Source organism: Cryptomeria japonica, chromosome 1 (assembly GCF_030272615.1).
Source record: "Cryptomeria japonica chromosome 1, Sugi_1.0, whole genome shotgun sequence".
Lineage (NCBI taxonomy): Eukaryota > Viridiplantae > Streptophyta > Pinopsida > Cupressales > Cupressaceae > Cryptomeria > Cryptomeria japonica.
The window spans coordinates 2,142,355-2,422,500 of record NC_081405.1 but is presented as its reverse complement, the minus strand read 5'-3'; the positions used below and the strand labels follow the sequence as shown (position 1 = coordinate 2,422,500).

Here is a 280,146-nt window from a genome sequence, read left to right as displayed (position 1 = left end):
AAACTTCTGGTGCAACAGTGGGCGATGCTGCAGCATCTACAATTGGTGTGGAAGTACGTCAGACTACTGTGCATCCGGTAACTGCCTTGCTCAGTGCTGGCCTAACGCGGTTGCACTTAATCAGTCTAGTTTAAATCTGTCACAACAAAATCTCACTTCAGCCCTCCATAGCAACCCATAACGGTTATCTGGCTGGTTTGAAGGCCGCATTCAACTGTTTTAGAAATTAGATATCTAATTAGAATTAGCTAACAGTTTATTAGATGGGTAGAGTTCTCTTAATGGTTTGTCTTCAGAGCAGAGCCTCCTGCCTTGTAAGCACACAAGTGTAGTCAAATTTGTGAGTGTTGAATGGTTCTTCTCTTGGGTAGCTTAGCTTCTGCCTAGTAGCTCCTATGCTCACTAATTTGACTTATGCCTCTGATCGTACTTGTTTCTTGCTTTTGTTTTTATAGGATTGTGTACTAAAATTTATTACAATTCTTCTGCAACTAGTTCCATTACCAATTATAATTCGTATTTCTAATTTTCTATCCAAATTAACATATCAAGAACTTTAATCATTATGCAGTCACTGCTGTATGGGATGATTTGTTTGCAAAATAATGATTACAAGATTGAATTGGGATGTGGGTTCTTTTGCGTAGACATTATATGACATTTTTCAACAATCAATTTATGTGGGATTTCATCTTTATGAATAAATATTGTTCAGAAGCACATATTTATATTTAAGGTATCTATATGTGTCTATTCTATTTTTTTAAAGTTTTTAACTTATAGATTGCAGATAATTGAATCTCAATTTGAACCTATAAAACAAGTGCCAGATAGTGGCTAGTGGCTAGTACTTGCCTTAAATGATCTGGGTAAAGTCAAGCTTCCATAAAATGCAGAAGTCGCGTGAAATTTGCGTTTCATTTAGCAACAAACAACCTTTGCCCATTTCACATATCGGAAAAAAAATTAATAGTATTGTTCCCTGTAAAAACATTAAAAAGTTCCGTGAATCTTCTTCATTTTCGTTTTATTGATAGGATAGTTGGGAATTTTTTTTTAAATGTGGAAGTGGGTGAAATGTTTGTAAGTTTATTTTTTTATTTTTTTATAGTTCTTAGGGTTCTAGGTTTTAAACATCTCAAGTAAATAGTGTTAGAGTAGATGATTTTTAATATTTTTAAGTAATTAATTTATTTGTAAGTAAATAATATTTAATAATAAAAAATATTATTCAATTTATTTTATAAAATGATATAAATATTTTTTCAATTGAGATCTTATCAATATATGATAAATATTTTATATATAAATTTATATTTATTACTAAATATTAATATTATTTGTTTAATTTATTATTAAATTCATTAATTCAATATTATTGTTTAAATGATTCTAAAAATTAAATTCTCCACTCTATTTATTTTATTTTAAAAACAATTATCTACTTAAAGAAATCAATTATTTTCTTGAAAATATTTATTAATATTCTAAAAACTAAAATGTAAATCCTATTCATTTTATTTTAAAAAATTACATAAGAGGTTTTAATTTTCATTATATCATTTAATAATAAATACAATATAATGAAAAAAAAATTAAACTATAAACTTGTGTCACCATTGATATATAATATACTATAATTTTTATATATTCAAATGTACTAATAATTAAAAAGGCATTATTTGTTAGTTGTTTACTTGTTTCACATCTTTGTTGATGTAATTCTATGTCAAATGGTTGTGTACTTTAATTTGATTTTATCATATGATCTCTTCATTAAAAAGAGATTATTTGTAATTACTTAATTTAGAAATATAATATGTAAATTGCATGAAGTAGAAGTATATTTTGTTATCAAGTAAATTTTCAATATGAATTTTTATATAATACCAAACTATTGATATGCTTGGGTATTGAGCTACCAGAAAAAATGAATGATTAATTTGGTTGCCCTCATCGTGATATGTTTTAATTGACAAATTTTTATATTATAAATTTTTGTTTTATTGGGAATCCTTTGGAAGCAGCTTCAAAAATTAATCGGTACCTAGATTCCCGCCTAAATGGTTGTCACGAACATTATTTGTTTAAGAACATTATTTGTTTTAGATTTCCGAAAAATCTACTTATAACAACAAAAGTTGTATTGGCCAATCAGGATATAAAAAAATAATTTTTATAATGTGTAAACTTAAAATTGCACAAGTAACTTTAGAAAATAAAAATATATTTAAAAACAAAAATAAAACCTTGTTTGTAATTGGTTCAAATTAAATTTTTTAATAACTAGTTAATTGTAAAAAAGAAAAACTCATTACAATAGTATTTGCCTACGACAAGTACTAATAAGAAGATTGCTATTAATTCTTTATTCTTAAAGTATGAATTTAAAAAACAAATTAAATATTCTTTGAAGTGAATGTTTGATTTTCAGATGATATTTGTATGCCAAAGATTAAAAGACTGTTTCAATACAGAATGTATTTTCATTACTCCTCTAATCATACTAGTTTAAATGGAATTATAAGAGCACTTTCTTGAAGTTAATTCAGTGAAGAATGTATTTTCATTATTCTAAATATATTAGTTTAAGAGGAATTATAGAACACTTTCTTGAAGTTAATTCATTTCATGATTTTTTTATGAGTAGATTTGTGATTAAAGTATATTTAAATTAGGCAGTATATTTGTGGGAATAGAGTTTTTAGTTTTCTTTATATGAATGATAAAGTTTTGAGTAGACATTGATTTTAACACATTAGATCAATAGATAACTGAATTATGTTGGATTGGATCAAATTATGTCTCAATTTTGTTTTCTAGTATTATTTTATAAATCATTTATAACTAGCATACCTATATTTCATAAAATATATGTAAAAGACATTGAGAGATATCTATTGTTGACAAAAAAGTAACAAGAATTTTATGATAGTATTTTAGTAAAATGGCATTTGAACTTTGACCATAGAATGACAAGTCTACTGTCGAAACTATCATAACAACATTCCCTTCATAATTTCAAATGTTGCAATGAAACCTTAATATAATATTGTCTAACTCATTCATCATTGTCCTAAAGGTTCTAGTAATGAGAGTATATGTAGTTCTCAACACCTCCATATCAATTATACTATTATGGTTAAATATTTGAGGAGAATGTAATTTAGGTGACATGATAGTTTTCAAGGGAGGAATATTGATGATAGTCTTAAAGAGAGTCCAATATTGACGATAGAGTGAGTAGGGAAATAGGTAGTCTCACAAAGGCTTGATTGCCCTCTACACCTTAGATAACCTCCTATCACTCTTGACATGATGATCTTAATGCCCCATGAACTTCATATCAATCTTCTTCAATAACAATCTTAAAAAATAAAAGAAAGCAACATGCATATGAATTGTGGAGTCTTCCAAAATCTTTACAAGTGTTAGCAAGTAATTTGAAGTAGACGAATCGGAGTTTTGTTCCCAAAGGATTTTTGCTAGTTGCAGTCCACAATTCTAAAATCGATCCTATTGAGACCTAATGATCAAATATATTATGGATCTACTCTAAGCACATAATAAAAAAGAAAACACCATACACATAATAGGGATAGTAAAACAAATCTCTTTATATTAATATCTTAACATATAATGTACATTCCTTATACCTCGAGTTTATGTTCTATCTCTATTTCTCTATTCTATTCCTCTTTTTGGTTCTTTGGTCACTTAGTTATTAGATATCCTATCTATACTTGTATATCCTATTAGGGACGAAACCCTTACATGATCTCTTTAAAACCAATCTATCTCCTAAACTAGCTAGTCCAAAACTCTATTACCGAATTACATCCTTATTTCTTTGGGCCAGTGTTTGTAGCATGTTTTTTGGTCAACATTATCCACTTGACAAAACCTTGACTTGTCCTCAAGTCAACTAGTCTTCTTTTGTGGTAGGATGTCTTGGTAAATAACCTATAGACTTTGAAACTAGTCATCCCATTGCTTCTTCACCATTTGTAATTGATTAATGTGAATGTGTAAGTTTAGAAGTTATCTCTTTGCCTCTATCAGGATGTTAGGATCTGTATGTTATCCAAGAAAGTATGTGCTTCATTTATCAACTTGATAATGTGAGCTAATCTCAGGCTGACGAAGTCCCAAAGTTGTTGGAATATCTTCCTTTCCTTTTCTATCTAGTCCTATTGTTGTCGATGTTGATCATGTAGGGTCTCTATGTTTACCCATGTTGTCCCATCCAAATCTTGCATAGCATCATATTGTTAGTAGTTTTGTGGTATTTGTCCCTCCATTTGTTCCATCTTATCTTGGATTGGTTTCAACATAGTGGGCCACTGCAAGCAATATAGATAGAGCTCATTGACCTCTATTGTAGTCAATTTTGTAATGACTAGTTGTGTTTCCAAAGTTGTTTGTGTGGCAACACATTGTTTCTTGGATTCATCTTCCTTGTTCTTTTCAAACTCATTTTGGACTTCTTTCTTGAGTCTATCCTTCTAAACTTTGAGGTTTTGTATTTAATCTCATCAATCATCAACCATAGATGCTCTACAGTGGGTTGAGAGTAGTCCTCTTTTATCAGTGGGAACCAGATCTATATATCTTTGATCATCTCCTCCACTTTGCTTGTTATGTTGACATGCTCCTTGAGGACCTATTCTCAGGTTGGCCACTACAACATATCACCCAATTGAAACTTTTGCAATGGTGTGATATCTACTTTGTCACCAACCAAAGAAATCTTGAAGAGCTAACTTGAAGTATTTGGTCCCTTTTGTGTATGGGTTAGGATTTTTTATATGCATGTCATTATAAAGGTGTCTCTGGATGACGTCGTGGTTGTTCCATAAAGAGACAATGGAGGAGGAGGGTCTATGAGAGGCTCCTTCAACTTTTGTGTTTTCTCCTCCTCACAATATGCCTTGTAGGTCTAAGTTATGGCTTTTGCGATCTCCATTTGTTCTTTTTGTGTCTCCTTTGGTTTATCTAACATCAACTTGTCTAATCTCTGCTTGTTCCAGAGTTTAGTTTGTAACTTCTGTCAATCCAAAACAATTGATGTACAACTTGAAAGGGGTCGGCACAATATATGCACTAAGAGTTCATAGGAGACAATTCTATTCTAGACTTAAACATATGAGACGTTGAATAGTTCTTCAATAAGAAATAACTTCTTTTTATGTTCTAATCAAAAGAAATGCTATTAATCTTCACTGGAAAAATGTAAACTGCTAACTAACAGAAATATCTACCATGTTTTGTCATGGCTACAGGAATAGTCATAGAATTATAATTCAGTGGTTGTAGGAATAGACAGTGGATAGTTTACTGAGACAAAATTAAAATAACTTTGCAGAAGAAAAATGCATAAAGAAAATACATAGAGTACTCACCAAGTGGGCCCCCTTGAGTGAGTATCCTGAAATAGAAACTACAAAAACTAGTATCAAACTCCCATAAAAACAACAATATCATTGCTGCCCAAAAATGAAGATTTTCTTTATTATCATAATTTTTCTTAACAATACAATAATCTTACTATCACAAAGAACTAACTTTATTCAAAAATCAGAGGAGGATTATATAACAACTATCCTCTAACAATCTACCAAAATAGCGACTCCACTCCTAACATGTAGGAGGAGGCTTTTATTTAAAACATAAAGTCTAAGAAGCTGAAAAGAATAGGACTTTGTTCCGATTTTGAACACCTTACATCTTTCCCTAGATTTACTCTAACATCGAACATGATCATTAATAGAAGACAACAATATTTCATGACTGGTCTTGAAGGTTCTTTAAGTAGCTCGAATAGTTGGTACCCAAGTTGTAACAGTTTTGACCTTCTCCTGCCTTGTTATCCAATCTTCTTTAGAATGTTGCCACGCCATTGTTTTATGAAATTTGAGTCCTAATTCGATATAGGATTCCTTAAATGCGAATGCATCACCATAGTTAGCACATAGACATCTAACACATTCATGATCATTCAATGCAACACATTTATCATCAATCAAAGGAAAAGTTATATCTATATTGCATTCATAAAACTACTATATCATCATAGCAAAGGTCTCGGGATAAGGATAATGTATTCAACAAAATGGACATTAAAACATGGCATATGACCCCAAGAACAAGTATATGGAAGTCTTAAACACCATAAAATGTTTGCAATAATAAATAAAAGCTAGGACTCATCAACTTGAATCTACACTCTAATACCATGTTGAATTTTGCAACACAAGCACTTACAAGACCAAACAACAAATGAAGAACACCTTTTACAAACAATAGCAACAAGAAAGATATGTTATATTCCTTAAAAGAAAAAAGATATAGAATGGATAATATAATGTTTAGTAACTTGCTTTATAGAAAGAAAGAGGAGCCCTAATCTAATATTGGGAAAAATAAAAAAGCATAAAGAAGTTAAATAAAGCTCAAATAAGTGAACTTAAGCTAAAAAGTGTGTCTCTAAATGTAGAATTCTCTAACATACATAACAACATATGCCCACACTATTAAATATTCTAGTTGCACTAATCGTTTAATAAAAAACAAATAAAGTGACACTTTTATAGTGATTTAACCAACTTCCCCAAGATATCTTGCTATATAAAGGCACAAGTTCAAGTTAATGACAAATTTATGGATTCTAGTAGGGCTTGATATGGGTGTCTTGGACTTGGAGAGGTTGTAGATGTTGTGCACATAATTGGTTGTAGGCCTTTTGATTACCTTGATACATAGTGGTACAAATTGATAACTACTACAAGTCACAATGGAACCAAAATGACCCAAAAATTATACCTATAATACCTATATCACTTGATAATTGTAGGCAAATGTCACTATCCATGGCATTGGTAATTACTATACATAACTTCCAAGGATTAACACTCAACAAAGAAATAATAGATATTGGTAAAATAGAAAGACAAGGCTTAAATTTTATAGCTATATCATTACCAATATTATATTTTCTTTGATTAACATACATTAAATTTCAACTGTGTACAATACATACCTTTAATATAAGACCAAACACAACTTTATGATATAAGTCCAATAACTTTTTGTTTCAATGTGTAGGAACCAAAAAAATAAACAAGTAAAAAACTCATTCTAGGTTCATTTAATAGAAGCAAAGTAAATTGTGGATTTCATTACAAACAAAATTGAAGTTGTTATAAATCATTTTTTTATTTAATATAAAAAAAATATGTAATACAATCATATTTTAAATATCATGGACAATATTTCAAAATATATACATAAAAAATAATATTCTAAGAAAAAAATGATAAATAAATCTATTGTATCTTCTATGCACATATCAAATTATAATCTCTTCCATATTTTTTTATTTTTTTTGCTTGGTAATAGGCACTTTTTAAGGTGTTGGACACTATTGTTTAAATCTGCGAGCCCACTAGCCCAACGAAAGCACAAAGCCTACGAGCATAGTAGCCCAACAGGGATTTGAACCTTGGTGGCGATTTCACCAAGTGTTTTACCTGCTATATTACATGGGTCAACTCCAGTCTCTACCCTATTAGCTTATATACATTTTTTTATGAAATAATTATTACGCATCCCTCCAATAGTTATGATACCTATATTAATATTATTACACCTTTATCATATCAACAAAACCATTATATGTAATGTAATCATCAACAAAAAGCATATAGAGGGCAAAATATCCGTTGGAGGGAAAAGATTTTGATTAGTCAAATAATAACTAACTCACACCAACTCTAGTGTTAAATTGGAAAGTGGAAAAGGCTAAAAGAGGCATGAGACGAGAAAGTATGTGACTTTTGTATAATTGGGTAGTGAAATCAGAAAAACACACTTTATTTTTTAGTGTGATGCCTATAAGGGCATTAGGGCCAAATATACTAGTAGATTGATAGCTACTACATCACCCACTTTATTTGTTGAGGGGATAGCTAATAAAGTTGGACAACTCTTTATCACTCTACATAAAATAAATAAAAGATAAAAGAAAGAATGACAAGGTTGACAAGGTTGATTGTCTCTTAAACTATTTTTAACTTTAAATTTTATTCTATTATACCCTATTCTTCATGGCACTGCGAGTTTATAATTCAATACCTCATTTGATTTTAATTTTGCAGTCTCATCTGACACATTTGGTGAGTTGTATGTTTAGAACTTAAAATTATTGAATTTTAATGGGCTTGACAACAAATTGTAAGTGAGCTCAGTAAGTAGTGGGTCCATGTCTCAGGAGCACCTTATGTAGTGTTTGGGTAGGTTGAGGTGAGTTTTTGTCAAATATGATAAATTAATCTTTGATTAGGTTTTTTATGCATGATCAGTTATTACTGCAACCTTTTAATGGGCTTCTATTTATGTCTCATTTGGAAAAACTCGTTAAAATTTTTAATTATAAAACTGGACCTAGGTTTCTATTTAATTTGCAAAAAAATGAACTCAACAATTTGTTTTTTATAAAATTATGCTCAAAGATTATGATAGATAAATTTGCATTGCAAGAAGTGGACCAAACAACAAATCATTCAAAATACATAAATAATATTTCATTGGAGGAATTTGGAGGGAAAGGAGTAGGGAACATGAAGGAATATGGAAAGGTACCCTATGTAAAAAAATTAGTACCATATATTCCACTTTATCCTACAAGGAATCAGAATCATCATGCTTTCATAACAATGGAGTTTTAGTGGCATTCTTACATTGTCAAAAAACATTGATGCATGAAATTCAAAGAATCATGAATAGGAGAAAGACTAACATTGTAAATTTGAAGCAATACGGGAGGATTTTTCAATGAAGGAAGACCAAAATAACAAGAAAGATTTGTTAGACACTGATAAGTTTGTCATAATCTTGCCAAAGCTAATGATATTTAGTTATAGCAACTATCCCTAAGAAAACACAAGGGTAAATAAAAACACTTGTAGAAGGATAAGAAAACCTTGAAATCCATAAAAACTGATATGAAAGGAAGTACTTAGGGAATTACCATCTCTAGTGCAATGAGGGGGTGAAGTAGTGAGAAGTTAAGGTAAAGTTAGAGTGTAAGGATGAACATGAACATGACCAATATAGTTCTAGTTCAACTCTGCTATTTTGGACCTTAGAATTTTTAGTAAGTTAACAAGTCTAAAGAGGAGTCTTCAAGGCTTAGAGATATTAGAATAGATGAAGGATAACAAATGGCAAGAAATAATGACTACTAATAAAAAACTTATTTAGGAAAACAAGCTACTTAAAGATGAAATAGCTAAAGTTCAAGCTAATATGAAAATAATTTTGTTAAACACACCCCATGACTGAGAGAAGGGGGGTGAACAAATCTTGAACACATACTTAAATTTTATTTACTATCATCTTAGTCTCAATATTATCAACAACAATAAAAGATAAAATAATAAATCACCATGCACAAGAGAACTCCAAATTTACGTGGAAACCCGGACTAGGAAAAACCATAGTGAGAGTCAACTCACAATATATGAATAAGATTACAATATTATTTTTAGGCTCATTACCAAGGAAGCACACTTATCCCAGAAGGACTTGTAGGTTGAGATGCACTATCCCAGGACAAGATACAAGGGACTTGCAGGCTGAGACACACTACCTCAGAGCAAGATACAAAACTTGCAAAGAAGACTCATTGTCTCCAAGCAAGGTACATGAACATATGAATCAAAATTAAGAGGCCTTCAACAACATTGCCTCTAGCGATCTCCAAGCATGAAGTTGTCCTTGAATCTCTGTCTCAAGCAACCAACTTCACAATATTCACCACTCACTTATTTTGTTTTAACAATGCATCACTGACTTTGCAAATGATATGATCAAGGAGGCACAAAATTCACATTTATTCACACACTCATCCAGACTATCAACGTCAATTTGATCTTATATATATACCATCTTATTTATTGAAAACATTAACTAGGTTGATCATAGTAGAAGACAAACATAGGTCCTCTCAAGTTGGACATAGAATAAATGTGGTGAAAGTGGTCCAATCCAAAAGATAGAGAGGACCTAAAGGCATCATATCGCTTCTTTCTAAGCTATCTTAAAACGATTCACAAACTATCACACATCCTCCAAGCTCGGCAATAAGGTAACATGTAGATAAACCAAGCAACAAAACACTAGTCAACCCAAAACATATCTTCCAGATGAACCTTCCTAGTGGGGATCTTCACACACAAAGGTAGGACTCAAAATCAATGCAACACAATATTCAAAGAAAGTGGCGATGCCCAAGAATAAACGACAAGCAAAAAAATTAATTTTGTTGGTCGGACCATAGTAGTTACCATGAAACACACACAATATACCATTAAACGGATCTTCCATCATCATGTAGAGTATACAGGGATGTTCCTTGAACATCTAACAACATTCTCAAATCCTTCTTTCTTCTTTCCACATCAAAATCATATTGGCACAACACAATTGATACAAATCACTTCATATCAGAGAGCCAAGGAAACCAGTCATGTACAAAACACCATTATCACCTCTTGTAGACATCAAAAGCATCAATAAATTGAACTAAGACACATCACAAACATTATAAATATGTCCTTCAAGTTGCAACACCTGAAACATTAATGTGGAGAAATGCAGAGCATTTTTTCAAACACTTCTGATAGACAACCAAATTGTCAACGAATTGCAATCACCAACCACATTAGTCACAACATAAGGGACTTGAAAAGATAGGAATGGAATGTTCATAAAGCACAAACATTAAGCTCAATTCGATAAGACTTTTCATCTAATGTATAGGAATGCAAAGCATTCCTCTAGATAGTCATTAATATATATTTCTACACCAACTTATTTCATCAAACTTCTAAGGACCAAAATGTCTCAGAAACATCATCTTCTCACTTAGAATTATATTCATAAATCAATATCTCCATGCATCTGATCCTCATCTTAATTTCTCAAACCATCAATAGCATCATCCATATTAGATCATCATACATAGTGTAGACATCACACACGAAGAAGGTGGACATCTAGAGAACATTTGCAACCAATATTCATTTGTTCCATGTCTCAATGACAACAATTGACAATCAACTATCAACAATATCACTACTTCAACAATTTCCATAATTATCTATCCAACCAATCTCCATATCATCAATGACAAGACAACATATACAACATGTTTTGTTAGACATTAGGTTGACATCAATGACAACACATACTGCCAACAAATTTCACAAGAAATTTTATCCATAAAGTAGTAACTAAAGCATATCAACAATGGAAATATTCCTAAGGCAATGGAGGAGAGAGAAAATTCATATTTACAAGAATTTTAATCAGTAATAGCAATCATGGAGATTAAAGAAGCTAAACTAAATGAACAAATGGAAGAGGCAAAATTGTGGGTACAAGTGTCAAAAGGGCTAATAGAGAGCCAAATAGAACTCATAGAGAAACACATTAAACTGAACATGTGAGAGGAAAAAAATCAGCATGATAGGGTAAAAAAATATAATAATAAAGGCTTGAAAGACAATGGGGAAGGTGAGTACATTGACAAGTTAATAAAAGACTTTGTAGAAAACAAGCTAGAGTGGATCAAACATATCTATCAAACAAGAAGAATTGGTAGACTAAGGAAAGATGGCGAAAATAAGAATATAAGAGTAACATTGAACAGTATGTGACATGAATAATCAACAAAAAAATTCTTATAGGTACACATTTCTACATAGATAAAGATTTAACCCATCATAATTAGAAAAGAGAAGAAATGGGAGAAAGTTGTGGTGGCAAGAAATGCAAGTAATGAAGCATGGTTGTATAAAGTGAAAGCACATAGAAACAATAAAATAATACATGGTAGATAGGAAGGTGATGTGAAGGTGAGCCCCCCTAGGTGCCCTTTTCAATGGTAAGATGGAACTATAGAGGTTACTGATGGGTTGGGGTTTGGGATAAACTAGCCTAGTCTATGCTCTTGGATCCTTCCCTTGGATCACCTGGTGTTCTCTTCACACCCTAGGGTCTCTAGGACTTCCCTTTCTTGATGAATCCCATGACCTTGCCCAATCCACCCACCAATGAGTTGTAATGCTGCTCCTAAGGTCTCACCTACTCATGAGGCTCAAAACCCCTTACTATGGCTAATAAGGGCTTGGCTTGTCTTACTACTTCCTAAGTCTTAGAAAGGTTAGGTCAGGTCTATTTCATGGTTTTTCCACCCATTCATGTGCCCCCAAGAGGTTTCAAGATTCCAACCCCTTACCGATTTCACTATTTTGTGTTTTTGCCTACAAAATAGGGCTACAAGGATTTTGACCAATTAGGCCTCCTACCCAGTCCTTTAGGGCTCCCTCTCACAAATGATGCACAAACTACCCAAACTCCCAAAATGGACTACCATTCATTTGGCAAGGGCTCAAGGATTTCTCTAGTTTTGGGCCTCCAAGTGGCCGTATAGTGCCTTGGGCAAATTTTGGGGTTTTTAAGGGTTTTGTGAGGGTTTTATGGTCTGCCTAGGTCACAGTGTTTGTTTTGTGTTTTAGCCACCTTGTCTAGATTGGTGGCGGCTCCTCCTTCACACCAGTGGTGCTTCACACACTCCTCTACACCTCCTCCCAATGGTGCATTCTCCTCTGACCAACCTTGCTCTCCAAGACCTCTGCAACTTAACCCTTCCTAGTCGGGCACTGTTCAGTCTCGCCTAGGATTGGGTCTTTTGATGGCCTCCCTGCATTTTCAAGGACCCTGATTGCTTTGTAGTATAGTACAAGGTCTGCACTCTCATTCCCCATGGTTTCATGGTGGTTCCACAATGGGGAATGGAGTCATGATTCCATTTGCACAAACCAGTCCAAAATTGGACAGTGAGAAGACAACTTACAAAATATTTACAAGCACACCACACTTACAAACAAAAACCTAATCTAATTTCTCAAAATGAAATTATTTACACCATAGAAGACACTCCACATATTTTTTCATGCAAATCAATCCATTAACAATCTTCCTTTACTCCATTTGTGTCGACTGGCAACAAAATTGCAGTCTCAGTCCGGTCACTTTGCTTGGGCCATACAATGTCTGACATCCAACCCATTAACTTAGGGTTTGGAAATACTTATACTACCCTCTCCTTGGTCTATGTGCCCATATTATGGTTGTCTACGCTACATTAAGGATTTTGACCTCATGGTGGAAAAGTTGCTTGACAACTTTTAAAAGTTGTCATGCAACTTTTGCAACTTTCCCAATGTTTCTTTTCTTGGCTCATAGACCCACATTGGGCCAACCTAAGGACACCACCATGCTATGAGGGACCCCTAAACACCTTGAATGCACACATACCCCTTATTTCCAAGAAATCCTCAATTTTGACTCATGACCCTAAGACCTCAACTAGGACCCTAACTAGGACCAATGAGCACATGGCTCTTTATTTTATATACAATGGCTTCAAAAGAAGCATAACACCAAATAAAAAAAGGAGGAAGAGCTTGAAAGGGTGCTCCTCCACCATACTCCCCCTCTGCACACAACTAAGAAATAGAAGAAGAGATGAGAGTCGGGTCTATGCCAAGTGTCTTGAACCTGCTCTCTTCAACCCAGGTAGCTTCAGACTCAAGCTGATCTGCCCACTTCACCAAGTGTTCCATGTAGACGTGGTGTCTGGTGGACTTCTTTACTCTGGACTCCAAGATCTCCTCTGCTATAGGCTTCTTCACCTATGGTAAGACATTAACATCTAGGTCATGCAACACCTTGGCTTGGTTCTCCTTTTGCCCTGTTATTTCACCCTTGTACATGATCAAGTCAGCTACATTAAAGACTGGTGATATAGCCAAATTTGAAGGAAGTTCAACCTTATAGGTGTTCTCACCATATCTTGCCAGAATTCTAAGAGGTCCTACCCTCTTCATTTGTAATTTGGTAGGCCTACCACTTTGCATCCTAGCTTTGCTCAAATGGACCATCACAAAGTCACCCACCTTGAACTGAACCTCTCTCCTTTTCTCATCCATTTTGGCCTTTAGTTTTTGAGTGGATTCAAGGATGGCTTTCTTGACTTTCTCTTGGACTTCCTTGATGGTTTGAGTGAAGTCCTCTGCTTGCCCACTCTTCATTTCCAAGGTACCAAGGTCTCTCAACTCACATACTCCCCTTGGATGTCTACCATAGACAACCTTAAAAGGACTTCTACCAGTGGTCCTATTCACACTGTCATTATATGCATACTCTGCTTGAGGAATGACTAGGTCCCATGTCTGCCCATACTCCTTAGTTAAACACCTCAACAAGTTGCCTAACACCCTATTAATGACTTCAGTTTGACCATCTGTTTGTGGATGGTAAGCTGAGCTAAATGAGAGATTAGTTCCAAGTCTCCTCCATAATGTTTGCCAAAAATGACCCATGAACTTGTTGTCGCTATCTAAAACAATGCTTAAAGGGAGTCCATGAATCCTAACAATCTCCTTAAAGAAGAGAAGTGCAACATAGCTAGCATCATGTGTAGTTTTGCATTGAATGAAATGGCTCATCTTAGAAAATCTATCTACTACCACATAGATGTTGTCCATACCTATCTTTGTCTTGGGAAGTCCTACTGCAAAGTCCATGCTTATACATTCCCAAGGCCTATTTGGGACCGGCAATGGTTGATAGAGACCAACATTGCTTGATCCTCCTTTTGCTCTTTGACACACACCACATTGCTCCACATACCTCTTTACATCTCTTGACAACTTGGGCCAATGGTAGTACCTCTATACTAAGTCCAAGGTTTTGTTGACTCCAAAGTGTCCACTTAAACTGCCATTGTGTTTCTCTTGGATGAGGTTTTCCCTCATGGATCCTCTTGGCACACACAACTAATTACCCTTGAACAAGAGACCATTTTGGAGAGTGTAATCTGCATACTCACCATGGAAATGGTTCTCAAACTCCTTGCAAACCTTGTAAGCTGATGAGAAGTCTTCATCTCCTTCATATAGGTCCTTGAAACCTTCTATTCCTATACTCTGCAACTGTAGTTCTTGAACTGTCAACAACTTCCTGCTTAATGCATCTGCCACCTTGTTGAGTTGCCCCTTCTTATGCTTGATGGTGAAGGTGAAGGATTGGAGGTATTCCATCCATTTCAAATGCCTAGTGTTAATGTAACTCAATGCCTGGTTGTCTGTGAACACCACAAATTCCTTTGGAAGTAGGTAATGCCTCCATTTCTTTAGAGACTGCACTAATGCATACAACTCTAGGTCATAGGCTAAGTACTTCTTCTTTGCTTCATTAAGCTTCTCACTGAAAAATGCCACAGGTCTTCCCTCTTGACTCAAAACACCCCCTACTGCAATTCCACTTGCATCACACTCCAATGTGAATAGCTTGTCAAAAGTAGGTAGGAGAAGGATAGGTTTTGTGGCCACTTCTTGCTTCAATAATTGAAATGCTTTGTCAACCTGCTCAGACCATTTAAACTTAGTTTTAAGGCCTCCCTTAATGGTGTCAAGGATTGGTGCACATATGCCACTGAAGTTCCTCACAAACTTCCTATAGAATTGAGCTAAACCATGGAAACTCCTAACTTCAGTCCCTGTTCTAGGTGCAGGCCAATTCAAGATTGCCGCCACTTTGCTTGGATCCATCTTCAAGGTTCCTTTAGACACCACAAATCCTAAGTAGACCAGCTCTTGCTTCAAGAAGTCACACTTCTCTAGGTTGATGGATAACTTCTCCTCATGCAACCTCTCTGAGACTAACCTCAAATGCTCAAGGTGCTCCTCTTTGGTTCTGCTATAGATGAGGATGTCATCTAAATACACCACCACAAACCTGCCTGTGAAATCCTTTAACACCTCATTCATCAACCTCATGAAGGTTCTTGGGGCATTGGTAAGTCCAAATGGCATCACAAGCCATTCATACAATCCTTCTATGATCTTGAAAGTAGTCTTCCACTCATCTCCCTCCTTGATTCTAATCTGGTGATAACCACTTTTAAGGTCCAACTTGGTGAAATACATAGCACCTCCTAAACAGTCCATCAAATCCTCTATTCTAGGAATAGGAAACCTATACCTTATGGTGATCCTATTGATTGCCCTTGAGTCAGTGCAAAGTCTCCACTTGCCTTCCTTCTTTGATGCTAGCACTATCGGGACTGCACATGGGCTGATGCTCTTCTTAATCAGTCCTTGTTCCAATAACTCCTGTACTTGCCTTGCTACCTCCTTGTTTTGGTTAGGTGTGAGTTTATATGCAACTTTGTTAGGTAGGGATGCTCTGGGAATAAAGTCTATTTGATGGCTTATAGACCTTCTTGGTGGGAGTGTTGCAGGTGCTCCATCACTCACTATGTCCTTATACTCTTGCAACATTTGCTTCACCTCCTTGGGTACTTCTGCCTGCAACTTATCTTCTTCCTCCTTTGGCTTCACAAAGATGGCACACTTCACTATCTCCTCCTCATGTAGCAGGTTTAAGAACTCTTTACCAGTAGCCAATAAGACACTAGGTGTTCTTGAAGTTCCCTCTTCATTCTCTGTCAAGGATTGAATCTTGAAGGTCTTGCTATCCTTCTTGAATGATATGGATTTCTCCTCTCCATCATAGATCACCTTCCTATCAAATTGCCAGGGTCTTCCTAGCAGCAAATGACAAGCATCCATAGGCAACACATCACAATGGATATTATCCTTATATCCTCCAATAGAAAACTCTACCCAAGTCTATTCATTGACTAGCACACTCTATCCTTTGTTCAACCAAGTCACCTTGTAAGGGCTAGTGTGGGGTATTCTTATGAGTTTCAACTTCCTAACTGCCTCTTCTAATATGATGTTGTCAGTTGAGCCTAAATCAACTATCACCTTGCACACTTTACCAAGAACTTCGCATCTCACCCTAAACAATGCTCTCCTATGTTTAGCTTCCCCCTTAACTGGCTGTCTGATCAAAATCCTATTGAACATCATATTCTCACCAACTTCTGATTCAATCTAGTCCACATCCGGTGTCTTGCTGCTTGAAGAGTCTTCATGAGCATAAGCAACCCTCTTTCCACTGTTTGATGATGTAGGCTTGTCAGGGCATCTATATGTCGGGTGTCCCAATTGTCCACAGTTGTAACACTTCATAGTTGCAAAGTAGGAGTTACCTCTGCCAGTACCTCTACCCCTACTTGGACCACCTTGTGCACCTCTTCCTCTAGAATGGCCCCCTCTAAGATTGGCTTCACTGCCATGTTCAGTCAACTTGGCTTCTCCTTGGTTCCTCTGCTCATTTGACTTGCTTTGGTAACCACCTTGGTGGTTCATTTGGTCTCTACCTCTGCCTCTACCCCTGTTATTAGAGTCTCCTTTCCTTTTGGTCCTCTCTTCCACCTTGACAGCAAGCTGATGACATTTTTGAATAGTAGTAGGAGTCCATAGGCTTATCTCCTCTTGTATGTTCCACTTTAGGCTGCTTAGATACCTAGCCACCTTAATAGATTCATCTTCTTAGACTTTGGATCTAAGACAAAGTTTTTGAAATTCTTCGGTCTAGGAGGTCACATCAAGGTCTTCTTCAAACCCTGTCTCTTCTTATGAAGTTGGACTTCATAATCCTCTGGTAAGTAGTTCTCCTTGATCTTACTCACCATGGCCTTCCAATTGGCAATAGGTAGCTTCCCCATGCTAACTCTCTCTTCTTGCAAGTACTTCCACCATGTCAAAGTTTCTCCCCTTAATATTGATTTGGAAACCTTAACCTTTTGAGCCTCTGTCACTCCCTTACACTCAAAATGGTTTTCCATGCCCTCAATCCATTCCATGATAGTGTCAATGTCCATCCTTCCATTGAAATGTGGCAATCCTTCAAAAGTGTTGGTGTTCAAAGCCTTAATAGCCTTCACAAAAGGTTCTTCATTAAACAAGGGATCTAGTTCAGGTATAATGTCATCTATGTCAATGGTTTTCTTGCCTTTACCTTTGGTGTCTTCACCCCAAAGTCCTTGTGTCCTCTGATCCACCACTTCTTGCAACTTATCCCTTATCTCGCTCATGGCTTCTTCAAGGAGTCTATTCTTCTCCCTTCATAGCCAGCTCTGCATTAGTGACCATTTTTCTCTCCCCTACTGATTCACCAGTATATAGAGACATACACAGTCCAACAAATCTTTAACTTGCTCTGATACCAATCTGATGGGTTGGGGTTTGGGATAGACTAGCCTAGTCTATGCTCTTGGATCCTTCCCTTGGATCACCTGGTGTTCTCTTCACACCCTAGGGTCTCTAGGACTTCCCTTGCTTGAGGAATCCCCTGACCTTGCCCAATCCACCCACCAATGAGTTGCAATGCTGCTCCTAAGGTCTCACCTACTCATGACGCTCAAAACCCCTTACTATGGCTAATAAGGGCTTGGCTTGTCCTACTGCTTCCTAAGTCTTAGAAAGGTTAGGTCAGGTCTATTTCATGGTTTTTCCACCCATTCATGTGCCCCCAAGAGGTTTCAAGATTCCAACCCCTTACCGATTTCACTATTTTGTGTTTTTGCCTACAAAATAGGGCTACAAGGGTTTTGACCAATTAGGCCTCCTACCCAGTCCTTTAGGGCTCCCTCTCACAAATGATGCACAAACTAACCAAAATACTAAAATGGACTACCATTCATTTGGCAAGGGCTCAAGGATTTCTCTGGTTTTGGGCCTCCAAGTGGTCGTACAGTGCCTTGGGCGAATTTTGGGGTTTTTAAGGGTTTTGTGAGGGTTTTATGGTTTGCCTGAGTCACAGTGTTTGTTTTGTGTTTTAGCCACCTTGTCTGGATTGGTGGTGGCTCCTCCTTCACACTAGTGGTGCTTCACACACTCCTCTACACCTCCTCCCAAGGGTGCACTCTCCTCTGACCAACCTTGCTCTCCAAGACCTCTGCAACTTAACCCTTCCTAGTCGGGCACTGTTCAGTCTCGCCTAGGATTGGGTCTTTTGATGGCCTCCCTGCATTTTCAAGGGCCTTGCTTGCTTTGCAGTATAGTACAAGTTCTGCACTCTCATTCCCCATGGTTTCATGGTGGTTCCACAATGGGGAATGGAGTCATGATTCCATTTGCACAAACCAGTCCAAAACTGGATAGTGAGAAGACAACTTACAAAATATTTACAAGCACACCACACTTACAAACCAAAACCTAATCTAATTGCTCAAAATGAAAGTATTTATACCATAGAAGACACTCTACATAGTTTTGCATGCAAATCAATCCATTAACAATCTTCCTTTACTCCATTTGTGTCGACTCGCAACAAAATTGCAGTCTCAGTCAGGTCACTTTGCTTGGGTTGTACAATGTCTGACATCCAACCCATTAACTTAGGGTTTGGAAATACTTATACTACCCTCTCCTTGGTCTATGTGCCCATATTAGGGTTGTTCACGCTACATTAAGGATTTTGACCTCGTGGTGGAAAAGTTGCTTGACAACTTTTAAAAGTTGTCATGCAACTTTTGCAACTTTTGAGCAACTTTCCCAATGTTGCTTTTCTTGGCTCCTAGACCCACATTGGGCCAACCTAAGGACACCACCATGCTATGAGGGACCCCTAAACACCTCGAATGCACACATACCCCCTATTTCCAAGAAATCCTCAATTTTGACTCATGACCCTAAGACCTCAACTAGGACCCTAACTAGGACCAATGAGCACATGGCTCTTTATTTTATATACAATGGCTTCAAAAGAAGCATAACACCAACAAATAAAGAAGGAGGAAGAGCTTGAAATGGTGCTCTTGCACCAATTACCCTTAGAGAAGATGTCTTGGGCTGATAATAGAGGGCAAGTACTTAATTGTCCTCATTGAAATGTATGAGCATAGGGGTTGTAAGGTTTTGAGTTTTGAGGGTTACACAAACATATTGGTTTGGAATGAGTTAACCAAAAGTGATAAGGGTCATGGAAGTGTGACAATTCTAGTAAGAGCATCTTGGGAATGAATTATACAAGTAGAAAAGGAAGATCCTAACAACTAGTACAACAAATAACCAATCTCTATAGCTTAGAAATGAAGAGGGAATAAGAGAAAAATCTATATGGTTAGAAGTGGAATGGAATCGAAAGTGGGAAGGAGATTCTCAAGAGAAAAAAGGATACATCATGCAATAAGAGGAAAAATTTGTTAGAGATGTGTAACTTGTATAGTTTGATTATATGCACAATAGGATACAAGATTGATCAAGCTCGGGGAACATTACATGTCACAACTAAAATGAGAAAAGTGTGGTGGATTATGTTATATTTTCAAAGAATCTTACAATAAAGTTAATAGGAATAGTGGTGAGGGACCACCCTATAGAAATAAAATTAGAACGCAATTTAATATATGTAAAGATCAACATGTAGTATGTAGAAAGGAAATCAACACCAAAATAGGTTGCACCAAAATCAAAAGAAAGAGGCTACTCAAAGCACAATCCTCTTAACACAAGAAATTTGAGAATTTTTTAAATGAAGCTTGAAACAGTTGTAAAAAATAGAAGATATGTAAAGGCCAATATAATAAATAAAATAATAGGCATTGACAAGTTGACTTCGATACTCTATTTGTGCAAAAGGTCTAGGCCTAAGAGAGGCAACAAAAATATATTTTCAGTGAAAATGTGGTATGGTGAAGACTGTAAGGTAGAAAGAGAATGTTCAAAATGCAAGGAAATAAAAATGAATATGAAAAGCTAGTGAGACTGAAAAAGGAGGATTACATGCAAATAATATAGAAAATGTTGATTTTAATTAGAAGACACAACCTAAGAGGCTTCTAGAAATAATTGCAACACAAAAACAACTAAAGAGAACAATATCAAAAATTTGTAGTGGATGGAATATGAAAAAATGTTGTATGAGGGAGTTCATTATAAAGATCCATCCATTAATCAATTTGATGGCTAAAATCTTCTCCATGAAAGACATCAAAGAATGAATTAAAAATATTGCAATGGGTAAAGTGCGGGACATAGATGGCTTACAAGCATAATACATAAAATGGGGTGTGGAAGCCCTCACACTACACATGAAAATAATATTTAATGCTCAATCATTCAAAATGGTTTTCCAACAAATTGGACAACTAGTGTTTTCATCCCCTTGCTCAAAAGTAGCATCTTAACAACTCTTCAAACTACCACGCTATAACGATCAATCTTCTCTTTGAAAAATTATTTAGGATCACAATCTAGTGTTAAATTAGTATTTGGCTAGAAAGGGAGGGAAAATGGTGAAAGGGATAGTGAGAATTAGGATAAAACAACCCACTATTGATCATTGCATTACCCTCAAACACTTTGAGAAGGTCTAGGATAAATAAGAAAGATGTGACTTTTGTTTCTTTTTTAATTCCAAGAAAGTATTTGAAATTGCCCCTAGAAACAAATTATGGAGTAGAATGGAAGAGGAGAATTTTGGAAGAGTATCAAGCCATTGTTCATAGGTTGTATTATCAAGTTTGGGTCAAAATTAAAACCAAGCAAGAATTAACATAATATTATAGGAGTGACACTGGGGTCGAATATGGCTACCCATTATCTCTTACCCTATTTGGACTATAATTTGATAAATTAGAGGAGTTGATAGACAAGTTTGGTGGTGGTGGTGGTGGTGTTCACTCAACTAGATATGCAATATAATTGCTTCAATATATAAATGATCTTATTTTAATAGCGAAAATAGTGCACAATTTAAGGGAGCACTTGAAAGATCTAGAATTATTTTTCCAAGAGGTAGGGATGTAGGTGACTCTAGGAAAACAAAGTTCATTATGTTTACCTTGAAGAGAAAGAAGGTTCATATAGAATTTATCTTGAAACGCAACCTCTTGCAAATGGTTAATGATCATAAATATCTTAGCCTTGATTTCCGCAATAAGCTTAACTAAGAGATACATATAGAATAAAAAGGTATAGGGGGGATGGAAAGCCTTATACTCATTGCAATAAAAGATGTAGAGGGTTTGAATTATGGGATTGAAAATCTAAGAAAACTCTTTTTGGGTTGTTAGTAGTGCCAATGATGTTATACATATGTGAAGTTTGGGGTGATATCTAGTCACAAATGGCCTCAAAATAAAATCACCAGGTCCTATAAGATTGCCTTAGTTGAAGTTGATGCCTGTCTTGTGGAGAGATTGACTACGATCAAGATGCTAAGTTATTTAAAGATGCGAGAGAACACAGAGTTGCCTTGTTGGCCCAAAATGATGACAAGAGAGAAATTAGATAGAAAGAAGAGCGCACATATGAAACAATGAGTAGATGAATAAGTGGGGTATTAGCATAAAAGAGTGCCCAAATAACAATGGGGCAATCAAAAATTATGTGCAAGAAAAAGTAAAAGAAAATTTGTCGACAAGGCAACTTGGGAGGAAAGGAGAATACTATATCAAGCATTTCAAATCTTCACATGACCATGCAAAAAAGAACTATATAGGAGTGAAAATAAAATGAAAAGTAAAAATGTTAATGCTTAGCTAAGAACTAGTTTGCACTGACTTAGGTGTGAAAATGAAAGGTGGACAGTACCTAAAGAAAAATGGACAAAAATAATATGTCATTTTTGAAATTTTAGTTGGTGAAGATGAAATGACACTGCTTCATGGAGTGCCCAAATAACATGAATATGTGTGCCAATTAAATTAAGGTTTTAAATGTGAGCTTCTTGAGTAACTTGTTCGAAAAATAAAAGATAAAAAATATTGTAGATTACTCGATCAAGACACATAGTAGAAAATCTAGGATCCAAAAGGAAAGGGAGATCAAAGAAATATAATGTTGATGGTTTGTTTGTTTTGAAATTTTGTATTTATCCATATTATTAATTACTCAAATATCTCTTAAATATATTGACCTTTATGACGGAATTAAAAACCTTCATCCAGTCATTCTCACAACTTCAATCTAAATTCAAATTCGGAAAACCCCTCTCTCTATATATTAAAGGTTCAAGGCAGTCAAGGGCTTTCTCAGTGGTACATTTGAGGGCTTTCTCTTGTTCATGTATGCTTTGACAATGGTGGGAAACATTAATGAGCTCTACTCTATTCATGGTTGTGTGATCTTGTTTAGGGTTGAAGGCTCTGAGTGATACGTGATTGCATGGGGTTGAGAAGGAAGGGGGTCCCATGATTTCAAATAAACTGGTGGGCCTTGGGCTGCAAACCGATAGGTTAGCTTGTATTGTCTTTATTTTTTAGATCTATCTCCTTTTGTTGATTTATTCTATCTCTTCTTCAAGTAATGGAAAAACAATCAACATCACTCAGAAAATGGACTTGATATCCCTAAGCACATTGAAACAAACCATTTGGGACAAGTAAAAATTGCATCATCAATCAAAAAGGGAAATTGGATCCAGATTAATGCCAAGAAATTTAGGGGTATCTTAAAACTTAGACTTGCCCATTAAAAGTGTGCACCTGAAAGAAAAAAAACACTATTAGAGGGAAAATAATCAAAGCCTCAGTCACAAGAGTAACTTTAAGAAGTCCCCTTGGCATGTGGGAGGGAAAAAAACATCCAAAGGTAGTAGAAACTTAGAATATTTTTCTAGTTATAGTCCTAATTCCACACCTCTCACTTGGTCCTTTGACTTATATGTGCAAGAATTGATGAATGCTAAAAGGAGGTTGGAGGTTTTGGAGGTTAAAGGGCAAGAAATAAAGCTTAAAATGTATGTTTTGGCAACAACAAATAAATCCCTAGTAGACAATAATAAAATCTTCAAAGAAGAGTATCATTGTTGCAAGAAGCAATTACAATTGGGAAGTTTGAGTGACAAAGTATGAAGGAGGAATGAATTTTTTTGAAAGATTTAGTAGAAACAAATAATGATGCATTAAATTTTAAAGCAGCTCATGTTGAGGAGAAATCATTGCATCCAGCAACCTTGCTCGAAGAGACAAAAAATGAAGAAGATAAAAGAAGCTTCTCAAAGTTACCAAGACTTGGGCCAACATTAGCAAGACGTCTATGAGCATGGAGGTGGAAGTAAATACTCGAGTTGATAAAATGTAAGGTAGAGAGCTTAAGGAAAGGCTAGATAGAGCAATAAAATTAATTACCAAAGGAGTGAGAGATTATGGTAAAAACAAACATACTCTTGATATTGCAAGAGACTTTTAAAGGGACATGTTGCTTTGGTAAGGTCAAATCTGCCAAGTACGAAGGGTTGGGAAGTTATGTGATGAGAAAAATAGGCCCATAAAAGTTATTATGTCAAGTGTTTGTGACAAGAAAAATTTATTAAGAAAGAAGCAACTCTTGAGGGGTTCTCATTTTTTCTTAGATGAAGATTTAACTATTAGGCAACAAGAGGAGAGAAGGGTTGAAGTGGCAAAGGTTAGAGCAACTAGAGATGGGGGTAAAAGAGCATGGATGTTCAAGGGAAAAATTTTTATTGCTTATTTTGGTCCCCATTCTAAGATACAACAATAAGTGAGCAGCAAAGAAGTGGCAACAAATTCTTTAGTTGGAAACAATGCAACAAGATCCATACAATCACATAGGGATCAAGACTCAACTTTGAGTCTTGCATGTCGAGACAAATAGGAATCAAGTTCTACCCAAGCTTCCTTAAGATTAGTTTGATGGAATTGCAGAGGTTATCCTTGGAGACGTGGGTCTGGGTTAGGGCCTATTGTAAAAGGCAAGAGACATTATTTGTCTCATAGAGACACATGAACACAAAGAATGTAAAACTCCCATGTTTGAAGGGTATTTGAAGATGGTAGTGTGGAACAAGGCAACGAGAAATGGAAAATGTCATGGGGTATAATCATGTTAGTGAAAGAAAAAGAAGGTTGTTTCATTCAGCTTAAAAAATAAGACTTTAATAAGCAGTTTCTATGGTTGAAAATCTTAGAAGATAGTAGTCTTATTAGGATTGCAACATGTTATTTTCCTCCACAAATCTCCAAAATTAATAAAAAGTGTGGATTCGACCACAAAGACCCCTTTACAACAATAAAAAGGGATAGTGATGTGTTTTCTCAATATGATGATGTCCTCTTGTGGGGGATTTCAATGCTAGAACCGCAAGTAAACAAGTTAGCATACTCTGTTGCAAAGAAATTTGTAAACCTATTTGGCTCATAGAAGAGAGAAAGCATAAGTAGTAAAGAGTCTTAGAAGACACCAAAGACTGCAACCAATTTGGGGAGGAATTCCTTACTCTATGTGGCATTTTTTATCTAATCATTTGTAATGGTTTGATAAGATAGGCAAAGTCAGGTAGTTTCACTTGCAACACTTACAATGGGATAAATGTGGTTGATTATGCAATTTTCTCATATAACTTACTGTAGACACCTAAAATTGTCATGTCTAATTAAATAAATATCTTTATTTATTTAATTATTTTAGCCTAATTCTTCTATTAATTGAATAAATCTTTATTTATTTAATTAATTCATTTATCCTCTTCTAGCCTTATTTCTCATTTAAATAAATACATTTATCTATTTGAATTATCCTTTTCCTAAATTAAATAAATATCTTATTTATTTAATTGATACCACTTCCTCTATTAATTAAATAAATCTTTATTTATTTAATTAATTCATTAACCTTTTCTACCCATGACACATGTCATTCATCTCTTAATTCATACACTACCTACCCTCTCATTATTTTCTTATTTTCTCTACCTACCCTCTAATCATAGCCATCCTCTTTTACACCTCTCAATCTTATCCCTCCATTTCTTATAGTGTCTTCTATATAAGGAGATGCTTCCTTCATTATCAAACCCTCACTCACTATGCATTCAACCTCGATGATTACTCGACTACACTACACTTTTGAACTTTCATATGCGATCCTACTTGCAACCACATTTCCGTTCTTTGTTGAGCTCTTGTGCACATAAAATCTGAGAGCAAATATATCAAGCAAGATCAATGGAGATAGGAAGAATGGAGATCCAACCCCTATTGGAATCTTTGTGATTTCATTTGATTTGCATTGTCTTAGATAATCTTCATATGTTATGGTCGATCTTTGTTGTTGTTAGGCTAGGGTTTTGTGGTTGAATTCATTTAGTCTTTCAACATTGTTGTTTCCATTTTCACCATAAACATTTTGGCACGCCCGGTGGGACAACACAATAGAACAAACTCATGACATTCCTATAGAGTATGGTATACATGGACAAAGCAAATATTCCACTCCTCATCATGAATCTATACCAAGTGGTCCATATATGCAGCATTATTATAGACCTCCTCCATATGAACATGTGTATGATCAATACCATCCATATATGCAACATGCTCCTCCTCCACACATTGGTTCAGGCATGGGGTATGGTCCAAGAAGTCTGTCTCCATCCAAGAACAATTTGGAACAACAAATCAAGGATTTACAAAAGAAAATGGAGGACATAAATACACCGAAGCCAACTTACACAATGAGAGACATATGTCCCTATCCATTTGACAAAATCATTCCAATGCCTCCATTTCCTACACACTTTGTGATGCCTAAGTTTGATAAGTATAGAGGAAAAGGGGATCCTAAGGCACATATAAGACAATTTTTCACAACTTGCATTCAAGTAGCAGGAGAAGAGACGTATTTGATGAGATTATTCCCATAGAGCTTAGGTGATCAAGCTATGGAATGGTTCTCCCAACTCCTACTTAGAATTAAGTCATGGGTTGATCTAGCAGAGGCATTTATCGAACATTTCTCATACAAAATAGAGACATACATATCAGTCACTACCTTGTGCAACACCAAGCAAATGGATGGAGAATCTTTTTCATCATTTTTACAAAGATGGATAAATCTAGCTAGCAGATGCTCTTGTGAAATTCCACAAAAACAAATGGTAGAGATGTTCACCCAAAATGTTAACAAAGACATTGGCTATGATCTAGGGAAAGCTTGTTTGTCCACCTTCAAGGACGTCATTGAAAAAGGCTTAGCAACAAAGAAGGTCCTAATTGAACAAGGAGTCATCAAGATATTCAAGGAAAACAAAGATGACTTTAAAGGAAAAGATAAGCCAAGATTTTGGAACAAAAACAAGAACACAGTCAATGATGATGGTGTTGATGCCAATACAATACGACCAAAAATCATTTTTTCTAGATCAAGCTCTACAAACAATCAAGTGAATACTCAAACAACTTCCAAATCACAAAGGAATTACACCCCATTGGGAGAACCACTTGAGTCAATTTTCAAGAAGCTAGTGGCAAACAAGATAATCACAATTCCAGATTTTCCTCCATATGAACCAAAGGTTAAACCAAATTGGTGGAATGATGATGGATATTGTGAATTTCATAAGAGCAAGGGTCATAAGATAGGAAATTGTCATCGGTTGAAGAACATCATACAAGATCTCATTGATAGAGGTGACATTGAAATTGAAGGACACTCATCCCACCAAGAACATGAAATGTTTAAGGAACCATTCCCAAAGCATGACAAGGGAAAGTCTAAAGCCACAGATGACCAAACCAACTACACTAGAGCATCTTATAACTATGGTTCCACTATCAATCACATTTTGATGGACAATTATGTCTCTACCATTATCATCAAGGACAAAACACCTGAGAATTCTACCCAAAGACCCAAGATTGTCCTAAAAGGCATTGGATCTTCTTCCGAACCTACCTCTGAATGTAATGCTACAACTCATCAAGGTAAATTCACCTTGCAAGGTGCCCCAACTAAAAACACCACTTCCTCATCAACCAAGCATGAGTATGACCTTGTAGAACAGTTGGGGAAGACACCCGCACTTATTTCCATCCTTGAGCTTTTACGCATATCCCCCGCACATAAAGCTATTCTTGACAAAATCTTGAGAGACACTTTTGTCCCTACTGATCTAAATGTGGACCAGTTTCAAGCCATGGTGGGATACCTTTTCGTTCCACACTCCCTTGCATTCACAGAAGCCGATGACACCTCCGTAAGTCAGCCACATAATGCACCTTTACACATTGAAGCCTTCCTACACAAACATAGAATAAAACGAGTCCTGATAGATGGAGGAGCAGGTCTAAACATTTGTACTTTGAGAACTATTAAACAATTGGGATATTCAGATAAAGCTATGAATTCTACAAACAAAATTACCATCAAAGCATATGATGATGAAGAACGTTCCTCCAAAGGTACAGTCACCTTACCTCTCAGAGTTGGGCCAGTTACAAAGGATGTGGTTTGTCAAGTCCTTGATTTAGATCTCACATACAACATACTTTTGGGATGTCCATGGATTCATGAGATGATCGCAGTACCATCAACATATCATCGATGCATCAAGTTTCCACACAATGGAGTTGAAGTGACTGTCAAAGTTGACCCAAATCCATTCATATATTGCAACAATCTGCGACCTAGATTAGAAATAACAATACCAGTCAATCGAGAGGCTATTCCATCTTCAACATATGTGGATCCAGAATCCTTGAAAGCTTCTACATCCAAACAAACAGAGATCAAAGAAAAGTTCAAGGTTAAAGACCTGGGATGGGGTGAGTATATTTTTCATGTTGATCAACTCCCACTATCTCCTAAGGTATTCAGTCAATAGGAACAACCTACAAACAATTTGCAATATCAAGGAATTGGGTGTGAACCACCTAGTCTTGTGGCTACTAAGTCTGAATGCAAATCTCCTCTAGTAGTGCAAGCAACTCTTGATATCAATAGTCTTAAGAGTGGTTTCAGTGAAGAATATATTGAGCGTATCGCCAACCTTCTTGAGAACTCACATAGCCTTACCATATCATCGACTCCTTCCATTTCCACTCCACTTCCAGACTTGGATCAACAAGAATCACAAAAGCCCTTACTAAGTCGGGATCAAAAATCAAGATTTGAAAAGAAAAATCCAAAAGTAAAAACTAAAGAAAAGTCCTTTAGTCCAAATCAAAATCAAAAGCTATTGGACTCTGAGGTCAAGGATAAAAATCCTATGAAAGAAAAAGAACAAGAATTGATCTCCCCTAATATCAAAATAACTGGGGGCAAAAGTTCCACAATTTCAAGCCAAAAAAAATACTTGTTGATCCTAAGTCTCCATCATGTCATGATACTTTCACTTCTTTTCGCAATCATAAGCCTTCATCACTCATCCACTTGTTCCACACATCCTTTCCATTCCGGCGATACATCATGGACCTTTAATGGAGCTTCCTCGAAGGACTTTGTTGTCAGGGATGCCCAAACTTCTTTAGGTGACACACATATGGGCCTATGCAGTCCACACACTAGTAATTCTATCTCAGTTCCTTTATCAAGGAAGATAGTCACTCGAGATACACATCATTCAGTCAAGGAATGTTGTAGCTACAATCATAAGGTAAAGCCTCACACATTTGAGGTAGGTGACTTGGTTCTCAAGGAAAATCCTAAAAATCAGCAAGATAGAGAGAAGAAGGGCAAGTTCGAACCAAACTGGCTTGGTCCTTACATCATTACAGCAGCATATGGATCTGGTGCATATCAGTTATCAACCATAGAGGGCAAACCTTTGGAGGATCCTATCAACAACATGCACCTTCGCAGGTTTTACACATAGCTCTTCAGAGTATCCTAATTCAAAAATACAAAAAAAACAAAAATCAAATATATCAAAAATACAAAAAAAATCATAAAACATAAAAAATCGCTACTTGGTGAAAACCTGGCAAACAGGCGCCTTGTGACATTAAAAAATAAATTAAAAAAAGTAAAGAAAAACATTTTCATCCAATAGTGAAAACCACTTCGGTGGCGCCCTGGGCAAGTACCATGGTGAAAATCGGGTCACCGGCGCCATGCGTAGAGACATTGCTCCTCCCTCCTTCAGGATTCCATTTCATCCCTTCACTTTGCACACACTCACAGCCTATATATCCATAATAAACTTTATACATTCTCATCATGGCTTGTTATTGATCTACCTAAGATTGGTTAGCCACTCATAATAAACCCTCCTTTTCACCCTTTCCATCCATAATAAATCAGATCCTATCTGTGGCTAAGACAAATCCTACGTTTAGTGATGGGTGTGGAACTAAGAACATCACATGTTTTGAGGAGTACATTTTCTTCCAGTTTTCTTCAGTCTATTCATGCACAATCCGCAATAAAGCAACATTTGCATCTCAAATCTACAATAAAGTTTCGTCTTCTCTACAATAAAGTATCAATTTCATGGATTCAGTCAGTTTCAGATGAGACACAGCAACAACAATGGGCTTCCACAAAATCAAATCTTTCAACAGACTCATACAACATATGGTTCAGTGCTATCTATCCTTTTGTGAAAGTAAACATTGTGACCACAATCAAATAGGACTTATACAAGTGACAAGAGACACTAAACTTGAGGACTACAGTGGATGTTGGTGTCGAGTCTTGGTTTTCTTTTGATTTTTATCTTTTTTGGTGACATGTCTTTTAGCTTTTCCAGGATGTCTCTGACTAGAGATTCTATCTCCAGGATGTCTTTGACTAGAAAGGTGAGGATGGGGTATCGTCATCTATTTTATTTTGCTGTATGTGGATTGTCTTTTAATAATGCTATGACTTGTCCAAGGATTTGAGGACACTGAGAATCTAGTATGAAATGGGGCATTCCTTGTTTGTGACTGTCTTATCTCCATGCAAATAGGTAAAATGACTTTCTGGGTCGAACATATGCCTCGATTGTCATAACCTATTTTGCCATAATAAAGCTCAATGATGATAAGGCACAAGAAGCTCTTTCACTTCTATATCTTCTGTCTTTCATCCCCCTTTCTTGATTGACTTCCATCATCCTTCTTGAGTTTGTGTAGCCTGCTATCACACGACTGAGTATAATGACACGCCAAAAACATTTGCATTTCATGTAGTTGCACCTGCATTATCACATGTTAGCATTTCATACATACATATATATATATATATCACAATTGCACCACATCCCGCACACAACTCATGTTAGCACATTTTACATTTTCATCATGTAAATAGTTATTTGCATTGTCATATCCATCTGCATTTCTTACATTCACATTTGCATTTGCATAACATATAAAAACATAAAAAATCAAAAATATTGCATTTCATCATGTACATATTTGCATCCATATCATAAGCATCACATAGAAACATACATCATGAAACATCTCATCACATAGGTACACATGCATATAGTTGCCGCAAAGATGAATCATCTCATATATATAATCATAAGTGTCATGATACAATGATGTCAAAATACATATGGCTACAAAATCACTCGAAGGTGTCTACATCATCATACAAAATGGTACAAAACTGATACATAAGAACCCACTAATCACTCCTGTCAGTACTGCTAGTAGTGCTAATCCTGTCCATGTCATGGTATCCGACGCCACATGTCCCACCCTCATCTCTAGTCCCGGATCCTAGAACACTCATCTCAGTGCATCCCTATCTTTGTCTCGATCGTAGGGTACTAACTCCCCATCGATCGGTATCCTCAGTATCCTATACACATCCTCTAAGGTGATTGTCATCTCACCCATCGACAAATGGAAACTACAAGTCTCTGAGTGCCATCTCTCAGCTAGTGTAGTCAGCAATCCCATGTTCGCCCGAAACTCAGGCACATACAAAATATATCATAGGCCCATCGCCTAAACCGCTGCTCTCTCCTCAACTGTCAGCTTTGCTCGCAAACTTTGAGTCGATGGGAATCTCTCTCATGACTCCAGCATAGGTAGGTACTCCTGCAGTCAAACAAATCAATCATGTCAGTCAACGTGACACTCACTGTTCATCACAAAGTGTTGCTATCTATCCTAGTGGTACTCCCTGTTCATCACAAAGTACTACGAGTTTTGCACTCCCTGTTCATCACAAAGTGCTGCTCATATTTGCACTCCCTGTTCATCACAAAGTGCTACTCCTATTGGTACTCCCTGTTCATCACAAAGTACTATTTCTTGGTACTCCCTGTTCATCACAAAGTGCCTCGATCTATCCTATCCTAGGGCCTCTGCTTGAGTGTATCCTCTTGAATAGTTTCCTAATTGGCAACGTATGTTCTATCACAGAATTGTCAATCCTAGCCCTATCTGCTATTCTAGTCTTCCCTAGAGGACCTGCTTGAGTGTCTCCTCTCAACAGCTTATCTAATCGACAACATATGTTCATCACAGAACTGCTAATTTGACCTAGAAGACATAAACGCACTTACATATTGCATAGACGCGCCTGGCACAAACGCAGACACGCCTACACATTTTTGACATTTTTTGACATTATCCTAAAGCGCATTTATTGCACTACCTAGCATGCATTTATGACAACATTTATTGCGACAAAGTACAAGGAGGTTTTGTGGTACTTATCGACTCTCCTGCATTTGCTGGCCTCTAAAATCGGCGAATGCGATCGAATCTATGCACCAATGCCATCGTTGCTGACTGCTGCTGCTCAATTCTGTTTGCACTTTGATCTCTTGGATGTGTGGATGACAATGAGGATGTGTTCCCTTGTGGTCTATCTTATAGACTACCCTAGCCCTAGCCCTAGCCCGAGTCAGTCTTCTTTATCCTGTGACTCTGTCACTCTATCCTATTTGGTCAGTCATTTCTAGCCTTTCTTTCATATCGAGAGATTGTCTGCGATCTTTTTAGACATTTTCATCCAATCTCTCGAGGGGGCATATCATTCCCATCCTGGGGCAACTTTGTATCAGTTCATCTTATCTTCTTTGAAACAACGCGACAAGCTGCATTGTCTCAAAGAGGGGAAAAATGTAGACACCTAAAATTGTCATGTCTAATAAAATAAATGTTGGTGTAAATAATTATTCATCATGGATATTATTACACTTACTTAAGTTTACTTAGGATAATGCATTTCATAGTAGTTTGGATATGAGACACTTGGGTGTTTGTGCCACATTGGGATAGTGTGTGTAGGAGAAATTCCACCTCTTATGGTGTTGATCTTGTTATTACACTATCATATCCACTTATTGTGGAGTGATAATTCCACCTTCGGTGGGTGATCCACCTCATGTGGAATATTATATTATTTCTCCTACCTACCCACACCTATTTCCTACCTAACCTTGTTTCTCATTGAGCCACATGTCATATTTGTGTGCTCATACATCCATATGGCCTTGCCTATATAAGCAAGCCTCTATTCATTGTATTGGTGATAATCCAGTTGATTGTTGATCATTTTCTATTGATGAGAATACAGTTTATTCTTGTCCTATATTGTGTCTCTATCTTGTACATTTCATTGACCTCTTGATCTTGGCAAAATCCAACAATAAATATCTTTATTTATTTAATTATTTTAGCCTAATTCTTCTATTAATTGAATAAATCTTTATTTATTTAATTAATTCATTTATCCTCTTCTAGCCTTATTTCTCATTTAAATAAATACATTTATCTATTTAAATTATCCTTTTCCTAAATTAAATAAATATCTTATTTATTTAATTGATACCACTTCCTCTATTAATTAAATAAATCTTTATTTATTTAATTAATTCATTAACCTTTTCTACCCATGACACATGTAATTCATCTCTTAATTCATACACTACCTACCCTCTCATTATTTTCTTATTTTCTCTACCTACCCTCTAATCATAGCCGACCTCTTTTACACCTATCAATCTTATCCCTCCATTTCTTATAGTGTCTTCTATATAAGGAGATGTTTCCTTCATTATCAAACCCTCACTCACTATGCATTCAGCCCCGATGATTACTCGACTACACTACGCTTTTGAACTTTCATATGCGATCCTACTTGCAACCACATTTCCGTTCTTTGTTGAGCTCTTGTGCACATAAAATCTAAGAGCAAATATATCAAGCAACAGTAATGGAGATAGGAAGAATGGAGATCCAAACCCTATTGGACATGTGATGGTATAATCTTTGTGATTTCATTTGATTTGCATTGTCTTAAGTAATCTTCATATGTTATGTTGGATCTTTGTTGTTGTTAGGTTAGGGTTTTGTGGTTGAATTCATTTAGTCTTTCAACATTGTTATTTCCATTTTCACCATAAACGCTTACGAGAAAATTTGAGGAAGTTATGATTGGTGAGCATCTTTGGGATCTAAAATCAGATCACAAACCAATTTATTTAAGTTTTTTGTGAACAGAAAAGAAGCAACATGGGGTAAAAACTCTATGCTCTCAACAACCACAGTCAAAGAGCAGAATTCTTTTGACTCAAAAAAAATGTTAGTACCTTCAAGGTAACACTTGAGATAGTTTTTAAGAGGAGAAAATTCCATTACATAATCTCAATTGTCATGAGTTAGCAAATCTGATCCATGAGGCTCTTACAAAATGCAAAAGAACAAAAATAAAAAAACTAAGGCAAATTGCTTTCCAATTAATGCATGGTTCAATGAGGAATGCAAAATGGCTAGGAGAATTTTAAGAAAGTCAAATAAAGAAGAGATAAACAACAAAACTTACGAAGGAAGAAAAAAAATAAATTTATGATCACAAGGCGAGACGACCTAATTTCTCTTAGCAAAAATAACCCCAAGTTATTTTGGGAAGAACATCAACCAATAAAGAAACAAATCGAAAATAATACCATGTCTACTCAATGGTTTGATTATGCATGGCAACTTTATGAGCAATATTTTGAGGTGGACCCCCCACCCTTGGTCAACATTACTACAAATATTTTCACCGTGCAAAAGATCGAGATGGGTATTAAGAAGTTGGGTGTTGGCAAAGTAAAAGACTTGGTTGAGATTAAAGCAGAGTATCTCAAGTGGGGCATGAAACCTCTTGCACCACACATTACGAAAATTTTCAACATCATCATTTAATAAGAGGTCCTTAATGATCTGACAACTAGTTTATCTATACCTCTTTTCAAGAGAGTTGATGTCAATAACCCATCCAATTATAGGATGATAATGATTAATCCTTTGTTTGCAAAATTATTTGACAACATGCTAGAAAATAGAATTAGCAAACTAGCAGAAGAAAATCATAAATGTGAAAAAGGACAAGTTGGTTTCAGACCTAAGCATTCCACAGTTGATCATGGTATTACTTTGAGAGACATCATTGAAAAAGTTTGGGAGGAAAAAGGAAGAAGTCTTTTGTTGCTTTGTTGATTTTAAAAAGGCTTTTGACACAGTTCCTATGGATATACTTTGTCACATAATGGAAGAACTTGGGATTCCTATGCATCTTAGAGCTACTATCCATGGGCTTTATGAAGAGGTTAGAGTTAAAATCTTAACTTCAATTGACATTTCAAAGAGTTTTAGGAGTGATATTGGGGTCAAACCACCCTTTATCTTCCACCTTGTTTAGCTTATATATTGACAACTTGAAGAGTGGTTAAACATTCAAACTGGCAAGGGTATTCAACTGGGTGAGTTTGTGATAAGGTTGCTTCTAAATGTGGATGATCTCATTTTGATTGCTAAATCCAGCTTTGGTTTGCAAGATCATTTATTTTCCCTTGAGCATTTTTGCAGCATGGTGGGAATGCAAGTTAATATTAGCAAGACAAAAGTCATGGTTTCCTCTAATAGAAGAAAACAAAATTAGCATAAGTTTTACTTTGAAGGTAGCATTCTTGAATAAGTTGCAAATTATAAATATCTTGGAATTGGCTTCAACAAAAATCTCTATTGGGAAGGCTATAGGAAGAAAAGAACCTTAGAAGGTTGGGAAACATTTTATGCTCTTCAAAATAGATGTAGAGAGGTAGAGCTATGGGATTGGAAACCATACAAACTCTTTTTGGGCTTTTAGTGCTACTGATTGTTCTCTATGGGTTTGAATTATGGGCCGACAATACCTCAATCTCACAATGAAAGCAAATTGAGAGAATTCAAAAATGTTTGATCAGAAGCAAGTTTAAAATTAAAAGTACATCCCTATGATATCATGTTAAATGAAATGGGAGTTACTCCTATTGAAGCAATTTCTATGGTGTGTCTCATTAGCTATTTAAAAAGAACTGAGCAAATGGAAGAAGGTAAATGGTCGAAAGTTGTCTTCAATGACATATTGTGCAAAAGAAAGAAGACTTGGATGCAACAAAATATCAAATGGATGAGTAAATGGAACATTTATTTGAATGTATCCCACAAATAACAAAGAGATAAAGGTTTTTGTTATCGATAAGTTCAACAAGAGGATTGGGGTATTGGGTTAGGAAGAAAGAAACAATATTATATTAATGAGTTCAATCCCACATGTGATCATCTTCAAAAAGTTTACATAGGGGCAATATGTCATGGAGAGATTAAATTCTTATTGCTCAGCTTAGAACTAATTCTCATCAACTCTGTTGTGAGACCAGGCGTTGGAAAAGGCCAAAAGAGGCTTAGGAAGAAAGAGTGCACTTTTTGCACCTTTGGGAAAACGGAAACTAAAAAGAATTTTATCTTAGAGTGTGATGCCTTTAAGAACAACGAAGAAAATTTATTAATATCTTAACTGCTAGCTCATGGTATAATTTTTCAGCAAGGAATATATTGAGAAGTTGAGGGTGCTCATCATCAACTTGCATAGAAAAAGAATTGATTTGCAAAGTTGATTTGATTGACAAACTGTCCTATAGACTATCCTTAACCTCGTAGACATTTCTGAATTCATCACTTCTGGTGAAATAGTTTTATTAGGGGATTTCAATGCTAGGATTGCCAATAATTAGTCTATTCAATTGGGTAGAGAAGAAAGGGAGGACACCAACCCTTTATGGTTGGATGAAAATGAAGATCAACCTCTAGGAAGGACTTCACAAGATGGTAATGAGAGTATCTCACATGTTGGGGCAGAGCTGTTGGGACTATGTAGTCTATATTGTATGGTTATTTGCAATGATATGAAATATTGGCCAAAATCTGGAGGTATTACCTTCAAAACTTACAATGGACAAAGTGTGGTGGATTATGTAATTTGCTCTCAATGCTCTATCCATAGGTTGTTGGAGTTTAATATTGGGGTTTGCCCTATTAAGCTGAAATTAGACCATTTGCCTATCCTTGTCAAGTTTTCCATCCATACTAACAACCAACAGCTTGGGTAGAGCATGCACAAGCATAGATAGGTGCATATGCACGGTAAAATCCATGTGAATCATAAAAATTAAGTGTTTTTTTTATTGCAACTCTTAAACAACACATCAACAATAATAAGTTGATCTCGATATTTCGTAATGTTGGCATTATGTGAACCGACATGAAGACATAATGATATTGTATGTTGTCATTGATGTCAATATGAGACATGGTGTGAACCGACACATGTGATAGGTGAAAAGAGAGAGGAACCGGCATATGTATGAATAGGTTTATATGCCAAAGTGAAGCGACATATTTGTTCAAGATGAACCGGCATGCAGTTATGGGAACCGACACGTGGAAGCATTGTGTTACTACCAATTGGTTGGTAGTTCACACTTCAGGATTTCCAGTTGGAGCACCTCAAGCCTGTGTGACTCAATCGGTGATCTTTGTGTGATGAGTTAGCAGTATAATGGAGGACAGATTGTGTTGCCACATAAGCTCTGTGCGCGTGAAGGATCTTGCATGAAGAAGACTATTCCTATCTACCTTGGGAATGTGCGAAGTCTGTCAAACGGTGATAACACGTGATGGGTTATCAGCCGCTATGAAATCAGTGGAAAATAGACAATGGAGAATGCCTTGAGATCGATTCAAGATTGTTGCATTTAAAGCAGTATGATTCAACGGTCAGGATTGAACCGCTTGAATTGCTTAACCTAACAGGTTTAGAGTTTAGGGGTTTTGCTATCGACCTGTCTGTTTCCTATAAGGTCGATGTTGAGTTTCTTTCTAAGGTTGTTGGCAAAAGTTGTGAGTGTGTATCCAAGGGAAGAGATACATGATTCTTGCCAGACCAAAGGAGAAAAGAGATACCTGCAAAGTAAATGTGTAGAAGGAGAAGAGGAGCCAAAACGGATTTGCATTAGCATTGAGTGTTGTTATCAGATCATTGTAATTCCTGTTGATCTCTAACCACTTCAATAGTTGTGAAATCCCCTAACAGGGTAGCCTTAACTGGCTTGATGCAAAATCCCCCAACAGGGTGGTCTTAACAGGCTTGATTCAAATCCCTTAACCGGGTAACTCGAGGTTAATGAGTTCTGAGAAGCTATAGAGCTCAGGAGATCCTTTAGCTATTGAGTTCTAGAAATCCTCTAACAAGGTAACCCTAACCGGGTTTAACCCTTAACCGGGTGATCCCTAACAGGATCGGTTCCTAGCAAAACCTATTGTAATGTCTTTAACCAGACAAGGCTCCTAACAAAGCGGACTTCAAAAGAGTTCAAAAGCAGCTCGTGGGTATTCATCCCCACCGTGGTTTTTCCCAGTTGGATTTCCACGTGAAAAAATATGTGTCATGTGTGATGCTTTTATCTTGTGATGCTTTGTTATTACCTGTTGAGCATATGATGGTTCTGTGTTTTATGCCTGTCTATAAAGCATACTGAACTAACTGTTGTGACGATCAGAGGATAGTTTACCTGTTCATGCATGAGGGTGAAATAGTAGTGTTGTTTTGAGTTAAATGAAAAGCTAAGTGTTCAACCGGTCAATGCTTGTTTTAGACACTCTTGGCTTTACCTGTTGCAGTCTGTGTTGAACACGTATTCTTGTTTGCCAGTCATTTGGAGTATTTGTTGTCAAACTGGTTTTGGACTGTATTTGTGTTTGTACTGATTCACCCCCGCCCCCTCTCTCAGTACCAGTTTGGTACTAGTGGTTCATCATTAAGTTATCACGTAATGCACTAAAGATGTGCAAAAGATCTCAACCTAAGAATGGGGTCTTAAATTCTTGTCCAGCTAATCCTTGGTTTGACAAAGAGTGCAAGGCAACAAGAAAATATTTCAAAGATAATGAATCAAGCAAAGAAAGCAAATTAAAGTATAAGAATTTGATAAATTTGAAAAAAAGAAAATTATGTGATGGATAGAAGGAAGGAGTTAATTTTGTTGGGTAAGCACAACACCAAAGACTTTTGGAGGGAGTTAAAGAAAGAGAGAAAGCAAGTTGAAAACAACATCACTGATGCTCTTTGGTTATACTATGTTAAGCTCCTCTATGAGCATTATCATGATAGAGACAAACCTCCTATAATTAGTGTGTCAAAAGAGGTCTTCTTGGAAGAAGATGTCAGGCATGGTATTAGGAACTTGGCAAGTGGTAAGGCGCTGGATATTGATGAGTTGCTGGATGAGTTTTTAAAATGGGAAATAGAGCTCCTTGCTCCTCACATCAATAATATTTTTAACAAAATCACTCAATGTGGCCTCCCGATTGCATGGTAGTGATTCCTTTACAGAAAAGTGGAGACATTAATAATCCTTAATACCCTAAAAATGGTCATCTAAACCATGGGCCCCTAATCTCGACTACATCACCGAGGTCCTAACCAAAGGCAATTAAATCAATTTTGAGCACCTAGTTAATTAATTCCTAAATCATAAATGTCACATGGCAAACTAATATTTTCAATTAAATAAATCATCAAAATCTCTTTAATCAATTATCCTTTATTTAAGTAAATATCCTAGCATATTTAATTAATAAATTAATTTGCCATTTAAATCACAAAAAATGAATTATTTTGAAAAATGAATTAAATTGTGATAATTTGAAAAAGAAATTTCAAAAAAGGAGCAAAATTGAATAAAAGGGAATAAATCAAAGAAAGCTTGCTTTAAGAAAGGAAAATGGAATAAATCAGTTTTTCTTATTTCATCTCGATTTTAGTTCAATCTTATCTCCTTCAAATATGAAGAAAGCAACCAATCACATCAAATCACCTGGATTGTGCTACTTCTGGGAGAATCTTGACTGCTCATCAACAATCAATCTTGACCATCGCTTTCTCTGGATTTTCTATAAATTTAGGCTCTCGTCTCTCAATAAAAAAGGCTAGAGATTTTATTGTTGGTTTTGCCCTAAAGTCAATGAGAATATTGCATCTTAGCTTATTGCATATTAGCTTAATCATATTAGCTTAATCATGTTAGCTTGATAGAATCATATAACTTGATATTATAGTTTGCATCCATCTAGCTTAATTTGTTTAATCTTGCATTCATATAGATTAAATCCTCTGTCTTGGTGTAGTCTAGTCATTGGTATTGCTTAGATAAATCTGAGAGCAAATCTATACTCACATCTTTTAGGAGGCAATAGGTCAACTTGTTATGGTTTTACATTCATTGAGTTTGATCAACTAACCATGCATGCAATGACTTATTGAGTGTTTGTGTTTCAGATACAGATTCCAAATTTCACACACACACTTCTAACTATTGTACTATTATGATCAATCTATTTCTTGGAAAACTTTTCAAGAGCATGATTGAGCTTAGAATCAACAATTGGACATAAAAAGAAGAAAAATGAGAAAAAGGGCAAACCAGTTTTAGACCAAAGCATTTCACCATTGATCATTGCACCACTCTTAGGCATTTTACTAAGAAAGTTTGGGATTCTCAAGGGAAAGAGGCTTTTTGTTGCTTTGTTGATTTCAAGAAGGCCGTTGACATAGTTTCTAGGGACAAACTATGGAGCATAATGGAGGAACTCGAGATTCCTAATGAGCTTAGAGCTACAGTTCATAAACTTTATGATCAAGTTAGAGCTAAATCAGAACAAATGAATGAATGTCTGAATGTTTTAGCAACAATATTGGATTTAAACATGGATGTCCCATTTCCCCAACCTTATTTGGCCTTTATATTGATAAACTAGAAGAGTGGCTAGACAAGATTACTGGGGAAGGTATCCAACTTGTAGGGTAAGTTGTGTAGTTGCTTCTTTATGTAGATGATCTCATCCTAATTAGTAAAGCAACAAATGATTTGAAGGATCACTTGAAGGCACTTGAATGTTTTTGCTTAGAAATTGGAATGCAAGTTAATACCAGCAAGACTAAAGTTATGATCTTCTCTCTGATAAGAAAAAAACAACAAATCACCTTCATGTTTGAAGGCTACCCATTGGAGATAGTAGATGAATACAAGTACTTGGGAATTGATTTGCACAATAGGCTCAGTTGGGAGACTTGTAGATCAAAAAGGATTCAAAGAGGTTGGAAGACCTCTTACCTCTTGCAAAACAAATGTAGGAAAGCGAAATTATGGGATTGAAAAACCATGAAAACTCTCTTTGGTTTGCTGGTTACACCAGTTGTTTTTTATGGTTGTGAAATTTGAGGAAGTAGCATGTCAAACCACAAATGGAGACAACTATAAAGAATCCAAAAACACTTAATCATCAACAATCTCAAGGTCAAGTCAATAGTTCCTTATGAGATTCTTCTAGCCAAAGCGAGAATCTTCCCAATAGAGGCTTCAACTATAGTTCGTTTGATAAGTTAATTAAAAAAAGTTAAAAACATAGATGAGCAACATTGGCCCAAAAATGGTGGTTGGAGAGGAATTAAAAAGGAGGAAGAAAACTTAGATGAAACAAAACATTAAATGGATTAGCAAGTGGAACATCAATTTGACAGATTGTCCACATAATAATGAGGTGATTAAAAAGTTTGTATTTGAAAAATTTAGAACTGTGATGTGGACAAAGTAGGTTGGCCGAAAAAAAACACATTATATCAAAGAGTTTTAACTTATTGGGTGAGCATGGGGATAAAGACTATCTAAGGGTGCCAAATAAGGGAAAGGATAGATTTCTTGTTGCTCAGATCAGAACTAGGTTCCACCATCTAAGATGTGAGATGGGTAGATGGACGATTCCAAAGGAGGATTGTGAGGAAATAGTTTGTCTTTTTTGCAATAAAGGGAGTTGAAACTGAATAACACTTCATCTTTGAGTGTGTAACATATGAAGATATTCATATGCAATATGAAGACATTTTGAAGGGGTCTAGTCTAAAAGAAATATTTGAAAAGGTAAATCAAGATCCACAACAAAAGAACTTACGACGAAAAGAACTTGAAAATGATTAACGATCCCATGGAGTGATCTCGTGGACCTCATTAAAAGTCACTCATTCATTCTATCTATATAATTAACTCTTTTGTGTGATCTCGTTGTGACCCCACACTGAAATGTATCCGTTTTCCGTCAATTGATGTTGTGGTAACGAACGCCACGTTGAAAGCACTCCACACAAGCACTCTGCAGGCTATCGATGTTAGACGGCATCACGGAACAGACGCAACTCAACAATCCAACACCACCTGACGGTTTACTTGTTATCACAGCGGTTAGATTCGATCACGCGACATCAATGGCCAAGGGAGATACTAAGAGCAAGACTCCGAGTTTAGGGCAGTCGCTGATTCCTGCAATCAGCAAATTGCAGGACATACTGTCTCGACTTGGAAGTGATTCCGTGATCGATCTCCCTCAGTTGGCAGTGGTAGGAAGTCAGAGCAGCGGGAAAACAAGTGTGCTGGAAGCCCTAGTTGGCCGTGATTTTCTTCCCAGGGGTTCAGATATTTGCACAAGGAGGCCTCTTGTTTTGCAGCTCGTTCAAATTCCCCTGCCGGAGGATGATGAATTGGATTATGAGGAGTGGGGTGAATTCTCGCATCTCCCAGGGCAGCGATTTACTGATTTTTCGACCATACGTCACGAAATTCAGGTGATTTGTTCTCACTGGATGCCATATAATTTATAATTGAAAATTAAGGTATTGAATTGTCAAAAAATTGCCATTGAAAGGCATAGCATCTATTGTTTGATGAAAATTAAGTCCTTACTATTTTTCTTCTTTTTCGAATGGTCGCGAGGTATGTAGATGGCTATAAGTTTGATTGCATAGTAAGAAGTATTTCAAAAGCCCGCTTGGAGATCTCTTTAAGGAAATTTTTTAGTAGATAGAATGAACAATAGCATGCAATTAGAAAACTATTGGATAAGGAGTTTATCCATCTTGTTTGTCTGATCCAATCATGAATTCAATGGGCATTATTTATGCAATTCCAAATCAGGGCATTATTATACACCCTCTGAAGCGTTGCAATGTGGCGTAATAGCCAAAAACCTTGTCTAAAATGCAAAATAGACATTTAAGGGCACTGAACAGATTCAAATCAGCAAATTTTAAAGTATGCAGAGTGTTAGCATGTGCACACTAGCTTTCTATTTTGGAGACCGACAAAGGAGGATACTTTTTGCCGAACTTTAGGAATAAAACACGATAAATGTTTTAAGACAATTAGGTGTAGTCCTAATTTTGCAAGGAAATTTTGTATGCCACAATGTTTTGTATTAGCATTAGGAATATTTGAAGCATTGTGTAATAGTTTCTAATAATCCTAATGCTAATACAAAAAAAGGAAATTAATGCAGTCGAATAGCCTAATTTCCTTTTTTCGTATTAGCATTAGGAATATTAGAAACTATTTTGCAAGGAATTTAATGCAGTCGAATAGCCTTACATCACCTTTTTTTGCCTGTAATGTTTTTCATCTGTGAAAAGATCACTATTTAGTCTCTGCAGTTGATTTTGCGTTGATCTTGTGCTTTACTGTTGTTGCTAGTTATTTCTGAAGCAATGACTTTACTGAACTTTTTCTTCAGCAGTAGTATGAAATTGTGGCAAATGATTCATGCCACAGTTTAATTTAATTCTTTTCTCTTGGCAGATCATCTTCTTCATTAACAGTATAATTCAATCCCAAACCCTTGGTGTATTATCCCATGCCTTAAATTATAGTGTGACATTGCTAAGAAACTGTTCAAAATTCGATTGAGTCAAAACGCAGTCTGATTCAATTCTCTAATTTTGGTACATTATATTCTTTTGTAATTTCAGCAACATAATTTAGCTCCCAAGTTCCAAATCTTGGCAAGCCATTTTTAGCTTTAATATAAAGAAGATAATGATATCTTGCACCAATTTTGAAGAGCAAGTCTTATCTTTGTTATGGATTATTCTACCTGAAAAGTGCAAACAGTAAACTGAACAACTTAATATTGTGTGTGTTGGTTGAAAATTTTGTACAGTTGGGAAGGCGTGCAAAATTATGGTTTTGAGCCACAGCGTGTGAGTTTAAAACTCTCCTAATTCTAAGGGAAGGCTCCCCCTTTCCTACTATTACAAATTAATTATAATATATAAACACTAATTTAATTTGGGTGGAACAACATCCTTTTCTCTTTCTTCAGAAAATATGATATTCTTTTTTCTTTTCAGAAAAGAAATTGCAACTAGAGTAATAAATACAAAAATCTAATAAATTTCAATAACAACAAAGATGCTTATATGAAAGGAAGCAAAGTTTCCATGAAAGCGCAAAGTCTTCCGTCACTTCCCCGGGACGGGAATATAGAAGCAAAGCTCAAAGTCTTCACTTGTCTACTATCCTATCTACCTTCTAGAATGATAAGTATGATAACAATGTACAACTTACAACAGCTCAAAGTCTGTTAGTATTGTGTACCTCTAGACTAATATAAATAGGAACAACTACAAGCACAAAGTCTTGTAACCTCTCTCTATTATGAACACTTAACTATGCTGACTTAATCCTCAATACTTGCAGCCCAAAGTCTACAAGAAATTAGATCAAAACTTTTTCCAACAACCTCACTAGAATCTCAAGTATATTCAAAAAAGTATATCATTGTGACATAAGAACACAATGGATATATGAGCAAGGCTTCAACACAAAGTTTGAAACTCAAATGTCTTCTTTATATTGGTCAAGGAACCGATTTACAAGTAGAGAACACAAAGTCTTTATCACTGTAAATTTTTGCAGAGTTTTCTTGCTTGTTAAAAAGATAAAAATTATATAGAGCACTCTCCTATATATAGGTGAGGGGCTGTGAGAAAAACATGTGAGCATTCTAACTAACTTTGACTTATTCCAAATTACAGTCCTATTGTCTTTTGACTTGTAATTTGTTTACATGTAATTACAAGTTACAAGAATACAAGTAATGTGACTACTTGCAATTACAATTTTTGGCATTACATGTAATTTGTCAAAGGAAAATTACAAATGCATAATTGAAACTAATCTAAGTGTCTGAGACACGACTCTATTTACATCATCCTTTGTCTAAGAGGTCTTCATGCTGCTACAAGATGCTGACACTTGAAGTATTCAAGATCGGTGAAGGTTTTTGTCCAGGAACATCAACTTGCATCATTTGACCATGAATGGTAATGACAGTGACTTTATAAAGATCAACTACTGAACTTGAAGATAACGAACATTCTTTATTGGCTATTGTAATAGTGAAAGTCACTGCTTTTTGTTGGTTTTAAATAGGGAGAAGAGAGGATTCCAATTGCCTAAGGCAACATTGGAATCCGCCCTTTAGGGCTGGACCCTTCTCACACGCCACTCTCTAGGGCTGGGCCCTTTTCCCACATGCCATCATCAAATAGGGCTGGGCCCCTTCTCACACGCCACCCCCAAATAGGCCCAGCCTCCTAAAAGGACATGCTACACCCTTGGCGCCCAAAATTACCTTATTTAAAGGCTGACTTAATTAAGAATGATATGGGTATAAATAAAGATGTAAAGTGAAACATTAGTCACTTGTAAATTACACATCATTTGTGAAATTCAGTCTGCTATTAGCTAATGTGAAATACATCAGACAGGTGCGAATTATCTCCAGTCAACTGCGAACTTTGTAGCTCCTCCTTCATCATCATCTCTGCTGCTGAAAGTGCGTTTTCATTCAAGTAGAGGTGCTGGCCCTACATGTAATCTCAGAACTGTAGCAGACCTCTGTATATTGAAAGATCAGATTTGATTGTTGAAGTGCAGACCTGGTCAACAGACTACAGACCTATTGGAGACAACCTAAGAAGCAACTTGTGTGCTGACCTATTTGCTAAGTGAACTACTTCATCAAAGCCCTAAGAGATAAGTTGTAATCAGAAAATTCTGCTTAATTCATAATCAGATCCGAGGATCTTTCTGGCTGGGTTTTCTTTCCTCCTAGGAGGTTTTCCCAGGGTACTTGTGTGTTGTGAGTTCATTTTGTTTATTTCTCTACTTGTGCTTAATTCTGGAAATCCTAACAACATTCAACATTAATCCAAAAATTTAGATAGATTTCTATTTTCTGAACATTGTATTAATTTGAAAGTCTAAAATTAACATGGTATCAGAGCTATAGGCTAGATCAACTTTCAAATTTTAGAATTTAGTACTCCTTTATTTCCAGGTTGTTGTCTCATTTACAGGTTAGGTCAATGGGACTGAAAGTTGAAGATAGGCTTGATGGAAATCTCAACTTTGCTGCATGGAAGGTTTGCACCATGGTTGCCTTGGAGGAAGAAGATCTTCGTCACTTCATAGAAGAGAAAGAGCCAACTGAACCTACAGATGTAGCTGAGCTAAAGCAATTCAAAAGGAATGCTGTCAAGGCCAGAAAACTCCTTATTGATTCAGTTAAAGACCACCTAGTCACCTCCATTGCCTCATTCACTACTGCAAGAGAAATATTCAGTCACCTACAAGGTACTTATGAAATTAACAATCTCAGTAGGGCAATTACTTTAAGGCAGCAATTACTTAATGTCAAAATGTCAAAAGAAGATTCTGTTATGTCTTATTTTATGAGAATTTCAGAATTAAAGAATCAGCTAGGTACAATTGGACATAACATGGAAGACAAGGATCTTGTTATGATTGCCCTAAATGGTCTACCACACTCATGGGAGTCTTTTAATCAAACCATAAGTGGAAGAACTGAGTTACCTACCCTTGATCGCCTTAAAAATGATTGCATTCAAGAAGAGTCACGTCTTATCACAAGAGGACAACTCAAAAGTCCTCAAGTAGATGATCAACACATGCTCACAACCTAATGCAAGAAAGGTGGTAATTGGAAGAAGTATTATCTCAAGAGGAATAGAGATTTCAGACCACCTAGTTTTCAACATTCTTGGAAGAAGGCAAGAGATATCTCTTGTGTTCGATGTTTCAGATGTGACAAATTTGGTCACTATGCTAAAGAATGTCAGAATGATCCCACGCAAAGAGAAGTCAATTTAAATGAAGTCTCAGAACAAAATGATGTCTTCGTATTCATCTTTACCCTGTCAAGCAACATACCCACAGACAGTAACACATGGTTGATTGACAGTGGTGCATCCAGACACATCACAGGCTATCGTGATCACCTTTCAGACTTAGTAGAAAAGGATACCAGTCTACATGTGGTAATTGGTGACGATGCTCGATATTCAGTAAGAGGTTCTGGCACTACTTCCTTAAATTTAGACTCTGGTATTTCACTTCACCTTAGTGATATCTTATTTGTTCCCGGAATTAAAAGAAACCTAATTTCCATTTCTGCTCTAGAAGATAAAGGTTATCAAATTGCATTTTCTGAGGGTAAAGTATTTGCTTGGTCTAAGAAATCTAGTTTTAAATCTGCTCGTGTAATTGGAAATAGATATGATAGTTTATATAAGCTTTCTGCTAACCCTATTCAAGCCTTCATCAATGAGGCTCCCGAATCCTGTGAGCTATGGCATAGAAGACTTGGACACTTACACTATCAAACACTTCCCTCACTTGGAAAGTTGGTCAAAGGTATGCCTAAACTCAGTCAAATTCATGATGATACATGCAAAGGTTGTGCTATAGGTAAAAATGTTAAAAGTCCTTTTCATAAAAGTGAAAATAGAGCTAAAGATAAATTAGAACTTGTTCACTTTGATTTATGTGGTCCTATGTCTATAGCATCTCCTAGTGGGTTTCTTTATTATGTAATCTTCATAGATGATTTCTCTAGGAAAACTTGGATCTGCTTCTTGAAATCTAAAAAATCTGATGAAGTCTTAAGTAGATTTAAAGAGTTTAAGGCATTGGCCTAAAAACACCTCTGGTAAAAGAATTAAATGTTTTAAGATCTGACAATGGAGGTGAGTATACCTCTGATAGCTTTCATGATTTTTGTGTTGAGGCAAGAATTAAGAGGGAGTTCTGTGTTCCATACAATCCACAACAAAATGGAGTTGTTGGAAGGAAGAATAGAACAATTGTTGAGGTTGCAAAGGCTCTGATTCATGATCAGGATTTGCAGACCTTTCTATGGGCTGAGGCTTCCAGAGCAGCAGTATACATTCAGAATAGATGTCCTCACCTTGCTCTAAAGAATATGACTCCTGAAGAAGCCTTCACAGGATCCAAACCTGACATCAGTCACTTAAGAATTTTTGGAAGTCCTGTATATGTTCATGTGCCCAAGGAAAAGCAAACCAAGTTGGAGCCCTCCGGGAAGAAAGGCATGCTAGTTGGATACAATGAATCCTCCAAGGCTTTCAGGATCTACATTCCAGGTCAAAGGTATGTTGAGGTAAGTAGGGATGTTACTTTTGAAGAAGATATTGCCTTTAAGAAATCAAAAGGTTCTCTTGTTATTGATGAAGTTAATGGCAATCAAGATATGAATGTTGATACTAACCCTGAGATTTAGACGGAGCTTGTTGAACTGCCACCTCAAGAGCATAATGATCCACCTGAGGCTATGAATCCCACTGATATACCTAGTGACATTGTTGTTAGCAAAAAGATGCCACTTTGGGTGAAAAACACCATTCAAGAAGCTAAAAGATTTGCAACTCCCAGTGGCACTTTCCGTGAAACCAAGAGACCGCAAGTATTCTCCAACTACGCTGCATTGATGTGCAATCTCATTGAGTCTGAGCCATGCAATGTTGAAGAAGCCTTGAACCATCATGCCTGGAAGCTAGCTATGGATGAAGAGTATTAGTCAATCATCAAGAATGATGTTTGGGACATTGTGCCTAGACCCAAAGGTAAATATGTTGTTTCTTCTAAATGATTATTTAAAATTAAACATAATGCTGATGGTAGTATTGAAAAATATAAAGCTAGGTTTGTAGCTCGTGTTTTTTCTCAAAAGGAAGGCATAGACTATGAAGAAACATTTGCTCTTGTTGCTAGATGCACCTCTATTAGAACTATAATAGCTATTGTTATAGCTAAAGGTTGGAAGCTACATCAAATGGATGTTAAAACTGCCTTCCTTAATGGTGTCATTGAGGAAGAAGTCTATATTGAACAACTTGAGGGTTATGAGATTCAGGATAAAGAAACTCATGTGTGCAGATTGAAGAAAACTTTATATGGCCTCAAACATGCTTCTCGTGCTTGGTATGAAAGAATTGATAAGTACTTGTTAAGTCTAGGGTTTTGTAAAAATGATGCTGACTCTAACATTTACTTTAAGATATCTAATGATGAAATGCTAATTCTATTTCTATATGTGGATGATTTATTTCTTACTAGTAAAGATGAACTTATCATTAGATGTAAGAAAGAATTAGCTTCAGAATTTGAAATGAAGGACTTAGGTCTAATGCATTATTTTCTAGGCCTAGAAGTATGGCAAAGATCTAACGAAATTTTTCTAAGTCAAGGAAAATATACTATTGATATTTTGAAAAGATTTAGAATGATGGATTGTAAACCTATGTCTACCCCTATGGAATCTAATTTAAAGAAATTGAGTGTTTCTGCAGCTAACTCTGATTCTGTAGATCCATCGGAGTACAAATAGTTGTTTGGATCATTGATGTATCTAGTTAACACTAGACCAGACATATGCTATGTAGTGAATGCCCTCAGCTAGTTCATGAGCATGCCCAAACATGTTCATCTTGTTGTAGCTAAGCACATCCTAAAATACTTGCGAGGCACAGTTGGTTATGGGTTGAAGTATCCACTTAACACTTCAATAACATTGAAAGGTTATTCAGATGCAGATTGGGCTGGAAGTGTCAAATACAGGAAAAACACTTCTAGTATTTGTTTTAGCTTAGGATCCGCAGTGATCTCTTGGGCTTGCAGAAAACAATCCTCTGTTGCACTAAGTACTGCTGAAGCTGAGTATATTGCAGCAAGTGTTGTTTCTAGAGAAGCAATGTGGCTTCGTAAGCTTCTTGCTGGGTTGTTTGGACAACCTTGGGCATCAACAGTTATACATTGTGATAATCAGAGTTGTATCAAGATGTCTGTCAATCCAGTGTTTCATGACAGGTCAAAACATGTGGAAACTCATTATCACTTCATTCGAGATATGGTGCAAAGAGGTGCTATTCAGCTAAAGTATGTCAGCATTGATGATCAGACTGCAGATATCCTCACCAAACCTCTATCCAAGGTGAAGTTTGTGTACTTCAGAAGCAGGCTTGGGATTTCAGAAAATGAGACCTTGGTTGAGAGGGAGTCTCATCTCCAGTGATGCATTGTGTTGCATCAACCACTCTCTGCCGGCAATGTAAGGTGGTAGTCTTCTTAGGGAGAAGAATAATTGTTACCATCTTTTGCAGGCAATGTAAGATGGTAGAAAAGATCCTCACCACCCTCTACGGGCAATGTAAGGTGGCTTCAGTCTCTACTTGTGTGCAAGATGAAAAGATCTTTTGTTATGTAATTCCAAATCTTTGCTTGTGTGCAAGATGGAAGACCTCTGATTATGTAATTCCATTCTATGCTTGTGTGCAAGATGGAAGTCTACTATGTTTTGATTATGTAATCCATTCTTTGCTTGTGTGCAAGATGGAAGATAGCAATTTTTTGATTATATTTTCTTCTCCCTAATTAAGAGGGAGTGTTGGTTTTAAATAGGGAGAAGAGCGGATTCCAATTGCCTAAGGCAACATTGGAATCTGCCCTTTAGGGCTGGACCCTTCTCCTCACACGCCACTCTCTAAGGCTGGGCCCTTTTCCCACATGCCATCATCAAATAGGGCTGGGCCCCTTCTCACACGCCACCCCCAAATAGGCCCAGCCTCCTAAAAGGACACGCTACACCCTTGGCACCAAAATTACCTTATTCAAAGGCCGACTTAATTAAGAATGATATGGGTATAAATAAAGATGTAAAGTGAAACATTAGTCACTTGCAAATTACACATCATTTGTGAAATTCAGTCTGCTATTAGCTAATGTGAAATACATCAGACAGGTGCGAATTATCTCCAGTCAACTGCGAACTTTGTAGCTCCTCCTTCATCATCATCTCCGCTGCTGAAAGTGCGTTTTCATTCAAGTAGAGGTGCTGGCCCTACATGTAATCTCAGAACTGTAGCAGACTTGTGTATATTGAAAGATCAGATTTGATTGTTGAAGTGCAGACTTGGACAACAAACTACAGACCTATTGGAGATAACCTAAGAAGCAACTTGTGTGCTGACCTATTTGCTAAGCGAATTGCTTCATCAAAGCCCTAAGAGATAAGTTGTAATCAGAAAATTCTGCTTAATTCATAATCAGATCCGAGGATCTTTTTGGCTGGGTTTTTTTTCCTCCTAGGAGGTTTTCCCAGGGCACTTGTGTGTTGTGAGTTCATTTTGTTTATTTCTCTACTTGTGCTTAATTCTGGAAATCCTAACAGCATTCAACATTAATCCAAAAATTTAGATAGATTTCTATTTTCTGAACATTGTATTAATCTGAAATCCTAAAATTAACACTTTTTACCACGTAGCGTTGCTATAATGCATTCCTCTGCTGCACTACTCCTTCATTTGTCAAGTTCTCTCTTATCATGGCATTGACCTCCACATTTAGTAAAGGAAAAAATATATTCCCAATGGTGAGACTAGAATTGTCATTCCTGATTTTAGATAGGACTTGACTTAGCCACTTTTCTCTACTTCATGGTTCATGATATTTTGATCCTCTCTGTGCGTATGACAGCGTACTCTTTTCATTTTACATCATTACTACCATCAACATATGACAACACTGGCTTTTGCTTATTGCCCTTACATGCATTGAGACTCCTTGCAATTGGGTTTTGGAAGGTAATTTGCAAGTGCAAGTGGATTGCAGCAAACTTGCAATACGGAATTGGAAGAATGCAAGTTGCTTACACTTTCAATCGAGCCCTGGAGACCTGAATGCAAGTGAAGATGAAGCAAGATTGCAAGGAAGGTATAAACTTGCAATCGGGTTTTCAAGACCCGATTGCAAGTGAAGCACATCAAAACGCTCATGCAATATTGGCTTGCAATCGGGTTTTTAAGGCCCGATTGCAAGTGAAGATGATAGCAAGAAGGAAGTCGATGGGATATCATGCTTGCAATTGGGTCTTAAAACCCCAATTGCAAGTATAATGCAAAGTTGAAACATGAAGGACTTGCAATCGGGTTCTGGAGACCGGATTGCAAGTGACCAAAGTGTGTCTCTTTTCTTTTATAAAGCGAACTTGTAATCAGGTCCTAAAAATCCCGATTGCATGTAAAATATACTTTATAAAAACAAACTAACTTGTAAACGGGTTTCAAAACCCTGATTACATGTAAAGTTGATTTACTTGCAAATAGGACCAAAGTTCCTACTTGCAATGATTGCTAAAAGTTCCTACTTGCAATGACTGCAAAAAGTTCCTACTTGCAGTGAAGAGCTCAAAACCCGAAATTGCACAAAAAGCTAGGAAAATGAAAGCAAAAACCAACCAAAACTTGGACAACGATGACAAACACACCCACTGATGATTCGACATTAACAAATATGAGTTTTAAACCTCATAAAACTTGCCTTAGAGAAGAAAACTACGAATTTTGAGTAAAAATTTGTAGGGGTTGTCAATTTTTTAGAAGTTCAAAAATTGAGACAACAGTGTGTAAGATAACGTTTAATATTAGAGCCCAGTCAGGGGTATGACCGATGGGTCTCTATGTTGCCAAAGATGGGCTTATAAGTTATTTATTGAATCCTTTCTTGTGCAAGGGTAAAGATGGCTGCAAGAGAAAGCTAAATTGAGAGGTATTAAACATGTTATATAAAGAAAGACAATCATACACTTTGGAACTGTCCTTTGCCTGGTCAAGTATTCTTTTGGTGATGATAGCCCGTGGACATGAAAATAAAACTTTATATTGTATGTTTCTTGTAATCTATACTTTTTCTTTAGTTTGTAATCACATTGTTGTATGGATTAGTATTAGAGTCGGTTCTCTATTTTGTAGATGCCTTATTATGAGAATTATTGGTTTTAAAGTATTTATTTAATTATTTATTTCACTTGGCAAGGAGGTGTAACCAGAGATCGGAAAATCGCCCAGGACTCGCCAAACTTGGCGAGTTCGAGTACAATTTATGCCCCCCGAGTATGGTGAGCTCAGACTCAGACTCGTCCGAGTCTAGGGGGTGAACTTGCCGAGTTGGCGAGTTTGGCATAAACTTGCCAAACTCGGCGAGTCCCGTGCCTGGGACTCGGCCGGTGGCAAGGCCCAAAAAAGGCCAAAAAAAATTCATTTTTTAAAGTTTTTTAAAAATGAATAATCTCGCCTTTGTTCACTACAACCTTCGCCTGAGAATGAGAAAAAATAGGGTTACAACATGTCAGCCAATAAAAAAATAACACTTGATGCCTTTACTAAATAATAAAAGTCTTTTTGGGCTCGCGAGGCGTTGCCCCTCAACCCCACCCTGTTGCCCATTGACCCCACCTTGGGGGCGCTGCCCCCAAACCCCCGTTGAAAAATATGGGGGGAAACTGTGTCGATAGAAGTAGCGAAAATTTAACCTCCAAGTCTGACACTGATTGGATCGACCAGGTAGATATAGAGGCTGAGACTGTAGCCATGGCAGGAGAGGAGTGGAGAGCACGAGCAAAGATAGGAGATTCAGAGGTAGATAGTGACACAGATGTTCCTGATGTTGGTGAGCATGGCATGGTGTCATGGGGAGCGGCTATGGCTGTCGAATCATCCAGGACCTACCTTAGATGCCTTCGCAGGGGGCCGAGGCCGGAGGGTGCAGGCTCCTCTAAGCCATAGGCTTGTAGTTGTATTTACTTTTGGTATTTGTATGGAACATTTGATGATGATCATATGATAACATGGATTTTTTATTCCATGAGTTTTGTAATATTGTATACATTTGACAATATTTATAAATCTATGTTTGTTATTTCCTTCACCTACAATTTGTGTTTATGCTTATGTGATTGATGTATACTTGTGTATGTAATCAAATGAGTCAAGTTTGATGATGTTATTGTGTCTTTAAGGTGTATTCAATAAAGGGTGCATGAAACAAATTTCAAATCTTTAAAAATCTCTAAATTTCTTGAGTTTTTCACTTTCCCAAGTCCAGCAGAGTCTGAAGTCGAGTTTGACTCTGAGTCTTGAGTCCGAGTCCGGGTCGGCCTTGCCGAGTCCAAGCCGAGTCTGAGTCCCGTTTCTTTGGGTGTAACCATATTATGGCAGATGCCATTGAGCATTATGGCTAGAATTGTTAGATGATCATTGACTCACTTGCCTAGGATAGTTATTGGGGACTGGGGTGAATGCTCCTCCACAAGATGATGATTCTACCTTTATAAAAAACTAAAAATCAAGAACAACAGGACATGAACAAATAATTTAGTAATAAAGATGAGAATTTTCAGGAATAACTAAAAATAAAATATTTTGAAAGTATGCATCAAAATAATTGAAGGAATTGAAGGCAAACGAAGAATCCATCAAACAACCTCAATATAAGGTGTATAGATTGTAGAATAGAGGGCTAGACCAAAAACAAACTGCCCTTAGATGTTTTGTGACGTATGCCAAATAACAGGCCATTCAATCAAAGAGTGCTTATAATGTCCCCTATTTGGGAATGCCCTAATTTAGCCCTAAATCTCAATTTCCAAATAAACAAGCTGGGTTAGGAATACCTCTAACGTATTTGAAGCCTTGCAAAACAAGTTAGGAACCATTTGCAACAATAATTCAATAGGCAAGCTATCTTAATTAAGTTCATAGCAGAAATATCGATTTAATCATAAAGCATTTTTAAAGATGTTTGGAAGGCTCAACCATAGGAGAGAATAGGATAGGGTGACTTCGATAAGGTGTCTTGGATCCTCTACCCTAGGCCCAAGAGCGGATATACTATCCATCTGAGGTGGTGTACCGAGTGAGTTGTCCACATCCCGTTCCCCCTCATCTTGCCATCCATGTCCCACTCCCTATTGGATCTCAAATCAATAGATTGGAAAGTTTCTAAGGAAGTGTCAGTTCCTATTCCTATCTCTGAAATCTCCTAATTGATTTGGCCAACTTGTAGAGTGCACCAATGAGATTGCTAACTCTCTCACTTTAGGCTCTGCACGACCTAGGCGGGTGTACCTGTATGTTTATTGCAGATTTAATGAGCTTCCTAAATAGTTTTCCTACCACTTGAATGGCACTATATTTCAAGGTAAGATTGCAGATGAGTTCAAGATTGTTGTTGTGGAAGCTATGTTGTTTCTTCTACTCAATCTTCTATATCCTAATTTCCTACTCTAACTGAACAACAAATAAAAGGATAGCTGGATAGTGTTTTAATAGTATTCTAAATAGTTGATCAGTGCCTACCCTAATTGGGCTACAGAGTCAATTGCTTATGAGGATTCATGTATAACTCCAGTGAGACAATTTTTAAACTCCCAATTCGTAGCGAGCTTGTCAATTGTCCTATCCCTGAGTGCTTGTGTGCAAATTTAACCAATCTCAATTTGCTTAACTGGGTTTAACTTTTATTCGCAAAAGACCAATTAAACAATTATCAAAGGAAATTATCAATTTTACATCAATATTGCTTTTTCAAATTCAGATTGATTCTATCTACATCCACACCAAAGATTTAAAGTAACCTTGCTAATCTAGCAATATCGCAGAGAACTGATACCCAAAGCAATCTTAATCCACAACTCATGTAAATGAAGGCAAACTATATATATATATATATTGATTCATAAAATATTCAAACAGATATGATTTCTTGAACTTCTGAAAATGCTGAAACTATTATCAAGTCCTATCTTTTTCTGATCTGATCTCTCGGTTTTGATTTCTCCTTTTATAATATCAAGGAGCTTTTTCAAACTGTTACAATGTTTAATAACAAATCCCTGTTGCCCTAAAATGTATTAATTATCACCTTTATTAATTTACATTTCAATTTTAGGTTTATGACCTTTCACATCAATCAATGCGACTTTATTTTTAATTAACTATCTTTAATAGATTAAAATATTATAATTTTAATCTCTTTATCTTTTTATTTCGTAAAGATAGCTAAAATAATTCTTTTTGACCATAACCTTTTGTAACAACTTTCACTTGATGGAAAATAATCCTTGCTTTTGCAAATCTTTACCCAGATAATTCACCTTGAAAATATTTCACTTCAACCATTTTATTTTCATATCATGTTCTGTGAAAATTGTCTATTGGATTAAAATAATTTTCCTCTCGATTTACTTTCTTTGGTAGGCATTCATATTTTAAACTTCTTTGCTCAAATACTTCTATACTCTTTTAAACCAACAATTATTTTGCTCTAATGAGATTATGAACAAAATAAAAGAATCTCTTTTCAGTATTTGAAATTAAAACATATTCATTATCTCCCAATTTTATTCCATTAGTAAAATGAATTTCTTCTCATATGATTTCTAAAAATCCCTTCATTTTGTGAAATAATTTTCCTTTGCTGGAAACTTCTCTGTAAAAACATTTACCATTTGAGTAGAAATGTTCTTACTATATCATTATGTGCAACATAACTTCTCCCCCCAAAATACTCTATATACCCATCATCTTCATTTTCCTTTTAACCCCTCTTAAATATTTCACCTTTGATGCTATTATATGTGTTGGTGTAAATAAATATTCATTTTGGATATTATTACACTTTACTTAAGTTAACTCAGGATAATGCATCTCTTCGTAGTTTGGATTTGAGACACTTAGGGAAGTGTGCACATAGGGATAGAGCTTGTAGGAGAAATTCCACCTTTTGTGGTTTTATTTTACTGTTACACTCCACATTCGGTGGCTCATCCACCTCTTGTGGAATATTATATTATTTCTCCTACCTACCCCTAGCATTTCTTACCTACCCTTGTTTCTCATTGAGCCACATGTCATATTTGTGTGCTCATACATCCATATGACCTTGCCTATATAAGCAGGCCTATATTCATTGTATTGGTTAATCCAGTTGATCATTTTGCATATTGATGAGAATACAGTTTGTTCTTGTCATTCTATTGTCTCTCTTTTTATGCTTTTCATTGTGCCCTTGATCTTGGCAAAATCCTACATGGTATCAGAGCCATTGGGGCTTCATTGATTAGTTTTTTGGAGACATTTTGGAGGCTTCTATTTTTGGATTTGGGGATCTTCATTTTTTTGGGGCGTCGTACAGTGATTTGGACATCATCGTTGAATCCGGGATGCCGTTTCCATAAATTTCGACTATAAAGTCGACTTATTTTGGTGAGAAATTTTTTCTCCCCATTTTGGCTATTATCGTACGGATTTCGAAATTTTTTTTCAAAAAAATTAAAAAAATTCCAAAGGGCGATCAAAATTTTCAAAAAAAACAAAAACAAAAAAAAACAAAAAAAAAAATATTTTTGGGGGGTCTACAGACACCCCCCCGTGCCCTTGTACCCTGTGCGTGTTGCATGTTGCAGGTCGTACCTGCTGTCGGAGCTGCCGAAGTGTACCCGCTGTCATCATGACCCGTGCCGCCGAGACCCGCTCCGCCCAGCTACCGTACCGTCGGGACCCCACTGGCCGCCGCCCACACCTTTCGTAGAGCCCAGGTCTCCCGCCGCCGGCCGCCTAGACCATCCGCCGGCCGCCTCGCTCCTGCCGCCGGCTTCCCTCGGCTCTCAGCCCGCCGGTCTCCGTCCCTCCGGCAGCTCGCTCCCTCCTCCGGCAACTCCGGCAGCCCGCTCCCGCCTCCGGCGACGCCATCCTCCTGCCAGCGGTTACTAAACAGACGGACCCGCACCCGCCACGTGGCAGGCGGCCACTGGCCTGCGGTCACCACCGTACGCCCAGTCACAGAGCCACGTCATCTGTCCGTACAACCAGTTAGCTTACACAGTCAGCATGTCCGTACAGTACGAACGCCACGCAGGGAGATGACATTTTTGTGACGGCCAGACGGGCGTCAAATTTAAGCTCATGAATTGCTGACGTTAGCGCCACATCAGCAACTTTTTGAAATTTTTTGACCCCTCTCCATTGAGTTTTTCAGTTTTGCAGTCCGACTTTGAAAGGCCATATCTTGCTCATTTTTGCTCCTTTTTTGGTGCAATTTTTTTTGAAATGGGCTAAAATTTCGTGATCTTCACAGTGGTGTGGTTATTTTCTGATTTTGGTGCACAGGTTTTTCGGAATTTTCGGATTCTCTCAGCTGTACTTGTCCAATCCTCAATTCTGCAACTTCAAAGGCCTCGTTTGAGCTCATACGACCTCCTTTTCAGGTGCCGTTTTTTTTGAAAGTGCATGTTTTTTTGTCTACTTTCATAATTTAAGATTAGATTTCAGAGATTTTGAGTGGAAATTGTACTTTCAGACATAGGTCTTATTTGGCCTATTAGGTGCTTGTAATGTGCTTGGATCTTAGTTTAGATCTCTTGCATTATCAGTTTGAGTCTCTTTTGGCCTTATTGAAGCAGTTGTAAAATTGTAATCAAAAGTCCACTTTGCCATTTTTTGCAAGTGGCCCATTGTATACGCACTAATTATAAAGTGCCAAATCATCACTTTTGGGGGGGGTTCTTTGATTGAGTGAATTTGGGGGGGGTGTCTTGTGTGATTGTACCTCGCTTTGTGCTCTTTCCATTTTTGTTGCAATGAGTCTTAATAAATTTCCACCTTTAACTCCACATAATTATGCATCATGGAAAATTAAAGTATGGAGTAAATTAATGGAAAAGGGTCTCACACATTACATAGATGGAACAATAACAACACCACCTGATCCAAATGCTCAATTAGAATGGCTCACAAAGAATTGCATGGCTCTTGGAACTTTTTGCAAGTATGTATCAGATGACCTCATTTTTCACATTGAGAAGTGTAAAACAATCAAAGAGGCTTGGGATATGTTTCAGAAATTGTATGGTCAAGTTGATGAAATCAGAGGCTATCAGATTGACAATGAGCTCACCAACTTGGATCCCAAGAGTTTTGATACAATCCAAGATTATGTCACCAAAGCAAATGAGCTAAGAGCAAAGCTTAAGGATTGTGGAATTGACAAAAAGGATGCTCAGTTGATATTCAACTTGTTGGACAAGCTTGCACCAGAATATGCAACATTTGTGTCTAGCTTCCAAACTCATCGTTTGATAGTGGGGAGTTCCTATGTTATGCCTTCATTTGATGCTTTCACAGAAATGTTGATATTGGAACAATCTAAGTTGTTGAACATGGGGCTTCTCAAGTCTTCAAAGGCCAAGGCTTTGGTGGTTAATCAAGGGAATCAAGGAAGTCAAGGCAAAGATTCCAACAAAAAGAAGAAGCACTCCAAGTCTAAGCCACACCAGGAAAAAGGACAATCATCCTCTCCATCACAAGGCGATTTTTCATCCTCTTCCAAGAAGGGGACACCACCTAAGAAGGATAAACCAACTTGTGTATATTGCAAGAAGTATGGTCATGATGAGCATCGATGCCACGCAAAGCAAGTTGATGAGTTAACTAATCTTCTCAAGAAAAACAACATCAACTTGCCATCCGCCTACACAAAGAAGGATTCATCTCCTTCCTCTTCCTCACAGTCTAAGGGAAAAGGGCAAGCATTTGTGGCTACAACAGGTTCTTCACAGCAATGGATACTTGACTCGGGTGCCTCATATCACATGGGTTCTACAAAGGAGCAGTTTTCTTCATTGGAGCCATCTAAGGTACCTCACATTTACATAGGTGATGATACACAAGTAGAGGTTGAAGGGAAAGGTTCAGTTGACATGGATGATGGAACATTTGAGAATGTTCTCTATGTTCCTAACTTGTCTACCAACCTTCTCTCCATCTACCAAATCACTCACTATGGGAATGGGAAAAAGGTTGAGTTTACACCAGATTCAGTTGTGGTAAAGGAACTTGATGATGATGCCTTGGTAGCAGTGGGACAATTCAATGACAACTCAAGGCTTTATTCATTCTCCCACTTTGTGCCAAGTTCACCTTCTAGGGCCTTGCTTACTCATTCAAATTCAGAAAGTAAGCTATGGCATGAGCGGTTTGGTCACCTCAACTACCGCTATCTTCAGCAGCTAAGCACTAAAGACATGGTCATGTCACAGGTCTACCTCGAATCAATTTTTCAGAGGGTGTATGTTCAGGTTGTTCCATGGCAAGCATCCCGAAGAGAAGTTTGATAAGGGGAAAGCTTGGAGAGCTTTGGAAGTTCTTCAACTTGTTCACAGCGATGTAGCAGGTCCATTTCCAGCACCTTCATTTAGTAAGGCCCGCTATGTTCTCACCTTCATTGATGACTACTCCCGCTTCACTTGGGTCTACTTTCTTATTCATAAGAGTGAAGTATTTGACAGATTTCAGGACTTCAAGACTCGTGTGGAGAAGCAATCAGGGAAAGTGGTCAAGATTCTTTGCATAGATAATGGAAGGGAATATGTGAACAAAAGACTTGAGGATTTTTGTACATTTGAGGGGATTGATCTTCAGCATTCTGTAGCATACACTCCACAGCAGAACGGGGTTGCAGAACGCAAGAATAGAACTCTCAAAGAAATGGCTAGCTATATGATACATGCACGTTCTCTTGATCCCGCCTTTTGGGCAGAGGCTATCAGTTGTGCCACACACATCCAGAATCAGGTTCCTCACAAAGCTTTGCAAGGTATTACTCCTTTTGAGGCTTGGGCTGGTAGGAAACCGATTGTGAGACATTTCAGAGTCTTTGGGTGTCCAGCATGGGCTCGCATACCTCTGCAGAAAGGCAAGGCATTGGAACCTCAGAGTCGGCCTTGCATATTTGTTGGATATCCTGAGGGTGTTAAGGCATATAGATTGATGGATCCAGAGACACATGAGGTGTTCATTGAGAGGAGTGTTCACTTTGAGGAAAGCTCTCCTAGCTTAGCCTCTCTACCTCCTCCACCTTCCTCCATTGTGGATAGTGATGTTAGTGATTCAGATGATGAGACTCCTTCAACTCCGACTCGCAGGGTTACACCTCCTTAGGGTCCACTTGAAGTTGAGGAGCCTCGTTCTCCACCTCCACCTAGACCTCGTTGGGCTCGACAGACACTTGAGTCCACAGGTTCTCTTGTTGGGGATCCTTCAGATACACGGAGAACTCGATCACAACATCAGGATCTTCCTCATGCATTCATTGCTACCGCTTCTGATCCACAGACATTTAGGGAAGCATCAGGGGTTCCTGAGTGGGACCAAGCTATGGAGGAAGTGTATAGTTCCTTGATGAGGAACAACACATGGGATCCAGTCCATCTCCCTAAGGGGAGAAAGATCGTTCGATGTAAGTGGATCTATCGGACCAAGTTTGTAGCGGATGGTAATGTGGATAAGTATAAGGCTCGGCTTGTTGCGAAAGGTTTCTCTCAGGTTGCAAGTGTTGACTATACTGAGACCTTTGCACCCGTAGCCAAGATGAACTCCATTCGTTTGACTCTTGCTATTGTTGCAGCTCATGGTTGGGCTGTACATCAGATGTATGTGAAGAGTGCTTTTCTTCATGGTGACCTTGATGAGGAGATTTATATGGAGCAGCCATAGGGTTTCATCCAGGATACTTCCTTGGTTTGCAGACTAAGGAAATCTCTCTATGGCCTTAAGCAGGCCCCCAGGGCTTGGTACGCCGAGATGGATTCCTTTCTTCTCTCCGCAGGGTTCACCAGGTGTCATTCCGATCCGAATGTCTACATTTTGTGACAGGATGACTCTCACTTGATACTTGTGCTCTATGTTGATGACTTGATCATTACAGGGAGTACTTCATCCATCATTAGCAGGGTCAAATCTGCTTTGCATGACAGATTTGCTATGACTGACTTGGGTCTTTTGCACTACTTTCTCGGGATAGAGATTTCACAGTCACCTTCCGGGATTACACTATCGCAGCCCAAGTATGCTCTTGATCTACTTGCACGCTTTCATATGGCTGATTGTAAGCCTGCCCCAACTCCCTTTCTTTCAGGAGTCAAGTTTGAGGCTCAGTGTTCTTCTCCACCAGTTGATGCCACTTTGTATCGTCAGCTTGTGGGTAGTCTCATCTACTTGAGCCATACACGCCCTGATATTTCATTTGCAGTTGGCATGGTTTCCCGCTTCATGCAGGAGCCACATGAGCTTCATTGGAAAGCCGCCAAACGCATCCTTCATTACATCCAAGGTACACATCACTATGGGATTCACTATGCAGCAGGCACAGGACTTCGCTTGGTTGGTTACACAGACTTTGATTGGGCTGGGGATCTGGATGATCATAAGTCTACTTCTGGTTACAATTTTCACCTTGGTTCGGGCCCCATTTGTCAGTAGAGCAAGAAGCAACATGCTATTGCTCTCTCTTCGACTGAGCCTGAGTATTGAGGCGCTGTTAACGCAACGACTGAGACCATTTGGCTCCAACAGATCCTCACAGAGTTTGGATTCACCACTCCACGGCCGATAGTTCTACATTGTGACAATCAGAGTGCTATTGCAATCTCGAAGAACCCGGTCGAGCACCAGCGGACCAAACACATCGAGATTCATATGCACTATATCCGAGAGCTCATCTAAGAGCAGGGCATTGATTTGCAGTATTGTCCTACAGCAGAGCAGGTTGCTGACATATTCACCAAACCTTTCACCGAGAGTAAGTTCCAGCAGTTGCGAGCTCTCTTGGGGGTGCGGGATGTGTCATTAGGGGGGGTCAGCTGACTTCTTCTTCCTCTCTTATGGGGGGCACTTTTTCCTCTTTGAGGTTTTGTCCTTCTTCTTTGAGAGTCTTTTGTACATTCATCTCTCTTTTGGGGGGGAGTTTTTTCCCACTGGGTTTTCTCCGTTTCTCCGTTTGTGAGAGATTGCATTGCATGGTTTTGCTTGCATTTGCATATTGTAGATGGGTACCTATCATGGCCTAGTAGCCGGGACCCATCTTGCATTGTTGACTTGAGTCTTCATTCCCCTAAGTTGCACTTAAGGGGGGGTGTTGGTGTAAATAAATATTCATTTTGGATATTATTACACTTTACTTAAGTTAACTTAGGATAATGCATCTCTTTGTAGTTTGGATTTGAGACACTTAGGGAAGTGTGCACATAGGGATAGAGCTTGTAGGAGAAATTCCACCTTTTGTGGTCTTATTTTACTGTTACACTCCACATTCGGTGGGTCATCCACCTCTTGTGGAATATTATATTATTTCTCCTACCTACCCCTAATATTTCTTACCTACCCTTGTTTCTCATTGAGCCACATGTCATATTTGTGTGCTCATACATCCATATGACCTTGCCTATATAAGCAGGCCTATATTCATTGTATTGGTTAATCCAGTTGATCATTTTGCATATTGATGAGAATACAGTTTGTTCTTGTCATTCTATTGTCTCTCTTTTTATGCTTTTCATTGTGCCCTTGATCTTGGCAAAATCCTACAATATGCCTTAGGTAATTAAAGATTACTTAAATAGTTTGATCTTTACTTAAAACAATTGTCAACCCCTTTCGGAAAATTTTAGCTATAAATACAAATTTTATCGCGGAGACATAGTAAATCGGTGGAACATTTCCAATCCCGCCCGATAAGCAAAGTCTTGCCAATGCGTATCCTTGCAATTACTGGTCCACACTTTAGGCTTTCTATTTTATCAATTGGTTTTACATCTGCATATTGTATTTAAAAAAATTTCAAAAAGTCTATTCAATAAAACCATTCCGTGCATCCCGTGATTATTGCAATCCATGAGGTGATATTTCCTGAGTCATTCTGGCAAATATTTCATGCATCTTGTGTGCACTTCCACATTTGGCTCATACACATCTATCATGGTTTTGATAGAGTTTTCTGTGCTTCGGCAGTCACCCATAACTTGTTTCGCAATCTCCAATTCGGCATAGGCTGAGAGGATAACGGCAAAGGTTGTGAAATTTGGCTTCTCGGCTTAGGTTTGTATTTGCTTGCAGTGCCTATATTCACTGCAATTAGCGAAACCAAATTTCTGTTTGCTGATAGTTCGCAGGCTGTTCTATGACTATCATTTCAACACAAGAGGGGAGAGAATTAGTAAAGGCTATGGATCACGGCTTCACACCTATCAATTGTATTTAACACTTGACACACTCGATCCCAAACCATGGCTCGGGCAAGGTGGATAGTTGGCAATGGTAATATTAGTATAAAAGAGATACAAGTCAAATGCCATATTTGTTATGTAAAGAAATGTAATATGTCTGAGGATGGTATATGGAATAGTGCAGGTACGCAGGACTATTAGAATAATACTTTATTATTTTATTATTAATGCTCAATATTGTAAACTTAGTGTAAATATCTTAATAAGATCTTGCTCGATCTTATTGGCAGTTTCTTTTTAGAAACTTGCCCTCTTGTAATTCTTTGTAATCCTATTTATTGAGCGTTTGCTCATTGTTAATAGACATTTATTTTTTTACCAATTACTTGCGTAATATGAAATCAGAGCCAAGTTATTTTTTTTTTGAAAAGTTTCTTTGTTTATTCGAAATTGCTACTTTGGCAGTTCGTTTTGGCTGTAGCTACTAGGGTTTTCTCGCTATTTACTGCCCTCTCCCGCGACCCGTCTCTCCTGCATTTCGCGCAACCACGTGACGTGTTTTTTTTCCGCCCGCAATTTTTTTTCTGCCATTTTTTGACGGAAATCTGCATTTTTGCCTAGGGTTTTTACCCTTCAGATCAAGTCGAAATTTTTTTCTGATTGCAGATTCTAGATGGGTTTTTCGAGATCTCAACTGGGTCGTCGTCAAAATTTTCAGGGTGCCTCGATTTTCGTGCCAGCGGATCTAGATTTCGACAACAGATTCTTTTTGGGTTTTTCGCAAGGATTTCTGGATTGTCTTCGGATTTTTTTGGGTCAATCGGAATTTTTTTCTTGAAATTCGTGTCAGTTGAACTTCATTTTTTGAAGTCTGTACCTGCATCTGTTTTTGCATTGGGATTCAAATTTTTTGAATTCCGTGCTAGTGCCTCTTAGGTTTTTTTCGTTTTCCATGCATTGGGAAACGTGCAAGATGGCATCATTGACCAACTTGATGTTGGAAGGCAGTCAGCAATTTAATGGGAAAAATTATAACACCTGGAAGCAGCGCATGCTGACTATTTTTGAATATCGCCGCCTGGATAATCTTGTTTTGGGCACGGAGTCCCGTCCTCAAACACCTGGAGCTGACCAGGACAAGTTTGACGATCGCAATCGAGAAGCTGGTATGCTTCTCAAGCTCTCTGTTACAGATGACCAGCTACCTCAGATTCCTTCCAACAAGTCAGCTGCAAAAATTTGGAAGCATCTGAAGGGTTGCATGAGACATCCGACAAGAGTCGAGCCTTTTTTCTGAAGAATCAGCTGTTCTCCATTATGATGGATGAATGCATGTCCTTACAGGAGCATCTTACAAAGATTAAGGACATTTGAGATTAGCTCGAAGCTATTGGTCAACAAATGGAGGAAGAGGATATGGTAGTCATTACTCTGAAAAGTCTACCAAGACCGTATGAGCACTTTATAGAGACTCTCAACATTACTTCTACTAATGTTGATTTGAAATTTCTAGAGTTATGCACCAAACTTCTGCAGCAGGATCATTGGAAACAACAGTTTGGTAGTGACGCTACTTCAGCCTCCTCAGAACATGCCTTTGCTGCCAAATCCTTTCACAAGGATAAAGGCAAATCCCAGTCATCCCGGTCCTTTCAGCAGAAGGGCTCTTCTCAGTCTTAGGATGGTTCCAAGAAAAAGAAGGTGCAATGCAATTACTGTCACAAATTTGGTCATATGATCAAAGATTGCCGTACCAGATTGGCTTCCGAGCAGCGGAAGCAGGGAGGGTCTCAGCCTAAAGCCAATGTTGCTGAGCACACAAAGCAAAAAGAGTTTGCCTTTTATGCCTTCATGGCTAAAAGACCTGCAGATCATGTGAAGTCTTCTACCTGGTACATTGATTCTGGTGCTTCTCGTCATTTCACTCACAGGCGTGACTAGTTTGTTGAGTTCTCTCCCTACACTGATTCAGTTATTTTTGGAGGTGGTGAAGAGTACACTGTTGTCGACAAGGGCAACGTTCAGATACAGTCTGGAGGGAGGAATCTCATATTCCTCAATGTGTACTATGTTCCTGATATGGAACTTAACCTCCTTTCTGTCATTCAGATTATGCGGCATTCTCCTCAGCTGGATGTCATTTTCAGTACACATAAGTGCTCGATTGTTGATCGTGCTTCTAGCACTACTGTAGCTGTTGGCATTGAGGATCATGGTCTATATAGACTTGTGGATATAGGTGATTCTCTTGAGCATGCCTTCGCAGCTAAATCTTCATCTATCAGCAGTCTCTGGCATCAGCGATATGGTCACCTGAACATTCATTATCTTGCACAGCTTGTTCAGGAAGACTTAGTACATGGTCTCCCTGATATTCAGACTCAGAATCATTGTGTTTGTGAAGCTTGCTAGGTTGGGAAACAACACCGGACATTATTCAAGGATGGTGACTCATGGCGAGCCTCTAAGGTACTGCAACTGGTCCACGCTGATGTATGTGGTCCTATGAATACTACTTCTGTTACTGGGTGCAGGTATTTCTTTCTTTTTGTTGATGATTTTAGTCGTAAAATGTGGGTGTATTTCCTTAAGCACAAATCAGATGTGTTTACTGTATTTCAAAAATTTAAGGCCTTAGTAGAAAAAGAGTCTAGTTCTTCTATTATTACTCTTAGGTCTGATAATGGGGCGGAGTTTTGTTCTTCTACTTTCTCTACTTTCTGTGATACACATGGCATCAAACATCAGTTAACGACACCATACACCCCTCAACAAAACGACGTTGTAGAACGTCGTAACCGCTCCATTACAGAAATGGCTAGGTCTATGATGGAACATAGAAACGTTCCTAAGAAATATTGGGCAGAAGCAGTGTTCACAACAGTCTATCTTCTTAATAGGTCACCCACTCATGCTGTTAAAAATAAGACTCGTGAGGAAGCATGGTCTAGTCGCAAACCTAGGATCAGCCATTTGAAAGTTTTTGGCTCTTTAACTTATGTGTGGATTCCTGATACCAAGCGCACTAAGTTGGATTCCAAGAGTTAGAAGCTCATGTTTACAGGGTATAGTGACAACCACAAGGCTTACCGACTGATTGATGTAGACTCTGATCGTCTTATCTTCAGTCGTGATGTTGTCTTTGATGAAGAACGAGGACCATTTCAGCTTTCCTCGTCTCAGCACCATTCTGAGGATCAACCTTTGAAGGCTTCTGACTTAGGTATATGTCTTCCATTCGGTTCACCTGATGGGAGGGATGATGCAGATTCTGTATTTAATGATGCACTACATGAGTTTCCTCCAGAAGATGCTCATCTTCCTCCTCTTTATCCTCATTCGCTTCCTCTTCCAGTTATTCCTCCCGCTCTTGATGTTGGCACATCTACTCTTCGGCCTAAATGGTGGGCTAAGACCATCAATGATCTTCGTCCTGATGAGCTCATTGAGGGTAGAGCTTCTAGAAATAAGGGCAAACAACAAAACACAGTTAATTTTGCTCTTATGGCTAACATCCACAGTATCTATGAGCCTCAAACATATGCAGAGGCCAAAGGGATTCCAAAGTGGGAACATGCAAAGGATGTTGAGTTCCAAAGTCTTCAGAAGAATCACACCTGGGTTCTTTCAGATCTTCCTCCAGGGAAGAAACCCATTAGTTGTAAATGGGTATATAAGGTCAAGTATCATGTAGATGGTACCTTAGATAAATATAAGGCCAGATTAGTTGCTCGAGGATTCACACAGCGAGAAGGCATTGACTAAGAGGAGACTTTTGCTCCTACTACTAAGATGAGTACTATTCGTCTTCTTCTCGCCATTGCAGCTCAGTATGGTTGGAAAGTCCATTAGATAGACGTGAAGAGTGCCTTCCTCAATGGTGAATTGTAGGAAGAAGTCTACATGACGCAGCCTCCTGGTTTCAAGGTTGCCCGTTCAAAACCGCAAGTGTGTAGACTTCGGAAAGCACTCTATGGACTTAAACTTGCTCCTCGAGCATGGTACATAAAAATTGATCAGTACTTGGTTGCTCATGGCTTTCAGCGTAGTCCTTCAGACAATAATCTGTATATCAAACACTCTAGTAATGATATTCTCTTTCTTGTTGTCTATGTGGATGACTTGATCATTACTGGGAATTTAGCACATTTGATTTCAGAAATCAAACAGGATTTGTGCAGCACTTTTGGTATGACAGATTTAGGACTTCTTCATTATTGTTTGGGTGTTGAGGTTTGGTAGACTGATAGCAACATCTTCCTTTCTCAGTCTAAGTATGCCAGAAGCTTGCTTGACAGGTTTCGAATGCAGGATTGCAAACCTGCTTACACACCTATGGAGACTGGTCTGAAATTGTCAGCCAAGTCTGATTCTCCTCTTGTAGATGAAACACAATTCAGGCAACTAGTGGCCAGTCTCATCTATCTCACTGCCACTAGACCTGACCTCAGTTTTGCAATGAGCTACATCTCACGCTTCATGACAGCCCCCAGGGCTGATCATTGGGTAGCAGCGAAGCGTGTCCTGCGCTATGTGAAAGGCACCTCAGATTATGGACTGAGTGATGATCCTTGACTCAGTGGGTTCACAGATTCAGATTGGGTAGGCTCAGTTGATGACAGGAAATCAACCTCTGGATATGTGTTCAGTTTGGGATCTGGTGTAGTCACCTGGATTGGTAAGAAGTAGCAGGTAGTGGCTCTCTCTTCGACAGAAGTAGAGTATAGAGGAGCTGTTTAGGCAGCTTGTGAGGCAGTTTGGCTTCACCGGATGCTTGGAGATATGCAAATATCTCAAGCAGGTCCGACTCCCTTGTTTTCAGACAATCAGGGAGTTCTCAAACTTGCCAAGAATCCAGTCTTCCATGAAAGAACCAAACATATAGAACTTCATTGTCACTACATTCGGCAGCTGGTTGAAGACGAATCCATTCAGTTGCTGTATGTTCCTACCTTGGAGCAGTCAGCAGATATTTTCACAAAACCCCTCAGTCCAGATAAGTTTGTAAAATTTAGGGGGTCTATTGGTGTAGTTGATAGATTGAACATTAAGGGAGGGTATTAGAATAATACTTTATTATTTTATTATTAATGCTCAATATTGTTAACTTAGTGTAAATATCTTAATAAGATCTTGCTCGATCTTATTGGCAGTTTCTTTTTAGAAATTTGCCCTCTTGTAATTCTTTGTAATCCTATTTATTGAGCGTTTGCTCATTGTTAATAGACATTCAATTTTTTACCAATTACTTGCGTAATAGGGACTAGCATGAGAGAACGCAAGGTAATCTAGAGCATGAAAGCTAATAAAGCAGCGATGTAAAAGGGTGAGATATAGTTTGTGGATAGCATATATGTAAGGGTTGGCATAAGTGTGGTAGCTATTGCATCTCTCTATATATGCATGTTTATTTTAAATAGGTTGTTATTTAAATCAAATTGATTTTAAACAATAACTTTAGGTCGGAAACCAATCTTTCGTCTCTGCATGCTATGACATTCGTCTGCCTCCTTTTGAAACTATATGCTGGGCTCTACCCTCATGGGAACCACATTTATCCCCACATATAGTAAACATTTGGTTTCGATAATGTCAAATATATTAATTTGAATTATCAACTTTCATAAAGAAGATGTCTTTCATTAATGAACTTGTAACAGTACTAACCTTATCTGATGATCAAATAAACCATTCTTCTTGAACCAACGCTCCAAACCTTGCTCTGACTTATTACCAAATAATTCATTTGAACAGGTGACAGGAACAATTCGGAGTGAATTTGTGGTCATGAACTGATTAAACATTATCAAATTGTGCACTCTGACATTTTGTAAAAAGTGTCCAATCATGATTTTTGCATCCAGAATCAATGCTGAAAACTGACCCAATCATATAATGAGGTCACGAAAGTTGGCAATCATGTAGACATTTAACCAGAGATTGCAATGCAACTGATGGCTCCGAGAAATTCCTTCTGAGGTGAAAGATATTGAATTTCAAAGTGAGCTCCGTAATTGATTTCAACCTTGTGCAAGTCTTAGATTTGCATAAATTGCATTTGGTTTAAGCTCGGAAAAAATATCAAATGGATTGTTGAGGGTTTGGGGTTTTGCACAGGAGTTCATAATCATACTAACAATTGCATGGATCAATTGGTTTAATCTGAGGGTAATCTGGGTGAGAAATATTAATCCCAATAGAAGGCTACTTTGGTAAGTTTTTTGCACCGTGCAAGTAACAACATGAATAAATTGCAAATGGAATTGGCCTTGAAAAAATAGCAAATGAGGTGTTGGGATTATACAAATTTGTACAGGGGTATTTTGTTGATAGGAGAATCACCTAGGATAATCATTTTAGAATGAAGGCTCTCAGATACAAAGATATTAAATCCCTAAAATGCCTACTTGGAAAGGTTGTGTGACTCAAGCTTATGTGCACCCTAAATTTTGCCACTTGAAATATGTATCAAATCTGACCGTGGGAAGGTGAATATGGGTGCTCATGCTTATTTATGGGTGGTAAACATATTTGGAAGGTCAAATTGCTCATCGGGATCAGGATTCATGGGTGCATTTTTGGGGTTGTTCACTAAATTATCTCATTTAGGAGACCCTAAATTTTGCCAAAATTTAGGGTTCCAACACTCCCTTTGATTGGACTTTGTGTGCTAATTCACCATGATAGAGGGGTGAGGTTACAACAGGTTGCCCTGGAAGCCCATCTCTCCTAAGCCTGAAGGCAGTACTCTCTGTATCCCCTTGGCCTCATAGGACCATCTGGCCTCACCATTAAGTGGAATACCTAGGAGAGTACCCCATCACCGTATCCCTCTTGTAATCCTCATTTCCTCTACCATGGCTGAGAACATCCAGAACATATGAAGGATCCATTATTATTCAGACATTCTACATATAATAAATAAACTGCAGAAAAATCATTAGTTAGATACAATATATAATCAATCATAACAGTAGTGCATTGTAATCATTAGTGTGCAGAGATATATATATATTGATACAGCATTTACTATGTTATGCACAGGAGACTTGTACCAAACTGCAATATTCAGTTGAACTGCTGAGTGTTTAATATCTTATGAAATACCAAGTCTAATGATTCTATGATCATTTCTTGAATGCTGGCGTGTTCCTCTTATACCTATCCATTGGGTTTGTAGGGTGGTGACTTCCCTTCAGGGTTGTGACCAATGTGATGGAATGTGTCTATTGGATACCAATTGCATCCCTTCAGTATCTAACTGCCTCTCTTAATTTGCTCTTGTTAAGTCCAATTAATCTTAATTGATTTAGGGAAGACCGCTTGTTAGGAAAAGAGAAGGAAGGCGATCTATAAGGCAATCATTGTTTGCTAGGCACACAGTAATGATCCGATCTGCACACCATATTAATCACAACCTGCTCACAGAAATGATCACGATCTGCTGCTTTTACTTGGGTCAATAAGAAATTGTGAAGTCTTACTGTAGTAAGACAATTTCTTCATTTGGATCTGCTGATTAAGGAATGGGTTGCTGATTATGGGGATCAAATCAGGGGCATGACAGTGCTCAAGTAATATGAAAAGTAAGAATAGAAAACTACTTTTCACCTAGGGAGAGCAATCAATTTTACGGTTACCACATTGATGCTACAAACAACAAGAACACATCTCCTAGTGGCTATCAAAATAAGAGAGGTAATAATGGATTCAATAACAGCAGAGGGGGAGATCCAATCCAACGACTCTAGAGGTTAGCCTATTATACAATGTTGAGAGTCACTTTTTAAAGGACTATGCAATATCCTGACCAAATTTTTTTGTTCCAAACTTGCAATATTGTTGATTTTATCTTGCAGACATTCGACAAACACTTTGCAGGCAAGATATTACAAAGAACTTCTGATTATAATCACTTAGAACAGCTGTATCTAAATTTCTAGATTATTTATATTCATCATAAATTTATACCAACATTCATAGAATAGCTAAGGCATTTTGTCAAACAGTTGACAAACATTCAAAAGAGCTGGAAATAATATAAGATGAATAATATAACCCACCGTTCCAGAAATCAGAATTACATGAGCAAAGAGAATTTTAATTTCTAAACTCACAATAGAGTGCGAATATTTGCAATAATGCCAAGATGATATGTGAGTGTGAACAACAATAGAAACCCTCGATACAACAACAAAAATATCCCTTCAATCAGCAATAGACTCTGCAACTTTGCCCAAGTATGTCGTGTAGCTGGGTGGTCAGCTTCAATATGACAGAAAATACTCCAAATAGGGCTGCACCCTCAGCCAAAAACCCACGATCCACACTAAATCCCGAAGGCAATATATGCGAGAAGTGCCTATTAGTGGTAGGATTTGAACCCTCACAAATCTCAAAAATAATTGCTTGCAAATCTCCTAATAATCTTTCAATCAACAATTTGAGGTGCAAACTCAAGTTGGGAAAAAATAATATAGCTTTCTTGCACAATATTTTTCAAATTTGCATCAATGAATTCACCAAGGATTAGCTAGGTAGGTTTTCATCCACAAAACCAATATACGCCTGAGGGTTTTGTCTTAGTTTGAATAGCTAAACAATAGCTCAGACTCCTAAAGAGGGTTTCACCAAAAGGAACAACTAAGAATGAACGAAATGAGTCTTCTCAACCTCCTTTTATAACTCTCAATGGAACCTTCCAAAAGTTATATTGAAAAATCACTTTTTAAATAATAATCATTTTAGCTCCTTTCAAGTTACTTTGTATCATTTTACTTTTTGAATGTCGTGTCCCCTTCAATCGTTGAGGAGGATATTGATTAGTTTGATAAAAGTGTTTTGTAACACTTATTAATAATAATAGAGTATTAATATATTAATATTATTAATTTAAAAAAATAAAAATAATAATAATAATTTTCTTTTTTGTGGTCGGCCCCAATTTGGGGACTATTTCTTGCTGGTTGATCACTTTAAGTTTAGATCTAAATGAGTATATAAGGCACACCAGTATTCATTCCAAGGCATCAATTGGAAATTTGATGAGTTATTTATTGACTGCTAAACTATGCCCTAAGACGAAAACCTCAGTGCAAAAGTCTCAGGTAGCATGAAAACCCTTCTTGGTGTTGGGAATTATTGTTAAATCCATTCTGAGTGGGAAATAATTCAGTTGTTGTCCCTTTGTAGGTCAGATAACTGTGAAAAACACTAGCGAACAATAGGAGTCAAGTGCTATGAGCAGGGAATTAACCATGCATTGTTGGTGAAAGGGCATTGTGCTGATTTTGTGCTACATACAAGGCACAATATAGTGGAAAATCGCTCGAGCACCATTGTTGAAGAATAAATTTGGGACGTGACACCTCCTTACTACCTACAACTGGATGTTGGAAGGAACACGCTAGTGACAGGGAGACATTTCTTCAGCATCCTAAGTTCTGCCAGCTAGTATTGCCCATAATCAACTTGCAATTCTTGCAACACAGTGGACTAAACATTGTTTTTCTAAATTCTGAAGTGTTAACTACCTGCAGACATACTTCACTCTAAGGTGTATCATTGGTGTTCTTACTCATATGAGTGTTTGAGTATTATCTTTTTCTGTGGCAAAATGTTGTAATTGTTTATGGTACTTTCAGCAAATAAATTGGGATGTTTCAGTTACCTATATTGTTTGAGCAGATAAATTTGTTGGTTCATTTCATTGAACTCCTAAATCGCTTAATGTTTCCCTTTTTAAATAATTAAATATAAGTTGTCTTTTCAGTTAATTTTTTGACAACTTAACATTTAACTATTTAATCCTTTTTCATTATTTCCCACACATCCAGCTGAAGTTAGGGAAAATATTAGAATGGATCAAATATGAATTTTGACTGTGCCAAAATACTCTTAAGCTCTCAGGATTATGAACTTAATGAAAATTGGTGTTTTCCAAAAATAGCTAACTTCTCCAAGAATTTTGGAGAGTTCCTAGAGTGTCAAAACTGTATTCAGAAAGAATTGTTGGACTCATCTTGAATACCTGCACTCACAGCCATTGCCAGAATTCCATTCATATAAAGTTGGTATTCTTTAAGAATCTTGGAACTTCCCAAGAATGTTGGAATGGACCAAAAAAAGGGACATTTCGGACTGCCCAAGAAGTTGGGACAATACGGGACTACTGTGCAGATGGTGTTAACCTAGTGATGCAGGAGCATCAGGAAGATTTGAAATTCTTGTCATTGTTGGATGTTGTGGCCTTGTAGTTTGGATGGTAGGCAAAGGACTTGAGTTGTGGTAGATTCAAGTTTTCGGAGGTTAGAGTTATCAGAAAGATATTTGGAGATGACAGAGTGGAGACTGTGTTAGTTTACCGGATTAAGGGAGTCATTGGAGAGTGCTGCATTCTACCACACTTGAGAGTTGGGATGGGATCTGCAGTTTGGATGGAGAGTATGTCTAAACCTGTTGTGTCATATTCCAGAGTTTCCAGAGTGGAGCTTTTGCGAGCGGGAAGTTTGAAGTGATAGAGTAGTTACAGTGTGAGATGGCAGACTGGGTGCTGTTCTGGAATGATGTGCTAGGAAAGGGAAACATGCGGCAGCAAGTGGAGTCAAGGGAGGGTAGTATGGTGTAATGTCCCCTATTGGGATTTATCTTAATTTGGCCCTGAGACAACAATTCCAACTTAAGTGAGAATTGTAATACATTTATAAATTTAATTTCATTAATTCTGAAGATATTTTACTATAATATTTAACTCATAACGCTAAGAATAGTTCTTGGAAGAAAGAACTTATCTTGATAGTTGTCTCTGATTTGACAATGGATTTATGCTGATCATAAATCTCCCATAAACTGATGCTATTTACTTAAATTCTGCTATATAATTTCTCACTACACAACTGTTATAAGACTCCTTATATCTGATATAACCTGATCATAAATCTGTCATGAATATGATCTCATTCAAACGTTCATCTTACTACTTATGCAGACCCATCTGTATAGGATAATCTTCTTACCTCCTCATATCATCTTCTTTTCATCCTAATCCTTTTTATCTCCCTCCCTATATATATATATATTTTTAAGAGCGATGTCTTTATCAAGAGATGCATTATTTTACAAAGGGAGATGACTCTTACTTAATATGCATCCCTCATTATTAACCGTTGCTTTTCGTAATAATTCTTTATTTAATGTCTGTAGTAAATCGCACAACTTCCTATTAAGTGCTTGTTATGCTCCCAATGATAATGTAAAACTATTCAATATTCAATAGAATCGTGCACTACTGCTTTGATGTCAATGAGCAGATCACTTTTATCAATTAAGGCCAAAGACATCATTGACACTGCAAGACCAGGTACCCATAGAATGTACTCAAGTTTCTGCTCGTTTGTCATGTTGACTTTGCTAATAATGTGATTAACTAATCCATTCGAACTGTTAGTTCTATCCCTTAATATCAATATTCTTTCATATCTTGATTGATCTGCTTATCTTCCTCTTGGATAGCGATGAATGTGAGACGAGCTCCTGCCTTAGATCAACTTGTTTCATTCTTCAATGTGGAACATCGATATGGTATTTGGACCTTCTCATCAGCGATGAACTTCTTTTCCATTTATTATTGCTAGCTGCTGACAATGGATTGTCAGCATGACTTTTCACAGGGAGAACTCGTCAGAATACGTATCAGCTCAACACTCGGTGGAACTCCTTTGTCAAGTTGAAAGTAAATCTAGGAACAAACTATGATTGCCGAAGAGATTGTAGATAGCTATAATGGGCGCCACGATTTCATTCAAATAGTCATCAAAGAACACACAATGTGCCAAACCAAAGCCAATACATACACTACGAAATATGGTTGACAAATACCAATACATTATACTCACTCCGTGTCAAGCTTAAAGCCCATCGCTGACTAATTGGTGTCATATCCTTTCAGTGTTGTAATAGTCAGCACCCTCTAATCGCTGATGGGATCCGCGTTGGCTATCTTGCTATTTGCTAACCCATCCTTCATGTTCATAATCATGGTTGCCGCGGAGGATACTTTTCTGACCATCGGACTATGTATGGTTTCAGCTTTTGATCATCCATCGGTCTTAATAAATGGCTGTGATTATTGTTTTATCATTGATAAATATTAATCCCAATGAAAAGCATTTGGCACCGTCCATATGGTTATGGTGATAATACGTGTTCCTTCATGCTGTTTCGGTCATGATATCATTTTGTGGATAGACTCTTTTTAGAACAATTGTAATTAAGCAGACATCGATACTAAGATACCAATTCAAACATTATTGATTATAATTGTATTCAGTTTTCCTTGTTTGTTCAGAATATCCATCATAGTGCCACCCCCTTAGTCGGTGATATTATTGCGTTGTCTGGTTTTTCTTCTCGTCGGATCCATACTTCCGACATGGGCCAAGTAATCACTGATGTTTGTTTATTTTTCTTGGCATATGCTCTCTTCTTTATACAAGCAGGTTTTTATTATCTGATGGAAATATTTTACACTCCCCTTATTGTTTTACCATGAGAACTTGGATGCGTGCAAGTCTTTATGTCTTGATGGATGGATAATATATCAGTCTCTTACTTGTCTTAATCCTTATGGGACTAAGATGATCTCCTCAATGTTTGTTACTTTACAAAAGATATACAACCTGTTTGTCTTCTGGGTTAAAGATGGGGACATGACATATGGTACTAGTAGTGGTTGTGATATGAAGCGCATGACGTTATTCAATTACTGTGTTACTGCAAATGAAGTAGAAGCCAGTGAGTACACATTACATGGGGCCAACCTTTGGCCGACTTAGATTGTATTGAAGAGTTGCGAACAGTATATAAGCATGTATTATGATTGCTCCAAAGCAGTGAATCAAGGAGAAAAGATCTGGAAGCGAGGAAAGAGGACAGGGTGCTGGAGAAGAGAGTAGCGGCAGTAAGAGCAATTGAAAGCAGAGGACATGGACTTATCCATAGAGGTGCCATAGAGTGTTATGATTGCTTGTGATTACTGTAACCTGGGCTGCGGCCTAGCATGTATGAAGGTGAATCTTGAGGCTGGGACCTGGGTTTTTTACTTTGAGGGTTTTTCCAAGATAAATCTTGTGTCTTGAAGCTCTGTCGTGTGGATTCATCTTTCCATACAGTCACATTTTCATCATTCTTTTTGCCGTACAGGCACAAGTTTGCTCTGCCTTGTTCAGTGTACAACGGCCATAACTTTGTGCCTTTATCTGATGTTTGGCTGCAACTATTCCCTCTGTTATTTCATTTGGCTGTATGCCTCTCTGAAGTTGCTCATCTTGTACAACCCAGGAAGGATTTTTTGATAGGGTCTTCAAAAGCAGCAAAAATATCTTCTAATCAAGTTGTACAACCCTGTATAGATTTTGCAAGTTCAAACACTATTGTATAGTCCTCCTATCATACAACGCTTGCTGAAGCATTCCTCACCATATTTCCTGCTGATAGTTTTGAGAAGTGCGATGATGCTGTACACCTCTAGAAGAGCACTTTACACCTACAAAATGAGGTTACAGTGGTACTGTAGGTCTAAAGACTTGCAGTACAGTGTAGAGTTGTTAACATTTGCTAAGTTTGGTGTCTTCTATGTCTGTTTTTGGTTTGTTGGACATCATTCTGTTATAGGGTTTGTTGTTTCCTTACCCATATGCCTAAGCAATTGATCCACCATCCATATTGATAGAAATGAGGATTTCAATGTGCCCATGCAGCTATATCCCATCTTTGTAATGTCCACAACTAAACACAGGGATTTGGGCAGCAGACTCAAAGTCGAGCTGGAGCAAGTGTGATATATGTGTAGAAGAATTGAAAAGAAGGTGATGCTGACACATTCACCATTTGCCTTCCATGATTCTTCATATATCCCCTACAGTGTAATCAGTCAGTTCCCCTTTTTGTTTCCCATTGGAATAAAAGCTGCAGATCTTGGGTTGGGTATGCCAGAAGCTTAGCCTTCGAATGATATTTGTCAGTACTTTGTTGTGGAGTGTTCAGATTATGATTCTGCCGACCTAGTTGAATGAGCAACACATCATTAGAACCTTCCTTCTCTACAGTGCCACCAAAAACCTGAAAAAATTCCCCTGATTTTAAGTGATTTGTATTATTTTTGTTTTCTTGCTCATTGGCTAGGAATCTAACTTATCTTTTTGTGGGGGATGACGTAGTTAGCCTAAAATGACTTTGTAATGTTTTGTAACTTGTTAATGTGTTTTTGCCTTAGATGTTTTTTGTGGGTACTTGTTAGGAGTCAGTTGTTTATGGTTGTCAACAATTGTGTTCTGCTTGGCAACTGGTGGGTAATATAAACAGGCACAACTGGAATTGTACAAGCACTACCTTTCTATAAATAAACCATTGGTCTTCATCTACAGTTATCTGGTATGGACTGTTATATTCGATTTATATTATGATAGGTAGTGTTTTTATTTAGCAGTAAATGGAATGAAAATGCCCTTATTAGCCTTTGCAAGGCCAAAAGGGTTCAAATGACAATTATGCAGTTACATGGCCTGTGAAAGAGAGTAGTATCCTTGTCCAGGAACATACAGACTTTTGTTTTTTTAGCAGTTCTATTTTCATAATCTGTTCAATCCTGCTTTTTCAGCTTTTGGCCAATGCTAATATTTGTGTCTTTCTTCAGTTTAGGCAAATGCAAGGGATTTAGAGTGCATATATAATTCCTATGTTTTAGGGGTTTTTTGTTTATGACACTCTTTATATTTTTTAATTTTTAAATGGTTTATGGACATTAGTACACATTTCAATTTTCTACACATGCCTTTGAGAGTGCAATCAGATTTACGACTTTTATTTCACTCATCTTGTTAGATATAATTGTCAATGTTTAAGCAATCATGCTCTTGGAACCATATGCTTGAGAACAGTTATAGAATTTCCTGATGCTATAGTACTGCAGATTGAAACAGAGAGAGAAGCTGGAGCAAACAAGGGCATCTCAGATAAGCAGATACGATTAATTTTTTTTTCTCCATATGTCCTGAACATAAATTTGGTGGACTTACCTGGCATAATGAAAGTTCCAGTTGGTGATCAACCGATAGATATTGAGTCTCGGACTAGAGCAATGATTATGTCATACATAGAGCATCCTTCATGTATTATTCTAGCAGTTTCTCCTGCTAATTCTGATTTGGCGAATTCTGATGCACTTCATATTGCAAGAGTTGCTGATGCTGATGGTATGTGTGGTTTGAATTTTTCTTAAATTGTGCGGGCAGGTGCTTGATTGGGGTTTACATTCACTTTGAATATCTTTGAATTATTGTAAAATGCATTGATTTTTTTTTTAGTTCATGGTGATTGCCTCATATGGGGCCTATTTTCCTTGCAACAGGATCTCGTACGATAGGTGTAATCACAAAGGTAATATGCTTTAAAAATGAAAGTTGTAACAATTATTGTGAAAGGTTGAGCGGCAATTGTCAGGGATTTCTCTTTTTTCTTTTCAATTAATGTTAAATCTAGTTTTGTGTCCTTTTGTACAATGGCTCGGATAACTGACATCAATTCTTCTTATGTTTCTCAATGTTGCAGTTGGATGTTTTGGATAGGGGAACTGATGCTTGTAATTTTCTTCGTGGAAATGTAATTCCTCTTCGTCTTGGGTATATAGGGGTGGTTAATCAAAGTGAACAGGTAACAGTGTTATGTAAATCATTTATGCATGCTTGCAAGGTAGTGTGGCTTGGTCATGAATATTTCTTATTGCATTGAGTACAAGCTTAATGTTATGAGTTAGTCTGAGTGAATTGCTCAGGTACTATATAACCAAGCTTATTATCTTATACAAAGACTAGTTATGTTTTCCTCATCCTTTTACTTTAGTTGTTTTCTGAATTCTTACACATAAATGATACTGACTAAAACTGAAGAAGCTTGATATATGAACTGTGGTTGTTCACAAACAGGACATGTTTGTAAACCCAAGTATTAGAGATGCACTTGCATATGAGAAGAATTTTTTTTATGATCATCCTGTAAGGCTTATTTCACTTGATAACATATCTGTGTTCATATTTTTATTTGTTGCTTGTTCAACTGCTAGTCATGGATGGTATTTACTTATGTCTCTGCTAAATGATTTTGCATTTTTGGGTCTTAGGTTTACCATGGTTTAGCCGACCAGTGTGGTATCCCCCAATTAGCAAAGAAGCTGAATCAGGTAGCCAATATCTTGGTACTGATTTTTGAGAATACTTTTGATTATATCACACATTGTCTGTTTTGACTGTAACCATTATGGGATTCTGATTGAATAATCTCTGATGATCCACTTTGTACTCAGATTTTAGCAAAGCATGTAAAATTGATGTTACCAGATTTGAGAGCAAAGATACATGCTCAGATGATAAGTGTGAAAAAAGAGCTTGCTTCCTATGGGCAAGTTGCAAAATCTGATGTATGTACCTTTAATAGTTGTAATCATTGTACTTGTAAATCTGAGTTTGATTTTATCTCTGAGTTCTATGTGAACCATACATGTGAAAATAATCTTTTATATTTTATCATGGAAATTTTCATTTGTTTCTTTGCAGATTGATCAGGGAAGTTTAATACTCAACATACTAAGAGAATTCTCAGATGGTATGTTTTACTCTTCAAAATGATTTTCTACTCTTACACTCGAAATCTAATCTAGTTAAATTTTGTATAGTCTTTTTCAGATGGTTTATGGAGCTTTTATTGTCTTTTCTTGCCCTGGAAGTATTTCAGCTTTCCAAGAGTAATTTTAGTTTTAATGAAATTTTATACAGATGGTTTATGAAGTGTTGTTCTTGTATCCAACTTTTGCGTAGAGAATCATTTTCGCTGGGCCAACTATGTCTTTTAGCAAAGAATTTGAGTTTGTATTTGTCTTATTTGCAAGATGTCAAAAGATGTATATCTGTACCCCACAATAAAACCTATAGAAGAGAGATTGATAGATGTTCATCAAGAAAAAATATAAGAAGACTGTTAGGGTTTGATTTGTCCTTTTCAGGACAATTAAAACTGCAACAATATTTATGGGATAACTGTTATTCAAATTATAGCGGGAAACTACTTAAGAGCTAACTAAACCTAAACTAAAACTATAAACAAAATTTACGAAGTATGCACACTATACAAGATTTCAATAGAGGCTTTTGCATTAAATGTAAAAATAACCAATTCACTATGTTTTTGCGTTGGAACAAGTGCTAGACTATCAACAGCCAAGACCTGCAGCCAAATTTTCCAATTTAATGGAGGGTAAACTATCAAGCATGAGCAATAAACTCAACTTCCTACTAGCTAAAGCAGAGACAAGTGTTTTATTGCTGACAAAGATTTGAAGGAATAACAACAATAATTGTTGAAAACTGGCTAAAGCAAAAACCAAGAAAAAATTAAATGAGTGAACACCACACGCTTTCTTGAAATGAACAACTAAGCTACAATTTAGAAAGATCGATCTCCAAATAGTCAAAGCTTGACTAAATTAATCTTCTGCCAATTTACTTCATGAAATTGCAATGCAATAACAGTTACAATAACTTTGAAAAATGGCTTTTTGTAGTAGAATTTTGACTTCATCTATCATAAGTGTTGGTTGGAAATTAGTAGTAACCACGGCTATTGGGGTGCAAGGATGCACGGTTATGCAAGATAAGAGTATATGGATGAATATTGTAAGTAACCCCCAAAACTTATAATGCTGGTATGAGATTATAATTCAGGTTATCTAATAATGAAATGGTATGTTTGTTTTATGTATATGCATGCATGCATTACACCAAAAATATTAGAATGCCTGAAGTAAATTATAATGAACAAAACCAGGCCATAAATCAGATCTTGATGCATGATCTGAACTTGAAGGTTAGATGTTTTTACTTTAAGGCAGGGACATGTCAGAAGACTTAGAACCATGCGGGTTACTGTTTTGAAGCCAACCAGGCATTAATCCACTTTAAAGATTACTTTGTGTTGATCTCAAGCATTTTAGGGAAGTGTTGAAAAACAAGATTATATTGGTATTGGTGACAGAACCACCAGTTTTAGCACGGGGCAGTTTTGCATTTTTCCCAGCACTAGTCTGATGCAAGTAGCAGTTTCACACATTTTGTCTTATCAGGAACAGTACGATCTCTAAGAAACCTGCTTCATATGGATTGTACAAGTTTATTAACAAAGGAAAGGCTTATTACAGAGGCTGTTTTTTGTTATTTTCTTCCAAAGTGTTTATGTAAGGCTGCTGCAGGCTGTAGAACAGAGTTTTCATGTAGTTGCAGGCATACCATAGGTGTGAAACTCAGTTTTTCATGTTTCTACGAGTTTAGAAGGTCCTAGAGACACTAATCCTACTTATAATCTATAAGCATGAAATGCAATTATATGAGGAGCTTGAAGCTCACTTTTTATTGGTTATCTGAAGTGTTTATTGAGCTGGTAGTGATTAATTGATGTTGAAGAGGAGAGATAGAATCTGTACAATGTTTACGTATCAATAGGTCTTGGAACTGAGATAAGTTTAAATAAATAGGTCAAAAAATGCCGTGATAAGACTGTTTGTAATTTGACAGAAACCCTTCCTTGGGTTAAAAAATGTATGGTTATACAATTGTGTGAGTATATGGGACCCCAACTTGGCAATAAGTAAGACCAAGGTAAGGCAGGTTGGGCGCTAGGCTGGGTCGTGGGGATACCCCTGTCGTAGCAAAAAACTAAAATAAAAATTGTGTGGGTATATGGGACCTCAAATATATCGGTACAATGGTATGAGAGTGTGCCTATATGCTAGAATAAAATAAATTTTATCTATGCATGCATTTCACAAAAAAACATCAGAAAATCTAAAGACAATGTAGCAATCATAATGAACAATGAAGACATTATGAATTAATAATTCAATTTGTAAATTCAAACTTATCAATGTTTCAGGAGTTTATTTTCTTTTTATTCTTCCCTTTAAAAAGTATTCTATATGGATTCTTTGATGGAGGGGTTGCAACTGTTGCTGGGGAAACATGCCCCAAACGTGGGGTTTATCCTAGTTGCAATTGGGATGCCCCGAGTTGTGAGGTGTTCCTTCACAATTGTACCATGTGTGTGGGAACACTGCCATAATTGAAGCTGGGGAACTTGGTATCCTTCTATTATAAACTTGGCACGACATAGACAATTACAATGAAATTTGCATGGTTCCTCAAAGTTTTGGAATGGGGGAACAAGTTTTGGGGATGGTAGGACTAGGGACCTAAATTTGGGGGGGTGGGAGGATGGTAGTGCAATCATAATATAGTACTTGAAAATCAGTTACAAAAAATGTATAAGAAACTGTAAATTACAAAATAGTAAAAATACTAAATACTAATAGTAAACACAATGCCTTGAACAATGAAAATGCTAAATATTAAATTTTATTTATATTCAAAATGTCGATATAATGATTACCTTCCTACTTGAAATATAATTGGCCAATGCCTCTAATTATCATCCACAAAGGTTGTTACAAACTCTTCATCACTTGTTGGACCCACCTAGCTCAAGCTCCTCCAAATAAACACCAACATTGTGTATGATGCATCATCATCAACATGTAATGGCTCCTTTGACTCCCCAATATTTTGTTGGACTCTCCTTGTATGCAATCCTCTTGTGGTCAATTAGATGTAAGGTGCTATGCACAAATACAAGCTTCTTTTCCCTCCTAGAGGTAAGTCTGTCTCTTGAGTCTTGATAGTGGATGAAGCTATTGTCGACCACTTCCTCTTAGCAATAGAAGAACTAAATAATTGGGACAAGAGGTGAATGGCTATTGTGGTTGTCAGTGAATGAAGCTCACACATAGTCCACCATAGCATTGGGTCCTCTTGTATCATAGTCTTCTTATACGACTTTGCCTGTTTTGGATATCCCCCAAGTGTGGCAAATTTGGTCCCACTCTGTAGAATGGTGGCATCATCCTCCACACTATATATATTTGAATTGCCTTCACAAACCTTGCCTTTATATTTGGTGAATGATAGGGTGAATGTGTTCTTCATAGAATTGCAAGGTGGGGTCTTTTTCTTGTACAATGGCCATCATTTGGTCAAGCATTTTCTCAATGCATTTATACACCTCCTCGAGGTTTGGAGCATTGGCATACCCTTGTGTGATGATTATGAAGCCTAGAGATGTGATTGAGACAATGTGTTTGGTTTTAGTTGAAAAATTGTCGCTCTTCACCATTTCCTTCAACCTCTTTTTCTGCTTGGACTTATAATTGAGCCATTTATGCCGCTCGTGTCATGACTATTAGTTGCAATGCCTTTTGCAACTCAAGCATCCTCTCTAAGAGAATGGTGTATGAGGCATATTTGGTCTCTATAGGTTTTAGAAATTTTGGGGGTTTGTGATAGTACATGTGATGCATAGTGGTTGCAAATAAACATTTGCACATCTCTCCCATCAAGAACAACCTGTTTGATCTAGTCTATTTTACCCATGCCCTTGAGTGCATTGTTTGTAGCTTGTACAGAACGTGGAGCTCACCATATTAAGAGCACACAAAAATACTAAGAGGGAGGGGGGGTGAATCAGTATATCAACAAACTTTTACTTTTCATAATTGATTAGATACAATAGCAATACTTTATAAAGCTTAATCAAACCACACATGCAAGTTAGAACACAAAGGAACACAATGTTTACGTGGAAACCCTAATGGGAAAAACCACGACAAATTAATGCTTAATCCGAAACATTGATGTAAAAAATTGTACACAATCTAATCTAGAAGCTTTTGTGAATGTGTTCTTTATAGAATTGCAAGATGGGGTCTTTTTCTTGTACAATGGCCATCATTTGGTCAAGCATTTTCTCAATGCATTTATACACCTCCTCAAGGTTTGGAGCATTAGCATACCCTTGAGTGATGATTATGAAGCCTAGAGATGTGATTGAGACAATGTGTTTGGTTTTAGTTGAAAAATTGTCGCTCTTCACCATTTCCTTCAAACCTCTTTTTCTGCTTTGACTTATAATTGAGCCATCTATGCCCGCTCGTGTCATGACTATTAGTTGCAATGCCTTTTGCAACTCAAGCATCCTCTCTAAGAGAATGGTGTATGAGGCATATTTGGTCTCTATAGGTTTTAGAAATTTTGGGGGTTTGTGCTAGTACATGTGATGCATAGTGGTTGCAAATAAACATTTGCACATCTCTCCCATTGAGAACCGCTTGTTTGATCTAGTCTATTTTACCCATGCCCTTGAGTGCATTGTTTGTAGCTTGTACATAACATGGAGCTCACCATATTAAGAGCACACAAAAATACTAAGAGGGAGGGGGGGTGAATCAGTATATCAACAAACTTTTACTTTTCATAATTGATTAGATACAATAGCAATACTTTATAAAGCTTAATCAAACCACACATGCAAGTTAGAACACAAAGGAACACAATGTATATGTGGAAACCCTAATGGGACAAACCACGACAACTTAATGCTTAATCCGAAACGTTGATGTAAAAAATTCTACACAATCTAATCCAGAAGCTTTTCTGTAATAATTCTATGGATTGTGGAAACTTGATATCATTAAATTAATGCTTTTTATATAATACTTCTTTACAATGTTTGTAGGCACCAACCCCTAACTTAGTTTGTGAGCACCAACCCACTGCAGGCACCAATCCCCGCTACTGAATTTGTAGGCACCAACCCACTGCAGGCACCAATCCCCGCTACTGAATTTGTAGGCACTAACCCACTGGAGACACCAATCCCCACAACTAAGCACCAACTCAGCAACAGACACCTCTCTTATTTGATAAGCACCGACCTATGAATTCTTCAACGGATGATATTGTTCTCCCTTCCTCACAAATCTGCTCACATCCTTTTCATTTATTACACATTCTTTCTTCTAGAATAAATCAGAATTACAAACTTTTACTTTTCATAATTGATTAGATACAATAGCAATACTTTATAAAGCTTAATCAAACCACACATGCAAGTTAGAACACAAAGGAACACAATGTATATGTGGAAACCCTCACTTCTGAATTTCTAGGCACCAACCCACTGCAGGCACCAATCCCCACAACTGAATTTGTAGGCACTAACCCACTGGAGACACCAATCCCCACAACTAAGCACCAACTCAGCAACCGACACCTCTCTTATTTGATAAGCATCGATCTATGAATTCTTCAACGGATGATATTGTTATCCCTTCTTCACAAATCTGCTCACATCCTTTTCATTTATTACACATTCTTTCTTCTAGAATAAATCACAATCACACTTCATGTTTCTCTTTATCTATATCTACTCAAAATTCATTTTCATAAAAGAATGCTCAAAAATGCCATGTATATGCTCTAAGTTGCCTTCATAAATCCGCTCTAGAGTGTTTACAATGTCTTTATATATCTACTCAAGAATTCTTCATAGTTCTCCCCATACAAAGCCTTCACAAATCTGTATGATATAATCTTCCTAATTCTTCATATTATCTTCTTGTGATGAATGACTTTACTTTTATTTTTGACTTTCACACACTCTTTTATTCCATACACACTCAACACACATATCTCAAATAATTTACAAGTGCCCTTCATATATTTCTTGAATCTTGATACATATGAAGTGCATACCTTTTGGGAATAGACATTTCAAACCTGCCTCTTTGATGCAGAGCTCTTCAACCATATTATGCTCTTTGATGCAGACACCACTCTTCAACCATATTATGCATCATAAATTGCACCTTTTCATGTTTTTAATAGCCAACGCTGTATATTGGTTTGTTATATCGCTGGGTATTAGTTTATTGTTTATACTTAAACCTTTGTTGATTTGGGCGATATTGATTGCTGTATAGATAAATCACTGCTTGATAATATGATTTGGAATTTTTTATTATCTTGCCACCCTACATTATGATGATATTATTGCCCAGCCTTTGATTTCATTAATTGGTTTGCTGTCTATTGTTTAAGTCACCATCTTTTGAGGAAATAGTCCTCTCATGTTGCTTTGTCATTTGTCTCCAAAAATTGATGAAGTATAAGGAGATCGCTGTATAGTAATCAAGGAAGAAAGTTGGCAACCTTCCAGCTTCTCAGATTGCTGCATTATAATGCAATCTCTTATAAGGAAGTCGGCTGCTTTGGAGATCGACCATGTGTGGAAGTCGACCATCATAATGATTATTAAATCCCTTATGTCATTGTCTATATCCATAATCTGGGCTTTGTTGTTTGGATACATATTAATCTTTCAACAAAGGCAAATTCTACATGCCACCTTGTAGTTTATTCAGAATGAATCATTGTTCCTTTCTTAATCTTTATCGGGCTTGGTCCTTAATGCATTTTCAGTTAGTATATTTTATTATTTTGCCAAACTTTTGAAGAAATTCAAAATAAGATTAGTCCAACATGTTACACAATGCCTATTTCCTATTTGGAATTTTAGTTTTAGTAATCTATTCTGAAATATGAAGTGTGAATTTATTGATATTATATCAATCATCACTATTCATTGGTGGTTTGTTGTGGATTAGAGCCTAGAATTTTTTTAAAGATTTTTGATCGTCTAACTGACGCAATAAGCTTGCAGCCAACTGCCATAGACAACAAATTACAAGCGTTGGTGAGTCAATGATAGGCAAGTGATAATTATTTATTGTTATATGGATTTAAGATTCCTCCTTTTGAGTTGTGTGTTTGGTTTCATTGTTAGAGGTGACATCGAGTAGTGATACATCTAGGCCCTCGGGATGATATGATATGTGATGATATTGAGTAGTGATACATAAGGACATTTTTTTATAGTTTCCAATTCATGAGAGATGTAGCAGTATGATTCTTAGAATTAGCAAAGGCCAACTCATCAAAACATATAAATATGATATCATATTTTGACAGTGGGGGCAATAGTAAATTAAGCTATATCATCAAGATTTGCACCGTTTGTTGACAAAAAGGGAATATTGTAATGAGATGCACAACAATGTCAAAGGCGATGTTTTCTAGGAGTCTTAAGGTACTGGGAATAGCAATCTTAATAAATCAACCTCAAAAAGCTATGTTGTAGGGTTTATCAGAACCTCTCGTACATGTATGAGTCTGTGTTTGGAATGGCTTGGGTGCCCAGGGCAGATCTGGTTGAACCTTAGGGCCACCCAAAAGAAAAAACCCAAAAGAAAAAACAATTTTTTTTTAAAACATTTTTAATAAACAAAAAGTGCCAAATACCTAATTTCTATCTTAAGTGATACATTGTGAAAATGGTGTTGCCGCAATACCCCTAGGAGGGGCACTGCTAGCACCCCTTGAACTTGTTGGGGTTGTCGCCCTAAGACCTCCATGATTAGGGTGGTGACCCTAAACCCCATTCTGTTCTCCACTCGTAAACCTCCATTAGTTATTGGGATCTCTTGTCACATAAGAAACCCGATTACAATGAGGGGGTGATGAGGAGTTGGGATCTAACTCTTGAGTTTGCTTGCTTAGTTGTTAATTTTGCACTAACTTGCTAAAATATCTTTAGATGAAGCAACTTCTACATATGATATGGCCAGTGGAAGTGACATTTTGTTTCAAAAATTGAACCAAATGTTGACTTAGATTCTCTCAATGAAGAGCAATATGAAGATTATTGAATATTGATTGTAATTTCCATTGTGTATTGACATTTGAAAAATCATTAAATTATGAATTTATGAGTCTTCTCTTTTTTTTTTTGTTGTAAATTTTGAGGTGTTTAGATATTTTGTTTATTGCTAATTATGAATATCATTGTTTATTGGTAATTATATATATAATTGTTTTTATATATTCACGAACTCCCACTTGTACTTGAGGGTTTGTCAAAACTTTGTCAAACAATGAAAGTGTCAATGGGTTTTTATAACTTCTATAGAGGGTTTTAGATTTGAATTGCCAAGATTCAAATTCTTGAGAACGTCAGCTTCATTTAAAGGGTTTTTCGAGAGGTCATTATACCAAAGCATTTACCATGAAAGCTTCATTAGAATCATCTAGAGCTTCCTTCCAAGAAATCCTATTTTTAGTCTGTGCTATAAAATAGCTCATCATTATGTGAGAGATAAGATATTTTTAGGGATAATTGTAATATTTTTATCGTCAGTTGAATTGGTAGTTGCATTAGAATCACTATACTAGATAATTTGTAATAAATCTTGCAAAACATGCAAGAGATCATAGTTAGGTTAGAAGTGTAGTTCATTTATATTTGCTAGTTAAATTTTTTTATGCAACTTTTCGGTCGCAGTTAGGGTAGAAGTGTAGGTAATTTATTTCATTTATTTTTATGTGACTTAGTAAACAATATAAACAAGTTCCTTTTTGCACTTAGTGAAAGGGATCAATGGTTATTTTCACGCCTGCATTATGCTGAATTACTGTTCATCGAGTATCTGTGATTAATAATTCAAAATTCAATGTCTATCAGGTGAATAGGATTTATTGTGCTTATCTTGCTTCTAAGCGACTATTGCAACGTTTTGTTGTGCATTGAGATACTTTAATAGCTTCTAAAAAAATTGCAAGCTTTGTATTGTAGATCTTTTCAAAGTTGGATATTTTGCTTTGTATTGCTCTTCATTTGCCTTACGAAAGCCATCAGGTTTTTATTTATTATCTCATTCAATCTAAATATGTATTTGTATTGTTTAGTCTCTGCATTTAATTGAACAATGCAATCATCTAGCTTTAGGATTTATTTGCATTCAACAAATATAGAATCATTTGCCTTTAGTTATAAGAGTGTCTCAATCTTTTACACTAAGCAAATTCAAAAAGATACACATTTAATGTTTATTCAGCATGAACATGGATTATCCAAAAAATCAGTGTAAATATTGTGAATTGCAAGTATATATTGTTTAGTCTTAACTCTTAAGTTAATTTTATTTTATAGGGAGCCTCTTTTAATTTGAAGAGTAGTTTTATTGCACATTTGTTTTGTTCTGTTGTATTGAAAAGTGCAAATTAAAATGCTAACAAGTTGGGAACTTTATCTTTCACTTGGCATAGTGCAACTTCAAACAATTTGCAAGAGTTGTTTGTCAAAATACTAAACTATGAGTAGACATCTTTGCAAATCGATTAGAGAAGAACTTAGTTGACACTGAAAAATGACAAGAATGACCTATCCTAAGACTAACAATGTGACCGTTGGCAAAGTTTTGTGGGGGTACAAATATTTGTATCAACAGTAGTGATCCTATAATTTAATTAACTGGAGCATTTAGTCTTTATGTGTACTAACATTGTTTAAACTCTGCTTTTAGGTGAACAAAGTAAGCATATAGTTGTGTTTTCTTTTAGTTAAAAATCGTTATTTGTATCACCAGTAGTGATCTTATAATTTAATTTACTGAAGCTTTTAGTCGTTATGTGTACTAACATTGTTTGAACTCTGCTTTTAGGTGAACAAAGTGAGTGTATAGTTGTGTTTTCTTTTAGTAAAAAAACATAAAAAGCCTTTCCCTTGCATTAAAATGCATGCCAGCTTTTGCCCTACGTGGATCCAAAAAGATTAGACATTTAAACTCTGCTTTTAGATGAACAAAGTAAGCATATAGTTGTGTTTTCTTTTAGTAAAAAGTCGTTATTTGTATCACCAGTAGTGATCTTATAATTTAATTTACTGAAGCTTTTAGTCTTTATGTGTACTAACATTGTTTGAACTCTGCTTTTAGGTGAACAAAGTGAGTGTATAGTTGTGTTTTCTTATAGTAAAAAATCATAAAAAGCCTTTCCCTTGCATTAAAATGCATGCCAGCTTTTGCCCTACGTGGATCCAAAAAGATTAGACATTTAATTCTATTGACATGATTGTGAAACACCCCCCAAAAATTATGAAGATTATAAATAGCAAGTATATATTGTACAAATTAGCTTAATTTTTATTTACAAGGAACTTCCCCTTCTAATGCAAAAAGGGTTCTGCCACACATCTATTCTATTTTTTGTTGCTGTGAAAGGTGTCAATTTAAGTAGTGCCAAACACAAGTGGGTTCTAAGAACCTATGGATTTTATTAGGGCACTCTAGGTGTGAAGCTAGTATTTAAAAAATATAAAATACAAACATATATTATTTTTAAATACCAAGTAAAATGGAGAAATGCTATGAATAATTTCAGGAGACAATACCCTATAATACAATTAAAATACTAAAATTTAGATACAGTGAATTCCACTTGTAATTTGCCAATCTCATCTTTTACAAGTAATTGATAGCTTGAAACAAAACAAAAATAAAAATAGAATGAATTATTACATTACAAAATTTAAATTCACAATCCTAAAGGTCAAAATAGTAAATCCAAATTGAATAGGCAAACATGAAAACTAATACCATTTATCACATGTGTTCGATAAATGCATAAATCATAAAAGGATGGCTCAAACTCTAGATATGAAAATAGTAGTAGGTCTTACTGTAAACTAAATACATAACGGTCAAAGTAGATGTTCCTTAAAATACCAAAGAAAAAAAAGATTGAGCAACTCTAGCTTGTGGCTCATGTGTGTGCTACCATTAGCTCTTTCCATGGTTTCAAAAGTGGCATCAATGCTCAAATATGGTACTCTGGCAAGTCAAACATACTCAGGGATACCCCATCTAATTCCTACTGAATACCTAAAACTTGAATGGCTTCCTAAGAATCCAATGTATAGCAGGTCCCATCAAATACTTGGTAGTCTTCCTATGTTTAAGACGCAAGCTACTATGAACTCCAACCAGTTTCTCTGTTCTCCAAGAGTTAAATCAGTTTTTCTTAGTAGTGTATGAATGTATAAGTCGACTAGTTCCTCTCAGATGCCTAGCTGTCTGACAGCAACCAATTAGCAAGGTGCCTATGTTCTGGGGTTTGTTACCATGTCTTGTTCACTGAATGGTTTAGTTTCTTTTTGCCAACCATGTTATTCCTTTAGCTGTAATGGGTTTGTTGAACGGATCAACAAATTCTGCATACTGGGAAAATTGCTCCTCAAACTTCATGGCCCTTCTGAGTATACATCCTGGCAACAACAAAAAACCCTTGTGTACATCATTTTTAATCGCAGTCAATTTCACAAGTCTCTCCTTTTACCATATTGGGTTCAATATGTAGATAACATGTGCAAGGGTGTGTTAATACAATAGTACCTATGTTGAATATATTGTTTGACCCTCAAATCAATGAAATCATATGGTTGCATTGTGGGATCTTTCTCACAAATATTAGATCTCCCTTGACCACATGCTATTAAATTTCATATATATTTCTAGAAGAGCAAGAGTGTCTGTATCCACATAGTAGGTATGTTGGACTGTGGGGTTAAAAAATGAGATCACATATGTACAATCTCCTCATATATCAGCATTCAACAATGGATCATTTTCATCTTCTTATTGTTTTTGTACTTTCAATTGTATTAGGATTTGTCTTATTTTATATTATCTTTGATAGTATCAAGTTTCCTTTGTTCAGGAGACTAGTTTCCTGATATTGGGGATATATGACCCCAAACAGGAGCCTGGGAAGTCTCATAAGACTTCCCTTTTCAGGGAACGAGTCTCAGAAAATAGGGGATGTGTTCCTGTCGAATCTCCCTTTCTTGGGAAATTCGGGGAGATGTTTTGAAAAGTTCCCTATGGAGTTCCTTAGCTTTTTTCCCCCTAGAAACTTGTTCTCAACGTTAGGGGGAGTTCTCTAGTAACATTAGCAATATACAAAAAATTTACACTTGCAGTTTCAGAGAAAGATAAGATTACATGTTGTTGAATAGTTTTTTTACTTGCATTTTGTTTGGTAGCGTTTACATCTAGTATTGAGGGGAAACATGAAGAAATGACTTTTGAGCTGGTTGGCGGAGCACGAATCCACTATATCATTCAGTCAGTTTTTGTCAAGAGATTAGAGGTACTATCACATTCACATGTACCTTTGCAGTTTTCTAGATTTTATTTTGTTTTTTCTGGAATATGTTGTCTTTTTAATCATCTCCAAGTTTTACTACAGAAGAATGTTTTTGTACATTTATTATATTTTGACAGGATGTGGATCCTTGTGAGGACATTTCTGATAAGGACATTCAAACAGCCATTCAAAATGCTACAGGTTCCAGAGGTGCTCTCTTTGTGCCCGAGGTGAGAAGCTTCACCATCTTTGAGTTTGATAATAACAATGTTTGTCTTTGGATGTTTCGTATGTCTATTGTTTTTGAAAGTTCCAAGCTTGTTTTAGAAATGAGCTTGGTGCTAGTGAAGCTGACATTTTGATTTCATGTTGTTCACTTGCATTCCTCTTAATGAACCTTTATGGAATGTCAAGCTAGGCTCTTGATTGAGTAGTTTTCTAGTGGTGATATATTTGATTGATTGATAAGTTGAGAATATGGATAATGTATTCACCGCTTATCTGCATTAACATCTGCTTGTATTGCAACTAGACATTTTCCATGGGGTGACGGTGGGGAAGGGTTTATAACATAGCAGAAAAAATTGTTTGTGGAAAAAATTGGCAAACAAAAGTATAAGATTTTTTGAAAAAAATGGGGGAAAATCAGATTTAAAAAAAGTGTTGAAATATGTAGAAAAAAGACGAGCTATTTTTAAAATTTTTTTAAGGGTATTTCCACAGCATAGAGATATATTGTCATGTCCCTGCTTAAGTAGCCACAGCTTTCACCAAACTTGGTCGCTAACAGTTATTATTAATAAAAACATCATCCATAAAATGAGAAGGGACTGACCTGAATTAGGTCATGAATAGAGATGGCCGACTTGGAAGAAAGTCTTGGGCATATAAATAAATAAAAATTAATTATTTTGCTGGCCGACCTCCCAAGATAAGTGCACCCTTTTTGGGCAAGGAAATTAATAATTGAAAATAAAGTGTTTTATACCCAGACGACCTGATTAATGGGACATAACTCTTGGTGGGAAAGGACACCTTAGAGGGTATAAGTAAAGATTGTCTTGAGAGCATTAAGGAGAATTAGGAAAGTAAATAATTATGCAGATTTAGAGCAGACTTAAGGAGCAGACTTTAAGAACAGAAAATAGCAGAATTTATGAATTCTTTGTGCATAACATGATGGATATTATCTGCTCATGATGATTAATAATATTCTGTTGCTTATGACTGTTTAATATGTGACATAATATAGGATGCTCTATATATATTCTGTCTGATTATTAAAACCACCCACGGTAGAGGAAATAAGGTTTGCAAGAGGGTTACAGTGATGGGACACTCTCCTAGGTACGCCACCTCAAGGTGGGGACCAGATAGTCCCATGAGGCGAAAGGGGTACAGAGGGTATTGCCTTTGGGCTTAGGAGGCATGGACTTCTGGGGCACCCTGTTGTAAGCTCATCCCTCTATCATGGTGAATCAACACAAGAAGTCCAATCATAGGGAGAGGGAAATGGTTGGCAAGATGAGGGGGAATGGAAAGTGGACACCTCACTGGGTAGACCATCTCATATGATGGCTTGGGCTACATGAGGCCAAGAGGGATGATATATCAGCTCTTGGGCCTCGGGTAGGGGATCCGAGACACCGCATCTAAGTCACTTTCTCCCATGCTCTCCTATGGTTGAGCCTTCCATATATATTTAAATGCTTTATGATTGAATTGATAATTCTGCCATGAATTTAATAATGCTTAATTATGATAATCTGCTTATTGAAGTAATTGTTGTAAATGGTTGAGAATTAGTGCAAATTTAGGGCATTCTCAATTAGGCGTGAGCAAAAAAATAGAGTTTAATCCATGAATTATAGAAAATGGGATTTTGTTGTTTATATTCATATAGCTCATTACATTGCATTGCACAATGCATACTTCATAGTGCTTAAATAAATAACTAAATGGTTACAATTGAGAACATTTCAATTACAATATAGTTTGTACAAAGTCAACCTATAAACTAAGTACAAAGTTCCTAAAAATCAAATATAGCCAATGGCTCTTGCTCCTACAAATAGAGCTATTCTAGAGGGCTGCAGGTCCTGATGATGAAGCTCCTAGTTCAAAGCCTCTTTTAAGTCATTCAACCTCATGACTGTCCAAGTTGGCCTTTAAAATCCAATTTTCCTATGCTGATCAGACATCATGAATTATGAAACGGGAATCAGCTAGTTCATATTTGTGATTTAATAATACTCGCAATTTCTAGAACAGTGTGAAAGAGAACTATATTAAGAGTTTGAAAGGGAAATTATATGACAAAGGAAGCAATTGCAAAGTTCAACTTAATAGGTTTTGAATCAAATAGCTCAAGATAAAGTAATAGAAAATGCTTTTGAAACATAATCTTACATCTCAAAAGACCATAAATGATATTGAAATGTTCTCATTGATAGCTATTTTAGCAGATGTAAAACAGTACAAAAGAAGAGAGCAACTATTAAAGCCACATTTTTAGCTATGCAAATTTTCTTTGATTTTGCGAATAAGTGGATGATGGAGTTAAAAACATTGATGGACTTTGAGTTGAGAATTTGAGAGATTATAGGTACAATTTTCAATAAAATTTCAAAGCCCAAGGAACATTCCCTTGCAATGGGGCAGTTGCTGCTGACATCTATTTGGATTGTTAAAGAGCAAATATAGGAGACCTGCTTTTCGAGGGATTAAGATAAGCCCACAAGAGTAGGGCATGACTTCTCTCAAGGCATGCAGTAGTTTGCCTGATACCTATTTAACATTCATGGAATGGTACACTATATATTGAAACAAAATCTTACATCTCAAATGACCATGAATGATATTGAAATGTTCTCATAGATAGCTATTTTAGCAAATATGTAAAACAGTAAAGGGAGTGTTAAATATTTTTCCATTAGATAATAAAGACTTGCTAGTACAAAAGAAGAGAGAAACCATTTGAGCCACAATTTTAGCTATTATTATTCAAGTGAATTTTTCTTGATTTTGCATAAAGTGGATGATGGAGTTAAAAACATTGGACTTTTGAGTTGAGAATTTGAGAGATCATAGATACAAGTTTCAATGAAAAATCAAAGCATGAGGAACATTGTAATGCCCCCGTTTTGAAATGGGATTTAATAATAAACAATTATAATAATAAAATGAAAATAAAAAAAAGTAAAAATAAAATATAATATAATTAAATTTAATTGAGTTTAATGAATGGTCAAAAGGCATGAAATGAAGAGTTTTGACTTCCTCAAACACAATACAATCTGATGAAACGCGTCAAATATTTGATGGTGAACCATCTCCCAACAGTTAGCACTTAGTTCTATGCTAAAAATCAACGATTTCATGTGATTAGGGTTTCAAGACAAGTTGGTGGATAGTAAATGCATTTCTTTGGTAATTTTTTTGGCGGTTTTATTCAATTTTTTTTTTTTGATTTAAGCCCCCTAAAAATTGCTAATTAAATCACAATTCTTTGGGGAGAAAATTGTTTCAATCGGAGATTTTTTAAAAATCATGAAAGTCGGGTTTTTGTTTGGAGATTTATGTGTGTATGGTTTATGTCTAGATTAGCATCCTAGAAGATGTAGGTGAGGTATTCTTGTTGGGTATTCTAAATTCTTTGAAGAGGAATTATTCCAATGGTACTTGAAAATTGTGCGGAATTTGAGATGATCTTGAATCTTGCCTTAAAATCACGTTCAAGACAAACTTGCCAGTTAACAATTTCCTTTTCAACATAAACTATGGTGTAAACTCTACAATAATGTTAGCCAATATTTGAAATGTAATTCATAAGACTAATTAGGGATCTGTTGTGACCTTTTCACACATCCTCCCATTGCATATGGGGATCCCTTGCATTTTAGGTCGTCTTGGTCTTTTGGTTATGGTTCTTTGGGTCTTTTCACACCAATCCCTTCAGTCTCCCTGGTTTGTAAGTGTTTTTGATGAATTTTGATCAAGTTTGAAAGTGTTTTAAGCGAATTTGACCAAGTTTGAAGCCTATTTTGTCTATTTTAGGGTTTTTTCCCTTCAGACTTAAATTTGAGGTCATTTTCTTAGGATTTTTGGAAATCTGAACGTAGCAATGAAGTTAGAATCCTTCAAAGAAGCTACCAGTGAAATTTGAGCGAATTCTGAGCACTGACTATTTTTAGTAAGTTTCATTGTGTTCCAGATTGGCCTAATTTTGCATTTAAAAAAACTTACTATTTTTAGTAAGTGTCACCTTGTCCTGGTTTTCCCTAATTCGATGTTTGGAAGTACTTAATATTTTTAGTAAGTCTATTTTTGACAGGTCTATCTCAGGTAGTGGGTAGGACACTGATGGTAGAGAATTCTTGAAAATCCAAGTCCAAATCTGGAAAGTTGAAGAGCAGGTAGATGATCAAATTGTGGCTATCTGGAAATCCTCCTCAAGAAAGACAAGGCATGGAAAATCTATTCTTGGGTGCAAATCCCAAGATAAGAAGGAATTTTCCAAAATAAAAGAAATCCTTCCCTAAGAAATTTTCGAAAAATCCTTCCTTGAGGAAATTTCCAAAATCCAAAAATCCTTCCCTGAGGAAATTTCCAAAATCCAAAAATCCTTGCCTGAGGAAATTTCCAAAATCCAAAAATCCTTGCTTGAGGAAATTTCTAAAATCAAAAAATCCTTCCCTAAGGAGATTTCCAAAATCCAAAAATCCTTGCTTGAGGAACTTTCCAAAATAAAAAGATCTTCCCTGAGGATTTTTTTCAATAACTCCAAAATTCCTCTACCTCCTCAAATTGACGCTCAAGAAAGGTTGATGGGCACTAAAATCAAGACAAGGAGGAATTTTCCTCTCCAAGGAAATTCCTCCACCTCCTCCAAATTGCGCCCAAGGATAGAACGAGAGTGCAAATATCAAGTCATGGAGGAATTTCCTCCACCCCAATAATGCGCTCAAGGAGGACTCTAGGGCACCAAAACCAAGGTCAAGGAGGAATTTCCAGTTTTCACAAGTTCCTCCACTATGGCAAAGTTGCACCCAAGGACAAGTTGAGAACGTGGATTCCATGCCATGGAGGATTTTTTCCTCAACAAAATTCCTTAAGGCCAAAATTCGCCCAAGTATGTAGAATTCTAGGAAAGTGAAAAATTGACTAAGTGTTGGAAATTCCTTCCTTTAGGACAAAATTCTTGGAAATAGTAAAAAATTGGCTAAGGTGTGAAGAATTTCCTTCCTTCGGAGCAAAGTAGAATTGAGGTTTACGAAGAAATGTTCAAAATTCAAAAAAATTCTTTTTCAAGGAGGAATTGCACCCAAGATGAAGAATTTGAAGGCACAAGGAAAATTGGCTAAGAGAGGATTTTCTCTCTCCAAGAACTCTGGATAGGATATAATTTCTTTGAACATGGAAAAAGTGTTCAGTTGATGGAAAAATCTCCCTACAAGATGTGAACAAGAACGAAAAATATTCCGTTAGGACGAAAAAATCTCTCTAGAAAGGTTTTCTCTCCAAGAATTCCAGATGTGTAGGGTTCCTTTGGAAGTGGACAAAATTGTGAAATTTTTTCCAAAGCGGCATCAAGATGCGAGAAGTTTTTCTCCATGTGTGGAGAGGACATCTCATTGATGGAATTCAAATTGGGGACTATGCCAAGTGTCTTCATAGGAGAGATGGAAGCCATCATCACCAAATTCGTTGCATTTGCCGTAAATGAACAGGATAATAGTTGTCCATTTTTGGACAAGAATCTATTGATTGCATGATGGTGGCGCATTTATTGTTGGGGAATATTTGGCCAAGTAGTGGCTGATCAATTGCATGGCGGCTACCATATTCCAAGAAGTAATGGCTGATTAATTGCATGGTGGCTAGCATATTCAAGGGGATAGTGTCTCATCAATGCATGTTGGGTGATTTTTGATGTAGTGGTGCATTTAATACTGGGTGCCATTTTGAGCAAAGGGTAATTAATGTGTAGCGGGTGAGATTCCTCATTTATGACTCTCCCCACTACTTGGCATCATGTATTTGAGAATCTATTGGTCAAACCCTAATTAGGGTTTTGCATGTTCAATCTTAGCCATTGATTAGTTTGTAATCTAGGCCGTCCATTTTCCTCTTGGAGGCCTATAAAAGGGGTTCACCCCTTCACTTGTAAAGCAGGGAGATTTGTATGAAATTGTTGCGATAAGCTATTGAAGTAATAAACAGTGATATATTGTTCTCTGATGGTATACACTTGTGTTATTTTGTAGCTTGCATGGTTTCACCTTCCTCACTTAGTTTAGATTTATCAACAGTGCAAGGTTGGACTGAGCCCTTTTATGTGTGCACTTAATCTAAATTGTTGGATGAACATTGTTCTCTGATGGTGTTTATCAATGGTTTAAAATCTTTTAAACACCTCTGAAGATTGCACCCACTTTATGTAGTTGTCTACTAGTGGTGAAGTAAAGTGTGGTTGATCTCGCTTGGATCATGATTATCTATTGAGTTCTTAGATTTAGCTTAGTCTTCCTAAACCCTTTCCCCTTTAATTTCAGTTCATTCCAGTTTAGTTCGTTTGAGGTAGAAGCATCATAGAATTGCTATATCCGATGATGAAGTTCCAGCCACAACAAAGAAGTGAAAGAATTATCCAAACCTAAGTCCCCTTGGATATTTAGCAAACATCAAAGCCAAACGAGCCTATATCCATCAGAAAGTCGCTAGTACGTAGTTGGAACCTTGGAGTCAATGTATGATCTTCCTGCAATCTTAGCATACATTTGATTTTGATCAAGAGAGGATAAGGTGACTATTTGTAAACTTTATTTTGTGTTGGTGTCGTCACAAAACACCCATCAATAGGATCAAATAGCATACAAATGTTCACATATAATCAATTGTACTAATAATCATTTACAATATCCCTTAAATTAAATAGCATTCCATAATTAAATCATATCATGTACTTAAATCTACTATTTATTTCTAGAGTGCAGCCATAATAGGGGTTGGATGAGGAAGCACAATAGGGTGCCCAAAACATCCCTTGCACTAGGCCCAAGGGCAGAATACCACACCCCCTTGTCCCACAAGTGGTAGGAATGTCATCCATCCAACATGGGGTGGTCTACTTAGTGGGGGAGTCCGTCTCTGCCTTCCATATTTGTGGCACCTTATTAACCCACCTATGATTGTATCTATTCTCAATTCATTTCCAACAATCAACCATCTTAGAGGTTGGAGAGGAAATCGCAATAGGCCGCATGGAGCGTTCTTCTTATCTGAGCCCAAGGGTACAATACAACCCCCTTGGCCCACAAGTGGCAGGAAGTCATCCATCCAACATGGGGTGGTCTACTTAGAAGAGAATCTTGTATCTGCTCTCCCCCCTTATATTTCCTTACTAACCTCGACATGATTGTTTGTAGGAGAAAAGTAAATTTAATAGATAAATTAAGAATCTAGATTGATTAGCATTTCACATTATTAACTATGCCGAAATATGTAAGTGATTATATGTTAAACAACATCATCATAATGTATACCACAATATTTGTTAGAACACAAGACTGCTGTGTCTTGAAATGCAGACTGCTTATATCCAAGATTGATCTGATCGAATTCTTGATCTTTTCGATATCCTTCATGCTGTCCTTTGGGTATCGATCTGCAATATATATCCCTCCATTGGTAATGGAGAGTCATGTCCTTTCCATGGCCATGTCCCTTCTAAAAAGTGGTGTCTCCTTTTATTATGATTGTTGCCTCTTGGCTTACTAAACTGCTGTTAAACTTATGCCTCTTCATGCATCACATCCTTTGGAAACTCTCCAGCCATCACACCCTTGGGAGATGGCTTGTTTAAAGATTTGTTAACGCTACAGATTGCTGATCAAGGGAACAAATGCCTTATGGGCTGTCAGCTTAGGTGTTAGAAAATTGTGAAGTCTTATTAATTAAGAGAATTTTCTAAATTCATTTCTTTCTTTATGATATGATAGTGGATACTATTATCATATTGTGACATGATCTCGGTCATGATAGAATTGATCTTCTCTTTAATATCTTCAATTGTGGGAAGTCAAACCCCTTCATAAGAAATGAGTCATCACTCTTCATTACTGCCCTTTGAGAATAATTATTTATTTTCAAACTGATGATTAATGATCTGATATCTGAATTCATCCTCCTTTTATATCTTCAACAGTGGAAGGGGTAACCCTTGCAAAGTGATGCACCTCTTCCAAACTAAACACTGCCCTAACCGCTGCCCTTATTGATTACTAGTCGGCCCTTTTAAATAGTTGAATATCCTTAAACTGGTCGGCTCCCCTTATTTAATAGAATTCTAATAATTAAACTCTTTAGTCTTAGCCTTTATATATATATATATATATATATATATATAATAGATTTCTTCTTACGGGGGCATGACATTGTGTTTCTACTTTTGAAGGGGCACCATGCAAACAATGGTAGGGGTAGAAGCTTTGTGGTGGTCTAAAGGATATCCTCAGTTGCTGATTTCCATATATTAGCACAAAAAGGAATTTTAATTCTTAATAGTGTTGATTCCCTATGAAAAGTGAGAGACCACACTTTAACATTAATGTGCAAAGTTTCATTTTGATTGATCAAAAAGCAATGATTTTGTTGATTTCACAACCCAGGACCATACAAACTGGGCTATGGACAAAGCAAAAGAGATGCGAGACACACACACCCCTTTGCAAAAGGTGAACATCTGATATCATGTCCTCTCATCTTACAGTTTTTTTTGTGCCAGGACTTTAATGTAGGAGAGAGAGAGAACGGGTATTCTTTTTGTGTTTGATAGGGATTCCCCAAATTTGATTGATATTTTAGCTCAAGACACGTACTAAACAAGCAATTCAAGTTTATATTTGGTCTGTTCATTTTACTTTTTATTATTGACAGTATGTAAATTCCTATACTTCACATTTGTTCTGTATTTTACCCAGCCCTAATATGCATATCTCGATAATTGTCTACAGATAAGAATATGACAGTTTTCTGATAAATGGTGTGATTACTTACCCCTAACTACTTATAGTCCTAGTACAGTTGCAAGACATGTCAAATATGCTATTTATGAAAAATGATCTGTACCTCAAACAACTTTTTTTTATTGATCATCATTACAAATATTTTTCTCATATAAGCATCAACATGAGACTGATACAAGCTCTTGCAATCACAACCAAGAGACTAAATATCAGCTCCTTTTGAGCAACCATACTAGAAGCCACCCATGGAAGGCCAAGAGTCACATCTTAGAATTCCATATTAGATGTCTCATTGGGATTTGAACTTGGGTCTCCACATTGAGAATTCAATGTTTTAAACTTTTAACTGTTAAGCTCAACCCCGTGACATCAAAGACAACTTTTAGAATAAAACATAAAAAAACAAAAAGAAAAAAGAAATGCAGAAAAATACTTAACCATTATAAAGAGAGATAGAACATTTCTCACACATGACACTCATCTTGTGCTTGCCTTCCACACGTTTGTGCCTCAGAAAGTTTTATTTTGACTTTTTTCATAGTGCTCCCCAGGGATGCGTTTCACACAGTCATGTCCCCTCCTTGATTGTTATATATAACCTAAATGGAGCAATTATTATTAATTAATATAATCAACGAATGATTATTTGAAATTATTAAATAATTATTGATCAATAATAATATTCTTGAAATATTTAAATTAATATTATTATAAACAAATATTACAATGTCATGCCCCCGTATCAATTGATATGGTGATGTTTTGATAGTTGATTATTTATTTAATATATTTGATATGATAGTTGATTAATTATTTATCTAATTTAATATATCTAGAAATAATAAATTACTGATTGGTTAAGTCAGTCAGTAATCACCGTAAAGAAAAACAAATTCATAACATACATCTATAGATTCAGAAAATTGTCTTATGAAATAAGACTTCAGCCTTAGAAAATTGTGAAGTCTTATTTCATAAGACAATTTTCTGAATCTATAGATGTATGTTATTAATTTGTTTTTCTTTACGGTGATTACTGACTGACTTAACCAATCAGTAATTTATTATTTCTAGATATATTAAATTAGATAAATAATTAATCAACTATCATATCAAATATATTAAATAAATAATCAACTATCAAAACATCACCATATCAATTGATACGGGGGCATGACATTGTAATATTTGTTTATAATAATATTAATTTAAATATTTCAAGAATATTATTACTGATCAATAATTATTTAATAATTTCAAATAATCATTCGTTGATTATATTAATTAATAATAATTGAGGACTTAAGCATTCATAATATTCTTTTGACAAATCTTCAATGAACAAAGCAATTTCAATGGGCTGATATATACAGAACGATCACTTGACCAAGGCATATATAATTATTATTAAGGGAACGATCTTATTATCAACTAAAGCAACGATCTTAGTTTACAGCCACAGGTCATTAGTAGAGAGACACGGGTTTAGGAAAATGATCTTCAAGTTAATAACATTCAACGATTTAGTCAAAGGCAAACACATTGTACTAAAGGTTGCCACCCTTGGAAGGAAGATGACCGCTTGGAAAGACATAACCTTCCATTCCATTGAGGAGATGTATATACAACACATCATCCATTCAAAAAGGGGATGGTCAGAAAGCTTAGAAGCAGAAAACATCCTTGTTCTTAGTGGTATGTATGGTGATATGTTTAATATATGAAGCAAGATAATGTTCTTATGCAGGACTTAATAATAATACGATAATAGAAAATAATATAATGATTATAATTATTATTTTATTTTATAAGAACTGTTCTGCAGTAAAATATATATAAATTATAATACTATCTGAAAATAAATAAAAATATATTTATATATAAATATGTATAGAAATAGTAAATTGAATGAACAATTTACTGATTGAACTATGAAATATCACTGATTGGATTCTTGTCAAGATAGTTTTGTCTCCTAATCAATTTAGTTTAAGTCATAAGTATGATGAGATGGATTAAATGGTTAAAACATGCCTAAACTTAGTAGGGGACATTACAAATGGTATCAGAGCAACTTTCTTGCCATCCTGTGGGAGTTAGTTAATGCATAGAAGAGGAAGCAAAATGAGTGAATAGTTGGGCAACGATTTAAGGGCATTCATAGAACAAACAGCCCAAACCACCCAAGCTTGTTAGTTTTCGTGATCAGATTAACAATAATGAGCAGGAAATAACAATGCACAGTCACAAGAATCAAAGCACACAAATAGAAAGGTCACACAACACAAGTCTACCCTGGGAAAACCTCCCTCTTGGAGGAAAAACCCAGCAACAACAGATCTTCAGATCTGATTATTCATTATGAATAAATTGTAGTCTTACAACACTTATCTCAGGCTGAATACATTTGCAGATATCTTCAGCTTCAAATGACCTTTTTGTAATCAGCATAACCGTGCCTTCTTCAGCATGAACGATAGACTTAAGTTGGCATCAATCAGAGCAGAGTCGCATCCATAGATCAGGTATCTTCACACCAAAGGAGAGCAGATATATTTCGCATTGTTATTGTGGATCTGATTCGCATATATGATAATTGTATCAAGATGCATTCTATGTAGCTTTTATATATGAGGATTGGTGCCTTATTGGGTCTGCCCAATAAGGCACCTTTTGGCGCTAAAGTCTTTGTACTTTTCCCACGTTATATGTGCAAGATAGGGTTGGCCCTATATCTCACTCCACGATTTATTTAGGTTCCGCCCTATCCTGGGCGCTAAGGTAGATGCTACAATCTCACATGTTTGACCTTGCTTGGCGTGTGGAAGAGAAAGGGCCCAGCCCTATCCTAATTTGTGCACATAGATAGGGCCCAGCCCTATGTGCCCTTTTATATAAATACATTAGATGGAGATAGGGCCCAACCCTATTTACACGCCTCCTTAATGAAGAAGGGGCCAGCCCTATAAGGATTCAGATGATGCCTTAAGGCAATCCGAATCGTTTTTTATTTTCCTATCCTAGTTACACAAAAAAAAACACTCCCTCTTAACTAGGGAGGAAAATAAATACATAGCCAAATTCTCATGGACAAACCCATGGCATGAACATTTACAAGATTTAGGATTAGGGCCTAGCCCTAATAGTACAATCAATATACAATTTGTCATTTGATCACGCAATTACATTACAATGAACCTTTACATGATCTTCTCTTGCAATGCCTGTAGAGGATGAAGCCAACGCTTCATTACTTTACACTTTCCTGGGGACCTGCATGTAACACCATGATCTTTCATCATGCATATCCGCAGAGGATGACAGAGACTTTTCCATATGCACACCTGCAATAATTAATACTCAAAGATATATATAACCATACAACATAAATCATGCACAACCGCAGAGGATACATAAGCTTCTTCACTGAGAAGAGCAACCTGTCACCTTGCACACTGCAGAGGGTGAACTCACCTTGCACTCCGCAGAGGGTGAGAAATAACTGCCACCTTGCACTCCGCAAAGGGTGGAAAGAACTACCACCTTGCACTCTGCAGAGGGTGTATGATACATCCAGTGTATCATGGTTAGTATCATCATAAAGAAACATTTTACAATAGACAAGGAATATACATTAGATATATATTATCAATTCCTCTATTAAACCATAATGATTAGAACCCAAGAATGAAATGAGATATTAAAAGATATCAAGACTCCCTCTAAAACCCTATCTAAATAAAGAATTCACAGACCTGATGATTCATTCTTACTTACAAAGTGGACCCATAGCATCTTAAAAGAGAGAGATGAAAGGTAGACTTTCATAATTAGTCCGATGACAAGATCTGATTGAGGTAGGGCTTCTCAGGTCATGCACGAATGCTTTCTTCAGAGAGACATAATTTGAAAACATTATCTTCAAGAGTAGACATTAGGTTTCCTTAGAGACATGATATAGTAAAACAAAACACCAACCCTTACAAACCTTCAACACACAGATTCAGACATATAGATAGAAGACATTTACCTATACTCAGATCCTAATACACATCCATATATATACACTATCACCATTCAGCCATGAAAACATTGAATATATAAGTGATAGCAGGTATATGATAGCAAAAATATATAAGGATGACAGCAAGTATCAAAATAAGGAAAGTTTTAAGGTAGCTTCAAATCACCTACATTTTCCCTTACCTATCTCCCTTGAAATAAATTGAGATTCATCACCTTTGAAGGTTCTAAGATACTAAGAGGATGAGGAATCCATTGATGTAGATGAAGGACCTTGACTGTGCATGTAATCATCTGAAAACCCTAGCTATCACACAGAAGTTTAGGCTGTAAATCTGATTACTACACATGCAAACCTAGGCTCTGATACCATGTTAGTTTTTGTGATCAGATTAACAATAATGAGCAGGAAATAATAATGCACAGTCACAAGAATCAAAGCACACAAATAGAAAGGGCACACAACACAAGTCTACCCTGGGAAAACCTCCCTCTTGGAGGAAAAACCCAGCAACAACAGATCCTCAGATCTGATTATTCATTATGAATAAATTGTAGTCTTACAACACTTATCTCAGGCTGAATACATTTGCAGATATCTTCAGCTTCAAATGACCTTTTTGTAATCAGCATAACTGTGCCTTCTTCAGCAGACTTAAGTTCGCATCAATCAGAGCAGAGTCGCATCCATAGATCAGGTATCTTCACACCAAAGGAGAGCAGATATATTTCGCACTATTATTGCAGATCTGATTCGCATATATGATAATTGTATCAAGATGCATTCTATGTAGCTTTTATATATGAGGATTGGTGCCTTATTGGGTCGGCCCAATAAGGCACCTTTTGGCGCTAAAGTCTTTGTTCTTTTCCCACGTTATATGTGCAAGATAGGGTCGGCCCTATATCTCACTCCATGATTTATTTAGGTTTCGCCCTATCCTGGGCGCTAAGGTAGATGCTACAATCTCACACGTTTGACCTTGCTTGGCGTGTGGAAGAGAAAGGGCCCAGCCCTATCCTAATTTGTGCACATAGATAGTGTAATGTCCCTACTAGTTAGAGATTACTGTCCTGCAAAACAGATTGTTAGAATACAACATATAAATATATATATAAACCATTTTTAATTTGCAATCTATCTTTAATACTTAATTAACATGATCATAATTTTCATCTAATAAAAAGGATACGAATGCCTTCTTGGAACCCCTTGGTTCCAAGCCCTTCAGGAAATCGAAGATGAGTTCGAATCCTGTCTTGGGTGTAACCTCTTACACCCAAGCCATCCAAGGAAGACCCTTGTCTATTCCTTGCCTTGGGTGATGCCTCCATCATCCAAGTCCTCAGAGGGGACCGGCTAGATCCGTCTCTTCTTGGTTGAGTTTAATCAACCAAGCCATACATATGCATATCAGTTTTCAGTATATATACTGCCCTAGGGATTATCATAATCCCTCCCTTAGACTAAGTGAGTTTCCTCCCTATAGCCTACATCATATAATCACATTTATAATACATTTTTGCGTTTGATTAATATTTTCCATTCCATAATCCACATTTACATATTCCTAATTTAACATGTATTTCCTAACATATTTTCATAAAAAAGTTCATTAACCAATATTCATATTTATTTATTACGTATACTCCTAATTGTTCATTAATATGTATTTATGTTTTCACATATCCGTTTAACATATGTTTACACATATTCCTAAAAACCATACACATATTCCTAAAAACCATTCCTTAATATAAAAATATTCATTAACATATATTAAATATACATTAATTATATTTATTAACATATATATTAAATTATTCATTCATTTATATATATATATAAATATTAATTACTTGTATTTTTTTAACATATACATTAAATAAGTATTAATTATATTTAGTAACGTATATAATAAAATGTTCATTATTTTTATTTGTTAATATATAACATGAAGTGTTCATTCATTACTTACCTGACCTCTTCCTCTTTCCACGCAGCAGACCCCATATCCTCCTACTGATTTTCCCTTTATTTCCTTTCTTCCCATGTTCTCCCCCTTTTTCCTCACCTATACCATCCGCTCTCTTTATGATTTTATATCCGTTCTTTATCAAGAAGACATGTCTCTTCACAAGAAAACTTAAACTCCAAGTAAACAAATCGCACCCTTTCATTATCACAGCTTTTTATGTTTTTTATTCTTAACAAATTGTACCCTTTCCTCTTCTCATACTAATCGTTGTTTATTACCTTAATGAGGCGCTGACTTATTTGTTATTACAAACTGCTGTGTACACAAACTGCCGCCATGTTTTGATTAAATATTGAACGCTTCTTTTGCTTCATATAAACAAATCTTTGATAGAATCAGCCATCCTTTCTAATAATTATATTTTGATGAAAGTGCTGTCACCACTATATGTAAATCATTGTCTCTTTAGCCTTAGTCCATGTTCTAACCATAACCACAACCTTTAATATCAGATTTTCTACTGACTAATCGTATTTTATTACCTTGCTGTTCATGACTTAGTACGTGATTTTCCAAGAGACTAATCTCTTCCTAAACTGAGTACGTGATTTTCCAAGAGACTAGTCTCTTCCTAAACTGGTGCCACTTCACAATTAACTGATTTGTTATATAGCAAATCGTGGCTGTTAAAATATTGATTTATATTTTCGGTTTGTTAATCAAATATTGTTTAATGTTTGATCAGTATTCTATTCATTCTATATACATCGGTCATTAAGTCTTGATACTAATCACTGTCTTTTATACCAAGCACTGCCTTTTATAGTTATTGACTTTAATAATAAAGGAAATATGAGATATTAATAAATAATATAAATATTAATATTTAAGATATGAAATATATTAATAATATTAATACTTAATAAATATGAAATATAAATCTTATTAGTCATTAATAGGATTTATTATTGATCATGTATCTTATTTATTATATTATTATATAAGATTTGATTATATCATTCATTTATATATTATAATTATACTATTCCATTATTATCCTGAGATCCGCTTTCATGGTCTATAGTTACGCCATCACCTCTACTCATGATTCTTCGGAGACATTCTTTTTTTTATTTTTCATGCCCATGTAATGATATAGCCGAGAGTTGTATTTAACTAATAATCTCGAACTCATTTATATTATATTTTATTATTATATATATATATTTATTTTTATTATTTTTTCCCTCTTTTGTATTTTAATTGTATTATTCTTTATTATTGAATATATAAATTATGTTGATAATATATAATATTTTAATCATGTTCATAAATAATATTTAATTAATAAATTTTAAATAATCATTCATTGGTAATTATTATGTTAAATAATAATAATAATTTTTTCATTTAGGGTCTCTCTCTTTCTCTCCGTATATATATAACGATCCGGGAGGGGACATGACATCTAGGGCCCAATCCTATGTGCCCTTTTACATAAATACATTAGATGGAGATAGGGCCCAGCCCTATTTACACGCCTCCTTAATGAAGAAGGGCCCAGCCCTATAAGGATTCGGATGATGCCTTAAGGCAATCCGAATCCTTTTTATTTTCCTATCCAAGTTACACAAAAACAACAACAAAGCTCTCATGAAGCAAAATGAGAAAACCAATCATTTATATTCGATATAAACATTGAAGTATTCAGTAAAATCATTGGAAACAGTATATTATAATCTCAGCCATGCAAGACTATCTGATGTACGCTTCAGCATCAAGTCCAACTGCAATAAATAGTAATTTATAAATAGATAACAACAGAACTGTTAGAACGTTAAGGCCTCAATATCATAATTTCATGAACTGGTTACTATCTCTCATTATTTTAACAGCATTAGCCATCTAGCAGTGCTATGGATTAGCAATTTGGTTTAAGCTATACTTAATTAATAATAGCCTTAAAATATTGATATCTCTGCCAATGTACATTATTCTCAGTTCCATTGTTCATCACAACATAATCATCTTTAATATATTCTTAAAAACAACATGACGAACTCCACCATGGGTGGAAGGAGGGGAGGTGTAGATAAGAAGGTTAAGGCTGCCCACCTAAGTAGGCCACTTATTGGATTACAAAGTCTGCCAATAAGGCCATGAGGGCAAAGGATCGCTCCTCGGCTTAGGTCTGCTAAGACGAGAACCCCACTACACTTCTCACCCTCTCGTACATGGTAAGCCATAATAGGGAACAAGGCATGATTAGGATGATAAGACCCACGTCATACTAAGTAGGCCACCTTGGTGGATGACCAAAATTGCCACCAGGGCCAGGGGGGTTAGAAGACTGCCCTTGGGTTTTGTATGGGACGGCTGGCCAACCCCAATCATGTCCTTGCTCCAATACACAAGACATTATAAGTCATAAAGTAACAATGTCACCAACACATTATTAATAAAGTAATTGTTAGAATATTTAATCTTTACTTAGCTTAGGTTTATTTGTATTTAGTTTAGGATATTCCTTTGGAATTCCTACATGTAATTTGTCCTCTAGTACATGTGTGAGGACAAGTCATTTCTTTTATTTTTGTTTATTAAGGAATATTAGATTTCCTCCATAAGAGGATGTGGACACATGGCACACACATTTTATGAATGGTGGCATTCATAGATTTGGGAGTTACTTTGTAACTCCTCTCCTCATCTCTATTTAAGAGATGTCTCCTCTCTCATTTCTTCTTAATGACAATATTGTAAAGAGCTTCTTGCTCTCTCTCTCTCTCTCTCATTTTAGGCATTGCCTCATTCATAATATCACAAGGGTTTTTTTTTTGCTTTTCCCCTTTCAAAAGTTCTTGTGCCTCCTTCTTCACATTTGGGTGATTGCTCCAAGGTTTTTGCGTTTCTCTTGGTAACATTTACTTCATCAATAAACTTTCTTGGATTTTATTTTTCTTTCCTTGCTCTTGTATTTCCTTTCAGTAATCTGTTGAATGCAATTAAACTATCAACAAACGAACATTGGGACAATTGATCTTTAATGACCAGACAACAATCTGTGTAATTCTTGTGAATATATAATCTGATTTAATAATCTAAATCGCAATGTAAGGAAGGATGAGTTAGGTAGGTAATGGGTTAAGGTTTATCATCTAGTCCACCTATTGATTACAAGGTCTGCAATAGGCCAGGAGGGCTGAGATCCACCCCGGGGCTTATAATGGTAGAACTGAGAACTCCATTATGCTATCCATACCGTCCTACATTAATAATTTACATGAGTAAGAGTAGGATCAGGAGAATAAGACCCACACCATGCTAAGTGGGCCAAGAGGTGCTTAGCATGGGTTGGTTGGGCAACCCAATCATGACTCAATTCCCAAATTAATAGTCTGCAACAAACTCTCTTACAATTAATCGAACTATAAATATCTATAGATCAATATGTATGTATATATTTGTATTTTTATCTGTTTCTGTTTCATGCATTCATGTGCATTCATTCCCTAAGGGGATACTTTATGCTCGAGTGTATTCATATGTCGTATGTATATTTCTCTCAATTGTATGTTTCATATGTCTCATGGCTTGTAGATATTTATATGTTTACTATATGCCTGATTTGTCTTCAACACGATTCCTCCATTATATATGTATGTCTTGTATGAATACTTATGAGATTGCTCAATGTTGTCATGTTTTCAGCATGATTACATCATGCACCTTCCTAATGTATGCTTCATGTATTCTTTACCACATGTATTCATGTGATTGCTGTATGTCTGATATGTTTTTCAGCATTGTAATGTCCCTACTAGTTAGAGATCATTAACCTGCAAAACAGATTGTTAGAACACAACAAACATATATATATATATATATATAAATATAAATAATCTAGATTGCAATCTAACTTTAATACTTAACTAACATAATCAAATTTTCATCTAATAAAAAGGATACAAATGCCATACGAAAGTATGTCCTTAGGCGGCCGTGAAGCTCGCCTTCTTGGAACCCCTTGGTCCCAAGCCCTCCAGGAAATCGAAGATGAGTTCGAATCCTGTCACCCAAGCCATCCAAGGAAGACCCTTGTCTATTCCTTGCCTTGGGTGATGCCTCCATCATCCAAGTCCTCAGAGGGGATCGGCCAGATCAGTCGAGTCCTGTCTTGGGTGTAACCTCTTACACCCAAGCCATCCAAGGAAGACCCTTGTCTATTCCTTGCCTTGGGTGATGCCTCCATCATCCAAGTCTTCAGAGGGGATCGACCAGACCTGTCTCTTCTTGGTTGAGTTTAATCAACCAAGGCATACATATGCATATCAGTTTTCAGTTCATAACCTATCCATTTGTGTTAACATGGATTCCTAATGTATTCTTTAACTTATATATATCAGTGTGCTTTACCATCTTTAACATATGCATTATATTTCATTAAATACCTTTGTATTACGTAATCCTTCCTAGTGTGTAAATTTGTGTATACAACAATTAACATTATTATATCCCTTACCTATGTTTAATGACCAATGAATACTATACATTAATTAATATACATACATTCACTAGACTACAATTAATATCACATATTAATGAATATTACACATTACCCATTAACTAATATTAATGAGCATTACACATTAACTAATATCATTGCAATTACATATTAACTAATATGTACACCTTAACTAATATACTTATATTATTTTATACAAGAAACCACCTGTTCCTTACCTTTCGTCTGCAGTAGAAGGCTTCTTCTCCCTTTTTCCTCCCCCCCCCCAAAATGTTTTAGATCTGCCTTATATATCTCTTACATGTTCTTCCTTTAAGAGTTGTGACTCTTCAATCATAATGAAATAGTGTGTCTTTTCCTAAATTTCATTATCTTATCTAAGCATCACATCTCTGACTAATTGTGGCTTTTTAGTAAAGGTAAGAGACTCACATTAGTTTGATAAACTGCATCTCTTTACTATTGGTAATCACACTTTCTCTTGTTGCGCTACTTCCTCACTAACTTCAGCGGCCTGATAACGAACTAGCTCCCAAAGAACAAACTATGTACTATAAATAATCACCTGCTGCATAACACCTTATATGTCTTGATGCATCAGACAGAGGACAATTTTTGACTATCGCCCCAGGAGATCGACCATCGATACATTATGCATTTAACAATCAACATTCTCACAGCCGACGGTCATACTTTCAATCGTAGGCGGAACTCATCATAAAGTGATTGCCAAACATTACCAGTATTGGAGCGATAGATATAAGAATATCAATGTTAATATCATTGCTCTTATATTATCGCATTCATCCTTCAGCGACGTTGTAATGATCTTGCTAGAGTCAAAAAGATTTTGTTTGCCAAGATGCCACGATCTTTACCACTCACTATATCTCTTTGGTTGCATCATTCATCTAAGGCCACATGTGTAAGATGGATCAAAGTCCATATGCGTGGCATCTTATAGAGTGGCGTGCTTCATATTCTTGCAAAGGGAATCGAGTTGGATTTCAAAAGATTGTAAAGTCTTGTTCCAAGACAATCTTCTTTTATTAAAACATGAAACAAGTTGTAATATTATATTAATGTTTACAATATAGTATTAACTTATATTTCAAGAATATTATTAATAATGAATATTAATAAATATTAATTAAATAATAATATTTAACAAATTAATTTGAAATAATCATTTGTTGATGAATATTATATTATATTAATTAATAAATAATAATTGCTTCATTTAGGATATATATAACGATCAAGGAGGAGACATGACAAGCATGTACACCTTGTGTCTTTATGTGTCCACTCCATGAGTGCCTTTTTTATATATGCTTTGTACCTTATGTGTATTTGTGTATTGCTTCAAGCCCTATCTGTCTTATGTGCATACTTCATGCTTTAGTGTATATTACTTTGTGTTTTACATGAATGTTCCATGCCTTACCTCTATGTTCCATGCCTTATGTATATTACTTAATGTTTACATGTGTACTATTACATACTTCATGTTTTTTTGCACATGTCTGATAGGTACTTAAGAGCTTCGTCACAGGATTTGCCGAATTTCACCCATGAAATTTGAAATTCGGCGAATTTCGAAAAAATGCTAAAAAATTGTTGAAATTTGCTTCGAATTCGTACGGATTAAATGGCGCATAGCATTTTTAATAAAATATATTCCAGGATAACGTTTTCTGTAGGTGTTTTTCCCCACTTCTTCAGAGATCGAGAGGATTTTTCCACCATTTTAGAGTTCTGCCCGAGTTTACAATAATCTTTCCTGAAATTATGTGTTCAATTCGCGTCAAATATCATTCGGACTTTCCTAGGGATTCTTCAACGATTCAAATGATTCTGCAACAGTTGGTGTCCAGCGATTGATTGGAAAGTTTTACTCTTGACATAGTTTCAAACTATGCGATAGTATCATTAAGCGATATAGTATTATTATTAGTTAATAAATTTATTAAAATTACATATATAATATTTCAAAAGTTGATATAATTATATTTAAAGTTAGGTATTTCTAATTTATTAATATAATGTTATATATGTTTAAAATATTGTCGAAAATTTAATATTTGTAATTAATAAATCTAATATTATATATTTTAAATTTAATTTAATTTAATTGATGAATGATTAGTTTATTTTTATGGTGAATTTGTTAATTAAATATATAATATATATTATGTATGTGATATTAAATTTAATTTTACACCGATTTTAGATGTTTTTGTATGAACAAATCTAAATCTATTTATCAATTTTTGTGAATATATTATTTATATTTAAAAAAAATTAAATGTATACAAGACGAATTTAATGTCGAATAATTTTTCAAAATTTTTACCCTTGTCGAACTTCATCCGAATTTTGTTGTTGCCGAAATTGAATGCGAATTCAAACCTTGTGACTTAGCAATATTGCTTCATGCTTTGTGTACCTGTCATGCCATTATTGCTTTACCCCTGACATGTATACTTCGTGCCTTACATGCATTTATATGTCTACATGCCTTATGAATGATTCATGTCTTAATGCATTTATATATCTACATGCCTTATCAATGATTCATGCCTTAATGCATTTATATGTCTACATGCCTTATGAATGATTCATGCCTCGAGTGTATTCTTGTGGATGATTCACATATCTTTCCATATGTGTGTTTTTCATGCTTTGCATGCTGTATGACTTAAGTGAATCCCTGCTACTTAACTGAAGCAGATTCAAGTGTATACTCCATACCTTATGTACTATATGTACTTCACGTGTATGTTGCATGCCTTATTGTATTCACTTATATTATACATATGCTACACACCTTGAGTGTATTCATGTGTATAATTCATGCTTCCTGTGATTCATGTCTTGCATGTATTCATATGTATGATTCGTGCTTTACTTATGTGCATTATTTCATTCCTTATGTGTATTCATGCACACTGCTTCTTGCCTTGCATTGTTTCAAGCCTTATGCATGCCCATCATGTCTTATGGCATTTATGTGCATTACCTCATGCCTCATACGTATACTTTGAGTTACGTGCACACTTCATGCTTTACATATTTGCCACTTAATGTCTCATGTGGATGCCTCTTGCCGTACAGGCTTTGGATTTACACCTTATGTATTCATATGTATGACTCATGTCTTAAGTGTTCATGTGTATGATTGATGTATGGGGTTTGTGTATTGAGTGTTTACTTTGTATATGTTTCATATACATGCTTTACGTTTCAGATCTTACGAGTATTTCTGAATATTGCTACATGCATTACTTATGTTTATGCTTCACGACTTCCATGTATACTTCAAGCCTTGCATGTATTTACATGACTTCGTGTGTATTACTTCATGCCCTACGTAGATGCCTCATGTCTTACATACTCTTATGCCTCATACATATTCCTTGCATGTATTCATGTGTATTGCATGTATTCAGGCTTCATGCCTCGCTACCTTATGTGTATTGTGTATACATTTCATGTATGCTTCTTGTCTTCACATATACATATGTATACCTTGTATTTTATTCGGAGGTGACTCAGTTTGAGGAATTCGTCAATTGCTCAAGAACAAGCAATTTCGGAAAGGGCGAACTGTCTTGTCCCCTCCTCAATTGTTATATATAACCTAAATGGAGCAATTATTATTAATTAATATAAACGAATGATTATTTGAAATTATTAAATATTTATTTTTCAATTAATATTTATCTATCAATAATATATTCTTGAAATAATTAAATTAATATTATTATAAACAAATATTACAATGTCATGCCCCTGTATCAATTGATATGTTGATGTTTTGATAGTTGATTAATTATTTATCTAATTTAATATATCTAGAAATAATAAATTACTGATTGGTTAAATCAATCAGTAATCACCCTAAAGAAAAACAAATTAATAAAATACATCTAAACATTCAGAAAATGGTCTTATGAAATAAGACTTCACAATTTTCTTGTAAGGCTGAAGGTCAACAGATAAGGACTTAAGCATTCATAATATTCTTTTGTTAAATCTTCAATGAACAAAGCAATTTCTATGGGCTGATATATACAGAACGATCACTTGACCAAGGCATATATAATTATTATTAAGGGAATGATCTTATTATCAACTAAAGCAACGACCTTAGTTTACAGCTGCAGGTCATTAGTAGAGAGACATGGGTTTAGGAAAATGATCTTATTAAGTTAATAACATTCAACGATTTAGTCAAGGGCAAACACATTATACTAAAGGTTGCCACCCTTGGAAGGAAGATGACCGCTTGGAAAGACATAACCTTACGTTCCATTGAGGAGATATATATACAGCACATCATCCATTCAAAAAGGGGACGGTCAGAAAGCTTAGAAGCAGAAAACATCCTTGTTCTTAGTGGTATGTACGGTGATATGCTTAATATATGAAGCACGATAATGTTCTTATGCAGGACTTAATAGTAATATGATCATAGAAAATAATATAATGATTATTATTATTATATTTTATAAGAACTGCTCTGCAGTAAAATATATATAAATTATAATACTATCTGAAAATATATAAAAATATATAAAAATATATAAATATATAAATATGTATAGAAATAGTAATTTGAATGAACAATTTACTGATGTATGATAGATGAACAATTTACTGATTGAACTGTGAAATATCATTGATTGGATTCTTGTTAAGATAGTTTTGTGTCCTAATCGATTTAGTTTAAGTCATAAATATGACGAGATGGATTAATTATGGTTAAAACAGGCCTAAACTTAGTATGATCATTTTCCTAAACCAGGACTAAATCGTTGAATTTTATTAGCTTAATAAGATCATTTTCCTAAATCCATGCCTCTTTACTAATGACCTGCAGCTGTAAACTAAGATCGTTGCTTTAGTAGATAATAAGATCATTCCCTTAATAATAAATATGTATGACTTGGTCAAGTGATCATTCTGTATATCAGCCCATAGAAATTGCTTTGTTCATTGAAGATTTGTCAAAAGAATATTATGAATGCTTAAGTCCTTATCTGTCGACCTTCAGCCTTAGAAGAAAATTGTGAAGTCTTATTATATCATAAGACAATTTTCTGAATGTATAGATGTATTTTATTAATTTGCTTTTCACTAATTTATTATTTCTAGATACATTATATTAGATAAATAATTAATCAACTATTATATCAAATATTTTAAATAAATAATCAACAATCAAAACATCACCATATCAATTGATACGGGGGCATGGCATTGTAATATTTGTTTATAATAAGATTAATTTAAATATTTCAAGAATATTATTATTGATAAATAAATATTAAATAAGAAATATATAATAATTTCAAATAATCATTCTTTGATTATATTAATTAATAATAATTGCTCCATTTAGGTTATATATAAGAATCAAGGAGGGGACATGACACACACCCTTTATTCCTTTAGGAGGTATTTTGGGGACATGGGGATGCGTCGGAAATGCCATCCCCCCATTCCCCGTCCCTCTCTCCACCGCCAAGAAAAAAAAAAATGATCCCTTTTTTTGTCAAAATTTAGGAAACGTCCACGAGATTTCAAAAAAATTGCAGGGCATGTTAGGGGACAGCTAGACGTCTCCCATTTGCTTGGAGATGACTAGCTGTCCCCTAATCTACCCAAGGACAATTTTAGTTTGTTTTAAAAAAAGACTTACAACCTTTCAATGCTTGCTTGTTTTATTACATCCCTCTTAATCCCATTGAGGCATTGTAAGTCTAACCAAGTAATATACTAATATGAATCATGATCACAAAATCTACAAATTACATATCCCTTGTTGCAAATGTCTACATCTTCACAATCAGAGATTATCTTGTTTCATACATTGGACAACTTGTTTAGTATACAAGGACTGCCATATACAAAGTTGGCATGCTATAGTCATTGTAGTTTATACTGTTGAATTCAAGTTAATTTTCATAGTTGGTAGGAAATGCCATTTTCATAATGCAAAAATGTATTTGCCAAGACAACTCATAGAAATATCCCATCTAAGGTCAAACTGGAACGTAACTTGTTATCTATTTACTTAACCGTTACTTGTTCTTTTTTACTTGACAACAAAACATGTGGCCTTGAAGGCTTTAGGAATACTTTAATAATAAATCTCTCACTTGAATAAATACACGAGTCAGGCAAGTATTTATTAACTCATGCTCATATGTGTATATAAAGAACTTCATAATTCCTATTCAATTACCCATGCTCACAAAGGTTCTATAATGTCTACGGTGAATACTTTATCAATGTTGTCATATGAACATTTGAAATTTTCTTATATTTTTAAAATTTACTTTTTTCTTAATAGCTGTCCCCTTTTGTCCCCTAAAAAAATGGTCGAAAAGCACCTGCATACGAGAAACCTGTCTCATCATCCTTGTTGTCCCCGTCTTGAAAACTTGGGGGAGCATAGCTTTTTTATTTATTATGGCTTTATTGTTATATGTATACATGTGCAGACATGAAAATTAACTAAAAAGAAATAAATTTCTTTTCATCTTTTAAAACACTGGTTTTCTCCTAGATTAGCCATGATAGAAATAGAAATATTATTATGGATGGAGTACAAGATTATTTAATTGTTCATAAATCCTTCTCTATAGTCTGAGTGTACACTATTGATCATTTAGTGAGCACACATGCTTGATCCTTTCCTAGAAGGCCTTTGTTCAAAGATTAAGCAATTGCAAGCCAATGCATTTTATAAATCAGTAAATAACATTCGCTACCAAATACCATCTTTTACATGAGGGCGCTTATTTGTACCGATTTTGATTCTACCCTGCAACCCAAATGCTTAGCAAACAATATGATAACTTCATTTAAGAGGAAACCACAATATCTTAAGTTGTCATAGGCTTTTTACCCCTGCATTGGCAGATGATTATGAAGTCCTATCTTGAAAAGTTTTGTCTTTGGTTGCAAGCTATTGATGTAGAAGGGATCAAAAAGAGTTGGCCCTTTTGTTGTCAATTGGGGCTCTCACTTATAGTTTGATTTTCCCTCTCCCCGTCTTTTTGTTTATGGTTCTTTGTTTGGCATACTTAATTTTTGCATTATTTCATCTACATAAATGCTCCTAAAGGTTTTGATAATCTATACATTCTAAATAATTATGTTGTAAATTTTGCACAATTTTGGATGCACACATTTTAGCAGCCGCATGCAACTCCACTAGATGCTTGCTGCCAACTTGGACGTTGTACTGAATGAGAGAGATAGATCCCTGTGTTGGTTATTATGCAGATATAAGAATGGAGTAAACTTATATCATCTGAGTTGCAATTGTCTGTATTTTGGTTTAGATCAATTCTCTTTCTTTGTTATATTTCTGAATAAAATTCAAGAACAGTGGATCTATTGTGACTGACTGTTGGATCGAATGAGACTGAATTTTGTAGGTTCCCTTTCAAGTTCTACTGAGGAGAAAAATTGCTCAGCTTTTAGATCCAAGCTATCAGTGTGTGCATATCATTTACCAGGAATTAGTTAAGGTATATTTCTTATTTATTGAGTTGTTGTTTTCTGCAGTTTAACATTCTCTTATAGCAATACAATAGACTGTTAAAGCTTTATTTGTTATGCTGTAATCTAATTTTATTGACTAATATATTCTACACCTGCTGCAGCTGGCAAATAAGTGCCAGACTAGGGATCTGCTTCGGTTACCAGTGCTCCAAAGACACCTCGAAGAAGTTTTAGGCACTTGTTTGCATAAAGGTTTGACATCAGCGCTGAGAATGGTTGAGCATATTATTGAAATGGAGGTACTGAAACAACTTTAACTTCATTAGTTATGTATGATTTACCTTCAGGTTTTGTGATTTTACTTCAAGTTTTGACAAGGAAAAATGCATTTTCGGAGTATGCTTTGTAGATGGACTACATCAATACTTCACATCATGCATTTATTGGTGGGAGTAAGGCAATGGCAGCCGCAAGACAACAGCAATGGTCTCCAGTGGCATCAGTCCCCACACCTAAAACCAAGGTTTGTTATGAGTATCTCATTTTCAAGTTTCAACCATTGGCTGGGTAAGCCATTAAGGTTATTTATATGGAATTGTGATATTGGTTTTGGCTTTTGCTAGTTAAGAGTTTGATTCTTGAATCAGGAGAATGCTGATTTTAATCAACTGCCAGCAACAGATAAAGTTCAAAAGTTACCAGCTATACTTGCAAGAGCCAGTCCATCTCGGTTTATCACAAACCATGTATGTATGGAACTGTATTAGCCCTTTTTCTTATAATTTTTTATCAAACTGATTGTATTTTCTGATTACAAAAGCAGGTTAGATGGCACAATAAATTTGGAGCTAATGGTATGTACTTGTAGTATCAATTTTCATTATTTAGATGTTTCAGATTCCCCCTTTCATTTGGAATGACCTTCAGTTTAATTTCATTTAGCTGGTCCTAATTCGAAGAAACCTCTTTAAACATGACAATATCAACAGGGTATGCATTTCGGGGAGGTTGGGGCATATCTTCCATATTCGAGCTTGGGGAGCCTATAGCATCTGTTGATGATAGGGAGGGAATTCCATTAGCTAATGACGGGGAAGAAATTCCATATGCTAATGATTGGGAGGCAATTTCATCTGCTAATGGCCAGGATTCAAGTCTATCTACTAATGATGAGCAGGCAATTCCATTGGCTTCTGGCAGGGAGGGAATTATATCTGCTAATGATAATTCAAGTATATTTCCAAATGGTAATCATGCAACCAATTTTGAGCCAGTAGATAATGTGGAACCCATCCGTGTATCTTCCATAATTCAATTGAAAGAGGTAAATTGATACAAACAGACATGCTTTAATAGCAGAGAATTTTGGTTACTTAACTGGACAAGCAATTTGAGGTTTTTCCAGTTATTATATAGCTGATTTTTTTTTTTTCTGCATCCAGCCTCCTGCTGTATTGAAATTCACTGAAGCACATACCGCAAACTTAGCCATTGGAATAGCAGTGACTAAAATACTTCTGAGGTCTTATTATGATATTGTTAGAAAAAATATACAGGACCGTGTACCTAAGGCGATCATGCACTTCTTGGTAAGGAAAGTTTTTTTATAATATTTCTCCTTCATTTCCATTGGTTTGCATTGTGATTGATTGAACTTTATATACAAGTAATCTCTCTATGTAGCAAGCATATATTTCTGCTCTATAGGGATTGCTTTCTCTAACAGCCTTGGAGTTTCTTGTTCTTGTTATAAAAGGGCTCATCCTACTGTGGTTCTACTGTGAAGTTAATTTTCTTGAAAATATTTTTGAGTTGAAGTAGGTTACCATTTTCTAGTTTTTGTGTTTTCCATCAGGCTAATGTGAGCAGAATGTAGAATAGGAGAAAAGAGAAGTTTAAAACTCAAGGAGTTGAGAAAACCACAAAGATGTTTTCTAAGGAGGAACATTGCAGAACATGAAATACTAAAGTCCTTGTTCATAAAAATTCATCAGATTCCTTTCCAAAAAGCTTATATGAAAAAAAGTAAGAAAAAAAGAAAAAAATTATCTTCCACAGGTGACCAAAAATAGGTCAATGGGACTCAAGAGTACATCACTATACCATATAAAGTTCTAGGAAGAGCAATGCTAGGGAGGCCCAAAATGGGGAAGAAATAAAAACAAAAACACAACTTTGTAATGCAAGAACATCCAGATCGACAAGCGATCCGACAAACTAAAAATATCTTAGATTTTTTAATTTAGTATTGGCGGTGGTTGTTTCTTGTTGTGTTGTTTTTTGGTTGTTGCTTCAGGGAGATTTTTAGTTTCAAATGGGTCAAATTTAGAGCATTGCCTTGTAGAGGAGCCTAATAGGTAACAAATGACTAAGTTACACTCATGCAGGTTTATGGTTTGCAACTAGATTTGCGGATTTTTGTATTGTAACCGGACTTGTGGGACTTTGGTGTTCAACCATATAAATTCACTTACAATTGGTTCAAATGAACTTTTCCGCATTTGTGGGAATCACCTAGCCAAGTGGATTTGCGGGTAAAGTCAAATGAACCGAACTTGTTCAATTTAAAGAACTGATTCAGATGAATAGTTTTGATGATGACATTAATATGCTGTAAGAAGATGACGTCAGCATAATGTAATTGTGATGTCAATAGTATCAAGGGTCACTCACCCACTGATGATGTAAGCATGACATCAACATTTTACAGTTGTGGATAAATGCAATTGAACGGATTTGATGATGTAAGCTTGACATTAGCATTATATAGTTTGCAAGTAAATTGTATTGAATCGAACAAGTGCATGGATATAAAGAGTCTGTGGGTGGGGTCAGGTAAAAGGCATCCAAGTATCCATCCATAAGGTAAGTAGATATGCATTAGTTTTATAGGCAAAGGAATGCCCGCAAAAGAGATGGTGATGATGCAATTGTGACATTGGTCAACTACAAAGTGTAGGTTTGTTTGAATTTTGGGAGTAGAATGATTGAAGTAGCGAAAGAACCTAAAAGGTTCTTAAGATGTAGAAGAGAGGAAGGCCATGAGGAAAAAGGCCAAATGTGTAACTTTTTAACGGTGATGTACATTTTATAAGCTTCAGGAAATCCCTGTTGTAGTTATTTCAATCATGTTATAATGAATTTAATAAGAGAATAAAGCATGTTGTCAAGTTTGTGTATTGTGAGTGGGTATTGGTTGCAAGATCGAGTAGTTTGATAAAACGCCCTGGTCTTGAATGTATCAAGTTGTGGACCACTTATATGTAGTTGGGAACAATATCACCAAAGAGCAAAGGATGAGGAGTATTGGAGAGATAGAAGATATGTCTCATTAGATATCTCTACCTCGGGTTAAAATGAAGAAGGCATTAGTGGCACCATCGATCATTATGAAAGGATCAATACAAGATTTGATAGTGCTTGTTGGGGATTGCTTAAGGTCAAGGGGCTCAAGCTGGGGGATTCTAAGAGGAAGCAAGACAATCTCTCTAGAATCACATCTAACATCCAAGTTCAATGCGACTCCCAAAGTAATGAAGAATCTTGTAATATGTGTCTATCCTTGTGCCTGGGGGAGTGGCTGAGAGGATTAGATTTGATTGTTGAGAGTTGAGTCGTGCTGTCAAAATGAAGTACAACCATGTTGCCTAGGGAGAATGTGTTTGGACATTTGAATAGAAGTGATAAATTGTGAGAATTGTCTTCTGATAGGTTTTTCTGCATCAATGTGTGGAGTAGTAGTATTTAAAGGCTATTTACAGGCACCGATCTCTTGGACAGGTTGGAAGGAGGTCATCAACTTGGGGGCTCAAGGATCCCTAGAGACTCTCTGCAAGGATTTATGCCTAAGTGCAACAACCTCCCATATAGATAAAGGGCCAACCACTTCTGATCTGAATATCTAAAGAAAGTAGAGTGTTTCCTAAGTCCTTGTAGAGGCAATAGTATTTTCTCTAGATATCATAGTCAATGGGGTATTTGAAGATGAAGTGCCCCTCAATTAGCAGGGAGGAAAGATAGATTCGATCTGAATGAAGAATATGACGATCCATCTCAACTTGATACTAGTGGGAAAAGATCTTCACTTGGTCAGGGGGAAACCTCAAGTTGTGTGACCATTGATGTTGGAGATAGCGAGGACGACATAAGCTACCATCCTTCACCTGACAATTCCTTTAAAGAGTAATAAGCTTTGTTGCGCAGCTGCATTATGTTATTCAAGACTTGAGTAAATTGTGGTGTAGCACAGACCACAGTCCACTAATATTGCAGCCACTAAAATTTTGGTGGGGAGCTCTACAATGAGATAGAGGAGACTCTTAAAGCTGTTTTCCTACTTTCCAAACTTATCCATGATTTGCAGCGAAGGGTTAAGCCATTGTCTATTAAACTTGAAAACTGACAAACAAATCCTTGATACCAAAGAAAAAATGATACTTATGCAATAGGTTGGTAATTGACATGGATTGTGCAGAATCACATATGCTACATTAACTGACATGGAAAAGGCTTTAATTAGTGAACATAGTAAGTTCTAAATATTTGAGTATGAGGGAGCATAGATGAATATCAAAGTCTAAGAATGCTCAATCTGAGCTCAAATTGCTGCCAGATGCATGAAATTCTAATTGATCGCTTATAGTGTCTAGGTGCTAGATGGATGAGAAAACTTAAAAGTTTTTTGAGAATATTGGTGTAACCATGGGTTTTCACATGTAGCATATAATTTGAATTGGAGATGGTAGATCAATAGTTTCTCAAAACATTCTTCCCTCTTACCATTGGTGAAGATTGAAATGATGTAAATATTCATTGAACACGAGGGTTTCTGGGTTTTGAATGCAACTTGTTGAGCTCCTGATGGAGTACTTGTGGGGTCACTAATTTGCCCCATATTGACAGAAGTTACCAAGTTTTATAGATGTATGTCGATAGACTACTTCCAGGTAAAATTGAAAATATGCCATATGATGTTAATCCTTTAAAAATGGAAGTGGAAAAGTTAGGATTGTCAGTGTTTTGCTGAACCTCTACAAATTTACTTTTCAAATCTCTTAACTCCTTTATGTTTTATATAGTCTCAGCCTGAGGATTACAACATCAATAACTGCAAGGAGACTCAGAAGTGCAATTTTTTTTAATAGAAGGGTTACTCTTTTCAAATCTTTCTTTGCGTGAATAGTTTCACCTCCCGTTTTCTTTTCTTTGAGCTCATGCTGTCATGTCCCCTTTCATTTAAAAATTGGATTTTGGTCGATAATAAAACCTATTTTATTCTTTTGTGGGTTAATAAGACAAGCTTAGGGAAAAAATTTAATTTAATATTTATGAATGTTCAAATATTTTCAATATCAAAAGGACATAAATTTTAAATTAAAATATTTGGAGACACTTAGTTGGTGTTGGATTTTTTCCCATAATGGGAAGTTGAAATATTTATAATTAATGACCTCACCAAGAATGGAGTGGGAATTGATTATTTCTAATTAATGAATTTCTCAACAAGAGAAAATTTGGCAAGTAAGAGTGGAGTGGGAAATTGAAACATTTCTAATTAATGACTTTCCCACCGAGAGAAAATTTAGCAAGAGTAGAGTGGAAAATTTAAATATTTCTAATTAACGATTTTCCCACCAAGAGCAAATTTGGCAAGCAAGAGTGGAGTGGGAATTTGTAATGTTTCTAATTAGTGATTTTCCCATCAAACTGGCCAAGGGCAAGATAAATACAAAGCATATTTGGGGGAATCGATTTTTATGCCATTTCTACTTGCCAATTTCACATTGTATGAACTTCATGTTCTACAAACTTCTTCAATGGACAGAAAGCCATTTGAGATTGGAGGCTTTGTTGATGTGTTTTTTAGGACACCTTGAACATAGAATAAAATACCAAGTATTCTATCCTCTCTTGAACAAAGAAACCTCATATGCTAATGAATATGATCAAATGAGACAACTCCAAGGTATACAATGTGAACAATTGACTTTAAGTTGTGGATAGACTCAGTATTTGATGCGATCTTGTTGTTAATCACAAAGAGACTTATGCTTATGAACACAATTGGAATGTGGAATCTTACTTAACTCACTTGGAAAATAAAAGACAAAAGGAGATAAGGGTTGAGAAAGTCTATGCTACTCCTAAAAATGTACAAAATGATTGTTGACTCCGTGCAACCAAACCAAGCTTTGCTTTACCATGAGGAAACACTACTGAAAGATGGTGCAATCTCCTAGGGATAAGCGAATGATTTTCATATCACTTATGCACACTAACAACATAAACAATGAGCATAGAGTAATTGAAGTTAAGCTTTTAGATAAGTTCAGTCTAACCATGCATTGCAATTTGCAATCAACAAAATCCAAGTGGTATGAACATTAAGCTTCACCATTCATCAAAAATAAATCTTCCATTCATCTAACACATCTAAACTATGAGAAGTAGAGACCATGCAACATGTTGAAATAGCACACAAGATCCACCATTCCTTCAATGAAAATAGTATGTTTATTACAACAAGCCTTGGCAACAATCTCCTTTCCTCCGACTCCACTCTAACTGCTAGTGATCTCCTAACTGTCTATTTATTCACTATTGACCTTTACAAATGAGAGGTTTGAGCCTTATAGAGGTTTCAATACAATTCAATGGCTCAGATTGATTCAAGATTAATGGCCGAGATTACAAGATGAAACCTTAATTAGGGTTAGTTACAACTAACTTTCCTTCGACCAATGATAAAATTACAATAAACTGGACACACGACCTTTCTTGACTTCTGACAAATGAGAGCATAGGTTAGGTATATGTTGAACAATTTCCGATGTGGTGCCACATGTCACTTGCTCCTTCTCTAGATGAGTCATATTCCATGAACTTGGACACACTAACTTGGAGTCTCGTGATTTATTTGATGATGACTGGATGCCACCTTAGCATATACATCATGTAGATCATCACAAAGGAGTGTTTGTGTATTGGACAATATCTCTTGATACTGAACATTATCCAAGCCCGACGTGATGAAGATGGGGCATATTCCCAAATTGTATCATCTTAATGATCAAGCCTCTAACTTTGCTCAACTCTTTTGAAACTATTTGTTTGATCACACTTGCATTTCATTTCTAACTTGGGAATCTTGACCTTGGATTGCACTTCATCCTAATGATGCTTGCATTGATCTTGAACACCTTGACTCTACCCTAACAATCTTTGGTCTTGAAATGTGGAACACATCCTTGATGTAGTACATGACCTCATGGTGTCCATGCTTGATCCTCTTGTGCACAATGCCCCTGATTGGAATTTCCCTCTTGTATTGACCCTAATTCTTGGATTTGCAAAGGCAATTCAAGATTATTGTTGCTTCTTCCATCTTCATTGTGATGTCTTGAATATCTTGTCTTCCTTGAAATTATGATGCTGTTGACTCACCCTAGTAGACTTGATGTTTGAGAGGTTCTCCATTGTGCATCTTCCACGAGTGTCCTAAATCTTGATGTTGTAAAGCAACCTCATTGTGGTGGTTGTATCCTTGAATTTGTAATGCTTTGAATCCCTTGTGCCATGATCCTTATATTGATGTCTTGACATTCATCTTGCATTGTGATTGAACCTTGAGGTTGCCGATTCACCTCCTTGCGTAATCTTGTAAAGTCCTCTCTTGAAGTTGCATCTTTCCTACCACTCCACCTTTGCTTCAAAACTTGATGTTGATCATCCCACTCACTTGGTTGAGGTGTTCCTTCCCTGTAATGAAGTTCTCATAACCTGGTCTGAATTGCAAATGCCTTCATTTACAGTTCCGCTCCTTCTAATTTAGGCCTCGAATTGAATTGAGTGATGTCTGAATTGGAGGCTTTTTATCTCTCCTTTATACCTTCCTTTATTCTCTACATCATCTTATCCCCAAGTGTGCCAACTTAAGCCATTTAATCATTTGTTTCGTCAATCAATTATCTGATTTTACCCTTAAGGGAGCCAACTCAGACCTCACTTCTCCCCTCAGCGGATTTCAAAGGCATGCTTGCACAAAGCATAGCGCACTTGATATGAGCACATGCATAAGTCGGCCATATGCAATATTTAGTCACCTTATTGCCCATTTCCTCAAGTTGGCTGCCCATGTTGATTCACCCACGAGCACATATAAGTAAGAACAAGTTTGCACCTTCAAAACACAATCCAAGATCAGATTATCAATTAAGTCTGCTCTGCAAGTGCGAGCTAGGGTGTGATTTACAATTGCCAGACCTGATTCTAGGTGCAATTTTTATCCCTCAAGATTTGATCTTTGTTGTTACAGGTCTGAGTTCTGAGTTTTAGTCTTTTCAAGGCCTGATTTTGATACCTTTAAGGTCTGATTCTTATCCTCCAAGGCCTGATTGCTCATGCTCTCATTCCCTCCTTTTCCCACTTTGGGTCTTTAATTACTTCTTCCTCTTGGGCGCATATGAACCCTGGTATTGCATAGCGGGTTTAGGGGGGTCAAATACACAATGATGATGCTGGAGCGGGTTTAGTGGGGTCAAATGCACAACGATGATGCCAGAGCAGGTTTAGGGGGGTCAAATTCACAATATTGATGCTGGAGCGGGTTTAGTATGTATGCTTGCACAAAGATGCAAGTGGAGCACATATTAAGGGTTGGCTTGCACAAAAACATGGGGCAGATTTTGAAGGGTGCCCTACACAAGAGGTGAAGGATCCCTTGTGAGCGGGTTTAGCATGTTGTTAGGCACAAAGTTTGGACTTAAAACATTTCCTATTCTCCCTCCTTGAGCACATATGCTACATGTCTACAAATTCCTCACGAGCGCATTTCAAGGGTTCATCTACATAGCTTCCATGTGAGTGCATATTGAATGCTTGTTTGCACAAAGCATGGTGAAGGTGGAGCGCATGAGACATAGGTGCATGAACAACATGAAGCACAATTCTAAGGTTGCCTTGCACAAAGAAAGAGGTGTGCACATGAGGGGCTGTATTGCACAAAGAACGAGTATGAGCGCATGCAAGGTGATGTCATGCACAAGTTGTGATGCTAAGCGCATTCGGCATGGGGCCTTACACAAGTTTGATAGGGGCAGGTTTGAGACCCTTGCTTGCACAAACAAACATGAGCGCATCCAAGTGATTACGTTGCAATGAAAGTAAACAAGATGTTGGAGCGCATTTGATATAGGTCTTTGCATTTAGGAAGTGAGATTGCACAAATGTTTACATGCCACACGGGGGTTGATCCCTGACTTATACAAATTCTCATCCTCCCTCACCTTGCATGTAGGGTGCACATTGGGAGTTGTTTTGCACAAAACATACATGTTGAAGCCCCCCCTCGAACCCACACTTAGCCAATTTTTAAAAGACAACATGCACAATGAGGCTGGCTTTGAAGTAGGTATTTGCGCAATCTTGAGCGCATATTACTAGTTGTTCTCTAGGTGATTTATACCTTGAATATATTCACACACAACTTTGTACATAGTACAAGGGGGTTAGCTCCAGACTTAGTCAAATTTCACTGTTTTTTCCGCTCTAGGTCTTGATGTAACTACAAGAAAACTACCACTCCTTGCCCAATGACATCTTGCATTCTAACAATATCGACCACTTTGATATCCCCTTTGCAACACGACAACATTTGTTGAGACATGGACCAACTAGGACTCGAACCTAGGACCTTCCATACGCTATTGGAGTGCTCTACGATTGAGCTACTGGCCCCTCTTGGATCAGTCCATCGTCGGTCCGGGTGTGGGTTATTTCCAACACCAACACCCCCCCCTTAAGCCACATCTCTCGTGTGCTTGGGGCTCCTAGCCTAGACCTGGCTCTGATACCATGTTGAGACATGGACCAGCTAGGACTCGAACCTAGGACCTTCCATACGCTGCTAGAGTGCTCTACCATTGAGCTACTGGCCCCTCTTGGACCAGTCCATTGTTGAGACATGGACCAGCTAGGACTCGAACCTAAGACCTTCCATACGCTGCTGGAGTGCTCTACCACTGAGCTATTGGCCCCTCTTGGTCTAGTCCATTGTCGGTTCGGGTGTGGCTTATTTCCAACACCAACACCCCCCCTTAAGCCACACCTCTCGTGTGCTTGGGGCTCCTAGCTTGGACCTGGCTCTGATACCATGTTGAGACATGGACCAGCTAGGACTCGAACCTAGGACCTTCCATACGCTGCTGGAGTGCTTTACAATTGAGCTATTGGCCCCTCTTGGACCAGTCCATCGTCGGTCCGGGTGTGGCTTATTTCCAACACCAACAACATTGACAACTTCCCTCAATCTTGACACTGACATTTCCCTCAATCCTAACACTAACAAAACTTAACTCCTCTCACAAGAAAAGGTTAACAACTAGGCCTACTACCAAGCTAGGACAACTAGAACACCTAAGGTAAAAGCAAAAAGGTGGGGTCCTGTTGTGACGTTTTCACACATCGCCCCTTTTAAAATGGGGACCCCCTCTTTTTCGCTTTTTGTTTTGCCTGTTCTTCTCTCTGCTTTTAGGGTTTTGAGTGAGTGAATTGTCTGGGCTAGGGCTAAGCCTTAGGGGTTTCTTTTGGATATTTTTCAAGCCGAGTCCAGTCAAATTTTGAAAGTTATTAAGCGTCCTTCCGAAGATTGAGATTTTTGAAATAAGGTAAGTCTGTCAGGAAGTCAGATATGTCTCAGGTTAGGTCTAGTCAGGGTTTTTTGAGGGAAAATTCAAATTTTGTCTAAGTGTTAGCACTTCGAAGATGAAATTGTACATTTTTGCCTAGGTAAATTTTGATCAAATTTTGGAGGCAAGATGATGCCTGAAACACAAAAGTGCTCCCGTCCCTCACTGAAGGACCAGAGCACAAATGTTATTTTATGCATATTTGTCACTGACTTTTCTATTTTGTTTTGTGTAGGGTCTTTCGGAATGATAATTGGACATGACTCGATATTTTTGAAGATTTTGAAGGCACAAAAATGGTGAATTCTGAAGGTTAAAAGAAAAAGTGCTCCCGTCCCTCACCAAGGGACCGAGGCGAAGTGCTCTCATCCCTCACTGAGGGACCAGGGCGAAAAGACTTATTTGAGCCATTCCTGCCCTTGTTTGGTTAAATTGAGACATCAAAAGGCATGGTGAAGGACGAAATGAACATTATAGAGCATCCAGACTTGATTGAAAGCAAAGAAATGATGAAGTTTTTGCCTAGAAGGTAAAAAGTGCTCCCGTCCCTCACTGAAGGACCAGAGCACTTTTCTTTATATGCACAATTTTAGACCTTTATTGGACATTAACTTCTATTCATAGCATGAAGTAAGATGAAATCTTCCCTAGCAAAGGAATTTCGAGGTGGAAAGAGAGACAATTTGGCTTAGAGCGCAAAAAGTGCTCCCATCCCTCACTGAAGGACTGTGCCACTTTTTTTCAAATTTGCACTATCTTTGCAAGGTTAAGGTGATTTTATGATTTGAAGAGGTTAAGGGAAGCATGTTTTGTCCATTGAATATAATTTAAGCAGTCTACAAAGGAGTAAATCAACCCAAATGACAAAAAGTGCTCCCGTCCCTCACTGAAGGACCATGCCACTTTTTCAAGTTTCTCTTCTTTGTTTGATATTTTATGGCAAAGCTTGACTTAGATGGGGAGGACGAATGATGTTTTATGCCTTGGACGCAATTGAGAGATTTAAAGAAGAAAAAAGTATGCCAAGATGTAAAAAGTGCTCCCGTCCCTCACCAAGGGACCTAGACAAAAGTGCTCCCGTCCCTCACTGAAGGACCATCCCACTTTTTCTAAAAATACAAATTTTTGGCAAAGGCAAGGCAAGTTGCGTGATTGAAATGAATGAAAGAAGGCAAGATTCATCCATTGAAGATAATTTCGAAGGCTAGCAAAGGACAGATAAGCTTGTAATTGCAAAAGTGCTCCCGTCCCTCACTGAAGGACCATGCCACTTTTTCAAAAGTGCTCCCGTCCCTCACCAAGGGACCAGAGCACTTAACATGTTATCTTGCCTTTCTCACCAATTTTGGACAAATTGAGGCCAAGGCGCAAGTTTGAAAAAGTGTTTAAAATGCCTTGAAGTGGAATTGAGATGCGAGAGTTGCAAGTTTTGACGACAACTGGCAAAAGTGCTCCCGTCCCTCACCAAGGGACCAGAGCGCTTTTTCCAAATATGACCATTTACCTTGCATTTTGAAATGATATTTTTATTACCAAGGCTCAAGATGGTGTGAAATGTGATATTCTACGCCTTGAGGGTAAATTGAAGATTAATATGATCAAGAATTCATGCAATGGACTCAAAAGTGCTCCCGTCCCTCACTGAAGGACCGTCCCACTTTTTTTGAAAACAACAAATTCCCTCCAAGATTATGCTAAGGCAACGTTGTATGAGATGGGAAGAATCTTCTAAAGCGTGGTGAACAAAGGTTTGACTTCAAAAATTGAGAATCCTAGCCTAAAAATGAAAAAAGTGCTCTTGTCCCTCTCCAAGGGACCAAAGTGAAGTCATTAGCATTCACTATTTTCTACCATATTTTGGACGTTAACATCTTCCAAATCGCATTAGAAGCTAAATTTGCCAACTTCGAAATATTTGAAAAAATTGATTAAATTGGCATTTAATAAATTAATTTTGGGCCTCAAAAAATCGAATTTCTATTATAAAGGCATTTAAAATTAATTTTTGTGAAATAAAAAATTAAAAGTTGAGTGCACAAGGCATTATTTTGCCTTTATTTGCTAGGTCGGCCTACTCCTTTTGAGGTTTTATTTATTATTTCACCTTTTATTTGCTAAGTCGGCCTCATGGTTGAAGAAGGTGAGCGCTCTATAAGAGAGGAGTGTTGTGGACAAATGCAAATCATTCGTTCATTGTTTTAAAATGCGAATTGGAGGAGCAAATTGGAGAGGCGAATTTCTTGCTAGTTTGGAGGATAATTTCCAGATTTTTGAAGACATTTGAAGGCGAATTTCCAGATCTTGAAGAAGCTAGTGGAAGGTGGAGTTCTTTTCCAAGCTAAAGGAGGCGCAATTTGTTCAAGAGAAGGCTTTGATCTACACTTTGCCTAGCGAAATCTATTTTTTACATCATTTCTTAGAGTTTAAAACTCAAGAGGAGGTATGGCGAAATCATCTTGACACCCTTGTTCAAGGTTTGATTTTTTAGACATTTGTTTTGGAAAATCTAAGTATTACATGGTTAATTAGGAAATGATAACTCAAGATTTATCATGAAGTTTCCTAATTAAAATCTTGAATCTTCCTTTTAAGTTTAATTTCTACACTTCAAGATATCTTATTAATTGTGAAATGTTGTGTAGGTATCAAGATGGCGACTCCCAAGCTCGAAGGATCTACAAGTCGGAAGGTTCTCCTCAAGGAAAATCAAGCCAGATCAAGGACGGTCTCCTCCAAGAAGATCAAGCAAGGACAAGGGCGACCTCCTCCAGTCTAGCATCGACAAGGATGGCTTTCTTCGATCAAGCATCATCAGGATAAGGGCGACCTCTTCCAATCCAGCGTTCCAAGGCGAGGTACATCATCATCCTGCAAATCAAGGACACAAGAAGTCAAAGCAAAGGGTTCGTTGAAGAAGCAGATAGTTCCAGAAGAATTAATTAAGGCTAACTTCTCAACGTTACCAAATTGAGTATCAACCAAGTGTCAAATGAGGTGGCATCCTAGTCATCACTTCTCCAGTCAGTGTGGTCCACCTCAGCATGTCCAGATTCAATGTACCTAACTCATGGGAGGTGGCACAAACTTCGATGTACCTACCCCAACTATCCATTGGTGAAATTTTTCAGAGAGGACATGTGTCCAAGCAATACAATTTTATCATTGGTCAAGCATTAAATGTTATGTAATGGGTGTAACAAACCCTAATTAGGGTTTTCATTGTAAAATCTTGGCCATTGATCTCAAATTGATCTAAGCCATCGAATTGTATTGAGGGCACTATATAAGCCTCGGCTCTTCATTTTGTAAAATAATATAGAAAGCAGTTAATAGAAGATAGATAGAGAGTAATTAGAAGGTGATTAGCTAGTTGATAGAATAGCAACTAGAGTAGAGTAGAGAGAGAAGGCAAAGATTGTTGCCAAGATGATGTTGTAAAAGACTTGTAACTTCATTGAAGAAATGGTGAAATTCATGGGTCGATTCGACAATTTGCATGGTCTTTATACTTCTCATATTTGATTTCATGTTATTAGATGAGTGGAAGAAATGTGCTTGTTGATGGTGAAATTCGTATATCGATACTATTAGCAGTTTGTTGATTGCAGACTTGCCTTGCGTAGTCAATTGGAATCGTTCAGCTTAAGCTCAATTTCAATTTGTCGCTTTTTCATTGATATGCATCAACCTGATGGTGTCTATGCTTGCAGTGATGATTTGAACATCATAAAGCTTTCCTTCGAAGATCGCACTAACCTTGTGGAGATGTTCCTGTGATGTCAAAACAAGACTTAGTTAGAATTTCATCAAAGATCATTCATTGTTCTTACATTCTTAGTATTAGGATTAGATTCTTTCCTCACCCTCATCTTTTTTCCATTTTTTCAAATCTAAGCTAGTGAAAATCCTGTGTTCCAGCAATATTCAAAGCAAATCAGAAGTTTAGTCATCAAGTGTAAGTCCCCTTGTGATTCCAGCAAATCACATCATACCACTGGAGCTTATCCACACGTAGAGATCCTACAACAAAGAACCTTGGAGTCATCCCGATTGATCCTTTTCTGCGATATCTTCAGCAATCAGAGGCTTTATTCAAGAGAGGATAAGGTACCTTTAGGTATTTTATTCTGTGTTTGATAGTGTACAAAATACACCTCAACAGGTCCCCATTTGCAATGGGGCGTGTATGTTTGGCATGAGTGCACCACTCAAAGATGCAGAGTTGAGGTATCCAAATATTGAGAAACAAGCGTATTCCTTGGTTAAGGATATCAAAAAGTTTAGACATTAGATATTGAGAAGCAAGGTTTATGCCATAGTTCTAGACGTTGCAGTAAAAACCCTCTTGATGCAAAACAAGCTAGGGGAGAGGAGGAAACTGGGTCGCCACTATCCAAGAGTACGACATGGATATCCAACCAATGAAGCTCATTTGAGGTCAAGCATTGACACAAACAATCACAATTGATGGGCCGGGATTAGTTCAACAAGTCTATGACCTCCAAGATGTAATCCCAAATGAGTGGTACAAAGACATTGTATGCTACCTACTTAATCAAAGATGTCCTTCCCATTTGAATCCAATGCAAAAGAGAGAAGTGAGAATAAAAAGTCAATGTTTCATGCTACAAGGATCAATGCTATACCGAAAAAATCATGAGGGCATCTATTTGAGATGTGTTGGAATGGAAGAAGCGAAAATAAGTTCAGGACCGATCACGGTACCAATCTAGCTACTGCACACCAAATTTTGAGGGCAGGCTATTATTGGCCTACTTTGTTTTGTGATTCACATGAACATGTGAAAACATATCACATTTGCCAGGTAGCTCTACCTTTCGAGAGAACCCTACTATGCCACTCCAACCCGTTATTGAAGTAAGACGTTTTGCCAAGTGGGGACTAGATTTTATTGGTATGATCAATCCACCTTCCTTTGCACAACATAGGTATATTCTAACCTCTATTGAATATTGCACTAGGTGGTATGAGGCTCAAGCCTTGAAACTTTGTACTAATGATGTAATCAAATTTCTAGAGGAGAATATCATTACTAGGTTTGGTTGGCCTTATGCTTTAGTTAGTGATAATGGTCTTGCATTTTCGTCTTTAAAATTTTCAAATTGGGCCTTTGAGTATGGAATAAACTTGAAGTTCCTGTCAAATTACTATCCCCAAGGTAATGGTTTGGCCGAAACCACAAACAAGAATTTGCTAATTGTCATCAAGAAGTTGCTAGATAGAAATCCAAAGGATTGGCACACACGATTGAAATTTGCCCTTTGGGCGGATAGAACCTGAGCCAAGAGTTCTCTAGGAACCTCTCCTTATCACTTGGTTTATGGACAAGATCCGGTCTTCTCAGTACAATTGAAAATCCCAACCTTGCCGTTCATGCAAGAATACCTAGAAGGTGAAGATAGGGTGCAAACATGATTGACATAGTTGATGAACCTAGAGGAAAAGAGACACACAACCTTAGACAACTTTGCCAAACACCAAGGAGTTGTGAAACGTTGGTTTGACAGGCAAGCGAAAGTGAAGTCTTTCAGGATTTCCAATTTGGTTTTTATTGGGATAAAGCTCACAAAAAGAAGGGTGGACATGATAAGTTTGATAAACTTTGGAAGGGTCCCTATCAGATCTTCGAGATTTCAGGAGATAATGCATTCAAATTGAAGACTTTAACCGGAGAGGATGTTCTGTTGCCTCTCAATGGACGATTCCTCAAGCATTATTTCCAACCATACGTTTCCTCGTGGAACTTGTTTTGTAAATAGCTAGTATAGCTCATGAAAAGAAGGGTGAACATGATAAGTTTGATAAACTTTGGAAGGGTCCCTATCAAATCTTTGAGATTTCGGGAGAATGCATTTAAATTGAAAATATTAATTGGAAAGGATGTTTCGTTGCTTGTTAATGGACGAATCCTCAAGCATTATTTCCAACCATAGGTTTCCTTGTGGTGTTTTGTACATAGCTAGAATAGGTTTCTTTTGAGTCTTGTCATGGCATAGGTAGGTTCGTCTTAGATTAAGTTTCCTCTCAAGTTTTAGTTTTGGTTTTTGCCTAGAGTCAGTTGATTCTAGTTGCTGGTTCGCTTTAGTTTAGTTTGCTTTGTGTCTTGTAGTGCCAATTAGTCTTTAGTTTTAGTTTTGAGGGATCTCAATTTGCAAGAAAGGTGATTTAGTTGAGACACACTTTGGTGCTCCACTAGTTATGTCCAGTCCATTTCCTGGATGCATACTTGTGAAGTTCTTTAGAATTCAAGATTGTTCTTTTCTAATTTTATCATTTGGTTAGGATTTGTCCTTGACTCGAAAGGAAATCGCCTATTGTGTCTTGATACTGAAATCTTGTGATTACATGATGAATTGCTCTAAGTCATCGTGGTTTCTTAGGTAAAGTCATGAATAGTGAATAATTCTAAATCCTACTTCTAGCTCCAATTTTGTTGATCATTTTTTAGGACACCTCGAACACAATAAAATACCAACTATTCTATCCTCTCTTGAATAAAGAAACCTCATATGGTATACAATGTAATCAAATGAGACAACTCCATGGTTTACAATTCGAACAATCAACTGGAAGTTTTGGATAGACTCGGAGTGTTTGATGTGATCTTGTGGGTAATCACAAAGGGACTTATGCTTATGAAGACAACTGGAATGTGGAACTAAATTACTTGGAAAATAAAATATAAAAGGACAAAGGGTTAAGAGATCTAATCTAATCCTAAGAACAATGATGGTAAATGATGATGCTTTGATAGACAAACTCCTTCAAATCAAGCCTTGCTTTGTCATGATGACAACAATTCCACAAAAATGATGCAATCTTCTAAGGAAATGGAAGATTTTCACACTGCGAACCTATCATCCAAATACCCAATGCTAGTGCAACTTGAACAAGTATCCACAATTGAACTTAGCACAATAGCATGGTTTAAGCTAACTTTACATTGTAGCTTACAATCAACAAACTACAAAAATTATGAACCAAGGAATTCATCACATATCATTGCATTTCTTCATTAAAAATTAAAATCAATGAACTTTAACTAAATTTGAGAAGTGACAAGAAACCATGCAAATTGCAAAAACAACACATAGAGATCTACCTTGCTTCAATGAAAATCATGTATTAACTTCAACAAGTCTTGGCAACAATTCCAAGTTTCGTCCTACTCTACTGCTAACTATCAATTGTCTACTATTGAACTATTAACCTTTACAAATGAGAGAACTGAGCCTTATATAGAGCTCTCCTTACAATGCAATGGCTCAGATTGATTCTAGATGAACAATTGAGATTACATGACAAAACCCTAACTAGGGTTAGATACAACTAACTTTGTTTTGGACAATGAGAAAATTACATTGTAATGGACGCATGTTCCTCCTTTATTATGAACCAATGAGAAATGAGGTTAGGTATGTGGAACAATATTCAATTTAATGCCACATGTCATTTTCTTTTTCACAGGATGAGTCAGGTACATTGAACTTGGACGTGCTGATGGAGAGTAACTTGACTTGTTGATGATGAATAGGATGCCACCTCAACATGCACATCTTGTAGATCATCATGAAGAAGTGCTTGTGTCTTGAGAAATATCTCTTGATACTCAACATTTCCAAGTCTAGTGTGATTATGATGGGACATATTTCCAAATTGCATCATCTTTGATCAAGCCCCTAACTTTGATTAACTCTTCTGAAACTATCTCCATTCCTTTTTTTTTAAATCTCCATTTCTTGATCACACTAAAACAATTCATCTCCTAACATGGGAACTTCATCCCTGTGTAGCATTTCACCTTGATCCTTGCATTGATGTAGGGGTATCTCCACGTTGTACTGGCTTTGAATCTTGGATCTCCAAAGGAAATTCAAGATAGTTGCAAAATCTGCTTCATCAGTATGCAATCTTGAATATCCTGAGCTCTTCATTGCATTGTAAAACATGCTTGCATTGTTGAATCTTTCATGTGGTGATTGCATCCTCAAGGTTATGAAGTTCTTCTCCATGTTGCACTTGCTTCATTTGCTTTCTCTTGGTTATGATTACTTGATGTTGCAATGATGGTCTTTTCTTGAATTTGAAGTCCTAATGTTCATCCTCTGGCATATTTGGATGTGATCTCTCATTGACAATGAATCTCCTTTCACTCGCCATTGTTGCTTGTTCATCTGTTATGCCTCCTTGAATGTTGAATTTAGCCACATTTGTTTGACTAGGGTGGAATTGCAAGGATGTAGTGGATTAGCTCCCTCCTTAGGCGGGATTTCATGTAGGATGTGCAATCCCACCCTTAACAAACCTATTCCTTGCACTCTCAATGTTGCCATATTCCTGAGCGGGATTGCAAGGGATGCAAGGAATTCTGCCCATCTCCTTAGTAGACTTCATGCTTAACTTTGGCAAGATTGCAACACAAAGGTGTGATTGTTCGAAGTGCTAAGCTCTTGGTATTCTTGTATGCTGCATCCTCTTTCTCTTGGAGCTTTGATTTTCATTCTTCACTTCCTTATATCAGACCTGCAAAACAAACAAATATTGAATCAAATACATATAAATTGAATGCAAATACCATCAATCTTCTCACAAATCCAATCATTCAAAACCCTTGTAAACCTAGAAATGAAAGTTCAGGCTTGGAAACATCAATGTTGCAGGTCTGATTCACACCTCACAGGTCTGAAAATGATAACTTAAATTGGGGTATTAACCCTCCAAACTCTCCCTAGGTCTGCTGATAATAACTCGCTCAGGTCTGCAATTAATTCTGATTTGAAACTTACTTAAGGTCTGTTGCAATTTGTGCTTAGTTGGGATAAAATCGCTTTCAATGTCCTCCAATCTGTAGCTAAGTTACTTTTGTAATGTCTCAAATGCATTTCTTGCTCTAATTCACCTCAGGTCTGCTAATAATTCGATCTCTTCTCTGCTGGACAATTTGTTTTGAATTGAATTGAATGTATTGGTGTTGAATGGGGAATTTGATCTCCATTTTATAAGGTCCTTATGTTTAATTCACACCCATGCCTGACCTAGCCGACTTTAGGGCTTATTAATCACATGTTTTTCCATTAAATTCTTCATTTCCCTTTCAATTAGGGCTGACTCAGGCCTCCTCTTCTCCTTGGGAGGGTTTTAGAAGGGCTTAAGGATACATTAAGGTGCACTTAAGGTGTGTCCAAGGATAGAAATGAGTGGTAATCACATATACACCAGGACAAGTGCAAGTCGGCTGGATTCTTTTATGAATTTGATTTGTTTTACTGCTTTCCTAAATCAGGGCCGGTGGGGTTTGTTAATTCACAATAAGAGATCCAGTGCTACCATCCAAACTTACAATTCAGATTTAATTAAATGTTCTGCTCTGATTATTAGGTCTGATTCGCACTTTAGGTCTGATTTTAGGAACTTAACTTCTGATTTCATTTTTTTTTTAAGTCCGATTTTCATTTGGTGCATTAAGGGTGACCTGAAGGACAAGGACAAGGTGCAATATAGGGGGATGGGGAGGATAAGTGCTGATCGGGTTTCCTCTGTGTGGAAGGAGTTCTCCTTCCATAGAGCACAATTGCAGCATGGTCGAGGATTAGCACTCATAGGAGAGCGGGTATGAGACACCTTCAAGGACTTTTATAGTGCATTTCATAGGTGATGGAGGAATTTACTTGGGTGGGATTGCAAATAAATCAGGAAATTTGCAATGTTTAAGTGTAATTTGCCTTTGGGAATCATCATCACATTCCTTTTCAATGATTGTTTATGCCTATTGTTGGAGGCTGACTTGACTTTTCACCCTAGGAGAGCGCATTTTAGACACTCTCAAGGATGAACATAAGGGCAGGATTGCACATGGTATAAGGAATGACACCCTTCCCCTTTCAAACCTTAACTGATTCATCACCCCTCTTGAGTGGAATTTCAACATGAAAGTGGAATTTTCATGATGTAAATACCATAGTTGAACTAATCGCCAAAAACAAAAACTTGCCAAGGCCCGAAAAAAAACTCAGCGAAAACTTGGCAACTTAAAAAATTGCTTAAATCTAATTAGAAATGCATTTTTTTTGCAAAATTCAATGAGGAGATGCATCCAATGAGTCAATAAATGAGTACACAAAAGAAACAAGCCGAGTCTAGATATATTTGATTGGTTTAAATGCAAATTGGGTACAAAATGACATCCTCTTGTGGAATGCTGATGGCTGATAGCCTAAAACAAAATGAAATTGCAAATTGTTTTTGTAAATTAAAAGTAACTATGACATCAAAACGTTTTACATCTTCCTCTTCCCAGCTCTAGTGAAAACCAAGGGAGAGATAGAACTAGAGGGTCTAATCCTAGGAGTTCAATGTGGCTCGTCCACCTCGCGAAAATGAGGTTGAGGGTAGCTCCCCTTGCGGTGGTCTGAGGGTGAGAGAGTGAGGGGCAGAGAGATACGTCTAGATCTTGGGGGAGAGAAGAGAGAGTGAGATAGAGAGTGTTAGAGAGAGGGGATAGAGGAAGAATGATAGGGAGATAGATAAAGTGAGTGAGATAGAGAGAGCACGAGAAGTTGATAGGAGCCTACTGATTACTGAAATTTGACTAAGTAAGAAAATTTAAAAGATCTTCTAAAAACTAGAATTTGCATTATTACTCCTAGAGATTTGAAATCTCTCAAACATCCTGCCAATATATACATGAAATATAACTTAAAGTATAAGAAAGAACTTATACTTGAATGTTATATTTCATGTATATATACTGATGAAGAGAATGAGATTGACTTGAAAAAAAAAATTTAGATAGTTTTTTGACGTGTTTGGGCCTCTGTTTTTATGCAGTAATAAAAAAAGTATTAATTTGTGGTGTTTACGGTGCCATTGATGGTATTTAGTTGTAATAGTTTTGTGGGTTTTTCTGATAACTTGGAGTTTGAAGATATTAATGTTGCTGCTGTAATAGATCAGTTTTAGACCTGATTATAGGATGCACATATCAGAAAAATCATTTTCAGTAATGTTCTATAAAGTTACATTTCAAGTTAGCCCTTTATGTGCAAGAGTAGCCAACTAGTTTGGGTATTTTCGGTGAAGTGTATAATATTTTTGAATCTATTTTCTAGATCTAAGAGTAATATCAAATTTTGGATTGACATCATTACAGTGGTATCCGAGTATGATCTTGCCAACCTGTTGGGTGTTGTATGATTTATGTGAATCATGGGTTTGTTCAAATCAACATTTATGAGAATGAGACAAAATGACAATGCAAGAAAAATTCTGATTGGTATGTAGAATACCTGGTTATTAAATAATTTCCAACTTTTCAAGTATTTAAAATGGATGGGAAGGACTATATGCCTCAAGATGAAGAGATTATTCTAATCTTTGAAGATTACCAAGGTAAGCCTGAAGCTTTCAAAAGGGTAATATCTTGAAACATCCCATCCTTATTTAGCCCTGTTTTCTTGATTGCTGCCGTGAATCTTCTGAGATTGTTTTTGAGTGTTTTGGTTTGTGAATTTCAACGCAAAGATGTTTTTTCCATAATATGAAGCAATTATAGAAACATTTAACATAAGAAATAATAACAAATATATGGACTGGAATTAAAATCAGAAGTCTGATATAGTTCTGAACAGCAAGGTTTTCTTATTTAATTCAATGAGTTTCAATACAATGACATACCCGATTGTTGCTTTCAATGTTTGATGCATAAAATGCCAATCAACAAGGTATGGATGCTGATTACAAATCTGAATATAAATCTGATTTTTATGACAGACCTGAAACAAGGATGAGGTTGAGGTTGTCCCAAATGTCTGAAATAGCTCCTTAAATCACCTGCAAAGGTTAGCGTCAAGTCTCCAAGGTAAGCACTCAAAGCCTTTGTACAACTTGGCAATGAAATTATATCAAGCCCTTGCTCAAACAAATCCAAACCTGTGAATTGAAGTCTGATATAAAATTTGTCAGGTCTGAAACACAAATCTGAATGATGACAGATGCCAACAATCACATAAAACTGTTCCAAAACATGGTGTCCAGATGTTACCTTGCTTGGCAACTCTTTTGACTAAATTCAAGAAGCACTTTAAACCTGCATGAGATATATTAATCTCCATTGCCCAGCAAATGCAAAGATACCCAAAAACAATATAGGCGATGCCCTAGGAGATATGGGCAAAAATGAGAGTTTTGTCTTGCCTGTGGACTTCACAAATTTGCTTGTCAAATCCTCTAGAGAGATTTCCAGCTGAAACCTCCAACAGTCTGATGATGAAGCGCAATGGTGAATCTTTAATGAATCCACACTGAAAATGGATTTGGGTTTCTATCCAAAACCACTAACAAAACTCCAAGGGTTTCTGTCCTCAGATTTCCTGCAAATGAAGCTAGAGCTCCCAACTTCGCAAAGAGAAAATAAATTAACTAAGTATATTTAAATGAGATCCAAATGAGCCCTTTTATAATTCTCCAAGGAAGTTCCCAGAAAACCCATTTAATTTGCCTCGTCTTTTAATTTTCATATTTACTTGCAATTAAAGTCTTTGTTTGATAACACTTCAGTAAATTAAATTAAATCATTAAACTCTGATAAATGCCAATAACAATTCATGAGACCAACCCATCCACTTTCCAGATATATAAATGATGCCAACTGACCATCCATGTGACTATAAATAGTAAGTATGAGCAAAACATCCAAGTACTTACTAAAAATAGTGAGTGTGAATCAAAGTGTCCTTAATGATTTTTGGAAGCACGCCACAAATAAACTGGGACACTAGGCTGAAGAACATTGAGATAAGCACCAAAAGGTCAATTGAAGAGCCATAGAACACCTTCACAAGAGTCTTTTAATCACCATGTTAGCCTATGGGGACCAAAGTCATAGGCTAACTTCTAGAAATAGTTGATGCTTTAAAAGGGGACATTATATATCTTTTGACAAGTACTTTGTGAAGCCTAGAGAGGAAGAAGAGCAATGGAGAAAGGATGAAGAAACACATGAAAAGAATTAGGAGGAGGAGATCCAAGATAATCAACTAAAGGAACTATATCTACAGAAAGATGAAAAATCAGAGTCAAAAGTTGAAGCCATTGATATTCTAGGCAATGAAAACAAGGTAGAATAAGAAGACTTTCATGCTAATTTTTTGAAACTTTTCAAAAGAGGAGCATGCCGAATTTGGAAACTTCGTCTAGGAGGATTTGCATGAATCTTTGTAATGTCCCCTTCTCATTAATGTGTAGACATTCGTGGAGTTTGGCCTATTATTTGACCCTCGTAGGCCAAGGAGTTGTTGAGAGGGTCGTCTTGGCAGTTACTTATGGCTTCACATCTTATTTTACATGGTTTTATGGTGAGATAATGTGTTCTCACCAAAGTTACCCCGAGTTTCCGGGACGGGGACGGCAGGGGACGGCGGGACGCGTTTCCGGGACGGCAAATTTTTTTGCCAAATTTGGGGACGGCGGGGGACGGCAAAGGGGACGGCTATTAAAATATAGGAAATATTTAAAATATATAGGAAAATTTCAAAATTCTAAATGTTCATATGAAAACATGGATAAAGCATGCATACATACATTATATTCATATGAAAACAATAAAACATGGAAATGGCATGTGTATGATACTATGAAAAGTTGAAGACATTTTAGAATGTAAATTCTGAACATACAACATTGTTAATACTCAATAGACAATATGCAATTATGCATTCATAAATCAGAATTTCAATTCATTCACATTGTCAATATGCATATCATAATAGATATTAAAAAAATAACATACAAAATGTCAAAACAAAGAGGTTAAATTTTCCCTACTTCTATCAACGCGGTTTCCCCCCATATTTTTCAACGGGGGTTTGGGGGCAGCGCCCCCAAGGTAGGGTCAAGGGGCATCGCCCCTTGCGCGCTCCCTGTCGCGATACAGGGCGGGGTCGAGGGGCAGCGCCCCGCGAGGCCAAAAAAACTTATTCTTTCATAAAGGTGTTGGGTGTTATTTTTCTATTAACTCGCCGAGTTTGGCGATTTTTGGGCGATTTTCTAATCTCTGTGTCAAAATGCCCAAAGGCTACACTGCTGCCATATAGTTTCATTGTCAAAATTATGAATTAAATTAATGTTATCTTTTAATTTTTTTATTTTTACTAACAATTTGAATCAAAGAAACGAAACTCGGACTCGGCTCGGACTCGGCAAGGCCAAATCGGACTCGGACTCGGGACTCGGCGTCAGACTCGGCTCCAGACTCGGCTGGACTCGGGAAAGTGAAAAACTCAAAAAATTTAGAGATTTTTTAAGATTTAAAACTTGTTTCATGCACCCTTTATTGAATACACCTTAAAGACACAATAACATCATCAAACTCGGCTCATTTGATTACATACACAAGTATACATCAATCACATAAGCATAAACGCAAATTGTAGCTGAAGAAAATAACAAACATAGATATATAAATATTGTCAAATGTATACAATATTACAAAACTCATGGAATAAAAAATCCATGTCATCATATGATCATCATCAAATGTTTCATACAAATACCAAAGGTAAATACAACTACAAGTCTATGGCTCAGAGGAGCCTGCACCATCCGGCCCCAGCCCCCTGCGAAGGCGTCTAAGGTAGTTCCTGGATGATTCGACTGCCATAGCCGCTCCCCGTGACACCATGCCATGCTCACCAACATTAGGAACATCCGTGTCACTATCTGCCTCTGAATCTCTTGTCTGTGCTCGTGCTCTCCGCTCCTCCTCTGCCATGGCTACAGTCTCAACCTCTATATCTACCTGGTCGATCCAATCAATGTCAGACTCGGAGGTTAAATTTTCTCTACTTCTATCGACACAGTTTCCCCCATATTTTTCGACGGGGGTTTGGGGGCAGTGCCCCCAAGGTGGGGTCAAGGGGCAGCGCCCCTTGCGCGCTTCCTGTCGCGATACAGGGCGAGGTCGAGGGGCAGCGCCCCGCGAGGCCAAAAAAACTTATTACAAGTCTGAATTAGGGTTTCTTTGAGAGTCTTCCTTAGGGCCTGGTTTTGCTCTTGTTGCTAATTGGGTCTTGCTTGGTGAGTGAGTATCATTCTTGAAGGTCCGAGCTAGGTCAAGTTGGTGAGTGATAAAGTCTGGAATGTCAACCTGATCTTCAAATGCCCTGAAATTTGGCTAAGTCTGGAATGTCCTGATCCTGAAATTTGACTAAGTCTGGAAAACTGAAGAATCCTCCAAAAACTAGATTTTGCAATATAACTCCTGGAGGCCCGAAACCACTCTCAAACATCCTGACAGTATATATGGAATATAACTTAAAGTATAAACTTATACTTAAATGTTATATTCCATAAAATAATCTTGACGGAGAGACCAAAATGTCAAATTTCGCCCTTCCAAAAAAACTTATTACTTTTTAAAAAAACTTTTTAAAATGTTTTTTTTTTGTCATTTTATTAACCCAGCCAGTAGCCGAGTCTGGGGCTCAGGACTCGGCGAGTCTGGCGATTTTGAGCCAAAATCGCCAACTCGGCGAGTCTGGCGAGTTTACTCTCCAGACTCGGCCGAGTCCGAGTCCGAGCCCCTGGGACTCGTTTGGCCTGACTCGGACTCGGACTCGCCGAGTTTGGGCGATTTCGGGCGATTTTCGTTTCTCTGATTTGAATTAATAAGGGGCCCTATATTAGAAAAAATTTTAAAAAATTTGAAAATACAACTTTTTTTAGTTTTTTAATATTTATTAATGGCCTTAGATAAGGGGGACGTCTAGCCATCCCCGGGACGGATTGGGGACGTCCCAGCCGTCCCCAGCCGTCCCCGGGACGTACGGACGTCCCCCAAGGCTAGGGCAGGCGTCCCCCCGTTTCGGGGACGTCCCCTAAAAATATAGGGCAATTTGGGGACGGGGGGAAACGTCCCCTGGCCGTCCCCAAGTCCCCGAAACGTCCCCGAGACGGGGACGGGGGTTTTCAGGTTGGGGACGCGTCCCCGGGTAACTCTGGTTCTCACATATGATGTCACGTGTGCACTTTATATTTTAGAAATTTTTTAATATTTACTTAAGTGCAATTAAAAGATTGTTTTAAGGAGGTAATTAAATATTATTTTATTAAAATGGAATCTTCTAGAAGGAGGCCGATTCATGTTTGGGAAAAGGATAAAAAGGGGATGAGCCTCATGTTGTGATAATGGAATATTGGACATCTTTTTGTGTTATGAACTTGTGGAGCCAAGGGTTTCTGCAGATTATTGGTCATTGGGAACGATACCTCCCTTTGATTCGCATAACTGAGGTGGTGTAAGATCCTCCGAAGGGTTGCAATTGTGAGCAAAGGATACCTCAGTCCTTCATACTTGAGTTTATTGTGGTTTGACAGTAGCATTCATGGTAGCCAATTTGGGAGAATACTTCAGCTCATTGGAGAAATGACTTCCATGCTTGCATCTAAATATTGAGAAAGGATAGGCGATTCCTTAGGGCAAATTGGAGGTGAATTTGGAGGAGGAATTAGTCACATATCAGGTCTGATACAAGGTTCGACCAGACCAACCAGACCCACGATTTTGGTCATAACTCCTAGTTTGTGCATCGATTTCACTATTGGATTGGAGCACTCACCTTAGGGGAAGCCCATGATGCATTTTGATGCTTAGAAGGGGACACACAAGCTGTAGTTTACTTGTTATTTGCCTTAATATTAGAACAGCGGTGATTTTGAAGAAGGGGTTGATTTGGCATAAAGAAAGCATAAGGAGTATCGATATTGCTTGCTTTTTCATCCTCACACCTAAGCGATTGGCATTGTTTTCATTGAGTTTTCAGTCATGTATGCATGAATTAGTTGGCAACCATTGTACTTAGAAAGCTCTGAATATTATTTTAGTGTAAGCCAAGAGTCTTGGCCATTTCTTAAGTATTTTGTAATCAGGACTGCATTGAATAAATAAGTTAGTTGAGAACTCTATATGTGCTGTATAAGTAGTTCAAATCTGAGGATGCATGACAATTGTTTGACAAAATGTCAATTAGCTGAATAGGATGATGGTATGCTTTCTTTATCAGTAATTTATTTCAGTTCATTGCATTTATATGTTCCTACAAGCAAACCAAAGGAAACTGCACAACACGCAGAATTACACTAGCTGTCCAAAACTACATAACACGCAAGTTATTCAATCTGAAAACTAGAACAACAGATTGAAGGTTATCTGACAACTGTTTGTCAATATTCCCTACACATTTCAATCATCCAATTGCAGGAGATATTATAGTGGTATAAGAGATATCATCCTGCCATCCTATGTTTATGAGTGCAAGAGAAATGAGGTATTATAACAGGGAACAAAGAAGACAGCAGTATCAAAATCCACAAGTGCCAGACGTATACACATTTTCAGAAGCTTTAAGGGAAAGGGATACTGGCAAAATAGTTTAGACAATGGCTGAGGAAGACAAGGATGCAAGAATTGAAAGGAAATTCGACACTATGCTTGACATGATGTCACGCTTATTAGGAAAGATGGAACAACAAATAAATAATAATCTCTATCAACATCACACAATTGAACATAGTGGGAACAATGAAAATAATAGAAATATTGATGGTGAAAGGTCTGTACACCAAGCTGCTAACACTAGAGGATCAGCTTCTAGGCCTCTCTTTCCTACCTTAACACCAAGGGAAGATGTAATGTCCCTACTAGTTAGAGATCATTGTCTTGCAAAACAGATTGTTAGAACACAACAAAAATATATACATAACTACTCTAATTTGCAATTAAAGTTCAATTACTTAATTAACACTAATTTCAATTCTTAAAAACAAAAAGGATACAAATGCCATACGGAGATATGTCCTTAGGCAGCTGTGAAACTCGCCTTCTTGGAACCCATCTTGGTTCCAAGCCATTCAGGAAATCGAAGGTGAATTCGATTCCTGTCTTGGATGTAATTTCTTACACCCAAGCCATCTAGGAAATCAAAGGTTAATTCGATTCCTGTCTTGGATGTAACTTCTTACACCCAAGCCATCCAGGAAATCGAAGGTTAATTCGATTCCTGTCTTCTTACACCCAAGCCATCCAAGGAAGACCATATGTCAATTCCTTGGCTTGGATGATGCATCTCATCATCCAAGTCCATCAGAGGGGACTGGCCAGATCCGTCTCTTCTTGGATGAACTTAGTCAACTAAGCCATATATATGCATATAGATATTCAGTATATACTGCCTACCAGGGATTATCATAATCCCTCCATTAGGCTAAGGGAATTTCTTCCCTATAGCCTCCATCATATAATCACATTAATATTACATTTTATAATTCATTACTATTTTCCATTCCATAATTTACGTCTTCATTTACATATTCTTTAATCTTTCTAATGATCCTAAATATACATACATATTCTACATAGATTTCTATCTTTATTGCTACATTCATATAAGTAATCATTAGAGATATATGTATTCATAAAAATGCATTAATATATATGTGTGTATGGCACACACGTCCACACACATATATACCTTAAGACTTCTTAACCCCTCTTACCTGTACGCAGATTGTAGCCTGCAGTTGGAGTTTGCACTGTAGATGTCGCCTACAGATTGGGAGGCATACCACAAAGAACACAAATGTTACTTCCTGTAACTTGATAACAATTCTGATCTGATCTTATCAATGGTGATGTCACTAGATGTTTTTGATTCCTTCCCTTTATATCTCTCAATTTGAGGGAGAGGTCACGCCTCTTCATCATGTATGCCCTTTGGCAAGAGACATACCCTTTCACCATTAGCACCCTTTAAAAGAGTGCAACTCTTCATTATTTCTACCATTTGAAAGGGACACAACCTTTCATAATCAGATCTGCACTTATTATTTAAATTAGATCTGCACTTCTCATTACCAAATTATCCCACCTCTCAAATGAGGTTTTCTTCTCCCTTTTATATATCATTGTTGAGGGAGTCACAACTTTTCCTTTCATGTCTTTTGACTTTTCATTAACTCAATTAATTTTTAATTAATCATATTTAATTTTATTATTATCATTTATTAATAAATTCTATTTCAAAGTTGGGATATTACAGTTACTTGCAGCTGCTCCTTTTGGTGATGAAGCAAGGCAAGCTTACATGGAATATAGTTCTTTACCTCCGGATTTGAGAGAACAATGGACCTTTGATCAATTCATGAATCAAAGGAATAGGAGGAATGGTGGAAGGAATGATCATTATGCTCCACCAAGGACAGATTATCAACAAGCTCTTGGTAAGATCACAATGCCATATTTTGATGGGAGTAATAAGTGTACAACTAGGGCATGGGTGCAAAAATTTGATAACTATTTGTCTTTAAGACCAATGCTTGAGGAGGATGCCATAAGGTCTGCTACACTACATTTAGAGGGGGCTGCTCATGAGTGGTGGTACCACGGTTTGATTACTCTTGGTCACAATCTTATTACCACATATGATGAATTTGCTAATAGGTTGATTGAAAGATTTAATGTCAAGGACCTTGAAGTAAGCTTCCGTGAGTTGGCACAATTAAAGCAACATGGATCTCTTGAAGCATATGTTGCTGATTTTCAACAGTTATCAGTCATAGTTCCTAATATTAGTGAAAGGAGATTGGTAGTGCTATTCATTGAAGGATTAATGGAACCATTGAAGGGTTGTTTGAAAGCCTTTGATCCACCATCACTACAAGAGGCAATGAAAAAGGCATGAAACATGGAGTTTGCAGCACCTTCCAGCAAGTTCTCATCCAAAGGATCCTCTTCCTATTGTGACAACAAGAAATTTCCCAAAAAGAAAGACAAGACAAAAGGGCAGCCTTCCCACTAGATCGTGAGACAATGATTTGAGGAAAAAGAAACTGTGTTTTTATTGCTAAGGGCCTTATGATGCAAACCATGATTGTCCAATAGACCTAAGGGGAAATCTAGCTGTGCAATGTGGACTCTTTATGAGGATTTAGAATCTAATCAACAGACAAAAAATGATGATTTTGAGTCAGAAAAATCTGAGCATGATGAGGAAATAGAGGAGGAAGTGAAACTTAAGGAGGCACGCCTCACTAGCATTTAGCGTGAAGGTTCTTTCCGGATGCGTGGAGTTCTTGCTGGTCAAAAAATCATCACTCTACTTGATAGAGGTGCCACACATAATTTTATTGATGCTAGACTTGTTGAGAGATGCAACAATATGCATTGAGGATTTTGAGGGAATTCGGGTGAAGGTTGATGGTTACACTCTCAAGTGTCACAAAATGATTTCAAATCTGCTCATGCGCTTGAATAACTATGAGTTCAAGGCAGGTTTATATGTGGTGAACATGGGAGACACAGATATGGTTTTGGGAATGACATAGGAATATTCACCCTCAACCTTCGTGAGATGGAAATGAGATTTGAGATGGATGGGAAAACACATGTGCTGAAAGAACTCAGAGACACTAGTTGCAGGACTATTTCTTTCAGGAGGATGGAACGTCTCATACGCCATGACATGGTTGAGTGGGCAGTAGGATATGTTTTGATGCCAACACAGGAAGAGCGGCAAAAGCCTATTTATTCCCCTGACATACAAGAATTGAGGATCAAGCATAATAAGGTCTTTAGTGAGATTCCACTTGGTAGACCTCTTGACAGAGGGATAGAGCACATCATCGAGTTAGAGGAAGGAGCTAAGCCCGTGATAGTCACTCCCTACAGGCACCCTAAGCGGCTCAAGGATGAAATAGAAAATAACTATTAAGAAGCTGCTAGCTATGGGACATATTCGACCTAGTAAGTCACCATTTGCTTCATCCGTTATTTTGGTCAAGAAAAAGGTTGGTACTTTGTGGATGTGCATTGACTACAGGTTGCTGAATAAGAAGACTATCAAAAACGGGTATCCTATCCCTAGGATTGATGAGTTGATTGATGAGCTACATGGTGCTCGGTATTTTTCCAAAATTGATTTAAGGTCAGGGTATCATCAGATTCGTGTTAGGGAGCAGGATATTGAGAAAACAACTTTCCATTATCATTGTGGGCATTTTGAGTTTGTGGTTATGCCATTTGGGCTAACCAATGCACCTGGTACATTTTAGTCCATGATATGCAGGGTATTCCATTCACAATTGAGGAAATTTGTGTTGGTCTTCTTTGATGGCATTTTAGTGTACAACAAAACATGGAAGGAACATATTGCACATCTTGATATAGTTTTGGGGATTCTTGGCAAGGAATCTTTGTATGCCAAGGAATCCAAGTGTGACTTGGGCATGACAGAGTTGCTGTACTTAGGCCACATCATCAGTGCTGAAGTGGTGTGTATGGATCCTGATAAGGTCAAGGCAATTGTGGAGTGGCCTACACCTGTGAATCTTACACAACTTAGAGGGTTTTTGGGCTTATGTGGTTTCTACCGTAGATTTGTTAATGGATATTCGTGACACGCAACTCCACTTATAGATTTGACTAAGGAGGGAGCTTTTGTATGGACTCCTGAGGCACATGAATGCTTTGAGATGTTCAAATGTCTCATGACTACTTGCCCTGTACTTGCATTGCCGGATTTCACTAAACATTTTGAGCTGCAGTGTGATGCTTCAGGTGAGGGAATTGGAGTTGTCCTTATGCAGGACAAGCATCTGATTGCATTTGAGAGCAGGATGTTGAGAGGTCCAAAAGGAGCTATAGTATTTATGATAAGGAAATGTTGGCCATCATGCATTCATTGGCCAAATTCATTGTAAAAACAGACCATAACAGCTTGAGACATTTCCTTGGGCAGCAGGATCTCAATGATCGTCAACAGAAATGGGTGAGCAAGCTGAAGTCATATGACTTTGACATTTCCTTTGTCAAGGGAACATAGAATGTAGTTGCTGATGCTTTATCTCGCCGTACACATTTGAGCTCCATGGCAGAGGTTTCAGATGATTGGAGGCATTTGATTGTGGCAGAATATTCCAAGGACTTTTGGGCTTCAGGCATTATTGAGGGGTCGGTACAGGATGACAAATACTTTGTTGTGAATGATCTTATCATTTACAAAGGGAGGATATTTTTGACCCCAGGATTGGAGGTGAAGAATATAGTGATGAAGTTCTTTCATGATACACCTATGGCAGGACATCCCGACTACTTCAAGACATATCAACAGAGACAGGAGAGGTTCACTTGGAAGGGGCTGAAATCAGATATTCTTCTTTGTGTGATGGTTGATCGATTGATGAAGTATGCCCACTTCTTTCCGATCGCTACTACATATTCAACTACATAGGTAGCCGAGCTCTTTTTCCGTGAGATGTTCAGACTTCATGGGTTACCTCGGAGCATTGTTAGTGAAAGAGACAATCGGTTTATGAGCCATTTTTGGCAAGAGCTTTTTAGACTTTGTGGGATTGAGCTCACTCCGAGTACCAGCTACCACCAGTAGATGGACGGGTAGACAGAGATAGTTAGTAAATGGGTGGAGGGATATCTCAAGAATTACATTTTAGGGCAACAGAAAGGATGGGTTAGGTGGATATACCTTTGTGAATATTGCTATAATACCACTTACCACCTTTCTATTTAGATGACACCATTCATGGCTTTGTATGGGTATGAGGTGCCTAGCTTTCTTGATTTGTTGATGAGTGACAACAAAATGCGTAGTGCTGGGGATATCATGAGGGCTCTTTGAGAGAATATCCAGAAGGCACAAAATCAGCAGAAATAGTATGCAGATCAAAAGAGAGTTGAGCGTTCATTTGAGGTAGGCAATATGGTATGCTTGATGTTGCAGCCGTAGAGACAATCTACCCTCAAGAAGAGTGGTGCCGAGAAGCTTAAGCCACACTACTATGGACCCTTTAGGATTATTAGACGAGTGGGAGAGGTGGCTTATGAGCTAGAGTTGCCGACAGATAGTAGGGTGCATAATGTATTCCATGTGTCACGCCTCAAAAAGGCATTAGGACACCATGTGACTCCTTCCACTATTTTACCACCCTTAGATGATGAGGGTAAGCTAATATAAGTACCTGAGGCTATATTGGATGTCAGTGAGAAACAGTTGAGGAGAAGAGTTTGTTGATGATATAGTGTTGGTAGAAATCCTACAGTCCGACTCAGCAAGATCAAATGTGTGAATGGCCTATTGGCCTTACACATTTGATGAATCTATCAACTTATATTAATCCTTTAATATCTTTATTAAGTCACACATGCATTATTAGGTTTAATGATTGCACATACATTATCGAGTTTGATTATCGGATTTGTTTCAAAGGGGCCGACTTTTGGTTAAAGTCCGCCACCCCTCATTTGAAGGCATGCAATGCTTCATGAATGTCGTGCCTCCTTGATGAGAGCTGACTCTTGGATATCTCCTTTCGACGGATATATATGGACGTGGTCTTCCCTCTATGGAACTGAGATCAGACAACAAGTTTGATCATAATCAAGCAGATCGAATTCATGTACAAGCAGATCAATTGATGGTGAGAAATTTATGTAGCATGCTCGGGGGTGACGACAAGAGCTTATCGTCTATGGTTGGGGAGGCAACAGATCTGATGTTTGCCTATGGTTAACAAGCACTACCTTAAAATCAACATGGTATCAGAGCCAGGTTCCATAGAGGATAATCGCTTGAAGGTAGATCTTGTACTCTCAAGGGAAATTCAATCAAAAACAATTGCAGATTTATGATCTCTTCTAGATCGAAAGGCAACCATAGAGGATAATGCAGCGATTACACTTGCTGACCTCCGCCCTTCATAGTGGCGTCGGTCAGGCATCTAAACAAATCAGGTGGCAATCAAGGGATCGAGTCTCCCCAGGCCTCGAGAACAAGTATGATGGTCCAAAATCCTTTTCGTTTGAAGTTCTATGGGGGAACGCAGACAACAACCTGTGTAAAAAGTTGCCTGCTACCCAATCACAGGATTTCGCCCAAGATTTCAAAGCTCGGCATTGTCAACGTTGAAAGATGCCGACTTGTGACTTGAACTCGGGTTGCTATGGCTGGAGAGGTTTCTGGGCTCAATACAAATTCTTTGAAGAAGAAGGGCTAGAGACAGAACCTACAACCCTGTGGAATCGGTACTTGGATTGGCTTTATCAGCACAAGGAGCTCGGATTGTATATCGATGTCAGCCGAATTGGGTTTACGAATGAATTCGTGGAGGCAATGGAACCCAAGTTTCAAAGCGCTTTTAAGGCCTTGGAAGAGGTTGAGGCTGGTTCGATTGCCAATCCGGACGAGGGCTGCATGGTCGGGCATTATTGGCTCAGTAAGTCTAGTATTGCTCCCAATCCTAATTTGCTGTAGCAGATTGATAGAACGCTTGATGCTATCTGCAAGTTTGCTGACGATGTAATCAACATCAAGGGCAACCTCTTTGCTCAGAGCATTGCCCGTTTCTTGTTGCCAGCTTCCCAGTGTGAATTCACTTTGAATTTGGTTTTGGACGAGTTGCAGAAGGATCCGTGGGCGGCGCAAACGGATGCAAGAGCTGCATGTTGCACTGGCACTGCTCTCAGCGTGGCGACAGGGCTGTTGGGGCTTGTGTGCCTGGCACTGCTACCAGAATTATGCTTTTCATTGGTGGTCCCTCTACCCAAGGTTCAGGCACTAACGAATCTCTATTCAAGGTAGGAAGATTGCTTGTATTTCTTCGTAGAGGAAGAATCAACATTCAGAGGGAGTCTGATATATCGTCAGAAGTAACCTTGGACGAAGAGATCAGAAGTGGATATTTGCTGCAGAGGGAGCTTGTTTTTGAGCTTCATAGGGAGCCTATCATTTCAGCTTCAGAGGGAGCCTGACATTTTAGCTTCAGAGGGAGCCATGTCATCATGAAGATTTGGTTAATGCATTTTTCTCTGTGATGGAGAAATTTGACGTGAAAGCCCTTGTTAATGAGTTCTTCTCTGAGAGAGAGAAGTTTGAGGTGCAATCCCTTGTTCATGAGTTCTTTGTAAGAGAGAACTGCGAGGTGCAATCCCTTATTAATGAGTTCTTTTCTTGTGAGAAGTTCGAGGTGCAATCCCTTGTTAATGCATTCTTCTTTGAAAGCCCTCATTCCACCCTCTGCAAGTAGGTATGGTGGATCCACCCTCTGCGAGTAGGCATGGTGGAGATGCATTCTTCTCTGTGAGAGAAGTTTGAGGTTTCAGCCCTTGTTATGTATTCTTCTCTGTGAGAGAAGTTTGAGGTATCAGCCCTTGTTGTGCATTCTTCTTTGTGAGAGAAGTTTGAGGTTCTAGCTCTCGTTCCACCCTCTGCAAGTAGGTATGGTGGATCCACCCTCTGCGAGTAGGCATGGTGGAGATGCATTCTTCTCTGTGAGAGAAGTTTGAGGTTTCAGCCCTTGTTATGCATTCTTCTCTGTGAGAGAAGTTTGAGGTATCAGCCCTTGTTGTGCATTCTTCTCTGTGAGAGAAGTTTGAGGTGCCAACCCTTGTTCCACCCTCTATGAGTATGTATGGTGGATGTCATGTGAGAGACTACATGACTTAGCATTTGTGTGTATTCACCCTCTGGGAGTAGCCATTGTGGTCAAACATCACAATGAGGTGATAAGCTTTTTTCATTCACATGAGTGTAGTCATTATGTTAGTCATCGATGAGGTGATGTGACTTGTAGAGATTAAGAAGGATTCCTCCCTAGCTAAGAGGGAGTGTTGATGATATAGTGTTGGTAGAAATCCTACAGGCCGATTCAGCAAGATCAAATGTGTGAATGGTCTATTGGCCTTACACATTTGATGAATCTATCATTTTATATTAATCCTTTAATATCTTTATTAAGTCACATATGCATTATCAGGTTTAATGATTAAACATACATTATCGTGTTTGATTATCAGATTTGTTTCAAAGGGGCCGACTTTTGGTTAAAGTCCGCCACCCCTCATTTGAAGGCATGTGATGCTTTATGAAGGTTGTGCCTCCTTGATGAGAGCCGACTCTTGGATATCTCCTTTCGACGGATATATATGGATGTGGTCTTCCCTCTATGGAACCGAGATTAGACAGCAAGTTCAATCATAATTAGGCAGATCGAATTCATGTACAAGCAGATCAATTGATGGTGAGAAATTTATGTAGCGTGCTCGGGGGTGACGATAAGAGCTTATCGTCTATGGTTGGGAAGGCAACAGATCTGATGTTTGCCTATGGTTAACGAGCACTACCTTAAAATCAACAGAGTTATCAAGGAATACTTGATCAAATGGAAGGAATTGCCAGTTGAGAATGCTACGTGGGAGAGTGAGGAGATTTTGTAGCATCTAGCATTGAGATTGCTTGAGGACAAACAATTTCAGAGAGGCGGACTGTAATGTCCCCTTCTCATTAGTGCGCAGACATTCGTGGAGTTTGGCCTATTATTTGACCCTCGTAGGCCAAGGAGTTGTTGAGAGGGTCGTCTTGGCAGTTACTTATAGCTTCACATCTTATTTTACATGGTTTTATGGTGAGATAATGTGTTCTCATGTATGATGTCACGTGTGCACTTTATATTTTAGAAATATTTTAATATTTACTAAAGTGCAATTAAAAGACTATTTTAAGGAGGTAATTAAATATTATTTTATTAAAATGGAATGTTCTAGAAGGAGGCCAATTCATGTGTGGGAAAAGGATAAAAAGGGGATGAGCCTCATGTTGTGATCATGGCATATTGGACATCTTCTTGTGTTATGAACTTGTGGAGCCAAGGGTTTCTGTAGATTATTGGTCATTGGAAACGATACCTCCCTTTGATTTGTATAACTCAAGTGGTGAAAGATCCTCTGAAGGGTTGCAATTGTGAGTGAAGGATACCTCAGTCCTTCATACATGAGTTTATTGTGGTTTGACAGTAGCATTCATGGTAGCCGATTTGGGAGAATACTTCAGCTCATTGGAGAAATGACTTCCATGCTTGCATCTAAATATTGGGAAAGGATAGGCGATTCCTTAGGGCACATTGGAGGTGAATTTGGAGGAGGAATCAGTCACATATCAGGTCTGATACAAGGTTTGACTAGACCAACCAGACCCACGATTTTGGTCATAACTCCTAGTTTGTGCATCGATTTCACTATTGGATTGGAATATTCACCTTAGGGGAAGCCCACGATGCATTTTGATGCTTAGAAGGGGACATGCAAGCTGGAGTTTATTTGTTATTTGCCTTCATATCAGAACAGGGGCAATTTTGAAGAAGGGGTCGATTTGGCATAAAGAAAGCATAAGGAGTATCAATATTTCTTGCTTCTTCATCCTCACACCTAAGTGATTCATCCAGGTTCTTTTTGGCATTGTTTCAGTTATGTATGCATGAATTAGTTGGCTACCATCGTACTTAGAAAATTCTGAATATTATTTTAGTGTAAGCCAAGAGTCTTGGCCATTTCTTAAGTATTTTGTAATCAGGACTGCATTGAATAAATAATTCAGTTGAGAACTCTATATGTGTTGTATAAGTAGTTCAAATCGGAGGATGCATGACAATTGTTTGACAAAGTGTCAATTAGCTGAATAGGATGATGGCATGCTTTCTTTATCAGTAATGTATTTTAGTTCATTGCATTTATATGTTCATACAAGCAAACCAAAGGAAACTGCATAACACGCAGAATTATACTAGCTGTCCAAAACTGCATAACACGCAAGTTATTCAATCTGAAAACTAGAACAGCAGATTGAAGGTTATCTGACAACTGTTTGTCAATATTCCCTACACATTTCAGTCATCTAATAGCAGGGGATATTACAATCTTTCTATATTAATCAATTTCATTTCAAGGATGAGGGTGTTGCTAAAAATATTTTGAGGAGGTTGACATCATCAATGGAAGGTAAAAGCATCAATTATTTCTATTATAATATTTCATGGAATGAAGGAGATGATAGTAGAGAAGAGTTATTACATCAACTTCATTCCATGCCATTACATATGTTTAATCATCATCAGAAGCATTCTGATGACAGACAAGATGAAGGGTGCAAAATTGGAGGGAAATCCTTTCTCTCAACTTCAAAATATCTCATGGATGATGTTATGGGATCTTGGTGTTTCAACTAAACGCAACAGACAAGTTGCAGGTGAAAATCCTTTGTTAATAGAAAGAGTTTTACTAAGTTTTAATTATGGAATGTGTCAGCAAAACAATGATAAAGTCGAAAAAGAAAGAGGTTTACTTGTTAGATTTGGGGAGTTAAAGGTGAAGGAATGTGCCCAATCCTTTATACTCTTAAAGGGTGATCCATTCATTGACTTTCATAGTAGCATGATGGATAGACATGCAGTTGAAGAAAATGTTTTGAGTGACAAGGATATACATGTTGAGGGTATTCTTACTGCATCAAAGGTGGTTGAGCTCATTGTTGGCAGCCCAAAGTATAAAAATATTTTAGATTTTTCAATTTCTGTCACCACAAATTTTTTGTCATGATGAAGAGAACACAAAAATGGTAGATCATTCTCCAAAGGTACAAAGTTTTTTGTACATAAGAGCATGGAATCCAAGTACGAATATGAAACAAATGAAGACAAAGTTTTGATCTTTTTAATATCATATTTACAAAATCATTTCACAACTCAAGACTGTCAACTTCTTGTTGCATCAGAATAGTGCAGTGGAAGCATGGAGGTGTCTCACTAACTTCTAGCTTTGCAAAAGAAGATGAGTTCATTGTTTGCAGCCTAAGGTCACTCCTTGGAGCTATGCCTTATAGTTGGAGACAAGATCATAGGTGGTGGCCAAATGCAGAAAATCACATTGATATTCTTACTGTGGAAAGCAAGAAGGTTACAAGGCTTCCATACTTGGGTCATATACATAGTATGCAATATTTGCAAGACAATGAAAAACATTAAGCATTTGATGAGCTTATGAAGGTAACCCACTCAAGTTTTGTAATTTTCATTTTAGATTTCTCACATCCATTTGTAGTAGAATGTGTTGTTTCAGCAGAAGGTAATTGGACTCTATTACTACAAAGGTGGGATTCATTTCAAATTGAGAACAATAGGTTAAAAGATACAGAAAATGGGTTTTCTACATATGATAGAAGATTTTAATATTTTCCAAAAATTGTAATAGGTTGGAAATCCAAATTGATCATACATGAGCATACGGAAAATAATGTGACGATGGTTCAATGGTTGCAGCTTATGAGTCAAATGCAGGGGAGCCAAACAAGGTCACTTCTTAATTGATTATGGTGATGCAAGAATCCAAAATTCAGATGGAATTATAAAGACTGTCAAAGGTACTTGGAAGGTCTTTATCGATAAAGAATGAAGTCATTTTCAGATTTGAGTTTATGGTAATGATGTACTTGCCACTATCTCTTTGGAAAGTGTATTGGGTGATCAGTTTGTACTTGTGAAAGGACATGGAAGGAGCATGGTCTCCTACCAAAATGAATAATTGATTGCAGACTTAGTTTTTGGGAAATGGCGGTGCAAATACTGCTACTGCATGATGTTATTTGCTGCCCCTCTATGGAATACTTGTTGTTATAGATCAGTCAATGAAGATGAACATACCATCTCTCAAGTTGAGGTGAATGATGGGTTGATTGATGTGTATTTTTACAAGATGTATTTTAGCTGTTTAAAGATGAATGAAATATTTGTTCATAATGAATGTATTGGCTGTTGTAGAGGATTACATGAATATTATAATAGTCCATCATGTTGCAAAAATCAACTTTTTACCATTATCAAAAGCTTCAGGAGTATCTGGAAAAAAATCCTCAATGATGGTGTTGTTGATGGGGAAATTCAGCACTTCTGTCAATGCAGAATAAAATGCACTGATTACATCCTACTCTCTCTTGCATAAGGAAATCCTATATGCCTTCTGACTGTCCAAATAGGATAACCTTAAGGTTTCTAATGTCAAGCCTTGATTGTGCTCAGGATAACTCAGTGCTGATGTGATTTGCTGGTGATCTCAAGGGGACTTATGCATCTAACAAGCTGGCTTACATCTGGTGTGGCAATCTGGTGATGCTTTGCTTCTCAAATTGGCTAATAAATAGCAAAAGGGGGAAAGATTTAGAGAACCTAGGGACAATGATAGTAATGGCTGGTGTTGTGGATAGATAGACTTCACACAAAACTAGCTCCTGCTTAGCCAAAGATAAAATCACAACTCCACAGAAATAGTACAAGCTCAAAGGGGGAATAGAAGATTTTCAGACCATGAATATTCATTTGGATACCCAATTCTAGCGCAATTGAAACAAATATTCACAATTGAACTAAGAGCAATAATAGGCTCAGACTAACCATGCATAGAGATTTACAATCAGCAAACCTCCAATGGTATGAACCAGAAATCTATCAGATATCCTCACACTTCACCCTTAAAATCATTGAACACTAAATGAAGAGAAACCATGCTAACAAGTGAAAGCAAATGGCAAAACACCATGCTTCAATGCTTTATTCACTTGCTTTAACTGCCATTACAACAATTTCTGCTCAACAATTTCTACTCTACTCCTAATTCCACTTCTAATATCTATGCCTACCTCTATTTTCTAACCCTCTAATTCTCTAAAATTCTAACCTCTTTTCTAACCCCTTTCAATGAGAGAGGCACTGGCCTTTTATAGATTTTACATTTTGAATCAATGGCTAGGATTCAATCCATTCAATGGCCCAGATCTGCCCTCGAGAAACCCTAAGAACACTTGGTTAATGATCTCAACAACCATCAACCACCTTTCAACTACTTTCCCACTGTCTTCAATTATTTCCACTAGAAGACAAAAGTACACGAGGCTCAAGACACAAAAAGACAAACTTGGTAGCTGGGTGAACAACTAACTTTTGGCCCACCTCTTGAATTGCATTAAATTGGGCCAAAAGGTAGTCATTTTACAATATAATAATCCCCTTTTTTACAATAAATCATTTTCCAGCTCAGACCTAGTTGTTCATTCTTCATTTCTGCATGCCCCCTGGAGCATTCTGGTGTCTTGTCACTATTTTCCAGAGTTATGGAAATGGCATCATTTGACTTTCGGCACTGTAGTAGTGGTATTTCACCCCCAAGTTTGTCTAAGGACCTACAACACATTCTTCATTGGCACTGCTCTATGATCATACCATCGATCCCGTGTGTTGCATTCTTCATCCTCTGGCCCTGTTGGTGGTCTTTATCTCTTTGATCCTTCCATCTCTCGGATTCCTTTGGTGGTCACCTTACCCTGAATCCTTGTAGCGCTTGATCTACAAAAACAAGTAACCTTTATATCACCACGAAGCATTTTAAAGCTCCGGCCACAAATCATAATAGATAAATCAGGACCTTCAAGAATCCAAGGAAACCCTTGACCTTGGGAAGGTTGGTTACTTGGTTGGTGGAATCAGATTGGGAACATTTGCACAAAATTCGGTGTTAAAAGAACATTTGGGAATAGAGGCTTAATCCCAACATTAATGCAAATACTAAACTTGAGACCTCTTGGTTAAAATTTGGCCTTTAGGAAGGCATTTGGGAACTCAGTTCGAAACATGGGGGGGAGGAAAGAATACTAAATTGATTTTGATTTCACTGCAAATGCTGAGTTTGGGAAGGAAAGGATGAGACTCGGTATGAAACTTGGGCTCAAGAGGGACTCTAGTAATAAGAGATATTCTTGATTTGTGTCAAACCACCGAATTTCTAAGTTGTCAGTTCAGATACAGGTTCAGGTTCAGGTTCGAGAACCTGGTTCGCTGGTACGACAAAATTTTGAAAAGGGGTTTGGGTTCGTTAGTACAAAAGAAATGTAAAATATATATATATATATATATCATGAATTAAGATTAGAATGTCACATTTCATCATATAAACAACAAAACCACCATAAACTTGTAATCATAGCATCATGATCATACCATCATAGCATACATTAAGATCAATATCAAAATAATAATATTGAGTTCAAGTATAGGATTAACTTGTGTTGACACCTCCCATGCCTTGTGTTATAGCCTTTTCTATGGTCGTTTGGCACTACCATTCTGATTTGAATGTTCTTCACCCCAATGTTGTTCTCTGATCATTGTACCAATAGATCTGATAACCATTCACATTGATTATTAATGCTCCGGTTTGGGATCTTGAGGATATTCTAAAGCCCTTTGTGGTACTCTTTTAACATTTTGGAGTCTCCTTTGTCACTTTTTGGTATATAGTAATGCAAAAACAAAAATATGTTATTTTCTTTTGGAAGAGTGAGGATGTACAAGATTAACTGTAAACCCTATGGTAAGGAGCAATAAGGTTGTTTTTATATAAAGGGTGCATGTTGGTGGTACCCAACACCTTGATCAAACTGGGTGTGTTTTGTAACTTGAAAATGGGTACTTTGCATGAAGCAGTCACTGGCTAGGAGGGACCTCAAAGAAATCAGTCCAAACCGGTCAGCAAGAGTAAACACAACGGAAACACAAGGACATGATGGAGGCAATGCAGAGCAGATTGAATTATATCATTGTAATAGAGCATTAGAATGTAATCAAAGAAGTTAGACTGAGCATAGAAGATAGATCTTAAGATTTGAGGTCCCGGTTGTGACCTGTTCTGTATTTTGAGCATGTTTTAGCAGGCCTGTGAGCCAGTTACTGTAACCCATGTTGTTACCGGTTGGTTGTAATAAGTTTTCATGATATAATTCAATCTGTTCTGCATTGCCTCCATAATGTCCTAGTGTTTCCGTTGTGTTTACTCTTGCTGACCGGTCTGGATTGATCTCTTTGAGGTCCCTCCTAGCCGATGACTGCTTCATTGCACTTGAACATGATTATGCATGTATCCTTCACAATCCAATCCTCACCACAAATTTAATGCTATCAGTCAAGTCAGAGACATATTTGTAAGATTTTGTGGTATCAGTAGATTTTAAGTGGCAGATTGAAAAAAAGAAAAGTTTTTGGGTGCCCATATGTCCTAGTTCGCTCCAGACGAACTGGTTCACCTGGGCACGAACCTTGGCCAGACCCACAGGCAAACCGGACCAAGCCCGTACCCAAATCGAACTGGACTAGTACCAGGCCCTTAGACCAATGAATCCTATTTGAAAGGAGAAAGTTGGGGCTAAACCTCGGTCTTAGGAAGCCTTTTTGGAATAAGGCTTTTTCTGATTTTTAGTGCTTGTATCAAATTTCAGAGTTTGGGATGAAAGTTCGGGTTGAACCTTGGTGTCAAGAAGCCTCTTAGGATTAAGGCTTATTGTAATGACCCCACTTTAGCAGTTGACCAAGTGTATGTGCGTTAGCCTATCTCTACATGGTCTCGAGGGCTAACGAAGGGTTTAAGGGGATCCTGGAGTGTTTTGGCCTAGTCATTTCCAGTTTGGGCCAAAACGGAGTTGATTTACTTAATTTCAGGCATACTTACTATTTTTAGTAAGTCAGCAAGACACAACGGAGGCTAGTTTTGGTGATTGGATTCGATACTCCTCGGCGAGAGCTTTCTGACGAGCTATCACTCGTGCTATTCGAAGTCCGATTGCTAATATATTTTAATGCCTAAAGTGTTATTAAAGTAACATTTAATTTAATTGTAAAATATTAAAGTGTTACTTTAATTTTTATTTTATGGGGATGTGTGCAAATCAAAGGGGCACCCAAGGGAGACATAAGTGAATATTTTAATATGTTTTATATTGCACATCTTTTATCCCACATTGCTCAAGTGAGTTGGGTCATCCCTTGGAGAAAGAATAAAAGGAAGCTTTTGTGGCTTCATTCAGCATGTTGAATATGAGAAGAATTGGTATGTGTGAGTTGCAGATCCGTTCTTGGTATTAGAGGGCGTCTATCATCTCTTGTGACATTCTAGACGTCATTCCCCTGAGGTTTGGCCTTTGGAATCCATTGCTATCAGTTTCATTATCAGGCAGATTGGGTGCATTTCCAGCTACAGACAGATTTAATGTTTGTTCATATCTTCTTCCCTACTTGTTCGATGCTTATGCCATTTTGAGGAGATGATTTTATGAAGATATTGGACCTATTAAAGACAAATTAATATTGCCACAACACTATTCACGCGGGTACTATTCATGTCACTGTAGCAGCAAGATTGAAAATGATTGCTGGAGTATTATGTCAATAATGCTGGAATAATTAGTGAGTTGATAATCTGCCATGTATTTGATTTTATTGATTCTGAAAATAACATCTTATTAGCAGTAGTTCAATCTTCAGTTTGCATATTATTGTAGTTTCCTTCTTGTTCATGTTATGTGATTTCAAATCTATGCAAAGACATAAAAACAAACAAGCATTTCATTTCCAAAGCCATAAGGGGTTTAAACATTAAACGGTGAAATAAGGAGTTGGCTGCAAACTGTTTGACCAAATTCCTATTAGCGGCTGGTTTAGTTTTTGGGCATTCTAGGGTGTCCATTACACTTATTCCTTTTTTTCATGCTATATCCGAACTTTAGGCCAGAACTTAAGTCTTGGGAAGAATTTTGGTGCTGGGAATGTTTTTCTGGATTAGTGCCCTGTCTGATTTTCAGAGCTCAAAAACATTGAATTTTGAATTTGCACTTGTTCCAACCTTGCCTGGGATTGCCTCTGCTTGGACCTAAGATCAAACTCTGAATAAATTTGGTACATGGAATCCCCTTTAGGGATAATGCTTAATTCCAATTTTTCATGCAAACACCGAACTTGCAAAGTGGAGGGTGGAACTCGGTCCCAACCTTGGCTTTAGGAACATTTTTGGGATTAACACTTAATCCCCATTTTACTGCTACCATCGAATCTGTTTTGGGTCAGAACTTCGGTCAAAATTTCGGGGTTAGGAACTTTTATGAGATTAAGACTTAATCCCACCTTTAATGCTACCACCAATATTTGGTCCATGAAACTTGGTCATGGCAGCATTTCCTGAAGTTCTTCCAATCACCGAATTTTGGGGAGATCACTTTCGCTTGAGCAGATTTTAAAGATGCCAAAAGTTCTCCCAAAGACCGAATTTGGAAGAGGGTGCATTTTGATCTCAACTTCAGAACTATTTGCCTGCATTCACCTTATTCCCCCCTATGCTAGGACTTCACCTTGATTCTTTATAGTAGCATAAAGAGATCCTAAGATCCATAAGGAACCTTGACTTAGGTTTGGGCTTGAACCTCCAATGCACTTATACCTATCTAAGCTCATTCCCACGCTTCTAGTCTTACACCCTAATTCCCTATACACCCAAGCGCTCTCTCTCTCTCTCTCTCACACACACACACACACACACACACACACACACATGCTAGCAAGGCGGAAGAAAAGAGAGGGGATCCTTGTCGGAAACGGGGAGGGTGTGCACAGCACAACAAGTGTGTCATTAGTTATATGTGTTGCTACTATATGGTGCTAACTCTTGTACCCTAGGTATCATATTGCTACTATAAACCGGATCTGAAAGTTGCATATGACATCCTTTAAGTTGAGGCAAAGTTTGAAACAAAAGGTATTGCTTCTAGTAGGTTGTATCGCACAAAGGTAAAGGGGGTAATTATTATCAATTTGTGTAATTGCTGTTGTGAAGGATGCATTGATGGTTATAACAGTTTCATTGAGTGATTTGTGGCACAATAATAAGTTTCAAGTGTTTATGGTACAAATTGTCAAGTGCTAGTGCATGTATTCATTTGGGACAAAAGGTTTTGAAAGAAAGGATAATGATGAAAAATGAATGGAGATGTATCACATATCAATTGATAGCATTAGTAAGCTGATTACACCTTTGTGATTGCTATATCAATATCACTCAACTCAAGTTCATTGTTTAGAGAGTTTTCAGAAGGCTAGGAAGGAAGATGGAAAAAACTGCATTGGGTAATTCTTTGTGGGAGGGTGTAGATCAGTTGCAATATGAGAAATAATGCATCAAATATTTACACATCCAAGAGCTTAAAATTCATGGTTATTGCTGCTTGATTCATGACATTAGTACAAAAGAATTTGAGTCTTCAAGTTGGCATAGTGTTCCTTGGCAAAAGATGTTGCACCACATAAGAACAGGATCAAGGTTTGACATACAGTTTATCATGATAAATCACTTTCGCACTATAACCTTGGGAGATATGATTGTAACTGCTTGAGGACAAGCAATTTTGGGAGGGAGGTCTTGTCATGTCCCCTTTTGTTAGAACTTGGATTTTGGTCAATATTAACCCATTTTATTCTTCTATGGGATAATTGGACAAGCTTAGGGAAAATTAATTTAATATTTATGAACTTCCAAATATTTATAATATCAAAAGGATGTTTAAATATTAAATTAAAATATTTGGAAACACTTAGTGGGTGTTGAGTTTGTGCCATAATGGGAAGTTTGAAATATTTCTATTTAATGACTTTCTCTCCAATAATAAAGTGGGAATTGAAATGTTACTAATTAATGAATTTTCCACCAAGAGAAAATTTGGCAAGGAAGAGTGGAGTGGGAAATTGAAATATTTTTAAGAAATGTCTTTCCCACCAAGAGAAAATTTGGCAAGATTGGAGTGGGAAATTGAAATATTTCTAATTAATGATTTCCCACCAAGAGCAAATTTGGCAAGCAAGAGTGTAGTGGGAATTTGTAATGTTTTTAATTAATGACTCTCCCATCAAATTCGCCAAGGGTGAGATAAATACAAAGCATACTTGGGGGAATGAATTTTTATGCCATTTCTACTTGTCAATTTCACATTGTATGAACTTCATGTTCTTCAAACTTCTTCAATGGACGGAAACCCATTGGAGATTGGAGGCTTCTGGATGGAAACCCTTGAGTTTCAGGTGGATGGTGGACGAAACCCCATTGTTCACATAGAGCAACTTCATCCGGATTTGTGTTCAAGATTTCAGCAGCTTTCCATTGTTTGTGTTCAAGGCTTTATTGTTGTTGCACTAATTCCAGATATCTTTCGAGGGGTTTGTTGCTCTTACTAATCTTGTATCAAATCATATATATGTATTTTCCATTTAGAAATAAAAAAAATATCAGTTTGTGGTGTTTATAGTGCCATTGATGGTATTTAGTTTTAACTGTTTTTGTCTAAGATACTGTTTCGGGTTTGGGCTTGGGTTTGGGCTTGGGTTTGGGGATGTGAACCCGGTTCGTGGGTTCGGGATAATAATATATAATAATCAATGAATTAATTAAAAAACTTTAACCAATCTATATGTAAGTTTTTCTTCATTATATTATCAAATGAAAAATCCTAGCGGCAAATGGCGAACCCGACCCAAACCCAGGTGCGAACCCGAACTTGGGTGGACCTGGACTGGGCACGGGCTGCCTGTGTGCCGAACCTGGTAACTCAGATTTGTGTGGGGTTTGCTTATAAAGTGGAGTTTGAAGATATTAATTTTGCTGCCTGATTATAGGAAGCACATATCAGAAAAATCATTTTCAGTAATGATCTATAAAGTTCGATTTTAACTTTAGCCCTTTCTGTGCAAGAGTAGCTAACTAGTTTGGGTATTTTTAGTGAAGTTTTGTCTAATATTTTTGAATCTATTTTCCAGATTTAAGAGTAATATAATATTTTGGATTAAGGACATTACACATGCTATGACTGTTTTCATTGGTTAGAATAGAAATATTCATTTGAACTTTTCATTGATAAAATCTTTGGTAGCTCTTTTACATTTGGGCTGTTGTTGTTTCTTAAATAATATTAAAGAACTTATATCTTGATTGTAAAGCTAATCTCCATTTGAACTCGTGTTATTCAGAGATTAAGATTATTATCTTTCCACCAAAGTTGCACAAGATTAAGATTCATCTCCATTTGAACTTGTGTTAATGATCATTTGCTGATTTTATAAGGCTCTACAAAGTTTGAAATCTTAATTGCTTGTATATGCATCTCTGCTATTGTTCTGTAAATAAGCAAGTCAAAATCTATTTCAGTTTAAACCATATTCAGATATAATTTTAAAATTTTATTTTCATCAATTTAGCTTTTTTTAAGGAATCCATAATGAATTTTTCAACAGGAGGGTAACATTACCCTTGTTGCCCTGTAGATTTTGCATGGTCAACAAAATCTGTTCTATGTCATATTTCACTTCATATATATTTATCTGGTATCTGATGTATCCCCAGGCAACAGTGAAGTGACAAAATTCTGTATGTATAAACAACATTCTATATAGGTCTAATATCATTGGTAAACGTAATGGAGAGTGACACAGGTCAATCTCAAGTTGGGAGGTCAGCTTACCATGATGGTGGCGTTAACATTTTCCTGTGTCTATGTGCTTGGGAATATCCAATGCTATGATTTGAGGGAAACTAGTACTTTTCATTGTTCATTCTTTTAAGATTGAAATGTTCTTAAATGAATAATATATTTGTATGGTATTCAAACTTTGGTTTCATCATCCTTCATTCAGTTGCAGGCTTTCAGAAATTATCTTGCAATGCTTGAAAATCTTTCAAGGCACCTTGAAAGACTAATGATCCTCTAATTATAGTCTTGTTTTGTTTCCCATTATTGATGGTGATAGTCATAGTTGAGAAAGTGAATATTCTCACTTATTGATGTGATATTGCTAGGTGAACAATGTCAAGCGTGAATTGCACTCCGTCCTTATAAAGGAATTGTACAGGTAAATGCCAGTAATTAATATTTTAGTTGCTCTCATTTGACAGTAGTCACAATGAGAATTTTGTAGGTATTGTTGACTATCATTCTAATATCTTTTATGTGCAGGGAGGAGTTATTTGCAAAAATGCTGGAGGAACGAGATGACATAGCAGTAAAGAGAAAACAGTTCAAAAACATTCTTCAAGTACTACAGCAAGCTGTTTGTGTAAGTTTTATGTTGACTTGATTAGCTGTGTTAAGTCTTATAATTTTCAAGGTGGATGTAAAGGCTGTTTTTGGTTGGATATTTGTTGTTGAATTACCGTTGTGTGGTTTGCTTGTTCAGACATTGGATGACTTGTCTCTAGACTGACGCATGCAATCAAAATGATCGAGTATTGACTTGACAACACGGGCCTCTGTGATTATCATAGTTTCCTCCATTCGTTTATTCATTGCTGATTTCAATCAGAACCAACTTGGATGGTTGTTTCCGGTTCCATCACATTTGGGGTTCACCAAGAAATATTTTATTTCTGCGACTTGTTGCTATTTGGGAGATCAACTGTCTCCATCCAACTTCCTTGTACAGTTTAACGATGCTCGGCATATTCAGGGTGTGTAACAGGTTTAGTGGCTGTCAATTAAGAAATAGATGTAAAGCCCACTCAGCATTTTCTCTCTTTGGAAGGATTGTGTCTGCTATGGCATAGAGTTTCAGTTGCACGTGGTTTGTGATGGAGGTTTAGGCCTATATCAGATTCCGGTACAACTGCTTGCATAATGATGTCCATTGTCATCTGAGAGATTGAGCTGCAGGCTATCAGGTCATCTAAGTTTTTGTTACATTCATTGGATTATTGGATGGCTTCCCAGCAATTAAGAAAATCATGTTTTCTTGATCTCTTTAGGCTATAATCTAGTCATCCATTCAAGGAGGATCAGGGATCTTCAGTAGGTTTAATTTCTCTCTAATATCTTTCCCCTCACCGAGTAACAGAAATTCCATATTGTAATATTCTTTTGCATGATTCCTTTTCGATTTTTGGTTCATGCTATTTATTTAAAAAGATGAAAGAATCTGTATTCACATGTTTTCACTGAAAAATTACATACTCGGCTTTGTCAGCCATACTGATTTCCCCAAGAATATCTGTAATAATGGCTTCTACTGCATAGAAAGATGCTGGTTTCTAAGTGTCTAAAAACACTTGTTGCAGTAGCCTCTAATAAACAAAAGATATTTAAAATCGGTCTTATATACCACAAACTGTAGTCAAATAGATATCAGTTGGGACACTGCATTGTTGATTTAGTGTTCTTCCTGGTTGTCTGCAAGCATGGCTAACAGATAAGTTTATCTACTTGTTACTGTCCAATATTTGTACCATAGTTTTAGTTTATAATTTCCTCCAACTCTTAGGCCACTTTAATGAGAAGCCAAATAAGTTCTGATGGTTGCAAGATGTATCATGTTCCATTATCGATTCGATGGTGCTACTTCTAAAGCTGTCTGCCAATGTTGAATAAGTGAATAAAATTCAAGTTGAACCTGAAAATGAAACATGGTTTCATTGGATGCCAGATGATAATCAGATGAACGAATATAGGTATTTCTCTCTCCTCTAGTTTTGATCTTGGCTATATCACAAAAATAAATTGTAGATGCATGGTTTGGAACTTATCCTTTTACTTGCAGGAACAGTTCAGGGATTAGTAGGATGCTTCATTTGAAATAATGTTTTCTCCTAAAGCAGGAAACATCAAAAGCTTGATGCAAAAAGACACAGGGTTAATCCATAATAGGTTCAGGGTTCCATACTTATCCGAGGTGAAGGTTTGATCTGCCAAACATATATTTCAAAATTTCAAATTTCTGAATTGGGAAAGATTCTTTGTTACTCATAGAAGTCAAATTCTAACGTGTCAAAAGTCAAATTCAAGGATGATATGGCCATCAATAATCAAAATCAGTCATTGGAAGGCACCACCATCTTGATCCTATAGTCATCACTATATTTTCTGCACTTGCCATATCAGAAGATGTAATGGATAGGATTATCCCTTCGCACAATAAATATAGGAAATATGAAAGACTAGTTAGGTAGTATCAAATTAATATGCTCTAATGGAGATCGGTAAATGAAATTCCACTTCATTAGTTTAATCATAATCCATAACAAAAGCAATAAAAGGAGCTAGATGCCGAAAATTACTATTAAATAACTAAAGGTCTTAATGCAAATCTTGTGTCCATGAAAAGTAAATAAGCTTTATGATTTTCTGTCCGAGGGAAAAAAAAATAATTCTATGGCTATTCACATAGATAATGTAAATCTTTGACTTAACATTGATTTTCTGATCATCGGCTATCACTTTTCCAAAAGAATTTTTATCCACCGAGCCTGCTGTATAGATGAAATTGCTAGGAGATGATATTTCCTTGATACTTGCAGTGTTTTTTTGGGGGGTGCTGATTATGGCTTTTTTATTTTTATTTTTTTAATTTTTTAATTTTTTTTATATATATGTTGTGAAGGATGAAAATGTGAATCTAAATAAAATGGAAACATGCAATGCATGTACTAAATTCACACTTGCTTTCACTCAATAACGCTTAAGATCTATGTACAAAATAAAATGATAAACAATAATATCAGAGCAAAGACCTTAGATTGTTCCATTATTGTTCCATTGTTTCTTTGATATTTGTTTGATAACTTTGATATCAACATGATAAGATGAGATGCTTGATAATGGATGTTTGATAGATAAACCTGCTTATATGTATAGATAGATAGCTTGATAAAGATGGTACTCATTAGATCACTCATAAATGATGCAACCTAGTGGAAATAATTAAAAAGATCAATGAATGAGAAAAATCAAGATAGGGTAGGACCTATAATTAGCACATGGATTGATGAGGTGGAATTTAAGAGGGATCAAATGTATAGAGGAATAAATAAATTTTATTTATTTTTGGTGAAATTTTATTTAATTTTAGAAGATTAGTTAATTAAATGATTTTTGGAAATTATGTAATAAAACAATTAAATAATTAAAAAATAATATGCATTGAAAAAAAAATGAAAAAATGATATGAAAATGCATTAGCCAATTTTAAATGTCTACATTTTGTCTCTTTGAGATTGCTTTTTATAGTGTCGTTTCAAAGAAAAATGATACTATTGATATGCCTCGACGATAGATGGATGCCCCTTGAGAGATTGGCTAGAAAAAAAGAAGATTTTGAGTCTATCTCGTGATAGAAAGGATAGGCTGGATCAAAGGATAGGATATGTGATTGTGAGTTAGCATGATAGAAGAAATGTAGTATGAAGATGGTAGAGTGAAATTGAGAACATCGATCAAATGTCAGATCAAAACATGTAAATGAGTAATGGAGTGGATGGAAAATGTGTGAAATGGCTAGACATGAATGGATATGCAAATGGAATGGTTCTTGTGTTTTTGTCATGCTATTTATTATCAAGCATCTTATTAGGGCAAATGGATATATGTACACCAAGGTATGGATAACTAGGGTGACTTTGGTATCCCTTTGCATCGAATTTGACATTGCAAATAACATTCAAAATGCAATGGCCATGCACCATTTCTCTCTCCCATATGATATCAAGATGGAGATTGCCTTAAGCTTCCTTGGAATGAGATAAAAGCTATATACAATAAATACAAAGGATCAAAGATAGAATAATAAATGCAACATATCAAAAGATAAATCAACAAGAAAAATGAGCAAACAATAAACAAGTCAACAACCAATATATCTTTTACCAACAAGATTGTAGATTATTTGTGTCTAATATAGGAAAGATACATCTGTAAAGGCATAGATAGATAGATAGATAGATAGATAGATAGTGCCTAATACCACAAAAATTTAGGCAAAAATTTATGTAAGTAGTCGATATAGTTCAACATCAGTCTCTTGCTCGTGATTTTTATGAAACCTCAATGTCACAGTTTTATGTAACACAATTTGATTTTGTTTGAGTGTCAAAGTGTATGTGATAATTTTTTTCTTAAGATAGTGAGATAGATCCAATCCTATCTCTATGTCAAAGAGATGCCCCTAGTTAGAGATGAGGTGCAATGGGATGAGGTGTATAGATGAAGCTTTATTGTGGTATAATAGAATTTGGACTCAAGTTTATTGATTCCCCACTTTGAACTTACAAGTTTTGATCTTGTTGTAGCTATGATGATGACAGTTCTAGTAAGCTTGTAAATGGTAACTAGATATGAAAGCTACAAGGTAAATCAAGATCAAAGGTGGGATAGGAAGACTTAGATAGAATGAAGAACATATGATGTAGGATATAGATAGGATAATCAAGATCAAAGGAAGGAGGGGAAAATGTATGATAGGATGAGTAATATATGATAGAATGTATGACTTAGGGGTGTATGAAGCTTTTGATTGACCAAGTTTTGATGTTAACTTATTTTGTTCCTTGATATGTGTTCCTTGGTTAGGTATGGTTGGATCTTGTGGTGGATTTAGTCGTGATGGGGATAAGGAGGACTTTTAGGATCTTTATTGTATGTGGAATATGATCATTAGATGGATTGGAAGGGGTATCTTTCTTTTGAGGTGTAGGATTGTCATTGGATAGGGTTGATGGAGTACTTTGATCTTGATGTTGAAGGGGATCATTGGATGGGTTAGGATCACGAGATGAAAGGGGATCATTAGATGAGATGGAAGGGATATTTTTAATCTAGACGTAGGGAATCATTGGTTGATCTTAAAGGGATACTTTGCTACACGTGTGTCTTTGTTGTGATTGATGTCAAACCTATTAGTGTGATCCGACTATTGGTGTTGATATGGTTGATATGTTTGACAATTTGTTTGGTTCGGATATATTGTGATATACTATGATGTTAGTATGAATGTATTATGGTGTTTGTTTTTGTTTGGAAGTAATGTTTAGCGAAAGTGTATGGTGTAGTGTGTTTACTCTGGTTCGTGCTCCTAATGTCTAATTACATTTGGTTACTAGTCTATATGTCTATCTTATTGATTATATACTATAGAGTTATTTGCATATAGATGTGTTGTTTGGATGGATTAGGTTGATGATATGAAGTATTTGCAAAGCATTAATGTTCTTTGTTTGGTCTAAAAATGGTGTTGTTATCTACGTTGATTGTTCTGGTGAACAATATCGTGGTCTGAAATATGTGTTTGCACAAGATATGTTTTAGATGGCTATGTTGACTATTACAAAATGTTTCTGGCAACTTGACTTCAGATTTTCAATTGATTGGATGGTTGTTCATAAGCGACATTGTTGTTTGTGATCAGTTCTAATACTCTTTTAGGAGTGTGTGGAGCAATGCACTGCTTTCCTTGTCTTGATATTGCCTTGAGGATATTGTGGGTCAATTGTTATTATTCCTAAGGTGTTGTGCTTCTTTTGTGGTGGACCATTTATTTTGTTTTTGGATCTAGATTAGAATATTTTGGGTTAAGTAGATCGGTTTGTATGGGCCTATGTGTTTTGGTCCGAGCGATGGCATGTAAAAGTTCTTGGTGATACTTGGTGTGATCCCTCACATGTGTTCTTTACCTTTTGCATTAAATATTTTGGGTCGATATTATGTACACGTTACATTTTCTTTTGGCCGACTTGGTAGAGATCATTGTTGATTTGATTGATATAAAACAAACAGAGTGTTGACCGGTAGACCAAACAATGTAAACTAAGTGTGAAAGGATTTGCTATAAAATCAATTTAACTCATACACAAGAATGCATCACATAACACCAAATATACGAGAAAAACCCAATGTGGGAAAAACCTCGGCGAGAATAGTTGTTGGAGATCTTTTGCTCCAATCCAGCCTCACAATGTAAATGATCTGATTACAGTTTTTGGGCACCAACCCAAGGAGCACTAACCCCTAATTTATGAGCACCAATGCAAAGGAGCACCAACCCCTGAACAATTTATAGGCTACAACCTAAAGGAGCTACAACCCCTGCACTTAGCACCTACTTAGTGAAAACAATATGATGATTCAAATACAAAAACAATTTCCCTATTGCAAATGAAGTTTTGCAACCCTTCAATACACTGCTCTATCGGTTTCAATCTTACCAGTCTGTGAAACCTCCACACTCACTGCAACACTTCCTTTTTGCTGGTTCTTCCTTTGTCAAAACGTCCCTTCCTTTGTTTGTTGGATTCACCTCACACCTGCTCACACTCTGATAGGTTCTGTCTCTGTTGGTTGTTCTCAGTCGGCTCACACCTTACCGGTTTCTCCTTCAACACACAATCACTAGAGATTTTCTTTGTTCTTTTCTCTCTTTTTTTATACACTAGCATAATCACATACCATTCTGCAGCACCAATATCATCGATTTAGACTTGTATATTAAAAAACAAGTTTTCCCGCCAACAATAAATTCAAACTTCAGGCGGTTAGGGTTTCTTTCCTTAAACCAGATCTGCATCAAATCTTGTTTGATATGCCTTGGATTGTTCACTTGCTATGGGGAGATGCATCTGTACACATTTTTATTCATTTGATGCATGTTTTCTAAAAATAGCAAACTATACCCTTCTTTTCAGCCTTGATCTTGGTCGACCTCATTTCATCCAGTTGTTTCTAACTAGAGGTCAATCTACAATCGGATTTCGTGCCCCGATCACCATGCCAACAACTATCTAATCATTCTCTGCCGTCCATTCTTCCTCAATCCGCAACAATCAGATAATATCCCGTGATTTTTGGATTTATCATTTAATGACCACCAATTGCACAGATAGTCATGTTGACGAACATTTTATCAACCTTTGCATTTTGCCACCTCAGCTCCCTATGACACACATCGACATACATTCAACTCACCGACTAAGAGTCGATTCAACCTTGAACATCTCTGTCGGTACAAACCCTTTTACCAGTACAGACTTTTACCAGTATGCCAAATACACAAGACAACCACTGTTATCGACATTACACAATATTGACAGTTCATCTAACCTTCTGGTATGTCTTCATGTCATTCATTTAGTTCAGATCATCGGGTGTTGTTGTGATTCATCTAACATTCTGCCTCTTTATCACAAACAAACAACCAACCTTCATACCAGTTTATGCCTTACCGGTTAATACTCAGGCATGCCAACTCACTCTTGCATCTCACCTCATACCAGTGATATCATTTGTCAACACATAATCATACTTCTCTTCTTTATGTTGGTTCAACATTCTTCATACCAGGTTGACACACCCTACTTGTAGCCTACAATATCGATTGACATCAATGACAACTCAATGCCGACACCATACTGCTTGTAGACCCGACTGTGCAAAAATATATCAATGATAAAGGGTGTCCACCTGATCAAATACCTGGATATATATACATAGGGCATCTCTAGCCTATCCTCGGCCCATACCTCACAATCCATATATGGCCTCCAGATGACCGTGTCTATATCATCCAAAACTCGTCGCTATTACTCTAGTTTGCCCAACTTACGTTGGACAACTACACCTATATATCCATCTGCATTCGGACGACCAGCTAGCCTGTCTCTATCAGCAAGCGGTAATGTCACCGCTATATGCTCCCAAGCCCACACTTGTAATAATGTGACTCTTTTTGCTAGACTACTGTATCCCTAATACACAACCTGGTGGAGCTCCTTGTATAGGTGGGCCAACATACATGACCCCATGCAAACCTCCTGCCATGTGTCACCATGTCCTCCAAAATCAAACCCCATCCCACTGCTAGTCCCTTCGACCTACGGTCGGGACATAAGAAGCCACCAATAAAATCTGCTATTACTGATGAAAGTAGAGCATAATCTAGATCCAACATCTTCTGCCACGGGATCTCATAACCACTTATGTGGTCATCCCGAAACACTCACCGCAGAGCCTTTGTACCACCCTCCCCAACCTGCTCATAGGGTAGGAAGTCTTCTACCACTGGAATCCACATGATACTATAGCAATCCTCAGGTGTCACCATCATCTCCCCTATCGCCAGATGGAAGGTGTTGGTGTCATTGTGCCACCTATCTACCAGAGATGTCAACAAACCTCGGTTAATGGTATACCAGGGCATGTCAAGAAGAGACGATAATTCACATCTTTCAATAATATCTCTCTCTGCCTATGTGAGTCGAGGGATCAGTCCCCAAGGCTTCGGGAATCTCTCCCGAGATTGTAGCACACCTAATACTGTATGCAAATCATAACATATCCAGCATTAGTTATCGATTCGATCAATTCTATCTCAATCCATTACATTGCAAATGTAATATCATGAACATCATATCAAGGTCAATCAAAAACATATCAGTGAATCATATCAAGAGCATTATATCAACAACATCAAAATCATATCAGAATTCATATCAGGAATCAAACATCATATCGAACATCATATCAAGGTCAATCGGAAACATATCAGTGAATCCCATCAAGAGCATCATATCGACAACATCAAAATCATATCGGAGTTCATATCAGGAATCAAACATCATATCGAAAATCATATTGACACAATTAGAAACACAACAGTGAATCAAATCCATATCAGAGAGCATCATATCAGCAACATATCGGTAATCCATATCAGTATCCTATATAAGAACAACATATCGATGAAACATACAGAACAACATATCAGAGAATCCCATATCAGAGCAACATATCAAGAAATTTAATCAGAAAATTCATATCCAAGCAACATATCCAAGTATCTCATATCAGTATCCCATATCAGTGCCCCATATCAGTATCCCATATCAGTGATCCATATCAATAAAACAAAACAATGAACCATATCAATGCCACATATTAGTGCTTCATATTGTGACTCGTATCAAAACAACGACCCATATCAATAATCCATGTTGTGACTCATATCAGTGCACCATATCAGAGCAACATATCAAAAAATTTGATCCAAAGACCCATATCAAGCAAAAACAACTCCATCAGACCCATATCGACATCAAAACGAGCTACACACATCGATCATATCATATCTCAATCATTCCAAATAAAAAATCATCTTAACCAACAAAAATAAAACATTTTTCAGTATCACGTGCTAAATCAGACATTCAATGCACTAAACTGCTCTACACACGTTAAAACTCTTGGTGAATGTGCTAAAACTCACGGTAGATGCGCTTAAATCACTCTATGCGCTAAAACATACCTCCATTGTGCTATCCTAATCGACCTATGCACCAACCTGTCCTACGCACTAACTGTCAAATCCAATGCGCTAATATGTTTTGTGTATGCACTAAATCAAATCTACGTGCTAACCTATCCTTTGCATGCGCTAAAACCTAAACCTAGGGTTTGAATGTGCTATTTTGTATTGTGTATGCGTTAAAGACCTCCTACGCGCTAAAACATGTAAATCCGATCCTAAAAAATGAAAAACGTGATAAAAAGTTATGAAAATCATACAAAAGGACAAGGATTTGGGTCACTTACTAGTGGTCCATACGCAATAGTTGTCCGGTATCGAAACAGTGAGAATGGTAAGGAATCGATATCGTCGTCAGAGATCCAAATGCACAAATCACAAGCGAACAAGTGTAAAATGAATTTTCTTTTTCACTTTTTACCTTTTTAAGAGGGTAATAGAGACGGTTAATAAGTGGGGCATATATCTTTCCACTTTTTCATTTATTAACCTGTAATGTGGGGAAAAGTGAATGATGGAAAGATCAAGAGGAAAGCCTTTCTTCCCTCCAAGGAGAGATGAAAGTTTCACTGCGGATTTCCCTTCAATCACCTCATACACATTACATTTAAAAGAGGGGGGGAGGGATTCACTAGATCCAATCTCTAGGGAGAGAAATTGAATACTAAATGAATTGATAATGAGGTAAAAATGACAAGTTAACCCCTCTTTTAGAATTGAAAATGATTGAATTATGTGTTTTGTGACCAAGTGTAAAAGTAGCAAAGAACTGATTATAACTCGGGATAAAAGCGTGGGATGAAGTTGTGCACCTAGATTTGGTTATAATATGTCGAGATGAAGCTGCCCTACAAATTTGAGGAAAACTTGTTGGGACCGTGTTGAAAGTACACACAGTCCTCCAAAAAATCCACAAAATGAAAAGGGTTTTTCCACCTCTATAAATGGAGTCCAAATTTGCAAATACAATTGCACACCTGCGACCTATACACAGAAAAGGGAGGAAAAGGGGTTGAGATTGGGGGTTTGTTTTCATGTCAAACCCCAGTTTTGGAATTAACCAAATGATGAAAGAAAGTACTTGCAAGTAAATGTAAATGAAAGATTTAAATGTAATTCGCCTCAAGGGAGGTTGTGATAAAAATGTAGGTAGATTTTCTTGTATGGAATTGAATGTTGAAAGGGATCTCCTCTTCAATGGTTGAATCCTTGACTTGAATGCAACACCTAGCCTTGAAGGGAGAATTGAGAATTCTCAATGCTTGAAAGGAATGCTTGAATACTTGAATTCTCTTGAATGCTTGAATGCGTGATCTCATGTATTCGAACTTATGCAAATTTTTCACCTTCATGCAAATAGGAAGCCAAATGCAACTTATATATTCGTCAATTAGTGTTAATAGGCTAATTTTTTCGTCATAGGTCGACACAAGGGAAGTTTTCCCACTTTAAGTGCAAAGTTCAATGCATATTTTGAAAGAAGGGGCCCCAAGATAGGGCAGGGATAGGGGAGCCATGCCCCTATCCTAGGGGGGACAGGGGCACCACACCCGTGTCCTGCCCTTAACTTAGGACAAGAAGCAAGTTTAGGCAGTGCAAAGTGCAGAAAAAGTACAGTTTTAGGGATTGAGAAAGTCTCGGGTCTCCGATTAGGCTTCGGGATTCAATTCGCCAATGTGAAGACCCTAATGTGGTTGAAAATTGCAAGGGTCGTAATTTTATGACACTACATTTAGCCCCCACTTAAGTGGGAGTATAAGCGTACGCCAATACTGTTGGTAAAGTACAAGGAAACAAGATTGAAAGACTTCTACCACATCAAGGAGGCAAGATACACCAAGCCCTTAGTGGACTTAGGATCTTACAAATTCGATTGACAAAGTAAAAGGGAAGATCGAGAAGGGAGGAACCATGTCTGCAAGTAGCAAGGTTCCCCTCACTATGAATCATGAAAAGTAAGGATACCAAAAATGACAAAGCAAAGCCCAATTCACTAATTAACTTTAAGTATGAAGAAGGAAAATATGAGCGGAGTGTATGCCCCCACGTTAAAGTGATTGCACATGCCTTATTGGGAGCGATTGCTTTAAGGTAGGATACACCCAAGAGAAAAAGAGTGAGAGGGAGCACGCTATTGCAAGGATTTAGCCCCCAATCGAGGAATAAACCCAAGGATAATGAGCACAAAACACGAGGTAGTTTTTCTTTCCTCGAGGTCAGTATGTTGTATGATAACTCATGTATATCATATGTATATATGTGCATAGAATAATCGTCATTCCCCAAAGGAAGGAGACTACCTCGGAAGAAAGGGAATAGAAGATGTCTTTTGAGTCAACATGAAAGAGACCAAAAGAGATCTCAATGCTTTGCATCATCCTCAAGTAGACATTACTAGGGAACATAGAGGAACAGGGATACACATAGAAGAATAATCACAAAAGAGCAAGCTGAGAGGAGAAAGGGAGAAGATCTACGGTGCTAATGTTGCTAATCTAGCACGACATCTACCTCCCGATCTTGCTAATCACTATTTCGGGAAGGTGAGAAACATGCCAGAGGAGTGACATAGAGCACATCAGATACAACTATCACAAGATCCAAACAAGGACTATCCTCATGTGGTAAGTCACTTTGTTCAACTCTAGGAGCTAGGATTAGGGCTTTTGAAAATTCTGTAGATAAATGTTTGTCCACATCAACATATTCATAGTCATTATAAAAGGCATTAAGAGTTGTATTGCCATCATGAATAACATTTTCACCTATTTCCTCATCAAGATTTATAGAAAGAGGAGTATGAACACGAATAGGAGTAAAACCATCACATGTTTTTTGCAATTTATGATTTGGAGATTTAGGTTGAACATCTTTCTTAGGAGAAAAGGGAATCATGTCAACTAGTGGATTTCTAGGAGATTGAATATTTTTAGGAACAACTTCACGAGCTCGAACACAACATCTTCATCGGCTTTCTCTCGCAAAACAATTTTGTCGAGTCTTAGCAGAAGGCTGGGAAGAAGGAGGAACATTTGTTGAAGGAGGAATATTCTCCTCTTTGATAGTTGAAGGTTTAGGTTGAGGTCTTTTAGGTTGGACAAGAGGAGAGGCAGACCTCTTTTCTCTATAAGAGGAAGGAGGTGGAACCGCGCCATATAAAGGAGGAATATTAGGTGTAGGAAGGAGACCAGGTCCATCATCAGGAGGAGGTACAGGTCTAACCTTAGGAGGAATATTGTTGTTCTTCTTAGGAGAAGGCATAGTCACATCCATAGGAATAGGTAGAGGATCTTCCTTAGGAGGATGATTAGTTCTATCCGTTAGGGGAAGAACTTCATCTTCAAGAATGATAGGAATGTCAATTGTTGGAGATCTAGGTTGACTCAAGGATAAAATCATATCTTTCTTGTATTTTTTATAAGATTGGAAAAGAGTATCGCTCCTTGATGGAAGAGATTGAAATTGTTTAGGCCAAAAGAAATCAATAGGAACACCGGCTAGGCTTCTTTTGGATGGTCGAAATAAGCTATGGTTAACAGTTATGATTTCTCCATTTTGAGGAAATTTCAAACACTTATGAATTGGAGAGGCAATAGCCTTCATGGAAGATAGTCAAGGGTATCCTAACTTCACATGGAATTGCTCAGAAGAAGGAATGATAACAAAGTTGACATCCATAGATTTAGTGTGAACTTCAACAGGAAGGGTGATAGAACCAATGGTAGGACAAGAGAATCCATCAGATAACTTCACAACCACATTAGTATCATCATAGATTGGTTTATACAATCGTAAAGTGAAAAGATAGTCCTTAGTGATGACATTAACCATGCAAGAGGGATCAACAAGGGCATTGTGGAAAGGTATGTCCTTAACCTTTGCAACTATGTATAAAGGGCCATCAGGTGCTCTAATGGTCTCACTAGGGTCAAATGTAATACAAGGATCCTTAGGTGTCTCTTGTTTCTCTATCATGTTCACCAAATTCAGAGTTGTTGTAGTAAGATTAGAAGGAGAGAAAGAGGTATGTTCAATCTCAATCACGTTAGAGGTATGAGAAGGCAAAGGATCAGTAAAAATTTTAAGATTTTGATTAGGAGCTACTTATTTGTTTCCCTTATCATTCACACCTGCCACAGATATAGTATTATTATCAATCAAATCTTGAATCTTACTTTTCAATGCAAAACATTTCTCAATATCATGACCAGGCTAACGATGAAATTGACAAAAGAAATTGTTATCAAAATAAGGGGATGCAAGCTTAGAAGGATCAACTAGTTTTATAGGAGGAAGTTTGATAACATTTCTTTTTAATAACTAAGACATAATACTGTGTAAAGATTCATTCAAAGGAGTAAATTGTCCTTCTCTTTTAAAGAATTTAGAAATAGGAGGCACACCTGTTGTAGCATTCACATTGTTGTTGTTGATTGTGTCATTGAACTTGATGAAACCGTTTTTTGGTTTGAACTTCAAAAATGGTTGTTGAACACTCTCCCCCTTATCACTTGGAGCCATAGGAATAGATTGCTCCATTTGACTCATAGCCAGTTGATAATTGTGGAGTGTTGCACACAACTGTGGAAAGGAAGTAAACTCAGACAAAAGAAGCTTTTCCCTAATATCTTTTTGTAAATTAGAAATGAAAATTATTTGAATATCATTATCAAGTACAGGAAAAGAAATTTGAGCACACAGATGCTTATATCTACCAATGAAATCAGTCACTTTTTTTTTAACACTTTGTTTACAATGCATTAAATCAATCAAAGTGATTTTAGGACCAATGTTGTTTTCAAATGTTGAATGAAAGCATTTTTTAATTCTTGAAAAGAAGTGATAGAATAAGAAGGCAAAGAGCCATACCATTGTAAAGCCTTATTCGTAGTGTTCTTGTAAACAATTTTGCAAGCAATCTTTGATCATAAGTAAAATCAATACACAAGATTTGAAATATTTTGACATGCATAATAGGATCACCTTTTCCATTATAGAGTTCCAATTGAGGGACCTCAACATGCTTAGGTGGGACGACTTTAACAATATCAAGGTAAAGTGGGCTCGCAATATCAAATGTGGGAACACTAAACTTGGATTGACTCATGGAAGCAATTTGTTGTTGTAAAAAAGACATGGTTTGAGCAAGTTAATGGTTGCTTTAGTAGAAGAATTGATATTAGACATGGTTGATTGAGAAGGTGGTGTGATATTATTTAAGGATGGCATGGATTGAGAATAAGGTGGTGGGACATTATGATAAGTAGGCATAGGTGATGATTGAGTAGGAAAATGGACACTTAAAGGAGGAATAAGATTATGGAATGAATTACCCCATTGTGGAACATTGATTGGTTGAGGGATAATAGGAATGCTTATTGAAGACATAGGTAAAGGTGGAGGATTAAATGAGGAAGAGGGATTGCCCCTATGACTAATAGTTGTAGGGATGACATTTTGAGTTGAAGTAGCCATGATGTTTGAGGTAAAAGTAGGAACACTAGTCATAGGAGTAGTCAAAGGAATAGAAGGATTGACTTGTGTTGAAGTTTGTGAATAACCTAGGGTTTCGGCACAAATATTTATAGGCATGACATTAGAATCAACAATATGAGCAATGTCACGCAATATATCAATTCCATTCTTATCACTTTGAATCATGTGTTTAAGTCCTTCAATTAATGGAAGAACTTCACTAATAGGGTATTCTTGGGACATCCATTGTTGAAATTTATCAAATTGATTGTCCAATTTTGAAAGTTGATCTATGGAAACTCTAGTCAAAGCTTCTTTTTCATCATGGGATTCATCAATTGGATATATAGGGACATGATTAGTATGGGAAGAATTAGCATTATCCTCATTAAAGAAGTCACCCAAATTAGGCTCCATCTCCTCGGTAATTAAACCTTGGGAAGCCTTAATTTTAATTCTTCGTCTAACATGGATAGTATAGGTAGGACTAATAGTGATAAAACTCATGCACTAGAGGGAAAATTTAAAATTTTGAATTATAAGAACAAAGTTTGCAAAATTTGAGAAAATAATGATTAAACAATTTGAACTTTGTTGAAAGAAAAAAATGACACAATTTCCAAAAATAATTTTATGATAAATGAAAAGAAATTGGAATTTTAAAATTAGGGCCAAGGGGATACCACTTAATCTTAAAATTGACAAAATTAGATATTTTTTTTAAAAATCAGGGCAGATTATAATTAACCACTTAATTTTTAAAAATTTCTTGAAATTTGAAATGTTGAATTTTGAAGGTATTTTTTATTTTAGAGGAATAAAAAATCAACAAAATTAGCCAATCTTCTGGATTTAAGCTATTAAATACAGTTATAACAGTCTTTCGAAATTTCGGAAAAAAAGTCGAGGACCGTGTTGAAAGTGCACACAGTCCTCCCAACTTTTTCGAAAATTTTTCAAGGATGAAAGTTACGATGATTTTAAAGCTATCCCCAAAAAATTGGTGGATTTTACTATATCTAGATAGACGAAATTAAGGTTTGAATGTGATAATAGGACCCTATTAGGGTTTTGAAAAAAACGAGGAATTGAATTGCAAATTAAAAAAAGGTCAAACCTAATAAATAGGGACACCTTGAAAAATGTTTAGAAGACTGAAGTTGATTGAAATTGATTGAAATTGACACAAAATCCAATTAAATTTGAAAATTAGGGTTTTAGGACGTAACCACTTAATTTTTGAAATTTTGAATTTTGAAAAAGGGAGGAAATTGAAAATTTGAATTTTATGAAAGAGGGTAAGTCTGAAACAGTCACAAATTTGAAAATTAAATAGAAATTCATTTTTGCACAATTCCAAGATGATTTTTAAAAATTAGGGTTTTGACAATTAACCTCTTAATTTTGTGAATTTGATTTGCAAATTGAACAAGACAATGAAGAAATTGAATTTGACAAATAAAACAATTTTCATATCTAAGACAATAGCAAGCAATTTTTACAAAACACAAATTCAATTTCAATTCTAAAAAATAGGGTTTTGAATGAATTAACCAGTAGGTTTGCAGAAAAATTAAACTTGTAAATGAAAAATATGCAATGATTTTCAGAATAAAGAATGCAAGATGTCGAGTTCACCAAAATGTAATGTGGGGAAAAGTGAATGATGGAGAGATCAAGAGGAAAGCCTTTCTTCTCTCCAAGGAGGGAGAGATGGAAGTTTCACTGCGGATTTCCCTTCAATCACCTCACACACATTACATCTAAAAGAGGGGGGGGGGGATTCACTAGATCCAATCTCTAGGGAGAGAGATTGAATACTAAATGAATTGATAATGAGGTAGGAATGACAAGTTAACCCCTCTTTTAGAATGGAAAATGATTGAATTATGTGTTTTGAGACCAAGTGTAAAAGTAGCAAAGAACTGATTATAAATCGAGATAGAAACGTGGGATGAAGTTGTGCACCTAGATCTGGTTATAATATGCCGAGATGAAGCTGCCTTGAGAATTTGAGGAAAACTTGTTGAGACCGTGTTGAAAGTCCACACGGTCCTTCGATAAATCCACTAAATGAAAAGGGTTTTTCTGCCTCTGTAAATGGAGTTCAAATCTGCAAATAGAGATGCGCACCTACAACCTACACACAAAAAAGAGAGGAAAAGGGGTTGGGATTGTGGGTTTGCCTTCAAGTCAAACCCCAGTTTTAGAATTAACCAAATGATGAAAGAAAGTAATTGCAAGTAAGTGTAAATGAAAGATTTAAATGTAATTCACCTCAAGGGAGGTTGTGATAGAAATGTAGGTAGATTTTCTTGTATGGAATTGAATGTTGAAAGGGATCTCCTCTTCAATGGTTGAATCCTTGACTTGAATGCAACACCTAGCCTTGAAGGGAGACTTGAGAAATCTCAATGCTTGAAAGGAATGCTTGAATGCTTTTGAATTATTTAATGCACGATCTCATGTATTCAAACTTGTGCCAATGTTTCACCTTCATGTAAATAGGAGGGCAAATGCAAATTATATATTCGCCAATTAGGGTTAATAGGCTAATTTTTTGTCATAGGCCGACACAGGGGAAGTTTTCCTACTTTAAGTGCAAAGTTCAATGCATAGTTTGAAAGAAGGGGCCCCAAGATAGGGTAGGGATAGGGGTGCCACGCCCCTGTCCTGCCCTTAACTCAGGACCAAAAGCAGGTTTAGGCAATGCAGAGTGCGGAAAAAGTACAGTTTCGGGGATTGAGCAACTCTCAAGTCTCCGATCAGGCTTGGGGATTCAATTCACTGATGTGAAGACCCTAATGTGGTTGAAAATTGCAAGGGTCACAATTTTATGACACTGCATAACCTTATCAACATCATTTTTCAGGAGATGAGTCAAATTGTGTGTATCCAAAATTCAAACATCGTCAACATTATCATATCAAAACAAAAATCAAAAGGTCAAAAATCAAACACACCCTTGATTCATCTCCCGAGGGGGCATCATCAATATCATTCATCAAATCCATAGTTGGGGCATCATATCAAACATTTTGACACGCGACACCACATCGATAAATTTTTTGCAACATATCAAGCGATTTTCTTTGAATCAACATGTGCACACATGTCACTTCAAAGAGGCAAAATGTAGATGTATAAATCTGACCGTCTAGTTAAATAAATATTTAATATTTATTTAAACCACATCCCCCTATTAATTAAATTTTATTTAATTAATTTCTTCATTTTCATCTATTTGATTAAATGAATTATTCAATTTATCTAATGAAATTCATCTAACCACTTTCTAACCTTTAATTAAATAAATCACTTTATTTAATTAAATCCCCTTTTCACCATTTTAATTAAATTTACATTTAATTAAAATCGTCCTTGCATATAAATAAATCAAATTCATTTATAACCCCCCCCCTCTCACCCCCACCCACCCAGCTTGCATTTTCCTACAAATGAAAGTTGCATCCAGTTTAGTTGAAATAAAACATTTTTATTTTAATTAAAAACCTATTTCCTCCCACTTGCATCTTCCTACATTTCCCACTTGCATCATAAAAATTCTTCTAGAATCCCCCTAATCCCACTTAACTATCCTTAATTCTTCCAATCATATCACATCCTTAAATTTAGGGAAGTCACTTCTCAAATTTGGAAGAAAGTCTTCTAAATGCATTAAAGACTTCATCTCTTCAACAAGTTAACTTGTTGAGTTCCCCAAATTTGTAAGGCTCTTACAAGTTAACCTTCAAAGTCTTCCAAACCATTAATGGTTAACTCAACCTTACCCCTTGGTTAGATAATTTCTTTCTAACTTAACCCTCATCTAACCAAGGGGCCGCATCAAGCACTCATTGCTTTGACCCTAATTATCCCTTTAACCCTTGCACAAGAGTTTACCTTTTGGGTAAAAGATTTATCCACTAGTTAATCCTAATTAACCCAAACCACATCCTCCTAGGGTGACCCTCATGTCTTCTCAGACATTTAATGCCTCTTACATCTCCTCTCAAGCCACCTCTTGTTGACAATTGTCACCATTTTATTGGTGAAAATTGTAAGCATGGATTGAATAGATTTCAATCCTAGCCCTTGTTAAGATTTTTCAATATTAACCATCCATTTCCCTATTTTTCCTATAAATAGAGCTCCCTTTCTTCATTATCCATGATCCAAGTTTTATGCATCTACATTATAGTCTAATTATATCAAGCATTTTAGTCTCTCTTTGTTAGAATAACATTTTAGCATTTAGAAGCATTTCATATCATAGTATATCCATGTTAGTATACCATGTTAGTATTGTTAATATCTTTATCATATCATTATCTTCATCGTAGCTTAGTATCATAGCTTGAATATATCATATAGATCTTAGATTGCATTCATGCACATAGATCACAATATCACTCATTCTTGGAGTTATCATTCTTAAGTCATTTGCTCACTGATCTGAGAGCAAAACATTGGCTTTAGGGATCCTATGAGATAGAGAACAATGAGACACATCTTGGGAAGTGTTACCCCTATATTTTTGCTCGTTCCTAAAGCCTCATAATCAACTAAAAATCAGTTATTGTTAATAGTTTAATGCTGAAGTTTTTATGGCCAAACTCCATGTCGGCTGAGAGATTTTAATTGTTTTATTTTTGGGTTACCCATATACCCAAACAATTAAATCCCACGTTTTATGTGTCCTATGCAAAAATGATTTATGGGTTATGTTCTACTAGGTCCATTTATTCTACAGTTAAAATTTCACAAGAAACAGAGCTTTCAGTAAAAAGTTATGCAAGTTTTTCTATGGTAGCCTAAAGGAACAATTATCATTGAACTTGAACCTTGAACCTTCTTAGGTTCAACAGGTTCAAGGTTCAAAAGGTTCAAGCGGTTCAAAAAAGTTCAAAAGGTTCAAAAAGGTTCAAAGTTCAAATTTCAGGTTCATTGTAATTTTTGGTCTTTGAACTTGAACTTTGAACCTTCTTTGGTTCAAGCGCGCAGGTTCAAGCGCATAGGTTCAAGCACGCAAGTTCAAGCCTGCAGGTTCAAGGTTCAAGGTTCAAGGTTCAAGGTTCAAGGTTCAAAGTTCGAGGTTCAATTTCAGAAGTTCAAATTCAGAATTCAGAGATTCATCAGATGTAGGTTCAGAGTGTGTGAGTTCAAAATTTCAGCTATTTCAATAATCCATTAACATTGGCATGTCTAATGTTTGTAATTTTCAATGCAACCTATAACCACAAATTTTCTGGAATAGAAAAACCAGTCTCGGTGAGAGGGGCATAACTTTTAATTGCACCATTGGATTAGGCTGAATTTTTGATATCTTTTAGAAATCCTAGTTTTCTAAATTCTCACTGGAGGGATCGAAAAAAAATAATCTCAGTCAAAATTTATTTATCTCTGAGTACGGGTCTATAAAAATTATGAGATAAAAGATTTGAAGATTTAAAACAAAAATAAAAAAGTTATCAAGAAGAGGATAAAAGATAAAAGAAAAGATTAATTAATTATATTTTCAATAATCAGTTATTGATAAATGAAAGTCTCTTTAAAGAAAGGGAGAAACTATATATATGCTGGAAAAAGAAAAGAAAAGGGTTCCAAAAATTGTGATTTTGGGAGCAATAGATAAATTTTTTTGTGAATTGCCTAGATAATACAATGACTAGTTATTAATGAAATATTGTGTTATCTCTGAATCTGTGTGTTCTTAGATCTGCAATCTTTCTTAAGTTGATTAAGGGCACAATATAATTTGATGATCAATTACCTCTATAATTCCTTTCAACTCATGTTTACTATTCAATGTTGGACGACTCACGTGTTTGTATTGATTTGCTTGATCCACCTTGCCCTGTGAGGCATGAGAGAGTCTCGGTTGAGCTATTAGTTTCTCTTGCTAAGTCCCATTTTTTTTTGAATGTATGCAACAAGAATGTTATGAATCAGAGTCTGTGAACTCTCCTTTGAATATTCTTTGAAATATTTACCTATGTTGCAGTTTTGAAGGCGTTTATTTGTGTTGATGGATAAATGCTGGAGCCTTTCAATGCTTTTTGGTTAAAAGTGTTAGTATATATAATAAATTCATTGCAAATCAAATGAGGAGCTGCCCTCTAATGCAGAGGTTGAATTTCAATTAATTCATCCAACTGTTGGTAATTTGTTTTCTTTTCACAAAGGGTGAATCGGAGTCATATTTTGTGTTTTATATTAAGATTTCATAAAAGAGAGAAATCTGTTCACTAACAGATTTTTGGCAACTCTGCTGGGGATTCTGAATCAAAGATCAGTACATTTTGTTTCCTCGAAATTTTCAGATTTATCTCTGTGCAGGAGATTGGCGACTTTGTATATAAACATCATGCTCAAGACAAGAGCAATGAGAAAAGGGAAAAGACCAGATCCTTTGATCTTGGAAATTATTGAAATAGATGATAAAATACTGCATGACTTCTTGGAGCATTACAAAGAAAGTATTTCTCATGCTGTTAGAAATAATATAAGTATGGAAGATGATCATCCATCCACTCTTCTATGGAGAAGTCTTTGCATTAGATTTCACAAATTGAAAGAATTGAAAGAAAAGACAAGAGTTTTGCAAGTTTATGCAAGGAAAATATTGCAGCTGGAAGAGGAGTTAAGGGATAATGATGATGAAGAAGCTCCTGTTGCCCAAAAGTCATTTCATTCGCAAAATTGCACGGTATTAAGCAATCAAGAAATCCAACCAAGAGAGCAATTGAGAAAGAAACCTATTGTTGAAGAAATAATGGCTGAAAATGACCCAATGCTGCAATACCTCTGGAATGCTTGTAAGCAAAGTATCTGTGAGGTTGAAAAGAGTAAAATAGATCCCACTAAAGATCAAAAATCTGCCTTGCTGCTGAAAAGTGTGTATCAGAGGTATCACAACCTCAAAACTTATGAGCAAAAGACTATATCTGCTGTAAAAAATTTAAAGAAAAATCAGAAAATGAAGAGCCAATTTCTTATATCTTCTTGATCTTTGGAGAAAGAGATCTTGAGCCAACCTTGGCCAAGTCGTCAAAGGATTGGAATCATAATCAACAACAAAGAGAAAGGTTATGACAAGCTGAAAGTGAAAATCATGAAATTTCTTTGTCAACTATCCATAATAGGGAAAAAGAATCATCATGCACACCCGTTACGAAGCAAGCTTTAGCAGACAAAGATGATCAAGAAAACAATAGAGAAGTTGTGAGTCTGGAAGGTGAAGATATGTTGGAATCTTTTTCTTCGCCAGAAATGGAGACTTTCAATTTTGAGGTCAGTGAAAGTGGACTTGTCCTAGAAAAATGTAAAGATGAAGATTTTTAGATTAACTTGCAGCCAAAATATACAACTTTCAGTTTTGTACAAGAAAGCAGTAAGAATGATTCTTCACATTCAGAAGTTCTGAATGAATGTGTGTTAGAATCATTTTATTTTGATTTATTAGTTGAAGCTTGTAATGAAGATAAAGAAACACCATGCTTGGTTAAATATTTGTCAGAATCTGAAAATGAGGGTATAACATAAATATTTGATGTAAATGTGGGACAAAATGATGGTCAGATCGATAGAATATTGCAGCCTCAAGGGTTGTTGAATGGTTTGGTTGACACTTCTTTTTGTAAAAAGTCATAGATCAATTTTTATCTTCCCTTGAGCAAGAAGACTTTGCTGCAAAAGACTCGGCCATTTCTTTAGAATTTTCTCAACATTTTAATGTGCAATCAAAGGTGGAGCATTTCTTGAATAGTGCTATACAAGGTAGTCGAGAGAATTCAAAAATTTATGATAAAAGGTGGTTTTTTGGCAATGAGCATTTGCACAGGTTATTCCTACCCACTATTGGTTTGACTGCTGAAAATTCTTTTAAGAATGATGGTCTTAGTAGTGCAAATTTTAAAGAAGATGCCCCCTTTTTAAAGAAAATCTTGGTCATTATTTTTATCAATTAGAAGGAGAAATTTGCTTGAGTAATACTATGCAGGGAGCTCAGGATGAATCACCATTTTTTGATGATAAGTGGTTATTTGGATCTGAGTACGCCTACATGTTATTACTGCACTCCATAAATTTGAGGTCCAACATTAAGAGAGTCATGAAATGGCAGGTATCTCTAGCTGCATCAAATGGCCACAATCCATTATTTCGAAAAGGTGCCTTTTTCTCACAAACGGTTAATGGATTTACATAATTAGTCTTGTACATATTCTAATAGGGTCTTGTGACCATGTACATATTTAGTATTTTTGTTGTGTCGTAAACTTAGATGTTTTGGCTTGTGGGTTTGCCCTGCTCCCCTCCCCTCTCTGTAAGGAGCTCCCTGTGCTCTGTTTTTCTTGAGTCTGTTGCCCAATGGCTAGGCACTACTCTTCTTCTCTCCCAGGGACATTCTCGATTCTCCTAGTCCTTTACAGTCCTGGTCCCCAATCAGAGCCAATGTTACCCTTATATTTTTGCTCGTTTCTAAAGCCTCATAATCAGCTAAAAATCAATTATTGTTAATATTTTAATGCTGAAGTTTTTATGGCCAAACTCCATGTCGACTGGGAGATTTTAATTGTTTTATTTTTGGGTTACCCATATACCCAAACAATTAAATCCCCACGTTTTATGTGTCCTATGCAAAAATAAATTCTGGGTTATGCTCTACTAGGTCCATTTATTTCACAATTAAAATTTCACAAGAAACGGAGCTTTCAGTAAAAAGTTATGCAAGTTTTTCTATGGCAGCGCAAATGAACAATTATCATTGAACTTGAACCTTGAACCTTCTTAGGTTCAACAGGTTCAAGGTTCAAAAGTTTCAAGCGGTTAAAAAAAGTTCAAAAGGTTCAAAAAGGTTCAAAGTTCAAATTCTGGGTTCATTGTAATTTTTGGTCTTTGAACTTGAATTTTGAACCTTCTTTGGTTCAAGCGCGCAAGTTCAAGCCCGCAGGTTCAAGGTTCAATGTTCGAGGTTCAATTTCAGAAGTTCAAATTCAGAGATTCAAAGATTCATTAGAGGTAGGTTCAGAGTGTGTGAGTTCAAAATTTCAGCAATTTCAATAATCCATTAATATTGGCATGTCTAATGTTTGTAATTTTCAATGCAACCTCTAACCACGAAATTTCTGAGATAGAAAAATCAGTCTCGGTGTGGGGGGAATAAATTTTAATTGCACTATTGGATCAGGCTGAAGTTTTGATATGTTTTAGCAAACCTAGTTTTCTAAATTCTCACCGGAGCAATCAGAAAAAAATTATGTCAGTCAAAAGCTATTTATCTCTGAGTATGGGTCTATAAAAATTCTGAGATAAAGATTTGAAGATTTCAAAAAAAAAAAAAAAGTTATCAGGAAGAGGATAAAAAATAAAAGAAAAGATTAATTAATTATCTTTTCAAGAATCAATTATTGATCACTGAAAGTCTCTTTAAAGAAAGGCATAAACTATATATATGGTGGAAAAAGAAAAGAAAAGGGTTCCAAAAACTGTGATTTTGGGAGCAGTAGATAAAAAATTTGTGAATTGTCTGGATGATACAATGACTGATTATTAATGAAATATTGTGTTATCTCTTAATCTATGTGTTCTTAGATCTGCAATCTTTCTTAAGTTGATTAAGGGCACAATATAATTTGATGATCAGTTACCTCTGCAATTCCTTTCAATTCATTTTTACTATTCAATGTTGGACGACTCATGTGATTGTATTGATTATTAATGAAATATTGTGTTATCTCTTAATCTATGTGTTCTTAGATCTGCAATCTTTCTTAAGTTGATTAAGGGTACAATATAATTTGATGATCAGTTACCTCTGCAATTCCTTTCAATTCATTTTTACTATTCAATGTTGGACGACTCACGTGATTGTATTGATTTGCTTGATCCACCTTGCCCTGTGAGGCATGAGAGAGTCTCGATTGAGCTATTAGTTTCTCTTGCTAAGTCCCATTTTGTTTTTGAATGTATGCAACAAGAATGTTATGAATCAGAGTCTGTGAACTCTCCTTTGAATATTCTTTGAAATATTTACCTATGTTGCAGTTTTGAAGGCATTTATTTGTGTTGATGGATAAATGTTGGAGCCTTTCAATGCTTTTTGGTTAAAAGTGTTAGTATATATAATAAATTCATTGCAAATCAAATGAGGAGCTGCCCTCTAATGCAGAGGTTGAATTTCAATTAATTCATCCAACTGTTGGTAAGTTGTTTTCTTTTCACAAAGGGTGAATTGGAGTCATATTTTGTGTTTTATATTAAGATTTCATAAAAGAGAGAAATCTGTTCACTAATAGATTTTTGGCGACTTTGTTGGGGATTCCGAATCAAAGATCAGTACATTTTGTTTCCTCAAAATTTTCAGATTTATCTCTGTGCAGGAGATTGGCGACTCTGTATATAAACATCATGCTCAAGACAAGAGCAATGAGAAAAGGGAAAAGACCAGATCCTTTGATCTTGGAAATTATTGAAATAGATGATAAAATACTGCATGACTTCTTGGAGCATTACAAAGAAAGTATTTCTCATGCTGTTAGAAATAATATAAGTATGGAAGATGATCATGCATCCACTCTTCTATGGAGAAGTATTTGCATTAGATTTCACAAATTGAAAGAATTGAAAGAAAAGACAAGAGTTTTGCAAGTTTATGCAAGGAAAATATTGCAGCTGGAAGAGGAGTTAAGGGATAATGATGATGAAGAAGCTCTTGTTGCCCAAAAGTCATTTCATTCGCAAAATTGCACGGTCTTGAGCGATCAAGAAATCCAACCAAGAGAGCAATTGAGAAAGAAACCTATTGTTGAAGAAATAATGGCTGAAAATGACCCAATGCTGCAATACCTCTGGAATGCTTGTAAGCAAAGTATCTGTGAGGTTGAAAAGAGTAAAATAGATCTCGCTAAAGATCACAAATTTGCCTTGCTGCTGAAAAGTGTGTATCAAAGGTATCACAACCTCAAAAATCATGAGCAAAAGACTATATCTGTTGTAGAAAGATTAAAAGAAAAATCAGAAAATGAAGAGCCAATTTCTTATATCTTCTCGGTCTTTGGAGAAAGAGATCTTGAGCCAACATTGGTCAAGCCGTCAAAGGCTTAGAATCATAATCAAGAACAAAGAGAAAGGTTACGACAAGCTGAAAGTGAAAAGTATGAAATTTCTTTGTCAAGTATCCATAATAGGGAAAAAGAATCATCATGCACACCCGTTACGAAGCAAGCTTTAGCAGACAAAGATGATCAAGAAAACAATAGAGAAGTTGTGAGCCTAGAAGGTGAAGATATGTTGGAATCTTTTTCTTCGCCAAAAATAGAGACTTTCAATTTTGAGGCTAGTGAAAGTGGACTTGTTCCAAAAAAATGTAAAGATGAAGATTTTCAGATTAACTTGCAACCAGAATATACAACTTTTAGTTTTGCACAAGAAAGCGGTAAGAATGATTCTTCACATTCAGAAGTTCAGAATGAATGTATGTTAGAATCATTTTATTTTTATTTATCAGTTGAAGCTTGTAATGAAAATAAATAAAGATCATGCTTGGTTAAAGATTTGTCAAAATTTGAAAATGAAGGTATAATAGAAATATTTGATGTAAATGTGGGACAAAATGATGCTCAAATCGATAGAATATTGCAGCCTCAAGGATTGTTGAATGGTTTGGTTGACACTTCCTTTTGTGAAAAATTCGTAGATTAATTTTTATCTTCCCTTATCTTCCCTTGAGCAAGAAGACTTCGCTGCAAAAGACTCAGCCATTTCTTTAGAAGTTTCTCAACATTTTAATGTGCAATCAAAGCTGGAGCATTTCTTGAATAGTGCTATACAAGGTAGTTGAGAGAATTCAAAAATTTATGATAAAAGGTGGCTTTTTGGCGATGAGCATTTGCACAGGTTATTCCTGCCCACTATTGGTTTGACTACTGAAAATTCTTTTAAGAATGATGGTCTTAGCAGTGCAAATTTTAAAGAAGATGCCCCCCTTTTTCTAGAAAATCTTGGTCATTATTTTTATTAATTAGAAGGAGAAATTTGCTTGAGTAATACTATGTAGGGAGCTCAACATGGATCGCCATTTTTTTATGATAAGTGGTTATTTGGATCTAAGTACGCCTACATGTTATTACTGCACTCCATAAATATGAGGTCCAACATTAAGAGAGTCGCGAAATGGCAGGTATCTCTAGCTGCATCAATTGGCCAAAATCCATTATTCCGGAAAGGTGCATTTTTCTCACAGCCGGTTAATGGATTTGCATAATTAGTCTTGTACATATTCTGATGGGGTCTTGTGACCATGTACATATTTTGTCTTTTTGTTGTGTTGTAGGCTTAGATGTTTTGGCTTGTGGGTTTGCCCTGCTCTCCTCCCCTCTCTGCAAGTAGCTCCTTGTGCTCTGTTTTTCTTGACTATGTTGCCCAATAGCTAGGCACTACTCTTCTTCTCTCCCAGAGACATTCTGGATTCTCCTAGTCCTTTATAGTCCTAGTCCCCAATCAGAGCCAATGTTACCCCTATATTTTTGCTCATTCCTAAAGCCTCATAATCAACTAAAAATCAATTATTGTTAATATTTTAATGCTGAAGTTTTTATGGCCAAACTCCATGTCTGCTGAGAGATTTTAATTGTTTTATTTTTGGGTTACCCATATACCCAAACAATTAATTCCCACATTTTATGTGTCCTATGCAAAAATCATTTCTGGGTTATGCTCTACTAGGTCCATTTATTCTACTGTTAAAATTTCACAAGAAACAAAGCTTTCAATAAAAAGTTATGCAAGTTTTTATATGGCAGTCCAAAGGAACAATTATCATTGAACTTGAACCTTGAACCTTCTTAGGTTCAACAGTTTCAAGGTTCAAAAGTTTCAAGCGGTTCAAAAAAATTCAAAAGGTTCAAAAAGGTTCAAAGTTCAAATTTCGGGTTCATTGTAATTTTTGGTCTTTGAACTTGAACTTTGAACCTTCTTTGGCTCAAGCGCGCAAGTTCAAGCTTGCAGGTTCAAGCCCGCAGGTTCAAGGTTCAATGTTCGAGGTTCAATGTCAAAAGTTCAAATTCAAAATTCATAGATTCATCAGATGCAGTTTCAGAGTGTGTGAGTTCAAAATTTCAGCAATTTCAAGAATCCATTAACATTGGCATGTCTAATGTTTGTAATTTTCAATGCAACCTGTAACCACAAATTTTCTGAGATAGAAAAATTAGTCTCGGTGCGGGGGGAATAACTTTTAATTTCACCATTGGATCAAGATGAATTTGTGATATGTTTTAGAAAACCTAGTTTTATAAATTCTCACTGGAGCGATTGGAAAAACATTATGTTAGTCAAAAGTTATTTATCTCTGAGTACGGGTCTATAAAAATTCTGAGATAAAAGATTTGAAGATTTAAAACAAAAAAAAAAACGTTATCAGGAAGAGGATAAAAGATAAAAGAAAAGATTAATTAATTAAATTTTCAAGAATCAATTATTGATAACTGAAAGTCTCTTTAAAGAAAGGGATAAACTATATATATGGTGGAAAAAGAAAAGAAAAGGGTTCCAAAAACTGTGTTTTTGGGACCAGTAGATAAATTTTTTTGTGAATTGCCTGGATGATACAATGACTGGTTATTAATGAAATATTATGTTATCTTTGAATCTGTGTGTTCTCAGATCTACAATAATTCTTAAGTTGATTAAGGGCACAATATAATTTGATGATCAATTACCTCTATAATTCCTTTCAATTCATGTTTACTATTCAATGTTGGATGACTCACGTGATTGTATTGATTTGCTTGATCCACCTTGCCCTGTGAGGCATGAGAGAGTCTCGGTTGAGCTATTAGTTTCTCTTGCTGAGTCCCATTTTATTTTTGAATGTATAAAGCAAGAATGTTATGAATTAGAGTTTGTGAACTCTCCTTTGAATATTCTTTGAAATATTTACCTATGTTGCAGTTTTGAAGGCGTTTATTTGTGTTGATGGATAAATGTTGGAGCCTTTCAATGCTTTCTGGTTAAAAGTGTTAGTATGTATAATAAATTCATTGCAAATAAAATGAGGAGCTACCCTCTAATGCATAGGTTGAATTTCAATTAATTCATCCAAATGTTGGTAATTTGTTTTCTTTTCACAAAGGGTGAATCAGAGTCATATTTTGTGTTTTATATTAAGATTTCAGAAAAGAGATAAATATGTTCACTAACAAGAAGTTAACTTTTTAAAACTAGTTTAAGTTAGTTAATCTTTGTACTCAAAAGTTTCATTGGTATGTTGGCCTTTTTGATCTCAATGTTAGTATTTTCATCACCACAAATCCGAGCATACACCTTTCATATTTTCACTTACTTGCAATCAGGCCTTAGAGACTCGACTACAAGCTTGCATCTATCATTCAAAACACACTCACTTGCATTTGGGTCTCAAAGACCCGATTGCAAGTATAAGTATCAGAGATTTTTTTGTTTCTTCCACTTATTTCTCATTTGCAAATATGCACACTTGCAATCAGGTATCCAAGTCCCAATTGCAAGCTTACACCTATCATGCTCACTTGCTTACTTGTATCCGGGTTTCCAAGAGCCGATTGCAAGTGCAAGTATCAAAGTTTTTTTCCCTATCTCGCACTCATCATTTCCACTTTTTCAAGCTCATTGTTATCCACTTGCATCCCACCCCTTAAGATCCAAAATTCTACCCTTATCACCATCGATATCATGTTTCCATAATGCATCGTTCAAGTTTGTCCACTCATTTTCCCTTTCCCATGTAATATCTAATGATAAGTCAAGGTTGATCATTGTTTTGTAAGCTCTTTCATTTGAAGAAGGTTTTATAGCTTCTCCAATAGCCTGTGATGATGTCTTAACTCTTTGGAGTTTTCATTGCAGTGTTATAGATTCTTTCTCAATGACAGAAGAACCAACATCTTCTTCCAACAAGAAGATGAAGTATAAATATAATAAGTATCGGAATGAGATTTATCCTTCTCAAGTGAGCTCTGCTGTTGATGAAATCAAAGACACGGAGATTGGGTATGTTGATATGTCTGAGTTCTTTGAGAGAGCATAAGGGTCACCAAGTCATAACATGCAATTTCTCTTGAATAGCCATATTCACTTGGTTTCCACTTTCCCAATGGCTGCCTTGGATCAAGAATTTATCCTTACTTGTGCTGCTCATTTTGACAAGGAATCTGGGACAATCAAGGATCATGATGGTAATATTGTTATCAGATTGGATGTAGAAACCATTGACAAAATCTTCAAGGTTCCTATTGCTCTGATGTATGCAAACATTACTATGAAGGGGGCTCTAGACCATTATAACAACAAAAGATCAGATTGCATAAGGCATATCAATTCCAAGTGGCTTAAGACTCCCAAGACCTGTTTCTCTAAATGGCCTAAATTTTATCGTTCTAATTTCATTGAAGAAATCAATGACATGATCACACTTTGGATTGAAACAATCTAATGTATTTGAGATCTAGATGTATAAATACATTGTATTCATGAGAAAAGCTCAATCTCATATCACCTAGGGTGAAGTGGTCAGTGATAATATATGTGAGGAACTCTCACAAGTTCCAACCACTCTCACTTTCTACATGAATTCCTACCTAGTATACATAGCATTGTCACTAAGACAATTTCCAGGTCTTTCTACCAAAGGTGGCAAGTCATTGGTACCAGTGTGGAAATATTATGATCAACTCACCTTGAGACCTAGAAAGATTCACTACAGGAGGGTGCAGGATGCCTTCTTTGGTCACTTCATGTGTTTATTTGATAAGACATTTAAGAACATGAGAGTGTTTGAGCCATCCTGGAAGAAAGTGAATGAGTATGTATTCACGTTCCTTCAATTCCCAATTTTCACTTACATGAGAGCTGGATATTCTAAAGGTTATCCATATATTCTTCGAAGATATCCTATTGATATGATCATCCTCATAGAGTTGGATAGTAACTTGATGATAGTTCATGCAGTCCAATTAGCTCAACTTAAGTCAGGGATCAATATATATTCACATAATCCATTGTAGATTGGCTGATATTCCTTGACAACTTCAACAAAAGCCAAGGCAACGGAGACAAAACTTTAGGAAATCAATTTGAAGAAGTTCAAGGCGAGAAAATATTTTGATTATCGAGGGATGAAAGATAAAATCAAGAGAATCATCACTCATATTCATCAGCTTGAGGATATCTGGGTTGATCTTCGTACAGAGGAAGACATCAGGAAAATGGACTATAACAGGTTTACCTTGGAGAAAATTATAGATCTGGATCTAACCAAGATTCCAGAAGGCATGTTAGATGACAGGAAAACACTTGAACTAGAGTATATATAACAAAGGGTCATCGAGGCTCCTCCTCCATCTGTCCAATGGTTGCAAAAGGAATGTACCTTGGTTTTGATGGATTTCAGCCCATCCTTGCCAACACCAATGCTTGACTGAAAAGAAATAATGTTAAAACCATAAAGATCATGGTTGGGGAAAAAGATGATTCAATAGGACTAGTTGGGCGCAAGTTTGAAGTGAGAGTCAAATCCAAAGAGGATGCTTCTTCCTCTAGTCCTAGAATCAAGCTAAGAGTCAGTAGGGCTTTGGTTATTCCTCCAGAATAGGTATCATTGAAAGGAAAAGAGAAACCTCAAGTGTAAATTCAAGTCATTGACCCTAAGGATGAACCATAAGAGGAGAATGTTCCAAAATATCCTTTGAACTCATATTCTCCTCATATGGCCATTCGCCAATTGTCTTTGGATGTCCCTATGTCTCCAATAGACACAGATGTAGATTCCTTATCTACAGTTCACATTGATCATGTTGTGTTAAGTGCATCTTTTTGTACCATTGTGACATCATCAACAACAAATATACCTATGGATGGTTCACATGAAAACGTGGAGAATTTTTTTGATGCAAATCCTTCATATGATGTCCTCTCAAGTATGTCACTTTTTGATATTGATACCTCTTCTATAAACTTTGATAGGTTTGTGACTGAAGCTAGCCATGGTTTTCCCTCTGATCAAACACTTGTTTCTATTCAAACTGAGGCATCCCCTAGAATGACAACCATAGTACAAGCTGAGCCTGTTTCTACACAAATTGCAGTTGTTGTTAATGAGGCAAGCTCATTAGGTTTGCCCCCATGGTTGAGTCCAATCACTCCAAAGAGGAAAAAGAAAGAGATTTCTCCTGATGTGTTTGAATTTCAGCAACTTAGGAAATCCAAGCCAAAGGCTACCAAGAAAGCCAAAACAGTTTCACGAGTGGTTGTGGATAGTAATAAGATGAAGTATGCAAAAGTGACATAATTTCTTATTGATAAGCCACAAGGGCAAATGTAGTTTTCTGATTACAAGTTCACGAGAGTGGAACTAGGAAATCAGAAACATGTTGCGATAATGTATGATGCTCAAGACTTGATTGCCTCATTAGTGTAGAGTTATGATGAGCTACTAGTGACGAAGGATAAGCTCAACGAGGAAAACACACAACTCATCTCAGTGATCCAAAAGATAACTAATTCTTCAGAGAAGGTTGATCCCTTGACTTCCTCCACTTCTAAAGAGTCCATCAAATAGGTTGAAATAGTTGCTCAAAAAAAGCCAAAGCTATTGATTCTTGGGTAGATCAACTAGAAAATTGAAGTACTCAACTGGTGAACAAAGCCTTGCTAGTATTGGGTAATGTAAGGGTAGCAAAGATAAAACTGAACCAGACTTTAGAAGATTTTAAGCAAAGTCTGGAATGTATTGAAATATATTTAAAATTTTGGCATGAAATAGATCAACTAAAGTTGGAAGTCGTGTGCAACAACATTGTGATACCAAATAGAGAAAAGCATATTAAGTTTGAGGAGCTTATGATCAATAGGTCATTAATTGTCAAGGACTTGATTAAAGATAGTGAAGCTGTTTATTAAATGAGATATTATATCCAATTCTAAGAAAATGTCTTGTAAGATGGTAAGTCAAGGTGAAGAGTTACTTTCTGAGAATGTGATACTTTCTAAATTGGTTTCAAAGCTTCATCAGGAACTTGAATTAGAGCAGTTTACAGTCAACAGATCTATGAATTGCCAAGTTTTCCTTGATAAAATGCAAACTGTTCTTGAATAACATAGAGTAGCAACAGTGAGATACTTCGATGTCATCATCAAAACTGTTGTTGTTGCAAGGAACACAACAGTTCCAAATCCTAATTAATTGCAAGAATCAATTAGCAAGTTTCAATCTTTCATGGCCAAGAATAGAGAAGATCAACAAGTGTCTCTTGACACTTAAATCATATTTTTGTTTTACGTATTTTCCTTTTAACAAATTACATATAGTATCAAAACTTGTAATTATAGGTAGTCTCATTACTTGTATTCTTGTAACTTGTAATTACATGTGAACAAATTACAAGTTGAAAGACAATAGAATTGTAATTTGGAATAATTTATGGTTAGTTATAGTTTGTTGTGGAAAGAGTCTTAGTTAGTTGGACTTCTCCCACTTTTTTCTCTCAGCCCCTCTCCTATATATATTAGAGGGTTCTCTTTGTAATTTCTATCTTTTTAGAAAGCTAGAAAACTCTGCGGAAATTTATAGCGATAAAGGATTTGTGTTTTATACTTGTAAATTGTATTCTCAAGCAATATAAAAAAAGAGAATTAATTTTTAGACTTTGTGTTGAGGCTTTATTATATATTCATTGTGTTCTTATGTCACAATGATATACTTTTTTGTATATACCTAAGAGATTTTAGTGAAGTTGAAAAAGAACTTTAATCTAATTTCTTGTAGACTTTGTGCTACAAATATTAAAGATTAAATTTTCATAGCTAAGTGTTCATAATAGAGATAGAGATTACAAGACTTTGTTCTTGTAGTTGTTCATATTTATAGCAGTCTAGAGGAGCACCATATCAACAGACTTTGAGCTGTTGTATGTTATACATTTTTATCATACTAATCATTCTAGAAGGTAGATATAACTATAGACAAGTGAGGACTTTGAGATTTTTTTCTATATTCCCATCTCGGGGAAGTGACAGAAGAATTTGCGTTTTCATGGAAACTTTGCTTCCTTTCATATAAGAATCTTTATTGTTCTTGAAATTTCTTAGATTTCTGTATTTGTTACTTGAGTTGTAGTTTCTTTTTTGAAAAGAGAAAAGAATATCATCTTTTTTGAAAGAAGAGAAAGGGGTACCCAAATTATATTAGTGCTTATATATTATAGTTACTTTGTAATAGTAGGAAAGGGGAAGTCATGCTATCGTTGAAACCATAATTGTACACGCCTTCCCAGGTGTACATAATTTTCAACCAACACGTCATCTATCATGCCTTCTAGAATCTTAGTTAGATCTAAATCTACAATGTGTTCCAAGGTGAGCTTGCTATAGTCCATCTTCTTGATGTCTTTCTTTGTATAAAGATAAACCCAGATATCCTCAAGGCAATGAACATGAGTGAAAGCCCTCTTGATTTTATCTTTCATCCCTTGGTAGTCAAAATATTTCCTAGCCTTGAACTTCTTCAACTTAATTTCATAAAGCTCTATCTCCATTGCCTTGGCTCTAGTTGAAGTTGTTAAAGAGTATCTACCAATCTGCAATGGATTATGTGAAGATATGTTGATACCTAATTTATGTTGAGACAGTTGGTGTGCATGAACTACCATCGGCAATCTCCCTCATTCCATCATAATGATCTTATCAATAGGATATCTTGGAAGCATATATGGATGACAGTCAAAATAACCAACTCTCATGTAAGTGAAAGTTGGGAACTAGAGGAACAAGCATCCATACTCATTCACTTTCTTCCAAGCTACCTCAGATACTCTTGTTTTTAAGTGTCTTGTCAAATAGACACATGAAATGAACAAAGAAATTGTCTTTCACCCTCCTATAATGAACCCTACTAGGTCTCAAAGTGAGTTGATCATAATATTTCCAGACTAGTATTAGTGACCTGTCACCCTTGGTAGAAAGACCTGGAAACTATCTTAGTGACATTGTTATGTATACGAGGCAAGAATTCATGTTGAATGTGAGAGTGGTAGGAACTTGTGAGAGCTACTCACATAGATTATCATTGATTACCTCACCCTAGAGAATATGTGATTGGGCCTTCCTCATAACCACGATGTATTTGTACATCTAGACCTCAAACACATTAGATTGCTTCAACCCCATTATCCTACTCAAGAGTGTGATCATGTCACTAATTTTTTTCAATGAAATCAAAGTGGTACAACTTGGGCCATCAAAACAAGCAGGTTCTAGGTATCCTAAACCACTTAGACTTGATGTGTCTTATGCAATCACCCTTTTTTAGTTATAGTGATCAAGAGCACTGTTCATGGTGATTTCTACATACATTGGAGCAATAGGAACTTTAAATATCTTGTCAACGGTTTCTGCATCAAGTTTGATTGTAACATTGCCATCATCATCCTTGATTGTTCTAGATCCCTTATCAAAGTGAGCAACATAGGCAAGGACAAACTCTAGTTCCAGGACAACCATTGGGAAAGTAGAAACCAAGTGGATATGATTGTTTAGAAGTATTTGCATGCTATGGTTCATTGACTCTTTCACTCTCTCAAGGAACTCAGACATATCAACATGCCTAATCTTTGTATCCTTGATTTCATCAACAAAAGAACTCACTTGGGAAGGAGAAATCTCATTCTAGTATTTGTCATATTTGTACTTCAACCTTTTATTTGAAGGGGATGTTGGTTCTTTTGTCATTGAACAAGAATTAGTAATGCTACGATGAAAACCCCAAAGAGTTAAGACATCATCATAGGCTATTGGAGAAGTCATGACACCTTATTCAAATGAAAGAGTTTGTAAAACAATGCCCAACTCTTGACCTATCATGATATTTATCATGGGAAAGGGGAAAAATGAGTGGACTAGCTTGAATGATATGTCATGAACAAGTCACATATGGAGACAAAGGGCGGTCATTCAAATCTTGGAATGTGGAATGCAAGTGGATCATGGTGAAATTGGAATATAGAAATGAAAGAATGCAAGTTGGGGAAAAACATTGACACTTACACTTGGAATCGGGTCTTGAAGACCCAAATGCAAGTAAGCATTCTTGTATGATAAGCATTAGCTTGCTATCGGGTCTTCAAAACCTGATTGCAAGTGATCATAATTGCTAGAAAGAGAGCAATAGGATAAAATGCTTGCAATCCGGTCTCAAAACCCCAATTGCAAGTGTAAAAGGTTTATAAGGTAGACACAAACTTGCAATTGTGGTTTCAAGACTTGATTGCAAGTAAGAACATCAAAATGCTCATACAATGGTGGCTTGCAATCAAGTCTTGGAACCCCAATTTCAAGTGGATTCAAACAATGAAAGGAACAAAATCAGAAAGCATACTTGCAATCGAAGTTCAAAGACCCGATTGCAAGTGAAAGGCGATGGGAAAAACATGAAGACGATACTTTCAATTACAAAAGAAAAAACTCACTTACTTGGCAACCTGAATACAAGAACTTGATTGCAATCAAAGACACCCACATGAAAAAGGGAGGAGCACATACAATAGATGTGTTCCCAACAATAAAATGGACTAGAAGGAACAAAGGAATAACAAAAAAAAAACAAAGGAAAGAACAAAAATATGAATGCCGAATTTGCACATATCTCAAAATGAAACCCCAAAATGATGAAAAAAGAAGTTTGTTGAAATCTTGACACAACTCCAAATGAAGAGGGTAAAATGATTCACAAATCTCCACACAAGGGCACTGAAAGGTGCGTGAAGAGGAACAATCCTTTTACAACTAAAAAATGGTTTAATGAGGCTCCTTATTAGTTGTGAGATGTAAAGAGGGCACAAGGGAAAACAAGTCAAGTTCTAAAAAGCCCGATGCAAGTGCAATATATGTTCCATTTTTCTTTTATGAAACATACTTGTAATCGAGGTTTTAGAAACCCGATTACAAGTAAAACAAACTTTATAAAAATGAGATCACTTGTAATAAGGTTTCTAGAACCCGATTAGAAGTGAGGTTCATTCACTTGCAATGATAGCAAAAAGCTCCTACTTGCAATGACTGACTCAAAACTTGAAATAGCACAAAAATGAAGGAAAATGAAAACAAAAGACAACCAAAACTTAGACAAAGATGACAAACATACCTACGAATGAATGGACACGAACAAATATGAGTTTTGAACCTCATAAAACGTGCCTTAGAGAAAAAAACTGTGAATTTTAAATAAAAATTTGTAGGGTTTGTCAATTTTTTAAAATTCGAAAATTAAGACAACAAACTACATACAATTTCAACCTTCATTTTAGGATACTTTAGCCTTTCTACATATGACTAAGACCATCATTAAAGTACATTATTTAAGGACCATTCCTTAGGGATGTCATTTTCTTGGATTTATTGCATCTACATCACACAATACTTTATTTATACCTTGTTTTGCTTGCTTCTTTGTTCACCATACTTTTGTTGCTTCATTTTCTTTGTCGTCTATTTCTTCATTCATTTGATTTCTCCACATCCTTGTCTGTCTTTTTCTTTCACCTCTTGATCCTTTTGTTCATGCATAGTTGTCCATCTACTTCAAATCTCTTTTTCATATTATTCTATCATGGAGTCTTTATTTTCTTTCACTTTGTTTTGGCTCCCTTCTTAACCCTTTTCTTGACTATCCATATTTATCTTTCTTTCTTCCTCTGTAATATTTTGCATGAACAATTTGAGGTGTAATTAGCCTTTGTAGTAACAAGTCTATTTCACCCTACTACACAATACCTTACCAAGATTCTCTCCCGATCCTATTATTTTGGTACTCTTGGTTCTTTCTTTTAGAAGATCTCAAGCTTCCTATATTCTTCTAGGCTTCTTCACTCTACCCTCTTCTCCTAACAACTCTATCCACAATCACAACTGTGGATCTATCTCAACAACTTCTAGCCAACCACAACTAGAAGTTGTTATGTATTTTTTTCTATGAGGGTATATGCCACATACCATCTTCTCTCTTTAAAATTCTTCATTAAGTATGCATTATTTTCTCTTTGCATTAGTCTTCATTCATCATTCTTCCATTGTGTTATCTTGTCAACATCTGCTTCTTCATTCTCATGAAATTACATAGTTACAAAAAATGTTTCTTGTTGGATTGTGCAATGTCCAACAAGACATCTTTGATTTTGCAATTGATTTCAATTCTTTATGTCTTCATAATGTCTAGTGTTGGTTGAAAATTTTGTACACTTGGGGAAATATACAAAATTGTGGTTTCAACTACAGCACACGAGTAAAAACTCTCCTAATTAAGGGAAGGCTCCCCCTATCTAACTACAACTTGGAAAATAAAATTGGATGGGACAGCAATCTTTCTTCTTTTTTTCAAGAAAGACAATATCCTTTTTCTCTTCACAGAAAAGGATAGCGATTGAATAACAGCAGTAACCACTTTCAAGTAAAATGAGAGAAAGGAAGTGAAGTTTCCTGAAAGCTCAAAGACTCCCGTCACTTCCTTCGGGACGAGACAGCAATATCAAGCTCAAAGACTTGACTATTGGAAGTCCTATCTACCCTTTGCTATACTAAATTTTACAACGAATAAAAGATAACAGCTCAAAGACTGAAATAATCTATTCTTTTAACACAAAGACAAGAACTAATGCAAGCTCAAAGACTTGCTGCTATTTCTTATCAAACAGTAATTTTCCTCAAGAATAGACGCAAGCTCAAAGACTTGCTGCTCCTTCTAGAGATTTTCCTATTTTAATTAATCTTCTCTACTTGCAGCTCAAAGACTTCAAATCAGATTGGACTAAGATCCTTTAGAAACACTTGGCATAGAAGAAATAAAAGATTCAAACTCAAACATGTAGCTCAAAGACTCAAAACTTGAGTAGTCCTTCTTTATTATTTCTTCAAAAACTTTCAATCCACATACATAAGCTCAAAGACTTCTTGCTGTAAATTTGGCAGAGTTTTTGCTTGCTTTCCCAAAAGATATATTTACAATGGACCTCTCAAGTATTTATAGAAGAGGAGCCTTGAGAAAAAGGTGGGAGGATCCTAACTAACTTGAGAGATTCTCTCAACCACCAAGACTCCTTCAATAAATAACTGAGACTTCATTAATTAACTAAGAGTCACTCTAACTAACTAAGACTTATTCCAACTACAGTCCTAATCGGACATAACTTGTAGTTGCCTTACATGTAATTACAAAAGTACAAGTAATGTGTAACTTGTATTTTACAAAAATTACTTTTACATGTAACTTGTCAAAACGAAATTACAACTAAAGATTACGAAAGAGAGAAAATTCAACTAAGTGTTGAAAAACACTTAGGTTGCCTTTTGTGAAGACATGAATCCTTGAAATTTCCGGATGCTCGCTTGTAGTTCCTCGGGATTCGGTTCATGAGTGTTCTTAGCAACTACCATAGTCTTCACAATAGTGTCGTGACAGCGGAGGAGCGCGGAATTGTCTCTATCCAGGATGGACTGGATCTCATGCAAAAAGGCTTGATGTTTCATCAATGCTTGAATTGAAACTGCCGAGAATTGTTCACTCCTCCATTCACCATGAATCCTCATCTGTAAGTCCGCAAGAACTTCTTCTTCTGGAATTAGCTCTCCATCCTGACTTACTATATTGCAAGAGGCCCTTTCACAATGTGAGACAATACCTTGATAAACTTCATTCCGGAATCTCCTTGCATCACTGATCTCTTCGATGAGGGACTTAAGAACAAGGGTTTTGTTTTCCATGAGTTCCTCAAATTCCAAGTACATGACCCTGGAAGAGATGATGGTGTGCTCCTGCAAAATACTCAGCTGTTGTTGGGGCATGGTACGCCAGATTGCCAGACTTTTCTCAACACTTTCCAGATTCTTTTTGAAAGTGTTAGAAGTCTGATCCAATTTCTCCTCAATGGTTTCCAGCTTAGACATTATTTGAAAAATGTCTTTTATCACTTGCACGCATTGATCATGAAGGTGATCAATCCAGGAATCCAGTGCTTGTACTTTTTGAGCAGCCCTTTCTACTCCACGAATCGATTCTTGGGAACCGGAAGAACCTATGGAGTTACTCCCTTCAGCAGCAGGTTTTGTGATTTTATTGATGGCTGCCATGAGCTGTCGGTTTTCTTCTTCTAGCTTGTCTTTCTTTGCAAGAAGATCGTCGCACCTTTGCACTAGTGAAGCAACAGAAAATTGAGCATCATGTTTAATGACTTCATGTGTTTGCTTGCCCAATTCTACCCTTGTAACCTTATAATCAGCAGCTGACATTTCATCAAGTGGTTTATCTGCAATAGGTTCCACAATTTCAGCTACTTTCATCTTGTTGCTATCAACAGTTACCCTGGAAATAGTCTTCGCCTTCTTAGCAACTTTGGATCTGGACTGTTTGAGTTGCTGGTAGTCGAAGGCATCAGGTGAGATCTCTTGCTTCTTTCTTTTCGGGGTGAAAGAACTAAGCCATGGAGGCAAAGTCATCAACTCACTTCCTGTAACAGCTGTAGGCAAAGGAGAAGCAGTTTCTGTTTGAATCACTGTGGTCACCCTGGGAGGAATATCTGTTTGAATAGCGACTATGTTTTGCTCAGTTACCAACGGACATGAAGATTGCCTCATGAATTCTTCAAAACCAGAAGTGGAAGTATCAATTTCTGATAACTGAATGCAAGTGGGATTATCTTCAGGAACTTCCAACACACTTTCTCGTTGTTGCTCAGGAGAAGGCCCGTATGCTGAAATGGGAACTGGGTTCTGAGGAGACTCATCAATGAGCAAATCAGGAGGAGAAAGAGGCGTCTCAATAGAAACTGGAGGAATGACCTCATGAGGCGTGTCTGAAACTGGAGACTTAGGCGCATCATCAGATTGCTGCCCCTCTTCTGGATTATCCAGATCGATCACCCGAACATGGAACCGTGATTTCTCCTTCCCACGAGTAGTTGTCTCCTCAGGAGGAAGCACTACTGCACGACTAACTCGTAACTTGATCCTTGTGCTTGAAGATGAAGCACCCTCCTTATTATCAATCTGAATCTCAGACTTTCGTCCAAGAGGCCCTGTAGAATCATCTTCTTTACCAACCTTGATTTTGATAAGTCTAACAGCATTGCTTTTCAACCATGCGTTAGTGTTGGCCAAGATAGGCTGAAATCTGTCAAGAATGGAGACGCACTCTTTATGTGACCATTGGATCAAAGGAAGTGGAGCTTCCTCAACCCTCTGTGAAGTGTATTCAGGATCAAGTATACGCCCATCATCAATCATCCCTTGTGGGATATCTGCCAAGTTCAAGTCAACAATTTGCTCAACAGTGAGCCTGCAGTAATCCATCTTCAGGACTTCAGCTTCTGTGCGGAGATCTGCCCAGATGTCTTCAATGCGATGAACATGTACAAAGGATTTTTTGATCTTTTCCTTCATACCTCTATAATCAAAATCAGCTCTAGGTTTGAACCTCTTAAGCTTGATTTCCTACAATTCAACCTCCATGGCCTTAGCCTTCACAGATGTGACAAGGGAGTATCGACCAATTTTCAACGGATTTGTGCTGGAGATCCCCATTCCAACCTTGTGTCTAGCAGACTGAAGAGTATGAACAGCCATAATCTGTCTACCCAACTCCATAAGAATTATCCTATCGGTCGGGTATCTTGGTAGCATGTATGGTTGTCCATCATAGCACCCAATCCTCATGTAGGTGAAGGTGGGAAATTGCAGGAATAAGCACCCATACTCAGATACCTTGACCCATGCCTCATCTGATACTCGCTTATTTCTGAGATCCATGTCAAACTGACACATAAAATATCCAAAGAATGCGTCTTGGACTCTTCTAAAATGTAGTCTGCTAGGTTTCAAAGGCAACTGGTCATAATATTCCCAAACTGGTATGAGAGAGCGATCACCCTTGGTAGAAAGACCTGGAAAGTGTCTAAGTGATGCTGCTAAATATACCAAATAAGAATTCATAAAGAAGGTCATAGTGGTAGGAACCGCTGCAAGTTGTTCGCACAAAGCATCGCTGATGATTTCACCCCATGAAATGTGATGCGACTGCCGTATGAACATGATGAATTGATACATCCATGGCTCAAAGACATTAGAGTGCTCAAGGCCTAACATTCTGCTGAGAAGAGTGATGGTGTCTCCTATCTCCCACTTGAAATCACAATGGTACAACTTTGCCCATCTTGAGAAGGAAGGACGTGGCTCATGAATCCACCTATTGATGTGGCGCTTGCAATCTTTTTCTCTTTTCACATAATACTCTGCTGCACTTTCTTTGGTGATTTCCATGTAAACAGGTGCAGGAGGTATTTTGAAGACCTTCTCGATTGTATCCGCATCAAGACGAATTATGGCTTCACCATCATCATTTTTTATGACTCTTGACTCTTTGTCAAAATGATGGGCGCATGCAAGAACAAATTCAGGTTCTAGGGCAGCCACTGGGAAAGAAGACGCATGATGGATATGGCTGTCCAACAGCCGCTGCAAGTTGTTATCCTGTGGATCTTCTACCCTGTGAATGAATTCTGCCATATCAACATGCCCTATTTCTGTGTCCCTGATGCGATCCAATGGCGAGGAGACCTGGGAAGGTGTAACCTCATTCTGGTATTTATCATATTTGTATTTCATTTTCTTTGGAGTTGGCGATGCCGACAAATCTGACATTGATTGCGAACCTGGAATGCTGTGATGAAGACTTAAAAGGGTTAAGGCCACATCATAATCAGCTGCAAATATCATTCTTTCTTTTTTCAAATGGGTAAAACTTCGATCTCTGAATTTCACGGTTTTGTGAGAAGAAGAGAGAAGACATGTAGAAATGGGAAAATCTTGACTTTGACCAATTTCGGATCTTGGGGGAATTTTCGCAAGTATACAAGTTGGAAAGTACATACATGCAATCGGGATTTTAAAACCCGAATACAAGTATACTTGTAAATTCGAAAATGGAGAAACGGATGAAAAATGGGATTTTGACTTGCGGGAAATGATGGAAATGGAAAGTGCGGATATGGGGAACGTGAATGGATAGAAATGGGAATATCTGGGATAGTCATTTTCATGAAAATGGGAAGATCTTTTCAACATGTAATCCGGTTTTCAAAACATGAATTTGCAAGAGAGAGGTATTTCACATTTTTCAAGCTTGGAAATTTAACCAAAAATGATTAAATTTCTCAATCGTAAGGGAAGAACAACAATTTCCAGCGAACTTGTAATCGAGATTAAAAATCCCGAATACTAGCTAAGATGGAATTTTGAGAAGAATAATGCAATTTAACAATTGCATTTCAAAGGGAAGATTTGTTTTATGAAAACCAATTTTAAGGGAAGAACAACACATGTGAAGAATGCAATTAATAACAAAAAATGAAGAAAACATGAAAATAAAAAGAAGAGAAGAAAGGAAGAACATACCTTGATTGGAAAATCAAAATGCTTCTCCAACAATGCAATACTTCTTGAGATGAAGAAGCAAAACTGAACTTTTAAACCCTTATCACGTTTTTGTGAAAATGCCCCCAAAAATGGTAGCAATCTTAAACTTGCAAGAGTAAAATGCCAATGAAAGTGTTCATTTCAAGTTTGTTGCAGCAAAATGATCAAGGTATTTGCTAAAGCAATAATACCAAAGGTGTTTGAAGAGGTATCAATGCCAAAGGATTTAAAACGCAGCCAAGAGAGTCACGTTTTTGTGAAAAACGTGGCATTCATTACACATTACACATTCAATGCACCATTAAATGGTGCGAACCTTCTCTTACCCTCCACGCCTTAGGAAGAAAGATCAAAACGATCTAGGAGTGTGCGAAATTTTAAAGATTCAACCCCTCAAAACGTGGCATTAATGATTCACGTTAGGAAAAAAACGTGGTTGCTGTTTTTAGGGTAAAAACCAGCGAATTTGTCCTTGGAATGGCATGATAGATTTCCAAAAATGCAAGAAGATAGGATACAAACCCAAAATGCCTCATTCATCCAACGATTCATCCATGAATTTCGCTTTGAAAAAGTCCAAAATCGCTTCCCTCTTGCATTTCGGGTTTTGAAAAACAAATGACAAGTTCGATTTCTTCAAAAGGAAGCAAATCGGGTTTTAGATATAAAATGACAAGTTCGATTTGCACTTTTTCCTCTTTCATGCTTAAAATCAGGTTTTGGATATAAAACAACAAGTTTAAAATTTCACCTTTTCACTCATTAAGCCAAAATCGGGTTTTTTTGGACAAATGACAAGTTCAAAAATTGTCAAAAATGAACTTTATGTTAAAATCGGGTTTTAAAAGACAAACTGCAAGTTTAAAAATACTTGTAAGGGGGAAATAAAATCCCTACAACAAGTATTAAACACTTGCACACATGTAATGGGGATTTAAAATCCCTATTACATGTAAAACCCATTAAAGTAGGGGTTTTTTTGGACAAACTGCAAGTTTACTTGCAGTTGAGCTAAAAAACCCCTATTTTAACTAAAAATGACCAAAAAACAACAAAAAGATAAAAACATTAAATGGGAAACTTAAAATAAATTACAAGTGACATATTTGAAATAAAAAATGCACATGTAAGTGATCAAAAATTCCCCTACAAAGACCACAACAATGAATATCATTAAAACTTGCATTTTGAAGAAAATTCTCCACCTGCAGTCTGGGTTTTAAAACCCGAAATTGAAGGAAAGGCATGGCAAACGAACCCAGAATTGGACGAAATTTGAAACGTAGTTCGAGAATGGACTGAGGATTAAGCTAGTCCAAGGATTAGTCAAAATTTCACCTCGGGAAGCGTGCCATAGAGTAATAATTTTCATTTTTCATAAAAATTCCATCGTAGTGGTCCTTCATTTTTGGAAACAAAAATGAGGACAACATCTAGTACTTGCAAAAAGTTTTCTATTGTTGGAATGGCCAATTCCAATATAGACTTAATTATGTGCAAACAATAACTTGACTTTTCTTTCATCCCAATTTACAATGACATTTGACTATGACTTTTTTAACTTGACTTTGACAAGGATACACCTAGGATCCATTACCCACACTTAGATAGAATCTCAACCTTTCACTTGATTCCAACATTTTATTTCAATAGACTTCATCTTGACAACCTCATAATTTTAAACCTAAGGCACTAAGTACTACTAAACATACACTCTTCTTCACAATTAACAACACATTCAATGACTTTGAGTTTCCATTGACTTAGACATGGCATGGCTCACTTTCAACTTAACATTGACAATTGACATCAATGATCCTCAAGAATATGACTCTCTACAAAAAAATACTTGACAAAAACTAGCTTTTACTCAAAAATAAGTTTGGATTCATTCTAACTTTAGATTACTTTTGACATTAATTTGATTTTATTTTGACCTCTAAAACATATCTTTGGACATATTGGTTTATAACTTGTTGGACAAGCTTCTTTCAGAGTATGCAACCTTTGTATCTAGCTTTCACACCCATAGGTTAGCTCAAGGTTCCTCATACACTTCTCCCTCATTTGATTCATTCATGGAGATGTTGATACTTGAGCAATCTAAGTTGACCAAGATGGGGATTCTCAAATCGTCAAAGTCACAAGCTTTGGTGGCTAACAAAGGGAATCAAAGCAATCAAGGAAAAGGCAAGAATCAAAAGCAACCTAATTCAAAACCACAACAAGATGGAGCACAATCTTCCTCTCTACAACAAGGTGATTTACCATTCTCACCTAAGAGGAAATCATATAAGGACAATATTTTTTGTGGATATTGCAAAAAGTCAAGACATGATGAGCATCATTGTTATAAAAAGGATATTGATGAGTTGAAGAATCTTCTTGAGAAGAACAAAATCAACCTACCTTCCAGAATGTCTACATCGGCTTCTTCTTCAAAGGATAAGGATAAAGGAAAGGATCACTCTTTTGGGATAGATAAAGGAAAGGGACAAGCTCTTTGTGCTACTACAATTCATGATTTAGGGAGATGGCTTCTAGATTCAGGGGCTTCTCATCATATGGCATCTTCGCAGTCTATGTTTTCTACATTTAAGCCTTGCCACATGCCATAGATTTTGATGGGAAATCATACATGCATGGATGTGATTGGGAAAGGATCTATTGCCATTGGGGATAACTCCTTCAATGATGTGTTGTGTGTACCCCACCAGACAAACAATCTTCTTTCCATCTATCAAATCACACATGGGGCAACTAGGAAAACTGTGGAGTTCACACCTGATTTAGTTATCATTAGAGACTTGGAGAGTGGAGCTATCATTGCGAATGGGGTGGTTGATCATGCATCTCAGTTGTACTCTTTTTCACATTTTGGTCCTATTGATGAGGTTGATTCTTCCTATGTTGATGATTCAGATTTTGAGGAGAACTTTGGGCATTTGAACTTGGGGATTCTCACTTTTGACCCCATTCTTGAGCCTTTCATTTCATCTCCTTCTCTTGATATCACACCACCTATTGCACCTGATGATGCAGCTAGTGCGATAGTTTTGCCTTCTTGTGATTCAGTGCAGTAGGATATTTCATGTCTTCCAGCTTCAGTTGATTGGGATGCCTACTTGACAGACATTGCAGGTTTGTTTGTGGAGTCCTATATTGCAGATTTGGGAGACATCATTGATGACATTCATCTTCTCTTTGATGAAGATGATCATTCTTTGATTGTTGTAAGGGATCACTCTGACCCTCTTCCACATTCTCTACATGATCAATCTTTAGAGGTTGACAAGATTGTGGATACTTTTGTCCAACAGTTGGAGGAGGTATCTTTATCTTTTGAGGAGACATGTGAGTCTTTGGATATTGTTCTACATTTTTCTATACTAGATCTTGGAGTGCCTTTTTTAGTAGTGTGGCACAGTTTACCACCTTTGGAGGGGGTAACTTTCAACATCGACATGGGGACACTTGAGTAGTTTTCAGAGATTCATTTCATAATGAGTATTTTTCCTACATCTTCCCTTCATGGTTGGGGAGACTTCATGGATACACCTTTGGTTTTGTTTCTTCCTAAGGGGAGGAACGTGGTTCAACGTTCGTGGAGCAGTTTCTTCAATTCATCATCGAGCTTCTATCATTGGTGCAAATTCCACATTGAGGGGGGCTTCTTAATCTCTCTTCTTCTTCTCTCATATGGGGGGGAATTTTTCCTCACATGGGGTTTTGTCCTTCACATACTTCTATGAGAGTTCTTTGTATCTAGTTTTCATCTCTCTTTTGGGGGAGGTTTTTTCCAATTTCCCCACTTTGTGAGAGATTTCATTGCATTGGTTTGCATGCATTTGCATTTATACATGGGTACCTAACATGGCCTAGTAGCCGGGACCCATCTTGCATTGCTTAGTTGCATTGTAGACTTAAGTGCATTCCCCTAAGTTGCACTTAAGGGAGGATGTTGGTGTAAATAATTATTCATCATGGATATTATTACACCTTACTTAAGTTTACTTGGGAAATGCATTTCATATTAGTTTGGGTATGAGACACTTGGGTGTTTGTGCCACATTGCGATAGTGTGTGTAGGAGAATTTCCACCTTTTGTGGACTTATCTTGTTGTTACATTCCACCTTCGGTGGGTGATCCAACTCATGTGGAATATTATATCGCTTCTCCTACCTACCACACGTATTTCCTACCTACCATTGTTTCTTATTGATCCACATGTCATGTTTGTGTGCTCACATATCCATATAGCCTTGTATATATAAGCAGGCTCATATTCATTGTATGTAACTTCTGATGATCCAGTTGATCAGTATTTTCTCTTGATAGAATACAATTTATTCCTATCAATATTTTGTCTCTCTATTGTATTTTTCATTGAGCCCTAGATCTTGGCAAAATCTCACACATGTATTTGCATCAACTTCACAAAAGATCATAATATGAACTTTACTTACTATGACCATTCTTACTTTCTTTTTTGTAAAAAACTCTTTCCCAATATTGTCGTTGGTGCCACTCAAGCAATGAACTTTTCTATAAATGTGCATAGATCTAGAAATCCAATCAAGGAACTTTGTAGATGGTAGATACAGTTGGTTAGGGTTTCATTACACAAGGATTGCAAATGTGAAAAATAGACATACCTCCAAAACATTTGGGAGTAATGGATTACATACTGAACAACAAAATAATAAATGAACCCCACATACAACTGAAAGATTTGTTAAAATTTCTAGGTCAAGATGGTTTAGTAAGATTTTGGGACTCTTTGTTAACAAGATCCATTCAAGAAAATGGACTAAGGCACGCAAACACAAAGGGAAGACTGATTTTTGTAAATGCAAAACAATACAAGGGGATTTTAAGGTGCAAACAATCATGAAAACTAAGGCCAAATCAAAAGAAAAAAATTACTATGATTTTGCCAAAGTTAAACATTAGTAATATAGAGATATCTAATAAGATATTGCAAAAATGTGAACAAACTAATTGAGCCAAGTATAAAGGAAAGGGAAATCTTATAGCAGAATTAGATGATCTCGAGTCAAATATGGGCAAGATGGAAGTGATTGTGGGCAAAATAGAAGAGCTTATAGCAAGCAAGAAGGGCACCGAAAAAGTGCCTCGGGAAGTGTATAGTCCTACATCCACACCTTATATGGTCATCTGAGTTGTATGTAAAAGAGCTCTTAAGATTGAAAAATAAACTTCAAGTTCTAGAAGCAAAGGGATTGTATGAAGACAACAGGATAAAAATAGTTATAGAGACCAACAACAATCTTGAAAAAGAAATAAAATACTGAAAGAACATATTTTAAATCTTCAAACTAACATGACAAGAGGTCAACAAGATTTGGTCACTATAAATCAAGAGATAGATCGACTAAAATTGGCTAGAAACAAGGAGCCAACAATGGAGGGAGGAGAAAACTTAATGAAAATAAAGGAGATTCAATCAAAATTGGTAGATATGGAGTCAAAAGAAAATCAGTTAAGAGAACGGATAGAAGAGGCCAAGTCATGGATATGACCATCTAGTGAGCATAAAGGAATTATTGAAACACAAGTCAAAAGACAACTAAGGGAAGAAAAAGATAAACAAAGCACGGTTGCAAACATTATAATTAAAGGCTTAAGGGACTTCGATGAGAAGGAGAGAACTGATATCCTAACAAGGGACTTCCTTAAAGACAAGTAGAAGTGGACAAGATTTATCCAGCAAGACAACAGGATTGGAAAGAAGCAGATGGAGGAAGAGATAGGCATGTAAGAGTCGCCTTCTGAAGCTTAGAGGATAAGAACATGATTCTAAAAAATAGAGGGTTAATAAAAGGCACACACACTTGATGAATATTTGACCTTTGATCAATAAGAAGAACAAAGAAAATAATTGGAGAAAGTGAAGACAACAATAAATGAGGGCAAGTGGGTATGGTTAAAGAATGGGAAAGCCCAAGTCAATGATTGTTTTTTAAACACAAAATAAGGAATAGTGGCCCCACAGGAATACTTGCAAATTGTAACTTGGAATTGTAGAGGATATCCTTGGAGGAGAGGACCTGGATTAGGGACCATAGAAAAAGGAAAATACATTATCATTCTTACAGAAATGCATGAACATGATGGTTGTAAAGTTCCATATTTCGAAGGATTTAAGAAAGTTTCAATTTGGAACAAAGGGAGTGAAACGTGCAAAGGTCACGAGGGAGATACAATGCTGATAGATGAGAAATGGCAAGTAATTGTTAAAGTTGAAAAAGAAGACACTAATAAACAATACATATGGCTGCAAATAACAGAGAATGGGGTAACTTTCAGATTAGCCACTTGCTACTTTAATCCAGAAAATTCAAAGTTTAATAAGAAGAGAAATTTAGACAACGAAGACCCTTATGCCTCACTAAAAAAAGATATCTCTATTTTCAACACACTTGGAGACACAGTGCTAATAGGTGACTTTAATGCAAGGACAACTAATAATCAATCTCTTTAGTTGAGCAATGAGGAAATATGGGAAAACAATCCTTTATGGTTGGAGGAAGGTGGAAGTCAATATTGGGAAAGAAATTCTCAAGATGGTGATGGAAATGTGACACGGTTCAGGGTAGAATTACTTTGTCTTTGTAGTTTGTTTGGCATGATCATTTGCAATGGCACGAGAGATCAGCCAAGATCGGGAGGTATCGCATGCAATACTTATAATGGTAAAAGTGTGGTGGACTATGTGATTTTTTCACAAAATTTTATTTCTAGATTGTTGGAGTTTGATATTGGGGAATGTCTTATAGAGATGAAATCAGATCACTCACCTCTTCTCATCAAGATAGGAATTTCTCCAAGCAACAAATGCATTGAGAATGTTCATCACATGTAAAAGAAAATTCCTCCCAAGGGAAAAATACTCATAAATCAAGAGAAAAAAGAAATATTTAGTGCTAAACTTAAGCAACACTTTCAGGATCTAAAGAAGACTAGAGAGGATAATGCATCCAACAAGATAGGGGCCCACAGTCAAAGCGTTTTGTTGATTCCACTCATTCACAAGGATTTGAATGCATGCAAAAGGTCGATCTCATCCCAAGTTGGGGGCAGCAAACACTTTTATGGAAAACCCATGGTATGACATGGAATGTAAGGCAACCAAGAGATCACTAAAAGAGAAAGGTATAGACAAAGAATATAAGAAACAATATAAAAAAATGGTGCAATCAAAAATAGAAAAATATGTAATATAAAGAAGGAATGAATTAATCTCTCTTGGAAAGCATAATCCCAAAGGTTTTTGGAAAGGAACTGCAACAAAATAAAAAGAAGACCAAAAATTGTATTATAGATGCACAATGGTTTGAATATGTTAGGCTTCTTTATGAGTGGATTCATGAGAAGGACTGCCTACCTATTGTTAACACATCACTGGAACTCTTTACAATGGATGATATTAAACAAGTAATAAATAATTTAGCAAGTGGTAAAGCACGGGACATAGATGGGTTACAGGCTGAATTCTTAAAATGGGGGATTGCAACTCTTGCCCTCACATAATGAGAATTTTAAATAATGCCAATCGGAAACATTTTCTAGTGGAGTGGACAACTAGTGTAGTCATCCCTCTCTTTAAAAATGGAGATAACAACAATCCATCTATCACACGATTATGATGAATCCTCTCTTTAGGAATCTCTTTGGCAGCATGGTAGAATGAAGGATCAACAATTGGGAAAAAAAGGAAGGTAAGAGGGCAAAAGGGAAAGTAGGCTTTAAATCAAAGCATTCTACCATTAATCCTTGCATCACTCTTAGACACTTGATTTAAAAAAACTGGAATACTCAAGGTAAGGAAGCTTATTGTTGTCTTATGTACTTAAGAAGGCTTTTGACATGGTTCCTAGAGACAAACTATGACACAAAATGGGGGAACTAGGCATACCAGATGTGTATAGAGTTGTTGTTCATAGATTGTATGATAAGGTTAGAGCTAAAATCAGAACAAGTGATGGTATGCCAGAATGTTTTGGCAGTGATATTGGAGTTAAGAAGGGTTGCCCTCTATCTCCCACACTTTTTGGTCTATAAATTGATAAATTAGAAGCATGGTTAAGCAAGATAGAGGGAGATGGTGTTCAATTAGCTGGGTATGTGGTGAAACTACTTTTATATGCTGATGATCTTATCCTAATTTCAAAATCAAGCCATGGGTTAATGGAACATCTCAAAGCCTTAGAAGATTTTATTCAGGAGGTTGGGATGCAAGTGAATATTACCAAGACCAAAATAATGATGTTCTCATTAAAAAGAAAAGATAAACAAGTCCCCTTTCTTTTTTAAGGCAGTCCATTGGAAATAGCGAAAGAATACAAATATCTTGGGATCGACTTTCACTATAAGCTTAGTTGGGAGACTTGCAGAACAAAATGAATACAGGGAGGCTGGAAAGATTCATACTTCAAAATAGATGCAAAAAAGCAGAACTCTAGGATTGGAAAACTAGGAAAACCCCTCTTTGATTTATTGGCCACACTAGTTGTCCTTTGTGGGTGTGAAGTGTGGGGAAGCGGGATGTCAAATTGCAGGTGGAGACAACTAGAAAGGATCCAGAAACATCTTATATAACAAGAAACCTCAAAGTTAAAACCAAAATTCCATATGAAATTCTATTAGCTGAAATAGGTACTTTCCCTTTGGAAGCATTGACATTAATCCAATTGATATGCTATTTAAAGAAGGTTGACAACATGGATAAACATCGTTGGCCTAAGATGGTTGTGGGACAGATGCTAGACAGAAGGAAGAAAACTTGGATGAAGAAGAATAACAATTGGATGAACACGTGGGACATCAAGTTGCATGAGTGTCCTATCACCAATAGTGAAATAAAAAATTATGTTATTGAAAGATTTCAAAATGCCCTGTGGTTAAAATAGATTGGGCGGAAAAAAAACTTCCTACATCAAAGTTTAACTCAACAAAGGACCATGGTGAAGAAACATATTTAGGAGCTATTAAAGGGAAAGCGAGGATGTTAGTTGCACAGTTGAGAATAGGATCACATGACCTTAGATGTGAGACCGGTAGGTGGAAGATACCCAAGGAAACATGGGAGGAAAGAACTTTCATATTTTGTAACAAGGGGGCAGTGGAAACAAAATGCCACTTCATCATAGAGTGCGTAACGCATGAGTATATCCACAAACCATACAATGATGGTTTAAAGGTTGAAAACATGCACCATTTATTTGAGGAAGATAGAATTAACCAAACTACCAACCTCTTGATCAAAATCCATAGTATGTGATCCGACATCGAAAAGAGGTTGAAGTCAAATTAAGTATGCTATCTTTGGTCCCATAGACTGTTTAGTCTCATAGATTTTAATATCATTCATTCATTCAAATTAATTGGACATTGATTCATTGACTTTAGTTTCCTTCAAACTCAAGTGGGTTCCATTTTAAAGGCATTTTCTCTCTAATGATAATGTATGTTTCATTCCTCTTTTGCCTCATTTACACCAAGAGCTTCAATATGCACCTTATTTTCTATCACAGTGTCTGCATCAAATGCTTGAAATGATGGATATCAAACTAGTTAACCTCTTAAAGCTCTTTGTCTTTTCTGAAAACATCATCACCCAGACTAAAATGAACAATGATCTCTAGCTCAAAAAAATTAGTGGTTTCTTATTCCTATGATGGAAAAAACTCAGGCCCCAAATTCAGTCCCATATTTTCCTTCTCTCCCTAAAATCTTGGTCATCTCTACCACCAAATCCCTTGTTGCATGTACTAGACTACACAAAGAACGCATTCTTCTCCAGATTGCATTAGCTTATTGAACAAGAATCTTCATAATGTTAAAAATTAATAAAAATATAAATGTACCTCCAAACAACAATACTATGTCAATGTTATCCAATATATGGTATTTGTGTGGGATTGCATAAGCCTTTGTTTGAATGTCATGATATATCCTCATCATCATTTCTCTACTTTGTCTTCTTTTAATTGCCTCCAATGCCATCAAATTCAACACTTCTTTTTTCCCAGTTAGTTTGATAACAATTGTGGTGTTTTTTTTCCATCCAATTTTTTAGTGCCACACACTCATTGTAATATCCCCACTTTGAAATAGAATTTAATAATAAATGATAATAATATCCCCACTTTGAAATAGAATTTAACAATAAATGATAATAATATCCCCACTTTGAAATAGAATTTAATAATAAATGATAATAATAAAATTAAAATATAAATGATATAATTAAATATGATTAATAAAAAATTAATTAAGTTAATGAAAAGTCAAAAGACATGAAAGGAAAAGTTGTGACTCCCTCAACAATGATATATAAAAGGGAGAAGAAAACCTCATTTGAGAGGGGGGGATAATTTGGTGATGAGAAGTGCAGATTTGATTTAAATAATAAGTGCAAATCTGATTATGAAAAGTTGTGTCCCTTTCAAATGGTAGAAATAATGAAGAGTTACACTCTTTCAAAGGGTGCTAATGGTGAAAGGGTATGTCTCTTGCCAAAGGGCATACATGATGAAGAGGTGTGACCTCTCCCTCAAATTGAGAGATATAAAGGGAAGGAATCAAAAGAATCTAGTGACATCACCATTGATAAGATAAGATCAGAATTGTTATCAAGTTACAGGAAGTAACATTTGTGTTCTTTATGGTATGCCTCCCAATCTGCAAGTGACATCTACAGTGCGAACTCCAACCGCAGGCTATAATCTGTGTATAGGTAAGAGGGGTTAAGAAGTCTTAAGGTATATATGTGTGTGGACGTGTGTGCCACACACACACATATGCATTTTTTATGAATACATATATCCCTAATGATTAATTATATGAATGTAGCAATAAAGATAGGAATCTATTTAGAATGTGTATGTATATTTAGGATCATTAGAAAGATTAAAGAATATGTAAATGAAGACGTAAATTATGGAATGGAAACCAGTAATGAATTATAAAATGTAATATTAATGTGATTATATGATGAAGTTTATAGGGAAGAAATTCCCTTAGCCTAATGGAGGGATTATGATAATCCCTGGAGGGCAGTATATACTGAATATCTATATGCATATATATGGCTTGGTTGACTAAGTTCATCCAAGAAGAGACAGATCTAGCCGGTCCCCTCTGAGGACTTGGATGATGGGATGCATCATCCAAGGCAAGGAGTTGACATAGGGTCTTCCTTGGATGGCTTGGGTGTAAGAGGTTACACCCAAGACAGGAATCGGATTAACCTTCGATTTCCTGGAGGGCTTGGATGTAAGAAATTACATTCAAGACAGGAGTCGAATTAACCTTTGATTTCCTGGAGGGCTTGGATGTAAGAAATTACATTCAAGATAGGAGTCAAATTCACCTTCGACTTCTTGGAGGGCTTGGAACCAAGATGGGTTCCAAGAAGGCGAGCTTCACGACCGCCTAAGGACATACTTTCGTATGGCAATCGTATCCTTTTTATTAGATAAAAGTTATGATTATGTTAAGTAAGTATTTTAAAGTTAGATTGTAATTTAGATTACTTCTATATATATATATATATATATATATAGATTGTTAGTGTAGTCACATAAATCTGTCCACTTAATTAAATGAATACTTAGTATTTATTTGATTATTTAACCATCAATTAATAATTAATTAAATTAATATTTAATTTATTCATCTTAACCCTCTTCTCCTATTAATTAAATAAATTATTCAATTTATTTGATTTAATTCACTTAACCAAATTCAGACCATTAATTAAATAAATAAATCATATTTATTTAATTAAATATTCTCTCACATTTAAATAAATTAATATTTATTTAAATCCCCCAAAATTCCACCTCTCACATTTAAATAAATTAACATTTATTTAAATCACCTTTATCCTCTACCCACTTGCATTTTCCTACAAAAGCAAGTTGCACAATTATTTTAAATAAATAATTTATTTAAATCACCTTTATCCTCCACCCACTTGTATTTTCCTACAAAAGCCATTAATGCTTTGACTCTTAAAGCAAGAATCACACATTTGTTTGGGGCTCTTAAAAAGAATTTCATTGTTCCAAGGTAAAAAGAACCACAAACTTATACAAAAACAACTTTATTTTTTTTGCAAGTTAGGAAACAAACTTCGTTTTGGTGCTTAAAATCAACAAGGCAAATTTTATTTCTTGCATCAAGATAAAACTCACAATCCACACTTCCATTTTTGGTGCAAATAAAATTCACAATCAACTTGTCTCATTTTTAAAGCAATTTTACTTCATGCAAACGTGTTTTTCATTAAGTTGACCAGGATTTTCAAATTCTAGTTTACTCAAACAATTGCCTTTGAAAATTAAAAAGAACACCATGATTGTTGGAGCAACATCTCCAAATAGTTAGATCACATTGCAATGATAGATTAAAAAGAACAAGTGTTTTTCGTGCTTGGCACACTTGTGCAAAGAGTTGGTCGAGTGGTCCTACTTCTAACACACACTATCCTCTCCCTTGGCTTTCGTGGTCCTAGGTGCAAGAGAAAAGTGTTAGTAACACTCAAAATTTTATCTTTTTAAGAGAGACCTGCCAAGAGACACATCACTCTTGGGAACGACCTTGAGCGGTAAATCCTTCGAGCCGCTATAGAAATCAGGTGTGAGCGAAAGCTGTAGCCTTGGGTATAGCTATTCCTACAGTGTAACTGGCCGAAAGGACAAATGGGCCCCACCACCAGTTACAAGGCTCTTAAGTGAGTCACTGCAGAATGAACTTATGTCCAAAAACATCGAACATGACTAAACACCTTTAAGTAGTAGCCCACCCGTTCTATTGATTGAGGATATTTGAGATATAATTTAGTGCAAGAGCATAGATGGTTTTGCTCCCAAGATACTCACCATACATATTTCCTTGAGTAGAAACATAGCTTTTTGAAAAGTCACTTGTGACTTTATAAAAGTGGTGACTCCCCCATCATAGGGATCATCTATTTGTTATGCTCGTGCAAGACTTAGTATATCACATCCTTACCTGCCACGGCGGGATTCATAAGGTATGTAGTACCAAAGTCAAAGAAATATCAAGATGTGGGCTAAATTTATCACAACTGGCCATTTGACCTTAGGGATAAAAAGTGTTTGAAGTGTGTTCGTTTTAAAGACCAAGTGCAAATTGAGCCGACTTCAGGCTTTGGAAATACACCTTAAAATACATCTAAAGGAAGGGTCAAAAACAAGTCCAAGGATTGGGTTGATCTAGACCCATACTCATTTGTGCCTTTTGAGGCTACATTCTTGTGTTTGTGTGCTTGCTTTGTTTTCTTGTCAAAGAAAAATCAGAAAATCAATTCCAAAAACACAGTATTCATCCAACATTTCTCAAAAACAAACAAAAATACCAAAAACAAAGTGCAAACAACAAAGAGACAAATTTTATGACCATTCTTCACATCTTGCGAAAGAAGAAGTGTCATCAGAACATCAACTTGAAAAGGAGACCATTAAGCTCAAAGGCTTTGATCAAAAGGAGGAAATTCTTCTATCTCAATAGACAAATTTTTGTCTCACATAGAGTCTTTCTACATCGCATGCGTCTATACCTTCAAGGTAAAACAAACGAGTTTGATTCAGAATCATTGAACCAAAGAGCTTTTATGCAATATAGAGCTCTGAGTTATCACAAAAATCAAGGAGGAAAGATTAATCCCAACTTCTTCCCAAACATCTGTATCACCTACAACACAGCTCGAGAAGTGCCACCAATGCCTGAAAGGGAAGAAGTAGAGTTTGTTCCATTTGTAACACAAAGTTTTTATTGAAGTTGAAAACAAAACATCCATCATCTCATTCATACATCATTATTCCATCATCAATCCATCCCAAAACTCTCAAAACATTAAGAGGTTCTTGTCCCAAGATTCCTTTTTTAGATATTGCTCGAAATCAAACACATCACATCACTTTTTAGATTGTTTCTACATCTAGGATAAGCTCATCCTAAGAGACACATCTACGCAGGGTAAAACTAGTTCATGAGTGAATCCTCTCATTACTAGGTAGTCAAAATCTGTAACACATCTCAGATTTCTCTACACCTTATCACATCCAAACTCCTCAAAACAAACAAGCAATTCAAAGAAGGAATTTCGGTTACATCTACCTTAAAGTGCTAGAGATCCCCATACAACACAAATCACCAACCATCAATCTTTCATTTCATCGACAACTCATCATCATCTTCAATCAACTTCAACAAAAACTTGCAAGCAAAATGGCTCAAACCCGATCACGGTCAAGGCAACGAGAAATAGAAATTGAGGAAGAAGAAGACGAAAATCTCAATGAATTTCAAGAAGCACTTGGAGGAAATATAAATGATGAAAACCCAAGTACTCCCACTCCTTCAACAATTGAAAGGGTTCAGCATAACCCTCACTTTAACAGATTGTTTGATGAAATACTCAGGAGCAATGTGGATGCTCACTTCTTAAAACTCGCTCAAGAAGGAGCCAAACTCCCCTCTAACTTTGATCTTGCCCAATTAAGACAAGCATCAGAAAGACAAAGTCGCCATGAGGAGGAAAGAGGTAGAAATCACATCAGATATAACATTCCTCGAGGTAACCCACCACCTCCTCCTCCAAATGAAATGGAGATGTTGCGGCAACAAGTTGAGAATCTCACCCAACAACTTCATAGTGGTGTTAAGACCAATCAATTCTCACTTAACAACATCTGTCCCTATCCTTTTGATAGGAATCTTTATATGCCACCCTTTCCACGAGGATTCGAAACACCCAAATTTGAAAAATATAGAGGAAAGGGGGATCCCCGTGATCATGTCCGAGAATTTCATTCCACTTGTCTTGAAGTGGCATATGAAGACACATACCTAATGTGCCTTTTTCCCCAAAGCTTGGGAGGAACAACCACATCATGGTTTTCCCGACTACCAGATGGCATTAGAACATTTGAGGAACTCATCCAGAAGTTCCTATCTCATTACTCTTATAATATTGAACGCGACATCACCATGGCTGATCTGTGCAATACCAAACAAAAACCAGGTGAACTATTCTCAGTATTCCTACAACGATGGCGCCAAATGTCTAGCAGACGTTCTCTTCAGTTACCTGAACGAGAACTAGTGGAAATTTTCATTTCCAACTTAAACAAAGAAATGGAATTTCACTTGGATGTCAAAGACACAGACTCTTTTAACGATATGATCACCAAGGGTTTAAAATGTGAAAGGGCACTCATCAAGAAAAGACTCATCAAAATATTTAATGAACCAAAAGATGGTCCTCGCCCGCGCTTCAATAGCGATAAACTGAACTTCTGGAACAAGAATAAGAATATCGTCAATGATGGGGTTGTGGATGCTCGAACTATTCAAAATGCACAACCTGTGGTTCGGTTTGCAGGACAAAATCCTCCACCTCAGTATAACACAAATGTTCCTCCTAATTAAGGTCGCATCACATCTCATGATGAACTAAGACCTCGTCCACAAAAACAAAAACGCGCATACACTCCCTTAGGGGAACCCATTGAAACAGTGTTGCGACAACTCATTTCTCAGAATTTGATCACTCTACCTAAGCTATCAAACTATGAGCCTCAGGTCAAACCGGCATGGTGGAGAGATACTGAACACTGTGAGTTCCATCAAGGATGAGGACACAAGACAAGTAATTGTCACCGATTGAAAGATCTCATTCAGGATCTTATTGATCGAGGAGAAATTGAAATTGAAGGACATGACCCAAAAACAACCAATAATGATCATCTGATGTTCAAGAATCCACTTCCATCACAAGATCAAAGGGGTCCTTCCACTTCCCGGTGAGGCACTGATACCACTGATTATACGCAGGCTGCGTATAACTACACTGTAAATCACCTGTATGATGCCAGTGAACAAATTGCAACTATAACCTTCAAAAATCCCACCTCAAATTGCAATGTTGTTACACGTCGTGGTAAGGTCACCATCAAGGCAGCTCCACAGGGCACCACCTCCGTCCCAAAGCAGTACAATCTTGTGGAACACTTAGATAAAACACCTGCGCTTATATCCATTTTAGAGCTATTGCGCCTATCGCCATCTCATAAAACTATCTTGGATCAAGCCCTCCAAGAAGCGTCAGTCCCTGCAAATTTGAATACAGACCAATTTCAAGCCATGGTTGGAAGTCTAAAGTCCTCACCTTGTCTCACTTTTTCCGAAAGTGACAACTCTTCCTTCCAGCAACCTCATAATGCTTCGCTACACATTGAAGGCTTTATCAACCAACACAAGATCAAGCGAGTCTTGATCGACAATGGAGCAGGCCTGAACATTTGTACACTATAGTTGGTCACAGCATTGGGATATGCAATAGAATCAGTGGATCCTTGCAAGAAGATCACCATCAAGGCCTATGATGATGCAGAGCGTTCATCCAAAGGAGCTGTGGTACTACCAATCCGAGTGGGCCCTGTGGTAAAGCACATCATCTGTCAGGTTCTGGACCTTCCTCTGCCATATAATCTATTATTAGGGAAACCTTGGATACATGCCATGCAAGCTGTTCCATCTACCAACCATCAATGTATCAAGTTCCCACATAATGGTGTAGAGATCACAATCCTGGGCGATGCAAACCCCTTTGCATTTTGCCATAATATCAACCATCAACCAGAGATTACTGTTCCTAATAATAGGGAAGCCATTTCCTCCACATCATATGTAAGTCCCGCCTCTCTTGCCAATTCAAACACCCCTATACCCAAGCAAGAAAAGCTTAAGATGAAAGTAGTAGAGGAAGGTCCTGGAGAATACAACTTGAGTCAGCTCTTTTGTGTGGGACAAATTCCCACTTCTCCTAGAACACATGGTAAACCACAACAGTTACTCCAACAACCACTAATAACGCCTGCATGTGCCTTGATGCCTTTCATCCTTGGAAAAATTCAAGAGGAGGAGACAAAAGATGAGGACCTAGCGGACTGGATCTATAAAGATCCCATCACCACTGATAAACCGCGAGTTACGCTTCCTACGGAACAGTATGGAAAAGGCCTCCTCATTATGCAAAGAATGGGATATGATGGTCAGAGTGCCTTGGGATACTGCAAACAAGGATGACACGAACCTCTGCTACCAGAATTCAAGCCCAAAGGTAATACAGGCCTAGGCTTTGAAAAAGAGATCCTTCCTAAACTCAGATTCAAAGGAAAACCCAACAAACCATTTTGCCCACCTACTACAAAGAGGACACCTTTCATAATCAAAGCACCATCAAGCACTATCCCCACTGCCCCATCGAGGCTCACAACTCCACCGCAACCGTCACCAATGTCCATCATCCCACCAAACGAACCAGTAATCCCATCAGCAACACCATTTGTAGCAACAACTATATCCGAACCCGTAGCAACATCTATGGCACCAACCGTTCCAACAGAAGCCATTAAGTCAACACTGCCGATACTTCCAGTAACAAATCCTTTAATCCCCATCACAGTTCCTGCAGCACCAATTACTACAAAGATACATAAACCAATCACACCTATAGTATTCAACTCCTGCGACATCCCAGTATGGTATAGCAATCGGATGCTGGAAAGTGATTCAGAGACCGACTCACATGAGTGGGAATTTGATTCTGTACAACTTAATACTTCAGATGAGGAAGACACGTCACCACCTCCACCACGCAAAGACATCCCTGTTTACGGAGAAGCACAGATAAAGACCACTTGGGTTCCTGAGCTGGAAACATCTTCCATAGACCCTACGTCTCATCCTACGCCTGATTCTGACAGGGAGAGTACCATCAACGACCTTCACCACACTGTCTTAACCCTCACTGATACATCTAACACACTTAACCTAATCGATGAAGTAATGCCCATTATCCACCCTGAACTCATCGAATGGACCCAATCAAATCCTCCATGTCTTGACCTCTTCCAAAATGATGAGGCTATCATTGACTTTTTGGAATTAAGGGATAACCTACCAAGCGGGGATCACAAAGCTGGATTCGCCATTCAACTTAATAGCGCAACATACTTCGGGGCGGATGCCAAACCCTTCAGCTGCAAAAATATAACAATAAAACATGGATCTTCCAGTGAAAACCACACTGTGGCACTATTTGATCCGACAAAAGTAAAAAGAAAGAGCGTATCCAATGGTGAAAACCTCTCTGAGGCACTTGAGGATGAAGGGTTTGACATTCTCCCTGCTAGTACACAACAGGAACGATCAACGATTCTCATCGAGGAAACCAAATAATACAATGTGGGGACTCCTGAAAATCCTCATCTCATACATCTGGCATCTCTTCTCACTCCAGGGGAACAACTTAAGTTTTTAGAGTTCTTCCAGAAGCATCAGATCAACTTCGCATGGTCATATGCAGACATGCCTGGGCTTGATCCGGATTTAGTCATGCATCACCTCACCGTAGCACAAGGAGCCAAACCTGTCAAGCAGAAGCTTCGTAAGATGCATCCCCAGATTGCAGTGCTAGTCAAAATAGAACTCAAGAAACTCCTGGATGTTGGCTTCATTAGACCAATTGATTATGCAGAATGGATCTCCAACATTGTGCCAGTTGGCAAACCAAAAGGGGGCATCTGTATTTGTACTGACTTCAGAGATCTAAATAAGGCATGTCCTAAGGATGATTTCCCCCTACCAAATATCAACATCATAGTGGATCTAACAGCAGGACATGCGATGCTTTCACTCATGGATGGCTTTTCAGGATACAATCAAATAAAGATCGCACCAGAGGACCAACATAAGACAGCCTTGGGGCACATACTGCTGGAATGTAATGCCTTTTGGTCTAAAGAATGCAGGAGCGACCTATCAAAGAGCAATGACCACCATCTTCCATGACATGATGCATACTATGATGGAAGATTATGTGGATGACTTACTAGCAAAATCACTCACTAGAGATGGGCATCTCCACATCTTAGATCAAATCTTTGATAGACTGGAACAATACCATGTTCGACTCAACCCAAAGAAATGTGTCTTTGGAGTGACCTCCGGGAAGCTTCTAGGATACATTGTCTCAAGCAAAGGCATTGAGGTCGATCCAGCAAAGGTTAAGGCAATAATGGACATGCCACCACCAAAGAATATCAGTCAGCTAAGGACACTACAAGGGCGGCTTCAATCCATCCGCAGATTCATTGCACAATTGGCTGATAAGTGTCACCCATTCACACATCTGTTACACAAAAACATCCGCTTTCAGTGGGATGCCAAATGCCAACAAGCATTTCAGGTGCTTGAAGACTATCTCATGAATCCACCATTGCTGATGCCACCAGATCCAAGTAGACCGTTGTTACTTTATATCTCAGCAACAAGTACAGCATTGGGTGTACTACTGGCACAACATAATACAAAAGGAAAAGAGTGTTCTATTTACTACATCTCTCGCACACTGGTGGGCTATGAACTCAATTACACACCTATTGAGCGAGCTTGCCTAGCAGTAATCTTGGCAGCTACTAAACTGCGGCACTATCTGTTGACGCACAAGGTACAACTCATCGCAAAGATTGATCCACTCAAATACTTACTTAGCAAGGCAGCATTGACAGGCCGCTTGGCCAAATGGGTAATGATTCTAAGTGAATTTGACATTGAGTATGTGGACCATAAGGCTATCAAAGGGCAAGTTATTGTAGATCAGTTGGCTGATGCACCACTCATAGGCGATCATCCTCTCATTTCCAATTTTCCAGATGAAGAGATATTCATGATCACAGAAGAACAACCATGGAAACTATATTTTGATGGTTCATACACTAGGCACGGCTCGGGGGCAGGCATTCTATTTATCATACCTCAAGGTGATAGCATCCCGAAGTCTTACAGGCTCACATTTCCATGCACCAACAATATAGCAGAGTATGAGGCCTTGATCACAGGACTCAGGCTAGCCGTACAATGGAAATTACAAGAACTACAAGTATATGGCGATTCCCAACTAGTCATTCGACAAGCAACAGATGCATATCAGACCAAGGATGATAAACTCATGCCATACAAGCAAATGGTGGACACTCTAAAGACATCATTTATTACTATCACTTTTGAGCAGATACCAAGAGATCAGAATCGAGCTGCTGACGCTATGGCTACCATCGCATCTCTACTAGATCTTCCGCAGAATTCAACACGCTACGAGTTCTTGGTAGAACAGCTTTGGATCCCCGCTTATGATATCCCCGAATCCAAAATAATATGTCTCCTTGTTGGTTCTGAATCCCCATGGTACGGTGAGTTCTACACCTATCTCCGCGATCACACCCTTCCTCCCAACCAATCAAATAACCAACATAAAACCTTCATTTGCCAAACTGCTCGATATACCATTATTGCCGAAACCCTATACCGACGTAGTCTTGATGGTACTCTCCTTCGATGTCTGGAACAAGATGAGATAACAAAGGCTTTGGAAGAGGTACATGAAGGAATTTGCGGGACTCATGCAAGCGGTCCATCACTAGCCAAAAAGATCATGCGAGCTGGATACTATTGGCCATCTATGGAAAAAGATTCTTACTACTTTGTCAAGAAGTGCAAGAAATGTCAAATTCATGGTGACCTGATACATGCACTAGCCCAGGAACTGCAACCAATCACAACACCATGGCCTTTTTGTCAATGGGGCCTTGACCTTGTGGGTAAGATTCATCCATCTTCATCCAACGGCCATAAATTTATTATTACCGCCACCGAATATTTCACCAAGTGGATCGAAGCTGTTCCACTTACCCAAGTCACCGGCAAGCAGATCGCCTCATTCATCCTCAATTACATCATCTGCCAGTATGGTGTACCCATGTCCATCATCACAGATAACGGTCTTCCTTTCAAAAATCAGGATGTCCGTGAACTTTGTGAGAAATTTCATATCCAACACCGCTTTTCCACTCCCTATTACCCACAAGGCAATGGTCAGGCTGAAGCTCCAATAAAAACATATTGAGGATCCTAAAGAAGACAGTCAATGATGCCGGCTGTAATTGGCATGTTCAATTGAATCCACCGCTATGGGCATATCGAACTAGCATTCGGACCCCTACAGGTGCAACTCCTTATTTATTGGTCTATGGTGCTGAAGCTATCTTACCTATTGAGGTCGAGATACCATCCTTACGAGTTTCATTGCACAATCTCATCGATGATGAAGCATACAGAGTATCCCGTCTTCAGGACTTAGAGTTACCAGATGAGAAGTGACAAGCTGCATACAATCACCTCAAAGCCTATCAGCAGCGCATGAGTAGAAGCTACAATCATCAAGTTAGATCTCATACATTTGAGGTAGGTGATCTTGTTCTTCAAGAAAATCTTCACAACCAACCAAACAGAGAACATCAAGGCAAGTTTGAATCAAACTGGCTGGGCCCATATGTTGTCACTGCTGTATTCGGGTCTGGGGCATATCAGTTGGCTACATCAGACAGAGAACCGCTCGCAGATCCAATCAATAGCATGCACCTCAAATGGTTTTATACCTAAGGTATACAGAGCATCAGGCTCCCCTGCATATCAGAAAATATCAAAATCATTCAGAAAATGTCCTAAAGAAAATACAAAAACATTCAAAAAAAGTAAAGAAAAATCATGCATCCAAACGGTGAACAACCACTCCGGTGGCACCTTGGGTAAGTGCAATGGTGAAAACCTGGCAAATAGGTGCCACTCGTAAGGGCTATGGCTCCATTATCTTTTCAGACTTGTTGCAATCACATTTGCTTCATACATACATCCATCCATCCAAAGCCATGGCTTGTTATTCATCTGTCATTAAGAAAGTACTCCATGCATCTAGCATCCCACCTTTTCATAGTCAGGTCTAAAAATTGGGGGCAATACCCTTAACCTATTGATGGAAGTGGATTCTACATTGTCTTATGTGTCATTACGCTCTTCATTCAGGCAATCATCAAAAATATCAAAAACATTAAAAAATAATACAAAATCCAAAAACATTCAAAAATGTTTCACAAAATCCAAAAACATCAGAAAAACCATCGAAAATCACCCAAAAACATGACAACACCTTGTACATATTCATCTGATCAGATACAAAACAAACATTGACAAAATACTCACACAAATGACCACTTATCACTCGACCAACACAATCAACATCAACAATCCAAACTGTCTTAAACAAGGACACATCCTTCCTTATCAAAACAAAGACAAGATGACGTTTTCTTTGACAAGAAAATTATGTTAAGCTATCAAATACTTGGTTGATTTATGAGTACAATCGTTTGTTTATCTATATCGGGATCTTTCAGCATTGTTTTGTATCGTTTGCGCATTACTTCCGATGAAGTTCTGGGGCATGTACTAATGGTGTCTACGTGGGAAGTTCACCAAACTACGTGATCTTATGCCAAATGCAGTCATAGATCACTACGGCTTGCTGACTACAGCATATACCTCGACCATATGAGCATGAACCATTACCAAGGATCCCTATTCTTTATTCTTTATGTATATATTGTTTGTTTGCAGGTACAATGCTCTTCCTTTGGTTCCTTCCTACATCATCCAAATTGGATAAAGGTTTTTATCTCTTAGTACGGTATGCACTTGTCTCAGGATATGATTAGTCTAAGATCAAGGAGGACGTTCCAAGTCATGCATGAAAGGAGATAATCCTTATCTGTTCTGCAAGCAATACTCAGGTCAACTTGATCCATTATATCAAGTTGCTTGTATTAACTTGCTATATCAAAATCCATGTAAGAAATACTCTGGTCATCTTGAATCTTTATGTTAAGTTGCTTGTATTTTCTTACAACATTTTAAAGCTCAATGATGAAAAATAAAGCACCATGGATCATCATTCCATCTCATCTGTATATATTGCATTTCATTGCATTCCACCCATCCCTACATTCATAATAGCTGCATATCATGCATACATAGTCATAATAATGCATACTCTATTTTACTCATCTTCTTCCATAGGACTCGGTCCTAGTCCTCCATTTCTTCTATCTAACATTGAACCCCCCCCCCCCACCCTTCCCATCTTGATAATCACCATCACACACCCTTCATCGTGTCCCATCAAATCAATCAAGCCACATTCATCACCATCCATCTCTAATATGAGGGACTGCGTTTCCCATCCTAAGTCATCCACAAAATTAAGCTAGTTACTATGTCTACACAGATACATCGACTCCCACACACCTAGACTATCAATAGATACTCTGATCAAGTATCTTCGGGTCTCAACAGGTAATCGATTATGGCAATCCTAGACTACATCAGGCATTTATCATAATGACCTAGTCTCAACGGGGCTGCCATGATTCCCCACAACCATCCATCACACGCACATACATATCAATTGATCAACCAATCAAACACAATCCAACAGACAATTACATCAATTGTCTACGTCTCAACGAGTATTTTGCTTCATATACCTTGACTTCATCGGGCAATTACATCAATTGTCTAAGTCACCATCAGGTCACTTTGATTCACTTACTCAGACTTTATCATGTCCAAGCGACCAACTGACATCAACTGTCACGCTTTGACTTGATCGGAGCAATTAAACCGATTGCACCAGATTGTCCAACCAATTTTGATCAATTGTATAGCATCAATCCAAACCCCACACTACATCTGCTATGTATCTCTTGCATGACCTCAGGGTACTTGCTGGCTTGTTGTTTCTTCATATTCACTCCATTTTCTCCCATTCTTTCATCATTAGTTCTAATTTCTTCTATTCTACCTCCCCTCCACTTTTCATTCTTTTTCGAGAGATCGCCCGATTTTTCAAAAAAATTCGGCCCATCTCTCGAGGGGGCATACCACCCATTAAATTTACATTTTATGGGGCATTTCTTCACACCTATTTTTCTTTCTTTGAAACGACGCGATAAACCGCACCGTCTCAAAGAGGGGCAAATGTAGTCACATAAATTTGTCCACTTAATTAAATGAATACTTAGTATTTATTTGATTATTTAACCATCAATTAATAATTAATTAAATTAATATTTAATTAATTCATCTTAACCCTCTTCTCCTATTAATTAAATAAATTATTCAATTTATTTGATTTAATTCACTTAACCAAATTCAGACCATTAATTAAATAAATAAATCATATTTATTTAATTAAATATTCTCTCACATTTAAATAAATTAATATTTATTTAAATCCCCCAAAATCCCACCTCTCACATTTAAATAAATTAACATTTATTTAAATCACCTTTATCCTCTACCCACTTGCATTTTCCTACAAAAGCAAGTTGCACAATTATTTTAAATAAATAATTTATTTAAATCACCTTTATCCTCCACCCACTTGTATTTTCCTACAAAAGCAAGTTGCACAACTATTTTAAATAAATTATTTATTTAAAATCCTATTTATCGTCACCCACTTGAAACCTTTAATGGTTTCCCTTAAAGTATTCAAACTTGATGGCTTTAAAGTCTTCAAACTTGATGGCTTCCTTCTATAGTCTTCTTAAGACTTTAATGGTTTTCCTTAAAGTCTTCAAGCCTTTAATGGTTTCCCTCAAAGTCTTCAAGCATTTTAATGCTTTATCTTCATTTTTCTCATTTAAATAAATTAATATTTATTTGAATATTTATCCAAATGCAAATTACACCATTTAATTGAAATAAATGATTTTATTTTAATTGAAAATACCAAAATTTCTCCCACTTGCATTTTCCTACAAAATCCACTTGCATGCCTAAACCCCTTCTAGAATTTTCTAATCACTTCTAAATAACCTAACCCCTTCTCTAAACTTTGTCACATTCCTAAGCAAAAGGGAAGTCACTTCTCAAACCCTCAAAGTCTTTGATAACCATTAAAGGCTTTCAACCTTCAACCACTAAATGGCTCAAAGTCTTTGATAACCATTGAAGGCTTTCAACCTTCAACCACTTAATCCCCAAAGTCTCCAATAACCATTAATGGTTACCTCAAACCCTCCCACATGGTTAAAACATTTGTTTTGACTCAACCTCTACCCAACCCAAAGGTCTCATCAGGCCATTAATGCTTTGACCATGATTATCTCTTAAACATTTGCACAAAGGTTTATCCTTGGATTAACTCTTAATCCAGTGGGTAATCTTAATTTGGACTTGACCCTTAGCCTCTGGATAACCATGAGGTCTTCTCAGGCCTTTAATGCTCCTTATCTCTCCTCTCAAGCCTCCTCATGGTGACACTTGTCAACATGGGATTGGGTTGAAAGTCTCACATGGATTGAATATCTTTCAATCCTAACCCTTGTTAAGATTACTCAATCTTAACCCTTCATTTCCCCATTTCTTCTATAAATAGAACCCTTCTCCTCAAGCAAAAAAAGAAGCATTTAGAGTATTGTTGTTATACTGGCATTAGCATAGAGCTTTTTCATAGCATCACTATCTACTCTTGCATAGTATTTGCTTATCATATTCAACCATCTTGAATCTCCATATGGCATCCATGGCTAGTGCTAAAAGCTGAGAGCTACACTCATTTGGGACTTGGAGAGGAGAGGAACAAGGGAGGAGCAACTATGAGCATCTTGATTAGCTATTTTATTCTATGTTTATATGCTTTCTATTTCATGCTTAATATCTCTCTTGATATGCCTGTTTAGGATAATCTTTTGTTGCTAACACTAACGTTTGTTTCTTGTGCTCTTGTGTGTGTTGCCATCAAACAAATTTTCTAAATTTTCTAATCCTTTTTGCAGAGCATCAGTTAGAATACAACAAACACACACACACACACACACACACACACACACACACACACACACACACACACACACACACACACACACACACACACACACACACACATATATATGTTTGTTGTATTCCAACAATCTATTTTGCAGGTTAATGATCTCTAACTAGTAGGGACATTACAGTGGTATTAGAGCAACGATCCTGCCATCCTGCAGGGTAAAGATAAATCATTGAATCATTCTAGACAATAAGAAAAATCTGACAATACATGTATTTATGTGTATGCTTTGTGTTTGTAATTATCCATGTGTATGCTTCGTGTTTTTCATGTGTATGCTCTTTATTTTTTTATTCATATTCATAGATGACTTAGTTTCAGAAAGTTAAAATCTACATTGCTTGAGGACAAGCAAATTTGGGAGGGGTGGACTGTAATATCCCCACTTTGAAATAGAATTTAATAATAAATGATAATAATAAAATTAAAATATAAAATGATATAATTAAATATGATTAATAAAAAATTAATTAAGTTAATGAAAAGTCAAAAGACATGAAAGGAAAAGTTGTGACTCCCTCAACAATGATATATAAAAGAGAGAAGAAAACCTCATTTGAGAGGGGGGGATAATCTGGTGATGAGAAGTGCAGATTTGATTTAAATAATAAGTGTAGATCTGATTATGAAAAGTTGTGTCCCTTTCAAATGGTAGAAATAATGAAGAGTTCCACTCTTTCAAAGGGTGCTAATGGTGAAAGGGTATGTCTCTTGCCAAAGGGCATACATGATGAAGAGGTGTGACCTCTCCCTCAAATTGAGAGATATAAAGGGAAGGAATCAAAAGCATCTAGTGACATCACCATTGATAAGATAAGATCAGAATTGTTATCAAGTTACAGGAAGTAACATTTGTGTTCTTTATGGTATGCCTCCCAATCTGCAGGCGACATCTACAGTGTGAACTCCAACCGCAGACTACAATCTGTGTACAGGTAAGAGGGGTTAAGAAGTCTTAAGGTATATATGTGTGTGGACGTGTGTGCCACACACACACATATGCCTTTTTATGAATACATATATCTCTAATGATTAATTATATGAATGTAGCAATAAAGATAGGAATCTAGGTAGAATGCGTATGTATATTTAGGATCATTAGAAAGATTAAAGAATATGTAAATGAAGACGTAAATTATGGAATGGAAAACAGTAATGAATTATAAAATGTAATATTAATGTGATTATATGATGAAGTTTATAGGGAAGAAATTCCCTTAGCCTAATGGAGGGATTATGATAATCCCTGGAGGGCAGTATATACTGAATATCTATATGCATATATATGGCTTGGTTGACTAAGTTCATCCAAGAAGAGACGGATCTGGTTGGTCCCCTCTAAGGACTTAGATGATGGGATGCATCATCCAAGGCAAGGAATTGACATAGGGTCTTCCTTGGATGGCTTGGGTGTAAGAGGCTACACCCAAGACAGGAATCGAATTAACCTTTGATTTCCTGGAGGGCTTGGATGTAAGAAATCACATTCAAGACAGGAGTCGAATTAACCTTCAATTTCCTGGAGGGCTTGGATGTAAGAAATTACATTCAAGATAGGAGTCGAATTCACCTACGACTTCCTGGAGGGCTTGGAACCAAGATGGGTTCCAAGAAGGCGAGCTTCACGGCCGCCTAAGGACATACTTTCGTATGGCAATCGTATCCTTTTTATTAGATAAAAGTTGTGATTATGTTAAGTATTTTAAAGTTAGATTGTAATTTAGATTACTTCTATATATATATATATATGTTTGTTGTATTCTAACAATCTATTTTGTAGGTTAATGATCTCTAACTAGTAGGGACATTACACTCCTTGAGTCCATAATCAACTATATAATGAATTATTGTGTTATTGTTCTTGTCCAGTGCATCAACCATTACTCTTGCATTTAGCATATATGGTAAAAAAAGTATTGCACACAAAAAGAGCTAAATCCAAACCAATCTTAGCAACAAGAGCATGGACCTGGTCGTCTTTTCTCAATGTTTCTTGACTTGTAACAACAACGAGAGCACTGTTGAACGTGTACTCATTGGGTTCCACAATAGTCCATCGCATTTGGCATAAAATTTCCAATTCCTCCTCTCTAACTTCGGTGATCTCCTTTAGTGCTAGTGGGCCTCCTCTGGTCCTTCCTTAGTAGCTAACAATTAGCAGCTTCACTAGGTAGTACTTCCTCTTTGATATCCAAGAACATGAACTAGACTTTTGGAAACTACAATCTCTTACCTTTGCATTCATCTTTGAGCTTCTTTAAATGACTATTTCTATTACAATTGACCATGAAATTTTTGTTAGCATATTTCTTTATCAGCTATAGCTTCAATTATCTTCCTTAGATCTTCCTTGATTGCACTTGTTTGTAGAACTAAAATCTATGACTCAATCGTTTGTCCTTTGTAACAATTTGAAATATTTAATGGGATAACTTTCTAGTGCATCTTCTTGACTTCTCTTTTTTTTGTGGCTCAAAACCAATCTCAAACTCTTCAATTGCCAATCGACAAGTTGTACTAATCTTCTCTATTGAAAACAAGCTTCTCTTATTTATCAACAAACTAGTCACTTCAAACATTTAATTCTTCACAAAATAGCAATGTCTTTTACTTGTGTGAAAAGATCTATTTGGAAATGATTCCACTCTCAACCAATCTCTAATATGGAGGCCAATGATCTACAATTTTATAATAGTTTATTCAATTATTGTGGATCTTCTAGGTGATAGCTTTTCTCCTTTAAATCAGCCTTTGGTGATTAATTCACCTTTATGTAGATATAGATTGACTTCTACCAATAAGTTTTTCAACAATGGCTTGGGATATGACAATAACATCTTGGCTAGTAGTTGTAGTGGCTTCCACCATCTTCATCCAATATCTTTCCAAATAGGTTCTAACTAGCAACATTTTTTTCTTCTCTTGGCAATCAATAGTTTCACCTTAACTTCAATGACTACGAACCACCAATATTTGATCTCCTTCTAGACAAATTATTTTAGACAGTCGATTCAAAAATCTCATAGGATTCAAGTCTATAAATATAATATAGGATGCCTTCTTGAAAAAAACTTGTGTTGTTTTCTAGCTTCAACAAAACTTTGGCCATGACTTCTATTATCCTCCTCTCATTTGGCTCTAAAAACACAAACAAAAAATTGTCAGAGCATATTTAGTTATTAGTTTCTTTCTTACAACTAATTATGCTTTTTTGCTTAAGTTCACTTAGGAGTGCTTATTTTAGTTGTGCACCTAGTTTAGCTTTATGCATCTAGTTTAGCTAGAGTTGAGCTTTATTTAGCTCCTCATGCTTGCACTTTAGTTCTCCTAAATTTAGCTTTGTGCTTTCTTTATAAGCACCTCATTGTACAATTGTATTTCATCCTATAATTTTGTATTATTTGCTTTTGAATAATGTAGAATTCATTTGTATAGGTCTCATTTGTGGAAGGTGTTTTTGTTTGTTGTTTGATCTTGTAGGCTTGTGTTGTAATATTTTGTGTTTCAAAATTCAACATGGTATTAGAGTTTAATCTTTTCCTTCATATCAAACTCTAAAACTTCCACATGGCATCAGAGCTTTAAAACTTCAACATGGTATTAAAGTGTGGATTCGGCAAACCCCTTCTCAAGTTTTGAGGATTTCATTACTCACAAGTGTTGTAGGGTCCCATATTCACTTTTTTGTGGATCTAGTTGTGGGTAATTTTTTTATCAGCTTTAGGCTCAAACAGAGGTTTCCATTACATATGCAACATCGAAAAACCCTAAGATCAACTATTATTTCATCAAAATCTGAGTAGTTGAAAAATTGGGTCAAATTGGCTAAGAGCATGAAAATCGAGGCAAAATTTGGGGGTAGATAAAAAATCTAGGCACCTTGGCGCAAAACAAAGGTCCCATCACACTTAGAAGGCCCAAAAACATTACGATTGCCTATCAAATCGTCGAAATCAGAGATCAAGGAATTATTTGCAATATTTTTAAAGAAAAGTTTTCTTTTCCAGAAAGTTTCCATTTTTGGAAAGTTTCTATTTTCGACAAGTTTATGTTTTCAGCAAGTTTCCATTTTGGAAAGTTTCTATTTTGGCAAGTTTCTATTTTTGGAAACTCTATTTTTTTGAAAAGTTTCTATTTTGGAAACTTGCTATATTCAAAAACTTTCTACTTTTGGAAATTTACTATTTTTGGCAATTTTTCTATTTTTGGGGTTCCTTCAAGCTTTCCATTCCCTAAAAAGCAAGGTTCAATTTTTTGCTCATAACTTGGTCATACGGGCTCCATTTTTCAACTTTCACATATCATCAAAAATCTCGTTCTAATGGTGATCTATGCATGGTGGTATTTTGTTTAGATTTTGCTCCAAGTGCTTGTTACAAGCCTCCAAAGTCAGACTTGTTTTTCATGCTTCTGAGGCCATATCCTGAGCAAACAAACTCTATTTTCTGACTTTTGCAGATCGTCAAAAATCTCTTAGAGTCCTCTATCTAGATCTACTGCTAATTTTTACAAATTTTGCATCAGGTACATTTTATTGAGTCTTTTTTTGTTTTCACTTCATAGCTAATTACTTGGTTTTTCTAGCTCATGGAATCTTTTTGTTTGCAATGAATGGCTTCTCTTGGCCTGTCCTACATGTATTTGTAGCACTTTTTCCTATTTGGGGATTTTGAGCATCCCTTTTCAAATGTTTCTTTACTTGTATCTACACATTGAGATAAACTGTCACTCTTGTGTATGGTTTGGGATTTTTCACATTTTGTTGTGCCTTATTTTGTACATATACTATATTATAAATTGTCATGGGGGGTTGTGTAGTGCCTTTTGTTTTTCCATCACACCTTTGTCTGTTGAGTACCCCTCCTTGGCAACATCAAATTCCAATGATTCTTGTCCAATATGTGTGTGTATTAGTTGCATGCCCTTTTTCAGTTGTAGGTAAGTACTTTCTTGATCACATTCAGATTATCCTTCATGAACTTCATGGTGAGACATAGTTTTAGTGGACCTATCATGCCTATCCCTTGTCAGCATTATGGGAGGGGTTTCTACTATTGGTGCTAATTCTTCCTTGGTTTTGTCTTGGAGAAAACCTTCCATATTTTATTGTTGATGAGATTTCTTCAGACTATTGGCACCTATATTTTTGACTAAAAGTTTACTCTTGCATGGTTGAGTAGTGTCATTGGGGTCACTCATGCAAATTCATGTGCCATCTGTATCTTTGACTAACAAATGTTTTGTCTTTGTTTGCCATCTAATTGTTTGAGTAGTGTTGTTGGGGGGCACTCATGCAGATTGTTGTCTTCTTGATCTTGATCATCATCTTGGTTTTAGAGGAGGTTCTTCATTCAACACTATAGAAATTATCATTTGACAGTTTTCTTCGGCTTCTTTGTTCTTCAAGGATGTTCTTTGTGTTCCTATTCTTCTAGGACATTTTCTTGGAGGCTTCTTTGTCCTTCATTCTTTTTGTAGTTCATGTCTTTTTATGCATTGCATCTCTCTCCCATGTGGTTTTTCTCCTTTTCTCCTCTTAGAGAGATTTCATTAGTTTGTACATGGGTACCTAATCAGGCCTTTTTTTGTCGAGATCCATTTATGCATTCGTGCATTTAGATTTTTTCTACTCACCCTAAGTTTCACTTAAGGGGGGGTGTTAGATCATATTTAGCTATTAGTTTCTTTTTTACAACTAGTTATGTTTTTTTACTTAAGTTCACTTAGGAGTACTTATTTTAGTTGTGAACCTAGTTTAGCTTTATGCATCTAGTTTAACTAGAGTTAAACTTTATTTAGCTCCTCATGCTTGCACTTTAGTTCTCCTAAATTTAGCTTTGTTATTTCTTTATATAAGCACATCATTGTACAATTGTATTTCATTCTATAGTTTTATATTATTTGTTTTTGAGTAATATAGATTTCATTCGTGCAGCTCTCATTTGTGGACGGTGTTTTTTTTTTGTCATTTGACCTTGCACGCTTGTGTTGTAGTATTTTGTGTTGCAAAATTCAACATAGTATCATAGCTCAATCTTTTCTTCATATCAAAGCTCTAAAACTTCAACAAAAATTACCTTCTCTCCCATGATCTCCCACTCTGATACCAAACTAATTAAATCATAGCTATAATAGAAGAAAAACACAATAATATGAAGCAATGGATTGGGAGCATACTCCAATCCCCCCCCCCCCCCCCCCCCCGAGAAAATTATATTAACTAAATCATCCTCTAGTATGTTATTAATATTGTACAAATGATCCCTTTATATAATATGAGGTGAACATAACAAATACATTATAATTGGAAATTAGTTCTAACTATTTCCTACAATATCCTCTTAACCATCTCCTATGAGCTCTCCATAACTTCTCCATGGTCTTCTCAACAATATTCATTCCTATATTCACTCAATTCTCTCCTTCTCTCATTCCTACATAGACTTCTAGAATTAATATATATAAGTACATTTTCATCATAATAATCATTAAACATTACAAATAGGAATGTTCCCTCTTTCATGAGAAATATTCATTAAACCAGTCCCTTCTCTCTTCTAGATTCTATATCATCATAGTCATTTGTCTTCACCTTCAATTTTCCACTATCTTTGGTGCTCTTCATTTTGTGTCCTCAATCTTCCTTCATTTTGTACTTGCAACATAAACATTGTTGAATTTCATTTAAAATAATATCCATCCACTATAGTACATGGGTAACTAGCTACTATATTTGTATGTTCTCTAGGAAACTCCTTGTACATGGTTCATTAACCATTATTCCATCATAAGTCTCTAAACCTATACCTTTTATCCCCCCACCACCATCATCATCATCCTAGTGTTTTGGCTCACTCTTAACCCTATTGTCGATGCTTTTGCATCAAAGAGGGAGAGAAACTTACCTATGTTATGGGATTCATCGAGGTTTTTGTTGTAGTAGTCGCTTCTTCCTCCTCTTTTTTTTTTTAAATAGTTTGGATCTACTCTCTGCACCCTTAATTTTTTTGACAAGGGGTTTCTTTGGGGAGCACCAAAACTTAGAGCTCTCACTTTGGGTCTTCTTAGGCCTTTGTATTATAAGTCATCTTTGGTTTTTGGGTTGTTGCATAGACTGTGGCTACTCATGGCAATGAAAGTCTAGTAGCTGGCCTTTCTTTAGGTGTTTTCTCCTTTTTCCTTTGTTGAACAATGGGGACACCCTCCTCTTCATTTGGTTCTTCTAACGATCCTAGATGTTTCTCATCCCATTTCTTATCGAAATCATCATCTAAGGAGTTATCATCACATTGTGAAGTTGTGTCTTAGATCTTTGATGGAAGTCTTAGAAAGTAGCTATCTTTTCTTCACTCCAATCCCATGCCAACTATTGTTTCTTCATGTTTGGGGGTATTCTACATGAGGGCTTTGTGATGTCCAATATTATGTAAAAATTGTGTCATGGAGGTCTTTGATGAATGGGAACATATGATAAATCTACACAAGTTTGAGGAGTTGGTGTATTTGGGTTGCACCTTCGATCCTAGTATGGTCATGGGTCAAGTATCACAAGGATTGGCCTTCCATCCATACAATAATCTGGGTCATAATTTCAGGAATCACAAACTATATCAAGCCTTAGTTGAGTGAGCTTAGATGTCAACAATACTTCAACATTTTATTTTTCCAAAATAATTTCTCCTCGTGAAAGTAGAAGCTTGTACACCATGGTTTTATTTCTCCAAGTCGCACAACAATTATCAACTATAGAGAGTTGTTGAAATAATTCCAGGGTGAGACTTCTATTTTTGACACAAGTTGGAAACTTGAAAGGCTCCTCCATGAATCCATGCATGTGCAAAATGGTAAAATTTTCCCTGCAAAACCAATTGCATGGAGGTGATCTTTCTTGCATACTTTCCATCTAATCTATAATAAGTATAGAAAGGGTACACTACAATAAATCTCAAAGGACTGGGAATGAAAAGTGATCCAAAAATTTGTAATAGTTAGGAAGATAAAATGTGATTCCATATAGTGACTCAATTTTTCCCGCCCAATGCATTAGCAATATTTAAATGCATATGGGTATGTCTTTGAAAAAACTAAGTATTTTGGTAGAAAAACATATGTACCAGAAAGGAAGAGTACCTGAATGTATATTCTTTTTATAATTTTGTAGCATAGAGCCACATGGAATTCATCCACATTGTCATATGGGTCCATCCCAAAACAAAAGAAAGCATGGAAAATGCATCTTGTAAATCTTGTCCAAAACTCCTCAGAGCTATAGGAAAAGCTAGAAACTATTTTTCTTCTTTATCTCTATTTAGCTCTTTTTTGAATAAAATAAGATTTCTATTTCACTTTGCTAAATAATAATGCAGTTTCTTCTTTGAAAACTTCTCTATCCCAGCCAAACCAAAAGGAACACACAACATTTTCCTAATACCATATACACTAATGATAATTTTGAGTTCTTTTCCATGTATGGTCCCTATTTGTGCATCAAAATTCAGCACACAAGCATCTACAAACTCAAGGCACAGATGCACCAATAGAGCCATGAATTGTGGGAGACTTGAGTACCAAAGACACATGCCCAGAGAACCATGTCTTTTAATGCATCTTGTAAATCTTGTCCAAAAATCCTCAGAGCTATAAGAAAATCTAGAAACTATTTTTCTTCTTTATCTCTGTTTAGCTCTTTGTTGAATAAAATAAGATTTCTATTTCACTTTGCTAAATAATAATGTAGTTTCTTCTTTGAAAACTTCTCTATCCCAGCTAAACCAAAAGGAACACACAACATTTACCTAATACCATATACATTAATGATAATTTTGAGTTCTTTTCCATGTATGGTCCCTGTTTGTGCATCAAAATTCAGCACACAAGCATCTATGAACTCAAGGCATGGATGCACCAATAGAGCCATTAATTGTGGGAGACTTGAGTACCAAAGATAGATGCCCAGAGAACCGTGTCTTTTTCATTCTTTTCATTAAGGCCCCTTCATGAAGGTTCTTAGTCCTATTTTAGCACAATTATGGGTCATAAATGTTATCTACATAATCCTTTACTAGGATCAGGGTGATCGTACTTTTGTGACTTGTTGGCATCATAACCCTGGTTTTTTCTACCAATGGCTTCTCAAGCATTGGAGTGGAGGCATATGATGTGTTTCCAAATAAATCTACATAGAAATATGGAGCCATTGAAGCAGTGGAACTTGGTCCTTCTGCAACCATACTCTAAATTTACCTTAAAATACCATTGGTGCTTCCTTTAAATTCCTTCTAGCAAATCTCTAGCACTGTGAAGTTTTTGAACCTTAAGAACCTTTGAAATTCTTCTCAATTTCACCCTTCTTGTTTTTCCTTTGGTCCCTTTCTCTCAAATTTCATGCAAATGAATAACAATAATAACTTTAATTACCTTTTAAGAACCTGCTCATGTATATAATTGCAACTATTATTGGAAAAATGCCTACATTGAATGAGGATGTACTAACAGTTTGTCACACTGCTATTTTGGGAAAAGTGGCTCAAAAAATGGCGAGAAATCAAAATGAAGAATAAGTATTAAATTTTTGGCCTTGAGGTGGTTGATAATAGTCATTTCACTTAATGACTGCATTTTAGAGAGGACTTCATAGTGGCGAATGCTAGACAAGACACCTAGCAATTTGTACCTAATGACACTTATTACAAACAAACACACAAGACAAATTAAGAAAAGTACTCTATTATTTACATGTCAGGAAAGTACAAGACCTTTAATAGAAGTGCTTTAAATAAATCCCAATAACTTAGATTTCAGGAGCATCCCCTCCAAGAACTTCTAACTTGAAAGAGTTACATTTTTAAAGTTTAGTGATAAGGAAATGTCTCTCCCATAAGGCATGAAACTTCACGTGTTGACCTGTGTTGGGGGCATGCTCGTTGTACTTCAAGACCAAATCACCTTCCCTAAAAATGGTGTTAGATGTTTTCTTGTCAAACTATCGCTTGACAACTTGCTGATGATTTGTCATGGCATTAAAAGTATTTTCTTGGAACTCTTGAATATTTAGCAGTTCTGCTAGACTTAATTCCATAGCTCCATTCTCTTCAATCTCTGAGGACTTCAACAATTATAGCACTAGGATTTTTGTGGAGATGGGAAACGTGACTTCTTTACTATAGACTAAGTCATAGGGAGATGCCTTTAACACTTTCTTTGGTGTAATATGATCAACCCATAATGTTGTTTATAGGTGTTTATGTCATTCTTTATAAAGATCTGAACCTATCCTCAACTATTTTGTACTACATTCCCACTGTCCATGTTCCACATTACTACACCATCCATTCACTACAATACTCAACTAGCGGGAGTAAGCCTCACTCTACTATTACACTATTTCGTGTGTGAGAGAAAAGGCTTTAGGGCTGACCTTGTACCCCCATTATACCTTGGGGCCCCAAACGCCCCCTACTATTCTAAGTCTATGTCCACCAGCTTCCCTATGCTCCCTTCAGGTGTAGCCAACACCCCCTACCTTAGGGATGGGGCCAATCCTTTAGAGAGAGTAGGCCGAATGGGCCTTCCTCAATATATAGTATTAGTCCACCAATTCAGAAAAGTAGGGTGTCACCTATAAAATAGGAGGTCATTTCTATACTCATTTTCTTTAATTTTCTTTAAAAATTATGTTGTCTCCACTCTAATACTCATGATAAAAGCATATGTTGTGTCGAACAAATCTACTTATGGGTACAAGTTCTATGTCGAACAAATCTACTCATGCATACAAATTGTGTCAAACAAATCTAAAGATTTCATTTGTACAAATTCCATACGTAACATGCCAACACCATAATCAAAGGATGCTACTGTTGTCATTTATCTATAAAATTGTTGCTATTGTTTCTTGTAGTGTTGGCAACAATGCAGCAAACTGAGAGTGGGGGGTGAATCAGTTTGCTCACAAACTTTACTAAACTCAAACACAAATTTAGATCTAATAATTAACAGTGAAAGCAAAAATCAACACCACATCAATAACGCACATAACACCAAGATTTTTGACATGGAAAACCCGGTTAAGGGAAAAACCATGGTGGGAACCTACCCACAATGAGATAATACCCTATTAGGAGTAAATGAAATATTATAATGGGGAATGTGTCCAAGGAGATTGTTGGATATGGTTGGTCATTGTTGCTACTAGGATATGTTGTTGTCATTGATGTCAACATATTCCTGTGATTTATTTCGGTGAGATTGGGAAGATTTTCTGATCCGGTTTTTTAGTTTGGTTTTGTTGATCATTGTTTTGCAGAGGTTGATATTACCTCTGGTATATTCTGGTGTGATCAGATCTGGTGCTAAGGCTTTGGGATATTGTTTTGGTTGGTCTTATGTATCTTCATTTCAAATGGTTCGTTATTTGGTGTACCACAAGTTATCTTTCTTCATGACAGTTGTTGATTGGTTGTGTTCTTGAGCTTCTAGATGTTGACAAATGAAGATTTGAAAAATGGTGTTGGTGCAATTATTCCAGATGATTCTAATGTGCTTGTTGGTGTTTCCTAGTCGTGTCCTATTTTTTTTGGTGATCCACATTGATCATTGTGCGAGTTTTTGGTGGTTTTGATTTTCATGTTATGCAATATATATGGTGATGTATCATATTGTGGTTGATCTTGGCGTGATTTCCAGTGGAGTTGATCATTTGAGAATTTGAATTAGGTCCATGTTATGTCATATAAATCATTATATTGGTTTGGTGGTTGATCTTTGTATCGTGTGATGTAATTTTGTAGTTAAGGGTTGAGGGTTTAGTCGACCTTGTTGTCAAGGTTGATGAATTGTATATATAGGTGAGTTATTCTTGTAGTTTGAGTGTTGATATTATGTCTGTGTAGTGCCCCTCTCTAATTCATCTTGTCTTTTTGTACATCAAAGGGATATATTGATCTAGTTTAATCTATTTTATGATGATTTGATGGCATCATGTTATGTACTAACCCCATTTCATGAAAATATTGGATATGATGATGGATCTATATTTGATCATTATTCATGATGGATAATATTTCTTATGGGATTTTGATGACATTATGATTATGCTAACCCTACTCTATGATTATGATGAATGATTTGATGCTATGATATTTTTGATTGTCTTCTAATGTCTTCGTGACTTGTTGGTAAACAAATTTGTCACTGCAGTCGTTTACCTGAAACTGACCCTGTTTGCCCGATGAGCAGTGACAAACGTTCCTACAGTTGGAGAGATCGTTCTATGAAACACGATCTTCCTCTGCGTTTGAGAGGGGTAGCTCCCTCGTATGATAGGGGTATTTAGGATTTTCATGTACTTTTAACCTGAAAGTACATAAAGGAGAAAACATAGAACTTAAAGAAGATAAATAACAAAAAGCCTACTAGAAGACATATGAACACCAAGTAGGATTCCATAAATGATAACAATCACAAAAGGGGTTACCACCAAAAAAAGGTTAGTCATGCAACAATTATGAAAGAAGTATAATAAACCTCAACACACGAAGAGATAGGTTGTACCAGCACATGCAAGTCAAGATACCATGAGATGATGTGTTTCATCAATGGATTTCACCAATACATAAAGGGATTACCAATTCAACATATGAGAAATTAGTAACGATAACTCATGAATACATTCAAGACACATGAACTTAATGCATTCTTCATTATCCTTTTTGAAAATATATGAGTTCAAAAACCCCTTAGTACAAAGGTATGAATATCAAAATATCTCACTTAGTTTTTCTACAAAATTTTGTAGAGTTTTCCCCCTCTGTAAGAGTCCCCTTTACATTACAAATAGCCTTGTATTTATAGGGTTCCCAGAATAACCACCTTAGTAACTAACTTAGGATAGGTTAATAACTAAATCATTTTTATGGAAAAATATCTTAGTTAGAAACTACCTCACTTTTGTGTGAATAAGGTCCACTTTCAAACCTTTAGTTACAATGAGTAACATAAGTCATTTTTACAAAAATACAAGTTCAAACTTGTAATATCGATGAAGAACCAGGTCATGAGTTATGTTGAGGCATTTCTCCATCTTCATCCACTTCATTTGTAGTAGCAATCATCTTGCTGTCCATTTTCTTGAGGACACAAAATATATCTACTTTTGAGGCTCTCCATAAAGATGAAAAGATCTTGCATTGAAAAATATCTATCAATTGGAATCTTCATCATGACACGAAGAAATCATTCATGAACATCTTCCTTCCAATAACACACTCTTTGACTACATCACTTAAAAATCTTTCATCACAACTTCACATGCTTGTTGATTATCTTCAAAAGATAATGTCCATTGAAAGATATCCAATAAGTTGCTCAAGCTTCCTTAGAATTCGTTTGACACATAACGAGATGAGAAAAGATTAAAAAAAAAAATTCATTTCCATAGTTATCCCACCTTCATTAATGCATTCTTTGCATCTAGGCATACACATGGGGAGCTAATGTGTGATGTCCCCGATATAATTAAATAATAAATCTAATTATTTTGTTGTAAGGCCCCAAATTTAATAACAAATCTTTTGGGCCCTTTTATTTAATTAGATTAGACAAGTTTTGGTTGGTAGTGTGGGTCGTTTGTACACCCTCCTCACCACTGTACGACCGTTTGGGCTCCACCGTACGACCACTTGACACCACCATATGACAATTATACCGTACAGCTCCCCTCACTCCACTGTACGACATTTACAATGTACATCATGCTCTCCATCCCCTACCGTACGGTCTTCCTCTCCTACTATACGTCCACCTAGTCACCGCATGGGTGTTCCCTTCCACCGTATGGTTGATCTACACCATATAGGTCTGGAACATTACAGTGGTATCAGAGCTTGTGATCTTGCTAGTCTATCATGTCATAGATGCAAGTGTACACCAGGAGGAGGTACCTTTCAACCAATCGAATGGGGGAACCACAGGATCCTACAAGAGAAGTCATGGCACTATTAAGGGAGCTAACCAAAAGCCAAGCTCGGCTCAACACACTCTAACCAGAGGAGAGAAGCGACAACAAATCATGGAGGAAACCTTATGACAATTGGCCTTGGGAAAAAAGAATGGAGAACATAATGAACAGGGTGATGATTCAGTCATAGGAAGGTCAAGCGTCCAACACTCACATTCACGACCGTTGATGCTGACTTTTCCTCAAAAATAAGAGGCACCATGGGGGGAGCAAGAACCCACCTTTTAGGAGATGCAAGCACAACTGAATCAAGATTAGAGGGATGCAAATCTTGAGGGGGACATATCCTTCAAGGATTATGTGGAGCTTCGGATGAAACACTCAGGTAGCAGAAGTCAAGGCCATTATGGACACTATAATAATGACATCAAGCAAAAGGTCAGTAAGATCAACCTGTCATCCTTTGATGGGGCTGGAGTGACCTTGGCACGTGCCTGGGTTCAAAAAGAAGATACTTACTTCCAACTTAACTCGATGTCTGAAGATGAAGCTATCAAGTTTGTAGCACTCCACCTGGAAGGGGTCACAAATGAATGGTGGCATTCACTCTTGGCCATGACTAGATAACTTCCTACGTCGAATTCATAGAGAAGCTCATAGATTGATTTGATGGGAAGGATCCAGAACTCAATTTTAAGGAGTTGGCACAACTAAAGCAGTCAGGATCTGTGGATAGTTACATCACAGAATTCCAGAGACTATCTGTGTTGGTGATTGACATCTTAGAGCGAATATTGGTGGTCTTTTTCATAGATGGATTGATGGAACCACTGAAAGGTTGGGTGAAAGGGTTCAACCCCAACACGCTCACAGAAGCAATAAAAAAGGCCCGTAACATGGCAACATCTTCCTTTTCTAGAAGTTTTGCACATACCAAACCACCTTTCATTCTGAGGGAAAAGGATAATAAACCCTATCCGAAGGGGTCATCACAAGATGAAGCCACAAGACAGGAACTCAGAAGGAAGAAGTTGTGTTTCACCTACAAGGAACCATGGGAAACAGGACACCGATGTTTAGGAAAAGGAAAGATTCACTATATTGAAGTGATGTCCGATGGAGAAGAGGAGCATGAAGAAAGCAAAAACCCAAGGGAAGAATCGATCGAAGAAACCATCCTGGCGGAGAGAATCTCCACATTGGTATGGAGGGGGGGTGTCGTATCCACATTGGCGGGTACCCCAAGGTGCAATGTATTTAGAGTACATGGTACACTCCAAGGGAAACGAGTTCTTGTTATGCTCGATAGTGGAGCCTCACTCAACTTCATAAACTCGTCACTTGTCAACCGTAAGGGCATTTGTATGAAGGAACATGAAGGGTTCAATGTCAAGGTGGCATGAGGCAATCTCCTATCATGCACTCACCTGGTTCCGCAACTGAGTATCACCATGGGAAATTACATGGTGACCAATGATTTCTTTGTTGTGGATCTGGATGACATGGATGTCATATTGGGCATTCAATGGATGGAGACCCTCGACCAGTACACACAGAGCTTCAAAAGGATGGAGTTCTCATTCGAGGTGGATGGAAGGAAGGTATATCTCGAGGGAATGTCGAATGGCGGCCTAAGGGAGATTTCTGCCAAAAGGATGGAAGCCATCTTCAGACATGATGAAGTAGTTTGGGCAACACATTGTTTGATCTCAACAAACCTGTGAAAGGGCAACCAACGTACTATCAGGATGGGGAACTTCAGTCTACTCTGGATGAGCATAGTTTGGTCTTCTTTGATATTCCACCTAGTGTACCCCCACACTGAGGGTTTGAGCACACTATTGAGTTGGAGGAGGGAGAAAAACCCATTATCACCACACCCTATCTCCACCCAAATAATTTCAAAGATGAGATAGAGAAAATGATCTAGGAACTCCTCGATAAGGGATGGATTCGGCCCAATTCTATCCCCTTTGCGTCCTCGGTGGTACTGGTGAAGAAGAAGGATAGGACTCTCAGAATGTGTGTCGATTATCATGCACTAAACAAGAAGACTATAAAAAATAGGTACCCCATTCCCAGGATCAATGAGCTATTGGATGAACTATATGGCACAATCTATTTCTCCAAGATTAATCTCCATTCCGGCTACCATCAGATTCAAATGAGGGAGCAAGATGTGGAAAAGATGGCCTTTCGTTGCCATTACCGATACTATGAGTTCTTGGTCATGCCATTTGGATTAACCAATGCTCCAGCCACTTTTCAGTCCTACATGAACCACATCTTCAACAAGCAATTGTGTAAGTTCATATTGGTATTCTTCGATGACATACTCATCTACAACAAGACCTAGAAGGAACATATGGGGCATTTGGATGAAGTATTGGGGATTATGGAATCACAATCCCTGTATGCCAAAAGGTCCAAATGTGAATTTGGAATGACCAAGGTCCTGTACTTGGGTCATGTCATCAGCACCCAGGGGGTACAAGTTCACCAAGAGAAGATTCAAGACATTTTGGATTGGCCTCCACCCAAGACTATCTCGGAGCTGCACAGATTTTTTGGTTTGTGTAGTTATTATAGAAGGTTTGTGAAAGGATTTTCACAGCTTGGGGCACCACTCACAAATTTGACAAAGAAAGGATCATTCCATTGGAATGCGCAGGCGCAATAGACCTTCAACAAATTAAAAGAAGTTATGAGTATGTGTCCGGTTCTGGCACTACCAGACTTCACTCACCCTTTCATCCTCGAGTGTGATGTGTCGGGTGAAGGCATTGGAGTGGTGTTGATGCAAGACCATCACCCCATTGTGTTCAAGAGCCGGAAGCTCTCAAGAGTTGAGCGGTTATATTCCATCTACGACAAGGAGATGCTCGCCATCATACACACACTGACGAAGTTTCAACAATACCTCATCAGAGCAAAGTTTGTTGTGCAAACGGACCACAACAACTTGCGATAATTCTTGGAGTAGAGGGATCTAAATGAACAACAATAGAAATGGGTGAGCAAAGTCCAAGCATTTGATTTCGACATTGAATATGTGAAGGGAAAGAATAACGTGGTCATTGATGCCCTGTCAAGAAGGCATGCCATATGTTCTTTATCTTAGATTTTGATGGACTGGAAGGAATACCTATTGATTGAATACTCTAAGAACACTTTTCCCTACGAACTGATGGATGGTCAAGTGTAGGATGACCGATACAAGGTGGTTGATGACATCATTTATTATAAGGACAGAATTTATCTGGTACCAAAATCCAAGATGAAGGAAAAGGTTCTGAAGGAATTGCATGACTCTCCCTTGGCTGGACACCCGGGATACTTGAAAACCTACAAACAAATCCGTGAAAGGTTTTCCTAGAAGGGACTTAAGGACGATGTCCTATAGCATGTACGGGAATGCTCCACCTATCAGCAGAACAAATGGAATAGCATCTCAATGGATTTCATTACGGGACTCCCCAGAGTGCAAGGAAAGAATTGCATTTTTGTCATAGTTGACTGATTGACCAAGTATGCACATTTTTTTGCCATCCCCATAGGATATCGAGCAATCCAAGTAGCTGAGTTATTCTTCCGTGAGGTGTTCCGCCTACATGGTTTACCATGAAACATAGTCAGTGACAGGGATAGCCATTTTCTGAGTACCTTCTGGATGGATTTATTTCGGTTGGCCGGAACCGAGCTGTCACCCAGCATGAGCTACCATTCGTAGATAGATGGACAGACCAAGATTGTGAACAAATGGTTGGAAGGTTATCTCAGGAACTACGTCTCAGCACAACAGAAGGCTTGGGTTCACTGGTTACATTTGGGTGAACACTGTTACAACACCACTTATCACATGTCAATACGCATGCCACCTTTCAAAGCACTGTACGGTTATGAACCGTCTTCATTTGTTGACTTAGCATTGGGAGACAGTTGTGCATCGATGGCCAAAGATTGGCTTCAGGAGAGTTTAGACATCCTGACGTCTCTCAAAGACAACCTACAAAGGGCTCAAAACCAGCAAAAGATATATGTTAACCAACACCGGATTGAGCAAAATTTTGAGGTTGGTGATCTGGTTTACCTCCGACTTCAACCATACAGACAATCCTCCTTGAAGACAAGTGGTAAGGAGAAGCTGAAGTCGCGTTTCTATGGACCCTACAGGGTGGTTTAGAGAGTGGGTGAAGTTGCCTACGAATTGGAGCTTCCTGAGGGGAGTCAGATTCATAATGTTTTTCACGTATCAAGTTTGAAGAAGGTCATCAGGCATCGCCTCACAGTGTCCAGGGATCTGCCACCCATCGACGAAGAAGGGAAACTAATTCTAGAGCCGGCGGAGATCGTCGATGTCAGAGAAAAAAGGTTGAGAACACGCACAGTCAAAGAGTTCCTTATACGCTGGAAGAATCTACCCATTGAGGATGCCACCTGGGAAGGCAAGCAAATTCTTGAACATCCAAGTCTACAATTGCTTGAGGTCAAGAAATTTTTGGCCCGGGAGGACTGTGATGTCCCCGATATAATTAAATAATAAATCTAATTATTTTGTTCTAAGGCCCCAAATTTAATAACAAATCTTTTGGGCCCTTTTATTTAATTAGATTAGACAAGTTTTGGTTGGTCGTGTCAGCCGTTTGTAACCCTTCAGAAAGTTTCCCGGAGCTCATATATATGGTCTTGTTAGTCATTGTTGTAGGTATGCGAATTTTTGGTATCTTTTCTCTATTGTGCGAATTCCTGTTGGAGTTCTGTTATCCATCATTTCGGAGGTGAAAGACCCTCCCTATTTGGTATTTACAGTTTTGGTGAGGTTCACCTCTCACCCTATTCTATCATTGTACTCATTCCGGATCTAGAAAATCTTGAATTATATCATTGTTTACCTTCTCTAAGTCTCTGTTAATCTATTTTACATGTATAAGGTGGACTCCTAATATTCAGAATCCATTACTTCGGAAGGTCACCACACAACTGCTGAAGCTCACTATACCTCTACATCTTCACAGCCACACACTATACTACCACCCCTCCCCTTATCATCACCGTACAACCTTCTTTGGCCCCACCATATGACCTCATGTAGCCACACCTTACACCCTCCTCACCATCGTACAACCCTTTGGGCTCCACCATATGGTCGCTTGACACCACCATATGGCTATTATACCGTACGCGTCCCCTCACTCCACCGTACGACATTTACACCGTACATCATGCTCTCCATCCCCTATCATACGGTATTCCTCTCCTACCATACATCCACCTAGTCACCGCACGGTTGTTCCCTTCCATCGTATGGTTGATCTACACCATACAGGTCCGGAACATTACATAGTGACATTATTTATCATGGAGGATTTCATTGCAAGCCTTGTACATGGGACGTTTTGATTCATTATAAGAAATACCTTCTAGTTTGCTCGAGGCATTTTTCAATGTCCTTCCTTGCTATCATCCCGAAGGATATGACTATATTTTCATATTTTTGAGCCATTTCTTGAGAGGTGTAATTGGACCGATTTTGATAATTTGCCTGTACCATGCTCATATTTACATAACTTCAAAAGTGTTTTTGACATTGAACATTGTATTTCCTTGCTTTCTTAATCCACACTTGCAACGTGTTTGTGTTGTCACATACTTAGATGAAATTGATCTTTCTCATGTTCTTCAGTGGATGACCATAGCTTGTTCCAAGACTTCTATTGTCTATGCAAGTTATTGGCAAATGAGTGTGGAATTTGGCTTTACTCCTGCTGACATTATTTTCTTGGAAGTTTCTATCACCTTTCAACAAATTTATTGTGTGTATATCGTAGACCATGAGAGCACATATTGTTTTAGCCATGCATTATTGATACAAATTCTATACATGAATTACAAAACAATGTATCAACTCTCATTTTTTTTACCATAATCTTCAGCTTCTGGCAAACAAGGTATAAGCATCAGGAACACACGATACATCCACCACTCACATGTTCTTTTGAGGATATGGATTCCAAAAATACCTCCTAGACATCCTATCCTTTGTAATTTCACTCACAATCTTTACATTTCCCCCCATGAACAACAAAGTGTAATGGAGTGGCACCGTGGATATCACGAATAAGCATAGTGAGCTGTAAAATGTTGTAGAAACTAGGCCTCTCAAGTATCAACTTTACTATCGCGAAATGACCTCCATAAGTAGCAACATGAAGACAAGTTTGGTGGTCCTCCCTTGGCTAGAGGATGATATATACTGGTGTCACCTTCGCCAAAACCCTGATTGCTTCCACGTGACCATACTCTGAAGCTATTAGCAAAGTCAACTCTCCAAATTGATTGCATTTAGCGGTTGTGTGCTTGTTGTAGTTGAGAAGAGTATGAATTATCTCAGCATTTTTCCCTCTTAGCAGCTTTGTGCAGCGGGGTATTGTGATCACCATTGCGAGCTCCAGACATACAAGAATATTCAACCAGCTTCAAATGCTCTTCCCTCACAGCGATGTGTAGGGCAATATTACCTTCAAAAGTAACTTCCTTTAGTTCTCGAGGATTTTGCTCGTGCAATTCTTTAAGAGCATCAAGATTGCCATTTTTGGCAACATTGAAAACTTCAAGATTCATCTTTCTCAAGCATTTTTTTTTTTTTAATCTTTCTTCCTCGCTCTCTCATAAACTGGTGAGTTTGTCACTGAGTATATTTTCATACTTTGTCCCTTTATAAGATGGCCTACTACTGGCCTTACATGAGATGACACCTTCTTTGAAGCATTCTGTCAGATAGTTCACTTGCCTTGGCTAGGCCTCCATGTTCTGCAACACGTATTTCATCAAACACTTCATGGGCATTGTCTATAATTCCATATTCTGTATTTCTACAAACAGTTCGCGTGCATGTGTATTGGCGATGCTTCCAAAATCTTCATTAAGCAAACATGGCATGTATATTATCTATGCTCCCACGATTTGCAGTCACGTCTACCAGAGCAGTTGCAACGAAACATCTAGTGAAATCACTTTATCTTTTACACATTAATGAATGTCCATAACCTGTTCTTTGTATGCACAAAAACTCTTTTGGAAAGGTTAAGAATGCTCCAAAACGGAGCATTTCTAACCTTCTTGATAAATTGGGGCCCGTGAGGTTAAGAAATGAGGTTAGGAATGCTCACTTTTTTAGCATTCTTAACCTTTTTTTGTGAGAGGTTAGAAATATGGGTTAGGAATGCTCAAAAACTGAGCATTTCTAACCTTCTGGCAAAAGGTTAAGAATGCTCAAAAAGTGAGCATTTCTAACCTTCTTCTTCAAAGACTATGATTTTGACCTCGAAAACCATTGATCACGGAGGGGAATAAAGGAGGAATGCAACTGACGTTTTTAGACAACTTTTTATTGCAAATGACCAGACATTAAAGTAATTATTATTTGAAAAATAATTTAAATATTTAAAATTTATTGCTTTGGTTGGAGAAAAATGACATAACTTTCAAACGGTAGGGAGTTAGGTCCTGAAATTTGAAACACACGCCAATGGTAGGGAAATGGGTCTACACAATTATTTACACATCATGACGAATCCTAGGATGAGATATTTTAATCATTTTGGGGTAACAGACACCAAAAATTGAAAGTTTAAAATATGACAAAGTATGAACTGGGTTCAAGTGAAAGTTGGCCATGTGATACATAATGACGCTTAGATCCTGACTGTCAACTGATTTCCCTCAATTTGTGGTAATTTTCAAAATTCTTCCATTTTTCATATTCTGACTGGTAAGGACCTTGGATTGTGTGTTCACTGTTTAAGGAAAAACACCTATTGGATCTTCATTCAACATTGAGACCAAATTTGAAGTTCAAATTTTAGGTATGCCAAATATGGGGGCAACATGACTAGAGATGATGTCATACCACTCAATGCGAGCACGATATGACGTTGTGATTCTCTATCACTTGCTTGATCATTTATGATATATATGTGTTGTATATATGGTGTATTGTGTTTAGTGGTGGATGCAGGATTGCAGGTACCAAACATCGACTCCACCTAGTCTCACAGGTTTGAGTGTGTCTTTATCCCAATGGCAAGTTGTTGGAGATAGCATGTGTTTCCCTCTCATACTCTAGGCTTAAGTTGATACCCTTGTCAATTAGTGTCTTGGCTTGAGTCGTTGGTCTGCGTCATGTGGTATGTTGTTCAACCTTATGTTGGGTTGCCTTGTGAGTTTGCGATTATTTTTTAATTAATAATTAATCAGTTTATATAGTTTATATATATTAAATTAAATCAATAGATGACATTAATATTTAATATTAATGTGTGATTCTTATTATTATTGGAGGATTATTATTCATTAATGTTTATTTTATGGATTTATATTTTATTGGTTATTGGGAATTGTGGAAATTAATTAATCAATTACTATATATAGCTCATTGGCATAAATTATTAAATAATGGTTAGTACGAATACAATATATTTATACATATTTATTTACTGGGAGTTTATAATTAATTAATAATTAATTGGTGGAATTATATTAGTTGAGTATTTATGCTTATTAGTACATCCATTTATTTATTTATTATTTTATATATATATGGGAGATATTTATAGTATTGAGTTTAAATTATATTGGCTAGAGCATTTATATGTATCTGTACATTTAAATATTTGTTTATTTATTTTTGGCTCATCTATTTATTAGTCATTTATTATTTATTTATATTGGTTTTCATTTATTATTTGAGCTTTTGATTTATTGGATTATTATTTATTTATTTATTATTTTAATTACTGGATGGGTATTTATGTATGTTCGTACATTTATTTATTTATCTTCTTTATTGATTATTTATTTATTTATTTATTTGTTATTGGATTATTTATTGTTTAATTATTTATCATTTTGATTATTTATTTATTTAATTGCATTGTTGTTATTTATTTATTTTTTATTATTCATGTACCTACCCCTTGTTATGATTGGCCCTCTTGAGAGTTGTGATTGTGAATAATATTATTTAATTATTTGTTTATTTATTTATATTATTTGTGGTTTTAAATTTAATTGGAGTATTTATTTATATCTCCTTTGATTTATTTTATTGGGCTTTAATTTATTATTATTGTTTATTATATTATTGTTATTACATTCTCTTGTTACTAATTGAGTAATTAAATATTATTTTATATTCTTACCTCAATTTTTGGAAGGGGGTTGGTATAGAAAATATTTTATTGGAATATTTTGATTGGTGGACATTCTTCTGTAGTTTTGAATGAGATTCTATTTATTGGCTTTGTGAGCAATTTTGTGGGTGTGCTTCTGGATATCTTTCTACAACTTTTGGATTTTAGAATTGCTTGGAGTGAGAATTGTTTGGTTGGGTTGGATTTTGGAAAGCTTGTTGGTTTGGATTTTTTCTCTTCTACGATTGCATTACCATCACTCTACTTCCAGGTTGGAGATCTTTTTCCATTCTTGCATTTTGATTTTTGAAAAGAGATGTTTTATTCATGACTGCTAAAAGATTGTTTGGGGAGATTTGGGAATGAATGATTATTCTATTATCAGTAATTGGGAGTAATATTTGGGGAAAATGATTTATATATGATTTTATGAATTTGTGTATTGTATTGCCAAAAAAGGGCATCTTTGTATGTTGATATGTTGATGCATTGTGGTAATGGTTGGTTTTGTGAGGTTTATTTGTTGTTGCATACCTTGTCTTGTGTCTATTTGGATTGATTAGATTTAGAGTGGCTATGTTTGTAATCTTTTATGTGCAAGTTATTGCCAATATATGTTGGAATTCTTGGATGCATATTGTTGGCCTTAACAAGGATTTCTTTTGGTTTCTTATTGTCTTTTAGTGACTTATGGGTTGTATTTATACCATTGTAAGGCTCGTGCCCGAATCTGGGCAATTTTGAGTATCTTTGTATCTCATTTTTTGTGATTTGATCCCATGTTATAATAGAACTAAAACAGAGAACAATAGCGCTACTCTGGGCTACAATAGCTCCAAAGCAATGTCAGCAGATTTCCAGGTTGATTTTTGAGTCCCGAGGTTGATTTCTCTACTTGGTCTTCATTCTAGAGGCTTGTTTTGTTATGTTTGATGGTTTTCGGGCACTGTGTCATTCATTTGTGATGTGTGTGAATCCATTTGGGCTCTAGCAAGTTGAGTGATTCCTTTTTGTTGAGGATCGTTAATTGTAGCTCCAATGAGAGGTTATGTTGTGCCTCACTGTGGAGGATCATTCTATGTTATTGGATTCATTTGCCCCTATTTATGTGTATTTGGCATTCTTGAGGCTCTCTTTATTGTTGCATTTTGGCATTGTGATCTTATGGCTTGATCCTTGTTAAGTGGCTCTTGGTTGTATGTTGATGGCTATCTTTGTGACTCGGTTGTATCAGTTTTGTAATGACTTATGGATGATTTCCATTTTGAGATTCATGTTGTTATTGTGTTGTAGTTTGTTGTGTTTAACCCTATGGTTATGGTCCATGGATGGGAGAGTGGGCTCTTGCATGTGTGGACCAGGGTCTTGAGCATTAGGCCTCTAGGAGGGGGTCTAAACTTGTTGGAACCACATGAAGAGTTTTCTTGTAATTAGAAATCATAATATTAATAATTGATTAGTGGGTTTGGGTATCTAGGAATTTAGTAAACAAGATAATAATTGGTTTTGTGTCCCCACCTCATATTCCTAGAAGTGTGTGCGCTCAAGATGAGCTTGGGAAGATCATTGGAGTGGTAAACCAATATCCCTTGAATGACTCCAAGGTTGAGATGATTCCACATGTCTATCATGGTGAGGATTGGCCCCTTCTTTTGTGAGGATAGTATGTGATGACACTCTTTCCCTACATGTGTCCATTATACATATGCCTTGATTTATTGATTATGCCTCTGGAAGTTTGGTTGCTTTGATTTAGCCATGTGATATGAATTGGTTGTTGTATTCTTATGTTAGAGTCTTGTGATGTCATGTTGTATCCTATGGTTGTTAGGTGTCAACTTAGGTCTTGAGTGTGGGTTGGAACCTTATGTCATATCCTAGCACAAGGGGTGGTTCCTATTTGGTTCCACATGGTCGGGTGGTTCGATGCCTTCTTCCATTGGGATATTCTTCTTCTTGGATGTTAGTGTGTGTGGATTGGATTCTTGGATTCTTCATTATGTGGATATTCTTTGGAGCTGATTTCTATGTACTTGAAATAGAAAACATTGTATCATGATGATTTGTATTTGTAGAAGAGATTATGTGCCCCTAAGATATGTATCTTCATGTATTTGTTGATGTTGCAAATGGAATAAGATGTAGTAGTTTAGGAGGAGTTCTCATTGTACATTCATTGATGTATTAGGTATTCATTATGTAATGTTAGATTGTGAGTTCTATCTGGAAAAGGTAGAGTTAGTATTTATATATTTATATTGTATTGAAATTGTAAGATGGATTTGTATATATAATCTTATGGAAATTAAGATGGAAGAATAGTGGTTGTTGTTATAATTCTTGTTTAAGGAATGGAAATTATCTAGGTGAAATGGATTATGTTACCTAGGTAAATGAGCTAGTTATCTTAGAGAAATGTAATGAAACTTAAAAGGTTAATCTAGTCTTATTAAAGAGAATGGTTATGTAATCTTTGATTCTTTTATGATGAATGAAAGAATGGATACTAGGAGTGTTTGATTTGGTAGTTTCTAAAAGAATCTAAAGAGTATGTTATGTGACTAAGTTATGCATATGTGTTAAGGATTTATCATATTTGTATGAAAAGTAAATGAATAGATGGATAATAGAATATGATGTTCTAAGATGAATATGTCATGAGTTAAGATTTTTTCAAGTAGTGATGTTGAGATACCCTAGGGAATGGATTTGCATTTTATGTGTTTATATAGAGTTAAGTTAATGGTTAAATGGTTATTCCTCTTGTGTAATATGATTATATGGTTATGTTCTTATTTATTTATGTATTCATGTATATAGTTAACATTTTATTGATGAATAATGGTAGTATCATTGCATTAATAAATAATAGTAATAGCTAGTTGTAATGGTTATCTTAAAAGAAGAAAAAAGTATCTCTTTTTGTTAGTAGATTTTTGTTTATTTCTCTAGAGTATTTTGGCAGGCATTACAATCTGCATTATTAGAGAGATATTTGTGTGTGAACAAGTAATTTATCCTTTGTTGTTGAGTTTGAGGTGAGATTGGTGTTGCATGGCAGACATTTGTACTTAACCGAAACTATAATCAGGCATTTGGAGATGTTATTCTTTCAGTTCACTTCTTAGGGATTGTTGTCTGAATCTTATTGAAAGTTAGTGAGACTTCTCTGAGGGTTGTAGCCTTCTAGGAAATTATCTTTTGAGCAGTGAGCTCTAGGAAGTGTGCTTGAATGCATGTGCATTCCCCATTGTAATATTTTCACATACTATTGCAGAGTATTATCTTACTGTGGGTAGGTTTCCACCGTAGTTTTTCCCTTAACCAGATTTTTCATGTCAAAAATCTTGGTGGTGTGTGTTGTGTTGTTAATTTTCTTATCCGTCAATTGTTGTAGTTTGGTAGATCTGTTATTATGCTTAAAGTTTTATATTTTGGTGAAGACTAATTCACCCCCCCCCCCCCCCCTCTCAGTCTTCCTTCTTGGTTCCTGGTAATAGAATGCACATGCATTCAGGCACAATGCCTAGAGCTCACTACTCAAATCACAAAACAAGAAAGGCTACAACCCTTGGGAAGGCTCACTACCTTACAAAAAAAATTGAATTACATATGGAGGATCATGAATTGATAAAATAACATCTCCTCATGCCAAGTTACAGTTACAGTTAAGCACATAACATAAAATCTTCTCTTTCACACTTCTTCCCACTTCTTAGCACTTATCCTCTGCTACTGAAAGATCAAATTAATGTTCACACATGTAGATACATATCCCACATGACTATTACATATATTTATAAAAATCGTCAACCTATATTTCAAGGTTGGCTCAACATTCAACACAAATTACAAAGCATATAACCTCCAATAATCCTCCAATGTTGGCTAAGATATGGTTTGGACCCAAAGCAATACTACAAACAAGAAACACCTCCAATAATTACACCTCGAACATCCGCAACACACTACAATCAACATGAATGTTGCATAACATGAAGAACACCACCAGATCAAGAAAATGATCAATAACTCACATAATGATAAATACAGACCATCAACACAGATAGAACATGATCTAGAAACATCCACAAGCATCATGGATTACCATAGAAACAACCACAACATTACCACTTACTAGAATCTTCATTATCATTATACCGAACCTCAAGAACACACACTGAACTAACTGTTAAACTAAAAGATTCACTTGTGAACTTCCAAATCATGAACCATCTAAATTGATGACACATATAAATGTCTCAAACACTCTGCCAAATCCACAAATCAAGATATTCCAATTCTAGAGCAATGTCGAGTAGAATCCATTGAATAACACAAACAACTGAAAAACCAACCTCAATACTGGATCATATAACTTGATCAAATCACCATGCGAACCTCTGAAACATTTGTTGAATCAACTATAGATACTTATCTCAAAACCCTTTAATTTGCACCAACTCATCTGCAACACACTCATCAATCCAACTCATCCAATCTGACTACAACACTAGAATACACATAGGAATATGTTAACATCAATGACAACACATCATTCCAAAAAACTTCTCAATAATATCCAACATGTAGGTGCTTATGCCATTCTTTATAAAGCTCTGAACCTATCCACTTGATCAGTCTAATCAAGTTCTTGCTCATTGACTCTGCTAATCCATACCCTTGTGGATAGTAATTCAATAAAGTATTAAGAAATATCTCATGCTTTAGCGCAAACACTAACATTTTTTATCCTACAAAGTTCAACACATTATTAGATATGGTGGGTTTAGGAGATCTAAACCTTGCTACTAATCCCTCAAATAAGCTGACTATCTCATTTTTAGTAGTAGACTTCAATGGATTTGCTTCTGACCATCTGGTAAAATAGTTTGTTGTGGTTAAGATCCACTTATTTCCAACACTAGACGTTGAACTGGTCATCACAATGAACTCTAAACCCCATTGAAAAAAGGGCTCATCTATCACAATTAGACATAGAAGCATGGTGAATTTTTTTTGTTTATCGATATAGAATTGACATTTTTGGCATTTTAACTAGCTGATGTTAATCTGTGAACAAGGTGGGCCATAAGTAACCTACACACATGATTTTGAGGGCAATGGTCTTTTTAGAGAAATGCTAACCCATGAGACTATTATGAAATTCATCAAGAATCTTTTCTACTTGATCTGTGTTCACGTAGCGGAGAACACCATCAAAATTTACTTGAATAATACGCCTTCAATTGAGACATATCCAGCTCCCTGTAATCTATAAAATATCTTTTTGTATGAAGGGAGATTAATAGATGGCCACCTTCCAATTTTTATATAGTTAACTTGATCTGAAATACAGTTTCCCATAGATTCAAATTGATTGACTGAGACCAATTCCTAGGTTTCACCTATTGTTCAAATTTGGTGCAGTCACCGATGAGGAGGAATCTCGAGGAGATCAGTCCAAACCGGTTGGCAAGAGTAAACACAATGGAAAGACACAGATATGATGGAGGCGATGCTTAACATATAGTTTTATTGTATGAAAGTTAATTACATCCAATCGGTAACAACCAGGTTACAACATATCGACACACAGGCTTGGTAGAATAGGTCACACCGGGACCTTGAATCAAAAGATCTATCTTATAGGCACAATCTATCTATTTGATACTCCTTTATTCTCTGAGTTGATTGCATTCTAAAGAATGATTACAAATATATATATCGATCCAAAGGATCTAGTCGGCCCAAAAGGATCAAAACCCGAAGAACAATGCAAAATGAACAAGGTCAGCCTCCACCAAGAGATTCCTCCAAAAAATCCAAGGGATAAAATGTAGAAGGTCAACCACATGCCAAGAAACATTGAGATCAACGTCCAAGGCTCCACAAGCTTCAAAATGGATTCCAGTAGATCACTAGAATAGGTCTGAGGCAACCGGTAACAAGAAACTATCAAGGAAATTGGTAGCGATATCTTGCCGGAAAGTGATCCAAATGAGATGCAGTTAGAAAGAAAGTAGGGCGATCAAGTCTTCAAGTAGAATCCAACTCCACAAGAACCAGTGAGCCAAAACCGGGACACACAGAAAGGAAAACTAAAACTGTAAACAAAAAACAAAACAAAAAAGAAAATGTTTTTGGTTGATGCAAGATTGTTGTGAACCGGGGATGCTCCTGCATCAAAATCTCATTCTTTGTAGCTAGATATTCACAATTTTTCCATCCACATATTACTTTAGTGGGCTGAAATTCTACATCATGCTCAAGAATATTTGTAATCTAGTTCATCCTTTTCTCTTTAATTTCTCCATCATTTATGTATTCTTGGACACTTAAATGTGCAACATATACCAAAACTTTATTCCCAACTATGAATGTTAAAACTTCTTGAGGCCTTTAACAATGTCAAAAGTATATTTCTCAAAAAAATAGTAATTGGCTTCATATTCTTTTAGGGTCCTGGAATGGAAGATGATCAGATGCTCTCCTCTTCCTCCATCTTTTTCTATCAAAACTACAACAATGTTATTTTTACTACTATAAACATACATTATAAACTTCTTGTAAAAATCTAGGTTGACTAGCACTAGAACTAAGGCTATGACATCTTTAATTTCTCAAATGCCATTCTTGCCTTTGTGGTCCATTTGAAAACCTGATCTTTTTGCAACATCATGGTGATTGGTTTGACCAATCTAGGCAAATTTGATATGAATCAGCTCACAAAATTTATATTTCCAAGGAAAGATTGCACTCCCTTTTTTTCATTGGTAGAGGTATATTTTTTATGGTCTTTACTCTTTCAGCATCAATGGAGATCCCTTCCTTGGACTCTAAATATTTTCCCTTGTGGGACTCTGAATACACATTTCTTTAGGTTTAAGGACACCCCAAACTCTTGTCATTTCTAGAAGACTTTTTCAAGATGATCAAAATTATCTTTTTTCTTTGATAATACTGTAAGGTCCTCCAAATAAATAAGGATGATCAAATTGATCAAATCTTTGGAATCAATATCCATTGCATGCTAGAAGGTGTTGGCATTGCATGAAGATTGCATTGAAGAAGTATAGTGTTGTCATTGATGTCAGTAGCAACCGGTAATGAAGCAATAAAGCAACCAGTAATGAAGCAGTAAAGCAATTGGTAATGAAGCAATGAAGATCAACCAGTAACCCTAACCAGTTGAGAAGAAAAAACTAACCGATGGAGCTTGGAGATCGGTTGTGATGATCTATGACCAAATGATGATCGATGATGAAGATGTCATGTAAGCATGTTGCACGTGATGAGTTTCGAAAAGGTTTTGGTGCGTAAAGATAACCATTTATCTTGGGAATGATCAAATACATAGTATGAAGTAACAAACGCGTGATGTGTTACAAGATTCAAAGTGAGACGATCCAGGAGCGGTTGTAGATGCCTAGAAGAATGTGAAGTTGATTTCATGTAGTCTAACGGTCAAGATTGAACCGATGTGTTTGTAATCTCTATGAGAATTTTAGGGTTTGTATTATGTTATTGACCTAATGTATTTGCTTATAAGGTCAACAATTTGATTTAATGAGTTGTTGGAAATTTGATTAAGTGTGGAAGTGATTGTTGCCGAACCAGGAGGTGTGTCTGCAGAATGTTGTGAAGGCAGATAGGAGCGATAAAGGATCTGATTCATCAAGGAAGTGCTATTTCCATATCAGTCAATAACCTATTGTTCTCTAACCATTACAACAGTAAAATCCCTTAACCGGGTAATCTTTAACAAGATTGTTGTTGAAATCCTCTAACCAAGTGATCCATTAGCTTGGATTTAAAATCCTCCACTGAGGTTACCTTTAATAGGGTATTTATAGTCAACCCCTTAACGGGGTGGTCCTTAACCGAATATGTTCCTAACAGAACATTATTTTATAAGCTTCTAACAAGGCTTGGCTCCTAACAGGGTAAATTTCAGGAGAGTTCAAAATACATGTGGGTATTCATCCCCATCGCAGTTTTTTCCCATTTGGGTTTCCATGTGAAAAATCATTGTGTCAAGTGGTGAATGATTTTGTGGATGTGTTTTTGGTATGGTTGATATGAATGATTGGTAAATCTGTATAGATATATTTAAATTATTGGAAGTGATATGAAACATGTTATTATTGGTATTAGTGAAGTGGTTTAAGGTTTTGATCAAAGGATATTTAAGTTTCAGATCGGTTGCATTATATCACTGAAGTATTAGGTCAACCGGTAAGGTTTGACAGTGCTGTTGTAGATTTATTTTAGTGACTAAACCGGTAAACTTTATGAGTTGTTTTTTGAGTTGGAAATAAGTTTGGTGAAAGTTTAGTTTATTTTCTATCTACTGATTCACCCCCCCCCCCCACCTCTCATTAGTTGACCAGATCTTTATAGTTTCATCATATTATCATAAGGTAGCTCCAACATTTGAAAGCTTGAAGGGCATCTTAGCATATGCAAAATTTCCCCACTTTGTCATGAATATTGTTTTATGTTGATCTTCTTTGTTTACCAGAACTTGATTATAGCTCAAGAAGCCATTAAGTAATGGGAACATCTAGGGAATTCCAATCGTTTGTGTACACTTCTCCATGGAAGGTAAAAAATAATGATCTTTCAAGGAAGCTATATTAAGGTCATAAAAATCATACACAAGCAGATATCTCCATTCTTTTTCTATTTTTTTATTGGGTGTCTTCAAAGATACTCCATTCTTCTCCTATACCAAGACCAAATTAGATACCCATGTGCTATGCTTGATCAGATATATAATCTAAGAATCAATAAGCTTCTTGAATTTGTGGGCCATGAGAGACTCTATCTTGGGATCTACTAGCCTTTATTTCTAATTGATTGGCTTGGTTCCTTCCTCAAACTCAATAGTATATTGAATGATGTTACAATCATACCCTTTTAGGTCATCATAAGTCCATGGTATCGCTCCTTTATATTTATCATAGAATGATATCAATTTGTATTTATCTTTCTGAGAGACTTCTTTTTCAACCTTCAATTTTTTTACCTTTTCCTACATCAAGTTTAGTATAATCTCCCTTATCAGCAACAAACTGTTTCTTGTCATTTCCTACATCATTACAATCAACAAGATTTTCTAGGATTACTAACCCTTTTGTGAGCTTATTTCTCTTAAATTGAATAATTTGGTCTTCATAGGCTTCTTCAATATTGAGTTGCAACTCCTCTAATAAAGAGTGATTTGTGCTTCCTACTCTAGGGACATGCCCTATGTCTAAACAATTATCATGGTGTTATCTATGCCTAGAGATGAATAGGCATAAACTTTGACATCTATTATGACACCTTGAGCTCGTTGTTATGTGACCTTTTGTTGAAAAATTCCATGTGAATATTTATAAGGCATGTACACATCATTAAATGGGAAGTGCCCAACATTCAAGTCATCTACCAAATTGTTTTGACCAACAACCAACTCCCTATTACCATTAGGAGGTATAGTTTGAAAGGGAGTGGACATGGCAATAATCAAATTCAAGGCTTGTAATTGATTGTTCGCTTTGGTGCCTCCTTGATATTGGTGTGGCTGAAAAGGTAGCCTCCCGCTCTAGTAACCTTCATAAGGAGGCTACAAAGGCATCTCTTGTTGGTGCTTGAGATTGATTATCTCATTCAATAATGTCTACAACAAGTTCTTCATGTCACTTATCTTTGCAACTAATGAGGGTGATGGAATAGCATTACTTTGTTGAGCATAAAAGAAAAAATGCAATGATTGAGGAGGTGCGGATGTGCAGGGAGTAGCCTATCCTTAAGATTGGGCTGATATTTCAAAAAACATCGGCGTGGGTGGTCTTGGTGGGAGATTCCCAGCATTGATTAATTTTTATTTTTCTCTAACTACCATATCAAACACGTTTCGTAAAGTAGTGCCTCCCAGAGATTGGATCATTATTGATATGTTTGGATGGAAAGCTCTAAGATAAAACATAAAGGTCATAACAAGATAAGGATGGGCCATTAGGGGAGTTATTTCCCTGGTCTTGTGGAGCCAGGTGTTGAAATCTATTGTTGTTTCTTATGGGGCTCTTTTGATGGTTATCAACTGTTGCAACAAGGATGAGTGATCTCCTTTTTTAGTGAATCTATCAAAGAAACAATCTTCAAGTTGATCCCAATCTCTAATTAAACTTGGGGGTATCGACCTATACCAATCTTACACTTTCCCTTTAAAAGAGGAAACAAGTGATCTAAGCAAAACATTTTGTTTTGTGATACTATAAATTATACAAACATCAACTACATCTTTCAAGTATTTAACGAGTATTTTGAAATATTCCCCACTAAAATTGGGTAAGGTCTTTAGTGCAGAAGCAGGGATGGGGTCCCATTGATCTGGGGGAGTAGGAGGGATTAGCAAGCTACCACTATTCCAATTGATAAAGTTTCAGAGTGGTCGAGGTGTGGCCATCTATGTTTATGGTTGAGCTTGAGCTAGTGCTCATTTTGTACTTGACCTAACAACTCTAGGCTAAGTTAAAATTACTAATGGAGGTACTAACAATCTAGGATTCTACACAATCTGAGATCTAGTAACTATCCTATGGCTCATACACTTGCCTATGTTCTAAATTTTAGGTCACATCAGGCGTGCCAAAAAAATAACTATTGGTCCTTAAGTTTGTACTCTCAGGAACAACCTTATGGGAAGTTCAGTAAATTGTCCAAACTAGGTGCACTTCGCTGAACAATCTCTAGGATTTTAGAAGTCAAATTTTCATTTCATATCTGAAAGGGAAATGGATATATATATGCAATAAAAGCTAATCTAAACCTAAGGTGATATGCCAAAGCCTTTTCACCACTTTAAATCTTCTTAAGACAATGAGAAATATGCAAATGTAAAACATAAGCACTAAACATAAAAAATTCTTCATTATTAGAAAGAGAACAAAATGCATAAGGTCACGAGGACACACATCATGACATTCTAATCTTTTTGTGAGTAGCACCCATTAAGGCTCCTTATGATGCAATTTTCTCAATTGTCACAAACTAACATTTATTCCTATATTCACCACATGATATAATATAATTTCAAATCATGAACACTAGAGACAATTGAAAGAATCATAAAACATGATTCAATGAGTTATCCACTCAAATTGAAACCATAGAAGTCAAAAAACAAGATTCAAGATATTATCTATAAATGATACAGAACTTTGGAATCATTCATCAAACTAAAACAAACACATAGAAATGGTGAACTAGCATAGTCTAATATGTCTCTTCACTCATGAACAAAATAAAGCTAAGTTCTAGATAAAAACAATATCCAAGTATTTCTTAGAAATTGGTGAACCCTTAAAAACACAATGCTCGAGGACTTAAGTAGGTCCCAAAACACTAACTACCATAATTGATCAAAACAAAAAGAGCCTTTGCATATCCATCACATGCGATCACCATCATGGAGGTTGTTACAACCGTCCTCAATCAACAATTCTTGTATCATTATTATTTCTTCATGCACTTGAAGAGAGATGTTGCCTAGATTGTTCGTCATTTTTAATTGTAATAACCTTGGGCATAGAGGAATGTATCTCGCAAATAGGTGTCCCTACAAACACATGGCATTATCTAGCTTCTTCCACTTAAAACATAAACCAATGACATATTGTAATCCTGCTAGAGCTCAAAATGTACTAAAACCTTCATTTTGGTGAAAAGTCGTGCCTTCTGATAAATATAATGGTTTCATTTTATTATACTTACATCCTAAACATGTGGCACACTAGAGGAGCTTACAAAACTTCCCTCTCTTGATTCCTCTCAATAACTCACAGTGTCAACACGTGGAAACTTTTTCCATAGTCGCCCAAAAACAAATCCTTTTAAAGAAGAATGCACAAAGATAACAAGTGGTAGCTTTGCATGCTTATAAAAAATGTTGTTTCTTGGGGCTTACTAAATATTTTGCTAGGCTATCAAGTGGCATCCTCTAACACAGGTGTGTCATTTTAAAAATTATGTCCCCGCCTATTAAGAGGTTGAAAATAAAAGGTGATGTCTAACCACCCTTTAAAATATAGAAATGCTTTAGGGACTATTGTATATAAATCTACAGATCTGGCAGCTCTTCAAAGTTCCCATCCTATGGGGAAATGGACTCAAAAATCAAGATTGCATTAAAAAAAATGCATAAAAAATAAGAACAATGGAAGGGTTCACAACTTCTGGAGTGTAGACTACAAAGGAGCCCAATATTCATCAGATGATTGAGCATGTAGTTGCAATGCCTCAAAATCCTTATCCAAATATATAATCTCTTAGAAAGAGATATTATTTAAAACAACCAGTGCAACCTTCATGTGGAATCTCAATTAAGCTAGGGGGTGTAATATCTTATCAAATTTTGCAACATTAGGATTAAGACCTAGAGCTTGCAAAGAGGATTGATTTTGTCATCTCTCTTTCAGTAGTTGTTTCATTCAAGATTTGCATTCAACACCATCCTATCTAGAAGGAAAGGGGATGAGAGGCCTAGCTGGACTACTTGCTCAATACGACCTTTCATATGTGTTATAGTGAGATTGATGGATCTAAGGCATTCTTTTCTCTTTAGAGCAATTGCATTACATTCAATAATTTTTTTGGCTCTTCTTGTTGCTAACCTTCTATCACTAATACATGTGACAACTAAGGAATTGTTGTCCACGAAATACAATTTTTCAATAAGTGACCTTGATTCAACCACTTTACGAGGGATACTTTGAAACACTTGTTCAACTATCAACCTGACATCTATACTCAACTTTTTAGCATCTGCAATAAACTAAAGAGTTGGCCTCAAAGATGTAACAATAGCCTTTAACTTATCTTAATAGGAGGTGTGCAAATATTGGATCTTGGGAAGGATACTATATTGTTGAGCAGAGGTGGTTCACATAGCTCGCAGTTGTTGAATTTGAATGTCTTTATTTTATATTTCTTCTTGTAATTCACCACTAATCACTAGAGAGTTCAAATTCTCTTGGCATAATGATGGTACTTCTTTGTCTTTTGTTCGCAAAATGGACTTTGTCATTTTTCAGTGTCAACTAAGATCTAAGCCTCTTCAAACTCCTTCAAAGACTGAGCTTCCTTGTACTATAGTTTTTGTTACACTTGCACATGCATGTTCAATGCATTTTGAAGTTGTTGGATTTGGTTCAACTCTTGTATTTTATCATGCATTTGCCTTTTCTACCAACTCCTTATCATATTTATCCATTTTTATTTAGGCTTTCTCATCTGCTATTTGTTTTTCAAGCCCACTCTTCTCTGTTCACCCATTTTGTTGGAATTGTTGATATTGTTATTATGAGGACCTGATTATTACTGAGAGGGGGGGGAATCAGTAATAAAACAAATTTGCAACACTTCACAAAACTGTACTGGTAACTACTCAAATAATCTTCTAAGTTGATTTAACAAACCATTCACTCAAGTGTTCATCAATATACAAACAAAGTAAAGATATCAAATGCACAAATCAATAATGCATCCACCATATGAACACAAAGTTTTTTGATGTGGAAACCCAACTGCGAAAACCACGGTGGGAATTAACACCCACAATATGTATTTGCACTCTTTTGGAATGCACTTGGTTAAAGGCCTATCCCAATTGAGAGCAAACCTTGTTAGGAGTCACCCAATCAAGGGATTTGGCCTCAACCCTATTAGGAGCTCTACCCTATTAAGAGTAACCTTGTTAGATAATTTCAAACTCAAGTTAATGAGCCACCTGGTGAAGGGATTTACAATATTAGACCTATTAGGATCTACTCAATTAAGGGATTTCAAATTGATGTAATTGTTAGGGAACAACAGGGCAAATGATTTGATTATAGCACTTCCTTGCTTGCTAGTACAAATCATTTTTGGCACAACTCTTCTACACACATGCAAACACTTCAAACTAGTTCGGCAAAACCTTCTTCTCAAACCATCGACACAAAATCTCTTCTCCAACTAGCCCTAAATACACTTTTCAGCTAGGGTGGCTACAAACCCTAATTACATCAACAAGATATAATGAATTTACATTTAGCGTGGCAAAACACTCTGCCTAAATACATTACAAATCATTAAAACAAATTTTTAGATGATTTTCATTGTTGAATGATCACCGTACATCGATTTGATAAGAAATCAAACCCTTGCTTCATTCTTCTAAGCACTTTGTTGTTTCCTAAGAAATTTGATCCTTGTATGCACTCGAATACCATCTTATCATTACACATGGATTATGACAGGTCATCACTAAGTTATGATCATGATAAGATCCACCACCAAACCTTAAATCATTACCGGTTGAAGATCTGATACCGATATTCATTCTTCTTCACAGAGTTCATAACAGTCAATTATAAATGTGCTTTCTGGTTCACCAAACTTGATGTGATTTCAATCACAGACTCATGCCAATGTTATGAACATATATTCTGAACCGCAACAATCAATTCTAACTGCAATACATGATTCAACTTCTCCTTCTCTCCTCTGCTAGTTTTGCATCCAGTCTAACTAGTTGACATCAATCACAACATATACATGATTATATCAACTTTGCTGGTCATCTTCTCATTTCATCATCTCCATCAGTTATGCCAACAATCTCCCCCTTTGGCATTTATGGCAACACTAAAGCTCACCATGCAAAACTGGAACTCTAACTGTTATGACTGTTGTATTGTTCTTTTCTTCTTCTATTATGTTTCACTTGTTCTTCTCCCATAACCAGTTCTTCTCTTTCTGCTCTTCATTGTTCTTCTCCCCCTTTACTTTTCTTCTCCCCCTTTGACAACAATGCCAAGGGTGCAAAGTGTCAAATTCATCTTTTGTTGCTATTGTTTTCTTCATCTTTGCTGCTCCCCCCAAGGAGTAGCCCTTTTCTCATCAATCCACAGTGAAAGATATTCAATTAGTCCACTGTATTGATGTTGCAACAGCATCTTAGTTGACCTTTTGTAGGGATATAACCCCTAGCTTGACTCTGAGATACTCAAAGGTTTCTTTAGGCAATGGCTTAGTGAAGATGTCAACCGACTCTTTCTCTCAGATAATGATACTTCAATTCAATATGCTTTGTTCTAGCATGCAATACAAGATTTTTTGGAATGTTCATTGCACTTGTATTATCACAATATATGACCACCAATTCTGTCATATTCTCCTTGAATCCTTCTAATACATGTCTCATCCATATTTATTGAGTACAGTTCATAGATGCAACCACATACTCTGCTTCTGTTGTAGACTGAGAAATACAACTTTGTTTCTTACTAGTCCAAGATACCAATCTTCCTTGCTTGACACATGATCCATCCTGACTTTATTTTCTTGCACTCTTTCTCTCATATAATGATACTTTAGTTCAATATGCTTTGTTCTAGCACGCATTACAAGATTTTTTGGAATATTCATTGCACTTGTATTATCATAATATATAACCATCGGTTTTGTCATATTCTCCTTGAATCCTTCTAATACATGTCTCATCCATAGTTCTTGAGTACAATTCATAGATACAACCACATACTCTGCTTCTGTTGTAGACTGAGAAATGCAACTTTGTTTCTTACTAGTCCAGGATACTAGTCTTCCTCCTAGAAATAATGCACCATTGGTTGTGCTCTTTCAGTCATCTACATTACCTACCCAATCAACATTTGTGAACACCTTCAAAGAGAAGTTTCCTTTGTATGGATACCATAATCCATAATTAATAGTTCCTCTAAGATACCTGAAACATTCTCTTCACTACCACCATATGAATCTCTTTAGGACTTTTCTGAAATCTAGCCACTATACCAACAGCATGAGCAATGTCTTGTCTGCTATGCACAATATAGTGTAGTTTACCAATCATTGATCTATACTTAGTTTCATCCACTGGATAATAATCTACAACCAGTGACCATAGGGGTTCCAACTAGTTTAGAGTCTTCCATTCCAAATGTTTTCAATGCCTCCTTCACATATTTGGACTGACTAATAAATATTCCTCCTTTCATCTGTTGGACCTGCAAACCAATTAAAAATTTGATTTCACCTATCAAAGACATTTCAAATTCCTTTTTCATTTCTTCTGCAAAAGTTAAACTCATGTCATCATCTCCTCCAAATATGATATCATCTACAAACACTTATGCAATCAATAACTTGTCTCCTTTTGTCTTCAAGTAAATATTGTTGTCCTCACTGGTTCTTTGAAATACATTCTTTATTATGTGTGAATGGAGTCTCTTATACCATGCCCTTGGAGCTTCCTTTAACCCATATAAAGCTTTATGAAGTTTGCACACCATCTCCTTGTCTTCAGTCAATGCAAACCCATCTGGTTGTTCAATGTAAATGTTTTCTTCTAGAATTCCATTCAAAAATGCAGACTTGACATCCATTTGGTATACCTTGGATCCTTTGAATGCTACAAATGCAAGTAGCTTTCTTACTCCTTCAAGTCTAGCAACCGGTGCAAAGGTTTCTCCATAATCATCACCTTCTTCTTGTGCATATCCTTTGCAAACTAGTCTAGGATTGTTCCTAACCACTTCACCATATTCATTCAATTTTTTCATGAACACCCACTTAGTACCAATCACATTTTTATCAGTTGGTCTAGGGACAAGTGACCAAGTGGTGTTCTTCTCTATTTGATCAAGATTCCCCTTCATAGCTTTTTTCATTTATTCTCATATCAACTTTATTGGTCATCTTCTCATTTCATCATCATCTCCATCAGTTATGCCAATAGATATAGGTCCATAGCTTCAAAAAGGCTCTTTAATGTTTGTGCCAATTCATGTTTTTTGGCCTATAAATTTTGGTCCAAATATACTTTTTACTTCTTTTCTCTGTCAATTTTGTCTATAGTGTCACTTAGCTCAACTGGGAGTTTAGACTTCTTTTGTTTTTCTACCTCAAGAGATGCTTATTTCTTTTCCTATTTCTCCTTCTTCAAGCGTGCATTTTTTTTCATCTTTCACTCTAACTTCAACTTTGTTTCTCTCAAGTGCCCATTTTTTGTTACTCATTCTCTCATTTAGCCAATCATTGACTCAACTTGAGGAATTTAGAAGTCACCACCTTTTGTGTTTCCTCCATGAATTCCACCTTGTCTTGGGGACAGGCTAGGCTCGTATCAATCCTAATAGCATGCATCATGTAATTATTTGGTCACATCAAACCTCATATTGGGCATTTTTATGTGACCATGACTATGCAGTGATATTCATTGACCATGATCTTCATTTTGGGAGTGGTTGACTTGACAACATCATTCCCTTTTCCCTTCAGTGACCTTTCCTCCCAATATTTCTTAGTCAAATGTGTCAAGCTATCAAAATCAGTCAGGGAGTGGATTTATTGTCCCACAAAGCAAACACCATGAGGTAGACCAAAAGGAATATCAATCATCGGAGCTCGTGTTTGTGTCCCCACTAGAGAATTTTTTTGAAAATCTAAGGTCCTCAGGGAGAATCATGGTATACTTTGTAAAGCTATCATTGTTCCTAAAGAACTCAAGACATTTGCTAAGGAAGATAAAGGATTGGACAAGGTGAAAGGTAGGGTTGTTGTGAGAAATGGTGTTGAAGGAATCATTACAATAGATGATAACTAAGAGGTAGGTGTCTATGTAAATGTTTGGGTGATTATAGTAACTAAGGTGGATATTTGGCCAAAAATAGGTACAGGAAAGGTTTATGACATGGGATGGAAAATTAAAGACTTCATGGTAATGCAAGTGACTGCAAAGGGCAAGGAAAATGGTACAGGTGACACTTCTTTTACAACCAAAATAGAATTATCTTCAAAAAGAAAGGAAAGAGTGGTAATGGTTGTTAGAAACCTAGATAATACTCTATTGTGTTGTCATTGATGTCACACTTGTCTGGTGTTTGTCATAATCACTTGATGTAGATGATCAGTTTCATAGATGTTAAATATGGTGTACCTATTTGGTGTTTGTCCGGTTTTAGATCTAGTTGATGATTTGTCTAATGATCAGTTGGTGTGTTTGTCTAGTTCACTAATTGTTGATCATTTATCCAGTTCTTAGTTGATGGTCAGTCATACAAAGTACATGGTTAAAAAATGGTAGTGTAGATATTTCTAATTCTAGGTTTAGATGTTGATTCCATGTCTGATGGTGTTGTTGTTGTTTATGTCTGTCACTTTCCTAACATCTATAGTTGTGGATCTTTCAGTATGGAGAAGAGAACTAGTATGTTGTTTGATAGTAATGTTGAGTAAGCTCTAATATACAAGTAAGAGATTTATGTCCTATGTGCAGAAAATGGTACCTTGTCTGGTTTGTCACAATCAATTTATGTAGAATATTTAGAAGATATTTAGTTATGATAGGGATGTATGAAAACTTGGAGATATTAGTTGTTGATGCATTGTGTTGTCATGGATATCAGTCTTGTATGTCATTCCTGGTTGTTGTGCCTTTGATTACAACTGCTTAGTAATGTATATGATCCAAGATTAGATGTTCAGATGTTGTCA

General features: G+C 36.6%; 1 protein-coding gene across 2 annotated transcripts; it reads left to right on the top strand.

The window, feature by feature from the left end:
• Positions 1-42,096: 42,096 nt before the first annotated feature.
• On the top strand, positions 42,097-170,722 carry LOC131036667 (dynamin-related protein 3A). Of its 2 annotated transcripts, none has more exons than XM_057968612.2 (20): positions 42,097-42,659; positions 79,053-79,335; positions 79,491-79,519; positions 79,691-79,741; positions 80,065-80,133; positions 80,259-80,318; positions 80,442-80,555; positions 80,692-80,740; positions 92,951-93,057; positions 93,192-93,284; positions 120,062-120,154; positions 120,290-120,427; positions 120,538-120,651; positions 120,776-120,874; positions 120,949-120,982; positions 121,118-121,452; positions 121,571-121,717; positions 169,377-169,429; positions 169,534-169,633; positions 169,754-170,722. In XM_057968612.2, the coding sequence occupies exons 1-20, from the start codon at positions 42,204-42,206 to the stop codon at positions 169,778-169,780; spliced, it is 2,451 nt and encodes an 816-aa protein (XP_057824595.2). In that variant the 5' UTR covers positions 42,097-42,203; the 3' UTR covers positions 169,781-170,722. The 2 variants fall into 2 exon arrangements, with proteins under 2 accessions (XP_057824595.2, XP_057824594.2); XM_057968611.2 differs by having other exon boundaries at positions 42,098-42,659; positions 79,691-79,792.
• Positions 170,723-280,146: the final 109,424 nt, after the last annotated feature.

Bases quoted from the DNA above. Each gene is read 5' to 3' on its own strand.
- LOC131036667 (XM_057968611.2), top strand. From the start codon at position 42,204: ATGTTAGACGGCATCACGGAACAGACGCAACTCAACAATCCAACACCA. The intron at 80,556-80,691 runs GTATGTACCTTT...GTTTCTTTGCAG, and splicing joins GGCAAGTTGCAAAATCTGAT to ATTGATCAGGGAAGTTTAAT. The intron at 93,285-120,061 runs GTGAGAAGCTTC...TGAATTTTGTAG, and splicing joins GTGCTCTCTTTGTGCCCGAG to GTTCCCTTTCAAGTTCTACT.